Source organism: Rhinichthys klamathensis, unplaced genomic scaffold (assembly GCF_029890125.1).
Source record: "Rhinichthys klamathensis goyatoka isolate OS25496 unplaced genomic scaffold, OSU_Roscu_1.1 h1tg000145l_1, whole genome shotgun sequence".
Taxonomy (NCBI): Eukaryota; Metazoa; Chordata; class Actinopteri; order Cypriniformes; family Leuciscidae; genus Rhinichthys; species Rhinichthys klamathensis.
This window is the reverse complement of record NW_026606680.1, coordinates 751,261-1,039,618: the sequence shown is the minus strand read 5'-3', so window position 1 is coordinate 1,039,618 and position 288,358 is coordinate 751,261. Positions and strand designations below refer to the sequence as shown.

At 38.3% G+C, this 288,358-nt stretch overlaps 8 protein-coding genes and 1 long non-coding RNA gene across 20 annotated transcripts in view; 3 read left to right on the top strand and 6 right to left on the bottom strand.

Annotated features, from left to right (window-relative positions):
- Positions 1-102,966, bottom strand: part of lrp4 (low density lipoprotein receptor-related protein 4) — a 109,985-nt gene extending 7,019 nt beyond the window's left edge. For 2 of the 3 annotated variants that reach the window (XM_056257847.1, XM_056257849.1), the window contains exons 1-32: positions 102,672-102,966; positions 56,420-56,566; positions 51,796-51,912; positions 46,749-46,862; positions 43,049-43,165; positions 41,863-41,991; positions 34,789-34,908; positions 34,589-34,714; positions 33,393-33,518; positions 33,110-33,244; positions 30,753-30,878; positions 30,429-30,659; positions 28,602-28,758; positions 26,885-27,102; positions 22,939-23,115; positions 21,945-22,070; positions 21,298-21,506; positions 20,273-20,354; positions 19,964-20,069; positions 16,541-16,742; positions 16,262-16,451; positions 12,829-12,960; positions 9,420-9,560; positions 9,245-9,331; positions 8,955-9,126; positions 7,639-7,801; positions 7,195-7,420; positions 5,604-5,907; positions 5,181-5,399; positions 3,622-3,756; positions 971-1,079; positions 547-739 (exon numbers count right to left, since the gene is read on the bottom strand). In XM_056257847.1, the coding sequence (XP_056113822.1) occupies positions 547-739; positions 971-1,079; positions 3,622-3,756; positions 5,181-5,399; positions 5,604-5,907; positions 7,195-7,420; positions 7,639-7,801; positions 8,955-9,126; positions 9,245-9,331; positions 9,420-9,560; positions 12,829-12,960; positions 16,262-16,451; positions 16,541-16,742; positions 19,964-20,069; positions 20,273-20,354; positions 21,298-21,506; positions 21,945-22,070; positions 22,939-23,115; positions 26,885-27,102; positions 28,602-28,758; positions 30,429-30,659; positions 30,753-30,878; positions 33,110-33,244; positions 33,393-33,518; positions 34,589-34,714; positions 34,789-34,908; positions 41,863-41,991; positions 43,049-43,165; positions 46,749-46,862; positions 51,796-51,912; positions 56,420-56,566; positions 102,672-102,729 (4,894 nt within the window). In that variant the 5' untranslated portion in view covers positions 102,730-102,966. The remainder of the gene's footprint in view (positions 1-546; positions 740-970; positions 1,080-3,621; positions 3,757-5,180; positions 5,400-5,603; positions 5,908-7,194; positions 7,421-7,638; positions 7,802-8,954; positions 9,127-9,244; positions 9,332-9,419; positions 9,561-12,828; positions 12,961-16,261; positions 16,452-16,540; positions 16,743-19,963; positions 20,070-20,272; positions 20,355-21,297; positions 21,507-21,944; positions 22,071-22,938; positions 23,116-26,884; positions 27,103-28,601; positions 28,759-30,428; positions 30,660-30,752; positions 30,879-33,109; positions 33,245-33,392; positions 33,519-34,588; positions 34,715-34,788; positions 34,909-41,862; positions 41,992-43,048; positions 43,166-46,748; positions 46,863-51,795; positions 51,913-56,419; positions 56,567-102,671) is intronic. The other variant, XM_056257848.1, reaches the window with a different exon arrangement.
- A 25,131-nt stretch (positions 102,967-128,097) lies between these two features.
- Positions 128,098-180,970, top strand: cacnb2a (calcium channel, voltage-dependent, beta 2a). Of its 3 annotated transcripts, none has more exons than XM_056257857.1 (13): positions 128,098-128,509; positions 147,829-147,948; positions 153,490-153,612; positions 153,906-154,042; positions 155,789-155,865; positions 157,761-157,894; positions 159,724-159,804; positions 167,898-167,956; positions 168,692-168,801; positions 171,632-171,783; positions 172,483-172,578; positions 172,932-173,114; positions 180,154-180,970. In XM_056257857.1, exons 1-13 carry the CDS (start codon positions 128,465-128,467, stop codon positions 180,700-180,702), a joined length of 1,866 nt encoding a protein of 621 aa, XP_056113832.1. In that variant the 5' UTR covers positions 128,098-128,464; the 3' UTR covers positions 180,703-180,970. The 3 variants fall into 3 exon arrangements, with proteins under 3 accessions (XP_056113832.1, XP_056113833.1, XP_056113831.1); XM_056257858.1 differs by lacking the exons at positions 128,098-128,509; positions 157,761-157,894 and adding exons at positions 140,687-141,568; positions 158,105-158,124; XM_056257856.1 differs by lacking the exon at positions 128,098-128,509 and adding an exon at positions 140,687-141,568.
- Positions 180,971-184,329: 3,359 nt separating this feature from the next.
- Positions 184,330-186,934, bottom strand: LOC130090472 (tRNA (cytosine(72)-C(5))-methyltransferase NSUN6-like). The gene is made up of 3 exons (XM_056257866.1): positions 186,815-186,934; positions 185,089-185,214; positions 184,330-184,723 (listed from the first exon to the last, which is right to left on the bottom strand). Exons 1-3 carry the CDS (start codon positions 186,881-186,883, stop codon positions 184,514-184,516), a joined length of 405 nt encoding a protein of 134 aa, XP_056113841.1. The 5' UTR covers positions 186,884-186,934; the 3' UTR covers positions 184,330-184,513.
- Positions 186,818-196,453, bottom strand: nsun6 (NOP2/Sun RNA methyltransferase 6). Of its 2 annotated transcripts, none has more exons than XM_056257859.1 (10): positions 196,435-196,453; positions 196,049-196,128; positions 195,513-195,659; positions 192,637-192,710; positions 192,076-192,182; positions 190,076-190,229; positions 189,913-189,994; positions 188,210-188,329; positions 187,753-187,900; positions 186,818-186,940 (listed from the first exon to the last, which is right to left on the bottom strand). In XM_056257859.1, the coding sequence occupies exons 2-10, from the start codon at positions 196,121-196,123 to the stop codon at positions 186,933-186,935; spliced, it is 915 nt and encodes a 304-aa protein (XP_056113834.1). In that variant the 5' UTR covers positions 196,124-196,128; positions 196,435-196,453; the 3' UTR covers positions 186,818-186,932. The 2 variants fall into 2 exon arrangements, with proteins under 2 accessions (XP_056113834.1, XP_056113835.1); XM_056257860.1 differs by having other exon boundaries at positions 192,637-192,707.
- Positions 196,454-197,369: 916 nt separating this feature from the next.
- myl12.1 (myosin, light chain 12, genome duplicate 1) lies at positions 197,370-203,073 on the bottom strand. 2 transcript variants are annotated; one of them, XM_056257863.1, is made up of 4 exons: positions 202,920-203,073; positions 201,860-202,071; positions 200,672-200,833; positions 197,370-198,161 (listed from the first exon to the last, which is right to left on the bottom strand). In XM_056257863.1, the coding sequence occupies exons 2-4, from the start codon at positions 202,041-202,043 to the stop codon at positions 197,989-197,991; spliced, it is 519 nt and encodes a 172-aa protein (XP_056113838.1). In that variant the 5' UTR covers positions 202,044-202,071; positions 202,920-203,073; the 3' UTR covers positions 197,370-197,988. The 2 variants fall into 2 exon arrangements, with proteins under 2 accessions (XP_056113838.1, XP_056113840.1); XM_056257865.1 differs by having other exon boundaries at positions 201,860-202,064; positions 202,920-203,059.
- A 6,204-nt stretch (positions 203,074-209,277) lies between these two features.
- On the top strand, positions 209,278-257,550 carry myom1b (myomesin 1b). 5 transcript variants are annotated; one of them, XM_056257851.1, is made up of 38 exons: positions 209,278-209,430; positions 210,147-210,311; positions 216,539-216,673; positions 218,080-218,254; positions 225,583-225,740; positions 227,318-227,410; positions 227,493-227,581; positions 229,017-229,061; positions 229,221-229,244; positions 230,088-230,246; positions 231,286-231,447; positions 233,131-233,272; positions 234,622-234,818; positions 234,897-234,950; positions 236,055-236,179; positions 236,331-236,514; positions 237,741-237,915; positions 239,378-239,499; positions 243,541-243,737; positions 243,825-243,951; positions 245,565-245,749; positions 247,094-247,208; positions 247,842-247,998; positions 248,551-248,657; positions 248,753-248,797; positions 250,011-250,147; positions 250,234-250,378; positions 250,465-250,524; positions 250,764-250,831; positions 250,909-251,022; positions 252,437-252,524; positions 252,859-252,897; positions 253,038-253,143; positions 253,370-253,533; positions 255,700-255,736; positions 255,863-255,885; positions 255,988-256,043; positions 256,180-257,550. In XM_056257851.1, exons 2-38 carry the CDS (start codon positions 210,169-210,171, stop codon positions 256,438-256,440), a joined length of 4,413 nt encoding a protein of 1,470 aa, XP_056113826.1. In that variant the 5' UTR covers positions 209,278-209,430; positions 210,147-210,168; the 3' UTR covers positions 256,441-257,550. The 5 variants fall into 5 exon arrangements, with proteins under 5 accessions (XP_056113826.1, XP_056113825.1, XP_056113828.1 ...); XM_056257850.1 differs by having other exon boundaries at positions 210,143-210,311; XM_056257853.1 differs by lacking the exon at positions 210,147-210,311.
- LOC130090473 (uncharacterized) lies at positions 229,966-232,873 on the bottom strand. Its single transcript, XR_008807701.1, has 2 exons — positions 232,698-232,873; positions 229,966-230,252 (listed from the first exon to the last, which is right to left on the bottom strand). It is a non-coding gene; the product is annotated as an uncharacterized LOC130090473 (long non-coding RNA).
- A 1,462-nt stretch (positions 257,551-259,012) lies between the features above and the next one.
- LOC130090470 (uncharacterized) lies at positions 259,013-260,034 on the top strand. Of its 2 annotated transcripts, none has more exons than XM_056257861.1 (2): positions 259,013-259,666; positions 259,806-260,034. In XM_056257861.1, the coding sequence occupies exons 1-2, from the start codon at positions 259,165-259,167 to the stop codon at positions 259,979-259,981; spliced, it is 678 nt and encodes a 225-aa protein (XP_056113836.1). In that variant the 5' UTR covers positions 259,013-259,164; the 3' UTR covers positions 259,982-260,034. The 2 variants fall into 2 exon arrangements, with proteins under 2 accessions (XP_056113836.1, XP_056113837.1); XM_056257862.1 differs by having other exon boundaries at positions 259,019-259,666; positions 259,842-260,034.
- A 13,507-nt stretch (positions 260,035-273,541) lies between these two features.
- On the bottom strand, positions 273,542-274,917 carry LOC130090445 (beta-1,4-galactosyltransferase galt-1-like). Its single transcript, XM_056257818.1, has one exon. The coding sequence runs from the start codon at positions 274,915-274,917 to the stop codon at positions 273,595-273,597; it is 1,323 nt and encodes a 440-aa protein (XP_056113793.1). The 3' UTR covers positions 273,542-273,594.
- Positions 274,918-288,358: the final 13,441 nt, after the last annotated feature.

The window sequence follows — 288,358 nt, the reverse complement described above, 5'->3', positions numbered from 1 at the left end:
TACTCATGCGTTTTTTTGTTAATAAAAGAAGCTTGAAGACAAGCAGCTTTGTCATAATTCTAGCAGAAATAGTCCAAATCAAGGGCTTTCGGGTCAAAAGGGTTGAGAACCGCTGCTGTATAGGAACTGGTAAAGATGCTTAACATTTAAGCTTAAGGTTTCTAACAGTTTTTACTTCTTCCTGTTGAACACAAAAGAAGAATTTCTGAAGAATGTTGGTACCAGACAGTTAGCGGTACCCAACGACTTCCATAGTTTTTTTTTTCCTACTATGGAAGTCAATGGCTACCGTCAACTGTCTGGTTACCAACATTCTTCAAAATATCTTCTTATTTTGAAAGAAACTCATATGGGTTTGGAACAACTTGAGGGTGAGTAAATGAAAATTTTCATTTTTGGTTGAACTATCCCCTTAAAGATAAGGTGCATCAGCATCTCCCAAATGTTTAAATATGATGTTCTATGCATAAGAATTGTAAAACCCTTCAAAGTAAAACATGTAGACATGTTGAGCTCTCCAGTTCAGGCCGAATAAGTCAATCTTACCAGTCTGCCTTTGTGGTGACACCACTATGATGTCCATGAGGCCCTCTACATTAGCCAGCACAGTTTCCTTACTACGACCTGTATGCTTATCTACTCGCTGAATAGACTTGGTCTGCCAGTCCGTCCAGTAAATCCAATGGTCTTGCTGTGAGATTCGGGAAAAAGGAGTTAAAGGAGAGTATACCGGTTTCAACTGGAGACAAAGAAAAGGGGTAAAAAAAAGGGGGGGAGGGGTGGGGGGAGAAAGATGGGAAGAAAAAGGAGGGTCAGAAAATGGAAAGATGCAAAGGAAGAGAACATCATGCTAAGGTTATAAATGCAGAGACATAAGTGAAAGAGAGGATGGGTCAGTGGAGCAGGAGGTGGTGTGAGTGACACACATTGAGTCGATAAGTGAGGGTGAGGATCAGATATGGAAAGGTACCTGCGTGAGGGCAAACGGGTGTGAGACGGGGCTGATGAGAATTTGACGCAGTTTGCCATTCAAGTCAGAACTTTCTATGCGGTCCAAGTGTGCATCCACCCAAAAGATCCTATACATGAAATCACGTGATAATTCAGTGATAATTCTCCAAAATGTTTGAAGGTACTTGCCATGATAATGGTACAAAATAGAGTCTGAAATGCTTTAAGGAAGACATCTTTTTAAGCAAATGAAGAACGTCAAAAGTGAGAGGTGCCTTTAGAAAATGTTAATATTAAGCCTCAGGATTTCAAAATAAATATTTTGTCAGCTCTTGCAATTATCAACATTTAGGACATGTCGAAATACTGTTAAAATCACAATTTGTGATGTAATGTGTTTTATTATAATGAAAATGGCACAAGTAAATAAATATACAAGGCAATCCTACTTGCGGTTTATTCTTAATTAAAATGCTATTATAAATCTACAGTTTCATTTTAGTATAATTGAGATACTACTATAGTTTTCAAATTTTTTAAATCTTTTTAATATTTTCTGTTTTCATTTTAATTTTAGTAAAAGTTTTAGTAATTTTGTCGTGTCAATTTTTTAGTTTTTAGAATTTGTTTTTCTATATACAATATCTATATAACATTTTTCTAAATTAATCTTTTGTCTATATAGTTTAATTAATTGTATTTCAGTTTGAGTTATTTTAGTACGTCAAGTTCAACTAAATTAAAATGAGAAATGTTGCTTGACAAATAGACAAAAAAGGGGGGAAAAGGGTTATGTTTATTTTATTTAAAGTCATTTTTTATTATTTTAGTTTTAGTTAACTATAACAACCTTGTACATTTATTTTGAGAGTTGTCATGATTAAAATGTGTAAACACACCGACTAAATGTAACCTAAATGAATAGTCAGAACTACAGTAGCTAGTCTTCCCCCCAAAATGGGAACTAACTGTACCGTATTCATGGAAAGTACCTGAACAGTCAAAGCCAGTTGATGTTAGTGGTAAAGTGGCATTGAAAAAGTATAGCTAGGTGTAAAACTGAAGAAAGAAAGAAAAGAGAACAAAATTTAAAATGAAAATGATTTTCAAAAACAGAAATAGTGTGTGTGTTTCATCTAAGGCCACATACACACTGCAATCTAGTGATAGGAGTGTTTAAATTTGGTAGTGAATCTCCAAAAAATCATTTGGTGTGCATTACCCTTGAAATTGCGATGACCGAGATTGTGATAAACGTGACTGTGAACAAGAAGCATGAATGCCAACCTGTTTGATTTGACCAAAGTAATATTAGTATATGCAAAGGTGGCCTTTCTCAGGAAAATGCCAACGACAGAAGGTTTTCTGGTCGCTTATAAATAAGGACAACACTTGGTTGTTTTTTTGGTCTTATTTTCTGAATATGGTCACATATTTGGGCTTATTTTGGTGCTTGGAGGACTCTTCATTTGGGTTTGTTTTGTTGAACTTTTTGGAAGTATGTTGAGTCAACTGTGATAAAACTTGCCATCTATGATATTTTACTTTAGTCACTGTCACTACGTTTTACACAAGTGATATTCGTGGCTAGCGTGAGAACGATTAAGGGGATTGTCATTAGTTTGTGTTTCCATCAACCTATTTTTATGTGAATTTTGCGATACCTCAAAAAAACGTTGGATGGAAACGGCAAGAACGGCAGGAGACTTTTTTTAAATTCTAAAAAAGTATGCACTCAATTGAGGCAGATCCCTTTTTATCCGATAAGCAGATAAAGGCACAAACGATGGAAACCGAATGAATCCCTCAATGTGTCAACTTAGGTGACTTTGCCTCAACAAAGGGATGTGATTGGATAACCGGACTAACCAGCTGGGTAAATCGTGTCACACATTTCAAATGTTGTTTTAGTCATTCTGAAATATCCGAGCCAAAGTCTGTCATCAAAATGATTTGGTATAATGACCTCCAAGAACTGTCTCACACCACTGCACTCCCAAACAACAGGTATCTGCTCCCAAATGCAAAAATACATTTGGTCTGCGGTCTCTAAGCCGCAAGTAATTTATAATGTATGATTAAAGAGGGGCAGCAGGTGGATCCTCGACTGCAGCAGCTTACATTTTTATTACATACATTTTGCGCCAATTTCCCAGCAAGTGACGATTTTGCTCGATTGAAAACTGAGCTTCATTTACAAATGTTTTAATGCGATATTCCAATGTTTAGCATAAGATAAATTCACAACTTTGGATGGAAACATAGCTATTTAATAGAAACTTAAATATGGTATGTAACCTGTTGTTTGAACGGGACAGTTTGAGTGTCACACCCTTTTATAACGTACAGTTGTCAACTTGTCAATCTCATTCACTTAAAGTTTGAACATATATGTATGGATTTATTGTTAATGCAGCTGTCACTGCCTGCATTTTTCAGCAAATTTGGTCATATAATGCAGTTGTCACTCCCATAAATGACCAAACTGTGTTTGTAAAGGCATTATACACTCAACAGGGAACATTGGACAGTGTATGTGGCCAAAAAAGTGCACCAGAATTTTGTTGATATGGGTTAATGGGTTTAAGGTCCATTTTATACATGTGAACCATCTTTCAATAAAATCATTATCGAAACTCTCCCCTTTTTTAATTAATTCTCCTCTTTTACCTGCGAGTGTCATAGTCCAGTGTCAAGCCATTTGGCCATCCCAGATCTGTGTTAATGAGGACTTTTCTGTCTGTGCCATCGAGGTACGCTCGCTCAATCTTTGCGATATGACCCCAATCTGTCCAGAACAAGAACCTTGCCAAAGAATAAAATGATTAAAAGCATTCATTAGTAAAAATATAGTAACTATTTATAGTATCTCTCTCTCTCTCTCTCTCTCTCTCTCTCTCTCTCTCTCTCTCTCTCTCTCTCTCTCTCTCTCTCTCTCTCTCTCTCTCTCTCTCTCTCTCTCTCTCTCTCTCTCTCTCTCTCTCTCTCTCTCTCTCTCTCTCTCTCTCTCTCTCTCTCTCTCTCTCTCTCTCTCTCTCTCTCTCTCTCTCTCTCTCTCTCTCTCTCTCTCTCTCATTTATTTAAATAAATGCAATCTTAATGCGTTACTTTATTCTAATTTCAGAATTCTAGATTCAACTACCCGTAGACAAAATGACTAAAGAAAATTAACCATCCATTTTTCCTTAGAGATTCATCAAGAACTGTAATAACCAGATTTTAGAAATAAAATAATAATATGATAATGTATATTGTGTAATATAATATTACTCATACATACATACATGCATGCATACATACATACATACATACATGCGTGTGATCTTCCATACCTTATACCACTGCTCTAAGTATACAAAATACATAGAAAATGCAAACTACAAACACAGGGTAAAATAGTCATTTTAGAATTAGACTAAGGGATTTATAGATACATTTCAGGATTGAATAATATTGACATTTCTCTTTTTCTCTTCCCAAACAGTAGAGCACGGTGATAGCAACACCAATGTCATGGGTTTGATGTCCAGGGAATGCATGAACTGATACATTGCATACCTTCAATGCAATGCAAGTCTCTTTGGATAATAGCATTTGCCAGATGCATAAAGGCCCCAATATACCTCAAGTGTGAAGTCATTTCGAACTGGTGTGACGTCATTTCAAACAAAATAACTTTGTTTGGAGTCCATTTCATTCAGCGCTCCCCGGAGCTTTGGTCTGGTTTCACACTAAACTTGATTCTATCGAACACTGGTGCACTTGTGTTCATCTTACATCACAAACGTGCACGGCGCATGAAAGAAAGCAGAACGTGGTCAATATATTGTGTTTTTTATTCATTTGGTGCTATTATGCGCAGCTGAGTAAACGACACTTAGGTTTACTGTATGTCCGTCGCATGAAGGCGGCTTTCTGCTGCTTGCAAACAGATTATTTTGAGGAGACAGTGGATTGCCATTCACTTCCGTTAAAGTCCGTGTTGTTTTCACATTCACATGAATCGCGGCACAGTTCGAGTGCAACCGAACCCAGACCACCTCCTTCAGGTAGTCTCGGATTCGGTACTTAGGTCCGCATGACTGCTTTCACATTACCAATTTTTCATGCGAACCGTGCCCCTTAACTTCACTGTGAGTATATCAGGGCCTTAAATGTAAATACCGGTATATAGAAATTCACAAATCAACAGAATTGGAAGTAAATGATAATATGTTTGCCTTTCTCACCCTTTGCTAGGAAAGACAGCGATAGCTCTTGGTTCATCCAGACTGTTATTCACCAGAACTTTCCGAGATGTGCCATCTAAGTGAGCCACTTCAATGGTGTTACGGCCAGTGTCTGTCCAGTACATGTTGCGGGCGACCCAGTCAACAGCAAGTCCATCAGTGGTCTTCAGACCATGACTGATCACAGTTTCCATATTGCTGCCATCTAAATTTACCCGTCTGAAAACAACAAAATATTGTGTAAATAATATAAGAGAGCTTAACAATACATCGCATTCAAAATAGAAGTAAATGCCAGGGTGGAGATTTTTAAAACTACCCTCGAAAAATCTTGCAGTAACTAGCAGGATTAATGATAGCATGCCACTACTGCAGTAAAAAATATATATATTTCAAGATTCATTTTAGTATTAGACATCATACCTGATAACATCCAGAGACACATCTGTATAGTACAGTTTCCTCTCCACGCTGTCATAGTCCAAGGAAATAACATTTTGCAGCTCGGGCACAGGAACGTACACATCCGTATGGTCATTAGTGTCTAGAGAGATTCGTCGAACGCTGATGCGATTCGAAAACAGCAGGTATGTTTCAGGCAAATTGTCACATGACCTTCCATCACTTTTCAGCAGAATACCCGTGGGACAAGCACAAGACGTCACATTATGCCGAGGAAGGCAAAGGTGAGTGCAGCCGCCGTTTCTCCTGCCGCATTTATTGAAGCCTGCAGGAACAGGAAGGACGGTCATGCCAAAAAAGTACCATCATTTTGTATTATTATATGCCAAGCTTTGCTAAGCCTTGAACTGCACAACATTATTCACCAATTAACTACTATTTAAGTACTTCAAGCACATTGTTGTAAACTTGTAATTATTTACTGGAAAAAGGATATAAACGTTCAGGTGGTTCATGGTTAATTTACATTTAGCAAGCACTTTCTGTGACAAAAATGAGTGTACTGTACACTAGCGTTATTTTAATACTTCTATACTACACTGCCCAGACAAAAATAAAGTCGCTTTTTGGATTTAAACAGGCAACTGATCAAGAGTCTATGATTGGATCATTATTGCAGTGATTATTATGTTTCTAGCATGTTATATGTTTGCCAACAGTTCTTCTAACCCTAATTGATGGAGTGTGTAGCTTTTCATTTTTTAAACAACCATGTAGGAAGAAACATCATGGTCATATTCCAGGATGACAATGTCAAGATTCATCAGGCTCAAATTGTGAAAGAATGGTTTGGAGGAAGCATGAAAAATAATTTTCACACATGAATTGGCACCTGAGTCCAGATCTTAAATTCAGTGAAAGACTTTACAGAGTGCTGGAGTTGCATTGACAATACAAGATCTTGACCAAATATTGATCACAACATTTATTTCCATCAAGAGGTGCATCAATGTCTGGTCCAGATCTATTTGAAGAAAAAGTATTTGCCAATTTAAATTCAAACATAAGCAACTTTTTTTTTTTTTTGACCAGGCAGTGTATTTAAATATAGCTTTTATTTTAATACATTGTTTTCATTTTTATAAAAATTTGATTAATAGTAATTGTGTGTGCTTGTCATTTTTATTATTACTTTTTTTTCTATTTAGCTTTAATTGATAACTTCGATTTCAGTTTTAGTAATTTTACTGCTAGTAATTTCTGAAGTAATTTTTAAATAATATGATTTAATTTAGCTGCCAAAACAACATATATTTTTATTGTCATTTAAGTTTTCTAATATTATATTTCTAATACTTATTATTTTTTAAATGTATTATAAAATCCAATATTGTTATTTTAGATTTATTTCAATTAATGATTAACATTTTTTAAAAAGTTTTAGTTCATGACAAAACAAATTTTGGTTCTAAAAATGACTGAAAATAATTTGTCTATACTGTTTTTTTGAAACATGAAGGCTATTTGATGCACAATGAAAGAAAGGCTTTGAGAATGAACACAAGATAAAAAATAAATAAAAACAACACCACTGTACTACTTTGTAACCTACCCAAAGGTCTTGCGCGGTCAACAGCCTGGATGTCCATGAGACCAGGTAAGTTGGAGCGGACTGTGATGGTGTTTGCTCCAGTTCCCTTGTCAGCTCTATGAATACTGCGGCTCTGCCAGTCGGTCCAGTACATATGCGGTCCCAACACAGTGAGGCCGTACGGGTGCTGCACAGGAGACACCAGGGTCTTCCGGTTTGAACCATTAAGATCAGATGCTTCTATCCGCTAAAGGTTCAAAAAGATTTGATTATTTTATTTAATTCAACCAGGTTCATACGTTTTTCCAAAAAAAAGTGATATTTCTGACTATTATTTAATATGTCAGGCTATACAGTTAAAATCTAATCAGATTGTCATCATACATTAAACAACTGAGGATCAAACACTACCTGACATTCAAGTCTTTCTGAACTCAAACTCATGCATCGTTGCTAGACACTAACCTCAGTATGTGCATCAGCCCAGAGCAGTTGTGAACCAGCTTTGTCTATGGCAAGTCCATTAGGCCAGCCGAGATTATTATTGATCAGAACTACACGATCTGAACCATCCATACTGGAGCGCTCCAGCTTGGCATGTTCACCCCAGTCGGTCCAGTACATGTACCTAAAAGCAGATTTTATATTATTAATCATTACATACTGTACCTGTCCCCGGCTGCAAGAAAACCCTTATTTTAAGAAAACCCATAGTTATAATCACTGAGGGGTTTTCTTAAATTAAGAGGGTCTTTTGCAGCTGGCTTAAAATGACAATTTTAGTTTTAGTCTGTTGATTCTAAACATTGACATTTAATATTTACAGTCTCTCCATTTTCTAGGAATACGGACCCAAAATTTTGGTCTTTCAGAACCAGAATATAATAAAAGTTATTAGAAATACCACCTGCCTTCAAAGTCCTCCTCACTCATTCAGTTCTACCCTTATAAAAAACAAGTGCGCATAACTGTTTTGAATGTGCACTTGTAATGTACTTTAAATCTTAATAGTATATTCCTAAAATTGTTTGAGCAGATAACATATTAAAGAAATAAAAGGCCACTTATGTGTACTTAAAGTGAACCGTTACTAACACTTAAGTACACTTTTAAAAAGTGCACTTAGTAACAATGTAAAATTAAAAGTTTTACTTTAAAGTGCAATTAAAAAAAATTTGCTTTAATCATTTTTACACTTATTTTGATGTGTTGACTAACATACTAAAGCACATGTAAAGTACTTTAAATGTAATATTGATTAACTTATTACAGTTAAAGTTAACATGCGTACTAAATTGCAACTTCACCATAAATACGTAATTACAAATATATTTAAATATATGACATAGATTTTTAACAGAACAAGACATGCGTTTTAATATAAATTACATTAAAGTATATTTTAGTTTACCATAAATAGAAGTATTTAGGAAAAAAGTGGGTATAAAAGCACACCAAAGCTCAGCTAATTGCATTTAATATCAATTTAAACTATAATACATTTTTATTTAATTGCAATCAAAATCAAATCAATCACATTCAGTTCCCACATAAGTAACATATTTTAAAGTAATAAGTGTGTGATGAGTACTCTTTTTAAAAAGTATACTAAAGTGTACTTTTTCACAAGGGCATATAGTGAATAACACGTATAGCGAATTATATAAGGCATAGGAATTTATCAAGTCTATCTTTAATAAAAGATTTTTTAAAAATCTACAACTAAAACTGCCTTGAAATGAATAGTTTGGAGTCAAAACAGTGTAGGGCAAAACATTTACCCCATCTCATGAAACAGGGCGATTGCACGAGGGCTGTCCAGGTTCTGCCACACAAGCACTTTTCTCATTGAGCCGTTGAGATTAGCAACCTCAATGCGGTTTGTCCCGGTGTCTGTCCAGTAGATTTTTCTGCCCACCGAATCCACTGCCAGACCATCTGTGGTCATTAGACCTGAAAGAGAGGGGAAACACTTCAAATCAATGAAAGTTGAGCGACTGGATAAAAGTCATTTAATACAATTACTGTGCGAAGTTTTGAGGCTAACTGTAGATTTAATAAAGTCCCTTACCAGTTGAAATAAGGTCCTCATGTTCTGTACCATTGATATTGGCTCTGCTGATTTTCTTTAATGTACTGTCTGACCAGTACACTTTACCTGCAGAAGCATGAAAATATCCAAAATGATTTCCCCCTGAATAAGCGTTATATGCTAAAGTGTCTATATATTGAGAATTTCCTTGTACCTTCTACGGCATCCACTCCAATGGCAATCGTGTTCTTCATAGACACACTGACAGCCAGAACAACATCAGCAAAGTATGGGATGTCCAAAGAAATCATCCTGATGTCTGTCCGCCGGGCAAAGATAAGAAAGCTGTTCATTGCTGTAAGACAAGAGAGAATAATAATGAAGGATTCGTTTCATAAACAAGTTTAATTACTTTTTTATTTATAGTTTTTTATATATATATATATATATATTGTGCATTGTTTTAATTGCATTTAAATGTTAAAAGTAAACATGTTTCAAACTAAGTAAGTATAAAAGTGGAATATATATATATATATATATATATATATATATATATATATATATATATATATATATATATATATATATATATTCCACTTTTATACTTAGTTTATATACCGTAATTCCTCAAATAAAGGCCGGGGCCTTTATTTACCTGAACTGCAGATGGTAGCCGGCTTTTATTTGAAGCAGGCTTTTATTAGAGGCAGGCCTTTATTTCTAATTCGCGATCCCCGCCCGCCCGCCAGCCAAGTTTCCATGGTGACGCGTCATGCTTGGCACGTGTTCACCACAGCCAAAATAGCGCTGTATGACAGATGTAGCGCTTTTATTTCTAAATATTAACAAACTTGCTTACCATGTCATCAACTATCTTCTATTCTGACTCTCAAATCCGTGTAAGTGAGTTTGTTTTGTCGTTTAAAACCCTTTATAAATGATCTTGATCTGTAACGTGAGATGGGCACCGCAGTTCGGAGATTCCTGTTGTATTTGTTAAGTTACAGCGGGTGAATTCTTCAGTTTCTCCCGAAATACATGAAAGTAAGTGGCCGGTGAACTGGGAGAAGAATAGAGTAAACTTTATAGTTACTTACACTGTGTATCTGATATGAATAAAACACGTCGCCAAATATATTTGAATGGATTGTTATTGCTGCTTCCATAGACACCATTGTGTATTTTACAAACTATAAATTTATTGTTTTGCTATAAATCACATCTATTTAAATGTCTGAAACCTAAAATAAACATGTGGTTAAAAACACTGAATAGTTGTGATATATGACAAGCGCTGAGCGCGTCCGTCTTTGAGTGTACACTCATTTAAAGTGTACCTATTCACACTATTTTTTCCCCGGCCTTAATTTGAGACCGGCCTTTATTTGTCCGCGTTGACCACGCCCCCGGCCACTATCAGAGGCCCGGCGTTTATTTGAATACCGGTCTTTATTTGAGGAATTACGGTATATATAAAGAACATTAGAAGATTCAGAACATTAGAGATATCTGGCATAGAACATATCAGATATTTGGCATGTTTTAGTCCAGATTAAATTGTAAAAATGTTTAAAATGAAAATACATATGAAGTCTTTGTTTGATAAACACCATAGCGAATACAAAAAACTGAAAACATGCAAGTACTGTTTGACGTCCTTTCTTTGTGACAAGCGGGTGTCAGAAACAGAACTGTTTAGTTTACGGGTAGCCAGGGCAACCACATTATTTCTGCCTTTCCATAAGTGCCATCATTCTGTCAGAGAGTGAATGTGCATATTTATTCAGTCTGTCTCGTTCACTCGTTCCACATTGATTTTTAAACGTTTGATGGAAAAGAAGCATTCTAAAATGCACTCTAAAAATCTAAATTCATAATATGGTATTTATAATTATTCACAATAATGTAATAAAGTGTTCATTATTACCACAAAACGTCATCTTACCAAATGTGTAAGATGCCAACAAGACGGGCTATTTTTATGTAGTGCAAATTAGCATATCATCATCATAATGAAAAAAAAAACGTATTAATTACATGCAAAGGCATAGTACTGTATGCGTACTGTACTGTACCATACAACAGGCTAAAGGCACACCTTAAGAAAAACACTTTATGGTAACACTTTCTATGAAGACCATGGTTATAATGAATACCATTTATACTTATTTATAAGTATTACTATTCTATAAATATATTTATAGACTCATTAAGACCTTTACTGCATTATAAGAACAGTTATAGTTATTTATATTATTTTTATAATTACTAATAAGTCATGCATTTGCTTTTTGAATGTGCATGCTCATAATCCATTATACACTGATTTATAAATGATCAAATATAAAATAGTTCCAGGGACACTAGTTTGCTGCACCAATTAGTTATCAATTAGGTCTTTAATGGCTAATGTTTGCATTAGAGGTCATGAATGGTTATTTTGATTTGTTAAAATCTATATCTCCTCCTCAATATGCATGGTATTGCTTATAGCAGTTTAAATTATACTTAGCAACAGATTTATTTTGTGTGAAAATCAGAAAAGTCGTTTTCTTGTTTAAAAATCTTATAAATATATGAGGTGGCAAGGTGGGCCTTTTACCCCACACACAGGAAAAAAACCAGCATGAGGCGAAAGGCACATATTTTTACAAATACTTTAGCTAAAATAATGTTTTTAATAATGTCTAGTTAATACTTGTTCAAAACAATCACTTTAGCAAAGTATGTACTATTTTTGGTTTATTTTGATAAATAAAAATACATTTTCTTCGATAAATAATATACTGTCATTAAAATATGTTCATTTAAAAAATATAGAAACAAAATTATTTAGAAAGTAAAGATTCTGGGAGCATTGAAGGAGATTTACTCCAGATACCATACTTTTACATATTCTTCCATTTTTGAAAAACTGTTGCTTTAATTAGCTTGAAAATCATTAACGATTTTTTTGTCAAAATATAGACAATTTGATTGATTCTCATTTGCAACACAAATCTACAGCATTTTATAAAACATTAATTACTATATCAAATTAGCGCAGAATCAACTTTGCGTTGCTGTCATCAAGAATAAGCCAAACTTCATCATCAAAAGCGGTTAAGAAAAGTGCTGAGCTGAATTTTTGTGCCATCTATTGGTTTCAAAGAGAATGAAGTCAAAAGCGCCTTTAGCCCCGTTGTACCCGACGTGTAAGTGTCAATAGAACAAGCCAATCAAATCTGATCGAAGCCATTAAATGGCCAGAGCTGCCAACGCAGCAATTAAGTTGAGCCAAAAGAGACAAATCCACTACTGAATTCTATCCAAAACCAACCAAATGGTCTTTAGTCAGTGACTCTCGCCTTCAGACATGCACCATGACATCATCACCACTGACACATCATTACGGTGACCCCTAAACCCCTAAGGCAACTCAAAATGAGCCTCAAATTTCAAAGATTCTCCTGTCCTTGCAACAAAAAACTGTGGACTGAACTGTCACCTGGAATCCCAAAAGCAAAGAACACCTGCAGCCATTTCATTAAATTTCATCTCAATTATGGAGTTATGGCTACTGAATGAGCAGTTATTGCTGGGTCCTTAGATATTTGAGATGGGTTGACTTTCGGCATTACCGTGAGTGCAAGTCTTGCCGTCCGCCTGTAGGTTGATACCAGTGGGACATGCACAGCTTGAGGCTTTGGGAGCAGGAGCCAGGAGGCAAAGGTGACTGCAGCCACCATTATTCACCGAACAGGGCGTCTGGACTTTAGACAGAAAGGGAAAAAAAAGTGGAGACAGGTGAGAGAAAAAAGGGGAAGAAATGGCCGTTCAATCAGATGTAACAGATGCCTATCAGGCCTCTGGGTGTCCCGGTAGATCATAATACACGAATGAGACTCCAGACTGAAGATCAGTTATCACTGGCCTTAATCCGCTGTCTGAAAACCCAAGACATTTGATATGGCAGAGACCCACATTCCTCATTAACACATATCTGCTAGGCATGTGTGTGAATTTCAGTTGTCAACGGGATGCCAACTTAAAAATGAATTATTCTTAACTGTATTCTATACATTCAAATCAAATAAGCTAAGGCATTAACATAATTTGACGTGCTGGATATACAACATTAAAACTTACTTACAGAAAATGTAACAATTTGAGCCATTAAAGCCCTTAAAAATAGCTTACACTGAAATATTTTCAAATATGCAATAACACACATGCAACACAAGTTCGGATATGTTAATACACCCCTAGTCAAACTTTACTGAATTTAAACAATTATCTTAATTGGAATCTGATTCATTTTTATTTTAATCTAACATTGTGTCTTTACTGCGAGATTTTATCAACAAGACATTTGTTTGCCCAAATGGTATGTGACACAATCAATCATTACTGGAATTTTTTTTAAATAATATACTTTAAAAGAACACTTGTGTGAACTGAATTAAGTTTTTGGAACCTTAAAGGTGCATTGCGCTAGTCTCTGAGTTCTTGCAGAACTATGCCCCCTCTGGCGACAAGCGAAACTGCAACCAGAGGTGTGCACGCTCGTGCAGCTGTTCATAACCAAAGGAGCATCAGCCGCACAAATCTTTTGTTTACAGTCATCATGTCTTCAGAGGTAATAAAGTTATAAATCTGCAAGTCATTTAAAATATATGAAAGGAAAGGCATTTGAGTAAATTACACTTATGTGTGAGGGGAAAACGGGGGTAGTAGAAAACTTCGGTTTTTGTTTCCATCTATCTCCATGTTGAACTGTTTTATGTGTTTACTGTATCCACTTATGATTGTATTATTATGGAGACACGTTCATGAACCGTTTTATCAAGAAAAAAGCCAACTGAGGATCCCGTTTGAGCCCTAGAGCAGACCGGAGATCTCTCCATTTGTTCAAAGCCTTCCCGATGTTGACTCTCGTCTTATTCCGACGCCTGTCTGACTCCAATTTGGCCCTTTTGGTGGCACTAGACAAAAGTTTTCTTTTCTTTGTCTTACGTGGAGTTTGCGTTGGGGTTCAGAATGAACTACAAGCCGGTCTCTTTGAATCCATCTTCTACTTTTGTCGAAAGTTGACTAAAGTTTTGTCGCTCGAGTTGTCTTCGCTGATACGGAGAATGGCGGCGAATACACAAACCTGCCAGACATAGGCCCTGTCCCAAATGGCACACTCCGGACTTGTGGACTTCCTCAGAGTCCACACTTCGGCGACGTCATGTAGTGCAGACCTATAGGGCCCTTAGCGCGAGTCCGTGAGGGCGCATTGAGAGGTATTTTTGGGACAGACTAGATAGTCACGTCGGAAACAGGAAGACGGTCTGATTGTTGTTATAGACAGGAGCTACAGGCTCAGGGAAATATCCTGCCTATTGTTGTTGTGTTTACATATGACTCAGTAAAGCCCTGACATTCTGTTCTATTTATTTAATGAATCATAATGCGATTGCGATCATATCATTCAGCTTGCTTTATTATTAGCCTATGTTTGAGACATTAACCACTGGTCGATGATCATAATGTTTGTATAAACTTGTCATAAAAACCGTAATGATTAATTACACTTAAATATTTTCTTCTCAGCCATGTTAACAATTGTCCGTGAGCGAAATCTCCTCCCATCCGTTGTCTGATTGGCCTTTTGCAAGGACTCCTGGGTAGTTAAAGTGCGTGGAGCCTGCATCTATGCGGGCTTCGCGGAAGACCGCTTCAAGGGTACAAAGGGGGCGCTGCTGAGCACACTTCAGAGCGTTAAAATGCTCAATGGGACGCCCTACGGACTCGTAGACTCGGCGAGCACGCGCAATTTAAGTCCACGAGACCGAAAGTCCGCATGAAGTGCGCCATTTGGGACAGGGCCATAGCCAGTTGAGCGTGAACGCGCATGACGTCACGCCCAGTCTCAAATTCCGGCCCGAATTCCTCTTATTTATTTTACTGTACAGGATTATAGAGGCAATCGGAGTGATCATTCAGCCCATCAGGCAATTGTTTAAGCATGTATGGGTTAGAAAAACGGGTATTTTTAACATGAAATGTTGCACAATGCACCTTTAACAACATTTTAATTTAAATGAAAATGTATTATTGTTTAAATTTACTTTTAAATGTACTTACTTGAAGTACATCTTCACATTTCTTTTCATAAATGTCTTTGAAACATGGTTAAAATGTACTGCTAAATGTACTAACACGCATAATGGTAAAATACAATATACTTTAATGTCATGTATTTAAATATATTTGTAACTATACATTTGTAATGAGTTGCAATTTAGTACAATTACAGTAACATTAAATGTAATATCAAATAACACACTACAGTTAGAATTTGAATCAAGTACTTTACTGTATGTGCTTTAGTATGTTAGTGAAGTGTACTTCAACAAATAAGTGTACTTCTTTAAAGCATGACTAAAGATTATTAAAACAATGATTTAAAATGTACTTTAAAGTAAAATATAATCGGACATTATTAAAAATGTGCACTTTTTACTTAAACAGTCATGAAAGTGTACTCTAACAACACCTAAGTGCCCTTTTTTAAATGAATATTTTATATTATCTGCAAGTAAAGATTTCAAATAATATACTTGAATTGAAGTACTTTGATAAAATTATTTAAACTTTAAAAGCTTTTTGGTTACACTATTTTAAGGTGTCCTTATTACAGTGTAATTATGCATTTAAGTACTGAGTAATATTATTTAACTACATGTGATTATGGTTTGGTTTAGGGTTAGCTGCATGTAATTATACATGTAATAGTTATAGTAAGTACATGTAACATGTATCAAAGACAATGTAAAATAAAGTGGGCTTTTTTTACTGGACTGGATAGTGAAGGCAAAGCAACCATTCAATACCACAAAAAAAGCAACTCAGGATGAACCTCATGATGTTGGTTGAGAGAACATCAGAAAGTGCACAGAGTGCAACAATATGTCCAACTTTTGGCTGTATTGTATATTTCGTACCAGTATTACTGATTAAATTATAGCTCTATTGTGATAATGACAGTTGTAATTATTGATACATAACTCTATTGTGCCATTTTACCTGTTGTTCTATGATGGTGGAACATGTGAATGTCCATGAGGTTTTCAAGGTTTTCTGCCAGCGTTCTTCGGTCCAAACCAGTAAGCTTGTCAGCACTTTGGATGCTCTTGGATTGCCAGTCTGTCCAATAAATTCTGTCTTCATGAAGTGTCAAACCAAACGGATGAGGCAACTGACTCCCAATCAACACCTTCAATGCAGAAGAATGAGCGGGCAAAGAATGAATTGCAACCTTTAGCCTATTTAAATAATAAGAAACACACACACACTCATTTCTACCTGTCTGCCTGATCCATCAAAGTTGCCATACTCAATGGTCTTAATGCTAGCATCAGCCCAGTACAGCCTCTCGGTGTGGTAGTCGATTGCCAACCCATTAGGCCAGGTCAGGTTTGTTGAGATGATCACCGTACGGTTGGATGCGTCCATACCAGCACGCTCAATCTTAGGATTTGCACCCCAATCTGTCCAGTACATGAATCTATGGTGAGACAAAACAAATAAGGTTATGTACTTTTTTTATGTTGTGTAAACATCCACAACTACAACTGCAATACTTTACTTCGCTTGAAGCCTTTTTATATGCTGCATTAAAAAAGCATTGTAATGCATTAATTCTTCCCTGTAATGCACCTTATAATACATTACAATACTTCTCTATTCATTGTTACACCTTTAGAAATGATAATGCAAACAACCATGTTCCTATGTAACAAGGAATCTGCAAAAAATGATAATGCAGTTTAACTTTGGTTACAATTATTTATGGAAAGATATAATGCATTATAATGTACATTATGAATACCTTTATAATGCATTATACATAAAGGCTTCAAGTAAAGTGTTAACATTTTAAGCATTTCTGTAGAGCACGGTGCTAGTAACGCCAAGGTCATGGGTTCGATTCCCAGGGAATGCATGAACTGATAAAATGTAAACCTTGAATGCAAGTCGCTTTGGATAAAAGCATCTGCCAAATGCATAAATGTAAATGTTTTGAGTTCACCTGACTGATAAAACCATGATTTCCTGTTTCACTGGGATTCAAAAAAGGTCATGCACAGGCCAAATTTCCTTTACTCATCCATCACTATGGGAAAGACCCAATAAAGTAAGTTGCACAAATTAGGAAATTACTAAGAAAATAGCTTCTTTGTTTAAAAGGGCCATTCCCATTATCCAATCATTATCAATGGAGGTACCCCATGCCAACTGTGAAATATGGTGTATATCTTTGATGTTATGGAGTTGTTTTTCTCCCAAAGGCCCCGGACAACTTGTTACCTCCAAGTATCATCAGATATTAAATCAACATCTGACTGAATCTGTCTGTAAGCTTGAACTGGCCGTGACAGGATATTGGGTCACATTCACTAATAATTATGTGGATTTTTTTGGATTTTTTACACATGCAGGAAGGTTTTTGCGAGAAGTTCTTGTGTGTGTACAAAACACACAAGAGAACTTCTCGCAAAAACCTTCCGCACAATTCACAACAGGCGTGTATGTGCATTAATTAGTTCTTAACCTTGGTCTAATGTTAATGAATTCAGAGTGTTCTAAATGAACGTCCATGTGCCTAAGGTTAGTAATTTGCATAAAACGGCAAAGCAATTCCATTAAGGGCATTATGCACAACCTCTCCTGTACAGAAACACAATAGTAAAATCAAGTTCTTATGTAATATAGCCAAGAGAAGAAATCGCATTTGATGCTTAAAAAGTCTCCGCAAGACTTGAATACTGTTATGCGCTCTACAAGGGAATTAGTCAATCATCCATTTCTCGATTGCAAAAAGTTAAAAATGCTGCAGCTAGACCCTTGATGGGTATTAAAGTGCCCCTATTATGCTTTTTTGAATATTACCTTTCATGTAGTGTGTAATATAGCTGTCTGTGAAAGATGGGACAGTACCCATTTTATTTGGACCAACTTGCTCCTCAGAATCACTAAATGTAAGTATGATTAATTATTGATGTATATGTTTTCTACCAGGTGTTCAAAATACGTAGTTTTGGGTTTTATATTGTGTAGGTCTAACTCGCATTATTACCGTCTTACTGAAATAGTTCTGCTAAGCAGCTGTGGGCCACTATTACCTAAAACTGTCTATTAATGCAGATTGTCTGTCGTTCTTACTATTTTGACTATCGAGATTTGTTTTACACACTTTAATGTTACATCAGTCATCCACGCTAGAGCTCGGCTAACGTACTGTATGCGCTGTGTTTTTGATTCAGATCCCGCATGTGCACCGCAATAAATTAGAAATATGGTTTGTTGATTGACATATACTAGTTAATGCTGATGGTGAGGAATTACAGTTGCAACATCTCAATGTACATCAAACTGAGCAGTGTATCAACGGCCTGCTCAAGTCGTTCTTGGAATCGAGGTTCGGATTGAATAACTAGTTCTTCCAATGTTTTATCAGACTCGTGCTCTGATTGATATGGTAAAATTGACGCCATCATTGCGGTCTTTACAGTGTGTACAATCGGTGTGGACTGAGGAAGCCTCTGGAGCTGAACTTCAGTTATAGTGATCGACGTTTTGTTTCCGACATGCGCTGTAAGCTGTAGACCAATCACAACAGACTGGGCCATCTGGCCAATCAGAGCAGAGTAGCTCGCGGAAAGGAGGGATTTAGAGTGACTGATCCATCCGAGTGACTGATGCATCCGACGAGTCGCTTTAGAATCATTGAACAATGTGGTGATGTGCAATGTATATTATGAGAAAGTGAAACCGTTTTTTGACCTTTGATGCATGTAAACCTGTTGTAGGAGACCTCCAAAACAAAATTAGGAACCTTTAAAATAGCATAATAGGGGCACTTTAAAAAAAAACTGAACATATCACCCCCACCTTGGTTTCACTGCACTGGCTTCTGGTACGTTACAGAATTGATTCCTTTTATTAGTATAAAAAAACTCTTTTTATTAGTATACCAATCCTCGAATAGTCTCACACCATTCTATCTTTCAGTTCTCCTGAATAAATATCACTCTGAAAGATGAGATAACCGACTCTAAACCTACAAAAAATTCCAAGGTCTAAACTACCGGTAAATCAAAGAGGAGATTAGGTGCAGGTACAGCAAAAGCACAAACTCTGGAATAGCTTGCCTAAATATATTAATCACAGCTTAACTTGACTGACTGTTTTATGTTTCTTACTGTGGTGTGATGTATGCTATTTTACAAATGATGTAAAGCACATTGGTCAACATGCGTTGATTTAATTGTGCTATACAAATTAAGTCACATTGACAATTTATATAGGTGGAAGTAATAGATTCATTAGCAGGCTGTGAATATATATATATATATACACACACACACACACACATGTATCTGTATTGTTATGCAGAGGAACTCCTCAACTCAAGATATACTCAAGATTTCTGTGTGAAATCTTTTGTTACGCATAATTTACACACAAATTTGTGAATATGCAAGGGAAGTAAATGTCCTACATCTAATGCACACCTCAAAATCAACACCAAAATGGTTTACTAAGCATAAGCGAGAACCTCTGAAGGATCTCGAGAGATTCCCTATGAAGGAATGGTCTCAGATCCCTGGTCATGTGTTCATCAACATTATAGGAGAAGACTCAGAGCAGTTATCTGGGCAAAAGGAGGTTGCAAGTATTAAATGAGGTGGTGAGCAAAACAAGGTGAGACCCTTCTTGACCTACCCGCCGATCGGGTCAACAACAATGTCCCGGGGACGATCGAGATTCTCCCAGATCAGAACAGTACGCATGCTTCCATCTGCGTTTGAAACTTCAATCCGGTCTGTGCCTAAAGGTGTTAAAAATGGAAAAATCAATTACATTTCTTAACATCATTGGGGAAAATTAATATCTAAGTTTAGCTTTAAAAAAAAAAAAACACTTAAAATATACCCTGATAATGACAATTATTGAGAAAAAAATATCATGCAAAAAGATAAATATAAATATATTTTGCTTGGTGTGAGAGATGAACCAATAAAAGATTAGTACCTGCGTCAGTCCAGTACAGTTTATGTGTAAGCCAATCAATAGCTAGACCGGCAGGGCTTTCCAAACTTGTGTCCACCACAACCTGCAACCAAATTGAATATCATCTGTCAAATTACATGAAAATACATTACAGCCACCTACTTTATAAGGGAGGATTTGCTGGTTTTTGCTAGTTTGTTCTCCAGGGGTCAGTATTTCACACATTTCTCCTCATTTAGTATACCGTATATACTAAAAACATGCATAGTTCATACATTAGACACCCAACAGCAGTGACGTCCACAGACCTAAGGCAAAGGCAAGGATAGAGATTAACAAAAAGGGCACTCCCTACTAACACCCTACTTTCATCATTCTCTCACCTACACATTCATACAATAAATGTATATTTACACACACACTCAAAAGTTTTAGATGGGTTTTAAGATTTATTTAGTTTTTTAAAAAGTCCCTTCCGCTCACCAAGGCTGCATTTATTTGATCCAAAATACAGCATTTTAACAATATAAAATAAGCGTTTTCTATTTAAATACATTTTAAAATGCAATTTATTCCTGTGTTGTAAAAGTAGAATTTTCAGCATTATTACTCCAGTCTTCAGTGTCACATGATTCTCCAGAAATCACTCTAATTTGCTGCTCAAGAAACATTTCTGATTATTAACAATGTTGAAAATAGTTGTGTGGAATTTTTTTTCAGGATTCTTTGGTGAATAGAAAGTTCAAAAGAACAGTATTTTTCTGAAATAGAAAGCTTTAGTACGGCCTTCGGGTATAATAGGAAATGCAGTAGCAAGAGTTTTGTATTTTTGTAAGTATATGAGGAACAGCAACAAAGAACAGAAACTGTTCTACCTACCTGTTACTCATCTAAAGCTACTCTCAGATTTATTTATTTTTTAAAATGCTTTTACTAGTTATAAAGGACGTGTCATTATTGCTTCATTATTACCAGTTGATTATCATGTGTTTTTTATGACAAAACAATAAATCTGTTTCTGGGTCTCAGGCTAAATTCCTGCTAACCTCCTGTTTGGTGCCGTCCCATTTAGCTCTGTTGATGGAATCGGTGGTGACGTCAGTCCAGTATATATATCGCTCACTGGAATCCCAGTCCAGGGCCACTGCATTTCGAATATCAGCCAGTGGAATGACATCATCCAACTTGTCTTCAGTGTCAAAGCTGATTCGACGGATGTCCGTCCTTCGGGCAAAAAGCAGGAACTTGTCAAGACCTGATCAAAGACCAAAGGTCTCCTGTCAGTTCTCCAGATTTGAAAAGTTCATCAGTATAGACAAGCATTTATTTCACAAAGTCAGAAATGTGATCATAATGAAAGGAAAATGACAATTTTAGTATGGATTTGTTAAACAACAGTTATAATTGAACCTATGTATACTGTATATGATCCTGCCAGGCGAAATGCGTGATAACTTGATTATGTCTTGTTCTGTCTGTATCATCTCAGTGAGCTTTTATGAGGGATTACGCAGTGTTTTGAAACGAAAAACCCGTTTTAAATGAATGTAGACGTAGCCAAAGGCTCCCCGTGGTATTAACACAATAACTTTCTGGAAGTTTGTATTGCACTTCTCACGTAACTGTCCCCTTAGGGTAAAGGGCTTATGTTGTAGCATGAATAAAGATAAATAACTAAACAAGAAGTACTTACTCTGGGCACAGTTATAGTGGTCCACCTTTTTAAAGCCTGTAGGACATTCACAGGTGTAGGTCTTATTGCTTGGAAGACACAGGTGACTGCAGCCCCCATTATTGCTCCCACAGCGATTCCTCCCTCCTAAAAATAACAAGAAAAAAATAATAACGCTTTTAAAATGAATTTTATTTACTCATTGGAAACGCATGACGGTGGCGACATTTCGGCAAAACAATGTCATGTCGCTTTATGCAACGTTTCATTGCACTTTCAAAATGAAATGTTCAAGTTTTATTCAAATGAATGAAGTTTTATCCAAAAGAGGTAAATAAATATGAATCTGGCAATGTTTTACTGTGTTGGATGATGCATGTATCAGGGCAGTTCAGTAATGAAATGTCTGGTGAGTGGTGCTAAAAGGTTAATGCTCTATCGTGTGAAAATAACTTACTACCTACTCACCAAACCCTACACTAAACCTAACCGATAGTGTTAACCGATGCGAACAGGAGATAAAAACGTAATAACCAAACCATTTTAGCTTTGAGCTCTTTTATCATGACTTGTGTTTCACGGTGAGCTACCGAGCAAGTTTACTACATCAGATAAGCCTTAAATATTAAGCTTGTTATGTGATGCAAATGTCAAAATATATTAGTTTACAAATCATGTGATATGATAAAAGTGTTTTAAGGTCATAACACAGTATTGTGCAAGAAACCGGATGAAAATAAGTCTTTATTAATCGATAATCTGCCCCTGAAATCATAATTTGTGTGGACAGGAATAAAAGTTGATGGTGCTTTACAGACACTATTGTTTATTTTCAGCTGAAAACTGCAGTGAATTGTATGTATAAGTACGTTTTTGGGGTTTTACAAAAATATTGGTAGAGGTTTTCCAATGAGCCGATGTTGCATTTACTTTAATACGATTTGTGTTTGGAAACATTGTATACCATAAGTGTGGTCTACTATACTACGAGTAATAAGGATTATGTTTGGTTGACCTGCAGGTTGCCTCTGCGGGTGCAGAGTGTGGATGTCCATGGGAAAATGCAGCTTGTTACGGATGACCTCTTGGTTCTTGCCAGTAAATTTGTTTGCACTGTTGATACTCTTGGTGTGCCAGTCGGTCCAGTACAGACTGTCTTCAAACACCGTAATGGCAAAAGGATGTGGAAGACCTGGAAGACAGAAAGAAGGTTGAGAGTTTGGAATCACGTGTGGACTGCTGACGTTAATTGTTTATTTTATATATATATATATATATATATATACATATATATACATAATATATAAGTGCTGTGAATCAATAAAAAATGTTTACAATTGAATTGCAAATTTTTCTGTAATTAATCGTGATTAATCACACCTAAAATATGTTTTTAATATATCTTTATATTGTAATACTTTTACATTGAGTTCCAAAAATAATGTAGAAACAAAGATAGTATACTTTAAATATTTGTTTAATGGCATCTTTTTACTAAGCACTATGAATGTAGGCCAGCATCACTAATACCAGTACTGATACTGATTTTATCCATTAATTATAGCCATTCAACATTACTTTATAATCGAAAGCTATAATTTTTTACCTTTAGTAGGCTGTAAAAAGAAATATATATATATATATATATATGTATATATATATATATATATATACTGTATGTTATACAGTATGTTATATATATTATAATATATAACAATAATTAACGACCGTCTTCCAATAATCAATATATTCTGATGATTTATAAACCTCCTGTTGTATTTAAGAGTGAACATCAAGCTTAAATGTTATGTTTGGTCAAATAATTTTTGGATTCTCCACTACAGTAAATAGCTGCATATGTAAAAAAAAAAAAAAAAAAAAAAAAAACCTTGTAGGCTATGGAATGTCAAGCTTTTTGTCTACACCTTCTACTGTTACGTCCATAGGTTCAGGTCAAATCTGACCCAGGGGTATATAATGCTTTTTTTCAATGCAGCTGTGTTTTCTGAAGAGCGTCACAAGATCTCTCTCTCTCTCTCTCTCTCTCGCTCTCTAACACACACACAAAAGGTATTTGTATTTATATCAAGGCATTCTAAAATTCTTTATTCTGATTGGCTCACAGATGCTCTAGTCTACGCTAAGCCTGAAACAGAGTTAAAATGAAAATAAGTACCTTAGAGTCTAAGGTACTTATTTTCATTTTAACTCTGTTTCAGTCCCTGATTACGATCAGCTGAGTGTTCTAAGCTGTTGTAAAATACCCTTTAAACACACTTGTGACATTTGTAATAATGACAAATGAATCAAGTTTTACTATAAAGTGCATTTTACATCATGTTTTAGCAATGTTTTGTCATGCTTTAAAGAAGTACACTTACACTTGTGTTGACTAGCATACTAAAGCACATGTAAAGTTCTTGATTATAATTTTAATAAGTGTGTTATTTTGTTACATTTCATGTTAATATTTTAAATGTACTAAACTGCAACTTCATCATTACAAATATGTGAATACAAATATAAACATATGGCATACATGTTTAAATAGAAATCACATTAAAAAAAACAGTAGTCAACATTTGAAGTGGATCAAAAGCTTTCATCAAAAGTTATACATGAATTTTGAACAATACCCGTTCTTGTCTTAGGACAACTTTTTTGATCCACTTCAAATTTTGACTACTGTATATGCTTGACAGTACATTCGGCAGTACACTTGGAAACAATGGAAATAATTATGAAATTACATATAAAGATACTTAAGGGGGTCAAAAAAACACTCTAAAGTTCAGATGATTGCATATAAACTGATTCTAAACTATAATACATTTTCAAGTGTATACAAGTGTCGGAAAACAACACACACTTGAGTTCACACTTAAGTATATTATTTCTGTAAAACAAGTATGCTAAACTGTACTTCTTTTTCACAAGGGCTTATTGGGAATCCATTTTATTTGGGATAAAATCAGACATGACGACAATCTGGTGTACTGTAAACTTTGAATTCAAAGAAGATGAGGTAAACCATTTTCAAACTACTAATTAGCTACTTTCCATCCATCCATCTGGGATTAGAAAACCCTTCCCTTCCAGCAACAGTCAAACAGAGGTGGCAGCGATAAAGTTGTTCCTACCATCCCTACCTAAAACTACAGCTAAAGACCTCCGCCATAAACAAAAGGCACTTTCTATATAACCCTCCTATTTTTTTATACTTATAACCTAATATTTTTTCAGTTATTTCTCTTCTTTTCTGCAACTTCTGTGCTATTCTAGCTTATTCTTTAAACTTGGCACTCTGCCAAACTATAGGCGTGTAAAGCGCCCTGCCTGTATCTCCCGCCTTTTCTGCACCTTTCACCCTTCTCCAGGTGTACACACACAGCGTGGGGTTGTTTTGTGATCTTATCTTTGTAGAAGAGCAAGGATAGGTTTGAGTTAGAAGGTTTGTTTGCCTTTTTTTCTTTTGTTTCCAGCACCGCTGCCATCTGCTGTCCCTCCTTGCTGGTACCTTTCTCTTGTCATCTCAATCATCATTCGCTTTTGATCTTGTTTTACCAGTCAGCATATCTTTTCTCAGTGTGTGTGCACTCTGATTTTTTTATAATGCTGGTGCCTCCCCTCCCTAGTAAATCTGTCATTGATGACCACTGTAAGCAAATCTGCTCTGAATTTTTTTTTTTTGAGCTCGGTTTTCAAGTCTAAATATTCCCCCACCTTTCCCAGGTGCACAGGTATTTTGTTCCTGCAAACCCCGAGGCTTAGTCTTCCTTTCTAGTGTGCCATTTAGAGGGAACATTGGTTTTGCACTCTATCACACATCAGAGAGACACCTGAATTTATCTACAAGACATCACTTATCCTCGAATGAACAGAATATTTTTTAAAAAGCACAGCAGCCTGACCAAGTTTCTTAAAGGACAATCTGTAAATCTGTCCAGCTGTTGAAACACTGAACTGACAATAGAATCGATGTTTTGTTGAAGCGAAGTGTGTTTTGAAATAATTTGTCCATAAGATGCACTTTAAAAGTTTAAACAGAAAACTTTCATTTACTCTGACTTGAATCATAACAGACAGATTTTTGTGAAATCAAACTAACAGAACTAGTTGATGCAATATTAAATCACACTACAATGTTTCCTATTTGAATGTATTTTGAAAAGCATTGTATTCCTGTGATGCCAAAGCATCATTACTCCAGTCTTCAGTGTCACATGATCCTTCAGAAATCATCTGATTTATTATTATTTTTATTGGGGCTCAATTATTAATAATGGTTCTTATTATTATCAATGTTGGAAACCGATGTGCTGCTTAATTTTCTGCAGCTATTTTTTGACACTTCCATTAAAAATTCCAAAAAATATTTTTTAAAAAGAAAGAAAATAAAGCAATGAATAATTTTAATCAGCAAGGATTCATTAGATTGATCAAAAGTGACAGTAAAGACGCTTATTATGTTACAAAAGATTTATATTTAAAAACAAACCTGTTCTTTTGAACCTTGATTCATTAAAGAATCTGGAAAAAGATGCATCAGTTTCCACAAAATAACTATGAAGCAACACTGATGATAATAAGAAATGTTTCTTGAGCAGCAAATCAGCATGTTACAATGATTTCTGAAGAATCATGTGACACTGAAGACTGGGGTAATGATGCTGAAAATTCAGCTTTGCAACACAGGAATAAATGACATATTCAACTATATTATATATTTATAAAATATAACTATTCACATAGAAAAGTCATTTTCAATTGTTATAATATTTGACAATATTACAGTTTTTACTGTATTTGTTTGATAAAATAAATGCAGCCTTGGTGAGCAGAAGAGACTTCTTTAAAAAAAAAAAATACTCTTAGAAAAAAACACTATACAGTATCATCTAATATGTAATGTATAAAAGCATCTGGAAAAGAATAACGGTTAAAGTTTTGTTTTTTCTTACCTTGGCTAATGACAGCCTTCCTATTCTTCCCATCCAGGTCAGCTCTTTCGATGACGTGGTGTTTGGCATCCACCCAGTACATACGGTGACCGGCATAGTCAATGGTAAGTCCATTGGGCCAGAATAGGTGTGTATCAGCAATTATTTTCCGATTAGAGCCATCCATGTTGGAATATTCAATGCGTGGCATATTTCCCCAGTCAGTCCAGTAAATCTTCCTAAAGACAGAGCATAAGTGATGTAAGAAGCATAGTTGAATGTCAATGCAATAATATGCAGTTAGGGCCCAATGAATCAAACAATAAAATGTTGATACCTTTTTGATATTGGCATAACATTGGGAAAAAATGAAAAAACTCAATTATAACTTTCATAACTTGCAATTTACAGTAATTACTGTGCATAGGTTCTTACCTTGAGGGCTAAAACAAAAAGTGCTTTTGAAGAAGAACTTACTGGATTTGCGAAAGTTTTCCAGGTTAGTGACACCAAATCTATAAAAAGTACTCCAAGTTTTGTTTGGTGCTGCTTTTTAAAACGTGAGCGCTTTTTTTGTAAGGACTGAAACAAATTCTAATAATGTCGCCCTACAAATAATCCTTATTCTTTATTTATTCATTTCTTCTTTACATTTTCCATCATGCATTTTATCCCTCAGATAAATTATGCAATGCTTTGGCTTTTCTCTCATACAGCAAGATCTACGTACATCTGTGTAAGAATCAGTGGAAGCAAAAGCCTGTCGAAACAAGAGCTAAATCTTGTTGGAGAGGGAGAATTCGAGCCAGATTTCATAAACCCCTTTGTCCTTCATGACAAAGAGCCACGATGAGCGTCGGCTGCAACTCAAGCCTTGTGACTTTCTCTGAATAAAATCTTTGCACAGCCTTTGCGATTAGAAGCAAATTGAGTTACGAAGTTTAGGCAGAAGTCACCAGAATGGTTTCATGCTCGGCTTACCATTGCTTATTACAGAAAAACAACTTCTGGTCACAAGAGGGGATTTTTCCCCATGCAGAAGAACAGAGGCAGTGACGGTTTTCAGTATATAAAATGATAAATGTACTGCATTTCAACACGCATAAATTAAAGGGGTCTCGGCACGAGGAAAGAGTCTGATCTCCCTTGTGAAAAAAGAGGTACACTTAAGAGGACTTTAAAGAAGAAAAACGTAAAGCTTTCAGGCACTTAATTGCATGTTATGTAATGTATGTAGTTACTTCTATTGTCTTTGAGGTGTGGTTTACGTTTACTGTTAAATTTACTGACAAGCGTTTATGGTAAACTAAAATCATTTATATTGAAACTTGTGTCTTGTATAGAACTTGTATGTAATGATGAAGTTGCAATTTAGTAAATTTAAAAGGGATTACCTTCAAATGTAAAATTGAATTACACACTAACCTACAGTTCAAATTATAATCAAGTACTTTACATGTGCTTTAGTATGTTAGTCAACACATCAGAATAAGTGTACTTCTTTAAAGCATAACAAAAAAATAATAATAAAATGATTTAAAATGTACTTCAAAAGTAAAACTTCATTTGACATTATTACAAATTGTACTTTTTAAAAAAGTACTTAAGTGTGTTAAGTAACATTTGTGTATTTATGGCGCAATGCATGTGATGAATATCGTTTTGAAGGATCCAGCATTGTTTGCAAATTGCATTCTACAGTATATGTTTAGTAAAACACAACAGTCTGAATATTTACCCTTCAATGGGGTGCAGAGCAATTGCACGGGGTTTCTCCATTCTCTGCCATAAAAGCACTTTACGGTGTGTGCCGTCCAGATTCGACACTTCAATACGAGACGTTCCTGAGTCAGTCCAGTAGAGCTTATTTTGAATCCAGTCTATGGCCAGACCACCTAAGATATAATAATAATATAAAAAATAATAAGAATAAAATAATAAAAAATAAAAATAAAGAATAATAATAATAATAAAAAAGTCATATGTAACTATTATTCAAATGTTATGCATTTCTTTTCCTTGGGGAAGCAGAGAATCAAACTGAGCATCACATTAGAGAATATTAGATCATCTTATGAAAATGTAACTTCATCTTGTAAAATAATTGTAATATCTTAGAATATATTTTTTTATAATTAGACAGTGTATTAGTGCTGCATGACTTTAAAAACGTAATTGTTGATTACTTCCCTTGATATTTTTTGTTTTAGTAATTTTGTTTAACCAAAGCTTTTATTAAAAAAATGTTTGTCTTCATCTAAGCTACAAAATCATTCCAAATAAGCCAATAAATGTTTACTTTACTGCTGTTTTATACATCTATTAATCAACTGTCAAACTTCACATTGGTTCTCTAAACGGCATGAAGAACAAAACTGCACAAAAAAATTCAACAAATTATACACAAAGCGAGCAACATAATACTGGAATGTTTCCATTATCAAATCAATGAAATTGTCACTAACTGCTTTCAACAAAAAATAATTAACTATGTTGATTCCTCAAAAAAAAATTAAGTTGTTCCAACTAATTTAGTTGGATTCCTGGAACCATAGCATAGCACATGCTAAATGTAACTTATTTAGGATGTATTTTTAATGAATAAGTAAGACATTACTGTTCAATGTAGTAAAATCAATACCTTCGTATCACCATCCATAACCAAAATCTCTATTCTTCAGCACAATGATAACCACAACAACTTAAACATAACAGAAACACTTTTACACTTCAAATATAACAGCATTAAACACTAACAGGACTTTCCCTTTGATAAAAAAAAAAAAAATGTTGTTCCAATGAATTTCTTTCTTCTGCTGAGCACAAAAGAATATATTTTGAAGAATGTCGGTAACCAAATGGGTTTATGGGCCCCATTGACTTCCATAGTATGGAAAAAAATATACTATGGAAGTCAATGGGATCCATCAACTGTCTGGTTAGCGGCATTCTTCAAAAAATCTTCTTTTGTGCTCAGCAGAAGAAAGAAACTCAGACAGGTTTGGAACAACTTAAGGGCGAGTAAATGATGACATAATTTTCATTTTGAAGTGAACTAATCCTTTAATTGCATCATTTACTCTCCTTATCCACTCCTATGTAAACATGCTGGGAACTAGAAATCCACTGGCCAATTTTCAGTTAATAAGACGAGTTGAATTCATTCATACAACTTTCATAAAACACACAATATTAAGTTGGTGTAATAACAAAATAATGTTTGCAACTTAAAAGGTTTAATTAAAACAATAAATTATCATTTTTAAATTACAACCATGCATTTAAGCAAGTTGTGGTAATAGTTGTGCACTGAAAATATTTTTTTTTATTCAAGTCAAAAATATGATGTAATGTGGTTGCATCAACCTACAGTAAAAACTCATTTATACCACCACAACTACACTATATGGGTTAAATCAGGTAGAAATCGCTCTTTAAAGTAACTGCAGGTTTTTGCAGTGTGGCGTATGTGAAAAGCAAGCAAGAATCCTAGAATGACAGCAGTGGATATGAGGAATATATTGTGAAAATGGCTTGCTGAACTGATCAAATATATACTGCTCACCTGGGCTCTCAAGACCCGTGGACACGACCTCCTCCACATTGCTACCGTTGAGGCTGGCTCTCATGATACGGTCCAGTGTGACATCTGACCAGAATACTAGCTCTTCGTTATGATGAAAGTCCAAAGCAATGGCATTTTCCAGATTATTGAGTAACAATGTGTACTCAGCACGGTGCGGTAGAACTTGTCGGATGTCAATCCGATTTGCAAACAACAAAACTGGTTCTGGACCTGGGAAAAGAGAACAAGTTGATATTAAAATTGGACATCTCTGTTCCAAACCACCAATGTTTTGCTGATTTCATAATAGATATTCAGCCTCACCCAAAGCCTTGCAACTGCGTTTGTCTGGTCGAAGCTCATAACCTTGAACACACCAGCAGTGGAATCCTCCTTCTATGTTGGTACAGCCTTGACTACAATAACCTTCATCCGCACATTCATCAACATCTGGGTTCAGACACAGAAGCAGGAAAGATTAGAGAGGATGAAATACAAAATATGAATAACATTAGTTAGTTTCCCCTTTAGTTAGAGTAACACGATGATTCAAAAACAGAGAGATTGACTGCAAGACTGTACGGTTTAGAACTTGCAACAATTTCTAACACTACAGTGAACAAAGTAGCCAGAAACATCCCTGGATTTCTCCACTTAAAGATCCAAATGAGCTGTAATAAGAGCAAACATTGCTCAGTGATATTGTTCTAAGCTGAATTTTTAAATTTCAATAGGGAGTTGATGTGTAAGAAGGGTCAGCCAACACCTGTCCTATCTCAGTAGATTGTCAAGCTTAATGTTGAAAGGTCCCTGATGACTTTGTTTTATAAATCTTATATCGAGTCTGTTTTAAAATTCCCAATGTTATGCTGGTATAGTGTGAAGGCAAAACTGCTCTTTTAAAAATAGTTAATGCCAGTAGCAAGGTTTTGGGTGTCCAGCAGTCACCCTACCAACCTGTATAATGGCCAGGTAGTGAGGAAAGCTTGATCTATTTTAACGGTTTGATCCCGCCCTCTTTATTTTGAGTTTCAGCTTTTGCCCTCAGGATCTTGGTTCAGGTTCTACTCTATAACAGGTACAGACACTCATTCATTCCCACTGCTATTTCTCTGTTAAATTTGGGTATGGGTGGAAGAGGGTGTAGTGGGTAGAGGGGATTTTGTCTGTGGCTGTTGTTGTCGTGGATTATATGTTATTTTTTAATGGTGTTTCTAATGTATGTTATAAATTGTTTTGTTTGTATGCTGGCCTTTGCTGCAAAACCAATTGCCTATCGGGGGCATAAATAAATGAAGTGAAGTGATATTATACCATAATATCCCTGAAACTAAACTGCCACCCTTCTTACCCCCCTACGCTCAGTAATTCAGTGTTTATGTACGGTGAAGTCTTAGGCATGTTAGATTCTACTCCATAAAAGTTATTTATACCCTTGTATAAATAACCTGTTTATCACTGTAAAGCTGCTTTGAAACAATCTGTATTGTATACATACAGCACTAGTATGAAGTATTGTATAAAGCACTATATAAATAAAGGTGACTTGACTTGATTTTTTTCAGAAAGAAGTGCACTTATTTGTATTGAATGTGTACTTTAAATATTATAATTAAATTATGAAAAAAAAAAAAAAAAAAAAAAAAAATTACTTGCTGGAAATATAATATTAATGAAATAAAAGGCCACTTAAGTGTTCTTAAAAGAGAGCACACTTTCATGACTTTGTTTCATAACACACTTAAGTACACTTTTAAAGTGTTATTAAAAAAAGTCAAAGAAAATTTTACTAAATAGCAACTTCATTACAAAAGTTAAATACATGAACTTTAGAGTGCTTTTTTGACTCACTTAAGTAGGCCTTAAGCACATCTTTAAATGTAATTTCATAATTCTTCTGTTTTTGGAATATGTGTACAACATACACGTTTCAATAAAAAAGAAATGGCATTAAAGTATATTTTAGGTTACCATACATGCCTGCCAATCATATTCAGCAGTACACTTTAAAAAATATTTCAAAAACAGTAGAATTATGAAATTACATATAAAGATGAGCTTAAGTCCTACTTAAGTCTGTCAAAAATACTCTAAAGTTCAACTAATTGCATTTAATATAAATTTAAACCTACAATACATTTGCAATTAACAAATAATTGCGATTAAGTCTCTGAAAACATTACGTTTAGTTAGCACTTAAGTATATTATTTCCTTAAGTACTGTTTTTAAAAAGTATGCTAAACTACACTACTTTTGTGTGCCAAACATTGTTCTTTTGCCATTAGTTGCAATTGCCATTCATTTTTGTATGCACAAGGAGTTTGACAACAGACTGTGTGCTTCACAATGAGATCTGATCTCATTATCATCCAGTCTGTCTGGGATTAGATGAAGAAACAGAAAAATCTGAGAGAGACTACATCTATAAGAACTGTGGCAACATCTCCAAGACACTCATTTATAAACTGTACAAATATACAAGTGCATAATTCATATTATAAATCAGTTTATAAATCCTATGCAGAATTAATCCAAATATCAGTAAAAAATATATATATATATTAGATATTTACCTTTACCCTAAGAATAGAACAAATATAATCCTGTTCAAAAGTTTATATCCCCTTTCTAAGTAACTTTCTTTTCTGCTGTCCTTAGTTTTTTCCCCTTGTCTGCTCACCTCTGCATGTCTTCCCATCCTGTGTTAATGTGTAGCCGGTGTGACAAGTGCAGTGCACCAGACCTCGAGACATCTGGCATTTCTGTGAGCAACCTCCGTTGTTAACATTACAATTTTCTTCACTTGACTTGGAGCCTATAAACACACACAGGCAAACATTTGAATGTTAACAAAGAGGAGGGAATGTGATATTTTCAGAGGAACTACCACTATTTGTCTTATGTGAGATTTCACATGCGCTTGTCTGTCTGCATGCAATAGTGCATCGTTTTTGTAGACTCACGGCAGTCCTGGAATGGATGTTCATCAGTCCCATCTTCACAGTCTTTGATGTCATTACAAACCTTACGCTGGCCAATACAGCGGCCATTCTCACACAGGAACTGATCCGACGCGCATGGAGGAGTTTCTAAGAAACAAGGGGAATGTAAAAAAAGAAACAGAATAAGACAATAAAAAAGCAAGTAATGCAGCAAAGGTGATTGAGCCGATATTAAAAATATTAATGCTTTTTGTGCACATTGGTCAAGATATGTGTGTAGGCCATTTCAGAAAACAAAACTAAGTATGCACAGTGTGCGAAGTTTAATTCTTAACAACTCTCTTAAAAAAAAAAGAAGTTTTTTTTTTATTTTCAAAAGTAATAATTATTTAAAAAAAATACTTCTTAAAGATAATATAATATTAATGAAATAAAAGGCCACTTAAAGACACAACATGTAAGATTTTGGGATTCAATTATCCAAAAACCAATGTTATATATTTTATAAAGAAATTCCCTATTTTGTAGGGAATTAGTTAAAGATTAAAGATTTTTCTAGTCGACTAGTAGTCGTACATTTTTGCCATTTGTCGACTAATCGCATGTTTATATTAATTTAATTACTTAAATATATACTGGGGGGTTGGGGGCAGATTATGCTTACTCAAGCGCACACATACAGCTTTCTGCAAAGCACCAGCAAAAGTAAAGATTATGAATGTGTCGGGGAAAAAATAGCAATGAGCCCTTTTATTTATTTATTATAAATAAACTAGTGTTTTCTGTTTTGACCAAGTAAAACAGCACTGCGCTCCCCCACAATTCTAATTAGTCAAATAAAGAGGACTGTATGAGTAGTAATTCAGCACTTGCGGCTATTTCATTAGAATGAAATAAAATAATGTGAATAAGTGATCAAATGTGATTGTAACAACGCTCAGGAAAGGAGGCGACGGGAACCGGAAAACATTAAACGCCAAAACACAAGGCTCCGGGCCCGCCCTGCTTCATAAAACTTTAATACATTCACTCATCCATGAACATGATGTCTGCCTGAGCCCCGTCGGATTGCTTTACATCGGCTGTGGAGGTGAAGACGACAACTCCCATGATTCCACAATCATTCACAGCGCCATCAAGCGACGCCTTTGTTAATGTTCAGAATAAGCGACCTCTAGCAGCAAAACTTACATACAGTTGGCTTTTATATTCCTCACCTGTCTTTTCACAGCCTTCTTCATCACTGCCATCAGAACAGTCATTTTCTCCATCACAGCGCCATGATAACCGCACACATCGACCAGACATACAGCGAAACTGATCAGCCATGCACATCGATGTGCCTGACGGTAAGAAAGAGGCATGTGACATGTGAAATACACTCACACACACAAATATTACAATAACTGTTACTCACTGCAGTTCTTTTCATCTGATTGGTCGTCGCAATCGTATTCTCCGTCACACCTCCACCCTCCATTTATACACATGCCACTGCTGCACATGAACTCTGCAGAACGGCAGGGTTGGTGGGAGGCTGCGTTCACACACACACACACACACAACCAAATCAGACATACACACAATCCTAAAACACTACTCCCAAAAAAAAAAAATCTATTGAAACTTTTTTTTTTTGTCAAATATAGGCCTATATGCAATTCCACATTTGTAATGAAGTTGCAATTTAGTAATTTATTGCAATTTAAAATATATTAAAATTAAATGTAATATCAGTTAAAATGGTTTAGTAACATACTAAAGCACATGCAAAGTACTTGATTCAAAATAAGTGTACTTCTTTAAAGCATGAAAAAAGATTATTAAACCAATGATTAAAAATGTACTTTGTAATAATGTCAAATTAAAAGTTTTACTTTAAAGTACGAGTACTTACACGTTAAGAAAGTACTTAAGTACACTTTAGTGACCTTATATTTCATTAATATTATATTACCCGACAGTACAGTTTTTAAAAATAGAAAGATTTGAAGAACACTACAAGTGCACATTCAGAAAAAATAGGGTTCTCTTACGAGAGATACTCTCGTACTGCGTAGTAAAACTACGCTTTGGGGAAAATCCTTTTCCACGAGAATACTAAAGCCTAAAATTATCCTTAATTTTGTATAGATGTAAAACGCGTTGCCGCAGCATACAGACCTAGGCGAGACAGCTCGCGTGCCGATTGGCTGCTGTGCTGGCAACTGCTTAAGCCTATCGAGCGAGACCATGAAGGGCTTCGCGCCCTTCTGCGTCACGTCCCGCCGAAACGGGCGTGGCTTGGGGCTATAAATTGCGCTCGCAGGCTTAACTCTGTGATTTTTAATCCTTCAGCGAAGTCTCCAACATCGCTGGATCCGAGGAGAAGCCGCGCCGTCGACAGAAGCAACTCAGCGGGACGAGTCAGAAGCTGCTGGCCACGCCACCTTCACCGCCTTCCCAGCTGCGCTATCCGGCGCCTATATCCTTTCTCTATCTCTGTGTGTGTGCTCGCCGGCGCGATCACACACCCCATCTTCTAAAAGAGCTAACGTCTTTTTAAAGATGGTTTCCTGTGGCTCGTGCGGAGCCTCACTCATCGACGGGGACCGCCATCTTCTCTGCGTTTCCTGTCTGGGTGAACAACACGCTACTCTTGCGCTCGCGGACGGCGGCTGCCCTAACTGCGAGCTGTTGCCTTTAGCGACTCTGCGGACTCGCTTGGCATCACTGCAAGAGCCTGTGTTCACCGCTGTTGTACCGCGCCGTAAAAAGCGCCGTGCTCAGCGTAACCCGGAACCCTCCCCCAGCCGCCATAGCTCTCCGGTGCGCCCGCGAGCTGCGTCACCGGCTTCATCCCTGTCCATCTCCGCCGGACAACGGCCGCAGCCTGCCGCCGTTTCTGTCGCCGACGAGGATGAGGTCGACGCGATGCTGAGGGAAGGCGATTCCTGCTCTCTCCTGGCGTCGGGCAGCGAGGATTGGGCGAGCTCTGTGGACCTCGCTCCTCCTGCACGCTCATCTACGGGAAAGAGAGCGAGCATCGAGGCGGAACTGATTCGCGTGCTCACTCTGGCCACGGCGAGCCTTGGCCTCGAGTGGGTGTCGTCCGAACAGCCCCCCCCCCAACCGACTGGACGGTTACTTCCTGCCCGGGGAGCGCTCATCTCCTGCTTCAAAGCCAGCGCCGTTTCTTCCTGAGCTTCACGAAGAACTCGCTAGAGCTTGGAACTCCCCGTTCTCGACCAGGACACGTCCTCTGTTTCCCTGGCGTTCTCCGCTGTCGACGACGCTAAGAACAGAGGATACCTTTCCCTGCCGCCGGTCGAAGAGCCTATAGCAGCGCACTTATGCCCGCCCTCCGCTGGACGGCGTGCTAAGATGGCGCTGCCCTCTAAGGCTTGCCGCATGACGTCATCCCTGCTCCACCGCGCTTTCGCCGCTAATGGACAGGCTGCGTCAGCGTTGCACACGATGGCCACGCTACAGATCTTCCAGGCCGATCTCCTCCGCAAGCTGGACGAGAGAGGGGCTGACGCGATCTGTGTGGCGGACTTAAGGAGCGCTACGGACCTCGCTCTCTGCGCTTCAAAGTCTGCAGCACAGGCCATCGGACGGAGCATGGCGGCGCTCACTGTGTCTGAGAGGCACCTCTGGCTCACGCTTTCAGACATGCCGGACGCGGAGCGCACCGCCTTCCTCGACGCGCCGCTTTCCCCTGCGGGCCTCTTCGGTACCTCGGTCAAAGACTTCACTGACAGGTACGCTGAGGTACAGAAAGCGACACAGGCTATGAGGCACTTCCTCCCGAAGCGCTCCAAATCTGCAGCAGGCCGTGCGAAACCGTCTGCTCAGAGCTCGCAGCCTAAGCCTCCGCCCAGCGCCTCTTCTCAACGGCGCCAGAACCAGAGCTCAAGACCGCGCTCTCGATCTTCCAGCCGCCGCCCCGCGACGCGTGACCCGCGGCCGAAGATCGCGTTGAAACCCGAGGCCCCGAAGTCATCCTAGCACTCCTAGGAAAACGACGGTGTTCAGGTCCCGCTGCGGTCGGACCCCCATCGAAGTTTGCCGGTCGTCCAGTCCCAAGAGAAGTGACTGGTCCAGTGTATATAGCAGTCAACAAGCCGGTCTCATTGCCCGCTTGCCTGCACACAACAGCCGTTTTCACGGCTACCCAGATAAATCCTTTAAAGAGCGTATTTTCTGGTGTCCCGGCCACGGCCGATGGTGTTTCATGTGTAGTAAGACTGCCCACTGTAATGTGCCCATCCCTACACACAAACACAGCCCCACACACAGGGCTCGCGCACATAAAATCGACCCAGATCGATTGCGCAACAAGCGTAGCAAATGTGCCCACGACTCAGTGCCCACTTATGCTACCTCCTGCACGTTTCACAGTTTCTGTAAAAACGAAACTGGCGTGCAGGCGCTCTGCCCCGGCGAGCGATGCTATAAAGGTGGTAAATGTGCCCGCTCCCCCGTGCCCACACCCACACACAAGCATCACAATTCCTGTGGAACTCGTCCAGCCCTCTCCCTCCCAGTTAACCACTGTAGAGGGATCGAGCGCGGACATTCTGCCCGCTGTCATCAGCGCGGCCCCCGCCTCAGATGTTTTGAGCACGGCGCTTACGTCACAGCTCACCGAAGCCGCTGTATCGAAAGCCGATCAGAGCGCGCTTCAGCCCCTATCAACCCGTGCTGTTGCATGGGCGAAGCTCCCCGGAGTCTCGAAATGGGTGCTAAACATCATAAAAGAAGGCTATTCGCTGCAGTTTCGAAACCACAGTGGGCTCGAATGTAGCACACCTACTTCGAGCCGAAATTCAGAAACTGCTGAGCAAAGGGGCTATATAACCCTTATCTCAAGCTCAGAGCGAAGGGGGTTTTTACAGCAGATACTTCCTAGTACCCAAAAAAGACGGGGGTCTCAGACCCATACTAGATCTGCGGCAACTGAACAAAGTGCTTATCAAGCGCCAGTTCAAGATGCTCACAACCAGAAAAATCCTTGCGCATGTTCGCCAAGGGGACTGGTTTGTGTCAATAGATCTGAAGGACGCGTATTTTTAGATACAGATTGCGTCACGTCACAGGCGATTTTTGAGATTCGCCTTCAAGGGTCAGGCTTATCAGTACACAGTCCTGCCGTTCGGCTTGTCCCTAGCACCCAGTACATTTACGAAGTGCATGGACGCAGCGCTCACACCCCTCAAACTCAGGGGCGTTCGAGTGTTGAACTATTTGGACGACTGGCTCATTCTAGCCCAATCTCACTCAGAGATCATGGAGCACAAGGCCATGTTACTGAACCACCTCGACAGTCTCAGTTTAACAGTGAACTGGGAAAAGAGTTTGCTAGTGCCAGCGCGACTGTCACCTCAGCGCACACTGGATGTTCAGCGCACAGTCAGCTCCTTCCGCTGCGGCGCTATAGTCCCTCTCAGGAGTTTTCAAAGGATGCTGGGTCTAATGGCCTCAGCATCTTCAGTCCTCCAGCTGGGCCTGCTGCGCATGCGCCCACTGCAGTTCTGGCTCAAAGAGAGAGTGCCTCACAGGGCGTGGGCAACCGGTCATCTTCGCCTCAAGGTCGATCAAGCGTGCATCACAGCTTTGAACCCTTGGGGGTCGAAAGACTGGTACCATTCAGGTGTAAGCCTGGGGACTTTTTCGAGACTGAGGGTGGTGTCTACGGACGCATCCAATGCAGGATGGGGAGCGCTGCTCGAGGGCAGACCGCTTTTCGGCCTATGGTCAGAGCGAGAGAAGCTCCTCCACATAAACTGCCTCGAAATGTTAGCGGTGTGCAAAGCGCTCACGCGTTTTCGCCCCCTGATAGCGGGATGCCATGTTTTGATACGTTCGGACAACATATCAGTGGTATCCTACATAAATCGCCAGGGCGGCCTCAGGTCGCTGATGCTATACAGGCTGACCAGGCGCCTTCTGATTTGGGCGCGCAGCAACCTGCGCTCGCTGAAAGCAGCGCACGTGCCGGGTCGCCTGAATGTAGGACCAGACAGACTGTCCAGGAACTACGTTCCGACAGGAGAATGGTCTCTACACCCACAGACGGTACAACTACTGTGGAGGAGATTCGGCAGAGCGGATGTAGACCTGTTTGCGTCTCAAGAGAACGCTCACTGTCCAGAATTTTTCTCGAAAAACAAGGACGCCCTGACCCATTCGTGGCCTCGTCGTCCTCTCTATGCTTTCCCCCCTGTCTCCCTCCTAGCCCAGGTGGTGGAGCGGATCAGGGAGGAAGGATGCTCAGTGCTGCTTATAGCGCCGCTCTGGACGAACCAACCATGGTTCCCAGCTGTGATGCAGTTAGCGAGCACCGCCCCGTGGCCAGTGCCTCTGAGAAGGGATCTCCTTTCTCAAGCCAATGGCTCGATTTGGCATCCCCACCCGGAACTATGGTCCCTTCACGTGTGGGCCATCAACGGGTATCCGCTGACCTCCCTCAGGGAGTGTTAAACACGATCACACAGGCCAGAGCTCCGTCTACGCTACGTCTCTATGCCTCTAAGTGGTCGGTATTTTCTGGTTGGTGCACAGCTCGTGGTGTGTCACCCCCGGATTCCGGAGTGGCAGAGGTTCTCTCCTTCCTACAAGAGCTGCTGGATAAGGGCAGGTCCCCTTCCACGCTCAAAGTATATGTAGCGGCCATAGCGGCTTTTTCCGAAAAGACGCCTGGTCAGTTTATAGGAAGGAACGATTTAGTCATCCGGTTCCTAAGAGGAGCTAGGAGGCTGAATCCTCCCAGACCTCCCACAGTACCCATATGGGACCTTTCTATGGTTCTGGAAGCCATGAAAGGTCATCCATTCGAGCCTGTACAGGAGATTGGTTTAAAACACCTGTCGTTCAAGACGGTGTTTCTTCTGGCTCTCGCTTCAGTGAAGCGCATTGGGGACTTACACGCGCTTTCCGTGAGCGCTGCGTGTTTAGAGTTTGGGCCTAACGACTCGAGGGTCATACTCAAACCTAAGCATGGTTATGTTCCAAAATCCCTTATACTCCGTTTAGGGCACAGGTCATTTCCCTGTCTGCCCTACCGGTTGCTGGGGAAAACGTGGACGAAAATTATCTCTGCCCGGTCAGGGCATTGAGAGCATATGTGTCGCGCTCGTCTGTTTTCAGACAGACGGAGCAACTTTTTGTTTCGTTTAGCGGGCGTTCTAAGGGACTAGCCGCTTCGAAGCAGAGCCTATCCAGATGGATAGTGGACGCAATAGCTCTAGCATACACTACCAAGGGCGTGCAATGCCCGTTGGGTGTCAGAGCACATTCCACGAGAAGCATGGCTTCATCGTGGGCCTGGTCAAGTGGGATTGCCTTGCAAGATATCTGTATGGCGGCAGGCTGGGCCTCCCCGTCTACATTTATAAGGTTTTATAACCTAGAGGTTCCTGCTCTTCAAGCCAGGTTACTATCGGTCTAATTAGGCCAAAAGGGGCTAGACTGAAGTTCAGTCTTGTTATATATGGCTATTATAATAGCAGGGCCGCTTAAGCCGCCTTTTTTCGGAAGATAGTGGCTAAACCCTCTTCTTCCAGGATTCCCTGTGAGTCCCTTGGTGATTATGCACTGTATGAACCCCGGCTGGTCGCCTTGGGTCTATGGTGTCGGATCCCAGCACGCACGACGTTTTACATCGAGTTCCCCAAAGCGTAGTTTTACTGCGCAGTACGAGAGTATCTCTCGTAAGAGAACGTACTCGGTTACTAACGTAACCTCGGTTCTCTCTAGAGAGAGGAACGAGTACTGCGTATCATGTCGTGCGTGCACTCTGTTGTACTTCACTGTTAAAAATCACAGAGTTAAGCCTGCGAGCGCAATTTATAGCCCCAAGCCACGCCCGTTTCGGCGGGACGTGACGCAGAAGGGCGCGAAGCGCCCCCATTGGGTGTGACGTCACTCATGGTCTCGCTCGATAGGCTTAAGCAGTTGCCAGCACAGCAGCCAATCGGCGCGCGAGCTGTCTCGCCTAGGTCTGTATGCTGCGGCAACGCGTTTTACATCTATACAAAATTAAGGATAATTTTAGGCTTCAGTATTCTCGTGGAAAAGGATTTTCCCCAAAGCGTTGTTTTACTACGCAGTACTCGTTCCTCTCTCTAGAGAGAACCGAGGTTACGTTAGTAACCGAGTACGTTTTATAATAAGGGTTGTTTCATTAAAAATATTTTAGGTATATTTTAGATTAAGTCCTACTTTAGGTGGGCCAAAAAGCAGCTAAGTGCATTTGATATAAATTTAAACTACAATACATTTAATTTAATTGCAATTACCATGCAATTAAGTGCCTGAAAACATTACATTCAGTTTCAACTTAAATGTATTATTACCCTAATAAGTATACTAAAAAGTACCGGTATTTCTTTTTCAGAAGGGAAAATTTATAGAATTATTTCTAATGATTGTGAGTATAGAGAGAAAAGTAAAGCATTTCAAACAAAAGGAAGTTATAACAGAGTAAGAAAGAATGAATGATCCTCACAACAGTCAGACTCATCAGACCAGTCACCGCAGTCGTCATCTCCATCACAGTGGTAGATGTCCAGAATGCAACGACCATAAGCACACTGAAACTCCTCAACACTGCATGTGGCTGCCATCACATCAGATGCTGGAGAGAGAAATTATGTAACACGAGTTACACACCCACACACACATGCACCCTGAAACAGTCCAACAAATCCCTCAGCACAGTTATTTGCAAAAAAGAAAAACAAATATGTATGTGACCCTGGACCACAAAAGCAGTCTTGTGTGTCCATTTTTTAAAATTGAGATTTACACATCACCTGGAAGCTGAATAAATAAGCTTTCCATTGATGTATGGTTTGTTAGGATAGGACAATATTTGGCCGAGATACAACTATTTGAAATCGGAAATCTGAGGGGGCAAAAAAAAATCTAAATATTGAGAAAATTGCCTTTAAAGGTTTCCATTTCTGTTGGCGATTGTGCTGCATCCACTTACAAAAATAAAAATTTGATATATTTAAGGTAGGAAATTTACTAAATATCTTCATGGATCATGATATTTACTTAATATCCTAATGATTTTTGGCATAAAAGAAAAATCGATAATTTTGACCCATACATTGTTTTGTTGGCTATTGCCACAAATATACCCGTGCAACTTAAGACTGGTTTTGTGGTCCAGGGTCACATATAACACAGAAATAAATATAGTGTCTCAATCAGCAATAATTGGGATCCAAGCATATAAAAAAAAGTAGATACATTTACCACAATTTAGCAGTTTTTGATCAATAAATGGCAAATTTCCTGTGACCAACCTCAGTTATGAGAATCTTTCAACCAACATTTTTTTATTATTATTATTCTTTCTCAGGATGCTGCAGAGTCCAGTGTACCTGGTTTTGTGAAAGTTCATGTCTGAATATTTTTTGGCAGGCATCTGCAAAATTATACTTTGTCAAGAATTTTTCTACACTATACATGCAGAGTTTTGGATGGCCTACAATGAGTAGAACAGATTTAAGAAAATTTAAAATAATTAGAGAGATTTGACCTAAACATTAATTTGCTCTATAGCTCCACCAATAAGGCATGGATAGGATGGATGGAATGGGATGGGATGGATTGGATGGAATGGGGTGGGATGGATGTTTATTTGACACATAAGCACATTAAGAAACTCAGAATCAACTTACGGCAATTCTCTTCATCGGTTCCATCTTTGCAGTCGGTGTCTCCATCACAGTACCAGTGTTCTGCGATGCAACTTCCATCAGAGCAGCGGAACTCTTTATCAGAGCACTTCCTCTTATCTGGACACACATACAAGACAAGTCATGCACAAAAAGGGTTTGAGATGTGCATATGGGACTGTACTGCACTACTACAGTATGAATGTCTCTCAGAGCCGAAATAAAAGCAAATGGAAATACAGCTGCAAGAACCAATTGGAAGAATAGGCACTTCTGTACCATATACATTGCAAGGTTATGAATAATTTCTGGGCGGTAGCCATGTCTCTGGCCTTTGAGACAAATTTAGATGCTACAAAATGGACCATTATTCATAGCTTTTGACAAATAAGGAGCTCGTGAAATGTGTGACCCGCCAGTTTCAGGGCTGTTGTACACATAGCGAGTAGCTTGAGTGGGGAAAATGCGCATGAACAGCATATTTTTATTTTGGTGTCTATATTTAAGGTTATAGCATTCACATTGGGAGCATAAGCTATGGGATGTCTTGTCCTACACACAGAGACTTTTTTTTGCCATCTAGCTCATGCTGTACTCTCCTCCAAGTAGGCAAGGGAGGCAGTGCCTCCTCAATAAATTATGGCGTATTATTATAAGACTAACTAAATAGTAAACAACTCAGTTGGGGGGAACATTCATTACATAGTTACTGTAAAAATACAAAATAGAATTTTATTTGGTTTCTCTTTTTTATGTAGTGATTATTTAACCAGTAAAATGTGACAACATTAAGTGTAACTGGGAAATTAATTTACATTTGATTCATAAAAAAAACTGGAGGACTTTGCCACCTCATTTCAGAACTCCACTGATTTTGTATTTGTTTGCCATCCATATACACTACAAACAAATGACAATGTTCTCGATTACTCCCTCCTAACTCTTTATCATTTGTGCCTGGTATTAAAGACAATGATTAGCGCATTCTCACATAAATAATAAAAATGTTTAGCACTTCTGACACATGGCCAGTATGAGAAAACAACGTGACCATGTTTGCTCATGTCGCACTCACGGAGTGTGAAAAATCTATTCATGCTATGGAATATTGAATATGTTGGGTTGAATATTTTGGACAAACTTATTACAAATAAGTAAAAAGTCATGTTGCAGACCTTGAAGAACTGATTAGACAACCTTGTGTTGTAAAGTTCATCTGAATATTTTAATAGACTCACGACAAGAAAGCACAAGGTCTGAACAGCTGTCATTGCAGCAAGGGGAGGAATCTTTAATGAACAGCGACTCTGAAGAATACTGCATTTAATTACAACGAAAAAAAGTCATTTATATATGAAACTTTTATGTTTTGTATTTAAATATATTTGTAATTACACATTTGTTATGGATTTGCAGTTCAGTACATTTAAAATAGATTAACCTTCAATGTAATATCAAATAATACTACAGTTAAAAATGATAAAGTACTTCACATGTGGTTCAGTATGTTAGTCAACATCAAAATAAGTGTGCTTCTTTAATGCACAACAAAAATATTAAAATAATAAATTAAAATGCACTTTAAAGTTAAACTTTTAATCAGACAGACAGAGACCGACATTCATAGACACCGACCAATCATTGGATGGACAGATGGAGACACTATTAAAAAGTGTTCTCTTTTCAAATAAATTTAAGTGGTCTTTTATTTTAGAACATATTATCAGCAAGTCTGTCTTTTTTAAATATACTTTAAAGATATGAAGTACACTACACGTGCACATTAAATACAATTTAGTGCACTTAATTGAGATAGAAGAGCATAGTCTTCTCTTAAGGGGTACGTTTACACGACAACGATATGCTTAAAACTGAGACGTTTTTTTCTTTTGAGTTTTCCGCGTACAGACGACACCATTGTCAAATTGATCCCCATTCACACTAGCCTAGAAATCTAGACGCACCCCAGCGGCAGCAAAAATTATTTTGCAGCAAAGTGTGGTCTAACAACTCTCCATAGACTTTTGAGCTGGAAAAACCAAAAACTGGTCCAGCCAATCAGATCGTGTAGAGCTGGTGGGCGGGCTTAACATATGACGGCAGAGTTTTGACGGTTCCACGTGATTTCCATAGGTGATTTCCCTCAAAGAAGATGCTGCTGGCGAACAGCGGTCTTTCGAATCGGCTTTGCCCGCTACTCTGGATGACTTGGAGTTAAGAGAACGTCACTTAAGTCATTCCTAAAAAAGGAAGATGTGTTCAGAGTTTTGACGACCGGATACGGCAAAAGTTTAATATACCAACTAGCTGGTTCACTGGTGGAAAAACGCATGGGACTCACTCAGCCACAGCCGTTCGTTGCTCTGGTTGGTTGTAGCGCTATCCTACTGCGTGCCGAGGGATATTGAAAGACAACCGTTTATCCCGCCCCTCGGATTGAGGTATGCCTATTGTGAGTTCCCAGGCCTAACATCTTGATGTAGGTCTGGCTTGCCAGGCTACATTCACACGGATCCGCGAAAACTAATAAAGACGCTGTATTCTGCTGCCAGGCCATTAGATGACGATGAAACACTATAGACTGAACACGTAATACGCATGTGCATGACGTCATTGTCTTCAGAGATTCGCGTTTTGTTGTTTACATGGAGACCGCTTTCAAAAACTTGCACTTTGAAACCCGCTTTCAACAGTTTGCGTTTTCAGGGACCAAAAATGCCTTTGTCGTGTAAATGAACAGCCAAAACGGATCAAAAAGTTGTGTTTTTAGTTGAAAATGGTGTCATGTAAACAGCCCCTAAGTCTCAGGAAATTATTTGTTGTTGGTATAAACTTTGAAATGGTCTGTTCTCTTCTTTCTCTTTTGCTCTATATTGCTCGTTCCCTCTATATTGCTTTTGTCCCCTGGCAGGTAAGTGATTAAGACCAGCTGGCCCCAATTACACTCAAGGACGACCTGTCTGTTGTAATTGGTTAATAGGAGGAATAGAGAAAGCATTAATGCCTGACACACCACACTACTCTCCGGAGCATGTCTTTGTCCTACACCATATGTTAACTACCAACTTGTTGCTAAACTTAACTCTTTCCCCGCCATTGACGGAAATTATACGCCGTGTTATACGGCTATTACACATTTTCCTCTAAGAGTACAGAATCTCCAAATCAAAAGACATGTGAAGAAGAAGCAGAAACAAGCGATATCTTATGTAAGCAGATGCATATGTAAAATAACACAATCATCAATATTAAACAGCATACAAATCAAAACTGCCTAATGTTACAGAATGAAATGAACGAGGTAGTCAAGTATTTCCATCTATGTTTTGATTATCGTTCTGAATCATACTCTACAGTATGAATATGGGTAGTATGAATGAAATTCAGACGTACTACATCCATGTTGTTCCGGTCACCTGACCTACCAGCGTCAGTTGCGTCACTTCACTGCTATTTATAAATCCCCTCCAGTGGCCTTATGGGATAGTAAATTGTCTATCGAATGCGCACTTTCAGAATCTCACCGGAAGTTGTAAGTCATCCAGGTACTTTTCGCCTACTGTTTTTTTTTTTTTTTATGTATTCGGACATACTACTCTGGTGGTGTACTGTTTTTCTACATACTATATACTAGAGAAGTATTCAATTTAGGACGCAGCGCAAGTCTTACAAATCATCCAGAAAGAAGTATAAAGGAACTCACCACACTGCTCGTCACTGTTGTCTCCACAGTCATTGTCTCCATCACAGTACCACAGGCTGCGGATACAGTATCCATTCTGACAATGGAACTCATCTTCCTCACATTCTCGTGGTGCTGCTCAAAAACAAAAAACGTACGAGACAGATATTAAATAAATGTCAGCAATGGGTTCACATAGATTAAAAATATGAACTGTTTTCCGCAAAACAAAGTCACTTCGTTCAGTTTAAGTAGGGCCCTATGATTTCCGCAAGGTGGGTAACGTGGACTGAATCGCAGAAATTCAGAATCGCAGATTTCTTTTTTTGTGAATATCACACATTTATTAAGCAGTATCACATTTGACATGTTTTAAAGGTTCTCTAAGCGATGTCGGGTGACGTCACTTCTTGTTGACGTTTAAAGTATTGTCAAACAAAACGGAGGCTAGCTAGACCCTCCCTCCTCCTCATCCGTGCACTAACCCCCCAAACCCCGCCCCCAAGTCCTTCTTGTCGGTGATTGGCTGGAACTGTTTGTCATGTTTCGTGGAGCAGGTTAGCCCAGTTTGTTTTTGTTGCTGTTTGTGGAGCCTGGGCTGTCTACAGAGATCGCGTTTCTTTACAGTGTGTTCAGGGGACAGGCAGCCAGCGGTTAGTGAGGAGATGTTTGCTGTATGTGACAAAAAATGTTTTGGCCTAAAAAACGCGTGACATCGCTTAGACTAGAGCACCTTTAATTTGAACAGTAAACCTCTTAAGGAGCACTGTTTGGCAAAAAAAAAAATCAATAAATAAAAATATAAATTTTCATTTAATTGCATTTTGAAATATTTGATCAAATATTTCTTAAGGCCACATTATTGTAAATAAATGTTAATAGATTCAATTATTTTTTAATGAACTCAATTGGCTATACATGTTTTTTTTTTTATCTATATTAAACTTTTATTAAATAATTTCAAAAAGGCAATTTCAAATTTTAATAAATTATTGTTAAATTGTATATGTTTCATGACTTTAACTAGACATACTTTTGATAACTAAACCTTTAAACCATTAAAACCAGGCCAATCCAGAAAAATTCTAATGGGAAAAAATAAATGATTTCATATTCATAGGCCCCTATATTAACTATTAAACTTGTGCTCCTCAGTGCAACAGAAAAATATAGCAACACTCTGCAGCTACACAATCCCGTGCACTGGTGGCGCTCACATCATTTTATTGACACCAGTAAGGGACTCCAACAGCAGCATTAAAATGTGATGCTGCTTGTATTTACACCACCCACCGCGCCAGACAGATCGACACCAGACACAAGTGTATTTCTGCACCGCTGCACTTTTACTCGCCATAACAAAACAAAACATAATATCAAACTGTATCAAAGCACACTGGAAAAGTGTGGGGGGGAATTCTCATTGAAATACATTTCCCCCACTCCCCGTTTAATTTTTTTTTCATATTACAGTATTTTACATGGTTTTATCTTTATGTAAAAATGTTCAAGTTTATTACTGAACCTTTTGTTATATTGCCCTGACAGTCTGTAGCAAAACGCATATAGTTAAAAACATACAAAAGGTCTTGATTGCACAGAACTGCTTTTCTTCAACATGAATCAAAATACACAGGACATGCAGTCTTAAAGCAGGCTTTGTTCCATTTTTACTATATGCCACTAATTCACAGAGGAAGCAACGAACGATCACATCATGCTATTTAAATGATAATATAAAACAAAAGGACAGACAGAAGCAGAAAGAGAGATACTGGATGTAAGAGATAAGGCAGACATAGAGCAGTGTGGTGGAAAAGACTCACTGTACAAAGCATGTCAATGAAAAATTCATGGAAAGCTTATGGCAGACAGACCCCCCATCATGAGAAGAGCCTCAAGAGTACAGCGCTGAGAAATATGGGTCAGATGCAAAGATGCCTCTGTTTTTCTCTCTCTGCCTCACACTCAGAGATAGACATACTGTTCATTTATACATACATACACACGCATACATACAGCTGCTGCTTGAACTGAGGTGTCAAATCTAAAGATTGTCAAAACGCCATTTATTGTTTGACTTTCGTGATAAAATGAGACTTTGTTTCTTATCAGAAGTAACAGCAACGCTCTTATCATTGGGTGGGAGGTGAGCTACAAATAATGTGTGGTGTAGGGAAAACCAGTGGATCTGGCAACACACATCATTTAGGCTGCATTTACACTGCAGTCTTAATGCACATATCCAATCTTTTGACCAGATCCGATTTTTTGTCCCGCCTGTTTACACTCACTTTAGACAGGTGAGTATCCGAATATGATTTTCAGTGATCGTTTTACTATACACATGGTACACCCTGGTTTTGTGCTATTATAAATGATTTATATAATTCATGTCGGGTGGTCATGATTATTAATTAATTAATTTCTGTTTATCTACAGCTAAGCTCAGATCTATAATTCTGAAGTGAAATAAAGTAGCCCTGTAATATTTTTTTTAATGATTTCGAATGAATTAACCAGAGAGAGAGACGGCGAGCGAGCGAGCGAGAGAGAGAGAGAGAGAGAGAGAGAGAGAGAGAGAGAGAGAGAGAGAGAGAGAGAGAGAGAGAGAGAGAGAGAGAGAGAGAGCACACGTACGCGAGTGAGATACCCAATAATGAAGCTTGTTGGTTTAATTGCAGTGAAGTTATCACCTCATTGCTGAGAAATATACTGTAGCTTTCAGTAGTGAAGCTGTTTTATTTATAAAAGTCACGGGCAGAGGTTGAAAACCAGCTCCTGAATGTTTCTGTGTTTGCACAATTTCTTTTCTTTACAGAGATAAATATAAAGTTCCCACCTCAATAAAAAGCTGTGAGCGAGGGCATACAGGCACGTCTGCCTCATAATACAACATTAAAAGCTATCTTTGTGAATAAATGTGTCGTCCTCGCCATGTGTTGGCTTGGAATTCAAAGGCGAATCGGATATGCGTGTTTAGATGGAGGTCGGATGTCCAGATATCGGATATGTATCTGATTTAAAACCACATTTGGAAGTGGTTCAGATGATCGATGCGGAAAAAATCGGATCTCGTCCAATTTTGTGCATAAGTTAAATTCCCAACTTTAAATGGAAACATAATAGTGACCATCTTTGAACTTCAAAAGGAAACAAAAGGTATCATAAAATAATTATAGTATACTTATTTTATGATAGAACTGCTGCTCTCATGCACTCATGAATGAACACAGGAGTGTACATGCTGAGGTCAAGATCTCTAAATAATAAATGTCATTTCAGTTTGTTTCTCACCAAAATCATGTGCTTTCAGAACACTAGAATATACAGCATGAGGTCGAAATCATTTTTATTTTTCCAAACGTTCTCTTCCCCACAGAAGCAAGAAGGTCCAACGTGTCTATGATTAAATGACTAAAATGATTAAAAACCCAGTAAAATATTTATTTGAACATTTTCGTGTTCATTGGAAGTAATACAGGGCTAAGAGAGGCTTCGTGACAAACACTACTCTTAACCCTCTGATGCTCCTGATTCATGGGTCGCACTCATACTCCTAGTTAAAAGTGGACAAACACATCAAAAGTACCCCCCCCCCCCCCCCCCCCATTAAAAATCGAATGTAATATTTTTGTTCAATAATATTTTTTATTTAATATTTTTTGGGAATTTAATGGCACTAAGTAATAAAAATGCAATAATTATCATAAATGTGTTTCCACGGTTTTTACAGTACAATTAATCCATACATTTTTTTTTTTTTTTTTTTTTATGATTATTTTTCAATTAACGCCTTCATTGCTGTGTGCTATTTTGAATTGAAGATTGTACTGCCAACATTTTTTTATTTTCCATTCACTTCTCCGGAGAGAGTAGTATAGTTTTTTTTTTTTTTTTGTAGGACCATTTAACCTTTTTGAATTATGTCGACAATTTTTGTGAGTGTGTGTTCACATAGCAAGTGCCACAAAAGTCACCAAGTGTCATACATACCATTCCAATGAAATAAAACATTTTTGTAAAAAATGTCAATGTAAAATTTTTCGGTCAAAATTTAAACATGCCCTTTTAAATGAATTAAATATACTTGAACTATTTAAAGGTGCTCTATGTAACTTTTCTACTAAAATGAATCCTATTTTTATTGCCTGTGTGTGAAGGGGTTGTAATCACACATTAAAATGATCCACTTGTCGAGTTTTGCTATTACCTCTGAAGGCCAGTATTCCTATTTCTATGTGAAGTCTCCGGGTCGGATTTACCGCGAAATCCAACGGATGTGACGTGCATGCGCGCTCCCGAGCCTCTCTCCTTATATACAGTCTATTGTAGACGGTCAGGGAGTTACGTCCGGTTAAAGGCGCACGTTTTTCGGCTTATATCTCAGTCAACCTTTGATCAATATTCCCAAGACTCTAATCGTTCGTAGTGCTGGACGGGGCCTTTCGAACGAGCCCACCCCCGAGGTCCAACTCGCCCGGCTCCCCGAGTTATAGCCGTTCGAAATCGGGGGTCCCAGCGAACGGCGATCCGGTAGGGGGCATTCCCGAGGCCCGCCACTCTAGCGTTCGGGCAAGGGTTCCCCTGGGACCTCCTCCCTCTGGGTCTCTGGGTCTTTGCGTTCCAGAGATACGAGCGATTTTCTTCGGAGATCGTGACGTCACCGGCGTCCGCAATTTTGCAGCGCGCCCGATGGTTTTCTGCTAATATCTCCGCGAAAACACCACCAAAAACTATGGAACTTATATGGTTCTTTTCAGCTCGACTAGATGGTCCCAACGAGCTCGGTGCTCGCCGAATCCGTCAAGTATTCGCCGAGATATTTGCGTAATAGACGGTATTGTCTATGAGTTCGAGCACGAGCGCTCTTGTAAAATTTGGTTGCAATCTGAAACATCACCACTAGAGGCCGCTATAAGTTACATAGAGCACCTTTAAATGTAAAACATAGAATTGCAGTTCAGCACAGCATCAGTCTTGGAAACAACAAACACCACCACCAAACAATTTTTTTTTTTTTTATGTTTAAACTATATTTAAAAAAAAAAGAGATAAATTTACTCACGACAGTCTTGTTCATCGGAGTCATCCTCACAGTCATTGTCTCCATCACATAACCATGAGCGTCGGATGCATTTTCCATTGTCGCAGTGAAAGTCTAGTGGCGAGCACGTGGGCAAAACTGAAGGAATGAGATCAAATTGAGAACAATTAAAAAAGGCAAAAACATTTTTCAACTTCTGACATTTTGAATGCTAAATAATTCTGAATTATGAACATATGAAAATAAATAGCTATAATCGTTGTTAATTGACGAACGTATAATACATTCATTCATGATTTGGACTGATCCGACTACATCTGTTCTCGAGTCAACAACTCACTGATTCGGTCAAAGCGAGTCTCCAGTTAACAATTCACTGAATTCATAAGTCTGACTCAAAATGTGCTAAAAACGGGAGATCCTTGGCGCTTGAAAGCGTGTGTGACTGATGGTGCGAAAAGTAGGTTATTAATGCAGAATTTTAGGATTAATTCTAGTAAATGTCAGTTTGCTTGTGAAATAAATCTGCTGTAAAAGGGCGAGCTGCTAAACCCATTGTATGAAATGCTTGAATGTGGTTATGTCCACATTTGGGGTTTTAAGTAAAAAATAAACGTACTAAAATAACGCAAATTAATGCCCAAGCATCTTCTCTGCAGCTGTAGGAGTTTCAAATTATGTAAAACTAGTATCTTTGCTTAACACTTTTTGCCTGGTGTGACGTCTGTTTTGTATGTTTATATTTGTCAACACATTTTTCCCCCTCATTTTAAATACTATGTGGTATAATTTGTTATTTTCACTTGTTTGCACACTTGAATGAGCAGTAATTATCAGCAGTAGATGTCAGCGGATGTAAAGTTTTGGTAGTAAAAACTTGTGGATCAATAGATATTAAGTATATCTTATAAGTATATCACAATCTTCCTTATTGACTAGTGCTGGCTACTTGGCCGTTCATAATTCATAATGATGTCAGACTGAGCTGTAACATATTTAAGCTCTATCTGTGTGTCTAGCACATTACTTTTAATGGTCTAAACCATTTTAAATCACAAATCACTGGTCAGGAAATTAGCAAGAATTGCACAAATACTGTAGCTAAAGTAGCTTAGCAGGGAATAGCCTTCCCCAACTTGGAGACAGCTTTTTACAGGAAGATGTTAATGGCTTCAAAGACTTTGAGTCCCCCATTTCGTTTGAGTTTTATGTGAGACCAAATATTCACTGTAGGGTTTAAATCTGGACTTTGACCAAGGCCAAAACATGAGCCTTATGGACTTGGTTGTATTTGCAATTTGGCCAAGAGCATTTTCTTGTTGAAAAACAACATCTGAACATTCCTGTTTAGATAACTTTTCATTTGTGGGAAGCAAGCCATTCTGGGTTATTCTCGTACTCCAAAGCGATTTTCACAGTGAAGTAGCTCACCAATAGCAGAAGCTAAAAAGGCCCCCGGACCCCACACAACGACACTTCCTCCATGCTTCACCTTGGTAGAGATCCATTATTATAATATTTCTCACCAGATTTTCGAAGACACGACTCTGGAGCATGTTTCACTGTGATTCATCATCCCTCCACAGACAACTTTCCATATTCTGGCAAACATCTTCATTCTGTCGGATGTTTTTCTGAGACAGCAATGGCTTAGCCAATTTTTTATTTTAATTTTTTTTCCCAGGAGTGTGTGTGTAAAACAAGCAGTGCAGAAAACGTAAATTTCTATACACGTATATGTCCATTGAAATGTGTGTGCATGGTTATGTTACGCATGTCTGTGTGTGTTGTGTAGAAAGCTCTTCAGTCTTGTTCCTCATTAGGAATATGGAGGAAGAAACTCCTGAGTCTTTCTGTGTTTTCAGGCTACAGTAGACTTTGCCTGAACGCAGCATTGATAAGAGCCTATTGTTAGGATGGTGAGGGTCCTTAATGATTTTCCTGGTGCTTGTTCTGAACCTCCTGGAGTAAGTGTCCTGATGTGAGGGTAGAAGACTTCTATATGGCCCTGTAAAGAGTGACACGCTCAGCTGAGCACATCCCCCTCCACAGCGTCATTCAGCCCTGTCAGGTGCAGTTTGTGAACCAGGCATTGGTGCGGTTCAAAAAGATGCTTGCTATTGTGCTTTTGTAGAATGATGTCAGGGCCTTCCTGAATTTTGCCTTTTGTGCCCCACTGTGAAACATTCCTTGTGAAAAAGAAGTGTCCTTTATTGTATTGAATGTGCACTTGTCGTACACTTAAGTATATTTTTAATAAACTGCAGTTTGCAAATAACAGAATTTTAAGAAATAAAAGGCCACTTAAGTGCACTTAAAGAGTGTACAATTTCACTTAAACACACTTTTAAATAATGCACTTTGTAATAAATGTCAAATTAACATTTTTAATAATTTTTTGTTGCGTTTTAAAGAACACTTATTTTGGTGTTGACTAACATACTAAAACACATTTCATTCTAATTTTAACTGTTTTGTTTTATATTCAAAATTGCATTTAAATTTAATATATTTTAAATATGCCAAATTGCAACTTCATCATTACATGACATATATGTTTTAAATATAAATTACATTTAAGTATACTTAAGTTATAAATCCTTGTCAGTACATCCGGCATATTTCAAAGACAATCAAAGTAATTATGAAATTAGATGTACTTAAGTCCTACTTAAGTGTCAAAAAACCCTCTAATGTTCAGCTAATTGCTTTTTATATAAATTTAACCTACAATAAATGTAAGTATGACTTTCATGTCAAGTGTCTGAAAACCTTACATTGTTCACACTAAGTAGGCCATATTCTTTTAAAGTATATTATTTTGTTAATAAGTACTCTTTATAAAAAGTAAACTATCTTTTCTACAAGGGTTGTTTATATTAGGGATGTGCACGAATATTCGAATTTTCGAATATTCGATCTGTAATTATTATTCGAAAAATAAAATACTATTCGAATTTTATCGAATTTATGAAGCCGTAGCCTAAATGCTTTGCTGGCCGTAAATGCAGTGAATCCCTGATAAATCCCAAGCACTAACTCGCAGTTATAACTAAATCCTCTGGGTGGCGCTGTGGTGCGTGTTTAACAAGTTGTTTGTATTTGATCACATAATGTCGTCGTCGGCTGCCTCGCGAAGTTTGGAATTAGACTACTAGTTGAAAATTATGTTACTAAATGATCTTACAGAAGGGAATTACTTTTGATCAAATGAATTAATTAATCTGAGTTATAATATCATCAACACAATGAGAAATCACATGAAATCCAAACAGCAGGCGACTGAGGAAAGACAGCTGTCCATCACTACGCAGGTAAGCGCAGCTGTAGCGCGCGTGATCCGAGAGATGATAACTTATCTAATAGCAAAATTATTTTTTTTAGACATATACTTCCCTTAAGTTTCATTGAGAGAGACAGGTTTAAGAACAGAAAACGCAAAGTGCTGTTAGAAACTTATAACACCGTGACCGTTTGTGTCTCTAAATCGTCTGTCAGTGCAGCGCGTTTTCTCACTCGAGCATAAATTGCTGGCGGCGCCCCTGCATGTGGACATTATTGTTTTTCTCAACATAAATGTGAAACAATATACACGATAATCATGCTGACTCGAGTGTGTGTGTACGTTCTGTTCGATATCTGGCGCAGTCTGCTATAGGCCTACTCTGCTTTATTAGGCGTTTTTTTTCCGCTCGCGCTGCTTGAGCTTAAATCCTTTTGTTATTTATATTTTGTTTACACATAGGCCAACTGTTTAATGTTTTCAACTAAAAGAAAACTTTAACATATATTGTAAGCTTGTTGTGTATTGCCTAATCGTAAGCTTGTTAAGAAATGGTGACAAAAACTTTTTGAAAAATGTACTTAAAAAATACCGTCTTTTTCGTTAAATGTTATTTAAATAGGCTAAACGAATATTCGAATATTCGATTTCTATGAGCCCGAATATTCGAATGCATTATTTTTGAAAAATGCCCATCCCTAGTTTATATACATTCTAGACAAAGCTGCGTAACAACTGCATTAAGTAGATCTGTTTGTCATATTTCACAAAAAAATGGACTTCGGTCTCAGACTACGATTTCAGTCATGCTAAAGTATTTACATGACATTTTAAAAAGACAAATGATGGTTTTAGTCAGACTGAAATTGACTTTTAAAGTGCATGTAAATGCACTTTGTGATGTACAATCAATTTCAATTGTATTCAATTTGTACAATTCAATTGTACAATCAATTTTAATTGATTGTAGATAAATTCTCACTTAATCCTTGTGCTCTTTTGTTCTGTGTTTAAAAGAATCACGTCACTGTTTTAAGGACTGAGAAGCCACTACAAGCTGAAATTTGCAACTTAGACTGAATCGCGAACCAAATCAGAACAAGTTTGCAAACCCGTTTGACCAATAAATGGGAAAATCATTTGAAGTGTGCTCAATACAACAATTGAAAAAAGATATTCCAGCAAACATATACATGTGCACTACCTTTTAAAAGAACTTTTATAGTCAAAGCAAAGGACTGAATAACAATTTTACCTCAGAGAAAATTGCCTTTGAATAAATGCGTGTGTGTGCGTGTATTTGTTTTATGTTATATTATGATGTTATTGTATTCTCATGAACGTGCGTGGTAAAAGACTCACTGCAGCTGTCTTCATCACTGTGATCTCCACAGTCATTGTCCCCGTCACACTGCCACTGTGCCGGGATGCATGTGCACTCGCCAAATGCACTGACTGCACAAGTGAAGTGATTTCTCCCACAGGAGCATTCAGCAGCACTTAAAACACCTGTGAAATACACAAACATATGAAGTCAGCTACTAAAAAGAATCTACTTCGTTCATTAGTCAGAAAATGTGAAATGTGCGATATTCTATATATTTTTGTATCTTCGGTAACACTTTACTTTAAAGCCTTTCTATATAATCAGGACTTGACATTAACTTTTTTGCTCACCAGCCACTGTGGCTAGTGGTTTACCAAAGTTACTAGCCACTCTGCATTTTCACTGGCCACAATTTGACCGATACCATAGAGCAAAAAACAACCATATAGACATTAATATCTCATAATTAGGCGGCAGGTATATTAGGCTGCTGTCACTTTAAGACTGGCGCACGGATCCATTACACTGATACGCATGCGTTTTCTTTCTCAAGACCTAAAAAAACATATCACAACATTTATTTCCATAAAGTGGTGCATCAATTTTCGTGTATTGACACTGCAAGAATCCAGTACTCTGTAAAGTCTCCTTCAGCACATCCCAAAGATGTTCACTGAATTTAAGGCCTGGACTCAAAGGTGCCAATTCATGTGTGAAAATGATTCTTCATGCTCCCGCCTAACTTTTCTTTCACAATTTTCTGATAAATCTTGACATTGCCATCCTTCCTACATTGTTGTTTAAGAAATACAATACAAATACAATACTGTTTGAGCTACAGGACAGCTGTACACTTGTAGAGCGTTGGCGCTTGCAACGCCAAGGTCATGGGTCCGATTCCCGGGGAAAGCAAGAACTGATAAGAATGTAAATGTGTAGCTTGAAATGCAATGCAAGTCGCTTTGGATTAAGCGTCTGCCAAATGCATAAATGTAAATGAAAAGCTACACAATCAATTAGGGTTAAAGAACTGTTTCCAAACATATTACATGATAGAAATGTAATAATCACTGCAATAATGATCCAATCATAGACTCTTATACATTTGCCTATATAAATTCAAACAGCAAATTATTTTTTTGGCCGGGAAGAGTTTGGTGTGTGTGTGTGTGTGTGTGTGTGTGTGTGTGTGTGTGTGTGTGTGTGTGTGTGTGTGTGTGTGTGTGTGTGTGTGTGTGTGTGTGTGTGTGTGTGTAAAAAAGACAGAAATAAGAATTGTCCTGTTTGATTTAAAAGTACTTCAATGGTCTGAAATATTTAGAATCAAATGTGTAATTCAGAGTCTGAATTACACATTTAATTCTAAATATTAAACAATTAAACACTTAGTTCCGAACTTTTTTGTCAATACAACAGTTATTATGTTAGTTCATACTGTTAAACTTAAAATGTGAGACGAGTCCCAGAGTTGAAAGTCTGTGTCTGTAAAGATAAATTATAACATGCTGTGATAACTGCACTGTAATGCATCCATCCAGCAACAAATAATGATCCCAATTATCTTCAAAAAACACATCTCTTTTCCATTCAATTCAAAACCCCCGTCCTCTTGGTCTCTCACTTTCTAGCTGTCAGTGTGGGATCTGAAGTTCGAGAAAATGCAGAGGATTCGCCAGGCACAAACAGCTCATTATACCGTCTTAAATCGCTGATTGCATCTTTCTATCTAGAGAAATGCAAAGAATGTTTATGAGAATCACCACTGGCTTATGTTCCCAAAATCACATGAGGCAAATTATTTAAAAAAAATAAAGGTGACCCTTGTAATGTCACAGACAAAATAAACACTTTAAATCCAATACTGTGAATACAAGTTCATTCAACTTGTTCCAACTAAAATGACTATTACACTACTACTCTCAATAATGTGCTTCAACGCTTGCAATTTCTTCTAAACACAATCATTTAAATAACCATTCCAGCCCACCTCCCTTCCTTTAAATATGTGGCTCATCTATGTTTCATGAGAATAATGAACTCAGACCATTTGCATCTATTTGTTCCTCTGCTTCATCTCACTGTATTACAATCTGCTTGCTTTGGACAGTATTATAAGAGAGTGACAGAGTGAAAAAAAAAAAGTGTAGGGAATCAAGTAGTGAACTTGGCATGTAGAAGCACATGGTTCTGTGTTCCTTTTTGGCAAGCTTAAATAATTACAGCCCTTTTCTTGTGGGAGATCGAGTTATATATGCCATGTTTAGTCACTAAATGGAGCAAGACATTCATCATGGATGCTTTAAAGACTTGCCATTTCTCTTTCAAAGTCAAAAACTCCTTAATATCTTTGAAACAGAGTAAACAACATCACTGATAAAATCTAAATATATTTTATATACATAGTCCCAAAGCAATTTGGGCGCTTGTAATAATATTTTAAGATAGCTGAAACAGACTTTAAACATTTTTACAAAAACACATTTATTATTTAAGGTGCAGTAAGCGTTTTCTAAGAAAAACCGTTGACATTTGAAATCAACCCAAACTCCTCCCTTCATTGCTCTGCCCAAAAAAATGCACAAACCCGCAATGCAATAGTGGATGTCTCTTTATCATAGCTGAAGATGAAAGGAAAGAACAAAAAATGAACAACAAGCAAGAGTTCACAAGAAGCACACCAAATCCAGACAAACAATGACACTGTCCTATTACTGTAGCTTACATTACAACACCACCAGCATATCTTAATTCTGAGAAACATAGCAAAACCAATGTTACTCAAAAAACCAAATCTCAGCATCCGTATTCAGGCCTTCCCTCTTCGCTCTCTCCAGTGCTGAAAAGCTTTTCTAATAATAACACGGGTCATAAAGCTCATTCCTGATCATAACCCTTCTTTTTCCAGTGATATTCCTCTGACCTTTTCTTTTTTGTAATGTCTCTCAGCCATCTCTCTTTCTACAGTCTTTCTTCAAATCTCCCTCTTGCTCGCTCTCTCTCCTCCCCCATCATGAGTGGGCACGCCCCCTACTGCTGATTGGCTACAAGTGTGTTGTGGAGCTCGGTCCGATCCACTTACAACAGTGTATCTCAGAGGTGGAAATTAAAAGCAATGAAGTTGTGCAAAAGTGTACCCACATATGCATGTCCTAAAAAAAGTTATTTATGAATTTCCTTATTTTAGCTAAAAGAAGCTGAACAGGTAAACATGTCTTTCTGTAAGTGAACATTATTTACATGCATGCATACATATTTGGGCACTAAGAAATTAGTAACTTTAGTTAGTAAATTTTAAAAGATAGCTACATTTTCACAAAAATACATTTATTAGGTTTTAAATTATAAAACACTTAAATATATTAATTTAGCAGATGCTTTTATCCTTTGCAATGCATTCAAGTTATACATTTATCAGTATAACAACAAAATGAAAACTATTAAATGAATTTAGACAAAACATACATACTAAAACAAATCAAATGTAATGCAATGAAATGTATACTTGAAGTGTGCCTTAATTCTCCAAATATATTTTGTGGATACTTTTTTTCAGATCCATTGTAGTCATTTTGATTAATTGACAAAGGTAACAAATGCTTTTTAATCAATTAATTACGCTGCCTTTATTTCAAAAAAAAAAAATTCCTGTGCTTAAAAAAAAGCAACTAAGACTTGACTAAGACCGGTGGTTATGGGTATCTTTATGCCAAAGCAGAAACCTGAAAGAAACAGGTTAAGTGAGAGGATTCCCTGAATTCTTTGTCAATCTAAGATCATACCAACTAAATGCTTGAGCATGAAAGAATGTTGTACTGCAGATTAGGAGACTGACTAGCAAGATATAACTAGTATTGAGGGAGATTTTGGATTGCTCTACATTATGTTATATTATGTTAAGTATCTAGTAGCACCATAAGACTGGTGAAGTTGGCATGCAAATGTGAATATTAGGGTGGAAATTAAAAGCAATGAAGTTGTGCAAAGGTGCACCCACATATGCATTTCCTAAAAAGAAAAAAGGAAAAAAAAAGTAATTTGTTAATTTCCTTATTTTTGCTCAAAGCAGATAAATATAGTAAAGCTGAGGAGACCAATTAAGTGAGATAACTTATACAATAAAAGAGCAGCAGATTAGTCTGTACTCAAATTATCCAAAACATCATCTTTTCATTTTCCATCTCAATTCCTCCCTTCCATTTGCTGAAAACCCCTCACATCTGGAATCTCTTCTCTTCCCCTCCCCCTGTGGCATTGGTTGCTCTCCGTTACAGACACTGGCAACAAAAAAATGCCAATACCTCAGTGTGTGTGTGCATGTGTAACTGCCGTTCTCTCTAATTTCTATACTGTAAAATTACCCCTCAACCACAAAGATATATCAACATGTCTTTCCAGAAAGCTGTCAGACTTCTAAGCTTAACCCCTCAAATGCGAAATGAAGACACAGCTGTGGATGTATGAACGGGAGCCACCATTTCAGCAAGAAAAGAAAGATTTTACATTAAAAAAAATCTTCAACACTAATGAAAGATTTGTTTACAACAGCTCAGCAGAACTGCAAGCTGGTTAATCTATTCACTCTATAAATGGAACAAATGGAATATGTATTTTGCTCATTTCAAAAGAGCTAAGAGTAAAACATTTATTTGAAACTGGAGTGAAAATTAAAGTTGAAACCAAAGAGCGATAAAATAAAGCCATAAAATAAAAAATAATAATTTTCATTAATTGAAAGCTAGTTTCCAAGACAAAATTTCTTTTCATTTTCATTTAGTTTAAGTTGAAGTAAAATAAACTAAAACTCAAAAATATATATACATTTATAAATAAAAATAAAGAAACAAAATATATTTTTAAAATCAAGATGGAAACAGAAAATATATATAATATAATGTAAAATCTAATGTAAATAATCTATAAGCTAATCATTTAAAAAAAAAAATTACACATCAATAAAATAACACTGGTTGATCCCTGTCATCTATAATTGATCTATGTTTTAACAAATCAACTTTATCACATTGATGTTGATGTTTTGATTAGTCATGGTGAGTATGATTATTGTGAGGTACTTGGCAATAAAAATAATAATAAATAAAAAACATTGTTAAAATAATAGTTCACTAAACACGAAAATTTGATCATCTACACGTTCAAACGTAGTGAATTAAGAAATCAAGTTTGACTGTGCATCATTGCAATCCTACAGAACAAGCATTTTGGAGAATGGATGAGATGGTCCTCACTGCAGAACATGAAATCCAGGGGGAGGAGTTGGATCCAGATCCAACTCCTCCCACCTTACATATACCTAAACCAGGGGTAGGCAAGTTCGGTCCTAGAGAGCCGCTGTCCTGCAGAATTTAGTTCCAACCCTAATCAAACACACCTGAACAAGCTAATCAATGTCTTCAGGATTACTAAAGCTATAGGCAGGAGAGGTTTTTTTCAGTGTTGGAGCCAAACTTTGCAGGATAGCGGCTCTCTAGGACCAAACTTGCCTACCCCTGACCTAAACCTACCCATCTCCGCCGCCTGATCCCTAACCCCACCCCTAATCCTACCCATCTCCGCCCCCTGATCCCTAAACCCCACCCCTAATCCCATCTCCACCCCTTAGATCTGGATCCAACTCCGCCCCCTGGATCTTGTGTACTGCAATGAGGTGCTACTGGAATGGATGGGAAAAGCCTAATGTTTTCCTCCAGATAAATGTGCAAATTGAAGAATGAGAAATATAAAACAGTCACAATATAATAAAGAAAAACAAAAGCACAAAATAAGCTAATATTGCTGGACAGTTTTCCACTCAACTGAACAGATAAAAATCTCCTTCTGCAAGTGAACATTTATTCATTTACTTCCGTGCCCTTCTTACTGAACCAAGAAGGATGTTCACAATGTTTCTTTAAAGGTTGGGGGAAAACCTGAACTGGCTTTTGGCTTTAAGTTTAAAATATCTACAACACAACTGTAACATAAACCCTTTTTAAAACCCCATAGAGAAAATGGAAAGAGACATGTCTGAGATTTAAACCGAGGGTATCCTATTGCAGATGCCAGGTTTAGAGTTTTAGCTTTGAATGATGAGGTACAATAAAGGGGAAAGATATGATGTATTTAGAGGGTTAAAAAAAGAAAGGGAAAAGGACTGGAAAAGAAAAATAGGGCTTGTCGCTGAGTGTCGGTTCTTTTCCATCAGTCAGCCATTTTTAATGAACTTGGCTGTTCTAGCCTGCATTTGAGGTAGAGCTGAGAGTCAGTGGGCTGAAGGAATGGGAAAGGGGGAAGTGTGACGGTGGCATGAACATGAAAGGAGAGAAAAGGAGTTCAAAATGCAGCATTAATAGCCTCGACTGAGTTTGAATCTGAAACATGCAAGATGAGTCCAAACAGAGTATCGTAAGAGGGAAAGATGCCCTCCTCAAGAACAATGTGCATTTACTTTTCTGTGCACTCCGAAGTCTTTTGCATTTAACAACGAGTGAATCTCCAGTTGTCACTGGTGATTGTCGTTTGAACCTTTCTGGATCCGCCATCAAATTGAAAAGTTTAATTATATCAAGTGCTGTGAGATAAGGCTATAAATCTCCACCTCCACCTCATTCGCAATATAGCCTACTCGCCGAGACTCCTTCTTTATGTGTACAGATGTGACGTAATGACGCAAAGACATGCTCGAATCTCCCGCGGAAATCCACCAGTATCACTGGAATTAAAAACATTATTACAAACTTACCGTTTTGAATCGAGCTACGGCAAGCAGATAGTTTTGAACACTGGCTAGTTATGTACTGGCTCAAATTTATTTTGGATAATTTTTAACCCCAAAAAAGTTACGGACTGCAGCTTTAACCCATTAAAACCGGATCACATCTGTGATGTAAAAAAGGCCTTTTATAGCAGGCGTTTTAGGCCTAAATGGGTTAAGGTTTTAATTGCTGAAAATGATCCCGCTCTGTGATATCTCATTCAAAAGAAACACCCAAACCGACACAATCGGTCACGAGACACACAAGAGCCAATACTTCTTCTGACTGCAATTTTTGAATGTGTGTGCACAGGATCTGAGCTTGACGGCAGATGGAGACTGTGATCGCTTTTGGGTCTTTTCCTCACACAAATCGTCATTTGGCCTCAGAACACTTGGTATATTTGTGCTTTTTTTAATAAATTGTGACTGTAGCCCAGGGCTGGGCGATAAAATGGTTTTGGTATTTATCGACTGTACACCATGTCGGTAACATTCAGTAAATGTTCGATATAGCGCTCGATATTTTCATTAAAATGCGCGCGCATCGTCCGTAGATCTTAGTTTACATATTGCGTGTGTAAAGTGTGGAAAGCGGTCTACTTTCCAACGCGCTTGCGCTCCCGTGGCGTCTGTCGTTGTTATGAACCATGAACTGCGCTCTCCACATCATGTTGACTGAAGGTGCGTTCCATTCGAACGTAAGTGGACTGCGAAGTAAAAGATGGAGCGACCACCACAACGTTGCCCAACATCAAATGGCAAACATAATGAAAGCGGAACGAAACTGGGCTACTCATTATTTTGTGCTTCACGGACCGTTTATTAGTTTTGACCAATGTCAGTGTAGCGCGAGCCGATCTTAATCAAGCGACACTGTTACTACACACACAGCGCTAAAGGTGATGATACACAGGGCAACTTTTTGAGCAACGTTGCTGGGCAATGTTGCCGTCAACGGGCAACCAGATGAGACACAGGGCCCACGACCGATCCAAATTATCCAGATAGAAATGTATTGCCCATTTTCAATGGGAAAGTGCCCAAGCAACAATCGCTTGGCAAGATTGCCCAGCAACATTGCTCAAAAAGTTGCCCTGTGTATCATCACCTTAAGAGATCCAGTAACGAAAGCATTTGAATTCGCCACAGTAGTAATAACATCGCTGCGAGATCTAGTGAGAAGCATTCAAATTTCTCCGTTATTAACAGATCAAACAGCGCTGACGTGGAAACCTGGAGAAACATTGTGCCATGAATGTAGTTATAGGCTTTAAGTCCACACATCAGCAACATTCACCATGGATTTAATGTAGTAACACTAACTGTAACCATGGAAGTTTAGCAGGAATAGTAAAATGCTTTCAAGTACGTCACACATCTTTTTACAGCATTTCAAAACTCAAATATTATCATATTTAAATGTTATTTATTTTCAATTATTTAAATGTTATTTATTTTCAATGTGATGACCAAAACATTATTTGTTCATCCTTCAAAGATAACCCCCATTTATAAAACTAAACGTTTCAAGATGTAGAAAAACTTACACTTATTTAAAAATATTTTTTATTGATTGGGTGGAGGCAGATGGAATTAATGCAATTAGTACCAATGTGGTTTTAAATCGGTTCACTTAAAAGTTTCCCAGAGGGTTTTGCATGGCATTTTACCTGGTAAAATGTAATGTGTGCATATGTTCACAACTGATAAAAAAAAGGTGTGTTTTTCATTTGTTTTTCTGACCCCAATTCCAAAAGTATTTGTGGGAATACATAAGGAATCCGCTGTTTTGTTCAGACGCAACAGGAATTCGCTTACAAAAAGACTGTCTACTGTGAAGTCCTCTATCTTCACAAAGAACCACAGAATTGTTGGGAGTTGGAGAGGGAGACAAACTATCATTGTTCTTCCCAAGATTTCTTCAAATGTAGTACCTAACCCATCTTAGGAATTGTCTCTTTAACAAAACAGACTATTTGTCTGTTTTGGCTGCTTTGAAACAATATGTATTGTGAAAAGGATGATACAAATGGTATTGGATTAAATTCAATTAGTAGTTAATAGTCTCAATTTGGGAGAGGAATCCATAATATCTTGGATCAATTTACAGTCAGCTGAGGCGATTTGCAAATTGCAACAGTGTAAAACCACTATGAGCAAGAGTAAGATTTTAAAACATTTTAGTTAATTAATAATTTGTCATGCAAATCAGTAGTGCCATACTTTAATTGTCCTCTAGGGAAGAATAAAGACGACAGGAGATTAAAAGGAGACCAATACGACTAATTATATTTCAAGGTATATATTAACTAAAAAATAAGGTCATAAATGTGACTATGATGTTGTAAAAAATAAAAAAGTTCCATTCCAAAGTATTACTTTGCTGTTATCCTAATCTCCCATAGTATTACTACAAATTACTATGGTTGACATTTCAATGGACTATACAATAGTTGTGTTTAACGAATACATTTTAGTCAAATCCTTTTCATTTTGATGTTTTAAGATCTCTATATGACATCTACACTACATATCATGATCATAAAATATTGATAATATCAAGTTCAACACCATTTCAACTAATTTGCATTTATCTCTTCCTCTTTTGTCTCCTCTGGACTTCCTTTACTAATTGTCAGTGTTTGCCACATTTCTCTGATGTTCTTACTACAAAATACTTGTTTGACTCCATTCCAGTGACACAATCATTGCTACATGCTCTTGTCTGAGCTACCAGCTCAGAAATACACCAGTGTAAAAGCAAGCCCACCCACAGAGCCTTTCACAGGACACATGCATCAGCAAACTCTCCCAACACACACAGACAGAAACATCTCTGGATCAAGCTGATCCAAGCAGATGTAATGACTAAACAATTCCAGCGCTGAAATGATGTGCCTTGAGGCTCAAGAAGCTTGTCTGGATAACCTACAATCTTCTATAGCCAAACTTGACAATCGGCATGAAGTCTAGTACACTTTGCAGCTGGCCAAGATCAGCCCAATTAGATCATCTGAATGATTCAAAGCGAGTTGGTTTTGATTCGAACAAGCAGTTTAGGGGTGTGTTTATCTGAAATAGTCCCAATAAAATACCAATGTAAAAAAACTGTGCCACCTTTCTCCTTTTAAGGAACATTTAAAGGTATAGTACACTATGTAACTTTTGTTCAGAATGACCAAAATTTAAACAATGAGTCAATACACAATGAATCCTTCCAAAACGTGTTTTCATCTTACCCTGATTACCTATGGTAAGCTTATGTGTTATATTTTAGACCGGGCGGGATGTTTTTCGTGGGAAATTGTCTGTCATATCTGTAAATAGAGAAAAATCGCTCCTACTTTTGACGCATGTATGGTGTGAGAGTGGCATAGGTTAGTTGTCAAAAAAAGTGAGAAAGTTTGACATGGAGCACGCCATCCCCAACCTCCGGAGAATCACCCATTTAAAAATAAAAAGAGTCTGAATAAAAAGAGAATGTGACAGAGCTCAAAATAAAATAAGAATCAGCATTGGCCTGACTTTTTGTAGACCGGAAATGTTGTAAAAGTGACATGGAGATGGCATTTTTGCTTCTCAACAGATGAGTATGGTTTTTTATTGAACAGATAAATTTCCATATGTTGCAGTTCATTGTAAAGCATTATCTATTGTGAAGGGTCAGTTCATTATGCTTGTTGTAGCTCTGTGCTGGAGTTTATTTTTAAGGTAGTACCGTGTCTATTAATGGGTGTATACAGTAAAGTCTTCAGCTAGAGATCCTTTCCATCTAAACTGGTTATGTCTCTTAAATTGCCCCTATTATGCTATTTTAAAGGCTCCTAATTTTGTTTTACAGGTCTCCTCCTACAACAGGTTTACATGCATCAAAGATCAAAAAACGTTTCATTTTCGCATAATATACATTGAACATCACCACATTGTTCAATGATTCTCAAACGACTTGTCGGATGGATCAGTCACTCTAAATTCTTCCTTTCCGCGAGCTACTCTGCGCTGATTGGCCAGATGGCCCAGTCTGTTGTGATTGGCCTACCGCTTACAGCGCATGTCAAGCTAACTCCCATTACCATAACTGAACGTCAGCTCCGTCCGGAGGCTTCCTAAAGCTCAGCGATTGTACACACTATAAAGACAATAACGATGGCTTCGATTTTACCATACAATACGAGCGTGAGTCCGATGATAAAACATTGGAAGAACTAGTTATTCAACCCAAACCTCCATCGCAAGGACGACTTGAGCAGGACGTTTCTCAGTGATACGCTTCTCAGTTTGAGGTACATAATGAGATGTTGCAACTGTAATTCCTCACCATCAGCATTAACAAGTGCATGTCCATCAACAACCGATGTGTATATTTCTAATTTATTGCAGTGCTCATGCGAGAACTGTATTAACTGTATCAATAACAGCGCATATGTTAGCCCAGCACTATGAAGACTGATGTAACAAATGTTTGCAAAACAAATCTTGCTCCATCCTTTATCTTTACTCAAAGTAGTAAGAACGACAGACAATCTGCATTAATAGACAGTTTTAGGTAATAGTGGCCCACAGCTGCTTAGCAGAAGTATTTCAGTAAGACAGTGATAATGTGAGTTAGCCGGTTAGCCGGAAACTTACAAAATATAAAATACAAAACTATTTTGAACACCCGGTAGAAAATAAATGCATCAATAATTATTCATACTTACAGGTTGTGATTATGAGGAGCAAGCTGGTCCAAATAATATACTGGGTACTGACCCATCTTTCAAGAGCAAGCGTTTTGAAAATCCCGTGTTGAACTCCGAGATTTTAGAAGCAGTCGATAGTAAAATGATATTTAAGGGCAGGTCAAGTTGTTTGCGGGCGAACATTGTACAACATAGGCGAGCATTATGCAAATGTATTTCCTAGTGACGTAGAACCGTAAAGCAGTGGGATTCTAATTAAAAACGGCTCGTAAAGGCGGAGCCTTTATTTTGGGAGACAATAACTTTATTTATTGTGCACTTTCGACTTTACAATTTTGCAGAAAGTTTACATTCACAAACAGCTATATTACACACTGCATAAGAGGGACCATACGAAAAACCCAACGCATTCTCATCCTTTGGCATCATATAGGTGACGCCATATGACATTTCGTCGAAATCTTACGCACATGGCATCCTTTAGCGTCAATATAACACATACTGTTATGGGTAGGTTTAGGTCTGGAGTAGGGTACGGTTATGATGCCTTGGGATCTGCGTCTCATATTCACGCTAAACGATGCCATGTGCGTTGGATTTAGACGAGCGTCACCTGTATGACGCCTTGGGTTCTGCGTATCATATTGATGCTAAAGGATGCCATGTGCGTAAGATTTCAACGAAATGTCCAAAGCGTCACATGTGTGACGCCAAAGGATGAGAACGGGCTGGAAAAACCATAATAGGAGCACTTTAAAGTGTGATGATTTTTTTGATGTCACTAATCTTGCAAAGTTTGGCAAATCTTGAATCATTTTTGGTTGCCGCCTCTTAGCACATATAGGTTTGTGTACAATTACTGTGTGCATCACTTTGTTTGCATTGCCACAACTTTTGATTAAAATCCTGCATCAATTAAAAGCCCGCTGCTAAGGACTATAAATGCCATTGTGCATAAAGTCAAGGCTTCTCAGCTGATCACTTGCATACAGTGCCAGATGTTTCATTTGTCTTCATCCATCAGCAGGGAGGAATTCACCTTGAGAAGTGCAAGATGATAGCTAAACTCAAAGAAGGTCACAGAGTTACAGGCACACACATACAAAAGTTAGTGGAGATAAATGAGATTCCGTTTTTTGAGTCTTGATGTTATGTCAGATGAAAGGAAGAAAAGGATTTATCCGTTTTTTTTCTTTATCTACACACAATGTCTTCCACTCATAACGATACTACGCATACATTTCTCAGAAAAAAAATGCACAGATGTACTCAAACAGACATCTAGCATGCCTGTTTCTAATCCCTCATCTGACAACACTCACTAACATCCTGTCCTTAAGGAAGAAGCAGCGGTTTTCTTCAAGGGTCACTTGTTTTCCCTGTGGTACATGCCTCATCTCACAAAGACACTTTTGTTTCATTTGAACTACAGCTCATCTCTCTGCTCTAATAGGTTAGAACTGATTTCAAGAAATCCTTTTTTCCTTCTGTTATTTGTTTCTGAAAATCCCCTTAGTTACCAACTTTATTCATCTTTCTTGGTTTAGATAGGGTAATAAGAAAGGTAACAGCTGTAACTTGAAATATAGTGCAGCAGCCGCAGAACCAACAGCAAAAGTGGCAGATCTGTTACTACTCAAAATGTAACGTACTGCATCCTCTACAGTGAATAAAAAGAAAAGTGGTTTTAAAGCCATAGTTATAGCCATGTAATACAATTGCTTAGACATGAGAGTGAGTAACTGATGACGATTGTAATTTTGGGGTGAACTAACCCTTTAATTAAATGAAAATGTGACGAAACTGAACACTAATAGAGGGTTTAGTACAAGTTCTGAACAAACATATTATTTCACAACCTTTTTACGAACAATCGAAAATAAAAATATAAATGTCTAAGTCTTCCCATTTTCCTCAGCATTATCATCCAGATTTAATTTAAAACAACCACTGAGAAGGCTTTCCCATGCCAGCCCAGCAGGACACCAGAGCATGCTGTGTGAAAGCTTCTGTCTTCATCAAAAGACAGAGATGAACAATGCTGCCTGCGCTCTGAACAATTCATGTTGCTCTTCCCTGCTCAATACATCCACCATGTTCAGCATCAGCATTTCCTCCAGCACTGAATCCGTCTTGTGAAAGACAAACAAATTAAAAGAAATAGAAGACAGGGAATGAAGTTTCACACATGTTTGTGAGTTCTCAGGACCCTGACTGACCTTATTTCATATAAATTCTTTGACATTTTCTGTGCACCGTTCCCAGGGATGCCCATCCATATTTCCTGACATGCACAATATCCAAGTGCTGACGAAATGAAAACCGTGATACTACCATGAAAAATACTTAAACTGTTATTGTTTGTTATGAAACAAGGTTATTGTGGTCTCTAAATGAGCATTATTAATTTGCACAGGCCACGCCCAAGCATATCTATATAAGATATGCATTTTATGTTTGGGTTTTTTTCCCGGACAGCATTAAAAAAAAAGTCAAATATTGGTAATCAAGATACCAGACCTGTATGTTATTAAAAAAAAAAAAGATACAGTGGTGACGTTTTATGTCACAAATACATATACATATGACCATCATCAGTGTCCCAGTAGTGAGCAAAAGTCATTACCAGTGCTTGAATTTGTGTACATGATATACTGATTCGTGAGCTAGGAAAGTTGATTAAGACGCGCCCATAAACATATAAAAGGCATTCTTACAGGTTTTTGAAGAGTGCGTGTATGTGTGAAAAGGTTGGAAAAAGAAAATGGAAAGGTGTGGAGAAAGCTGCTAGGCGCATGTACACAAGGGTTAAGAGCAAGCCAGTAAGTGCATGTAAAAGCAAATGCCACTTTCATGTTTTAGGCAGCTTTCTCGCAATGTGCCTGCCAACTAACTTACTCTGCGGAGTTCCCACAGTATTTCAAATGCATTTTAAGCATTTTAAACATCATTTGTAGCATAAAGCACAGTCTCCCGCTAGGCCAGGCCTAAAAGACATTGCCATTGTCCTCGGTTAATGGGACACTATATCTTTTCTTTCCACTTAAAGAGTCTTTCTCATTTTCTTTCAGTGCACAACAGAAGGGGGCCATGTGGCCAAATTAAATGTTTTTGGGAGTTAGTAAAGGGTTCAGTGAATTTGGAGTTAAAGTTCCTTTCGATGGAGTCCTTGGGAGTCATTATACAGGACTTTCATTAATTTACATTACATTTACATGTATTCATTTAGCAGATGCTTACAAATGAGGAATAAAACAAGCGATTCATCTTGAGGCAATAATATAAGTGACAACAATACAAAGTTTCAAACATTGTCCAGAATACATGCTAGCAAGCCTGGTGTCAAGGGGACTGCGATGATCCCCGGAACATGATTTCATATTTCAATTATAAACGGTTCTACACATATTAAATGCATCACAAAGTATACCTTCAGACATAATATTATGGATATATTTTTTCGGGTATGCATATAAATGGCACTTCAGACAAAAGCAATACCAATGCTACTTCACTCATAAATTTAAAAAAAACGTGAACATACACTTTAAGCACAAACAAGTATGACTGGCAGAAATCAATATTTTTATTTAATTTAATTTTTTTTATTATAACTGACCTATCCGTGCACATTTTTTTAAATTCATGTGCCTCAATCTTTAAACAATTAAACTCCCCCTCCCTCTTGCAGCAACATCTCTTCTCTGATGACATGTTTACGGATGCAAGGGCGGGACAACCTGTCACCCACAAGAGATCCACCAATAGCAAACCACAACAATCCAACCATCCAATCAATTGCCCATGGACACAATCAGGCCCCGCCTTCATTTTTTGTTTTGTTTAAGAAGCTTTTTTGTTTCACTCAGATGTACGTCACATTAGAAAAGAAAAGACAAACGCGACTTTAACAATGATTACACTTACATTTGTTTCACACCAAAACGTATGTCAGCGGTAGACTAGAAAAAAGATGGCATGGACTACTTTTATGTTATGTTTATGGTGCTTTTAAAGCTAGCCATTGAATGGGAAAGGGTGACAGAGGGATATTTATCAGAATTACTCTTTTTATTTTCCTCAAAGTAACTTTGTGGTAGGCAAGTGGCAATCATAATCTTTTACATCAATTCTGTGTGAATGAAAAGAGATGTAAGCTTTTGTACTGACTGTACAGTTATTATTTTGTCTTGTTGAATTGAAGTAAACATCTTTTACGTGAAAGAGCCTATTCGGGCCAATACTAAATAAAAAACAAAATGCAATGCGTGTATCTAAAGCACGATTACATGCTCTTATTTAGCCAGTCCTTTGTATGCTAAAGTCACATTTTGCGTTCATGTGATAATTTTTGCAAAAAGTTGTGGAAACGTCTGATGAATACCATTTTAAATAATTGCTGTGGCCAGTTGCATAAACGGCTTAGACTAATCTTAAAAGTTAAAAAAAATATATATTCAAGACTGGTCATAACTTTAAGTCAGTTACATAAAAAAGGTAGATCATATAATTTGAATTGGAAAAGTAAGATGGATTACCCCTTGGTAAAATGCTAGTGGGTCAAACTAGTTCAGTCTAAGCACAGTCTTAACATAGTGGCAAAGTTTATTCAACTGGCCCCAGATTGATGCATTTTTTGCCCTGAGAGAGAGAGAGAGAGACACACACACACACACACACACACACGTATGTATGTATATTAGGCTTGGGCGGTAATACGGTAATATCGTATACCGCGGGATCTAAAAATAGCAACGGGATCAGTTTCAATATCGTCATACCGTCATAAAAAAAATCCAATGCACTTATATAGGAGACAAGGATTAAATATTAAATATAATTTATTTAATGGCTAAAAATGCTTATGTGTGGTTGTCGTCACGTGACAGTGTGGAGGAGAAAGAGTGGGGGAGAGAGGGGGAAAGATGGCAAGTTGCGCACCGAGTGACCTGGTCTCGAAGAAGAACACGACTTCTGCAGTTTGGCAGGGATGGGCATTTCAAGCAAAAATAATATTTGAAGATCGCCTGGTATTATTTGATTATTATTCGAAAATCGCACCCCTCCACCATATGCACACACACATGCATGTAGGCTACACAGCTATACAGCGGAGCGGTGTGACACTTAAATAGGCTATAAGTAAAAAAAAAAACGTATTTCTTTTCATATTTATGTTTAATAATATAATGTTGTTATTTTTTTATTTCATCTATGTTGATTATATGAAAAGGAAACTGCATGAGATGAATAAGATAGGATGATAAGATGCCCAATATCGGAAAACATTTGGAATGGGTCAGACATGATTTTTGACCACTTATTACATTTTGTTTTCAATTCAATTCAATTCAAATTTATTTGTATAGCGCTTTTCACAATACATATTGTTTCAAAGCAGCTTTACAGAAAGTGCATTTCAGAAATCTACATAGAAGAATATAGTTAGTTAATCATCATGTATTAATTTAGGGCATAACATTTCGCCGGCGTCGAGTCGTCTCATCGCAGGTGTTGGGGCATCTGAAGTCTCCGTGAGAGGCTTTCGTTTTGTAGAAAGCCTTTCTTTAAAGTGAATTTCGTTTTGTATAAATTGTATCTTAATTTTAATCAATGTTTCATCAACGAATTGCCTGGAGTAATAAATAAAAGCATATATATTAGACAATATAAGCCGGACACGGAGGCACCGGCGCGTGAACTGGAGCGCGTCTCCTAAAAAAACGAAACTCAGCGTATAAGATAGATGCCTTAAATATCTGAGAAGTGTATATATATAGTAAGCTTGAAATGTCTACTTTTAAACAAAACAATTAAAAACTAAAAGAAATGGGCTGCTCTCTGTGTAGGCTAATTCATATGAAGTGTGCATTTCTCTCTATGCGTGTTCACTACTGCGAAGATGCGAGTCTTCATCGTAAACTTTATCTGTGCAGCCACTGACATAGAAAGTTTTTCATTAATAAACAATTCAAATGTTTCATGCATTATAATTACTTTTGCCGGTTCTTTGTGGCAAGCTTTATGCGTGCTTTGAGATGCAGAATAGGCAATATATTACGAAAACGCTCATTATGGTTTAGCATTCTCTCCTATATATATTTAAGTAATTTAATCAATATAAATATGTGATTAGACTAATGGCTTAAATCAACTACTACTAGTCAACTAGAAAAAAAAACCTTTAGTCGTGCACGGGCAGCCCTACTTCACATGTTTTCTAACCAGCATGTCACTGCGGGCGTTCTGAGCGCGCGACGCTGAGTGGACTGAGCACGCGGCGCGGGATCTTCAGAAATGCGCTCTCTGCTCTGGAGGAAATATTACCACTCCGCTCGCATGCTCTGGTGTGAGACAATGTGCATCTTCTCCTGTTGTCTGAGAGTTGATTGACAGCTTTTAGATGCATTATTGGCATCGCCACCCTCTGGTTGAACGTGTCACCACCGCATCAGAACGGAAAACATGGGGATTTTTTTAGACAATAATCCCACAACCTATTCCATATTCTATAATAAAATCAAATATTCGAAAATTGTGACTCATCCCTGCTCAAACCAACAGTTTGGTGATGCCTTCTGAGCCTTATGTCATAATTTTGAATTATCACGCGGTAATACCGTATACCGCGGTAAAATAGGGAGGAGGTTTGACGGTATCAAAATTTGGATACCGCCCAAGCCTAATGTATATGTGTGTGTATAGACAGCTACTAGCAGGAGGTGGACAGCCAGACTGTGTTTTAAATAGCCCAAATTATCAGCTGTTCATATGGTGATGGCATTTGCTCAGAAAAGTATCAGTCAAAGGAATTCCTACAAGGACAGGCGTGCTTTTAATAGAGTGCATGTGGCCAAGACTACACAAATAAAACACAGGACCTCCAAAGCAATCGGAATATCACAAATAAAGTTAAGAATTAAAGCTGCAGTGAGAATTTCTTATATCATTTTAAAGAAAATCTAATGTAATCTTTCAGAGAGCTTGATGTTCTATAAAAACTTAGTCATTTAGAAAAAAAAAGTCATTTAGTCATCAAATCCACTGTAAACATCATGCCCGCAATCGTCAGATCAACTTTCTCTATCAACATTTTCACCAATTCTTTACAAATTCGTTCTCTGCAACAGTGCCCTATATGTTCGTCTCACTACCACAAAATCAGATTCAATATTCTTTACAACAAAAAAAAAAATTACAGGGAATTACAAAGACTGAACTTTATGCAAACTTGCAAAAATTAATGCATTAAAGATGGAAACTTATTTTATGGAATATTGCAGTATTTATTAGAAATGATTTATCCGTACACATCATGTCTTAAAATAGCGAAGAGAAGACTCTCTCAACTTCAGTTTCATACCGACTTTAAATAATACTTTATGGATTTAATATCACGTTATTTACCAATGTTTTTTATGTTGACCTTCAAACAGTAAATAAGACCATATAAATAACGACTTGACTTCAGGTAAACATAACGTTCATGTTTAATTAGACTGATGCACATTCATTGCGCTCTTGGTGTGAATACACCATTTGTCTGTGATTCTTTTTCGCATCGGGTTTGTTGTGAAAGGGCTTTTTTTTTCCTGTGAAAATATTTGTATTGTAATGTGTTGTACTACTACGCTGAGTTTTGTCAGTGGCAACCATGTTGAAATGTGGGAGATAATCAAAATTGCAATGACTGACGTATAGTGATAAAGCAACGTCTCGACTTTGCATAACAGCAATCTAACTCAGAAATTGTTATCAGCTTGTTTTGAACGTGCAGAAAAGTATATGGCATGAAATTTACCTACACAATTATTTGAATGTAAAGTCTATTACATTAATATTCACAATTACACTGAAGAAAAAAATGGGGATAGATTTACTTTGCAATTAATTGTGAAATTTACTAGCAATTTATGAGTGCAAATTTCAAACAAAAGCAAGGCAAGTAACATTGAAATGAATGTGAAATTTAGAAAGTAGTAGAAATTGTAAAAACTAAAACTTTAATTTACAACTTCAAAGAATATTGTTTTACCGTGTATGGAGTAAAATAATCAACAATTATGATTTGTCATAATCGTCTAGCTCTACTGTTTATTGCACATTTTTGCACATCTGGCTGTTATTGCATCACAATTAGGTAGGTTGCAGTCTATCTATCTTGCAAAACCAATCAAACACTCAGATTTTGTTAAACAATTATTAAATAAAAACAGTGATTAATTGCAATTCTGTAAGCAAAACCCTTTGTAAAGCAATTAGCATCTAAGAATTTTGTCAATGAACAACCATATTTTATGCACAGTATGTGCTCCATTTAAAAATATTAAAAATAAATAATATTAATAAAAAAACAGAGCAATTCCAAGAGGGTCCTCACACCATCGGTGCTCGGGCCCTAATAATAATAATAATAATAATTCAAAAGAGCAGTTTTCTATTAGTTGTCAAGTGAAACTCACTGCTCGCTTATTCCAGATTGAAGCAGATTCCTGGGGACCTTTTGATTTTGTCAGCCTTGATGAGTGAACCCACAGCTTTTCCCACAAGCCTTTACTGGGGAGGGTTTGTCCTACAATGCTCGGCAGGGGTGCGAGGGGCCCAACAAAAGCACCATAGGCAGAACGAGCTGCAGTTAAAAGTAGAAGGGAGTCGTGAAACTCACACTTTCTTATCCCTCTTTTCAATGTCCCCCCATCTCCCAAACCCCCACCTTGGAGAAAACCTGAGCCACAGAAAAGGGGTAAAAGGAGGAAGCAAAAAGAAAGAGGCTGATTGATTGAAAGCTGTAGGTAGGAAATACTTGAATCTCATACCAAAACACTAACAAAGCCAGTTCGCCACAGGACTCAAAAACAGCTTAGCACTCCTGAAAGGTTCACACACACACACACACACACACACACACAAAAGCAGTTTAACGTCTAGGAGCAATGATGAATCAACAATGTAAAATTTACCGTAACTATAAAGGTACCCTACATGCAATCTCAAAATGGTGTCTGATTTACTGTTGTACAACAAACAACAGTTATAAAGCTATAGTGACTTTTCATGAAAACGTAACCTCCTCTGAGACTACTCAAAAAGGATAAGGTTTCATGTTAGCATGATGAAAACAGAAAAGTGACACCAAGATCACACAAAACCTTGGTGTTCATGTTTCCCGTCAGCATAAAACAGTGGCTATGAAAGTTATTAGCCGCATTTCCACAGTCGGGCCAGTGTGAACCAGGGCTAACAACGTGCCGGCCGGGGCCAGTAGCCTCGGACCTCGAGCACAGAGGCCAAAATCAAGCTGCCTTTCCACTGTCGGGCCCCCACAGCGCTTCCCTAAAACACGCCTTCATAGAACGACGGCACACAACCCCACCATTTCACAAGCGTGGGGAAGCTAGAGGATTGAAAACTAACTAGATCGGGAGTGCACATCAAACTGTATCATTATTTCACATTAAAAGAGAACACATACTTATTCAGTGGCGCAAGCTTCGATTTATTTGTGATCACGGCAATGCATAAAGCTCTAAGTCCAAAGGCTTACACATTTAGAAAAAGACTATTATATTATCATATTTTACGTATCATTTCTTTAGAAAGAATTTCTATAAATTTTCCACGGAATTATGCGATCTGAGGATGTTTGAGCGATCTCACAAATTAACCGGAGTATGTGTCATTTATGACATACGCGGATGCAGAAGCAACAAAGGCACAGGGAAGAGACAGATGAAACCAAATAAATACACAATTATAATTATATATGCTTTGTCGAAGTTCTTCAAGCATACTCAGGTATTTCTATGTGTATTTATATTATGTGTCTATTAATATTATGGCAATGGTTAGAATTTAGCATCACATATAAATATATTTATACCTCATACTGTGATCCGAATCCCCATCGGATCGCAATCGGAAGTGATTTCAGACACTCGCCATTACAACCATTGGATGTACAGAGTTTAGTAATGAACTCTGATGAGAAGTGTACAGGAGTTTGTTCCTCGGTGGATGCATAAGAGGCTCATATTTAGTAAAATGCATGGACATGGAGTTTCTGATCTTGCATACCTTTGCAAACCATAGTTCTTTTTTTAATTACTGTCACTATAAGATATTTAATATAAGCTAAACACGTCATCGTTGACCTTTCTAATGTGTAGTTTGTCAAGATTAAATAAAGTCTTATTACTTTACTTATGCAGTTGTGTGTGGACTGTTTTATGCGGATGACCTTGTTCGTCAGCCACCACCGAAGACCATTTTTGAAGCCAGGAAAAACCCTGTATGCATGCATATGTCAGTCATCGGCCACCGAGAAACCTTGTATGCATATGTCAGTCATCGGCCACCGAGCATTCCAAATCGGCCATTGAAAACCTAATATTCACCACTAGCATGTGTGTGTGAGTGAGTGAGTGAGTGAGTGAGTATATAAATTCAGGGTCTGTTCCTCACAGATATCTATTGTATGGATTGGGTAACAGTGCATGAGTTATATGTTGAGCACTTTTATAATGATATTTTAGTCATTTTAAATTTGAACTAATCCTTTAGGAATATGATTCGTTTTGCAGTGCAGGAGCATGTTTAAGAATACACCTAGCTCATTATAGCCAGTTGTCTCAAGATCCTGCTTCCTGTGTCTCTCTAATGTGGCAAGGTAAGAGAGATAAACCATCCCCTGGAGACGGATAAGGTCTGTTTGAGTTAAATGGCTATTGTCAGTGAAAGTTTATTTATAAGATTAGACATTTTGCTTTAGTGGGTTCTAATGTTATGCATACAATTCTTTTTTTAATTTTCACAATAATTTTTTTTTTTTTAAAGTACACTCGCATGAGACTGCAGTCACATATGTGGCCTATTAAATCTGTGTGCCATGTTGAGATCACAGCTAAACACTTACTTTATCTGCATAACTATGTTATAATTTCTACACATAGCCGAAAGATTGTGCGATTCTGCATGCATGATGAGATGTTGGTATAAAGTCCGAGATCAGCAAAACAAATGATTCGAGGTCTGTTCACACCAAGGACGATAACTATAAAGATAACGATAAAGATGTAGTTCTAAACATAAAAGAATAGCAGCGTTCACACCACAACTTTAATGATAACAGTGCAGAGAAAAGATATCATTGGAATCACTTTCAGAACTATTTTTTTCCAGCTGATGAACGATAAAAACATTGACAGCCAATCAGAATCCATCCTACTTTAAAGAGCTCGACCATTTAAAGCAGCAGCCGACAAAACTAGAGCGTACGCTTATAATAAATAGAAAGATATTGTCCCCTATATTGTGGACACTAATATACAGTAATCGTTATAGTTATCTTTATAGTCATCACACTTGGTGTGAACCAGCCTTTAGTGCACCTAATAAATTCACTTTCAACTGCATGCGACAAATGGCTAAGGAAAAGAGTAGAGAAATTGCAGTATACAAACACTACAAGTCTGTTACAAATTAGTTCTCCAAAGATTAGAGTGAAAAGAGTATTTGCTTGTAAAAATTAGTCTTTCTACTTAACTTTTACTCAATGTCTTACTTGCCATTTCTTTGTAATTATTTTATGAAATTTACTAGCAATTGTTTTTCAGTGTCCACAATGTCAGTTTTTACTGACTTCCACCTGCCACACAAGTACAAAAGGCCCTCGCTGGCTCAGAGATACACATTTTAAAGCAGCAGAATGGAAGCTGTATTGGCGAAGGCTCATGGGGCCTCTGATTGATAGACCTGTCAAAGACCAATAGTCCTGTGAGGAACGCATGTGTCATTTGCTCTAGACACAAGAGCAATGAAAATAAAGCTCTGATCATATTTGCAGAAGAACAAAAGGAGACAGGCCGTGCGTCCTTTAGACAGGACGTGCTAAAACGGAGTGCGAGTTCAAGAGAGTCCCAGAGGGACTGACTGCTATTGACTGGGCACAGCTGACGGGCCAGTGGAGGAAAGAAAAAGGGGGAAGGGGTTCCCCAAGAGAGCTGAAGATCAGACAATGGTTCAAGAAAGGTGCATTAGGCCAGTCTCTCTAAGCAGCTGGTGTGAAACTTACGAGAAGGTTGAAAAAAAAATTTTTTTGAAAATATATATTCAAATAGAAAAGTTATTTTACATTGTAGCAATCCTTCACAATATTACTTGTACCATATTTTTGATCAAATAAATGCAGCCTTGGTGAGTTAAATGTTTCAAAAACATAAAACGTATATGCGCTGCGTGATTCAGAGTGAAGTGCAGCACTGTGTGTTTTTACACGTGAGCAGCTCATGATCCGCCACTGTGTCCAGCATCTCAGAGACGCTCACTTCATAGTAAACACTTCCATGTATCTGCTCTGAGTTTGAGTCACTTTAATGTGCATTTGGGAACGAAACATGAGCCAGCCATCCTCACAAACTGGTAACGAGAAGCGCTTATCAACAAAAGAGAAGGTTTATATAAATCACACAATTTTGGCCAAATAGCTAACATGAGGTGGTATTGTATACCAGTATTGCAGAGAGAAGGGTATCATTTTAAATTGTAGTATCAAGTTTGTATCAAAGTAACAGCACTTTTGTACTTTTGACATCACCTTTGCAAGTTGTGCTTTTTATGCTGATTTTGCATTTCTCGTTGACTGTGTCCCATGTTTGGAGGGGACATTTAGAGATCACTATAGACATATGGAAACAGATGGCTACTGACCGGGATATAAAAGCTGTGATGCCTGTGACAGACTACATTAATCCTCCACCTTCATTTGACTGCACACTCAGGAATACAGAAAAGGGCAGCGCAGAAAAGAGTCCCGTCCACATACAAATAAGTTCTTCCTCCATCAGGGAGCCACATTAAAAGGTTTTGCAGATAAGCACTATGACCCAGATTTGCCATGATGTCCTGTCATCTGCAGCCTCCTCGTGTCTGGACATCATGCTCATGAAAAAATTATCAGAGTACCTGGTGCATACTTAAACAGCTCCAGTGGGATGTGGAGAGGCACTTTGAAAAAAGCCCAGACACCATTAGAGTACATGGCTTAACCCTCATGTGGTGTTCGGGTCAATTTGACCCGGAGAAGATTTTCTTTTTCCCGAAAATACTAGTTAATGTTATCGCTTTGGACTGAAACTTAGTGACTTTGTTCCCAAACGGTTTAACTAAATCTCAGGGTTTTTTTGAAAATTTTCTTATTTTTTTGTGGGAGTTTTGTTACCTTGTTACACTTGTGGTGTTCCCGGTCAAAAATGACCGGCCTATAAAAAATAGCTTATAAGTCACTCATTATACCATATTTTCACCCAATCTTGGATTCAATCTTTTTGTCAACTTCTTCTCTTTCAATTAGGACTGGTTTTATATTTCTGTTTGCATCTGATTAATCGTGGGCCTCATTTGTCTGAAAGTAGGCATCTCATTTTTTGAGTAAAAAACAAATAATTTATGAGTAAATTTGGAAATATGAAAAAAAAAATGAAAAAAAATGGCTACTGTTGATTACACTAGTCTACTTTAATGTTTCACCAGGAATTTTGTTTTGAAACTTTTGTTTTGTAAAAAATATGGCACATAGTCACACTTGTGGTGTTCCCGGTCAAAAATGACCGGCCTATAAAAAATAGCTTATAAATCACTCATTATACCATATTTTCACCCAATCTTGGATTCAATCTTTTTGTCAACTTGTTCTCTTTCAATTAGGACTGGTTTTATATTTCTGTTTGCATCTGATTAATCGTGGGCCTCATTTGTCTGAGAGTAGGCATCTCATTTTTTGAGTAAAAAAACAAATAATTTATGAGTAAATTTGGAAATATGAAAAGAAAATATGAAAAAAATGGCTACTGTTAAACACACTAGTCTACTCTAATGTTTCACAAGGAATTTTGTTTTGAAACTTTTGTTTTGTAAAAAATATGGCACATAGTCACACTTGTGGTGTTCCCGGTCAAAAATGACCGGCCTATAAAAAATAGTTTATAAATCACTCATAATACCATATTTTCACCCAATCTTGGATTCAATCTTTTTGTCAACTTGTTCTCTTTCAATTAGGACTGGTTTTATATTTCTGTTTGCATCTGATTAATCGTGGGCCTCATTTATCTGATAGTAGGCATGGTCAAAAATGGTCACAATGGCCGACCATTGAAAGTGAATGGGAGAGACTGAAAATAACAGAACAATTTAGTTTTCAGGAGCATGTTCATTATTTTCATGTACACATATGAGCATGTGTGCTTGCAAACATCGAGCCCTTGGACCTGTGCATGTATCGATACATTTATACACACGCTACCCAGACACACACACGTTAAAACACACAAACTTTTTTGAGTATTACACACATTATTTTCCACAGAGAGAAATTTGATCCTACCCTAACCTGCATCTAGTATACATTTATCCATCTGACATTACCACACACACACACACACAAACTGGCCATGACTGCAGTGACCCGGCTTCAAAAGAATCTTTCTTTCATGGTCTTGTTTCATCACAGCTTTCAGACAAAATATTATGACATTTTGTTTTGGAACTGTGAGGTTCTCACACAGAACTAGACAATATTTACAAATATACATCATGTGATAGCACAGGCATATATAAAATGCCTCACAGCACCTTGCTTGTCATTCATTTGTGGCAGCACAATGGCAAAACAGCTCTGCACATGATGTTATTCATCAGATTTTTGACTCAGAAACTAGTGACGAGGAGGACATGCAGGATGCATCTTGCAGTGAAGATGTTTCTGAAGAGGAAGGCCTTCAGAAGAAAACCTGCCTTGCCTCATAGGTGGGGATGAAGGCCAGGACAAAGTTCCATCTTTTGACCAGAATGAAACGGTAAACCTCAGCTGGGCCCTCATCACTGGAAGACTGCTCCTCATCAGTTGTTTCAAGCTCCGTAGCCGATTCAGTGGTGCCTTCCTCTTCAGAAACATCTTCACTGCAAGATGCATCCTGAATTTCCTCCTCCTCACTAGTTTCTGAGTCAAAAATCTGATCACGGCCTGTGTGTGTGTGTGTGTGTGTGTGTGTGTGGTAATGTCAGATGGATAAATGTATAATAGATGCAGGTTAGGGTAGGATCAAATTTCTCTCTGTGGAAAAGAATGTGTGTAATATTTTAAAAAGTTTGTGTGTTTTAACATGTGTGTGTCTGGGTAGCGTGTGTATAAATGTATCGATACATGCACAGGTCCAAGGGCTCGATGTTTGCAAGCACACATGCTCATATGTGTACATGAAAATAATGAACATGCTCCTGAAAACTAAATTGTTCTGTTATTTTCAGTCTCTCCCATTCACTTTCAATGGTCGGCCATTGTGACCATTTTTGACCATGCCTACTCTCAGACAAATGAGGCCCACGATTAATCAGATGCAAACAGAAATATAAAACCAGTCCTAATTGAAAGAGAACAAGTTGACAAAAAGATTGAATCCAAGATTGGGTGAAAATATGGTATTATGAGTGATTTATAAACTATTTTTTATAGGCCGGTCATTTTTGACCGGGAACACCACAAGTGTGACTATGTGCCATATTTTTTACAAAACAAAAGTTTCAAAACAAAATTCCTTGTGAAACATTAGAGTAGACTAGTGTGATTAACAGTAGCCATTTTTTTCATATTTTCTTTTCATATTTCCAAATTTACTCATAAATTATTTGTTTTTTACTCAAAAAATGAGATGCTTACTCTCAGACAAATGAGGCCCCCGATTAATCAGATGCAAACAGAAATATAAAACCAGTCCTAATTGAAAGAGAACAAGTTGACAAAAAGATTGAATCCAAGATTGGGTGAAAATATGGTATAATGAGTGATTTATAAGCTATTTTTTATAGGCCGGTCATTTTTGACCGGGAACACCACAAGTGTGACTATGTGCCATATTTTTTACAAAACAAAAGTTTCAAAACAAAATTCCTGGTGAAACATTAGAGTAGACTAGTGTGATCAACAGTAGCCATTTTTTTTCATTTTTTTTTTCATATTTCCAAATTTACTCATAAATGATTTGTTTTTTACTAAAAAAATGAGATGCCTACTCTCAGACAAATGAGGCCCCCGATTAATCAGATGCAAACAGAAATATAAAACCAGTCCTAATTGAAAGAGAACAAGTTGACAAAAAGATTGAATCCAAGATTGGGTGAAAATATGGTATAATGAGTGACTTATAAGCTATTTTTTATAGGCCGGTCATTTTTGACCGGGAACACCACAAGTGTGACTATGTGCCATATTTTTTACAAAACAAAAGTATCAAAACAAAATTCCTGGTGAAAATGTTAAGTTGACTAGTGTGATCAACAATACCAATTTTCTTCAGATTTTATTTAATAAATCCAAAATGATTCAAAAATTGTAAAAAAAATTACTCAAAAAATGAAATGCCTACTCTCAAATAAATGAGGCCTATGGTTATTCAGATGCAAATCAAAATATAAAACCAGTCCTAATTGAAAGAGAACATGTTGACAAAAAGATTGAATCCAAGATTGGGTTAAAATATGGTATAATGAGTGATTTATAAGGTTTTTTTTATGGCCCGGTCATTTTTGACCGGGAACACCACAGGTGTTATAGGGTTTTGAACACCACATGAGGGTTAAGTGAACGATTGACCTTCATTTACACACTCGCTTTTAAACAAACAAGATGAAAAAAACCCGCCTTTCTGACCTAAGTGAAAAAGAAGTACACTTTAGCATACTTATTACAGATATTAAAAGAGGGGGATCGATTTAAAATAACATTGTTGAATAGAAATGATGACCATCAACACATACCTTATCTGTATACAAAACTCAGTCGTGATAGAGACAAAAATAATGCAATGATTGTCAAGTCATGGGACAAAAGCCAAAGGCAATCCACCCATTATCACTATTGAGGGCTTCTTCTTTTAAATTCTTATCTTGCATGCTTGGAACTTAGTCCTATGAATGAATTCACTGTGAAGAAGCCAAAGGGTTTGTTTGATCTTGGCGCTTTTCTACAAATCATGTGACTACTGACACAAGGCCCTCATCTGAACTCTATTCATTGCTTGCTGTTGCTGCCTCAACATTGTTAGCAATATTGTTAGTAATTTTACAAGTGGCTCACTAGGTAATAACATAATGGGTAAACGGTGACAAAAAAGGATGGGCAATCTCGGGACATTGAGGGCCACAACACACCTGAACCATTGGCCAAAAAAAAAAAAAAAAAAAAAAAAAAAAAAACACAGCTATGTGGGACGATGATAACAATAGCTGATTTGCCGGATTTATGCATATGGGCATTCTAGGCACATGCCTATGTTTGCACATAATTTGGGGGAGGCCAAATTACAATGAGGAGAAATAATACATATTTTTTTATTATTATTATTATTTCACTCTAATGCAACAATTCTGTAAGGTAATTACTTTATGAATTAATACATTTTAAAATATTGTCGCTGTTGAGCAGAAATGGCTTATCTCAATATGTTGTCTTTTTTCCCATAAATCATTACTATTGGTCATCCTTTACATCTGTATGTGGGTTTTGCAAATATTTAATCAATAACAGGAGCTTGTGATTAACCCTTGTAAATCCATTAGATCCTCAAACTGTCATTCAAACCTCAACTCCACCCCACCTCAATCTTGAATGAAGTCCTGTTCACATTCTCTGCTTGTTTGCAATGCAATGGTAAAAAAAGAACTGGTTGTTTGAATAAGTACAAGAAATATATACATATATATATATATATATATGTATATGTATATATATATATATATATACACACACCTAAAGGATTATTAGGAACACCTGTTCAATTTCTCAATGCAATTATCTAATTAACCAATCACATGGCAGTTGCTTCAATGCATTTAGGGGTGTGGTCCTGGTCAAGACAATCTCCTGAACTCCAAACTGAATGTCAGAATGGGAAAGAAAGGTGATTTAAGCAATTTTGAGCGTGGCATGGTTGTTGGTGCCAGACGGGCCGGTCTGAGTATTTCACAATCTGCTCAGTTACTGGGATTTTCACGCACAACCATTTCTAGGGTTTACAAAGAATGGTGTGAAAAGGGAAAAACATCCAGTATGCAGCAGTCCTGTGGGCGAAAATGCCTTGTTGATGCTAGAGGTCAGAGGAGAATGGGCCGACTGATTCAAGCTGATAGAAGAGCAACTTTGACTGAAATAACCACTCGTTACAACCGAGGTATGCAGCAAAGCATTTGTGAAGCCACAACACGCACAACCTTGAGGCGGATGGGCTACAACAGCAGAAGACCCCACCGGGTATCACTCATCTCCACTACAAATAGGAAAAAGAGGCTACAATTTGCAAGAGCTCACCAAAATTGGACAGTTGAAGACTGGAAAAATGTTGTCTGGTCTGATGAGTCTCGATTTCTGTTGAGACATTCAGATGGTAGAGTCAGAATTTGGCGTAAACAGAATGAGAACATGGATCCATTGTGGCTTGTTATCACTGTGCAGGCTGGTGGTGGTGGTGTAATGGTGTGGGGGATGTTTTCTTGGCACACTTTAGACCCCTTAGTGCCAATTGGGCATCGTTTAAATGCCACGGCCTACCTGAGCATTGTTTCTGACCATGTCCATCCCTTTATGGCCACCATGTACCCATCCTCTGATGGCTACTTCCAGCAGGATAATGCACAATGTCACAAATCTCGAATCATTTCAAATTGGTTTCTTGAAAATGACAATGAGTTCACTGTACTAAAATGGCCCCCACAGTCACCAGATCTCAACCCAATAGAGCATCTTTGGGATGTGGTGGAATGGGAGCTTTGTGCCCTGGATGTGCATCCCACAAATCTCCATCAACTGCAAGATGCTATCCTATCAATATGGGCCAACATTTCTAAAGAATGCTTTCAGCACCTTGTTGAATCAATGCCACGTAGAATTAAGGCAGATCTGAAGGCGAAAGGGGGTCAAACACAGTATTAGTATGGTGTTCCTAATAATCGTTTAGGTGAGTGTATGTATATAGGCTAATGTTTTATATATTTGAGGAGCGGACAATATTTTCTTAGTATAGCATTTGCCGTCGAGTCATAGCCAATACTGTCTTAAATAGCATGTGCGTATAAGCACTTCATTTATAACATGAGATTGTCCAAATGACAGAAAAAACTGGGCGCCCACATAGCTACAGCTACAATGAACTTCATAACCTGCAAGTTAATGAAAAGGTAATGCGATGCACCTGCTGCCTCAGATGCGGCAGTTCTAATGACGGACAACATGTATATCGTATTTATATCCGCCATTCGCTGGACAAAAACTATGTAAATGGACTGCATTTACATATGGTAAATGGACTGCATTTATATAGCGCTTTCAACAGACCCATGGCCACCAAAGTGCTTTACATATTGCCTCACATTCACCCATTCATTCACTCATTCATACACTTGGTCAGGTGGAACCAGGGATTGAACCACCAACCTTCCGGTTTGTAGACAACCTACATGAACCACTGAGCCACTGCCGCCCCTGTCAATATGTGACTTCATTTGAGCTTGATTTTGGTCAAATGTTAATGCAAGTATGATCACATATATATATATAGCCAGTTAGCCACAATATCAACTATGACAACACATTGGGTTTAGGTTGGGTGGGGTTTGCAATGTTTGGGGCTGTATATGGAAACCTGCACTTTGTTATAAAATGCTGTAACTTTCTTGTAAATTACATGAAAAAGCCAGAGGTATATAGTACAAATACTGTACTTAAGTGAAGTCTTGTGATAATTGTACTTCACTTAAGTACAAGAGATTCTGTTGACTTTTGCTTCACTACATTTAGATGAAAAAATAATACTTTCACTCCAAAATTCTCCAGACCCTTTTGTTACAAAACTACAAAAAATAACAGCAGGAAAACTGAACCTACAGTACATGCGGGAAGATGATAACGATTCTGGATTTGCTCCAAATATTTTGATCAATCGGTCAAACCAGTTTAGGTCTGAATGATTCATTTCACAAATCTATTTACAATCTGTGACAACATGCAATGGAGTATCGAAGGGGAATCTATTCATGGAAATTTTCATCTGTGTTTATAGAAGATGCATGCATTTTTGGTTTAAGTTTTATGAATGCTATTATGACTTGTGAAATGCTGATGAAATTATGTGCGATAAGATTTGTTGAGCATTCATAAGTCGAATTATAAAATGTGGTTACCATTTAACCAAGATGTCATGTATGAATCAATAATTACCAGACGCACTCAAGACTGCCAATAAAACATCATATAATATCATTAAAGCTGTAGTATGGAAGATTTGGCAGTTTGGCACTGCATAACAATGATTTTTCCATTTTTTTTATAATGTACTTGCTCAATAATCTTCCATACAGCAGCTTTAAAGATCATTTGACATGTGCATTTTTGCATCATTAAACATTTTGTACTAAATGTGCACTTCAAATCTTAAAAGTATGTTTTTTTTTTTTAAACTGTACTTGCAGCTAATATAATATTAATAAAATGTTAACTTTACAATAAGGTCTCATTTGATAATATTAGTCAATACATTAGCTAACATGAATTAATGTGCAATATACATTTTGTTTATCTTTTGTAACGTTAGTTTGTAAAAATCAAATTGTTTAGTGTTTGTTCATGTTAGTTCACTGTGCATTAAATGTTAAATACAACGAATTAAAAAATATATATATATATATATATATATATATATATATATATATATATATATATATTAGTAAATGTTGAAATTGCCAATTACTAAAGATTAATAAATGCAGTGGAAGTAATGTGTATTGCCAGTTCATGTTAACTAATGTAGTTAAATACTGAAACCATATTGTAAAGTGTTTCCAATAAAATAAATGTGTGCATGCAAGTGTACATGAAGTCAAAAAGCACTCTTTGGCATTTAAATGTTAACTATAAATGATAAGCTTTAAAGAGAATTTACCATATGCTGTAATTTTTATCACCAAAATAAATTAAGTCTTGCACCACATTACTGATACAATATTAAAAAACAATGCACTGTATTCAGAAACAATGCCTGGTTAATGGATTCAATAGGGCATATAAATACCATAGCAACTGAGCAGAAATACTAATTTTAGAGTGTTTTAGAAAAATTAGAAATAAAAATACAACCCTTTTTTGTATGTCTGACTATGTGGGAAGAGTTCAAAGAATACCACATGAAAAGAGAGGGTGGGTGGAAGTAAGGGCAGGCTGCCAATGGAAAATATCTGACCATTGACTATGAAGCCAGGCAGGCACCAAATGAGCCATTTTTTTCTACCCACTGCCACGACTGCCCAGCAACTGGACCGCGCCATGCACCTGTCTCACACACACACACAAAACAGTCTGTACACACATATGCAATAAGGTTTGTGCATGTCAAACTGCAAAAAGTGGAGCATGACCAATACACACCCGCATAGATAAAAGTGTGCACACACACAGAACTAAGCCGTGGCACCTGTCAGACTGTAAATGAGGGCTTGCGTATGAGACTGGCTGAGGGAACACTGGCACATTCACAACATTCCAGCCCAAATCCCCATGATTCACTATGAAACCTGCAGGAGACAAAGTATCTCAACACTGGCCAAGCAGTAGAGCCCAGGGGTGTACCTTAATTTAGTCTCACAGTAATATACCAGCTGAAGTATCATGATGCCAAGTAGTATCGCCATACCATCCATGTACTTTGGAAGTGCCAGGGTCTCTTGTATTTATTCATTACACTTTGCACAAAGATATTTATTATTATTGTGAATACTGGAATATTAAAAAATATAAAATCTTTGAACTGCCACAACTTGACTGATTGATTCAAACAAACCCCTACTATATATATATATATATATATATAAACCTGTCATACTGAACACAATTTGGTGTACATTTAGATTTTTGTAGTTGATGATTGGAGGACGTTTTACAAGAGAATAATTTCAGTCTTTCTACTTCAAAATTTAGAATTTTAGTATAGAAAATAGTATTTTCTTGTGAAACATACTCAATAATATTGATTTTATTTAGAGCTTTGAAAAAAACATTTTTAGACATAAGATTCCAGCAACTCAGAGCAATTAGTCTGTCCACACCAGATGCAAGACAGCAATAAGAATAAAATGAATCACAAATAACAGCCAATCAGAAGAGTGTGTGGGAGGAGTCTCTCTGCAAGCAAACTTAATGGAACAATTAACTAAATTAAATGAAACTAAATCAAAAAAGTACATAATCACATTCATTAAAAATGAAAGCATTTTAACATAATTCAAAATACATACTCCGTGTCAGATACGTTCTTTATTAAGTAATACACTTGTTTGTTTTAAGGCCGGGGCACAACAAAGCCGACGGCCGACCGTCAGGCAATGTCAGGCCATTTTTGAGCATCAATCGTCTTAGTTTTTTTTGGTGTGTCCTCTAACGTTGGCTCTAGTCGGACACCATCGGGCTTTTTGGGTCGATTCAGCATGTTTAATTGGAGTCTGTACCATCTGTGAGAAAGAGAGAGAGAACTCTGATTGGCTGTTCAGCTTAGCGAACAAGTCAGTGCACGAGAATAAAAGCGAAAGTGATGAAAGCGAGAAAAAAAAGTCAAGGCGGTACAGACAGAAGGCTATTATAATTCGAATGCACACAAATTTTTATTTTTTACTAAATCATAATCAGTACCTGCTTTCAGCTGTGACATTGCCAAAATAGTTGCGTATCGAACAAAAACTCTGAACAACAAGGCGTAGTACAATGTGTACATTTTCTTATATTTCATATGCTCTTTTTAAAACTGTTGGTCTACATATTCATGAGATAAACATTTTAGCTGTTGCATCGCTTTGTTTTTTTCAGCATCTTGTAACATGTCTTCTGTTAAGATGCTGTCAGCGGAGCTTGAGAATCCCACTGCGTTTCATTATGGCAATATTTTGAGGCTTGTGTACTGTAATACTGCCACCATACCATGCAATACTAGGAGACAGACTAAACAAGCAATATTTGTGTAATCGGTTTACAGATTTTCATTCAGAAAACTATACAGCATAGCATTGTAAAAATGTGTTGTACTATCAAACAACAGTGAATCAAAGGCAATTTGCAGAATCAGTCAGTCCTCTACCACAGACAAACAGCTTTGTTGTCAGTTAGTGTGACTAGATGCAAACCCAAAGCAACACATGAAGGAAAAGCTCACAATTCATATAGGTGAAGGTTTGCAATTCAAGACAATACCAAAGGTCCAAAAGCCTTGTCAAACTATCTTACCAACCTCATTATATAGGAAAAAGGGAGACTACTTTGAAGAAACATTATATGTATGAAAAGTTTGGCCAATATAAAGGAAAGAGGATTGAAGGGACAATAAAAATCATGTAAAAAAAGGCAACTCAAATATACATTTTGGGTCTAAAGAGTTGACGGGGAAATAGGAATACACTACAAATATGTACACAGAGATGTTGGTTTCAGCAGCACAGTAATATTTTGTCCACTACTCGCAGACAGAAGCTGGTGAATATCAGATTTTACTAGAAGCATTTCATCCCGACTGTTGTCACACTCAGCAATACGGTATGACTGTAACAATACTGTAAATTTACTGACTTTTACTTTAAACTTGTATATGACTTTAGGTTTTTAGATTTTTGTTAAAAATGATGGATCCAAATTCCAAAATGCTAAATAGTTCTTAAGAAAAACGTGAGATTTCAAGGCCACATCTCAAATGGGTTTGTAGCCTGAGATTTCATTTATCCAAATCTCATAATACTGGTTGCTAAGCAACCACAGCCATAATCATAATCAATAAGCCATAACTTAGATTATCATATTTATATGTTTACAAAGCTCACAACTTATTAGAAGTCACACAAAAATCATGAAGACTCTGCTTTAATATATTTTAATAAATACATTCTGCTTAAACTTATTTATTTTTTTAGCAGTCAGTTCAGTGAAGAAACTACAGATTGGAAATCCTTCTGCAAAATAGCATAGAAAACACTGTTGCCATGGTTTTCGTGGTCTTTAGGCTCTGCTACCTGAAAAAGCTGAAAAGCTACAGAGCTGGAACAAGACTGGGGGAAAAAATTGAAAAAAGAACTACAAATGTAAGAGTGAAGATTGTGGCTGAAGATATTTGGTTTTTATAAGGTTGTAATCATGAATGTTTATTGTACAATTTAGTTTGAGCACAATTTGTGTGCTGTTGAAGAACAGCAAATAAAGCTAGCAAGACAATACACCACTTTGGTGGAGGATTTACTCAGAAACGGCTAATTTCACACATAATTATTAGGAAACACCACATAAAACATTGAATTAAACATGAAATTTTGAAGTAGAAAGACGGAAATGGCATTTTGTAAAACAGCATTTTGTGTTGCAGCGTCTGTGTTGCTTGGCAACCATTTCGCTTCTGAAGAACTACATTGATTGGAGAGAATAATATTTATCAATAATAACATTACATTTTTGTATCTGTGTGTTTATTTTATGAAATCTTGCCAAGTATGTGGAATAACCATTTTATAAAAGTAATAAAGCTGGGGCTTCTTGTGACTTATTGCTTTATTACTTGCATCCTTCAAAAGTTTGAAATAATTAAGATAGTTTTTACTGTTTTTGAAAGAAGTCTCTTATGTCCAAAAAGGCTGTATTTGATGAAAAATACAGTAAATTATGTAATTTTATAATAATTTAAAATAACTAGAAGATATTTTCAAATGTAATTTATTTCTGTGTGATCAAAGCTGAATTTTCAGCATCATTACTCCAGTCTTCAGACTATTCCAGTCACATTCTGGGCCTGTATCAAGCATTGTCCACTTACTTACGATTGGGTGACCCAAGACCAATCTTGATAACAGCTGTAAATGAGGTCATTAAAGAAAGGGGTATTGAAAACACATGATGAAGATGATGATATATTGATATCTGCGCAGACATTTTTTGCTTAGAAACACTCATGCAATGCAATTCACTGCAGTTTCCAGCTGAAATGAACAACAGTGTCTGTAAAACACCAATAAATTTCATTCCTTTTTACAAAACTTATGATTAAAGGTGCAGATTATCGATTAATAAAGACTTATTTTGCACGCAGTTTCTTGCATAATACTATGTTATGACCCCAAAACTATTTTACCTATAGCCTAGTGCATGATTTGTAAACTAATATATTTTCTTGTTTGCATCTCATAAGCTCCATATGTTTTAGCATTTGTGACATACTAAACTTGTGGAGTGTTAAGTCCCATGAAACACAAGTAACAATAAAAGAGATATTAATGGGCTTGGTGTGACTATTATAATTTGCCATTCTCAATGAAAATTAAAAGAATCATAGGACTTTCCATCTTCCTCAAAATACTTTCGTTACTTTTTTTAAAAACCACACATTCCATTCTTCCTCATCAAAATATTTCTATCACAACCAACATAAACCAAGAAAAAAATATTGTTCAATGCATTAGTTAGCGTTCCCTAACAATAATCTTTACAACATTAATTGATCTTGGTTTATGTCAATTTACACATTAAAGAGGCCCTAGAATGTTTTTTTTTTATAATTTTATAATGTTTCCTGGGTTACCCTTATAATGTTAGTATGTTTTTTAGATAAAAAATAATCATAATTTAGAAATAAATGGCATTTTTCCTAGCCTGCTTTTAGCCTCTGATTTGAACACTCTGTTTGAAGGGGCGTGTCTGCTGTGGGATTCAGTGTAACCGCGGCCACTGCTGTGATTGGCTGACATGCTTGCATATGAAATAGCAACGCATTACATGTGAAACTCTCTCCCGAATACTTTTACTACTGCTATTATACGTTTTTACTATAACAGCTATCGAGATTAACGAATCGTGAGATGTTTTTAAAGTATTTAGATCTATTCCCATCACATAAAATGTTGCTGTGATGAGCATTGAGCAGATGACAGTGTGTTGATCGCGAGAATGAAGATCTTATCATTGCAAAGCAGTTTCTGCACTCTCTCTGCTTTCACCAATGCAAACACGATGATGTAAATACAGTAAGAGCTTCGTTGTGCAGTAACGTGCGTCATTGATTTCATAACGAGTTTGGCAAGTGTCCAGATAAACTCGCGCTGTGTGGAAAGATTGTTCTTTGATCGCTTTCTGTATATAATTTGTTCACAATTTAAATACGATTATTTTCATCCTACTAAAAGAAACGATGTGAAGCTGATATTTTAGTCACTGGCTTGACTTACTGATGCATAAACAGTATTGAACGATTTTGAGAGAAAGATTACCTGTCTGAACTTGAACAATTACACATCAGAAAGTGTTGCTTGGTAGCTCGATCCGAGGCCAGCTCTGTATTAGCCCAAGTTGAGGAAACACTCGGTGAAATGTTTGGAAATTTCCAGAGAAAATAAAATTAACCCATTGTTTCTTCAGAGGCTCAGATGAAGGAACTAAAAAATACTTTTGTGTTCATGTGTACATCCACACTGAGCAACTGCCATGCTTCGGCTGCGCAGTTCCGCCTGGCATTGAGGGCTGGCATTATGCAAATATTTGGAGGCGTACATATTAATGATCCCGACTATTGCGTCACAGTCGGTATTGTGTGGAGAACCGACCGTTTTTCAGGGGTGTTTTTCATAAACGTGAATTAAATGAGAACGCGAAAACAGTCCAGTTTGAGATTCACTCTATGTCATGTCCATGCACTGAACTCTTGTTATTTGACTATACCAAGGTAAATTCAATTTTGAATTATAGGTCACCTTTAACATTTCTTAACATTCAAGGTATATGCTACATTGACATTCCTTAAAGCATTATTTACCTCAAAGTTACAATAAACAGAATTGTATTAAAGTTACACAGAAACAATAAAGAATTGTATATACACATCTAATCTTGGTTTAATACAATCCAAGATCAATAAATGCCAAAAACGGTGTTGATCATCATTAGTGTAATGCTAACAAATTCAGCATTAATATTAAGAGATGTATTTAGTATGTACAAGATAACATTAAAAAAGATTAGATAATGTTAACAGTAATAGTACTAATTTCTTACTAAACACTTAAATTGAGAATTCAAAGTTGTAAACCAAACAAAGATTATTGAAGCAAGTTTAACGAGAAAATACTATTTCAGTCTTTCTACTGCAAAATTCCAAATTTAATTCGGTGTTACATGCAGTTTCTTTGAGATTGATTGTGGAATTCACTAGCAATTTCTGAGTGTAAATTGTTTCAGGGTAAATCCTACACTGAAAGAAAAAGCCCAGGCACACCACTTTTTTGTTTCCCAACCCTTTTCCAACTGCCTCCTCATGGGGGAAAAACAAACAGGGACACTACATAGAGTCAAAAGCTATTGTTTGCATACATCCTATACTGCTAGCGAGAGAGGCTGGCTTGTTTGGACATTTTGTCCTGACACTAAAGGACCACTTAAGTTCTCTGACTTCATTAGTGAGTGGAGCTTTTAACTTGCATACTGCTACTTAAAGCCTTGTGTTGTAGGACTATTACTATTAGAAACCCATATTGTCTCTTTAACAGAGCCTGTTGCTGAGGCCTCTTGGATGGTTTAGGGTATGCAGACATAGTGATGTGAATGTATTTCTGTGTGAGTGTGTGTGTGTTGGGGGTTGGACAAGGGGTTTTCAAAAAAGAGGAACCACTGAACGTGACATGGATGAGTGAAAGATTTCTAGGCCAAGGACACAGAAAGCCTTTGACAGAGAGAAAGAAAGACAGAGACAGCCTGGGAAAAAGAGTAGAGAGAGTTCATTAGACACAATGCACCCAGTAAATAAAATTACTTACTGCTTCAATCTATAGCCGTTCTAGATTTAGAATGCTTTCTTTAAACACTAGGAATGCCAGCTATTGTGAACACACGAATGAATACAACAGATACCGATTAAAAGGGTAATTTGCCATTACGGACACTAAACACCTTCTCAATGCACATACTAATGTTGCATTCTGTTAAATTACATTTTTACATCTGAATTATCTTTTTACACAGCAACCTTCATTTTTCTCTTCAACTTAATATGTTACTAAATGTCAACTAATAAAGACTTATTTTTATGTGGTTCCTTGCACAATACTATGTTATGGCCTCAAAATGCTTTTATCATAGTACATGATTTGTAAACTAATACATTTTGAAGTTTGCATCACATAAACTAGCTATAAGTTTGACTTTTCTGATAGTAAACTTGCTCGATTGCTCACCTGGTACAGCATTGCAGTTGAAATGCAAAGCACTCGGGTACAAGTCCCGTGAAACATCTCATTTAAAAACTTTCGTAATGATAAAAGAGCCCAAAGACTTGTAGAAGCAACGGAAATGGCATGGTTGATGTGTATTTATCTCACGTTTGGTTTTGTTAAAGGTACAATATGTAAGATTTTTGTAAAAAATATAAAGAAACCACTTGCACAGTAGGGCTTTTGTGAAAAAATTCTGTTCGATTTTTGAGACGTAAGTGTTCATTGAATCGATTGTAAAATCAATTTTCCATGTCTAAAGACGTTTCCATTTTCATCACCACATATAGGCAAATCCACGGACAACTAACAGGCATTAGGACGAACGTAAAGAGGGCGCTTGAGACGCGCACAAGTCAGCAATATTTCTGATGATTTATTGACGTGAAGTTTCGTGCACAATGACAAACAGGAGCGCAACATTCAGAGATTGAATTTAACACCCTCCAACTCGCCAAATGCGGATAAAAATTAACTTTGGCGGGTAACTCTGTCAAATCACGAGCCAATCTGGCGTGTTTCTATGTTTACTCACTTTCTTAGCTGGGGAAGTTCGTGTAAGCCAAATCTGCGCGGATTTAGCGCAAATACTCAACTCGTGAGTCCTCATGATATATTAAATACAGTGTATAGCGCAGAATCTGCGCATTTCTGGCTTACTTGAACACACACGTCACTGAGCAACAAATAACGGTGCGCTTGTTCACTTGCATTGAAGTAATAGCAAATATTAAAAAGCATTTGGTTAACAGAAAAGACATTGTTATTTTCCGACATCCTACATGTTCTGTGCACTGTATTGATCTGTCCACCTAAAACACATTTTTGGTAAAAAAAAAAAAAAAAAAAAAAAAAAAAAAGGCCGTTAAAATCGATTCCCTATTTTCGTTTTCGATACTTGTGTTGTTTGGTCCGATCGATTGTGCAATCGATTTTCGAACGTAAAGTGACAGCCCTATTGCACAGTGTGTTATATTTCATGCAGTTGTGTACTTGTCTTACATTATCCCAAAAATGACAAAAAACTTAAACGTAGATCAAATGAGGCAAGCAGGCTTTGGGACAAATGGAGAAATAAAACAAGTATCAATATCGGTGTGGCGTTTTCACGACAAACTTGGACTTGATCTGTCGACAGAGACTCATGTATTTTACTACACAGATAAGCAAATATATATTATTGATTGTACACATACAGTTATATTGCACTTTGTTTGTACTTCAGTAACGTTTTATCAAGTCTGGTGACCATGGCAGTGAAATGAAATACAGTAGCAGCATATGTGTTGCACAAAAATATTTAGCCATTACATGCAAATACTGTGGGTTTGTTATGTACTTTTAGTACGATTGTTTTAAACATGTAAAACTGCATAGCATTAACCCACCAAATCATTTGACAAATAGTCACATATTATTACCAGGCTAATAGCATTACATTTCATGTTCCTTGCAGAGAATTCATTAAGATGACATAAAATAGTGTGATTAAACATTCAGATAATACAAAAACTAATTTATTAGCTGATATATAATTTATATGATTCGTGAATTCCATACATCTCTGGATGGTGAAAACGACACCTCCCATCGTTCCACTCTCCTTCATAGCGTCATCAAGCTTCGTCTTTGTTATTGTTTTAAAAAAGCGACCTCTGGTGGTGAAAAAATTACAGATTGTACCTTTAACACTATTGGTTAGGTTAGTGTAGTAGGGTTTAGTGTGCGTTACTTTCAAACGCAATAGAGCATAAACCTTTCAGCGCCACTCGCCAGACATTTCATTTCCAAACTGCCGCAAAACATACAACAACTAACATAATAAAACCTTCCCAGCTTCACGTTCATCTGTTTTGGATAAAACTGAATAATGCACTTTTAGCACCACTCACTTGACATTTCAAAACACACAAAAGCAAACGTAATATTTTGCAGAAAAGGCGCCACATGTTTTCCAATGTGCCTTGGTTGAGTAAAATAATGAATGGCCCCTCTTTACCATGGTTAAATGTGATGGTAAATGCTGTCATGTACTGTACAAAATAAAATAAATTTCATTCACAGGTCGAAAATATCAGCACAACAACACATCCCCTTTCTGAGACAGAACTGGGCAGAGTGTCAGAGAGCAGGGGTGAGCAGGCCCGAAACTTTTTTGCCCACTTTATCCCACATTTCAAACAACAGTAAAGTACTGCCTACTCACCAGTAAAATCAACCAATAAGCTAAAACTGGGTTCTTTAAATAGCCATCTGAAAGTTTGGTCTATCTGTCAGCTTGGCACTACCGAACGGAGTTGTCTTTCATGACTTAAGCCCAAACAACACTCTTTTTTTTTCTGTTTGCTAGTGTATGCATACAGTCGAACGCATAGTCTTTCAAAGTATACTCCATTTGATAGCATGCAGGCAGTCGACATATGCTATAGGAAGTTTCATCTTTGTCCAGTGACTGCGCTATTTTTCTCCTGAAGTTCTAAACGATAAAAATGTCTTATTCTTTTAAACTAAAGTTCTAAACTATCTCATAACAACCTTGCACAAGTGCTTGTCAATGCAGGCGTCTGTTGTTGTTGCAGTCTTCGGTATTTTGCTGTTGTTGTTGTTCCGTCTCTTTAGTTTAGTTTTTTACTGTGAAACAACAGCTAGGGCCAGTGTTGCCACCTTGTGGAACAACTAATTAAGTGAAAAACAAATTCAATGCGCATGTGCGACCTGTGCGTACAAACTAAATGCGGTTACAAAAATCAGGCGGCGAGCGTACTATACTGGTGATGAAATTTGAGTCACACACACTGTATGCGGACCCTCGCATACGTGTTAAAACTAGGGCTGCACGATTAATCACAATTAACCCGAAATCACGCTTAAACTGGTTTGGCTTAGTGCGATTATTTTTCATTCGCACCTAGTCAGTGAAGCACGGCTCTGTGCAGATCAGTAGAAAATTCCGATTCGCTTATAACGTGCATTTGAAAAAGCAACACGCCTCAAGCATTTTTCTAAACATAAGAAGCATTCGTGAACTTCTTGTCCAACAATAGACAACATTTAAGAACGTGATTTTACTCCAAACTCACTTCATAACGTCAGTTGAGCGTTTGAAAACATCCTTCTGTGAGATGATGTGGCTTCTTACACAGAATAAGGCACACAACATATTTCATAGTATTCTATACAGTGATGAAGGCTGTCAATTAGCAATGAAGTTTATATACTTTATTATCATGAAAATACCAGAGAAGGCTTGAAGAACTCAGATAAACCATTTATTGTTGTAGTCGTGTGTTTATTAGTCATGTTTCATCAAAGTTTCTGCACGAGAGCACCCTCTGCCTTTCAGATGGAGCAGCATTTACTACTGATCACAGAGCCATGCTTCACTGACAAGCTGCACATAAAATAATCACAGCCTTTGCCAAATCGCCTGCAGTTTAATTTCGATTAATCGTGATTCGTGAAGCCCTAGTAAGTATTTTGGGCTTTATATTGCGCTAAATACATACCAACTTTTGTCTTTGGGAGTATTCATGTAAATCACAGTCAGTTATGTCTTAAGTGAAAGAATAAAATGGGATCCTATACATTGGATTTGTGCATCCGGTCTTAAAGTGATAGCAGCCTAATATAGGCCTACTTGCTGCAGCCTGTGTCAATAATGTTAATCAAACCACAAAAGACAAAGAAAAATCACTCCGTGTGATTTAATAAGGATCCATATACATTTAATTCATGCACTTCATCTTTTTTTTCTTCATTTTACATTTGATTTTTTTCAATTTTTGTAGTATTCCTACTTAAAAGCTTTATTTGGATATACTGCACCTGAAAACTTCTTGTCCTATTTTTTGTAATTTTCTGGTTTATTCTTATATTAAATGAACAAAGATAAAATGAAATCAAAATAACTATACTGCGATGATACTGTTATTGTGAAATAAAATAACTCGTATGTGAAAAATTTTTAGTCATATCGCCTACCCCTAGGCACAGAATTTTTTCCTCATTATTTACATGGATCCTCCAAATCAAACATAAAAACCTTTTTAACTTGTGCAACTAGCTCAAGACTCAAGCTTGTCACCTTTTTCTTAATCTTAGGAAAAAAAGGTTCAGTGGATTTCTATATAGAACCCTAGGGTTCTTGACTAAATTTTAAAGAACCCCTTAATGCCAAAAAGGTTTTATTCAAGGAAAAATACCTTAAAAGATTGCATAATAATTTCATGTTTAATGGGTTATTTCAATTTTGCCTAGAGTTAAAGTATGCTTACGTGCTGTTTAATTCATAACATATAAATAAAAAAAATTATTAAACCAAAATTAATAAATTACAACTAAATCCATAAAATGATCCCATGATGGGAAGGTTCTATGAAGCACCTGACAGAACTTCTTCTAAAAGTGTATTGTATGACCTCTCATGCAGACCTATATATAATAATTACAAAAAAATGTTATAGCCTACAAAAGAAAAAGCAAACAATTCCTAAGTCACCAAGAGCTCACAGCATTTTGTTTAAATGTAAACTTTTCTCCAAATAAGATACAGAAAATGTCCTCATCGCAATAAGTGTAAACATTTCCGACTCACCTAATGAGATTGCTGATGTCTTTGATATCTGACGGAATATTAGCAGAGGTTAACAGAGATTGGTTGCTTCCCTTATCTGTTTTTTACACGTTATTTTTTATTTTATTATTTTATTAAATTTTACAATATTTATTATTTTGATAAATTGATTTATGTTATTCAGAAAATCAAAAATCAATTTATCTATCTACATAATAACATTTTCATATATTAAAAAAAAATCTCAAGGAGAAGAATTAATTTACTGATTTATTACAAATATTCAAAATCTTTTCATTTGCGTGATGTTGCATCAATGAAAATGCTTCAACTTGGGCTGTTTTTGACCGCCGGATTCTGTAGGCAATTAAGAGCTCATATATATATATATATATATATATATATATATATATATATATATATGCATCTTATGAGTAGTTGAATGAGATCATGATATTAGAGCTAATGCCCAGGGGGTTGTGAGAAACCCAAGACATTGCCACACATTTTCACACACTATATAAAAAGCCCATACACTTGTAGGACATTCATATATGCTGCCAGTGACTATAAACGCAACAAACAACAAGGAAGCATCAGCTTAAAAATACACCAAAGAGAATCCTCCTGTAATGAGGTTTCAACATCTCAAAACAACTAGACCCATTGATGATACAGATTTGGATGTTGGTCATATTTGTTTCCTTAGAAATTAGTCTCTTTCCAGCTCAATTTCAGTCTCTGATTGGTCAATTCTTCTGCAAAGTTTTACAAAGAAAGAAAAACCTAGAGTAAAGAAACAAATGATGTCCATGTGACTAACCTTAACTGAATATAGCTGAAGTGTCTTAACAAACTTATGTTTTTTTTTCACAAAACAAAAAAAAGTTCAGTTGAGCCCCTAAACAAAACATGATCTACATCTTGAACAGTGTGTGAACCTCAATGCAGTTTCATTTGTCTACATGCAGGATTACATGTGTAGTTTAAACCTCACTGCCAAACAATGCAAAACAGTTTGTGTCAGATAAAGTTTATTCTTTAGATAATATTATAGGCTATTATTGAACAAGACATCAAGCTAGCGAAACATTACATTTCAATACGAAAGATCTGTCAGAATAATGTGAATATACTAATAATGTATATAACAAGGCATGGTTTAACACAGATTGCCTACATATAAATTACACGTGTTATGTAAGAGGTGAAATTGTTTGGAAAGCATACAGTGAATAATGAATCTCACAAGAGATTATTCACACTTTTTTGCAATCGCTCCAAGGGTCTTTTGTCTCCTGATATACAGGGGTAGATATCTAGCTGACATTTACAGGCATTTTCACATACACTGATAGCATTTTCACTGATGCAACACTGTAATTGATCTGTGTAATTCTGTCAAAGCTGCGTCCTTGTATTTCTTTATTAAGGCCGAACCTGCGCTTTGAAGTCGCGACATTCCTGCCCGCGTGCAGCGGCTGTTCCAACATGTTGCGAATACAGTGAGCGGCGATGTTGACTTACAACGAAGTGGCGTTTATGTATTTCATAAAAGACGGATGGTATTCAAAAGATAACCTACTTTGCGTGTTATATTGTAAAAACGTCCACGTTTACATCGAAAAGCATCAAGTTCGCTTCAGCCAGGCAGCATTATTGCAAGGAAATTTCTCTGCACGGTCAATTAAATTCTATTTATATAGGCTACATCAACAACTAGTATTAGTTTCATATCTTGGCAAACTGGCCATCGTGGGGTGATTTTCTGCTTTAACGCGGTTTGAATCTATCACGACTCTGTTTTGTTTTGTTTGTGTATATGTCTGACAACTCTTTGATGATCATACGGTTTAATTCTGTTCGCTCAGACTGTTCTGTAGGCTATTTTTGTTTTGTAGACCGTATTTACAAGGTGTTTACTTCTCAAAGCAAATTGCAAAGAACTCCAAAACACTTACCTTCGACGAGAAGCATGAAAGTTAAAAGACTGCCACAAAGCACCGCAGTGAGCCTCATCGTGAAGAATCCTCTCTTTCGGTCGCGCTGTGTTTTCGCAAATGTTTTTGTTTTGTTTTGTTTTTTCAAGTATCAGCACCCTTCAGATCAACTGAATTAGATTAAGAACTCTTTAAAACCATTGTTTAAGGCGTCTGTGATCCCGTTCGGTTACGGGTTAAGTTGAACTACACAGACAAATCAGGACGCCGCAACTCCACCAAGAACCTTGAAATGTTGTTCCACAGTCAGTCGCTGCTGCTTTAGTGATGTGTCGTTCATGAACGATTCGTTCATTTTGAACGAATCTTTAATATGACTCGGGACTACCGAGTTACTTGTCTCAGAGAGTGATTCGTTCATTTTGTGTTGATCGCGCATGCGCATTGCGCAACATATGGTTTCTGAATCTGTACTGGAAATGATTAGTTCATCTCTCTCGAGTTCGGGTTCGGGACGGGTCCGAGTCTTTCGTTCTTCCTGTCAGTCCCATAGAGGCTATGCTGTCAGTACCGGAAAGAGTAATGATTAGTTCATCTTTCGAGTCTCGAGTTCGGGTTCGGCCGGGTCCGAGTCTTTCGTTCTTCCTGTCAGTCCCATAGAGGCTATGCTGTCAGTACCGGAAAGAGTAATGATTAGTTCATCTTTCGAGTCTCGAGTTCGGGTTCGGCCGGGTCCGAGTCTTTCGTTCTTCCTGTCAGTCCCATAGAGGCTATGCTGTCAGTACCGGAAAGAGTAATGATTAGTTCATCTTTCGAGTCTCGAGTTCGGGTTCGGCCGGGTCCGAGTCTTTCGTTCTTCCTGTCAGTCCCATAGAGGCTATGCTGTCAGTACCGGAAAGAGTAATGATTAGTTCATCTTCTGAGTCTTCGGGTTTGAGTCCTTCGTTCTTTTGTCACGTGACTTGTCACCGTATTGAATAGCCTACTAATTCACAACCTTTTTTACAAACAAGCACGTAGTTAATGTATAATATAATAGTAGTTAATTAATGTATAATATATAATAAAACACACCACAGATGCACAAGAAACATTTAAAGAAACGGACAGGGACAATAATAAGATGGAACTTTTATTTTTCAGATAATGTTTATTTCACATATTTTGTATTTTAATTCCTAAATATAAAACAATATACATTCAGACGCAGTCAATAATACGAATCTAATATTGTATTTGATGCGAGATACCAGCGGTCACGTGACAAAAGAACGAAGGACTCAAACCCAAAGACTCGAAGAAAATGAACTAATCATTACTCTTTCCGGTACTGACAGCATAGCCTCTATGGGACTGACAGGAAGAACGAAAGACTCGGACCCGGCCGAACCCGAACTCGAGACTCGAAAGATGAACTAATCATTACTCTTTCCGGCCCTGCTGTATCACACACGGCACGGCCCAGCAGACAGCGCAGATCAGAGTCAGACACTGACGAGTCGACAACTAACGTCTCGAGACACAAGAGGAGGAGAACAAACCTGATAAATATGAAGTTGCAAAGGAAAGAACGTCTCGGATGAGGAGGTGAGGTGAACTAACAGAATCAGACTGCAATAGCCTGAACTTAAAACCCAACAAGTAATCAATTCATAAAAATGTCGGTTTCTTATAATTTGGCTTTGGCTGCATTACCCTATAATTTATTTTTATTATTTTTACAAATGTAATCAACATTTTCGTAAGTTCTAGATGTGTTGGGATATTTAACATGCCATTTTAATTATATTATGCTGAAATGAACGAAATGAACGAAATGACTCGAAAAAAGATTCGTTCATTTTGCTGAACGAGACTCAAAGATCCGAGTCAGTAAAATGATCCGAACTTCCCACTACTATGCTGCTTCTGCTGGAATGATCAAAAGGTGCATTGGATTGTACCATGTGTGTTTCAGGGGTAGTTCATATTCCATCGCGAGATATCTAGAGGGAAACAGAGGGCACAAATCACAAATCGCCGTTCCCTAAGAAACTTTTCTAACTTCGCACTCGTGGTTTCTGCCGCTCTGCGTGTCCAATGAAAACAACTCCTCCGTGACATTTTTTTCTGGAATACGATTTGGTTGTGACTCGCCACGGAAACTTTGAAGTTCTTTGAACCCTTTTCAAACGGCGGACTATTCAGCGGCCCTTATACAAAAGTGAGGCAATCCAAGTCAAATAAGGAGACGTCAATAGGCCAGTTGACTGTACTTAGCCAACGAACACTGACGCCTTCAATTACTGTTGTAAAGCACGCTTTATCTGCCCAGAATATTTACTAAATGGGATAGCTTTACAACCACTGGTTCTGTCACACACAAAAATAATACCAAAATATTCCTGTAAATTAGGCTACTAATGCTATAATCTAGCAAGATCTGTGAATATTTTCACATCAATGCATGCTAGCCTATATGTGGGCGCTCTGAGACTTTGTTCAAATTTTCAGATTTAACCTTAAATTGTTAGGCTAGCCTAAATGTCTACATATTTTTATTTCTAAATCAGTGTTTTCCCTATTGTTATTTGTAATCAGTTTTAATGTTGTTTTGACCTCAAATTGGTTGCAAAAAAGAAGCACACTTATACTTATTACTCAAATAATAGGGATACTTTAAATACTTATGTGTGAACTGATCATAATGTTTTCAGACACTTGAAAGAAAGTGCAATGAAGGGTAGCCTATAGACATTTTACATTCACAAATGAAAATGTATTAGCAGTACCTCTTGAAAGCAAATTACTTTATGTCCAGATAGTATACCTGATGGGTGTGCTTTTGGCACCCAGTAAAGGCAATAAAGATCACCTTTTCTGTTAAGGGTGTGTTCCAAAAATGGAGGAAATGGGTTAATATATCAGATAGAAGGTCTGATTTTGCTGCTATACGTGTAAATAAAAGGAGATTATTATATAGATGTGTATACTGGTATGTTTGCATACATATATAAGTTTAATATCTACATGCATATAGATGTATGTTTATTTTCAAAATACTGACTTTAATGAAAGTCGTTTGAGTTTATTCTGGATGGAATTTAATTAGGCCACATGTTCTCTCCCTGGATGTAGTTACTATTTTTACCTTTTATTCTATTTTTTATTTATTAATTTATTCATTGTTTTGTGTAAAAAAAAAAAAAAGGCTATACTTTGAAACAACTTACCAAATCTAGAGTATAATTTACATTTAAAACATATAAACAATTAACAACTGGACAAGACACCTTGAGGGCAAAACACAAATTGTATCACCTTTGGGAGAACTGTAACAATGCAACTTCCAAGGTTGTGTGAAGCACATTGTGTATAACAAACAATGAATATTTCATAACATCATATTTTTGTCCTGTGTTTATGCAAACTGACTCTTCCTTTCATGTCAACCCCATCTATGAGGAACTCTCAGAACTCTCATTACAAACTAAATAGAAAATCCGATGGCCATATTGTCTGGAAATGGTTTCTAATATGGTGGCTAAATTATGACTTTTTTTATCTTCAGTTGCAATTTGCAAATATAATATATCATGGCATATAGCGCTAATCAATAAACTGTGTAGCGAGAGTCTACTTCATGGATTTACTGTTTTGTTTTTGGGTTTTTTTTACAATTTCCCCCTTCTCCCTGCAGTTATCTTTCCACTTTACTTGCTGTTTACCGTAGTTAAGCCTGTTTTACTGTGTTATTTAGCTGTCCCCTTTGAATTTTAACAGATTTGGGTTTGGTTCGCTAGTGCACACACAAGCATAACATTCACACACCACTGTTATTTTAGTGTATTGTTTTTATTGTATTGTTATTTTTATCTTCAGTTTATAATTTTAGTGCTCCAACTTAAACTTATTTCAGTTTAATACCAAGGAAAATGTTCTAATTTCCGTGTAGATTAAAGGTGCATGAAGAGGTGATCTGGGAAATGCTAACTTTAGCTGGCTAGCATTGAAAGCATACGATCCCACCCTCCCTGCAAATCGCCTTCCAAAGCCACGCCTCCTCCAAAACACACAAACAAACCAGAGACTACATTATTTGATTACATCATGTGTCATTCAACGGTGAGAAAACTTTACAGTACAGTGAGTAACAGTTCTACAATTACGAACATAAACAACTGTTTGCCAGCCATTCTCGCTCTGTCTGCACAGCGTACATGAAATGCGCTGATGACGTATGATGTCTGCATGAACAGGCTGCGCAGTGGTCGTTGTCTGACAGGGAAAACGTTATCATCTCATTCGGACCGAATGGAATGACTGAACGAACATTTTATGATCCTACGCCCTATATATGTATATAAAAATACATTTAGACTCACTGCTTAACATAGTGATTGCTATTAGGAGGATATGAGGAGACTTTCAACCAGCAAAGCAAAAAAGAAATTGTAGAGAATCACCTATTGCAAGTTTTTCAACTAATTATTTAATTTTATTTCGGCTTTATATCAATTAAAAGAAATGTTTAATAGTTTAAGTAATAACCCTGATTCACACCAACCAAAACGAACCAAACTCACAAAATCTCTGATTGTGCTGAGCAAATGGTTTCTCGTTTTTAAAAGCTTTTCCAGCAGTTTCTTTACTGATTCCATTTCTGGACTGATGTTAATCAAAAGTTTTGCTGTGATAAATTGAACACAGTCTGTTGTGTGATGTCTGCAAGTCTTTTTGAAGGAATTGCATATTCAGAAGCCATCTGTTTTATCAAGGACACGCCACTACTTTCCAAAGACTAGAATAACATTCACAGGATGAATATTAAACACTGTTGCAACACCATCTGTTTCTCTGTGGAGGTGTGTTGACACTATATTTAAAATAATTCTGGTAGCACTTTATTTTACAGTCCAGTGTGCTTAATATAATAACTAGGTATTAACCTGAACCTTACCCTGAACCCAACCTTAGTTCATATTCAGTTCAAGTAGTTACCTTATATTATGCCGCACTTTGTTTTTTTTGGGGGGTGAACTACTTTTTTTTTTTTGCTTTTTTTTTTTTATCGTGAACTAACCCTTTAAATGCTGTAAAATAAAGTGCACCTTAATTCTGATAATACAATATAATACTTTAGCTTTACCTGAAACTTATTTGACTGAATAACAAAAACAATCAAGGCCATCCATCCAGGGTGTTTCCCTGTAGGGACACTGATGAATTGAATAGAAAATTCAGCTTTGCATCACAGAAATAAATTATACAATGTAAATTATTTCCAGGATTTCACAAGATGTATAGATATTTCACAGTAAATTACATTATTATCACTTCACAGGCTTTAACTGTGATATCTCACAATGGCCTACCACATTCAGTATTTATTGTGAAAATAATGCAGGCTGGGCAATTATAGGAAATTACTGTAAATTCTGTTTTTCCCATGCATCTCAGGCTTGAATCGTCTAGGCCAATAAGTTTGCTATATAATAAACCAATTAAATTGGGGGTGGGTGGAGCGACACGTGTCGCCCTGCCCCAATGTGTCGCCCACAGCCCCATCGTCCAGACTGCACTCTGGGGTACTACTTAGAAACTGCAGTGATTTGTACGTATTGGTACGTATTTTGCGTTTTGCAAAAATTTGCCACAGGAACTTTTTTGATCTGGATACGGCCTGGATCCGGCTGACTTCAGTAAACCTCGGAATAAACGTAAAGACTAACATTAGCGTAGATGCCATTCTTCTTATGATGTAATGAGTACATCGGGTGTTATAAGTGTCCTCGGTTCCAGCTGACCTAATCTACGCAGCCTAATAGTCATTTAACTGATTTGAATAATAGAAATGTATAATGTTCTATGTGAATGCCAGGGAAAAGAGATGTGTTTTTAGTCTAGATTTAAACTGACAGACTGTGTCTGCTTCCCGGACAATGTTAGGGAGGGTGTTCCAAAGTTTAGGTTCTAAATAGGAAAATGATCTACCGCCAGCCGTTGATTTTGATATTCTAGGTATTATCAACTGGACAGAATTTTGAGATCGCAATAGACGTGAAGGACTGTAATGCGTTAAAAGCTCTGCTCAAGTACTGGGGAGCTAAACCATTTAGTGCTTTGTAAGTAGTTAGAAATATTTTAAAATTTATACAATGTTTAATAGGGAGCCAATGCAGTGTTGACAGGACGGGGCTGATATGGTCATACTCCCTGTAGTGAGAACCTAACCTGCTGCGTTTTGGACCAATTGGACTTTGTTTATTAAGCGTGCTGGGCAACCACCCAGTAGGGCATTACAATAATCTAGCCTTGATGTCATGAACTAACTGTGTTCCACATTTTTTATTGAAAGCATGTTGTAATTTAGATATATTTTTAAGATGGAAGAATGCGGTTTTACAGATGTTAGAAACGTGACTTTCAAATGAAAGATTGGTATCAAAGAGCACTCCCAGGTTCCTAACCGACGACGAAGACAGAGCAGCCATCAATTGTTAGACAGTATTCTAGGTTATTAAAGGGTTAGTTCACCCCAAAATGAAAATTCTGTCAGTTATTACTCACCCTCATGTTGTTTCAACCCCGTAAGACTTTCGTTCATCTTCGTAACACAAATTAAGATATTTTTTTATTAAATCTGAGAGCTGGATCACATAGGCTTCTAAGGGATCGAAACTTGCCGGCCCAAAAAAGTTAAAGACATCGTTAAAATAGTCCAAGAGACTACAGTGGCTCTATCTTTAAGTTTATCAAGCGACAAGAATACTTTTTGTGGGCAAAAAACAAACGAAAATAACGACTTTATTCAACTATACATTTCCTTCTCTGTGGGCCTCGAGATAGAAGTGTTGCGCAGTTACACTACGTGAACTGTGTTGTACGTTACACGTAGGCCGTAGGCTCATTATTGGCGGACGCGGTCATGTGTGTGATGCGTGTGATGTACAACCCAGAAGCGCTGCGCAGTTATACTACGTGGAGATTGTGGAATTCATTTCCACAAGGAAATGAATAGTTGAATAAAGTCGTTATTTTTGTTTGTTTTTTTGCAAACAAAAAGTATTCTCGTCGCTTGATAAACTTAAGATTGAGCCACTGTAGTCACTTGGACTATTTTAACGATGTCTTTAACTTTTCTGGGCCGGCAAGTTTCGATCCCTTAGAAGCCTATGGAGGAGTGATCCAGCTCTCAGATTTAATCAAAAATATCTTAATTTGTGTTCCGAAGATGAACGAAAGTCTTACGGGGTTGGAACAACATGAGGGTGAGTAATTACTGACAGAATTTTCATTTTGAGGTGAACTAACCCTTTAAGTGAGGAATTCTTTGGCCAATAATTAGAATCTCTGTTTTTTCAGAGTTAAGTAGTAGGAAATTACTAGTCATCCAAATGTTTATATCAGCTATGCATTCTGTTAATTTTGTGAATTGGTTCGTTTCGTCTGGGCGCGAAGAAAGATAGAGCTGAGTATCATCAGCATAACAGTGAAAACTAATGCCATGCTTCCTAATGATATCTCCCAAGGGTAGCATGTACAGAGTGAACAGTAACGGTCCTAGTACTGAGCCCTGTGGTACTCCATACTGAACTTTTGGCATCTCTTCGTTTACTACTACTAACTTATAACGGTCAGATAAGTATGATTTGAACCATGCTAGTGCAATTCCACTAATGCCAACAACATTTTCGAGTCTATTCAAAATAATGTTGTGGTCAAATGCAGCAGTAAGATCCAGTAACACTAATAGAGAGATACAACCATGATAGGATGATAAGAGCAAATAATTTGTAACTCTAATGAGAGCAGTTTCAGTACTATGGTACGGTCTAAATCCTGACTGGAAATCCTTACAGATACCATTTCTTTCTAAAAAAGGAACATAGCTGTGAGGATATTGCCTTTTAGTAATTTTGACAGAATAGGTATAGATTCCAGATCGGCCTTTAATTGACTAATCCTCTAGGATCAAGTTGCGTTTTTTTTAATAAGAGGTTTAATAACAGCCAGCTTAAAAGTTTTTGGTACATATCCTAGTGACAGAGATGAATTAATGATATTAAGAAGAGGATCTATGACCTCTGGAATCATCTCTTTCAATAGCTTAGTCGGTATAGGGTATAACATACATGTTGTTGATTTAGATGATTTAACGAGTTTAGAAAATTCTTCCTCTCCTAGCAATGAATGAATGGAATATTTCCTCAGGGAGACTACAATGTGTACAATGGTGCGATACTATAGTAGACGGTTGCATTGTTATAATTTTCTCTCTAATATTATCAATCTCGTAAGTAAAGAAGTTCATAAAGTCATTACAGCTGTGCTGTTTAAAAACGTCCGGTGTTGAAGTTGTATTTTTCGTTAATTTAGCTACTGTTTAGAATAAATCCCTAGGGTTGTGTTTGTTTTCTTCTAAGAGTGTTAAAAAAATAAGCAGAACTAGCAGTTTTTAAGGCCTTTCTGTACACGATTGTGCTCTCTCTGTCATGATTCTGCCATCATGTTCTTGATTTTCCTAGTCTTGTGGCAGGATCATGGCAGAACCATGTTTTGTGTACAAGCGCATGGCCTGTTGTTTGGGCCATGTGCTTGTGTTGTCTCGTTAGATACCCCGCCCCCTTGTTATCCTTGTCTTGTCATTATTACCTAGTCTGTGTCACCTGTTCCCCTCATTAGTTTCTCCCTATTTAATCCCCTTGTGTTTGCTGTCTTGTGTCGGTACATTGTCAACTAATGCGTGTAACTGTTTGTGAGTACTTTGTCTGAATCTTGTGATAAGTATTGTGAGTTTGTGTAGCTGTTTGTTTCTTTTGTTCTAGTCTTCAAGTCAGTATCTAGTCCTAGTATATTTTCTTGTCTTAGTCTTGGTGTACTGCCCTTCAGTTCTGTTTTGCCCCCTCGTGGGTTATTGGTTTACTGTTTTGTGCCTCAATAAATCCCTGTTGCTGCATATCGTCTGCGTTTGGGTTCTCTCCTTCAACCCCATGACAGAATGTACCGACCAAAGAAGAACCCAGCAGACTGTATGTCTTTCCCTGCTAGACCACAACCGACTGACCAAGAACTATGGTGGCAGTCGGCCATCGCTGATAGTAGAGCTGGAAGACTTCCATTCCCTCCCCAGGGTGAGTTGTCCCTGAAGAGGTATGCACAAGTCGTAGAAGAGAAGAGATTATTCCTGCCTGAGGTCCTGGTTTCTCGTTACTTCATCGCCAGTCTCAACTCTCCACCTCCTCTGTCTGAACAGGAGGAGCTTACTCTTCGCCCATTTCGAGCTGTGGTGGACTGCTTATCTCGGAGAGAGCCAATGGGTACCACGAGGTTTTCATCTCCTTCGCTTCCAGTGGTCCCGGAGGGTCGAGTCCTAGCTGTTGCCACTCAAGGGGATCAGGCTTCCTCCGTTTCTTCTCCTGAGGTTTCTTCGGATTTCATGGGATTCTCCATCGGAATCTTCCTCGATGGAGTCAACGCTGCCTGAGACTGCCCTTCCTGCACCAGTTACAGTTCCCGCAGAGCTTCTCCAACCGGACACAAGTCCAGCTATGACTTCTTCCCCACGACCTAGGAGAAGGAGGGGATCTTCTCGTCCTTTGTCTCTGGTTGTCCCAGAGCCCTCTACCGCGAGCGCTGTCCCAGAGCCCTCTACCGCGAGCGCTGTCCCAGAGCCCTCTACCGCGAGGGCCGGTCCAGTATCTGCTGAGAGAGTTGTGGCCGATCTAGCCGCTAAGGAGGTTCTGCAAGCAGTTTCGGCTCGTCAGGAGATGCCCGTCATCATTGCGGCCAAAACCCTTTCGGATTATCTGTCTCGTCTTGTCGCGATCCTTGAACCCCCTGTCTTATCCTCAGATTCCACGCCTGTCCCTGTGAGCGCAGCACCAATGCCTGTCCCGATGAGCGCAGCTTCCGAGCCAGTCATGTCTTGTCCCGACTCCACTCCGTCAGTTAGCGCTGTTCCCCTGTCTACGTCAGAGAGCACAGTTTCTAGGTCAACAGCAGAGGGTACTGATCCCACACCTTCTAAGGGGAGGGCTGATGCCAGGCCAGCAACCGAGAGCTCTGTTTCGGAGTGTGCTACAGTCGACGTCACTACTTAGTTGGAAATGAAGAGTGTCGAGTCTGATTCTCCTTCGGGGAGCTCAGTTTCCGGGTCCGATGCCTGGCGCCTGTTCCTGCTCCTCAACCGTCTGTTTCACCCCCTGTCTTGTGTCCTACGCCTTCGCCTACCTTGTTCCCCGTCAGGAGTCCCGTTTTGTCTTCCCCTGTCTCCTGTGTCTGAGACTGTTGCTGCTACTAATGCAGCATCCCAGTGTGTTTCCTCGGCCATCCCAGTCATTACTAAGCCCCGGACTGTTTCCCCGTTCGTCCCTGTCTCCGCAAGACCCCGGACTAAGTCTTCTCCTCGTGTGTCTCCGTCCAAGCCAGCCCAGAGTCCTCGTCCCCAGTCCTCCTCCCATGGACCCAGGATCCCTTGCCTGTCGACCCTCCTGGAACCTCCCCTCACGAACTCTGGCAGACCCCCTAATGGACTTTGTGTTTCCTCCACCCCCTCTGCCTTGTATGTTGTTTTTGATGTTTTACCTGAACCCTGTTATAGTTTATTCTTGTATGCCGTTGTTGATGTTTGCTATGTTTTGTTGGTTTTTGTCCATGTCTTGTTCTGTTCTGTCTTGTCTTGTGCTTAGTGTCCCTTTGGGGAGCGTCTGGAAGCTGCTCCTTAAAGGGTTCGTTCACCCAAAAATGAAAATTCTGTCAGTATTTACTCACCCTCATGTTGTTCCAACCCCGTAAGACCTTCGTTCATCTTCGGAACACGAATTAAGATATTTTTGATGAAATCTGACAGCTGGATCACTCCTCCATACTAGTCCATAGGCTTCTTCAGGGATTGAACTTGCCGGCCTCAAAGTTATTAAAGACATCGTTAAAATAGTCCAAGTGACTACAGTGGCTCAATCTTAAGTTTATCAAGCGACGAGAATACTTTTTGTGCGCAAAAACAAACAAAAATAACGACTTTATTTCAACTATTCATGTCCTTCTCTTTGGGCCTCTAGTCAGTTAACTAGCTGCTGTCGCATCATCCAGGTGGATGCTGCACATTGGTGGTGGTTGAGGAGATTGTTCAAAAGTTTGGGGTTAGTAAGAATTATAATGTTTTTAAAGTTCTCAGTTCACCATTTATTTAATCAAAAATACAGTAAAACAGCCAGATTTTTAAAAAAAGGTTTAAAAGGGGGGCATGCCGAAAAAGTTTGAGAACCACTGGTTTAATGGAAAACTTTTTATTTATTTATTTTTTACTTCTAAGATAAACAGACACAGTAAGGACACACAAGGGCATGTTTAAATTTTTTATGGTTTGATTTCCATCCGGGACATGACGGCATTCTCTGCAAAAAAAAAAAAAAAACAGTTCCAAAGCAGTCAGCAGAAAAGAAGATGACATGCATAAAACAGAGTTCAAAACAATCGGAAGACAGTCCAAAAGCAAGCATGTTTATATTTTCTGATACCCATTTGAAGTCATTTAGTATAAAAAAAATCTATGACTATTTACAATTCTGCACTATACCCTAATAAAAAAATTAACTTCCATTTAGTCAAAGGTTGATTCAACTATAAAATAAATATAAAAAAAATTCACATACAATTTAGTATGAGCAACATAAAATAAACTGCAATGACTTGCAATATCAAGTTTGGTGTGAGGGTCCAACTAACATGCTCCGTTTGATCACTGAGAATGCACATGAATAATCTGTGTTTTTGGTCAAAGCATGGGGACTTAAAGATTTTTTTTATTCAGAATTAACAGATTCAGAATGTAGTGTTTCCAATAAGATTTTGTTGTAACAGATGTGTTATGTTTAAACTAAAGTCACAATTAGAGTGTTCTCTTCAGTTAGGTTTATTCAAATTTAAAGGTCCAATATGTATCCAAAAATCACTTGCACCGTGTGATATATTTCCTGCAGTTGTGTATTTACAATATCCCAAAAGTCTCCAAAGATTTTTTTATTTCAGAGAAATTCCAATTTTAAATAAGTGTCCGTCCCGTAAAAAAATGTCGCCTGTCAATGACGCAATATCCGCGCTATCCTCGGTTTCCGTTCATACTGCCATAGCCATGACATAACCATGGCGACAGACGTGGACAACTGCGTAGTGCGTAACGTTTAGCGGCACGCAGTTCTTGTTTCTTTCAAACATAGACCATGGCAAGCAGACTTTGGGACAAACAAGGAGAACTAAAATGAGGATCAATATCAGCGTGGCATTTTTGAGATGCCGAGAGCTAGCGTCCGCGACTAAAGCCTAGTTCACACTACAGGATTATAAACCCGATTTAAGCCCGATTTGCAAATCGTTGAGCTCGCCGACAGGTCAGGGTGTTATCGCGTGCAAATCGCGGGGGATTAGCGGACGATGGACGCTCGGCAATCTGTTAGTATGAAAGAGCCAACAACGCATCAAAGACACTCGCTGACGCCTCGCAGACGCGTCGCCGAGCCCAGAAAAATATCTAGCATGCTAGATATCCAGAGCTGTCGCCCGACTCAACCTCAGTGATGTCATGAGCTACAGCCAATCAGAGCAAGGCATGGGTCTTCGTCTTCTTCGCTGGGTATTAGCGCGCGTGCTGTTTCGCGTCATTTCCGGCTCGTTTTATCGCGTGATTTTTTGTGACAAAACGTGGTTTGTAGACAAGATACAATCGTTGGGTGACAGAGTTGTTGTCAACTCGTGTAGTGCGTTACCTCCTGTTGCGGATCAATCACGTTGTGTCGTGTGGTGTGAACAGCTCAACAACTTGAACACTCCTGATTTCACAGAGAGCAAGTCATGTAGTGTGAACCGCACAGTTCAGCCCGACGTTTTAAAATCATGTAGTGTGAACTAGGCTTAACTTGGACTTGACAGAGCTTCGAGTCACGACTTGACAGCTTTATTAGACAGGTGAGCAAATAAAACAAATCAACGTTATATAACATTAGCTCAACATGATGAAATGTTATTCAGGGTTCGAAATGAGGGGGCTCTGGGGGGGACCCTCCATAAGTCATAGGGACCCCCCATTAGAATTTATTTTTGGATTTTGAGGGGTCCCCGACAAATATATTTTAACATTAAAAATGATTGTGAAAATTATAGGTCTTTAGTGACATTTTATATTTATATTTCCTAGCGCGAGGCAGCAATCATGAGTTGTTGTTGTGGTGCTCCTGCTAAGGACTGTAACAAAGTTGCGCTGTTGAGGCTCGAGCTGTTATTTATAACATATTTTATAGTTAAGAAACAATAGGCTACACACGACCAGAGTGCTGTTTTCCTGAATGCGATCACGATGGAAACTGAGATATTGATTTCATAACAGTTCAATAAACAAATAGTTAAAATAGTTAAAATTAAGTTACTTACATTTTTAGACGCAATGACTGTTTTTGTTCTGTTTCAGCAGCGAAAATACTTCCACAGCGCATCTCAGAGCAACACTCAGCCATGATTCATTACTGAATAATTCAGCGTTTTGAACGAATCGCTCGAGTCAAAGATTCAATTACCCATTATTAAACCGCCTCATTCTGAATAAATCAGCCGTTTGGACGAATCGTTTAAATGAATGACTCAATGGCTCATTAAGACGGCCGCCTGCCGCCTCCTACTGGCGGTTTAGCTTCAAAGTTTGATTTTTTTCAACATTCCTTATTTGTATATTCAAAAAATATTTTAAATAATCTCATAATCTCATTTAATACTGTGCCCCCGGACCCCCGTTATGATTTTGCCACCTCTGCCTCATTTTGAGCCAGGAAAAACCCTGACATTGGTCCATATAATTTTGCCTACAGTAGGCTACATAGTGTAGCAAGGTAGCCTTCAGAATTTTTGATCATTTTATAATTACATACATTTTAGGGGACCCCCCAAGAGTCATAAGTCATTTCGAACCCTGGTTATGGTCAGTATGTTATTCTAATGTTGATCTAGCTTACTGCTAGTTTCGTATAGCAAACGAACTAACACATAGTATAACATTATAACTTTCAACACACATTTAAATGCTGTTTAGTGTGATAGTGTAGTGTGACTTTAGTGTGACGTTCGACCAAGTGAAGCAGCGATGCGTTACCTCACAAATTTAATTCGTCTAATAAACTGACCTGTGTGAGTAATCCAGCACTTGCGGGTTGTTTGGTAGAATTAAATGTCCTTATTCCTTTATATCTGCGGGACTCGCGTGTGATATCTGTCTCTTTAGCAATCGCGACCTGCTTCATACCACTGTAATGTTAAAAAACACGAATGTCTGCACTCATCCATAAACATTATTAGATCCATCAGCTTGACAGCAAGTCCCATCATTCAGCTCATCACTGCGTCATAAACCTACGCCTTTGTTATTGTTGGACACTGCGCCCTCTTGTGGCGAAAAACCCTACATATTGTGCCTTTAATGAGCATACTTGTGTAACCCCTTGTTAAACAAACTGAAAAGGTTATTTCTTTACTCCAAAACTAGTTAGACAAGATAGACATAAAAATATGCAAATAGGCATTTAAAAAAATGTAACAACCTTTCCTGATCTGCTATTTCTTTTATACATTTGTTACCCAGTAGTTAGTGAGATAAAAAAAAGGTGAAATATTTCATTTGAAATATTACTTTTATCCATTTTGCAGGTCCAATACCTGCCTACTTTTTAAGAAATGTACTAGCATATTTAGATATAGTAAGCTATATCTCTCTTTATACTCTCTGTAAATTACTGGGAATTATTATTTAAAAAGGTTGTGCTCCATCCTCATTGTGTTCCTGCACACCCGAGTATGGAAAGCAGGAGAACAACATATATTTGCTCCAAACAGGATGTATAACAACCAAGTGAACAAGCTGAGGCTTTGGACTAATATTTAGGCGAGAGCTCCCTCTGGTGGGGTGGAGAGGGAGCTGCGTGCCACAGAATCTCATGTCACAAAATCTCATTGTCTAGGAACTGGATTGATTTGTTTTAGGATTTTGAAGGGACCAACATACCTGGGACTTAGGCCACTTAAGCCCTGATTGACAGCCATATTATTTAAGCTGTCTGATAACTGGGGTCCCCATACCAGTGGTGGCTGGTATCCTGTTATGTAATGGAAGAGTCTCAGTGGAACTCGTATGTCTATTCCACATCCATGATTGCTTCTTCATCTGAACACTATACCTGAGCACTATCTGCATTATTTGTATCCAAAACCACTGACCCCACTCATGGTCCTGATTATACAATCTAAGGTTCATTTTTCATGTTGAGAAACATGAGCTCAGAATGTAATGGAATTTTGATAATTATTGATTGCAAGGTTGGACACGTAATTGCATATTCATTGCAATTAAGTGAAAATGTATTGTTTAAATTGATATTAAATGCAATTAGCTGAACTTTAGAGGGCTTTTTTGATCCACTAAATTTAAATTTAAATTAATTAAATTGTATAATTACTTCTATTGTTTGTGAAATATAGTTAAAGTGTACTGCTGAATGTACCGACAACCATTTATGGTAAATTGAAAATACGCTTTAATGTAATTTCTATTGAAAAGTATGTATGTCATGTATTTAAATATATTTGCAATTTAGTACATTAGAAATATATTTCAAAATGTAATATCGAATAACACTGGTTAAAATTACAAATCAAGTACTTTACATGTTTTGGTATGATTGTTAGCACATCAAAATAAGTGTACTTTTGAAGCACAACAAAAATATTATTTAAATATAATGACATAAAATGTACTTTGTAATAATTACTGTATTACATTTACTTTGTAAAAGTTTATTTTAAAGTGCTCTTTTTAAAGGTATAATTAAGTGTTAAGAAACACGAAAGTGTTCTCTCTTTAATTGGCCTTTCATTACATTAATATATCTGCAAGTACAGTTTTTATTTTACTTCTAAAGAGCATATTGCAGGTAAAAAAAAAAAAATCTAAATTAATATTTAACCTTGTATGAAAATACCATATGAAAAGTTAATGCAGGATATAAAATGTTTTAAAACAACATAAGGGCACTAACCAGGGGTCCAGACTAACTTTTTGCCTTGGTTGCAGTGGTGCGCCTAACTTTTTTATTTAGGTGCACCCAAATTTTTCCTCGGTTTGCGTCACCTTTAACGCCACAATTTCAAGGTCACCTTTTTATCATGCTCCATATACATTCATATATTATGTAAATGATTTTAAACAAGAATAAGGTGTATATTACGTTCCCTAACCGTCTAGGGGTCGGAAGGAGAAGTAACAAAGGAAAGAAAACGTAAAATTAACATAAAAAAAAGGCGAGAACACACTTCAATTCCTCCGTCCCAGAGTGAAGACCAAACCAGATGATATAAGAATCAAAGAAAGGTTTTTATTTACAATAGCAAAGTAAAAACCTTTCTTTGATTCTTATATCATCTGGTTTGGTCTTCACTCTGGGACGGAGGAATTGAAGTGTGTTCTCGCCTTTTTTTTATGTTAATTTTACGTTTTTTTTCCTTTGTTACTTCTCCTTCCGACCCCTAGACGGTTAGGGAACGTAACAAGTGGGGGCTCGTCCATTTGTCATTATTAATTCGTTGTGGTGAGTACAGTTTCGTTTTTTCTCTCGGAGAGTCTGTTTTTTTTTTGCTGTCTACGCTTTTTGGGGTAGGAGAAGTCTCTGAGGTGAAAGAAATGGAGTTTGATTTAATAGCGTTTACTCTTTCTCCCACCACAGAGGTTTTCAATAAGTGTAGAAAAAAGGATCTTCTTTTGATTGCAGATTTCTTTAATTTGGAGGTACCAAAAGAAGCGACAAAACAGGTAGTTAAGGATTCGCTGTTTGAACAGCTTGTGCGCAATGGCATCTTATCAGACACTGAGGTTAAGGACCGTCCTGTAGTTGAGACTGAGAAATTTGGTAATCCTAGTAAAGATGTTATTGAGAGTGGCAATTTTGATTCTGTGCAGGCCATTCGTTTAAAAGAGTTAGAACTCAAAGTTAAACAACAGGAGAACGAGAATTTGCGCTTGAAACTCAAAGTTGTTGAGGTAGAAGCTGACCGAGATATTAATCTGCGGCGTCTAGATTTGCAAGCTATTGAGATGAAAGCTGTTCCGCGCTCCAGGTCTTCCTCCAGTTCTTCTGCCGCGTCCATTCCTGCTATACCTGTAACCTCGAATGTAGAGCAAAACGTTCAGGAATTTGATATCTGTAAATACATCAAGCTTGTGCCTCCCTTTCGCGAGTCCGAGGTTGATGCTTACTTTGTTGCATTCGAGCACATTGCAGGTAAACTTAGGTGGCCAAGCGATATGTGGGCCTTGCTCATACAGTGCAGCTTGACCGGTAAGGCTCAAGAAATTTGCGCGTCGTTACCAATTGAACAAAGTCTCGATTATGAAGTCGTCAAAGCCGCTGTTCTCAGGGCATATGAATTGGTGCCTGAGGCATATCGCCAAAAGTTCCGTGCGCATGCGAAAACTGCAAGACAGACTCATGTAGAATTTGCAAGAGAAAAAAAGAGCATTATTTGAAAAATGGTGTTTCTCCAGCAAGGTAACTACCTTAGACCAGTTGCAGGAGTTGCTGTTGCTAGAGGATTTTAAAGGGGGTCTTCCCGAAAGTGTCGTTGTTCATCTAAATGAACAGAAGGTAACTTCGCTTTTAGATGCTGCTGTGTTAGCAGATGAATTTATCTTGACACACCGAAAAGTCTTTCCATCTCTTCGGCCGTCGAACACTCACGAGCCCCCCGGACGAGCCCCCACTTGTTACGTTCCCTAACCGTCTAGGGGTCGGAAGGAGAAGTAACAAAGGAAAGAAAACGTAAAATTAACATAAAAAAAAGGCGAGAACACACTTCAATTCCTCCGTCCCAGAGTGAAGACCAAACCAGATGATATAAGAATCAAAGAAAGGTTTTTATTTACAATAGCAAAGTAAAAAACAAAACACAGGTAACTGGGAGCAATGGCTCAGGGGAGAGCAAGGCCCAAAATAACAAACAAAACAGCCCTCTGCCTAATTTAGGAGGAATCCTAAATAACCTAAGATTAAAGAAAAAGAAATGAACAACATAAACTTCCCTCAACTCCCTCGCTATATCAAAACAGGGACAAAAACAGTATTAAAGAAAAAAGGCACTCACCCCCTACAGCTTCCCTCACAAAAGAGCTAACCAGATTAATAACAAAATACCTTCTGGTTGATTTCGTAGTGAGAACAAGATCTCGAAGTACCAGCCACTGCTGAACTCAGTTAGCCACCGCTAACTCACAAGTTTAGTCTCACTATCAGACAAATGTATCACAGAAACAAACAGCGTTCAATCTGGAGCAGGGGAGAAGTGTGTATTTCTCTGCAACACTGGACTGCACCCTTATACTCTCCGTCCCAGGCACACTCACAAACGAGATACAGGTGCTGATGATTAGGCCTGAGAATGAGTAGAGAGAAAGAGAGACAGCAAGCAAACAAAAACACAGGACACACAACCATGCCCACACAGTCATAAATGATCATAATAACAAATAAACGAATGAATACGTCCTTGGACGTAACACAAGATAAATAAATAAATGAATACGTCCTATGGGACGTAACATGTAGGTAAATACTTTTTTTTTTATTTGAAGCACAATTATGCTGTATATAAAAATAAAAATATTAACAAATATATTTAAAAAAAAATTTAAAGTGCTTCACTGAGCTTTCAAACTTAAAAAATTTATTTAAGCAAAATAAAACATTTCAACACTTCCCTGAACTGAGATCTAACATTTCATGGCTCAAAGTCATAGCGGGTCCCCATTATGTTCTCTTTCAGGGAAACTGGTCTAACCAGTCTTTAAGAAATATATATGTTTTTCCCTTTTTATTTTGAGTCTCTATCTCGGGCCCGGTAGGCTCTACCTCCCCGTCTCTGAGTCGGATGCCATCTCCGCCGAAGGACCAGGACTTGGCATCTTACCAGGGACTGGGGAGACTGGCTGAAGTAGCTCAACTGTAGTGTCTGGGCTGTTGTCGGAGCATTGACCGGGTTGAGTGTAGGGGAAACAGGCCTACTTTTCTTACAGAAAAAAACTCTCTATGGGTCTATTTCTTTTCATTATTCGACTTCTGCTTTTTTTGCTGATGCTAATTGCCGTAACTGATTCTCTTTTGCTCCGGTCGCAATTTCAATCACACAGCACGGAGCCTACACGAATATCTGGACCACAGCGAATCAGAGGCAAAGACCCGCCCCATCTCTGTCTCGGTTTAGACCACAATATGATCCAACCATGAGTGTGAGTTCTGTCTAGGAGAACAAACGCTTAGTTCGCGGAAAAAAAAGTTCGCAGAGAAGCAGCGGATGCGTGCGAGGACGTTAGGTGCACCGGTGCGACCATGCAAGGAAAAAAATTAGTCGCACCCTTACAAATTTTGGTCGCACTCTAGAGCCCTGCTAACTTAGTAGATAAAGTGAGCGTTTCTTGGACTGCTTGTAAAAACGGCTTTTTTTTTTCAACATCGCGTCATTTTACGTCACACCAGGGAGCCTCAGCCTCAGGCCCCATCCACACTACTACGTTTTAGATTAGAAACGGAGACCTTTTGCTACGTTTGCACCTCCCATCCAGACTAAAACGGCAAAAACGAAGACCTAAAACGGAGAAGTTTAGAAACGCTGCCGACCCCGTTTTGCGTTTTGAATCTCCGGAGGGCGTTTTAGTGAAGACGGGTCAAAACGGAGGACTTTAGAAACGATGACGCGGAGGCTCACGCTCGGCTCTATGGTTGGGTGTCATCAGTCATGGCAAGCGTTTCTGACTTTGATGTCTTTGCTAGCAGCTGTTGTGAAAGTAAATTCTGCCTTTTTCAATGCTATAACTGTGTACATGCGCCGGAGGCAAGCTATTATTCATGCGATCTGTGACAATTCCCGTGTGCAGCGACGGCATTGACCGTACATGGAGCGTCGCTCTTTGCAGAGGTAACTTACTTTCTTCTTCGTCAAATCTGAGGAATAGTCCATCTGTTTCCTGTTTACACCGGCACGCGCATGCCCAGTGTAGGTGAATGGTCACGTGATCTGCGTTTTCAGTCGTTTTAATGTGGACGGAGATCAATTCTAAGACGCAGCTAAAACGCTGGTGTGGACGGAGATCGTATTCGTTTTAATTCTCCGTTTCTAAACTAAAACGCAGTAGTGTGGATGGGGCCTCAGCTCAGTGCAGAGTGCTGGTATTCAGTGAGAGCGGTCATGAGTCAGTGTGTTTTCGGTAGTTTTTGTATTTAAATTTATCATCGTCATGGTAAATGATTGTGTTTGTGGAGGTTGCAAAAACTCCGGCCTGTCAGGACATCGAGTTCACAGGTTTCCACAACAAGAAAAGGACGGTGCTATATATCTTTTGTGCCTGGTGCGTTTTGTGCAGACCGAGACGGGATTTCTCTTCCGCATCGGCTTCGAAAAACGCGGTCGTGACTCGTGTGTAGCGTTCACTTCAGATTGGAGGATTATCATCCCGGCGATATGATGGAGTTCAACATGGGATGCCGAAGCAAGAATATTGATCGTCGTATACTGTACCAATGGCATCAAATAGTGTTATATAGGTAGTAATGCTCTAAATAGAGGCAACTTGTAATTGAAAAACAAAATTACTAGGTTGTTTAAATATTCAAATCTTTAATTTTCTGTTTATGTTTTAACCCAGGTGAAAAATATGTATTAAAAATGTACTTGAGTATGTTTTTAGTACAATACAAATATACTCAAGTATAGTTTTTATACATTTAATAGTATACAGTATATCTACCCTAAACATACTCATGTCTGCTGGCCTGATATACGATGGTAATAATCTGTACAATATTGTGAGCACAGTGTATATCGTTAGCGAATCTATAAGCTAACACTGGTCTCTCTCACCAAGACACATACCCTGTTCTCCACTGGTTCTCCTCACACCACAACTCAATTTGTCTCTGACCGTTCTGTCTAACATTAATCCTGGCCAGTCCTGCTCTCTCGGCAGCATAGCAGGTTCATAATTGTATGGCTGTGGTCCGTCATACGAGTAAGTATTTCCTCAGCGTCCGAAATGTCATTGCGATCCATTGTTTTCCTGTTGTCTGAATCGACCGCTCTCCCGCCCGTTACGTCACACCCGTCACGCAAATTTTCAGACGCAGAAGTAAAATTTTCTCACAAAAACGACTCCAGAAGCTTCTGTAACGTATTTATAAGTATATTTTAAAGAAAATATAGTTCTTACATTATTTTTCTATACATTGACTCGTTGGGTCTTCTAACCTGCAATATGCCCTTTAAGACTTAAAGTACACTACAAGTGTTCAATACAATTAAGTGCATTTCTTTTGCATAATGGTAAGTTTAAGGACATTTGGCAACATACATCAAATTTTGATTAATATCAACATTGCTGTAGTTAATATAAATCATATTGCAGACCCCATAAGTCCCTTGACTGCAGATTTGTGGAAGAGTCTTAGTCACATAAGCCACACTAGTAGCATGTAAGGTTTTGTAATCCAGTTTGATTTTGCAAACCATTTCATATTTGCAACATTTTAATTCACAACAGTCTTATTTAAAATGAGAGTAAAAAGTGTTTGAGTTGCTGACCAATCAGAACACATTGTGCTTTACGGGAGGGGGTACATATAGACAGGAACCAAACAGATCGTTACTGACAGATGGGAAGAGAGGTGCTGTAATAATATAAAATATTTCAAAAATGTGTTTTTTGAACATTAAAGCATAGGGTAATTAAGCATTATAGATTCCCTTTGACAAATTACTTTACATCACCGATATTTACAAGAAATTACAAACAGTTTTTTGTGATTGCTGTTTGTTAACATAGTGTCTTTCACTAACCTGATAACTGTAATTGGAAACTACATGTAGTCATTGTGAATTCAGGCCTGAATTATTGATCAGAGGGACAGTTGCAGTAGTAACCATCCTTTTTTCCCCACTGTTAGACAGTGAACATGTCTAAGAAGGTCAAGGTAAGGAAATGGTCTCTGTTTCATTTGTAATGGCCATATATATTTATATTTTTACGCACTTAGTGTTGGGGCTAGGGTGAGAAACTGAGTGTGTGCATATGTTGGTGTGCATCTAAGTAACCATATAAAACTCTTTGTCTTAAAAGTACAGCATTAGTCTTATTTAATAAGACTTTCTTTCATGTCATAGACAGCATACAAGAAATATGTGATTATAAAAGAATGTTGGTGTAATGTCTAGTATCAGATTGGAAACTCAGTAAATTGAGAAACAAAGCATAACTGTAGTTGAATAACAATCTGAATAGTTTTAATTTGGGTTAAATCAGAACACAGTGCAAAACTAACTGAGAGTCCAACTCAAACAAAACACTCAGCTCAAACGTAACATTAGCCCCCCTTCAAAAAAGCACGCCTTAACAAAAATATCCAACAGAAGAAGGCAAGAGAGGGCTTAGGCAGAGGATGAGGTGCTGGCAGAGGAGACAACCCAGGACGAGGGAGGATCCAGGGAGGAGATGACGGCAGGAGGAGCCAGGAATTGACCCTAAACCATGCTACCAGGAAGATGGAACCAGGGAGTCAACTGACAGGGGCTGAGTTGGTGGAGGTGGAGACCCAGGCGGAGCCGAAGGAACCGGGCAACACAAAAGGACCTGGAAGCCAAGGCAGAGCCATAATGATGAGTGCCCGGGGTGGACTGAGGCGGAGCCAGAGGGAAGGAGGAGCATGATGGAGCTGAAAAGGTGGAAAGACAAGGCCTTTCAGCTCCGCCAGGCTCCTCCAAATCCTGTAAATCTGTGGTGTAGGCAGAGCCACAACTGACCAAGATGGAACCAGGGACTAGGGAGCTCGGTGGAGTCATAAGGACGATGGTTGCAGGTGGAGCCGAGTGAGCGAGGAACCAGGATGATGCCGACTGGTCGACGGGCCGAGGTAGATGGCGGGCACGGTGGTTCGAGGTGGAGCCAGGGGGTCGACACACCAGGGCGGAGCAGGTGAACTGGAAGTCCAAGGCAGATCCGAGCTGCTAAGAGGAGCCGAAGGGAGCCAGCGGAGACAGGGCCAAAGAACTGGCTAGCCTAGGAAGACTGTTATGAGACTGCCTCCTTGGCCAATGCATGACAGACAGAGAGTTCACAGACAGCCTCCTTGGCTGATATGGGACAGGCAGAGATGTTGGAAGTGGGAGACAGGGTGGGAGCATCATCAACAACCCTGACATGGTGCTGGGCGACGAAACAAGCTTGGTGTTCGGTAACAAAACAGGCTTGAAGCTTGATGGAACCAGCAGATTGGGAAAGACTTCAGATGGAACTGAAACATTTAAACAGCAGGATGGGTCTGGCAGGGAAGGAGGTTGTTTAAGGACTGAAACAAGGAGGAGAACTGGCTCAATGTCACTCAAGTTGATCAGCCTCTCCATGCAGTCCAATTCCACCAAAATTCCCTCTTAGACGGTTATGTTCATTACCTATCTAGTGATGTATGTTTATGCTGATAAATAATTGAATAATGGTTTGTATTTTAGAAAACCTCTATCGCGTGTCATTATGTGTAGTGAGTTGGCTCATGTGATGTATGTTTCACCCTTTTGAACTTCCGTTAAGGGAACATAGCATTGACGCTCCCTGGTTTTAACGGTGCATTGTGGGACTTTTTAAAGAACTAACGTTTCAGTGCACTTGAAGGTTTTTTCGATTGAGAAAAAAAAAAAAAAATAGCCGACTCTCTGATTAGTGCCCAGACTATTAAACAAGGAAGCTGATTGAGACACACCCATTAACTAACACAGGAAACTGAACAGGAAATCCAAATCAAACAAAACTCAGACAATCAAAAGATCAGACGTAACACTTATAATGTTATAGGATTTTTACATCAAAAACAGATAACGGTTATTAAAAATAATTGTGCTTTTTTTTTTTTTGGCTCTGATTTTATATATATTTGCATATGAAAAAAGCATTGTGTGTTTGGAACAGTTTTGAAACCTAATCCAGAGGTTTTTTAATGATAACCATTACAAAACAATTATACTTCAGGTTAATTTAAGTAAACTCAAGTTCAAGTATATTTTTCAAGTATACTTTAAGTCAATATACTAGTAGTATACTTGTAAGTGTACTATTTCAATACTTCTTGGGACTAAATTGGTCCCATTTTTGTTTATAAAAAGTACTTGTATAGTTTACAGCATAGGCCTACTTGCAATACAAAATAAATTTTGATGTAAACTGTTACTGATACACTTAAAGGGTAGCTCTTGCCAAAATTGAACCTGGGCTCTTTTTGTTTATCTACCCGAGTCAAACTTTTGTGTAAAAGCATAATTAGCCACTTTTAAGATTGACCGTATTTTCGTTTTAGGTAAAAATGCCTTTTGAATGGGAGTGCATGGGGCATCAAAATCGCTGTTTTTAAAACACTAAAAAGGCTTGACACAACATAAAAGTGTGCTCGAAGTATCACCAGGGCCTCTACACATGAACTTGAGCATTAATTCATTGTTTGTGTACACAGTTTACTAAAAAGAAAGGTTTTGTACGACTCACTTTATCAGTTAGTGTTTCCGGTGGCTGGAATTTTGTCAGTCAAAAGTAGTCGATCTCCGAATGTTATAAAGTATAAATTATTATACATTTAAAGTGGGCCAGTTTAGTTCCAAGAAATATTGAAATACACTTAAAAGTATATTAATAGTACCTTGGTTTTGTAAAAATAATTATAAAGAAATTGCAAGTAATGTGACATTAAACATTTGACATTTTTAAGTATTTAGAGTATTTTCTTGTAAAAATTACCCCAATAATCTATTTTATTTACAACAATTTGTTTTACAGTGCACTTAGTTGAACTTTATGGAAAGTTCCTTAAAAAGAATTTGAAGAATACTTTTTTGTAAGGGATGCCCTGCCTTGACCTAGCGTTTGCGCTCAATTAGGCCATGTACAGTACAAAGTTACAAAATTAAGTTAAAAATTACACTTTTATTCAAACATACTCCTAAAAACAAAGTTTTTTTTTTCTTGGCATTGATGGTTCTATCATTGGAATCTTTCCATTCCACAAAAGGTTCATTATAGTGGAAATAATAATATTTGAATTAATATTAAAAGTATTAATGTTATACTGTGTTATACACTGAGGGGAAAAAATGGTTCTTTTATGAATAAAACTTTTCACAAAACCACTTTTGAGGGCAATTTTTAGGGGGAGGAGTTTGGCAACGCTAGGGAAGGGAGAGCAATAGTACAAAAGCATTTCTCACTTCATTTTCTTTCACATCTGTATAATTTTGTAGTCAAAAAAACATAAAACGGCTGGATTCAGAATATGTAATGCATTAATTGTATTCAGATACATCCCAAATCTGTATTAATGAATTATAGGGCTGTCACTTTAATATGTATTTAGTCACCCTTATTTGCATTAAATAATTTTTACTTTGGTACGTGTGTGACTCCACATGTGGTTATGTGCATGTCTGAGAGAGCATGGGTTGTTTGTGGGATGGACTGTCACAGTGGGTTTTTTTCTTAGCGTGGGAAAGAGAGAGAATTCTGGGTTTAGCAGAGCAACTTGACGTGCTTTTGGGAGGAGAGAGAATGTAGACTAACAGACCATTCATTTTACAAGCACATATTTGAGCCCCTTCAAACTCAGCCCACTAGAGCGAGAGGAAACCGCTCTTCCTTCTCCCCCCTTCTCTTACTAGGACTGTTTGTAGAGCAACTGGGTGGAGTAGTGCTCTCTGACACACATATTGCACACACACACAGACAGATGTTCATAGACATGTACCTCTCAACCAGCGAGGAGTCTGATTTGGTGAGTCCCAAATATCAGTTTTAAGCTGCTTACACACTAGTTTTTGTCAGTCTTTGTGACGTTCAACTTCCATTTTTCTTCTCTTTTAAACAATGCACGGCTCCTTTCTGGAATTTTCTAGGCTAGGATTTTGTGGGTGGGAATAACACATTTCCTGAAAGTTTCCAGAAGACTTTTTTTCACAACCTTGCATTGATGTGTGAATGTGTTAGAGACTGTAAAGATGTCATTACAAGCCTGTGATTGTCTTAACTACGTATGCGATGGGTTTCAACATCAAGTATAGAATAAGTAGAGCTTTCGTAGGCCATAGTACATAGACATACTGAACTTTAGGTTTCTAAAGAACTGTCTGCAACTGCTTGGCATGATAAAACTCAAGGAATAATAACTAGAAATATACTTATACTTTTATAAAATACTTTTTTGTACCTTTTCTTTTAAGACTAGTTTATAACATTCATACACGTTTCCTATTGGGTTCGGCATATAGGCCGAAAACAAGAATAGTAAATACAATCTACAATTGTTTTCTGAATATAGTTTTTTTTTCTTATCTTTGTTTAGTGAAAAGGTGTGGAAAATACCATTTAATGCAGTTAATGGGTGCTCCACTTATAATATAAATTTGTGCATTTGTAGCATGTGATTTTGTAGGTGGCTAGACAGATAATTCTTAGTAAATATTTTTTGCTAGTCATCTCGAGGACAAATAACTACACAACAAATTAAACAGCTTAATATTTAAAGTGTGAGAAAAAGGAAAGACAAATGAGAAAAGAGACAAATAACTAACTGCAACCTTTAAACACTTTAAAATGCAAGCTAATCTCTTAAATCATAGATGTAAGATTACATAGTGACTGTCCCAGTGTGTGTAAATGTGTGTGTGTGTGTGTGTGTGTGTGTGTACGTAAATCTTTGGGATTTAGTCAATATGTGTAATTATCCACATTGATGTGTGGTGTTCTAATTTAAAATGACAGAGTGCAACATGGTCGAATACATCCGAGTGAATTTTGGTGTCTGTGTGTGTGTGTTTCACGCTCTTTGCCTGAGGAGCACAGCTGAGTGTGATTGTGTGTGTGAGTGATAGAGACAATTAAAAGGGATAAAATAATATGAACAATGGTCTCATTGGAAAAACGTGCCTCTACCTGCATTTCTGCCAAACTGCAAAAACGTGCATACAAGTCACTACCGTTTCCAGCTGAAATGAACATTAGAGGCAGTAAAAACACCAATTTGTATTCCTTTTCACAGAAATTATGATTACAAAGGCAGAAATTAGATTGATAACAACTTTATTTCATTTTTCATTTCCTTGTGCAATATTATGTTACGACCTCAAAACACTTTTACCATATGCATGATTTGTAAACTAATACATTTTGATGGTTGCATCACATCATCAACTCCATATGTACAGCTTTTCTGATATAGTAAACTTGCTAGCTCACCTGGTACAGCATTCCGAGTGTCTTTGCGGAGCACTCGGGTACAAGTCCCATGCAGAATGTCATGATACTCAAAAGAACTCCAAAGATTTGTGGAAGCCATGGTATAGTTGCTTCAGAAAACATTTTATTTTGATAACACTATTAGTTAGGTTAGTGTAGGGTTTAGTGTAGATTGTACGCTATTTTCAAACAGGGTAGAGCATTAACCTTAGTGCCACTCGCTGAACTTTTCAGTTATGAACCTCTGTATATACCGCTACTGAACATCTGAACACAAATTTACGATCAAATGCACATTGACGGATCTTCTTCCGTCTGTTCTACAAAATGTAATCAAATGTATATTTATGCAGGCGCGTATAAATTGGTTAATTGTGTCTAAGGAAAGGCATTAGTTTTCAAGGCGAACAGTTTGCCTCCACTGCACAATACCCACAAATTACTGCGGGTTGGCTGGTGTTCATTTCATACTCTGTAAACAATGGTAGCTTATTTAATGCATAATATAAATATAAAAAAACCTGGTAATGTCATACTTTGTAGTACTGGTATCGTGGCGTAATCTGTTGAATGAATTGAAATCGAATGTAGCTCTACCTGTACAATCGTTCACAGACAGCATACACAGATGTTTAACTAATAAAGATCCTCATCATCGCTGGCAAACAATAGGATGCATTTGCAGATTTGCTTTTAATTGACTGTAGGTCCACGCCCACTTCATCCAACGCTCTTAATTTCCTGTTACGACTCCCAAGTGAGAAACCACTTCAGACGATTCAGTGCGTGCAGGAAACTGAACAAATCATTCAAACTCAGATTCGCGAACCAATTTAGACAGTTTTGCTAACTTGTTTGATCAAGTCTTTGAACAGAATTGACTCAAAAGAGTGATTCATTTCTCATTTGCGAATAGGGCATCGCTCGTGCCCCAGAAAAGAAGAGACAGCGCTCTTGGAATAAACTTTGCGTTTCTTATCATGCATTGCATTAAAATAAAGTAACTAGAGGAACGTTGCCCAGCGTAACGACGTAAAAGTACAGATTTTTCAGTAGAAATGTACTCGAGTTAAAGTAAAAGTACCCACATTTAAATCTACTCTTAAAAGAACAAAATTTTCACCTCTCTCACTACCCTTGACGGTGGGGTGGCTATGCCTCTGGCAGGCCACCTCCACCCTGCATGCGAGGCCAAGGCACTCTTATTGCACGAAGGTAGTTCTGAGCCGGGGGTTGAGCTCCGCATGTTGACTGACCGTGATCAAGTCATGGCGCAGGCCCTCGGCCAGACGATGTCCACCTTGGTGGTCCAGAAGCGCCCCCTGGCTGGCCTTACAGAGGTCCAAGAGGTCGTTAAAGTACGCTTTCTCGATGCTCCCATCACACAAGGTGGCCTTTTCGGCGACACTGTCGAGGACTGGCCCAGCAGTTCTCCGCAGTCAGTAGCAGACTTAGGAGCTTCCCCCGATGTACTATCAGAGTCCCTCTTGGGTAGCCCCTCAGTCTGCTCGTTGCCACGGGTGTCGTCCCCTGCAAAAAACAAACAAAAAAACAATTATAAATAGAATTTTTTTGGCACAGCCTCCTCTACTGTGTCCGCTGCAGGAAGACGATGCCACCCTTCTCTGCTGCTGTTTAAGCGGTTGGTGAAACATCACCCCTGAGATGGGTGACCCGGAGATGGTTGGGGCTGCTCTTCCCCAAAGGAGGGCTGGGTAGAGATCTTTTGAGTCAAAATTCTGTACACTGGAATTTCAGTGGTACCAAATTCTCAAAAAAATAAAATAAAAAAGAGAGCAGTTCCTCAATCACTGGGCCCCAAGCGGGCTCGAAGGGCAGTGGGAGGCGAAAAACCTTACCATTCTTATCCACCTCTTCCATCGCCAGCAGGCAGTTCAAGAATGCCCCAAAACCTTCTCACGATAGCCCAACTGTGGAATCAAGTAAGTGTTGCACAGCACACTCAGACCCAGTTGAGGGCCGCCTCGAAGAGAGAAACGCATTTGCAGCGATCAACCTGAAGGACGCGTACTTTCATGTGTCGATTCTTCCTCGACATGCCATTTCTGCACTTTGTGTTCGAGTCTTACAATGTCTTACACTTCGGGCTGTCCTTGTCTCCCCGCATCTTCACAAAAGTTGCGGAGGCTGCCCTTGTTCTCATGAAGGATCGTTCGATGTTCGAATCTCGACTGGCTGATACTAGCACAGTCTCGGGACCAGTTGTGCGAACGAAGGGACCTGGTGCTCAGTCACCTCAGCCAGTTCGGGCTTCGGGTCAACTGGGAGGATCTCTTTTCTCGGTATGGAGTTGGATTCGGTTGAACAGACAAGCACGCCTCACAGAGGAATGTGCTCGGTCGGTGCTGAACTGCTTGAATACGTTCAAGGGCAGGACTGCGGTCCCACTGAAATTCTTTCAGAGGCTCCTGGGGCATATGGCAGCCGCAGTGGCTGTGACGCCACTCGACTTGCTTCGTATAAGACCGCTTCAGCACTGGTTTCACGGCCGATTCCCGCGATGGGCGTGGCAGCATGGCACCATGGCACCGACCGGGTGACAATCACACTGACATGCCGCCAAACCTTCGGCCTGTGGTCAGACCCTTCGTTTCTTCGGTGGGAGTACCCCTGGAACAAGTGTCCAGGAATGCTGTGGTTTTCACAGATGCCTCCGCCACCGGCTGGGAGGCCTGTATGCCACTCCAGAAACCACCCACTGCCAGTTGTCCCCCTGACTGAGGGAACACTTAGCACTGATACACTGGCACACATTTGGACGCAAATATGCGTTTGCCCCAGTGAGCCTACTTGCACAGACTCTGTGCAAAGTCAGGGAGGACGAGGAGCATGTCTTGCTAGTTGCGCCCTACTGGCCCAACCGGACCTGGTTCCCAGAACTCATGCTCCTTGCGACAGTCCCTCGCTGGCACATTCCTCTAAGGAAGGACCTTCTTTCTCAGAGACAGGGCACCCTATGGCACCTGTGCACAGACCTCTGGAAACTCCATGTCTGGTCCCTGAATGGAAAGCGGAGGTTCTAGGTGACTTACCCCCAGAGGTACTTAACACCATCACTTCGGCACGATCACCGTCTATGAGACACTCTTACGCCTTGAAGTGGAACCTGTTCGTCGAGTGGTGTTCCTCTCACAGATAGGACCCCTGAAGATGTTCGATTAGTGTCGTACTTTCCTTACTGCAGCACAGGTTGGAGCGAAGGCTGTCTCCCTCCACCCTCAAAGTTTATGCTGTCGCTATTTCCGCATATCACAACCCAATAGGAGGTAAGTCAGTTGGGAAGCATAACCTGGTTGTCAGGTTCATTAGGGGGGCGAGACGGTTAAATCCTCCTCAACCTCCCTCCATACCCTCTTTGGACCTTAATCTGGTGCTTCAGAACACTCCCTTTGAGCCTTTGCAGTCAGCAGACTTAAAGATTCTGTCTATAAAGACTTTGTTGCTGGTTGCATTGGCTTCCATCAAGAGGGTAGAGGACCTGCAGACATTTTCGGTCGACGAATCGTGCCTAGAGTTCGGGCCGGGCGACCCCCACTTAGTACTAAGACCCCGGCCTGGCTATCTGCCCAAGGTTCTTACCACTCCCTTCAGGGACCAGGTGGTGAACCTGCAAGCGCTGCCCTCGGAGGAGGCAGGCACCGCCCTGGCTTTGCTCTGTCCCGTCGGTATGTAAACAGAACTCAAAGCTTCAGGACCTCAGACCAGCTCTTAGTCTGTTACGGAGTCCAGCAGTAGGGAAAGGCTGTCTCCAAGCAGAGGATGGCCCACCGGTTAGTGGATGCCATCGCCTTGGCTTACGTAGCACAAGACGTGCCTTGCCTGCTCAGGCTGTGAGCTCACTCAACAAGAAGTGTTGCATCCTCCTGGGCGATATGGCCAAAAAAATTATCACGATAATTTTTTTATATCAGTCGATATCGATAATTATCACGATAAATGTCAAATCTTTATTTCTTTCAAGTTTAAAGGCAGATTTTTGCTCCTAAGTGAAAGTTGTAGAAACCAGAGCGTTAATTGTGGTTTTAAACTACTCTTTAACAGGTGAACATTTCATAAATCTGAGGTAAAACATCATTTGTCATTTTTCCTTAACAAAATAAATATCTGAATAGAAAAATATATTTCTGTCATGAGGTTGGAGGAACGAACCCAAGCGCAGACAGCAAATAACTCAAAACGGGGTTTATTGATGACAAAACAAAACCCACGATGGGGCAAAACAAGACAGGTTAAACTAATAAAACACCTTTACAAAACAAGACAGTCAACAGTTACTCACAGCTTGATACGATAGACAAGATTCACAGAAAGTTTGACGGAGATCTTGACACAGTTTTGACAATGAACCGACAAAGGACAGCAAACACAAGGGGATAATATAGGGAGACACTAATGACACGAACAGGTGAAACTGACTAGACAATAATGACAAGACGAGGATAACAAGGGGGCGGGGTTACGTAACGAGACAACACAAGCACATGGCCCAAACAACAGGCCATGCGCTTGTACACAAAACATGGTTCTGCCATGATCCTGCCACAAGCCTAGGAAAATCAAGAGCATGATGGCAGAATCATGACAGAACCCCACCTTAAGGAGCGGCTACCAGACGCTCCTCAAAGGGACACTAAGCACAAGACAAAACGAGACATGGACAAAAACCAACAAAACATAGCGAACATCAACAACGGCATACATGAATAAACTATAACAGGATTCGGGTGAAACATCAAAAACAACATACAAGGCAGGGGAGGAGGAGGAAAAACAGAGTTCATGGGGGGTGGTCCAGGGTGGATAGGAGGACTGGGGGTCTTGGGTCCACGGGATGAGGGCTGAGGACGAGGACTCCGGGCAGGTTTAGACGGAGAAACACGAGGAGAGGTCTTGGGGAAAACAGTCCGGGGCTTAATGACAGGGACGGCCGGGGAAATACACAAAGGGACTGTAGATGACAGGACAGGAAACTTGACTGGGAAAACAGGAGGCAACAAAACAGGTGGGGTAACAGGCAGTTGAAGAGCAGGAACAGGCGCCAGGCTCTCAGCAACAGACCTGGAACCAGCGCTCCCTGATGAAGAATCGGCCTCGGAACCAGCGCTCCCTGAAGTCGAATCGGACTCGACACTCTCCATCTCCAACTCAGTAACGTTAGAGGCGTCGACTGTAGCTGACTCTGGGACAGCGCTTACAGTAACAGGCTCTGGAACAGCGCCTGCAGTAGAGGGCTCTGGGGCAGCGCCTGCAGTAGCGGGCTCTGGAACAGCGCCTGCAGTAGCGGGCTCTGGAACAGCGCCTGCAGTAGCGGGCTCTGGAACAGCGCCTGCAGTAGCGGGCTCTGGAACAGCGCCTGCAGTAGCGGGCTCTGGAACAGCGCCTGCAGTAGCGGGCTCTGGAACAGCGCCTGCAGTAGCGGGCTCTGGAACAGCGCCTGCAGTAGCGGGCTCTGGAACAGCGCCTGCAGTAGCGGGCTCTGGAACAGCGCCTGCAGTAGCGGGCTCTGGAACAGCGCCTGCAGTAGCGGGCTCTGGAACAGCGCCTGCAGTAGCGGGCTCTGGAACAGCGCTTGCAGTAGCGGGCTCTGGAACAGCGCTTGCAGTAGCGGGCTCTGGAACAGCGCTTGCAGTAGCGGGCTCTGGAACAGCGCTTGCAGTAGCGGGCTCTGGAACAGCGCTTGCAGTAGCGGGCTCTGGAACAGCGCTTGCAGTAGCGGGCTCTGGAACAGCGCTTGCAGTAGCGGGCTCTGGAACAGCGCTTGCAGTAGCGGGCTCTGGAACAGCGCTTGCAGTAGCGGGCTCTGGAACAGCGCTTGCAGTAGCGGGCTCTGGAACAGCGCTTGCAGTAGCGGGCTCTGGAACAGCGCTTGCAGTAGCGGGCTCTGGAACAGCGCTTGCAGTAGCGGGCTCTGGAACAGCGCTTGCAGTAGCGGGCTCTGGAACAGCGCTTGCAGTAGCGGGCTCTGGAACAGCGCTTGCAGTAGCGGGCTCTGGAACAGCGCTTGACGAAGGACGGGAGGCTCCCCTCCCTTCTCTTTCTCCTAGGTCGGGAAGCAGAGACCACAGCCGGAACTGAGACGGGTTGGGGAAGCACAGCGGGAACCGTGTCGGGCGAAGGAGGGTCTTTCTCTGGCAGGATTGACTCCGTCGCCGAGGACTCTGAAGGAGAGTCCCACGAGGACCGTTTCCCTCGAAGACCGAAGGGGGTAGATGGAGTGCCAGGAGTCGTGGGGGAACCAGCCTGGTCCCTAAGCGTCGCGACGCCTATCATTCGACCCTCGGGAATGATCGGTAGGCAGGCAGAAGGTGAAGACCTCGAGGATGCCGCCTCGGACTCCTCCCGGGAGAAATGGTCATACAGTCGAGAGAAGTTTGACAAGATCCACTCACCCTCGGGTGAGTAAGGAAGGGTGACACTCTTCTTGTTGAGGGGGTAAGACAACCAGACTTCAATGGGGTCCGGACGATGCTTGGCAGAGAAGGACAAACGGTCTGCTGGGTTCTTCTTTGGTCGGTTCATTCTGTCATGAGGTTGGAGGAACGAACCCAAGCGCAGACAGCAAATAACTCAAAACGGGGTTTATTGATGACAAAACAGAAAACAAAACCTACGATGGGGCAAAACAAGACAGGTTAAACTAATAAAACACCTTTACAAAACAAGACGGTCAACAGGTACTCACAGCTTGAAACGATAGACAAGATTCACAGAAAGTTTGACAAAGATCTTGACACAGTTTTGACAATGAACCGACAAAGGACAGCAAACACAAGGGGATAATATAGGGAGACACTAATGACACGAACAGGTGAAACTGACTAGACAATAATGACACGAACAGGTGAAACTGACTAGACAATAATGACAAGAAGAGGATAACAAGGGGGCGGGGTTACGTAACGAGACAACACAAGCACATGGTCCAAACAACAGGCCATGCGCTTGTACACAAAACATGGTTCTGCCATGATCCTGCCACAAGCCTAGGAAAATCAAGAGCATGATGGCAGAATCATGACAATTTCTTAGTTTCTGCATGTGCTAATGGGGGATATTGTTAAGTCTTGAAACAGGTTTGTGTTGCCTGACTTTGATGGCACGTATCTTCAGCACAGTTTGCAGTGCAGGCTGCAATATTAATATTACATGTTTTGTCTCGAAACGCATATTTGACAGTAGACAGTAAATCTGCATCCTAACTCAAGCTAATACTACTATGTTAAATTTATGTTCAATAACAAAAACAGTAACATCTGTTAAAAAAAATGTAACTACCACATTTTTATTTGGTAAAATGTAGTATTCTGAGTTTTATTAAAATGAACCTATGGTCATCCAGTATCAAGCATTTAGATCATGATAACCACAGATAAAGCCAGGCATAGCCTATAGCACCTCACTATCATGGCAAAATGTAACTTTATGGTTTATAGCCTAAATACATTATTAAATACTGTAATTATATTCCATTAGTCATTTAAAACATTGTCTACATTAATAATATAATACAATTCAATATGTATATCCTACATTTCATGGTGCAGTTAATATTACTAGGCTAACCTTACAGTAAATCCATGGTAAATGGATTCAGTATCAATTCATATTCTGACTGTATCAGAGTGTTTCTCAGCACTGTTTCATCTGCCTTTAAACTTGTTTAAATCACTGAGACATTTGTGTTCTTCGCTTTTTCAATCGCTTCTCACTGGATCTCGTGAGCAAGACGATCAGAGTAAACGCGTCTGTCTCGTGAGCTCGCGCTGCGCTGCCGTTTGGACTTTGAGCCGAGCGGATAAACAGTCCGTGAGGCGCGCGTGGTTCAAATGAGTTTCGTTCCGCTTTTGGCACATAAACATTATCGACCATTTATCGAACTCTTGATATCGTTTTATCGAGAAAAAATTATATCACGATAATTATCGTTATCGTTTTATCGCCCAGCCCTAGCGCTGGCACGTGCCACCTCGCTAACAGATATTTGTAGAGCTGCAGGCTGGGGACACCAAACACTTTCGCTAGGTTCTATAGCCTACATGTAGAGCCGGTTTCCTCCTGTATTCTCACCTCAAACGGGTAAAAACATCGAGAGGCTCGTCTCTTGTCGGCTTGCTGCGCCTACAGTTGCGTTCATGTCTCCAGAGTGAAAAACCTGTTGAGTCCTCCGTCACCCTCGGCAGCCGGACGTGGCGGAGCGTCTGGCGCCAGGCCTATATCCCGCTGAATCCTTGAGAACCAGGTCTAGACTGGGTGCCATATGTGCGACCCTGCAGGGATCCCATATGTTGCTTTTTTCCACGGTTGCTCCTAAACCGAAGCCTGTGTCTTTTCCTTGGGAGAACCCATTTCTTAGGAGATTGCTGTCACACCTAGTAATTCCATATGCAAACAACCCCACGAGGTTAGTCCATATGTTATCTCCACATGTCTCCTTCGGGGAAGGATGTGGCTTCCTCATTCTTCCTTTTCCAATGGAAAGGACACGCTTTTCCCGTGTTATCCAATAGTCTCACTGAGTCAGAACAGCAGTGATGAACTTCTCTGTGTAAGCCCTGTCCAATCAGGTAAGAGCGAGTAGGAGGTTTACACTGGGCGCTGGATGGGGTCAGCAGCTGTGGCACTTCGGTAGGGGATTCCTATTTGTCGGTCACCGACGTGACGTCGAGAGTGACTGACTGAAAGGTCCCGAACATCATGTCCCGTCGCCATGTCATATATATATATATATAAATATATATATATATAAAAATTTGGTGCTGGAAAATTACTTTGTGTAAATCAGCCCTTGACTTTTACAAGGTAAGACAAAATAGAGACAGTGCAAGACAGTTCTCAAATTTAATTTTGTAGACTGATACAGCCTAAATAATATACTGACGATCAGTTGTAAATTTAATAGGTTTATTTAATAATAACAATATTAGCAAGTGTCAGTTGTGCAAGTTTATACCTCTTCCACTTAATTCAATAAATAACCTCTGTTCTATCTCAGACTTAAAGCTAAATGCTTATAAGACTGAAATCTTAGAATCCTTTGTGTATTAGTATAAAATGAGAGACAATTTATGTGCTGTTTACAGTGGATACGTTTTTAAGGGTTCTTGGGATACCATTCAAACCCTTTTAAAAAGTGTATAGTATATTTTAATATATTTAAGAAGAACTTAACACTTAAGTGTGAAATTAATGTAATGTTTTTGGACATTTAAGTGGCTTTCGCAAGGGTAGTTATAGGAACTAACCATTTCCCTAGAACTAAAAAATAACACACTACAGTTTATTATTTACAATATTTATTTATAATTATTATTAAGAACTTTTACATGTAGTATGTAGCTTTAGTATGTTAGTCAATACATCAAAATAAGTGTACTTCTTTAAAACACAACAAGATTATTAAAACATAGATAATTATTTTGACATTACATACTTTTTAAAGCTGCAGTAGGGAGTTTTGAGAAAACGTTGACTTAGCCTGAAAATTTGAACAAGCACAACTTACAGGTCCCACCCCCTTGCTCTCTGCTGCGCTACAGCCCTCCCTCCACAGCTCGTCCTCCACAGCGGAGCCTGTCGTGAACGCGCAGGCTAGTAAACAGGGCCACCCATAACGGCGGATAAAAAGTTATATGGCACATTCACTAATAGGGACTAAACGTCAACAATATGCTTTACATTGACTATGGCCTGCCCATACTTTGACTACAAACTTGGTCCTCAAATCATTATGTATTTTCCAATAGCCTACATGTAACTTTATAACGTTGCACTCTTTCTATAAGTTATAAATAGCTAGTAAGATAAAGTTAATATATCGGTAACTAACGTTACAGTATGTAAGTAATTATTCTAGCGATATATAATGCTAGATAAGGTGTGCTAGTACATTATTTCAGCAACATGACAAGCCAGTGAATTAGCAGGTTTCAATTGTTGCTTAGCAGAGTGCGTGACATTTTATCTACATGTTATGCGGCTAGAGTTTTGACACCGAGTCAATGGGCTCTGTGTAATTCTTTCTTTTTCGCTTGTTTATCATCATCAGTCTTTTTCCTTTTAATTCTTTGTTTTATGAGCAGGTGTCACTCGAGAATTGGCAGTTTAGGTTGTTTCTCCGTCATAAGCACAGCTGCAGCACGCCGGCAATCTTGAGTTTGAACGACGGCTCGCGCAACGCGCTGTGCAAGAGAGGGGTGTGATCAGCGGTACACGAGCATGATTGACAGTGCTAAGACATTCCTCCTGGCTCTGATTGGTTGTTTCTGACCGGGAGCGTGTATTTCTTGCAAATGGCAATAGGACCACTGGGAGGAGCCAGAGGAGCTTGATTTTTACACAGATTATCTGTCTCATATTCTACTGTCAGGACATAATGACAGTTTTAGCAAATACATGTTTTCAAAAGTTACCTACAGGAGCTTTAAGTGTGGTAAGAAACAGTCATAAAAGTGTTCTCTCTTTAAGTAGGCTACATTTTATTACTTTTTTACACTATATCCGCAAGTACAGTTTTTTTAAATGTAATTTTTTTAAGATTTGAAGTGCATATTCAATAAAATTAAGCACACTTTTTTTCACAAGGGCAGCTGCACATTTAGCAGAAACAGCACACATGCTCCCGCACACACACACACACACACACACAAGTAAACGTGCAGCGGGATTAATCACAGAAGACGACACACAGATGGAGAGACTGAAGACCAACGCAGAGGCAGAGAGCGAGGAGGATGGGGAGGGTGGGAGATGAGAAAAGAAGGCTGAGTGGAGGCAAAACAGAGGACGTATCAGAGACACAGGAAGACTAAAGCTTACAGAAAGCTGGATGTCTGATGTTTAACTGAGGAATATGCAGAAGGCGGGAAGGACAACGTGTGAAAGAAAATCTGGCAGTTAGAGGTGCAAATCACTGCAGCAAACGTGCTTGCATCTTTAGCGTCGGAGTGCTGGGCTCTGGGGAGCGGGGAAGGGCTCTTCATAGAGGAGCATGACAGCCTGGCTCGGTGGTGTTGCTGCAGCGGGATGGACCGAGACTCATTCATTTTAGGAGGAAATACATAGGCCATTGCAGCTCTCATCGTCCACTATGCGCAGGGATCGAGAGCAAGCACATTGCGTGCCATCGTCAACAACACAGCAGAACTCTTCGTTCCCAGAGCGACAGCACATCTAGCATTGATAACATTAGCCCGGGCAATAGCCAATATATTAGGTAGCACTTGACTTTATCTGGGTTAAATTTTAGTTTTAGTCAAAGCTACAAAAACAGCAGTAGTTCATTTGTTGAGGTCCTTCATGCACTTTATCAAACAAGGACCTTCTGCTCTGATATAGATTTAGCTGTTTTTCCTCTTAACGATAATTTCATTTTTGACAGTAGCAGTTCTCAGGTTTAAGTATAATGTTTGCATATAATTTGGTAGAAGATGGGCGGTTTGTAGTTGTTGTTAGAGTTTAATGAAGTTTGTGGTTGGTATGGTGAGGAGAGCAGATGCTCTAACTGGATTGGCTGATGAAGGCCTCCTGGATACGACTGCTGAAACGAGCAACAGGAAACCGAGTCAAGAACAACATTGGCGTAAGAAGCTATAAATCTTAATCAACACTATTTGTGTGTTTGAGTGAGTTGTGCGTTTGAAAACTAACAGTGAAAGGATATGCTAGTGATACTGAGTGATTTTTTGTCTGCATGTTCTTGAATAACACCCACATTTCACTTCTGACCTTGCTTGACATTAGATTACCATGATTCCATGTTAACATAGTGTCTATTCAGTGTTAAGGTTTAATCTCTAAACATTTCCGTGAATCTCTCTCTAAAGCCGAGTGCACGAAAGGGGGTAGCAATACATACAGAGATGCACACATTCTAATATGTTTTGTTATTATTACTAGCCTTATGAAAAAGTGTGCTTAATTGTATTGATTTTTGCACATGTAGTGTTCAACTGTACTTGCAGATAATATAATATTATTTATATAAAAAGCAACTTAAGTGTACTTAAAGAGAGTACACTTTCATTACTGCACATCAGTAATACAAAGGCATGTTTATAAAAGCTACTTAAATGTCCTAATTTAACTAAGACCTTTGTCTAAGCCATGTCTGTGAAACCAGGCCTAAAAGTTTTACTTTACTTAAAGTACATTTTAAAAAATTATGTTTTAAAAATATGTTGTCATGCTTTAAAGAAGTACACTTATTTTGATGTGACTAACATACTAAAACAATCTAAAAAAATAAAGATGTACTTAAGTCCTACTTAAGTATGTCAAAAAGCACTCCTAAAGGTACAATATGTAAGATTTTTGGATTAAAATATCCCAAAACCACTAGATGTTATATGTGTTTTATTAGACAGGTGAGCAACTGTTTGGATACCTTCATTGACAGAAAACTTGTTATATAGCTCAACGTGGTTAGTCTTCTTGTTTATATCTCTTTTTTTTTCTTGAGTAACATGTTTGTACCATGCCTCAGAGACAACACTATTTTGTCAAGTGGCTAGCATAGCATAATCAGAAAGAGATTTATTTGTAGTAACAGTAATACAGCATTTTCTCCACCATATAATATATTTGATATATTACTGCATTGTGTAACGTTATAACATAACTTTCAACACACTCAAATGTATTTTTAGTATGATTGTTTTGACCAAGTAAAACAGCACTGCGCTACCCCACAATTTTAATAGCACTTGCAGCTATTTCATTAGAATGAAATAAAATAATGTGAATTTAAGTGATCAAACATAACTGTAACCAAGTTCAGGGAAAAAGAAGGTGGAAATATTAAACGCAACTTTAATCATAAAATAAACATAAACAACAAAACGAAAGGAGAGGCACTGCCGACTGCGGCATATAAGCATAATAAAAAAAGCTCGGGAGCTCCTCCATGGGTCTCTCATTAGCATTCGCTCTACCGGCCTCATTCAGTTCCCGCGGCTCTCGGCCTCGCCCTGTGCTTTTAAGTTCATCTAACTGCATTAAAAATATATTTAAAATATAATAAATTTTCATTTGATTACAATTAACATTCTGAGATGTCTGAAGCATTCAGTTTACAATTAAAAACGTACTTAAAAGTATTTCCGTTGTAAAAACAAATTTTTAAAATACAAGTTCTGTCATGAAACTCTAGGTGGTGCAGGCGGATAGGTCCTTAATGCAATCTGCTTGCAATCACATCATTCTCTATAGGGCACAACTGATTGGTTCCTGCTGTATCAGTAGCCAATGAGCTCGCTGCTCAACCTTCAAATACTTGGTCAGCATTTGCTGTAGCAGTTGCAGCACGCTTTCAGAATTCCTCTGAAATTCAACATCTAAGATAAGTGAAGTCTTTCTTGTGCTATAACATTGCGTGGTCTGCCTTAATTACTTATAAAGTAACCATACACAAGGTTTAAAATCATGCGTCATGTTAACAATCCTGGTTTAATGCTTAGAGCGAATTACTAAGCTAGCAGCAACCATATATGCAATATTGCGTTTATGCAGCAGCAGCAAGTGGACAATGCAGTTGCTATGAGGATACAGTGGCAAAGCATTGCTGGCAATTAAACTGACTTGTTAAATTGTAATATGCTTGGTTTCGTATTCGCATATTTCAATGGATCTTACAGCAATTCTAGTACTTTTGTTCAGCAGCAGTGTATAGTAAATTCAGATAGCAATGTTAGCGAATATTATTTATCAACAGCACGCTAGCAATGTTGCTATAAGGTATAAAACACTGTTGTGTCTTAAAGGAATAGTTCACTTTAAAGTGAAAATTAGCCAATGATTTGCTCACCCTCAAGCCATCCTAGGTGTATATGACTTTCTTCTTTCAGATGAATACAGTTGGAGTTATATTAAAGCTGCAGTCCGTAGCTTTTTAAGTTAAAAATAATCCAAAATAATTATATTAAAAAAAACGTATTCTGCCAGTGCTCAAAACTATCTGCTTGCCATAAACGGTTAGCTTGTAATAATGATTTTAATTCCAGTGGTACTGGTGGGTTTCCGCGGGAAATTCGAGCATGTCTTTGCGTCATTACGTCACACCCGTACACATAAAGGAGTTTCGGCTAGCCGGCTATACTGCGCGTGACGAGATGTTTAGATGCATAGGCTTTTCTCGCACCACTTTACATAATTAAACTTATGGCATCCAGAAAGATCCAAACAACAATCATCAGTGTCAACTGGAGATTCAGCAGTTATAAAACCCAAAAGACTTCGTACTTCGGATTTAAGGTGGCTAGAGAAAGAGAAAGAAACCGTCTCATGCGAACACAAGGATTTAAACATCGGCGGGGCTTTTGAAAAGTGCGTGAACTCCGTGTTTTGAAGGGGTTCAAAACGGAAGAAGAGACGGCTTTTTTCTGCTGAACAAGTAAGTTAAGACATTTCAATAGTTCAATCGTGTAACAGTACGTTTTCTTAATTCACACAGTTATGGAGTTTCCTTTGTTGTGCCTTTCTCGTTTTGCTATTATGGAGAATATGAATTCTGAACTACACAGGTAACCATAAAACACATTAAATTTAACATTAGTCACGCAATGCTGATGTGATGTTGTTAACATGAACAATTTGAGAACAAAGTAGGCTATAATTTGCACGGTTGCTGTAAATCGCGTTGATTAAATCTAACGAAGCTTATCATGTCGAATGCTTTTTCCCCCTTAGTTGGTCAGAACAAAAATGGATGTTACTTACTTGTTCAAAAGACATTTTCTTATGAAAATTCTTATGTTGGTCAAACTTTCAAAAAGTGAATCTGTGATTCTGTATGACAGTATCCACACAGCGCGGTGACTGACAGCACCACTCGCCTCAAAACACTGTGTTCATCCGCGCTGTTTCATGCCGATTTACAACCCATGTAAAGATGATAATTCTGCGAATGACTGCAGTTACAGATTTCGAACAGAGAGATGGCAACAAAGAGGAAAAGCTACGGACTGCAGCTTTAAATAATATCCTGGCTCTTCCAAGCTTAATAATGGCAGTGAATTGCAACCAACAGTATGGAGCTCAAAAAAGTGAATCCATCCATCATAAACGAACTCCAGACGGCTCCTGGAGGCTAATTAATAAAGGCCTTCTGAAGCAAAGCTATGAGTTTGTGTAAGAAAAATATTTTAAAATTGTTGAGATTCATACGCCGATTCTTGATGTCTGTGTGTGTCTGGCTGATACAGAAGTTCACAAAGTTTCAAGCATAAACTGTTTTCAAAATCCTTCATATTTTCTCGTTGTCAAAACACAGATTGATGTAATTCTGTAGAATCACAGTGATACCATACTCAAAAATACAAAACGTTACCCATATAAATATATTAGACTATAAATGAGATCAGTTAATCAGGCCACTATACAGTATATTGATTGTGACCATTAACAAACAGCCATTGTCATCTGATCCCGTTTCTGTTCACCTTTTTTTGCCATAGCAGATGTATTTTACAGACAGCTACAGCAGGTAAAGAAAAACTAATGTTCAAAAGTCAAGGGTCAAGAGCCCAACTAAATCAAACACTGATCACCATCATGGTAACATCAAATGAAACAAATAAAATGACATCTAAACCCCTGTCACTTTTTAATAAGAACTTCTGTAGACGTATGACAGAAATAAGGTCAATCTGGTTAGTAATAAGTTAAGCTGATGATAATGCTGTTTGTGGAGTTGTTTAATCATCCTCTGCTGAGTTCTTCGGAGATTTAAATTTTTCTCTCTTCTTGTTCCTCTTTCCTTCAATTATTCTGCTTGTTAACAGCAGGTGTTCATCAGTGTCTGAATTAACTCACTTGTTTTTATTCACTCAGTCAAGTGGACTATATTGGTGAACTAATGTAGGGAATAGTAAATTAGGGTATATGGTGGGATTTGGAACACAGCCTCTGAGTGTCGACTTTGAGTGGTGTTAATTCACAGTATGTTGCTGTAGGCTACTTTCTCGAAAATGACAAATATCACCCAGAATGCATTTTTTCTACGGTATATTGCTGTTTTAATGGAAAACAGCATGTTACTGTCAGAATTTGGCCCTTTTTACAGATTTTTTTTTTACAGTGTAGGCATGTAACTAACACCACATTGGTAATAGGGCTGCTTGATTATGCCAAAAATCATAATCACGATTATTTTGCTCCATATTGAAATCACGATTATTTAACACGATTATTGGTGGGTGCTATATGATCAAAGTCTTATATAAGTGATTTTAAATGTCAGTGAAATATCACAATTATCAATACTTCAAAAACTAATACTAGGTTAATGTAAAAAGTCCTCAAAACAGTTACAGAAGAGATGTAAACACTCAGCAATACAATAAGAACAAAGAAACTGATTTTGTTCTGTAGTATTTTTTGTTGTTTTTGTTTGTAATTAAATAAAATAAATAACTATTTAGGTTTTTCTGGAAGATATCCTAACAGTGGTATTCAGATAAGTAATACCTAACAAAAGAAATTGAATGAAGTTATCAAATGGAAAATAACACTGCTGTATACATTAAATATAGACTAATCCTTATTAAAACAACAGTTTATTCATTCAAGAGCAGTGAGTGAATTTATCTTTGTCTTTTGTTGTTTGATTAACAATAATGACTGCAGCTGGTTTATTAGGCTGCTGTCACTTTAAGAGCTGCACAGATCCAATATACTGGAACAAACGCGCTCTTTCTCAGTGTTTACATTACCTTGAAACATAACCGACTGTGTTTACGAGGATACTTGCCAAAACGGCATTTTGACGTATTTGTGTATAGCCTATTTGACCCTTTAGGCATGTGTCTAAAGCCCACAGTATACTTTGCTTACCGGTATGTGCGTTCCGCCCCGTCTCGGAGCGCACACTCAGGAGGCCGCCTAGGGAACAGTATCTCTCTCTTTTGCGGCTTAATATGCTTTTAATAACAAGATCACGTGTGCGTGAGACTGAAATTGTTATTAAAAATGATAGCATGCAAGAAGATTGCGATCCAAATTGTCTGTGCGTTGATTTGCAGCGAAAAGGAGAAAAAGAAAAACAAATTATGCAGGAGGAAATGGTTGGGGAGACGAGGGGAGTGTGTTCAAAGAGAGTTGGAATTTTGCAATGTGCTGCTGGTCAAGCAAATGTTGGTGTTTTGTTTCTGTTTGATATAATTGTAAATATATCTATTAAAATACTGATATTCTGGTCTATAACTACACCCTGAACTTCCCGCTGCCCTGTATTGCTCTCATTGGCTGTAGGTCATCGCCCATGTAGTTTTCAGTCAGAACACTTTCGCAGACCCCTTTTTTTGAGAGAAAATCGGGGGCTAAAATCGTTCAGTGTGAACTCGGCATAAAGGGCACACATAGCTAGCAAACACGCAGTTCTTATGGCTCTTCGGAGCAGTATAGCTTTACATGTGTTTTACATAATAATGTCTTATTATGCTTATTACCAAGCACTTGCTCTGCAGCAGCAATAACCAACAGCAGCAGCGTAGCAGATCTATTTTCGCCAAGAAAACAGATCGACCATGTCAAACACTCAAGAGATCTGTCATGACAGAAATGTATTTCTTTTTTTAGCAGGGTATTTCTTTCTTTCTTTTTAACTATCCATGGCACATACAAATTTGCTCAGTAAGATTTTGTTTACTTTTAACTGGCTCTTTTTCATCCCAAATGGTCAATGGTTTTGGACTTTATACTGACACATATGGCCCTTGATGCATTAAGTTTGATAAACTGCTGCTGAAGCTGTTTGTTTATGTTTTGTTTCAATGGTAACCAAAACTGTTTGGTTACCAACATTCTTTTATGTATGAAAAATAAATCTCTCTGCTCTTGCCATAGGGTTCTGCGGACTCATACACTAGTCGGCCATCGGACTCAGATGTGTCTCTGGAGGAAGATAAAGAGACCTTACGCAGAGAAGCTGAGAGACAGGCTCAGACTCAGCTCGAAAAGGCCAAGGTCTTGCTGCATGTTTTACTTATTACTGAATCAATATCTGATTAACTGGCAGTTTGACAAGGGTTTGTTAAGTCTGTTTTTCTGCCTAATCGTCAGTCTATCTGTAGCTGTATTCATAATATCATACTATTGCCATATTACTCATGCTATATCTTTGGTAGTAGTGATTTTAAAATTACTGGCATTGACCAGGGGCCGATCTATATTATATTAATGCCGAGGTCAGACTGCACGATTTTCAAAATAATCGGGTCACTGTTGTTTTCACACTGCATGACTATCTGGGGTAACATTCAGTTGCTGCTGTGTTCACACTGCACGATGGATCGGCGACAGGAGGTTTCACACTGCATGACTTTACAAAAGAAAGAATCGCCGACAACTTCTGCCTGGTCCGCAAACTACGTTTCACAACCAAACAAATGCGAGAAGTGATAGGAAATAACGGAAGATTGCGCGTGCGTGAGACCGGAGTTCTCGCGCGACACTGAATTTGTTATTAAAAATGATAGCCTACAAATTGTCTGTGCACTGATTTGTAGCGAAAATGAAAAGAAAAAAATAAACAGTTTATGCAGGAAATGGTTGGGAAGACGAGAGGGAGCAAGGACTGTGTTTTGCAAAGAGAGTTGGGGGTAAATAAATAATTTTGCAAATGTCCTGCTGTTGCTGCTGGTCATGCAAATGTTTGTGCTTTGTTTCTGTTTGATATAATTGTAAATATAGGCCTATCTATTAAAATACTGATATTCTGGTCTATAACTCCTCCTCCTCCTCACTGTATCTTGCTCTCTCATTGGCTGTCGGTCATCGCCGATGTAGTGTTCAGTCAGAACACATTCACACAGCAGGATTGTGAATCCCCAACAGGTCCAGATATTTAGCATGCCAAATATCTCACAGGCGTCGGCGACTCGTCGGCGATTCTCTCAGATCGCGTCTTTGCTCATTCACACTGCGTGATTGTCACTCGCGTGAACGAGCACCGATTTGCCTGTGATTTCGGGCATTTGTCGGCGATTTCTCAAAACCTGTCGGCGAGCCAAAATCGGGGCTAAAATCGTGCAGTCTGAACTCGGCATAAGACTAGTTTGACCAACTAGAAAAGAGGTAATACGTCTTACTTTTCCGATTTAAACTAGACCAATCTAGCTATTTAAGTTAATGACTTTAAAAAGTTAGGACCAGTCTTAAAGAAAAAATTAGATGACTAACTTTTAAGACTAGTCTAAGCTAAATGCAACCAGCCATGTGCGATAAGTATTTCTGTTTGGCCGAAGTTTTGGAAGCAGTTTTTTTTTTTTTTTTTTTTTACAGCTACAGGACTTTAATTTTAACAGCGCTGAGAACGCAGTACTTGATGTCAAGATAAATTGTCATATTCTTGTCATATGTCATAATGCCACTGTGGACTGTACAATTTGCATTACCTGGTCTTTGCTTGAGAAAATATGATTTCCAGTGCTGCACTGTTGGTTAAAGTGTATACTTCCTTATTATTCATTTAACTAGCCTAATTATAGATGTGTGAAAAGTACTATAATAGGATTTCAGAATCAAGAAGTTGCTAAAACATAAATCGGTTTATTTTACAATGTTTAAATTGTAAAATTTTAAAGTTTAAATTAAATTTTCCATATTGAGTCAAAAACGTTAGGGTTTGTCTGCACATGGAGTGCCATCTTCTAAAGCTTGATTTGTAGCTGGGCTCATTTTTAAACAGAACTTTCTCTGAGGAAAACCAAAGCAGTTGTTTGGAGGCAATACATGACATCTCACTACAGTAGTCTTTCCAATCTATTTTTATTCTTCTGTCTATTTAATCTTGTTATTGTCACTCTCTTTTTTTACCTCTAGGGGAGGTAGCTATTTTTAGTGCTTAGCATCAATCAGATTTGATCTTTTATTTATGCAGAATACTCACATTAATATTGAAATAAAGCCAGATGGCAGTAAAATATTCAGACAGAAGAAATTCTTCACTGACCATGTTTCTTGAAATATCTGCATCTGTTCTCTCACACACATGCATAGTTTCACAAATCAAACTTTAAAGGAATAGTACACCCAAAATTGATTTTTTTTTTTCTTTATCATAAAGAGAAATGCTCCAAAAAGAGCACAACATCACAATATATTCCAAGACTTCTAAAGCCATCCTCCAAAAAAAAAAAAAAACATAATAAACATTAAGAATATAGAGGCATTTTTTAAATATACAGTACCAGCCAAAAGTTTTGATTTAATTAATATTTAGAATGATTTCTGAAGGATCATGTGACACTGAAGACTGGAGTAATGATGCTGAAAATTCAGCTTTGCCAATTGTACATTGATTACAATTTCAAATGTATTCAAATAGAAAACAGTTATTTTAATTATTATAATATATCACAATATTATTGTTTTTACTGTATTTTTGGTCAAATAAATGCAGCCTTGATTGAAATCTCTAGCTTTGTTATCTTGCTAAATCTGAATGTTTTACGATATTCTGGAGATGCAATTGAAATGAGTAAATTAGTACGTTTTTGTCAAATGTCTTTTTGGATAATGAATGAAAGCATATAGCTGAACAGGCATGTACACACTAGGTTACAATCACTATGTCTGATCAATACTGCATGTATAATGGAAAATCGTGTTACATAAGACGCAGACAGTGGCTGTGAAAGCAAACAGGGCTTTAAAAATGAACAGAGAACTGCTAACTATTAAAAAAACGCAAAATATAATTTAAATCTCTGTTAATAAATATTACATTGCATAATTTTGCTTTTTTATTATAAAATAAATGTGAAATGCAGCTCAAAATAAAGAAAGGAAAGCTAAAAGGAGCATTGTCTTGACAGATCATGGAGACTCATGAAGTGCATGTAAACACACCATACCCACTGCCATTAAAGGACACTGTGTCCTCTGTTTATCATACCCATAATTCATTGTGTGTGCAGTGCAGACCGTCTTGTGTCAGTATTGATTTTGCCCTCTAGTACATGCTCCTGCTTTTTTCTGTTGTAAAAACATTGGGGTAAAAAACATTGCAAAATCACCCTCCCCCATAGAACACAAAATTCGAATTTTTAAAGAATAATCTGGCAGTTCTGATCTGAATTGATTTGTAACGGCAACCCCCATTTTGGAAAAACTTCATTCAGCAAGATTTTGGCTGTTGCATTTGCTGTGCAGGTTTCTAAGTGGAAACCCCTCCACCTTCCAAATAAACAATCATTAAAGTGTAGTTAACTGTAAGTTAAAGCTGATCTATTAAGTCAATTTGTAGGTGTGTCAGCATGTCCCAAAGAAATGTTATGCTTTGACGGGGAATTCACGTTAAGACATACTATACACCTTTTGCATAAATCAGAGCAAGCATTTCTCATCTTTGGCCACCACCATGTTTTTTGAAATCATTATCATTGCATGTTACTTTTCGGGACCTTCATGTGCCAATCCATGATACAGAGACATTAATTCAGTACAAGCAGAAGAAGGGCAAACAAGTCACTCAGTAAATTTCCACAGTCCATCTGAGCTCTGGTGTGCTTAATTTCGTCCATTGCTCTCATCAACATCATCAACTGCATATAATGCAACAGTGTATTTCCTCCTCCTGTGGAGAAAGAGACATTAGACTGACAGTTCCTTCTGTTTGTTTTGCTGCCCCCCTGGCAGTGGCATCTGCAGCTTGGTTTTCCTTGGATTCAGGCGAGTCGTCCTTTGAGTGTCCTGTTACTTTGATAACAGCTCCTTATGCAGGGAGAGCACATGAATCCATTAGTTAAATGACCTGCTGTTGGTGACAGATAGGAAGTCCAGCAGTAGTTAAAAATCCTCTGTGTTTCCACACGGGTCTGAAATAATGCATCACTTTACATGCATATCTACTGTCTGTGTACACATTGACCCTGGGCTCGTGTCAAAATGACAAGTTCTGCAACTTGAGCCCCTCCGCCTGAAAGAAAACCACAGTCAACAGTTTACCCATGCTCATTTACAACAACCCAGCCTGTGAAGTGTGTTCACTGCCCATGAAAGCTGGACCCATCAACAAACAGTTTCATGGCATTAGGTAGTGGCTCAGTCTAGAGTGCTCTTGGTGACATGTTCAATTAGTTGAAGGAAGTTAAGTCAATTTGTATGTCCACATTTTTGCTCAAAAGAGTGGCTTCCCACTTGGCCCGTCTCTGAGAAGAGATTGAGCCTAGGCCTGTTTGTTAACAGTTTCAGGATCTGATGCCTGGTGTGTACTACCAACTCCCTCAGTTATTTTTACAGCCCACTCTGTACAGTCACAAATCAACAAGCAAGGATTCTGTCCTGCCATTGAGGCAGGAATTGGGGTTGAGGAATATCCCACGAGTCTCTTTAATGCTCACAAATGCATCTTCCATCTCCTTTGTCCATTCAATTAGTTCTGGCTCTGGCTTTTGCTCCATTCAAAGCCTCTGTAAGCGGTTTAGATAATTCAATGTGTGCAGGAGAAAAAAAAAACATTAAAGATATAGGCTGTTTAAAGATAACATGCATTGCAATCAAATTAATAACAAATGAATTGATAACATGCGATAAAACAAACACTTAAAAATGTATTTTGTATGTTTTCTTTCCACTAGTCTGAAATAACCAGTTATATACATGTTTTTGCCTGTATATAATGTCTTGCCTTCAATGACAAAAAGCAACAAAAAAACACTAACTTGTCAATCAGCTAAACCCAAACAGAAGGAGAAGAGAAGACTGAAATGTAGCTTGTACCTGAATAAATCTGTGATAATTCTGTCATATTTTAAATGAAAATTCTGTCATATTAGGCCGTGAGACAGAGGGTTGATTGGTACCATTTTGAGGGATTAAACCGCATGGTGATTTTTGTGTAGGTATATGACCCTGTATTTGAAAAATGTGTGATAGCATTAGATTCAAGGTAGTTTTTGGTTACGGAGGACGATTTTCAAACATATGTTTGATATAAAATGTGTTATATGTTTTATAAAATTTTATACATTTTTATAATAAAAAAAATTATACATTTTTTTAATACATTTTTTAAATTATAAAAGGATAAATTTTTCTCTCTTGTAGTCACTGAACACCTTACCTTGAGGTAGGATGAAATAAGTGTTGATTTCTAATGAAAGCTACCATGGATTGGATGCTATCACACATTTTCCAACACTAGAGATGTGTACCTTCATGAAAATCAAAAAGAAATTGAATCCCTCAAAATGGTACCGGTAGCCCAAATTTGGGGTCCCGTCTCATGGCCTATATGATGTACTTATTCTCATGTCGTTCCTAATCTGTGTGCATTTCTGAATTCAACACGCAAGAAGATATTTTAAAGAATTTTGTTGTCAAAACAACATGATTGGACCCTATTGTCTTTCATTGTACGGACAATGTCAAAACACTGATGCATTTTTCAAAATAACTTTTTTTGTGTTTTCCAAAGGTTTGAAATAGCATTAGAGTTGTAATGTTCCAATCTTTCTCTTCTACTTCTTGGTAATATTTCATACTCCTCGTTCTTCTACACAGGCTAAACCTGTGGCATTTGCAGTTCGTACTAATGTTGGCTACAGCGCCTCCCTTGAAGATGATGTCCCTGTGCCTGGAATGGGAATATCATTTGAGGCTAAAGATTTCCTTCATGTTAAAGAAGTTTGTATATACACACACACACATATCCATATTTACAAAAAAAAATTAAGAATTATTACGCTTGAGTTAAAATAATTTTTAATGCTGAACAAACCTGAACAAATCAAATTAATACCGTATGATATCACAATAAACAAAGCACAATACTCAAAATACATCATGTATCACAGATTCTTTTACTCAAACAGACACGCATATAAAACAATTGTTTATGGCCAATTCTGAAACAAGAGATTTTTACTTTGTAAGGTTCTGTGAGATTGGTATTGTATACTTTGTGTGTTTAATGACAGAAATTTAATAACGACTGGTGGATTGGTCGCTTGGTGAAAGAAGGGTGTGACATTGGTTTCATCCCAAGTCCAGTGAAGCTTGAAAACACTCGCATCCACCAGGAGCAACGTGCAAAACAAGGAAGATTTTACTCAAGGTATCTGTTCCACAAACGCACTACATAAAGTTCTTCACCAAACAAAATGTTACAGAAAATATAGCTTTGACATACAGAACTAGATTTAGACTGCATTTCTCAAAGGCATTCCTTGTGAAAAAGAAATGCGCTTAATTGTATTGAATGTGGACTTGTATTGTACTTCAAATCTTAAAAGTATATTTTTTAAAAAGTGTACTTGCAGATAATGTATTAGTGAAAAAATGCCACTTAAGTGTACTTAAAGAGTACACTTTCATGACTTTAAGTACACTTTAAAAAGTGGACTTTGTAATAATGTCAATAAGTTTATTTCCGTAATAAGCACGCTTTTGCTTTAGATTTAGAGACCATTGGAGCCAATGGTTTCTAGAATGTACTTAGACTTATGATGCCTTTAAAGGAACACTCCGACTTTTTGGGACTTTAGCCTATTCACCTTATCCCCCAGAGTTAGATAAGTCCATACATACCTTTTTCATCTCCGTGCGTGCTATAAGTCTGTTTGACGCACCCACCGCTAGCCTAGCTTAGCACAAAGACTGGATGTAAATGGTTGCAGCTAGCATACTAATCCAAATAAGTGACAAAATAACGCAAACATTTTCCTATTTACATGTTGTGATTTGTATAGTCACAGAGTGTACAAAAAACAAAGTCACATGAGAGACAGACATATTTTACCCGTATAAATACTGGGAACTATATTCTATGAAGGCGAAGCACTGCTACTTGGGCGGAGTGATAACCGCAGCACATGAGACGCGCCGTGGTGAGGAGCAGAGAGCGCGTCTCAGGTGCTGCGGTTATCACTCCGCCCAAGTAGCAGTGCTTCGCCTTTAGAGAATATAGTTCCCTGTATTTATACAGGTAAAATATGTCTGTGTCTCATGTGACTTTGTTTTTTGTACACTCTGTGACTATACAAATCACAACATGTAAATAGGAAAATGTTTGCGTTATTTTGTCACTTATTTGGATTAGTATGCTATGCTAGCTGCAACCATTTACATCCAGTCTTTGTGCTAAGCTAGGCTAGCGGTGGGTGCATCAAACAGACAGCACGCACGGAGATGAAAAAGGTATGTATGGACTTATCTAACTCTGGGGGATAAGGTGAATAGGCTAAAGTCCCAAAAAGTCGGAGTGTTCCTTTAATCTTAACCTTTGCTATGATCAGTGCCTGATGAAAATAAACAGCTCAGATCAGTTTTTAATGGCTTTATCTGGTCATTTAGGGTCCGTTTACACGACACCATTTCAACTGAAACCGGTAAACTTTTCACGCGGATTGGCCGCTCGTTCAAAGTGCACGTTTTTGAAAATGATATCGTTATTGTCTCCATGTAAACTAAAAAAACGTGAATTTGTGAAACCTATGACGTCATGCAAATGCGTATTACATGTTCAGTCTATAGCCCTGTAGTTTTTCTTTAAAAAGTGATATCGCCAACTACTGGCCTGGCAGGAGAATACAGTGTTTTAGTCGTTTTCGTGGATCCCTGAGAGCGGAGATCGTTTTGACAACATTGTCGTTTACGTGAAAAAGGCAAAGGAAAAACGTTTCTGTTTTTAGTAGGCTACATCGTTGTCGTGTAAACGTACCCTTAAACTGTCGCCCACTGAACTTGCTAAGCTGGTCTAAGCTGTGTCTTTTCTTCAGCAGAGCACTCTTAAATACATAAAATAAGAAAAATATACACCTTTCTTTTTTATTAATTGATTGTATGTTATTTTTCTTCACAGTAAATCAGGGGCAAACTCTTCATCTAGTTTAGGAGACATAGTTTCAAACTCACGTAAATCAACCCCTCCCTCCTCAGGTAAGTTATCAAAATTGGTTTAACTCAATGTTATATTTCCAACATTATTCAGTGCATCAAATGAATTCGATTTTTGATGCACTTAGTACATTATATTATATGTCACATCACATCATATTATTTTTTAGTTTTCAACACATCCTCTGCCCTGGTCAAACTAATTCTAGATGAACGTGAACAGGATTCACTTTTAGGAATTTTCTATTGTAGCATGGATGGAACTAATCTTAGTTATAATTTATTATCATAAATCGGTCTGGGCTTGATCAGCAAATGTTTTGGTCAATGTGCAAGCATTGAAAGCAACAAACTGAAAGCAACAAAAGGGAAACTCTCTTAATGCTGAGAGTTTGTTAAAGCTAACAATACTGGGGACTGTGGAGGGTAAAAATTTGAGAAAAGAATGGAGGAAGAAAGCGCTGGAAATGCATTTGCAGTCACGATTACAAGAAAAGGTAAGTTGCTGTGTCAGCTTCTAAAGTACAGCCTGGTAAACTGGGATGAAGAAATTTCTTCAAATGATGAGAAAGCACTATTTGATTTGAGAGTAGTGAACCACCCATAATGAGTGTGAGGAGCCAAATGTGCGAGGGAAGCAGCGGTTTATATATGTTACTCGAGCATTTTGATTGGTCGGAGAATGGACTTGCTCCTCCTGAAGTTTTGTTTGTTTGAAGGGATACTCCATCCAGAAATAAAAATTCTGTGATAATTTACTTACTCTCATGTCACTTCAAAACTTTCTTATGCTGACCATAAAAGATGATATTTTGAGAAATCTCTTTTTGTGCGTACAGTGGGCTTCAGTGTTGTTTGGTTCCCAGCCTTCTTCAAAATGTCGTCTTTTGTGTTCCTCAGAAGAAAGAAATGCATACAGGTTTGGAACCACATGAGGGTGAGTAAATGATGACAGAATGTTCATTTTTGGGTGGACTATCCCTTTAATAACACCATTTTGTATAATGTTGCAATCCTATAAGACAATTCCAGTTAAAATCCGTTAGGATTGATTGCAAATTATGATAGAAATTCCAGATTTTTTTTTACAAGAGCAAACTGAAACACTTGTTGTTATACAGTTTTGACAAAGTGTGCTTAACTGTGTTGAATGTGTACTTGTAGTGTACTTAAACTGTATTTGCAGATAATATAATATTAATAAAATAAAAGGTCACTTAAGTGTCTTAACACACTTAAGTACACTTTTAAAAAGTCCAATCTGTAATAAGGTAAAATGAAATAATCATTTAATTACATTTAAAGGTAATATATTTTAAATGTACTAAATTGCAACTTCATCTTTACAAATGCATAAATACAAATATATTTAATTACACAAGAATTTTCAATAGAAATTACATTATAGTATGTTTTAGTTTACCATAAATGCTTGTCAGTATATTTGACAGTACACTTTAACCATATTTCAAAGACCATGGATTTAATTATGTAATTATGAAATTACATATAAAGATGTACTTAAGTCCTATACTTAAGTGGGTCAAAAAAGAACTTCAGCAAATTGCATTTAATATAAATGTAAACTATTTTCACTTTAATTGAAGTTAATACTCAGTTAAGTGTTTGTAAACATTTACATTCAGTTTGCACTCAAGCATATTCTTTTAAAGTATATTATTTCCATAATAAGTACTCTTTTTAATAATATATGTACTTTTTCACAAGGGTCTGCTTTTAATGAAATGCAGTTTGCTTAATTTTTGTGTTCATTCTTTAAAGTACCAAATAGTTGTAAATTGTTGCCTTATGAAGTGTTGTTTTAAAATGAATGTTGTGCATTTACAGAAGTGTCTCTCTTATGGTCTGTATGAATTCCCCCTTGTGTTTTGCTGAGGCTCATATGTAAGTGTGTGCATTTATATATGTGTGTTTAGCTGTGGACATAGATGCTGCAGGGTTAGATCCAGAGGAGAGTGACCCTCCTCCCCATCAGCGTTCTCCCAAAGCCAGCCCAAACACAGTAATATCCCCTTTAGCCCGCGAGAAACGAATGCCTTTCTTTAAGAAGGTAAAGCTTGCCGTTGGACGCTACCTCGTTCTTCATCTGTCCGTCACCTCCTGCACAGCAGCAGCAGCTTCATGCAGAGCCTGTTCTCTTTGTCATTGCCTCAATGTTCACGCCATCTTACTCTTTCCCTTCTCTCTCCCTGTCTTCTCTTTGTTCCTCTGTACCCCTTGGTCTTTTCCTTTTGTCTGTTTCCCTTCCTCCTTTCCTCAGCTATACAGAGGCATAAGTCGGTAAGTTAGGCCAGAGAACCGTGCAGTGTTTTCCTGAGGCCTGCTGCCGGTCATTCCTGTTATGCAGTACCTGTGCTTGATGTAGTTGATTCATTTTAGCTTATTGTTTTTTACACAATGGAAAAATTATACAGGATGCCTAAGAGGAAACAGAAATAAAGAGCCATTGCTCAGTGAGGGATTTATACTATATGTAACAGAATAGAATGTTTACAGTGAAACCAACTTGCACCATAAACCATCTACAAAGGCGCGAACACATTTACTGATGTTTGGCGAAATTTCACAGTCAATCCAGTTATTTCAATAGAAATCCACTTTTGGGAGTTTTGTGAAAAAGTTCCCCACGCTGTTTACGCTCATGTTTAAGTTGGTCACACAAATTCACTGAAACAAAACCAATAAAAAGTTGATTGGTTTGTGCTTTATACATCACTACTGACAATAGACTGAATAGAATGGATTTTTTTGCCTGTGAAATTTTGCTAATGTGACTGCACCTTAATACACTCTTCAAAATAAAAGTTCCAAAAGTGGGTTTCGCATAGAACAGGGGTGTCCAATCCTGCTCCTGGAGGGCCACTGTCCTGCAGAGTTTAGCTTCAACCCCAATTAAACACACCTGAGCCCGATGATCAAGGCATCTTATAGGCATACGAGAAACTTCCAGGTCTGTTGAGGCAAGCTGGAGCTTAACTGAGTTTGGACGCCCCTGCCATAGAAGAACCATTTTTGGTCAGTGATCAGTTCTTAAATAAAAAATTCTAAGTGTAAAGTTTAATTTGAACCTTTTGTGCATTGGAAAGGTTCCATGGATGTTAAAGGTTCTTCATGGAACCATAAATGCCAATAACCTTTATTTTTAAGAGTGTTCAAGAGATGTTTGGGCTGAAAAAAAATTCACGCCTTATGTTTAGTTAATTATAAGAAAAGTAACTATTATAATCTGCTATGAATCCTACTCCTGGAGAGCCATATCTTTATTATATTATCTATATTAAGACTTGAAAATGTCCGACAGGAATGATCGGATGGCCACTTCCTAGTAACCCTGTGTGGGTCTCCTTTCTGACATTTCTCTTATACAGCTTTGATTTTGTATTTGTTGTGTGTGCATGTTTAAACAATTAAATTATTATTTATACAATTCTGTACAAAATTGTATATATAATAATTTTCTAATAACAGTGCTGTTATAAAAGCTTGATATTAACAAATCCTATTACTAATCTCCCCAGTATGTTTGTAACACCTGATGTTTGTATGTAAATTGGGTTTCAAGTTGGGTGTCAAACTTAATTTGAGCACAGGCTAAACTAATGCATTACAGTTATAACTACTTTTTTATCTTTAAATTAAACTAAATAATTAGCTATACAGCCATGTAAGAACAGGACATACTCAGCCTGCGGACATTAAATTTGACACTTGCAATGTAGATTTTGATCTTGATTATGGATAATTAGTATTTGCAATCAAATACAAATATTATCCCTCATAGATGTGATTGTAAATGGGGTGTTCTGTGTGTGTATTCTGTGAGGTGTGTATGTATGCACACATCAGAGGTTAATGTTGTGTTTTTGTGGTGCTCTACAGACAGAGCACATTCCTCCATATGATGTGGTGCCCTCTATGAGACCAGTGGTGCTAGTGGGACCCTCGCTCAAGGGCTACGAGGTCAGGTGCTGCAAAAAGCATTGTGACTTCATTGACAAGATATTTAAAGGCTAATTCACCCAGAAATTAACTAATGTCACTCAAACTTCTTATCATGTGTTTTATATATTTAGCAGAATGTCCAAGCTGCTCTTTTCCATAAAGTTAAAGTACTGTCGAGGTGTAAAAATTACAAAACATTGCAAACATAGGTTCTTCTAATCTAAGGGAAATCAGTAAGCACTCAAAATAAATGCTCTGTAAATAGTTAAAAAATAACATGCCCATGGCCTTTTGTTGTTTAAAATGTGTAAAGAAAAAGGGTAACATTTTTACAATAAGGTTCCATTAGTTAACATTAGTGAATGCATAGTCTCAGCCTCAGACGTCACGCCCACGGAACGTTGGCTAAACGTCTGATGCATACGGTACACTTAACTGGAAACACTTCAGGAATGTCGAAGTCGTCATCTGATTGGTTGAATTTTATCGGATTTCCGGGGGGCGTGAGTATCGCATTTATTTTCGGTCCGCCGGGAAACAAAGCGCAGACGTGTGATTGCGGAAGAAAAAAACTGTAGTGTTTACATGAGTGACAATGAGCATTTATCAAGATCAGCTAAACGTAGGATTCTCAAAAGTATGCGAGGTTCACGGCATAGACTCTTGAAGTTGTTTTCTCCTTCTTTGATTTTCTATGCTGACTGACTTGTTGCATGCTGGTCTGTTGTTGTGGGGACATTTCCACGCCCCGAAACGTGACGCTGAACGAAACGATCTGTAATTGGTTGTTTTACATGTCGGTCAAACGGCCTTATGGGCGGGCCTTGGCCAAAGAAAGCTGCTATGAATTCCAGACCTTCAGCCGTCAGTCTACGCGAGACTAGTGAATGCATTAACTAACATTAACATTGAGCAATACATTTGTTACATATTTATTCATTTTTGTTCATGTTAGTTATTAAAAAAAAAAAACTGTTCATGTTAGCTCTGGTCCATTAAACAATATTAACAGATACAACTTTTGATTTTAATAATGTATTAGTACATGTTGAAATTGACATATTAACTAAGATTAGTAAATGCTTTAGAAGTATTTTTCACTGGTAGATTATATGTAGTTAACTGATGTTAGTTCAGTAGTTACTGAAAAATGTATATCTTAGGTGCAAAACCTGGTCACCATTCATTTATAGTTTTTCACAATTTTGTATCACTTTTTTAGCTTTAGCTTTTAATAGTAGGCTACTGTATGGATATTTTTTTTTATATATATATAAAATAGGAGAAAGTGTTTGCAATGTTTTATCTTTGAATTTAAATACTTGAAATAGAATATCAGCTACCACAATTATATATAACTGTTTGGTTCAGCCAAAAAAATAAATTAATTAAAACGTACTCTGTTATTAACGTAACCTCTGTTCTCTCTAGAGAGGGAACGAGTACTGCGTAATATCTTACGCTACAGGGAAAACCTCTTTTCCTCGAGATATTGAAGCCAAAAATTATCCTTAATTTTTAATCAATGCAAAACGCTTTGCGGCAGCAAGCAGACATAGGCGAGGCGTCTCGCGCGCCTATTGGCTGCTCTGCGGCAAAAGCAGCAGCCTATCGAGAGCGGCTCTGCGTGACGTCTTGACCAATGGGGGCACTTCGCGCCCATTTCGTCACGTCCCGCCAGAAAGGGTGTGGTCTCGCCCTATAAATATAGCTCGATAAGGCTGGTACACTGGTTTTCATCGCCGAAGCGAACCAGAGCGTATTGTAAGCACGGCAAGATACGCAGTACTCGTTCCCTCTCTAGAGAGAACAGAGGTTACGTTAGTAACCGAGTACGTTCTCTTACGAGAGTATCTCTCGTACTGCGTAATATCTTACGCTATGGGGAACACAGTGTAACACGCCGTGCATACAGGGATCCAACACCAAAGTCCCAAGGGCAGAGGCCCGGGGCGCATGTAGTGCATAATCACCATAGACTCACAAAGAGTGACGGAAGAGGGGCTAGAAGCGTCATTCCTTATAAAATAGCATCCAGAGGAGCTAATCATACAGATATTATACCACGTAGTCAGGGTGAAAACACTTTCAGCCTAAACTGGGCGGCCATACATGTGTTGACACTCGTGGAGCTGCTGTATCAGTCAGTGAGAGATACGCAGGCCAAACTCAGCATCTGGGCCGACACAGCGGGGCAGATCGCACTGAATTCTAGACCGCCAAAAGCTTAGCTTGTAAGGCGGGGACCTCCAGGTTATAGTATTTTATAAATGTAGACGGCGAGGCCCAGCCCGCAGCCGTATAAATATCTTGCAGGGTAATCCTGCTAGACCATGCCCACAAAGAGGCCACGCCTCTCGTGGAGTGCGCTCTGACACCCAAGGGACACTGCAGGCCCTTAGAGGTGTAAGCCAGCGCTATGGCATAAACTATCCATCTGGATAGGCTCTGTTTTGATGCGGCAAGTCCCTTAGAACGTCCGCTAAACAAAACGAAAAGCTGCTCAGTCTGTCAAAAACCAGACGAGCGGGACACATAAGCTCTTAGTGCCCTGACGGGGCAAAGGAGACTTGCGACCTTCTCCTCATTGAGAACCGGAAGGGCGGACAGGGAAATCACCTGGGCCCTGAACGGTGTGTTGAGGGATTTCGGCACGTACCCGTGCCTAGGTTTGACTATGACCTTTGAGTCATTAGGCCCAAACTCCATACATGACGCGCTTACCAAAAGCGCTTGTAAGTCCCCTACGCGCTTCACTGAAGCGAGAGCCATGAGAAACACCGTTTTGAAAGACAGATGTTTCATGTCTGACAAATGGATTGGCTCGAATGGGGCGCCTTTCATGGCTTCCAACAGCGTGGAAAGGTCCCACATCGGGACTGAAGGGGGCCTGGGAGGGTTCAATCTCCGAGCTCCCCTGAGGAAACGCACGACTAAGTCGTTCTTCCCCAGTGGCTGGCCAGACGCCGGTTTTGCAAACGTTGCTATGGCCGCCACGTATACTTTGAGCGTGGATGGGGTTCTGCCCTTATCCAGCAGCTCTTGAAGGAAGGAAAGCACTTCCGTAACCCCGCAGTCTACGGGTGAAAAGCCCTGAGCTTGACACCAAGCAGAGAACACAGACCATTTCGAGGAATAGAGCCGTCGAGTAGACGGAGCTCTAGCCTGCGTGATCGTGTTTAACACTCCCTCCGGGAGGTTAGCGGGTACTCGTTGATGGCCCATGCGTCCAGGGACCACAGATCCGGGCGAGGATGCCAAATCGAGCCCCCTGCCTGAGAGAGGAGGTCTCTCCTCAGTGGTACAGGCCACGGGGCAGTGCTGGCCAGCTGCATCAGGACTGGGAACCAGGTTTGTCCAGAGCGGGGCCACGAGCAGCACTGGGCATCCGTTTTCCCTGATTCGTTCCAACACTTGAGGCAGGAGCGAGACAGGGGGAAAAGCATATAGGGGAACGCGGGGCCAGACATGGGCCAGCGCATCCCTGCTCTTCAAGCAGAAGTTCGGACACTGAGCGTTTTTCGTGGGTCGCGAACAGGTCCACCTGCACTCTGCCGAACGTTTCCCACAGCAGTTGGATCATCTGCGGGTGCAGTGACCATTCCCCTGCTGGGACATTGTTTCTGGACAGTCTGTTTGGTCCCACATTCAGGTGACCAGGCACATGCGCTGCTCTCAGCGAGAGCAGGTTGTGCTGAGCCCAGACCAGAAGGCGTTCCGTCAACCTGTAAAGGTTTCGGGACCTGACGCCACCCTGGCGATTTATGTGTGCCACCACTGACATGTTGTCCGACCGGACCAGGACGTGGTGACCTTTTATCTGGGGACAGAAGCACCGTAGCGCTTTGTCGACTGCTATCATTTCCAAGCAGTTTATGTGAAGGAGCTTTTTCCGTTCTGACCACAGGCCAGCGAACGGTCTGCCCTTGAGCAGCGCTCCCCATCCCGAGGTGGAGGCGTCCGTAGACACCACCTGCACACTCGAGGCGGTCCCCAAACTCACACCTGACTGATACCAGTCGGTTACTTTCCAAGGTTTCAGAGCTGAAACGCACTTTAGATCGACCCTGAGGCGAAACAGACCAGCGCTCCGTGCCCGGGGCGGAACTCGCGCTTTCAGCCACATCTGCAGTGGGCGCATGCGAAGCAGGCCCAGGTGGAGTACAGAGGCTACTGAGGCCATCAGGCCCAGTATTTTCTGAAACCTTTTGAGCGGGACTATATAACCGTGGCGGAAGGAGTTCGCGACGCGCTGAATGTCTAGTCCGCGCTCCGGTGACAGGCGTGCTGTCATGGATAGCGAGTCCAGCACTGTTCCCAGAAAAGAAACTTTCTGACTGAGAGAAAAAAAAACGACCAAACGTTTTTTCTGACGTTAAAGCGAGCTTTTCGCCCAATTGACTGTGAGGCCCAGATTCTCGAGGTGTTCGAGTAATGTGGCCCTGTTTTCTATGAGCTCTGAGTGTGATCGAGCTAGATTCAGCCAATCGTCCAAGTAGTTCAAAACTCGCATGCCCCGAAGTCTCAGGGGTGCGAGAGCCGCGTCCATGCACTTCGTGAATGTACGGGGTGCTAGGAACAGGCCGAACGGCAGGACTGTGTATTGATATGCCTGGTCCTCGAAGGCGAATCTCAAGAATCGCCTGTGATGGGACGCTATTTGTATTCGGAAATAGGCGTCTTTCAGATCTATTGACATAAACCAGTCCTCTTGGCGAACTCGCGCGAGGATTTTCCTGGTTGTAAGCATTTTAAACTGGCGCTTCACAAGTGCTCTGTTCAGCTGTCGCAGATCTAAAATGGGTCTGAGACCTCCATCTTTTTTCGGTACCAGAAAATATCTGCTGTATAGGCCCCCTTCGCTCTGAGCCTGAGATAAAGGTTCTATAGCACCTTTGCTCAGTAGTTTCGCTATCTCGGCTCGAAGTAGATGTGCTACTTCTGTTTTCACCGTGGATTTGACGCGCGCCGTGTAACAGCGGGGGCGTCGAGCGAACTGTAGCGAATAGCCTCTTTTTATAGTGTTCAGCACCCATTCTGTTACCCCAGGAAGCTGTGCCCACACTTTCGCGTGAATAGCTAGGGGTAGAATGAGATCTGGGCTCTGGCCGTGACATAGTGACGGCAAGGGAGCTCCGGCGTGCTGTAGCGCAGACACTGTGTTTACAGTTTGTGAGGCGGGGGGTGCGCCGATCGCGGCGGGCAGCCTGGCCGCGCTCAAATCCCTTATAGCAGTTTGCTGAGGGAGAGAGATCGGGGCGAGCCCCGTGGGGCTCAACATGTCTGTGAGTGAATGTGGGCTCGGGACAGCGGGCACATTTACTGCACTGAAAACACCGTCGGCCTGAGCTGACTGAATGTGTGTTGGTTTCGTTTTTACAGAACCCGTGGGACATGTGGTGTGTAGTGTCTGTGGGCACTGAGACGTGGGCACATTCACTACGTTTAGTGCACAATCGACATGAGGCGATTTTGTTTGTGCGAGCCCTGCATTTTTGTGGGCTGTGTTTGTGTGTAGAAATGAGCACTGGGTTGTGGGCATTTTTATTACACTCATAACACCATCGGCTGTGGCCGGAACACCAGAAAATACACTGCTTATGTGATTTATCTGGGTCGCCGTGGAAACAGCATTTGTGTGCAGGCAAGCGGGCCGTGGCACTGGCTTGCTTACTGCAAAATACACTGGAACAGTCGCATTTTCTGTAACTGAACGAGCGAAAAATTTTTGCTGCAAGTCTGGCCGCGGCGAGACTAAATTTCTGTCTGCTGCGAGAGCCGGGATCGAACACGGGTCTCTCGCGCGAAGGCTTCGGGTTCCGCCACTGTGCCACAGGGGAGAACTACATTAGCACAAGCAGATAAAAGAGCGTCATCACAGTTTTGTGTGTGTGGGCGTTTGTTTGCAGGTGTGCGTGTTATACAACAGGCTCATTGCTGCAATAATGACATTTTCAGCCGCTCAAACTAGGAGCTGAGAAATGTTTGAGAAATGGAGATTAGTCCGGCCTCGGCGGGACTAAAACACACTCTTTTCTCATTTTGTCGGTGACGCACGCCCATGGGGGGCGGGGTAGATTTCTTATAACGTAAAGAAAGCTAGCCGCGGTTTTAGGGCTCGCGGTCTTGATGCTGGCCCGTTTCCCTGACGACTCGCGGACAGAAGGGGGGAGGTCCACAGAGCTCGCCCAGTCCTCACTGTCCGACGCCAGGATAGAGCAGCAGGTCTCCTCTACAGATCCAGCTATCTCGTCGTCATTAATGGCGGAAGCGGCGGCCGTTATCTGTCAGTGAGCGACTCGAGTGAATCTGGTGAAGCTGGCGGGCGAACCGGCGAGCTTTCATGGGCTGGAGAAGGCTCGGGGACCCGCTGAGTACGGCGCTTTTTTACGGCGCGGCACTGCAGCGGGTGGAAGTGCAGTCTCGCTGAAGGATGCCAGGCGAGTCCTCAGAGTCACCGTAGGCAATCGCTCGCAGTGAGGGCAGCCGCCGTCGGCGAGCGCGAGAGCTGCATGATCCTCTCACAGGCAGGAAACGCAACACATGGCGGTCCCCGTCGCTGAGTGTGGCTCGGCACGAGCCACAGGAGGATGGCATCTTTAAAAAGACGCGGCTCTTTTAGATGATAGACGTGTGAGTCGCGGGGCGAGCACACACACACACACACATACACACAGAGCAGAGTAAAGGATATATAGTACGCCGGAAAGCGCAGCAGGTACGGCGGCTGAAGGCGGCGAGGTGAAGGCCAGCGACTTCAGGCTCGAGGGCTCGTCCCGCTGAAGGCTTGCGTCGACGGCGCGGCTTCTCACTCCGGATCCAGCGATGCGTGAGGCTTCGCTGAAGAGATGAAAATCAGTGTACCAGCCTTATCGAGCTATATTTATAGGGCGAGACCACACCCTTTCTGGCGGGACGTGACGAAATGGGCGCGAAGTGCCCCCATTGGTCAAGACGTCACGCAGAGCCGCTCTCGATAGGCTGCTGCTTTTGCCGCAGAGCAGCCAATAGGCGCGCGAGCCGCCTCGCCTATGTCTGCTTGCTGCCGCAAAGCGTTTTGCATTGATTAAAAATTAAGGATAATTTTTGGCTTCAATCTCGAGGAAAAGAGGTTTTCCCCATAGCGTAAGATATTACGCAGTACGAGAGATACTCTCGTAAGAGAACATTAAAGAGGTCATGACATAGATTTTGTTTTAATGTTCCTTGAGGTTCACTTATATGCTAATGTAAAAAAAAAATTGCACACAAAAAATCGTGCGGGAAAAAAAGTGATTCTTTTCATTCTGGCCCTGTCTGAAATGATCCGTTTTAAGGGGCGGCTCAAACCGTATTAAAAACCTCTGTCAAAAGATCAAGGCAAATCTGATTTCTCATCCCTTTAAGAAATAAACTTCAAATGTAAGTAGTGACATTCATCTTAAAGAACAGATCTGTAATATTTAATATTATTATTAATATATTACATTCTGTGAGAAGTTTTTGCATCTTTATGTCGGCAGTGTTTGAATTCGTTACCCAGATTACTCTTGATAAAATATAAGAACATTATTTTGTTCTCTAAATAATGTCTGCAACTATGTTAAAACTATTTCATGTGTATAGCGGCCCCTAAAACATTTGCGCTACACTTCAAGTCTTCTAAAGTCTTATGTTTCTATGAGGAACAGACTGGTTTTCACTGAAAATCTTGCCATATGCACTAGCTCTCCTGATGTCTTCAGCATACAGTTTAAAAAGAGAAACCTGGACATTTTGCTTATCTAGCGTGTAAATAACTAATGACAAATATCAACTGACAAAAATTATACATATGGTCAGTGACACAAATTTGAGTTGGTAATGATTGGATTTTCTTTCTTTTTTTTTGGGTGAACTATTTCTTTAAATGTCATAAATCTCCATGCATCATTACTCTCGTCTTTTTAGACATGCACAGTATTTGAGAGCTTTTAATACATTTTATTAGCTATTACTTCCTTATTTCTTCATATTTACACTTAATTGTAAAGCATTTAGATCTATGTTGGCTTTATGAATGTTCTGGAAAAAGTTAAGGCTAAGGCAGGAACAAAAAAAACTTGACATGTTCCATTTTTGCGTGTTTACAGGTTACAGATATGATGCAGAAAGCGTTGTTTGACTTTCTGAAGCACCGCTTTGAGGGAAGGTAAGTCTTTAAGCCGTTTCTCTTCGTCCTTCACCCTCCTTAGGGATAGTTTATATATTTGTGTGTGTATGTCACGTGAGTGTTCAGTGTTTCTTAAAATAGTCACATCTCATTGCCTTAATTGGCCATGCTGGTCCATAAACACAGCTGGGTCACATGCTTGTACCTTCCCTTGACTGCAGTTTTCCCGACACGAGTCATCACTGCTCTGTAGTTCCAGTATGACATTGAAAAAAAAAATCTGTTGGTGAATGTTTTGGTTTATCTCATTCAGTTCATTTTGAAATCTGTTTTTTTTTTTTTTTTTTTTTTTATAAACTCTATCCTGACCAAATTCACATGATTTGAAATCCAGTTAATTTAAAAAAAATGCATATCATACTAATATTTTTCATCTGCGACATGTATATGTAAAGTCATGTACAATGGATGCAAAGATACTAATTTAATGTCTTCTTCTAGTATCTCCTAGACAAGAAAAATAATAGAAGACTGGATAGTGAGAAACGGATGTGTGCAGTGACTAATTCCACTGTAGTTTAAAACGGAAATCTTGTAAAAACTAGTGTAAAACTAAGAAAGCCTCAGAAAACATTGTGTTTAATGCATTTGAAATATTAGTATTCCATAGCCAAATACACAGAAGCTATGCACAGAGTTCCAGATCTAGATTCAGGACATTGGTAATCGCTGCTCTCACTGTCTCTTTCACCCTTCTTGTTTTCTGTAACTCAGGATATCAATCACAAGGGTGGCTGCTGATATTTCTCTGGCCAAGCGTTCCGTGCTGAACAACCCCAGTAAACACGCCATCATTGAGCGCTCAAATATACGCTCCAATTTAGGTTAGTGAAAGTGTTTGAATTTCTTTTTTATTTGGTATGATGGTTTGGTGTGAAATGGTGAGACTTAGGAATTAAACAATTTCCTTCAGAGGCATTCTGACGTTCTTGATTACATGAATTGTAATCTCTTTTACAGTTTTTATTATTGAGTTTACTTTCTACAGTATCCAGAAGACATATAGGCCTACACACTTTCACACATAGAGTAGGTATATTTGTCACAGCATGTACTCAAATCTGGAAATGATTTTGAACAGTGCAGAGGAATATGAAGTTTAGGCAGTTCAATTTTATGTTATTTTCTCATCTATTGAGAAAATAAATTCTAGCATTCTAGCAATGTCTTATTCATTGTTGAAGAGAATTTATTTTTATTTTTTTTGGTTGAGACACCTACCAAGGGAGTTGATTAAGGAACTATATATATATATATATATATATATATATATATATATAGGAACTATATATAGTTCCTTAATCAACTCCCTTGGTAGTCGCTCAACCAAAAAATATATATATATATTGAGAATCATATTTTTTGGTTTCAAACAGAGACTCACACAATTCTAAAAAATAAAATAAACAATCTAATTTACTTCTGACAGTAATTTAGGTTCTGACAAAATGTTAAATGCTGCAGTCTATTTAAAATGTTTAATTAATCTGAATTATTTCAATGACTCACTCATAAATACTTGACTTGTTTCATTACTGGATGACTGCATTCTTGAACAAATCTCTTGAATGATTCAATGACAAATAAAAAAAATGTAAAGGATAATTCCGGTATTTAGCACTTTGAGTCTATTTTCTAGTTTGTTTTGAATGAACTAGAGTGGTGGACACAGAAATTTTGACGATGGGTCCTGTCTCGACTTTTTGACTATTTTAGAATCGCCTCTGAGTGCTTCAGAGTGGCTGTCTATGGGCATGCTCAAACATGTCCTTAAAACAACCCTTAACGTTCGTTTTCAAAACTGTGCAACTCACCGAGTGGTTAGTGGTGTTGTAGTTGATGTTCCAAAACAAGTAGCGTAGCGAAATACACTTTCTGTCGTGTTTTTATTTGGCATTTTGTAAAATCGCATGATTTCTGTTGGAGGACTCAGTGCTCGTTGATATTACTGCGCTACCGGAAACGGAAAGGGGTCTGTATACATTTGGTTGTTGTCTTTTCACTCGGTTCTCCGTCTCTCAGAAGGCTAGCGTGAGCTGAGCAACTGCAGCAAAGTGGTTGTCGCCATAGACATAATAAATATGTCTATGGTTGTCGCCATCAAGTGGTCGGGAGTGTGCTAACGCTTCAGACTAGAGGGCTGCATTGGGATTGAGTCCCGCCGGGTCCCGCGGTACCCAACGCAAATCTCGCGGGAGCGGGCGGTTTGAACTTTGCTGCGGGCGGGAATGGGCGGACAAATAAAACCCCTGCGGGATCGGGAGGTAGCCTAACGACATGATGGAGATGTCAATGATGTGGAAAAGAACCTTAAACGAGGTATTTACAGTACAAAACCTGAGCAAGGCAAGTCTGACATTTACTATTCATCTTCCTGATCAGTGCGTCAGAATACATGCAGGCCAGGGAAACGAAACCAACAACCCCATGGATCTCTTTAACAATAGCAATACAAATACGCGTTTTTTTCCTGCGGGACGGGAGAAGACACAAAGTCAGTGCATCTCTATTATTGTGCGGGAATAAATTCTCCGAGTTTTGCGGGTGCGGGCGGGAGTGGACATACATATTGCGGGAGCGGGCGGGAGTGTAACACATACGTTGCGGGAGCGGGCGGGTCAAAAATTCGGCGGGCGGGAGCGGGATGAAGAAAACAGTCCCGCGCAGGACACTACTTCAGACTCAAATATCAAGCCGAAGTTTATACGCGGTTGTAAGGTATCTGAAAAAATAGTTCCACTATAGCAAAATACCACGGAATGAAATCATACATTGCGCCGATATATTTGTTTTTAATCATCAACGAACACCACTAACCACTCGGTGAGTTGCACAGTTTTGAAAACGAACGTTTAGGGTTGTTTTAAGGACATGTTTGAGCATGCCCATAGACTGCCACTCTGAAGCACTCAGAGGCGATTCTAAAATAGTCAAAAGTCGAGACAGGACCCATCGTCAAAATTTCTGTGTCCACCACTCTAGCTCATCCAAAACAAACTAGAAAATAGACTCAAAGTGCTAAATACCGGAATTATCCTTTAAAGGAACACTCCGACTTTTTTGGGACTTTAGCCTATTCACCTTATCCCCCAGAGTTAGATAAGTCCATACATACCTTTTTCATCTCCGTGCGTGCTGTCTGTTTGATGCACCCACCGCTAGCCTAGCTTAGCACAAAGACTGGATGTAAATGGTTGCAGCTAGCATAGCATACTAATCCAAATAAGTGACAAAATAACGCAAACATTTTCCTATTTACATGTTGTGATTTGTATAGTCACAGAGTGTACAAAAAACAAAGTCACATGAGACACAGACATATTTTAACCGTATAAATACTGGGAACTATATTCTCTGAAGGCGAAGCACTGCTACTTGGGCGGAGTGATAACCGCAGCACCTGAGACGCGCTCTCTGCTCCTCACCACGGCTCGTCTCAGGTGCTGCGGTTATCACTCCGCCCAAGTAGCAGTGCTTCGCCTTCAGAGAATATAGTTCCCAGTATTTATACGGTTAAAATATGTCTGTGTCTCATGGTGGCGTAACAATGTAATTGATATAACCATTGAAGCACCAAGTTACTTTCAAAAAGTGATTTGCTTTGTTTTACCTTTACACTTTCATTTGTGTGTGTGTGTGTGTGTGTGTTTATAGGGGAGGTACAGAGTGAGATTGAGAGGATCTTTGAGCTGGCTCGGACATTGCAGCTGGTAGTTCTTGACGCGGACACAATAAACCACCCAGCCCAACTGGGAAAAACTTCTCTTGCACCTATTATTGTCTACATCAAGATCACCTCTCCAAAGGTACACACATAGATAACTCATGGATATTTGTGTGAAAAACCTGTTCTCTCACTGACTATCCCTTGTGAAAAAGAAACTCACTTTAGCATACTTTTAAAATGAGTGCTAATTACAGAAATAATATCCTTTAAAAGAACATACTTAAGTGCGAACTGAATATAGTTAGACACTTAATTACAATTAAATGAAAATGTCTAGTTTAATTTTTTTTAATGCAATTAGCCGAACTTTACAATGCTTTTTGACCCACTTAAGTAGGACTTAAGTAGAACTTTATTAATCTACAACATTAACATCCCCTTCCCCTCAAGACAACGTCTGTTCTCTTCATGACGTGTCTCGGCGGAGGGTGGGACTAAATATCTTCCACCACTGACTGCAAACTGCCATTCAGATCTGCCTCCATTTAGTTTGCAACGTCCAACTTCCTTTAAGACTTTAAGAAACAGTAATGAAAGTGTACTCTCTTTAAACACACTTAAGTGCCGTACTGCCGTTTTATTTCATTAATATTATGTTATCTGCCAGTACACTTTTGGGGGGAAAATATTTCTAAGGTTTGAAGTACATTTTCGGTGTACATTTAATACAATTAAGCACACTTCTTTTTTACAAGGGACCCTGATTGTCTCTCACATTGTCTGTCGTTCAACAATGAAATTTTGCTGAAATATTGTTTCTGGCTTGTCCATCTTTCAGGTTTTGCAAAGGTTAATAAAATCTAGAGGGAAGTCTCAGGCAAAACATCTCAATGTACAGATGGTGGCAGCAGACAAATTAGCCCAGTGCCCTTCAGTGAGTTTACACACACACACACACACTTTTAAATAATTTATAACAAATGAACTCCCAAAAGTTCACAAATATTAACTGTATAAACAAAAAATTGTTGTATAACTTAAATTGTGATTTCTTCTAGATTTACTAAACTTTCATTATTTAAAGAAAAAGTTTACTTTATCCCAAAGTGATTCTCTCCCTTGATAGTTGATATTTGTCATCGCTAAATAATTTTACTTGATGTATTTTGTATAACTAGCCAAACTAATTTGTGTGTAAAGCAAACATTTTATAAATAATTACTTAAGATACAACTGACATTTTCCACTCTCTAACAACTGATTTTCCTGTTCTTGTTCTCCATCCAGGAGCTTTTTGACATAATTCTGGATGAGAACCAGTTGGAAGACGCCTGTGAGCACATGGCTGATTACCTGGAGGCGTACTGGAAGTCCACTCATCCTCCCAGTGACACTCTGCTAGAAAAGCTCAGCACAGTGGCTGGAGCTGCAGAGGCCTGCGAGGAAGCGCCGTCTAATCCACAACTAAAGGTGCTTATGAACCTTCAGTACAGTTTAATAATCTCTTGTCATGTTTAAAAGAAGTACACTTATTTGAATGTGTTGACTAACAAACTAAAGCACAAGTACTTGATTATAATTCTAACTGCAGTGTGTGTTATTCGATATTACATTTAAAGTTAATATATTTTCAATGTATGAAATTGCAACTTCATTACAGATGTGTAATTACAAATATATTTAAAGCTGCATGCCGTAACTTTTTGGGGTTAAAAATGATCCAAAATAGATTTTTGTGCCAGTACATAACCAGCCAGTGTTCAAAACTATGTGCTTGCCGTAGATCGATTCAGAACGGTAAAATTTGTAATAATGTTTTTAATTCCAGTGGTACTGGTGGATTTCCGCGGGAGATTCAAGCATGTCTTTGCGTCATTACGTCACATCTGTACACATAAAGAAGGAGTCTCGGCTAGTATAAGCTATATTGCGAGTGAGGATGCTGGAGGTGGAGATTTATAGCCTTTTCTCACAGCACTTGATATAATTAAACTTATCAATTTGATGGCGGATCCAGAAAGGTTCAAACGACAATCACCAGTGTCAACAGATTCACTGTTAAATGCAAAAGACTTCGGAGTTGCTACAGAAAAAAAGAGACTGCATCCGGACCCATGCGAAAACAAGGATAAATATCGGAAGGGCATTAAATGTAGTCACGCAATGCTGATGTTGTTAACATTAACAATTTGAGAACAAAGAATAATTTGCATGGTTTTACGTGATATGATAAGCGATTGTTAGATTTAATCAGCGCGATTTACTGCAATGCTTTTTTTCCCTTAGTTGGTCAGAACAAAAGTGGATGTTACTTACTTGTTCAGATGACATTTTCCAGTGAAAATTATTATGTTGGTCATACTTCCAAAAAGAATAATCTGTGATTCTGAATGCCAGTATCCACACCGGCGCGGTGACTGACAGCCACACACTCTCCTCAAACATTGGATTCATCCGCGTTGTGCCGTGTCGAGGCACAACTCACGTAAAGTTGATAACAGCGAATAACTGCAATTGCAGATTTCGAACAGAGATGGCGACAGAGGAAAAACTACGGACTGCAGCTTTATAAACATGACATACATGTTTGAATAGAAATTACATTCATGTATATTTTAGTTTACTATAATATGCATGTCAGTATATCCGGCAGTACACTTTACCCATTTTTCAAACACAATAAAAGTTATTATGGAATTATAATATAGTATTTTAAAAATATAAGATTTTAATAGATTTAAAAAATATATATATAACTCACTTACTCACTCATCCTTATTTTTGTCATTATGTCAAGATTTTTTTTTCTGGACTACACATCTCTTTTATTTCATAACGTTGCAAGTTAAAATGTTTTATTCACTTAATTCTGTAGATGCAAAAAGTTAAATTGCATTTTGAACAAAATTGGCAGTAATTTATCTCATTTTAAAAGTATTATTTAAAAAATACCAAGTATTCTTAATCTTAAACAGATACATATATATATATATATATATATATATATATATATATATATATATATATATATATATATATATATATATATATAAAAAAATAACCACACATGCTTTTGAATATTGCTTGAGCTAAATAGTGTAGACTGCTTAAAGGTACACTATGTAACTTTTTTGTTCAAAATTAAAATTCAATACATTAACAGTCAATACATTACAATACAATACAAGTCACAAAACACAGCTTTAACAAAGATTAATCTATATTTAATTTATACAGTGAACACCATAGTGTTATTTTAAATTCAGGCCTAATTATATACACTACAGTTAGACTACTTTATTTTTTAATTGTTATATTATATTTATATATACTCAATTAGTGTATTTGATCACTGACTGTTCACTTGCCTTTAATAATGTTTGAACTTTATTAAGCTAGTTTTGCTGTGGTATCAAAGTTCTTAAAATGTGCTTTAAGTTATGAATGGAAAGCAGTTACATTTGCCACCCCCGCTCCCAAAAAACATTTTATATTGCTGATCAGAAAAATGATCCGACCATTGAATCAAAAACTGTAAAATGATCCGAACCGTGAGTTTTCTGATCAGTTGAACCACTAATGTCTATTAATGGGTAACGCTACAGTAACGTCTTCAGCTAGTGAGCTTGAGATCTTTTCCATCTAAACTAGTTATATCTCTTAAGCCTAGTAGTGAAAGTGCAGATGGATGTGGTTGTGGTCCCCCAGAGCCAAAGCACACCCAAAACAATGTTCTTTCACAAAATACATGCAGTTTTTTCTTTTACGGCTAGAGGGCCAAAAGTTACATAGTGTACCTTTTCAATCAAGCAATTTTCAGAAACAGTCGCAACAAATAAAATTCGTAATAATCCTGAATAAAAGTCACAAACATTACACTTGTAAATAAACATATATTGATTTACATATAAATGGGCCATCTATTAACTAAAAGTGCATCGTCTGAGTTTCCAGTGTTGACAGCTGTTGGGAGCGTACGTAGCTGTGTAAACTATTATCAAGACTCTAACTTTAACTTTAACCGCTATCACAGTTACAAGCCATACTCCGATTGTAACACTTCATGTTGTGATATTCATGTTTTTGCGAATATGCTTATTGTTCTGTTGACAAACACTGCTGCTGCTCAGACTGAGGAGGTTACTCCTATTAAAGACTAGTAGCCTCAGTCACGGTGAGTGTGTGCGTACGTGCAACACTGACGCTTGGTCACGATTTCATTTGAACAACTTCAGAATGGTGACATTTCATTAGGATTTAGCCTGAAGGAATTACTCACCCAAAAACCCAAAATGAAAATATTGTCATCATTTACATCAAACCCATATTATATTTTTTTCTGTGAAACGCAAAATAATTGAAGCTGCTGTTTTCCAGACAAAGGGCAAGTTTGAATATGCAAAGCACAAATGAGATTTATGTGCACAAAGCTTTTTTTAATGGATGTTTATATGGGCTACTATTTATGGTACTTTGGAGCTTTTTGTCATTTCTTTTTTTTTTTTTTGAAGCATATGTGCTTTCATTATATGTAAAAGACCAGCATCCACCTCCATTTTTCCACAGGGGAAAGAAAATCATATTTGAAATTGCATAGGGATATGTAAATGAGGTCGGTTTTGGGTGAACTATTCCTTTGATCTTATTGTTGACTTTTAAGCTTTTTAATATGGAGTTATTACATTGGCATTCTAGGAAGAGTGGTAGTAGATTTAATGTGGTTTGTAGTGATTTGCAGTGACTTTTTAAAGACTTGCATGTACGTGTGTGTTGTGTGTGTGTTAAATAACGATAATTTTGGTAACATTTTACAATAAGGTTTCATTTGCTAACATTGGTTATCTAGTTGATACTACTACCTAACAATGATAAATACTTCTAAAGCATTTTTTAATCATAATGTAAAGACAAGACACTACAGGCAAACCCATTGTTATTTCATGCACTGGTCAATTTTGAGATTTTGGCCTGTTTGGTCTTCCATAACATGTCTTTTTTTCAGAATAGTGGAAAGAAAACATCCAGAATACACTTTTAAGAGTTTATTTTATTACACTTAATCTATTTGTGTCTTTATATTTAGATTACAGTAAATATCTTTAAAGGCAGTGAGTTAAAAATATCCAGTTGACTGCAGTTTCTGATTTATGGAGTGATTCAAAAAAGAGCTATCCAAAATCCCCTCTGCAAAAACTTTTAACTCATTATGTCAACAAAATGAAACAAGAATGTTGAACTGGGCTTTATCCAATGTTCAGATTTATGTTCTGGAAATGCAGGCAAATTAGTGCATATTAGATAATGCCTCAATTGCATATTTAAACGCATTTTAGAAAACTGTGATTAATCAACTGGGGAAGTATGGTGACGTCTATTAGTAAAACTTCTACATTTACCTGTAGTGTCTTGCCTTGATTTCAACATTTACTAATACATTATTAAAATAAAGTGTATCTGTTTAATGGACCTGAGCAAACATGAACAAAGATTGATGCATATTGTAGCAAATGTATAGAGTGGTGCAGGTATGATGTCACTTTATAGCAGTTCGCATCACACTGGTTCCCTCGACAAAATCCTAATTGGATTTTCCCCTAGGCTTTTGGATTATCGCAAAAAACAAGCTTTGTGATCAACAAAAGTTTATGATACTTGCATGTTTTGTCCATCAAGATTTCCACAGATGAACACAACTTTTAAAGCCTAAATGCAGTCGCCAGAAATTAAAAGCTAAAGGAGGCTATAAACAAACTACATCAACGTCACCATCACTAAGCTTCTGACAACTGTTTCAGTTTTTATCAAAAAACATTTTCCCAGCGTTTGAGTTAGAATAGTTTATAAGAACTATAGGGCTTGAACGACTTCAGATTTTTTGAAGTCGACTATGACATCAAAGTCGAGTCGACATCGACTAGTCGATGACGTCATTCATAAAAACACAAGAGATGGGACTGCTTTGCAACATGCCACAATTTACAAGTAATTAACAGAAAATTATAGCTACAGATGCTGACTGACAGCTCATAATGGGGCCGTTTACACCTGGTCACTTCATGCGTTTTTACTGATCTGATTTATCAAAACGATTCCATTTAGCTTACACCTGGTGGTCACATAAATATGTTTTCGCAAAACAGATCTATATCCGATCTTCAAACAACGCGCTATGCAGATTTAACGGAGTTCACGTCACCGAAAGCAACAATAATGAGCAGCATTTTATTGATCATCAGCTAATTTCAAAATCAAAGGCCGCAATAAGAGAGACAGCACTGGTAAGATCATTTTGTTTCTTTACTTTTAATGAAGATGATTGTGTGTTAAGCGTCTGCGACTTATTTTCACTTTGATTTGCGATAGTTTGCACGTTGGCTTGATGAATAGATGCTCGAGCTGCTCATATGCGGCGATTCGTGTTGCCATAGCTTCATTGCTATAATACGCTCTCACACGTTTATTTTTAGCATTGTTGGGAGAAGTCCAATTTACATATGTGGTTTCAACAACCAGATGCATTTACGCTTGTCCAGTTTCGTCTGGTAAGCGGCCCAGACCTCCACCTGAAGCGGTTTGAGCGATCGGATTTAAATCCGTCTCGAGTGCGTTTCGGAGGGCATTTACACCTGGTCTTTTCACGATCGGATAGCTATCAGATCACAGAAACACATGAAGTGGCCTGGTGTAAACAGCCCGCAGTTACATAATCGTTTAGGATGAAAAGAAAAAAGAAAAGGAAAAAAAAGCTATAAATTCACATCTGCGCCTTAGTGATGCGCAGATCCAAGTAATACAAAATAATATTCTTAATTGCGGGTGAATTAGCTACATCATTAATATGTTTAAATAAATAAATGAAAAAAATAATAATAATGCTTTAATGATTTTAATAAAGATACTGAACTCTCATTTCCGGTAAAACAGTGAGCGTGCTTCATGCTTTTACTTTCGTTTTCAACAATATAGTGGTTAGAGTATTTACACACACTTGATGTACTACCAATGCTGCTTTCTTGATGCAATGACCCTCTGGGCTCTTCGTCTGTTGTCGTCTGCAACATGTTAGTATCAAAATTGGCGCAATCATAGTGTCACGTGATCAACGCGACTAGTCGACGTCAGCTTAAAGCGTCGCGGTATTTCATTAAGGTCGACTAGTCGGTTCAACCCCTAATAAGAACACATTTATAATCACAATGAGTCTGTAAATGCGGACTGAGTTTACCTGTTCACCATGATGATGTTTAATCTCCCTGACAGCCTCTGTAGTCGCATTTAGCCACTTGTTAGCAAACGCCTTTTTCAAGACACATAACAGCTTAAAAAAAATCATGAGTTGGGTAATACTGATGTATTTTATGTTGTAGAATAAAACGTAAAAGTGTCTTGAGCTTGTGTTCACCACAGACCTTATTTCAGCCATTTAACCAAAACTCCATTCAAAAAACCCGTTGACTTCGAGACGATGGAACTGGACGTGCTAAAATGCTAACTCGCTTCCGCGTTCTGGCCTACAAAATGATGTCATACCTGCAACACTCTGTTGCTCATTGTTAGTTAATGCATAAACTAATGTTAATTATAGGGATAGTTTACCCAAAAATGACAATTTTCTATTAATTTACTCCTCCTCAGGCCATCCGAGATGTAGGTAGACTACAGGTAGACTTCTTTAATGTTCAGTAGCTGAAATCGTAGTCCTTAATGGTTCATATAATGCAAGTCAATGGCTACCGTCACTTTGAGAGTCAAAAAAAACATATACAGGCAAAACAAAATTAATACCTGACGATTCATTGAGGTCTTGTGAAGCGAAACAATCAGTCTGTGCAAGAAACTAAACATTATTTACAACATTATTACCTGTAATCCACAGCCTCGGCACAGCCTTTTGTTTTGCCTGTATGTTTTTTTTTTTTTTTACTCAAAGTGTTTGACTTTGACTTAGCCATTGACTTGCATTATATGAATCATCAAGGACTACGGTTTCAGCTAAAACTCTTCTTTACTGTTCTACTGAAGAAAAAAAGCCCCCTACATCTTGGATGGCCTGAGGGTGAGTAAATCAACAGCAAATCTTCATTTTTGGGTGAACTATCCCTTCAATGAGACCTCCCTATTGTAAAGCGTTACCAAAATTTCAAGGAAAACATCTTGGAACGCTGCTTGCTGGAAGGACCTTGTGAAGTTATCCCAGAGGATGATCTTTGGTTGGGTTTCAAACATATTTTTAGAGAAAAAAAAACAGTTCCAAGGCGCTTCTTCCAGACGAAAAAAGTTAAAAAGCCTTTATTCACACATCATGGCAAATATTTTTTTATTTTTCTACTGAGAGCCATGATGTGAATAAAGGCTTAACTTTTTTGGACTGGAAGAAGTGCCTTGGATCTTTTTTCTAAAGATACCAGATTTTGTCTTGTTTTCCAGTCAAAATATATAAACATCCTTGCAATTGTGGGTGTGCAAATCCATATAACTGCATTGTTTTATGCGCGTGTTGCTAAAACAGGGCACAGGAGGTGACCAGGAGGCAGATCGACCAATGGGCGACAGGACAGGCTTTTCTGAAAACCATCATCATCATCATCATCATCATCACTACCAAAATCAGAAGCAAGAAAGTTTGGAAGAAGACAACACTGAGGAGAGAAATGCTAAAGACCAACAACAGTTACAGAGTGAATGGAGAAGTAGTCACAAACATCACAATTCCTCAACCACGCGGACTGAACACCACAGTCATCCTCATCATCATCACCGCCATCACAATCGGACCATGCGGACATTTTCCAAACAAGAGACGTTAGAGTCCACGTATCCCGAGCCTCTTGCTGGACAAACACAGACTCACAGAGATACGGAGGAACTGGACCCGTCGATTCAGCCAAACCATCATCACCATCACCATCATCGCGGGGACAAAGAGAAGGAATACGACCACAACGAGAGGAACTGCAGACAAAGAGGAAAGCCCAGATCGCAACGAGAACATCACCATGAGAGGGACAGGAAGCGAGGCGAGGGGGAATGGGCGAGAGAGCATTACATAGAGCAGTGATACAAACACACACTCTTCCATGGCCTTTGATTGGCCTCACGTCAATGTTGTGTGTTTTTACAGGGCAGTGTAATGTTTATGACACGTGTATCCATACAAGTTTTTCTCCAAGTGTGGACAAATTAAAAACAGTTATATATTAATTTAATATGGCATGAATGATGAAATTGTCTCTTTCTTTAAAGGTTGCCTATTTATTTTTTTATTTGCATTCCTGGTCTTATTGAATGAATCATGGGTGGATGTTATTCCAAAAAGAAAATCAAAATCAAAATCCAATAACTTGCTCTGCCTCTGAAATGTCACGTATGCGAGTGACATTTTCAGAAATGAACGCAAGTAAAAATTCCAGCGAAAGTGACAAAAACGGCAAAATGTGCCTCGTTTAGAAATCTGCTTGTTTGTTTGTATCTGATGTATTTCCTAAAATTCTAGTTTGATATAATTAAATTACTAGTAATTATTTTAATTATTATTTCGCTGTTGTTCTCGCATATTCTGTTCTCCCAGAAAGATGTCACATTACAGAGGTAAAATGTGTCGTGAATGCCACATCGTGTTGAATTCTCAACTGCATCTTCACTGCTGTTTTAACAATATAGTTTATTTATTATATGTTGTGTGGATGTCATTTAGAATTGTTATTTAATGGTAACTACTTGTGTGTTAAAGGTGTGTATTACCTTGCATATAGGATAAAGACATTACAAAAAAAATGACATGATAGTTTTGGTTTGCTTAAACTTTTGTCCTGACGAATTGACCAGGAGTTAATGAAATGCCACAGTTAAATTAAAAGATGATGATTTTTAGCTGTATTGTCTTTGAATTGCTAGAGATTTGAAAGCTGCTCATAGAGAGTATTTTAGGATTTTGGAGCGTTTTACATCAAGATGTGTTATTTGAGCTGTAACGTTGTCTTTTAGCAGTGGGACTTATGTTTTTATAGTCTTGCAGCTGGTTGTTTCTGGTTTTGGATCACTAAATTTGTCAGGGCGGAGACAAAAAAACCCCGGTTAATTCAAACATGGTCTTTCAAAGACTTATTCAAATAAGTCATATCATGAAAAATTAATGAATTTCCATGATCTTTTGAAGAAAAACAAACTGTCAAATATAATGTGCAAACATAGAAGAAGAAAAAAAACAGCGATTTGTAAAAATGTGTTATTCAGTCATTTTGATTGTTGTGACTTTTAAAACCAGCCACAGAATGAGGGAACAGCATCTGCTATCTAGATACTTCTGGCCATCATTTGAAAACTGATGAAAATTGTCAGACATCTATTTGAATTACACAACTATTTGTCACTCCGAATTTCAAAATTACACATACAATTGTTTTATTGTCGATTAAATATATTTCATTTATGTATTATATTGATATAACATTGAGGCCTGGTTTTGGAGACATGGCTTAGATTAAGCCTTAGTTAAATTAGGAAATTTAAGTAGCTTTTATAAACGTGCCTTAGAAAAAAATCATTACTGGTGTGTATCTTGAGACAAAACAATGGCACTGAGATATTTTAAGATAAGTCAGTGCAAGTTGCTTTCAGTTAAAACCCCTTACACATACAATTAAGTCTGGGACTAGCTTAAGACTTGTCTGTGAAACCGGAGGAAAGTGTTTGCATTTCCCATTCGTTTTGATGCAATAATACAGAATCTGTAGTCTGTTGAGTGGGTAAAATGAGTAAAGAGTATTGTCATCTAGATATTGCTGATAATAATATACTCACAAACCTAATAATTACACAGGGTAGTCGTTGATTCTATGTGATTCTATGCAGTTGTGCTCATAAGTTTGCGGAAGTGGCAAGATGTTTATCATTTAAAAAAATAAAATAAGGATCATAAAAAGTTTTTGTATTATTATTATTGTATTAACATTTATTGCACAAATGATCCTGTTCAAAAGTCCTCTACCTCCCCTATGATCTTATTATGCTCTGTAACATCTTTCATATTCAATGGCTGTTTGTATGTAATGTGATAGTTGTTCACAAATCCCAGATTTTTCTGGGATAGTTAAACAGTGACTGTATGATGCCGAGATCCAGTTTTTTACCCTGGACGATCACGCTACTATTACGAAGAAAAATAATAATTCGATGGTCAAGGAAACACACTGCAATAATAATATTGTTTCTTTCGGAAATATGTTAATATATATCTTTTGAAGAGCAGTAAAATGTTGAAATATTTCCCAAAAGAAAAATTCAATCATTTACACAGACCATCCTATTGAAAAGATCGCATCCCCTTGTGTTGTCTTTTTGAGTATCAATAAATGTTTTTAACCTTTGTAATGTAATTTGTGTCCCTCAAATAAGTGATTCAGGCACATGAAAAACCGCTGCAGAAACATCACCTGATATTCTGAAAAATGTAAGTTTTTTTACTTACAATAAAAGTCCAAGGAACCAACTAATTTATATATTTGTTGTGTGTTCAATTTCTAAGCAGATTCTCGGTGACTAAATTATTTTCTATATTTATATTTGTGTAAACTATTCCTTTAAATGTGGGTTTATATATATATATATATATATATATATATATATATACACACACACACAGTATACGTAAATATATCTGACATAAGCAATTAGCTGCAATTAGGGAGCAAGAACTAAATTTGCGATGGCACCAATTGTATACATTGAACCATTTCCCTCCATCTTATTCCAATCCTAAGTTGCCAAATGCATACCATGGTTTCAATTTCCACCAAACAAGACTTGTTTTTTATTTTTATTCTAGACTGTTCGTTGTATCTTCACCAAATTTGATTCAGTTCGGCATTAGATCATGGCAGAAAAAAACATTTAGGCTTCATGATAGTTCAAACCGTTCTCCAATTCTTGGTGATGGCGAGAACAAAAGGCGCTTGAGGCTGTATCTTGGCAATGTTTTAGTGTATTGAAAACTTAAAAGATTGTCATCAATTTCTCACCCTCATGTCGTTCCAAACCCATAAGTCTTTCGTTCATCAACACAAATTAAAATCTTTTTGAAGAAATCTGAGGATTTCTGTCCCTCCATTGACAGCTATGCAACACACTTTGATGCTTCAAAAATTTCATAAAAGAGATTGTAAAACTAATCTATATGAATTGATCGGTTTTGTCCAATTTTTCTGAGGAGACTCGATCACTTTATATGATGGACGGATTAAATTTAGGCTTTTATTCACATATTAACATTGTTATAAAGAGAAGCTCAGCCGAATCTCATTGGTTCTTGCGGAAGCTCAAACGTGCTGCGTAACACGAGAATGAACCTCATTGGTTTTCGCAAGTGAACAAGCTTGAGCTTCTGTTTACCACAACTGATGTGCGAGTTGATGAATGTTTATATGTGAATAAAAGCCTATATTAAATCTTAATTAAATTCATTTAAATATCTTCACTTGTGTTTCGAAGATAAACAAAAGTCTTACGGGTTTGGAATGGCATGAGGGTGAGTAAATGATGACAGAATTATTTTTTTGTAACTCCAGTTTGAATTATTTACTTGTATGTGACTTCTAGGTATTATATGACATGACACAAATGGCTAATGGGCCAAGTCCACAAAAATCATTTATGTTTGGAGATGGTCTGTATTTAAACAAATAGTTCAAGTCTTATAAATGAACTCATTTATTTTAATTTAATACACTGTGCCACAGTCTACAGTACAAATATTTACTAATATGTACAACATTGCATAAAAAAAAGATGAAAACAATACTTGGAAACAAAACGTTAAATGGATGATAAATGGTGTGTATATTAATAATTAAAACCCTGCCAGTTGTTCTGTATTAAGCTTGTGTGCACTTCTTACCATTTTTTATAAACTTGGCAATAAAAAACCCAATAGTATCAGTGTTGGCGTTTTGTAGAAAGCTCTCAGGGGAATGTGCGAAACGAGCTCCTCTCCATGCTAACTCTGGCCGAAATCTCTGTAGTAGCCGTCGTTGGTCACATGACAGACCTGCTCCTTGCATCCCCTCAGATCCTAAATGAGGCACCTGGAAGAGATGAAAAACACAAGGTTTCACTCACTGTTACAGCCGCTGGTATTGGTAAAAGGATTCTTATAAAAAAAATTGTCCAACAGCAAAAGAAACGACTCCATTTCCATGACTTTCCAAAGAGGAAAAAATAATTATGCCAGACTCAAGATTGAAAGATTCAATACTGTTAGCCACTTGAGGTGACTTTCATGTTTAATGTTCTTTGCCTTGTTTAAAGATCCGGTAATGACACTTGATTGTTTCCCTTCGGTTTTGTTCTGTTTTAGCTAGACTTAAAAGTATTCACTACTCAATTTGTTTTGACAGTTCTGGGTTATAACAAAAATGTTTGTAGTTTTAGCAATGTATTTCATTCTTACCTGTGGTTCTAGTGTTAAACAGGGGAATGTCTTGAGAACCCAGGCAACCTGCTCTTCATTCTCTGCAAGCGTCACGGTACAGGTGCTGTACACCAAAACACCTCCCTGTTTTAACAAACGTACAGCCTGCAACACAAATGTCAACCAACAACAGACACAGTCTATAAGCCATAAAAGACTTGCACTGTAACAGGTAGTACACAGCACCACCTTCTGTTCACTGACTCTCAGTGTTTCTGAGAAACACTTTCAATGGGCAGTTAAATAAAATGAGATAGATGGCTCCAAACAGTGTTTATCCTTCCCTAAAACTACTGCAAATCGGTTTCGCTAATGTAAATAAAGTTGAAATAAAATATAAATATTAGATGTAAACCATAAACAAACTAAAACGATAATTAGAAATGTTGCCTTGGCAACTAGCTGCAATAAAAGGTTGAAGTACTAAAATTAATAAATAATTGGCTTTATGCACAGCTTCACTACTTCCTGAACTTCAACCATCCCTTTGTTTCCTGTCTGCCATTAACGTATGTGAGTGATTAATCCAGCTGTGCAAACTGATTAATCCAGCTGTGCCTGGCCTCAGTAACAATAATCAGGCACACCTGGATTAATCAGTTTGTCCAATAATGGCAGACAGGAAACAAAGGGATGGTTGAAGTTCAGGAAGTAGTGAAGCTGTGCATAAAGCCTATTCACAGCTAAATAAAAATATATAAATAAAAGCACAAAAAAATTACTAAAATAAACATGAAAAATATAATAAATACTATACTAGCCTCTGAAAAATAATACTACTGTTCCTAACTTCAGAGACTTTAATTTATGGCGGTGATAAAGACACGGCAACAGCAAGAAGTGGCATAACTAAGTAAGTACATTTTAATAGCTGTTTTTTCCTTCACTGTCAATTAGGGACGACCATAATTAACTGATTAACCGACAATATTAATACTAATTGATGATTAATACTATTATATCAGTTAAACGGCTAAATAAGTTATTCAAAGAAACACGCTACACATATCAGTCAAAATAGTTTTTGAGAGGGAAAAAAAAACATATGTTGTGTATAAGTTGCAGTTTATTGTTACATTCAGAAATAATAAAACACAATGTTTACAAACATAATAAACATGTAACCTACTGTAGGCTATTTTAGTTCCCCTCACTCCACAACAAATCCTTTAAATTGAACAGTATTCAGACCAGAACAAGAATGAGAAATATAAGTAGCTATAAAACACACTAATAATAGTGCCATTCTTTATAAATAACATAAACATCAAGCCAAAATTAATTAATTTAAAGCAAAACTGAAACCGGCAATGTGTTTGGTGGTGCGGTGGGCGCTGATTGTACGAGCAGAGTAACTTGTTATATAATATATACAATAAACTATGTTTGATTTGACTATTTTATTTTGATAATGAACAGGCTGTGATGTCGTGTTAGCAATGCTAGAACTGATATGCGTGTGTGTGTGCGCGCGTGAGGCGCCTGTGGAAAGAACTTAAAATACTCTGTCATTTTTGGTCATGCAGATAAGAGATCAAGACATTCCAAAAACATTGTGTGTCTCAGTTTCCGTGAACTTGCTCGTGACAAAAATAAGCGTACACTACTCGTCACACAGCATTTTAAACTTAATAAAGAATGTTATAAGCAGCATGGAAACCATGGTGGGAAGACAACATGTTCTGGATCAGTAGATGAGTGTTACCGTAGTGAGGAGTTTTCTCTGTAGAGGTTGGTAGGAGCAGACTTCTTTCAGACTCCAGCTGTAGGTCATGTTGGGCCTTTGACCCAGTCCACTGCAGGGAGCGTCTAATAGTATCCGGTCAAAACTCTCCTCAGGATATGGCGGACCATCAACAAATATACACAAAGTTGCAATTAGTAAGTCTACAAAAAGTTTTTAAAAAAATTATGTTGAGCTGAAAATCTGATCTAAACTGAAATTAAAGCTTTTTATAAATAATACACTTGATGGTCAAAAGTTTGCCATGATTAAGATTTTTTAAATGTTTTTGAAAGAAGCCTCTTATGCTTACCAAGGCTGCATTCATTTGATCACAAATATAATAATCAGAAATGTTTATTGATCACTAAATCAGCATATTAGAATGATTTCTGAAGGATCATGTGACACTGAAAACTGGAGTAATGATGCTTTGCATCACAGGAATAAATTACATTTTAAAATATATTTAAATAGAAAACAGTTGTTTTAAATTGTAATAATATTCACAATATTACTGTTTTTACTGTATTTTTGGTCAAATAAATGCAGCCTTGGTGAGGATAAAAGACTTATTTCAAAAACATTTAAAAATCTTAATTATTAAAAACTTTTGACTGCCAGTGTATAAAATTGTAATTATGTATTGTAATTATTAATCACTGTGAAAGAGATTAAAAACAAAGTGATAATAATAATAGGAAATAAGAGGAACCTGAAATGTTTTACGCAAATAACAAGCATGAATAACATGTAAACAGCCCTTAATGCAAATGCGTGTCGCAATAATTCACCACGTGTGAAATAGTTCTAGTAGTTATATTACACTATTAACAGAAAGAAAGAAATTAACTCATTAAAGTATATAATTGAGTGATTATTATGTTTTGTAACACTGGTTTTAGACTATAGAGGTTTACCTGCACTGTATTCCTGAGCAGGGTCAGCGCTTACTGCATGTATGCTGTTACAGCAATATGCTTTAATACAGTCCAACTTCAGCATCTTTGCATTCTGAATGATCTTTTCCATTTTGGATCGGATTTTGTCCAAAGCCACAACAGTACCCTGTAGAGACAGCAAATATATATGAGTTTGTGGTAACAATTTACAATAGGATCCTATTTGTTAACATAAGTTAATGCATTAACCAACAATGGGCAATGAACAATATATTTTTTGTAAAGCATTTATTACTCTTTGTTAGTAAAAATCTAATTGTTCATGTTAGTTCACAGTGCATCAACAAATACTAACAAATACAACCTTGGTTTTTAAAAATGGTTATGCCACTAAGACAATAAAATCACTGTTAGTTCATGTTAAATAGGACACTTATCACAAACCGTCCTTACAGAATTGCTAAAAAACACTCGCCTGGTTTCCCATAAGAGAAGCAATGTGTGTCGTCTTTCCTCCAGGAGCAGCACACATGTCAAGGATTCGCTCTCCAGGACGAGGTCCTAAAACATGACCCACGACCACTGACGGCAGATTCTGTATGAAAAATACAAACACATCAATTCACAAAGACGCCTCGATTTGTATGTATACATGGCTGGAAGGTGTGATTAAACACACACAGAGATCAGAGATCGCGCTGCGCACACACAGAAACATTCAGGAGCACAGAACTTAGCGCTGCCCCGCGACTTTGATTAATAAAAGAGCTTCACTAGTGAATCGCTACGTTATATTTCTCAGCAACAAAAGGTTTTTGAAAATTGCAGCTTCACTATTAGTAGAAAGATGTTGTAAAGACGCAAGTAATTCACACACGCATCTCTCTCTCAATAATTAATTCTAATAAATGCTATAATTCGTTCATTCATACACTACTTTATCTCTGTCAGAATTAAAGTAGGCAGAATGCTAGATCTAATGAGCTGTAACTGACAAAAATATTTTTTTTTACACATATTGTGCTGCAAACATGAATAACAGCTTTAACTGGGCAAATGACCATGATCTACAGGTGAAACTCGAAAAATTAGAATATCGTGCAAAAGTTCATTTATTTCAGTAATTCAACTTAAAAGGTGAAACTAATATATTATATATACTTATTACATGCAAAGTGAGATATTTCAAGCCTTTATTTGTTATACATTTAATGAGTATGGCTTACAGCTTATGAAAACCCCAAATTCAAAATTAGAATATTGTGAAAAGGTTTTCATATCTGTAAGCCATAATCATCAAAATTATAACAAATAAAGGCTTGAAATATCTCACTTTGCATGTAATAAGTATATATAATATATTAGTTTCACCTTTTAAGTTGAATTACTGAAATAAATTAACTTTTGCACGATATTCTCATTTTTCGAGTTTCACCTGTAGATCTTGCTTTGTGCACTGGGGCACAGTCATCCTGGAATAGAAAAAGGCCTTTCCCAAACTGTTCCCTCAAAGTTGGAAGGTATTGCATAGCATTATCCAAAATGTCTTGGTATGCTGAAGTATGCTAAAACCCTTCACTGGAAGTAAGGCAGTTGCATGCAGGTGCTCGGCCATGAAAACCCATTCCATGAAGCTCCCGCCGCACAGTTTTTGTGCTGATATTACTCATGCCAGTGGAAGTTTGGAACTTTTCAGCTATGGAATAATGGAATTAGCAGAGCGTGCTCCTCAGCACCCATTGACCCCGATCTGTGACTTTACAAGGACTTCCACTTCTTGACTGAGTTTCTGCTGTTCCTAAATACTTCCACTTTCCAATTATACCACTTACAGCTGACCATGGAATATCTAGAAGGGATGAAATTTCACGAACTGACTTATTGCAAAGGTGGCATCCTATCACAGTACCACAGTTGAATTCACTGAGCTCTTCAGAACGACCCATTTTTTCCACAAATGTTTGTAAATGCAGGCCAGGTGCTTGATTTTATACACCTGTGGCAATGGGTCTGATTGAAAAACCTGTATTCAATAATTAAGAGTTGTGTCCTAATACTTTTGTCCATATAGTGTATATATTATTTGTCCATATAGTGTATATATTATTTGTTAATAATGGTAATGGATGTAAGGAATGGCAGTTATCTGAGACACAGACACAGAAACATGAAGAGTACCTGGAGAAAGACCTCATCTGTAAGAACACCATCAAAGGAAGGACTTTGATAGAGAGGCTCTGTCATTCTAATCGCAACACCCCTGAGTGACAGAAACACACACACACATCCACATGTTAAAGCGAACTGGCTTTCAACATGGTAAAAAGAGAACTTGACTCACTTGATAGGTCCATCTGAGCAGAATAATTCTGAGCGATCCACCTCAGAAATTCCATTACCCAGAAATACCTTCTTTCCCCTGAACTCTTTGGCTCCCCGTGTGCACTTCCCCTCAACATCAGAGAACACAGACACCACGTCACCCACTTTCATGTCTGAGAAACACACAAAGGCAGACAGATGGATGCAGCGAGGAAAACACATTTAACATTTTATTCAATCAAAATTTAGGTGTTCCCAAACTAACGAATTCTATGGCCCTCCAAAAATTGGGGATAAACGGGCGGCTCACACTAGATTATTAATTATTTATCAAAAGAAGCTAGTATTGATACTTAGGCCACGTTCACACAGCAGCAGAATGCAGTTGTAAGCCCTGTATTTGAGTCCTTAATATGGTTACTTAAAGTTATTTACAGGATGACAACCGCATTCAACCAAACTCACATCCGTAAATTTTCAGGACTCACAACCGCATTCTGGGAAAACTTGGTCTGTGTGAATGGAAACGGACTGGACAACTAGGTGTCATAATCAAAATATTCAAGCAAATATCCAGTGTTATGTTGATAAAGTGGACAAAGCATAAAAACAAAAAAATGCCCTCAGAATATTAAGCAAGCATGATTGCTTTCAAGCAACTTGCCAACTAAAATCTACACCAGATCTAAATATTTTTGAGCCACTTTAGAGTATTTTGGAGGAGCAAGTCAGAAAACGTTTTCCTCCACCACCATCACATAGTGACCTTGCCACTGTTCTGGAAGAGGAAGGGCTCAAAATCCCTCTGGCCACTGTGCAGGACTTGTATCTGTCATTCCCAAGACAAATTGATGCTGTATTGACTGCAAAAGAGGCCCTACACCATACTAATAAATTATTGTGGTCTAAATGGTTTCAGTTTCCAGCCCCTGAATATTACTCATTGTTAGTTCAAGTTTAGTCTCAGCCTCAGACGTCACGCCCACGGAACGTTGGCTAAACGTCTGATGCATACGGTACACTTAACTGGAAACACTTCAGGAATGTCGAAGTCGTCATCTGATTGGTTGAATTTTATCGGATTTCCGGGGGGCGTGAGTGTCGCGTTTATTTTTGGTCCGCCGGGAAACAAAGCGCAGACGTGTGATTGCGGAAGGAAAAACTGTTATGTTTACATGAGTGACAATGAGCATTTATAAAGATCAGCTAAACGTAGGATTCTCAAAAGTATGCGAGGTTCACGGCATAGACTCTTGAAGTTTTCTTCTCCTTCTTTCATTTTCTATGCTGACTGACTTGTTGCATGCTGGTCTGTTGTTGTGGGGACATTTCCACGCCCCGAAACGTGACGCTGAACGAAACGAACTGTAATTGGTTCTTTGACATGTCGGTCAAACAGCCTTATGGGCGGGCCTTGGCCAAAGAAAGCTGCTATGAATTCCAGACCTTCAGCCGTCAGTCTGAAGGTCTGGCTACGCGAGACTAGTTCAAGTTAGTCAATGCATTAACTCATGTTAAAGCAACACCAAGGAACTTTTCCTCTGCGGTCGCCCTACAGGTTGGAAGCGGAATTGTCCATTACTGCTGTCGTAAATAATTTAGCCTACCGCTAAATGTCACACGCGCACGCTCGCTGTTTATCCAGCACCGGCTTTGGAATCAACAATGGCAGACATCCCAACCTGCAAGAAGTCATTTCAGGGAGGTATATTGACTGGGGGAGGGGGGAGGGGGGGGGGGTTACTAGCTTTCGTGAGGCACATTCGCAAGGTCTCTCGCTCTCTCCCTCTCTGCCGTGGTGTGTATAAAAGCGATACACACCACGTCAGGCTATGGCAGACGTGTCATTTAACCTATTGTAAGTCGATGTACCATCACAAGGGTCTTGGAAATATATTATGAAGGTTGGAAAAACTACATAGTGTTACTTTAACAAATGCGACCATATTTATTGTAGTGTTACCAATAATACTAAGTACATTATAAAGATGCAAAGTGACATGTGTATGTGCTACTCACACTTTGGCGTGCTGAGGATGCCAGGCGTGAAAACGTTAGCACCTCGAAGAACAGCATTGCCACACTGAGCGCCAACTATAACTTCAGAGGCCAGCAAATCCACATGCCTGCAGAACAAGGTTGACAGAAGCATGCACATAAATGAAGAGACACTATAGTTAGTTAGGGGCCGTTCACACAGAATGCGTTTTTCCATTCCACCGACCTACTTTTCCATTGTTTTTCTATGTAAACACGAGCTACATGGACATGTTTGACTGTTGCTCTGGCATCTCGAGTCTTTTGCGGTGTCTCACACATGACACAGCATTCTAAAAACAGGGAGCTCAAGTTAAAATAAGTTCTAACGCGTCTCTAGACCTTGCTTTTTTCGTTCAATTGACCTGCGTCTCATGGTTAACGCGTTCTGTGTGAATAGCCCCTCAAGCTTCTGAGAGAAAAGATGTCAATAATCAGTTTATCATCATCTCAGACCTTAAATACAACTTCTATTTAAAAAGCAATAAGAGTAAGACAGATAATACAAGCATTTTCTAATATTCCACTACATTCTCAGCATACCTAGGGCCGTGGACTGGAAGCAGTAGAACATCTGGAAGCTGTGGGTGAGTGTAAACAGCTGGACCTCTTTTCTGCTGCAAAGAGACATCACATTGAGATCATTAAAAAAAGGTCCTGAAAATCATTCAGAATCAAATATATTTAAACATACATTGCAATCAACACTTCACTTTAAACTCACGTTTAAAGCTACACGGATTGATTCACAGCACCATACAGTGAGACCCCAAAAAGTATTCATATGTAACTTTGTTACTTAATGTAATTACTTTTAACCAACCAAAGTGATTTTTTAGATATTTAAATATTTGCATGTTCATGGTTCTCTGATGTCAGTTATTTGGTCACATGACGTGCTGGTAAACAAATAAAATATTTAATCTTTATTAGCATGTTTTATTTTATTTGGTTGACTAAAAGATTAACTTATAGTACAGGGCTCTTTTTAGCTGTGATAGTATCTCACAATTCTGATTTTTTTTTCAGAATTGTGAGTTTATTCACAATATATCACAATTCTATGAAAAAATAAGTAAGAATTGCGACCTTTTATTCATAATTGCGAGTTTATATCTTGCAATCCAGCCTGTTTTCCTCAAAGTTGCGAATTTACATCTCACAATTTTGACTTTTTATCCTCCGAATTCTGAGTTTACATCTGACAATTCTTTATTTTTTCACAACAAATTAACAAAAAAAAAGGTAATTGCGACTTTATATCTCACATTTCAGACATTTCTTCTCATAATTGGGAGTTTATACCTAGCAATTCTGACTTTTTTTCTCAGAATTGATTTAAAAAGACGCAAATACAAGCTTCCATATTAAGACGACATCTGTATGCAGTGTTGGGGAGTAACTAGTCTCGCGTAGCCAGACCTTCAGACTGACGGCTGAAGGTCTGGAACTCATAGCAGCTTTAACAGCCATAACAGCCCATAAGGCCGTTTGACCGACATGTCAAACAACCAATTACAGTTCGTTTCGTTCAGCGTCACGTGGAAATGTCCCCACAACAACAGACCGGCGTGCAACAAGTCAGTCAGCATAGAAAATCAAAGGAGGAGAAGAAAACCGAACACAACACTGAATCGGCCAGCTGCGATGTCAGCGTCTGTTGTTTCATGTTTGCCCGCAAACGCGGCTGATATCCCCTTCACAGTTAGGTATTTCACTTGATCTTCCATAATAGATCATAGCTGTCAACATTGAACATTGAATATAAGGGAGATTTCCCGGAATCCATCCCCAAAATAAGGGATTTTTTCTTACCCACCACAAACTAAAAATAAAGCACTAATCATTAAAAGTCTAAAGAGTTTATAACTACAAATGAGTGAGAGAGAAAGAGACAGTGTGTGTGTGTATTAGAGAAAGTGTGTCATTTTTTATCAGAGAATGTTTAAATACTAATATCAGTTTACGAGGGAAACGGTACGTGGTGCTTCGGGGGCTGCTGGAGATGATTAGGGAGAGGTCAGTGCTCCTTTACCGATCAAAGCGCGCGCTGACACGGAGTATAATTGTTTATACTTGACGCGTCCGCACGAGCGCGGCAAAGATTACGCGTTGGGTGCGCAAGACCGGCAAGACCCCATTTCGCTTGGCTGTGTGCACAGCTTTTTTTGTAACAGCGCGCGCGGCGCCGCATCCGAGGATGAACGACTTCAAGCCGAATCTGCCCGAGCATGTCTCACACAATCAGAGCGTAAAAATACGGGATATTTTACGGGAAAATAATAAAACGGGAAGACAGCGGGAAAAGAGCTAAAATACGCGAGAAACCCGGAAAAACGGGTGTGTAATAGATAGGAGGGGACACACAACTAGTAAAGTTGGATCTGCTGGGAATCCTTATAAATGCTGACAAAGGGTCGGCCAGGCTTGGAAAATAATACTCTTCCCAAATCCCGTCGGCAAACAGGCTAAAATATTTCTTTTTGTCTCCACTAAGTGCCTCAAACAAAACTCCTGGACATCTCTTAAAGAGTCTACGCCGTGAACCTCGCATACTTTTGAGAATCCTACGTTTAGCTGATCTTGATAAATGCTCATTGTCACTCATGTAAACACAACAGTTTTTCTTCCGCAATCACACGTCTGCGCTTTGTTTCCCGGCGGACCGAAAATAAACGCGACACTCGCACCCCCCGGAAATCCGATAAAATTCAACCAATCAGATGACGACTTCGACATTCCTGAAGTGTTTCCAGTTAAGTGTACCATATGCATCAGACGTTTAGCCAACGTTCCGTGGGCGTGACGTCTGAGGCTGAGACTAGGGAGTAACTAATTACATGTAACGGAGTTACATAATTTAATTACAAAATAAATGTAACTGTAATCTGTTACAGTTACTGAGAAAAAATGTGTAATTAAATTAGTTACTTATGAAAATGTTAACGATTACAAAGGATGTTACATCTGAATATTTTCTGTAAAAAGCTAGGATATGTTGAATAATATTAATTTGTGGCTTTGCCTGTTTTTGATGTGCACGATCCCTTCAGCCATTTAAAGGCCGTTTAGTAAAGCGATGCTGTTCAGATGCTTTTGATTGGTTATCTTGTTTGAATTTGCAGCACCACATCTGCCAATTATATCAATCCACGTCGCCACTGAAAGCTTCAGGCTACAACCTGTCTGAGAGTTGCCACCATGGCAAGTGATAAAAATGCGTTTCAGCGCTGGAAATTAGAGAAGTAATGAAAAAGTAATCAAATGTAATCAGTTACATTACTTTAATACAGTAGTTTAAATAGTTACACTACTTATTACATTTTAAATAGGGTAGCTTGTAATCTGTAACCCATTACATACATTTCCAGTAACCTTCCCAACACTGTCTGTATGTGCACATACAAACACACACAGACCTGTTCTAAATGTTGCTCCAGTCTATGCTGAATCTCCTGTAGTGGATGCAGGTGTGTGCTGGCTCTCAGACAGGTGAACAAGGGTGGATGAGACAGACATGACAGGAGAGCTTCAAACACCTCATCTTTATCAAGCTCAGACACCACCTAAAACCAAACACACAAGAAAAGATATGAGAACCGACATGTCACTGTCTTTTTAAATGGCATATTGTAAACTTTGCCCGTCATAAGGAAGAGCATTTCGATAACACTTTATTCTAAGGTGACGTACACATGTATTTACTATAGTAATAATAGTAAATTATGCATAATTGCAAGCAACTGACCCTAAACCAAACCCTAACCCTACAGTAAGTACAGTAGTAGTATAGTAGTTAATTAATATTACTCATTACTTTGTGTAATTACACTGTAAGAACGTCATCATAAAATAAAGTGTGACCAACATTTCCATATAACTCATTTGGGATGAACAACAACAATTTGCTTGACCTTAAAGGTCAATTAACATGAATTTGAGTTAAAGTGCCAACCTCTTTACTTGGATAAACATTGCAAAGATGTTCTCGCACTTCAGACTTCATGGAAAGCTGAGGGAAAACTGACATCGTGTCTCATGTGGGGAAACATAAAAAGACATTAGTATTAGTTTTAAAACAACTATAAGTCAATCAGTCCTACAGTCTTCCACATTGCCATGCAATAAAAACTTACAGTACACGGGTTCCTGTGTTCAAAAACAACTGCCGTAGATAGAAATCAACAGGAAGCAAGGGTCTCGAGAACAGTAAATAAAGACCACGTGCGAGCTATGTTTGCGGTATTTCAAAGAAACACATGAAAACCGTGTTTTGACTCAGCCAGTTGTGTATGTTTCTTAAACAAAAGGACATACGTTCATATGAGTTTGAGCTCTTACCGGCTAATTTTAACCATAAGTAAGCAGAATGTTTTTGTTGTTCTTCTTCTTTTTATTTTAACGCATTCGTGCATTCACATACCGCCACCTACTGTTTCCTTTGCAAAACCACTAGGAGTGAATATCAAAATATCAGGCTTCTTATATTGATTGGATCGATCCAGTCATGCGAGTTACCATTTTATAAATGGTAACCTTAACATCACCGGATACCAGCTCTCTTTCTTGCCTCATTATTCTAAGTTTTTTGGCAGAATAAAATATATTTTTCATATGTATGCTATTTAATAATGGGCTGATTAAAAATAATATTGTTGTGAATTGTAATAGGTACACCCACTTTATATATATATATACACACACACACACATGTATTTTAAGTACACACACACCTTTATACTTTAAATATAAAAAAATACAAGATAATATATATATATACTATAAAATACACTAGACTCAAAGATTTAAAATCCAAAAGTCGCTTAGACTTGGAGAAGCAATAAAACTCATTTAACTCCAGAATAATTATTTCAGATGAATGCATCTAAACACTGCACCATGCTTGCAAATGCATAATGAAAAACATAGTTAAAAATAACAATGCATAAGCCAACTGATTTGCTTGTCATTTGCTGTGCTTCATAAAGTTAGATACAGTCTTCTACCTTTGTTTTGGTCTGATTTTTTTAAATACATTTTGCTTCAAATCAAAGTTTACACTCTCAGATTATGTGAAAATGCTAAATGCAACTGCACATGAAAACAGGCTAAACAGTGACATTGTTCAGCATTATTTATTCATTCTTCGCAACAAGCCAATAAGCTAAGCTAATTGTCTGAACAGAATAATAAAACGATCATCAGCACTGCAATTATGACTGATTCATAATTACATCAAGTCCAAAAACAGTTATAAAAAAAAAAACACATCAAAATGTTTTAATATGAGAGATTTATTCAAAATACTTATTATCAGATGTAAAAACTCAGTTAGGCAATGAGATCAAATGCATCTAAATACATCAACATGTTCACATTTTTTACTGTCTGATTAAACAAAAACAAGACTGTCTTAGAGGTCTGAGATAACTTACCTGTGTGCGACTAGCTAAATGTAACTACAAAGTTACACTGTTAAAAAAAAAACTTAGACATGGACAAAATATATGAAAACATGATCCATTAGAGCCCTATACTTACAAAATACTTCCCCAATTAACAGTAAGGTGTGACAAATAAAGTGGAATTTGTTCCAGTTGGCATACACCTAAAAACAAAACACTGGCATGCTAACGTAAGAAAAACAACATTTAAACACCTCAAAACAAAAGAGATTTTGATAGCCCAAACCATGAGGATTTCAGTACTAGAGTGACACGACTTTATCTGTGATACCATATCATAACCCGTTCAAAATATGAGGTCTAGTGAGTGGTGAAGAGTGAACACATCATTTCCAGAGTTAAAGTTGGGTTCTCAAGGGGACAGCACGGGATTTCTCTAGCCTAAAAGGGATTTTTAAAACGGATGCAGGGTGTTTTTCGTTTGGTTTTTTTAATCGTCCTTGTCTTTGGCTCCATGTTTAAGAATACGGGTGAACTCCACGTAGTTGAAGTTGCTCTTTTTATCGATTGGCGCTTCTCTGAAGAGCTCATCGACTTCTTCATCTGTGAATCGATCGCCCATAGTGGTCAGAAGTTCTCTCAGATAGTCCTCCGGAATGAAGCCTACGGTGAGAAAAAAAAAGAAACAATCAAATGATCCTCTTGGTCCAGAGACAATCTGGTGATTTGGAAAGTCTCCAAGTGTGATTTCCTTTCCTCAGTGTTTTAATATTTTAGTTATGCAGTTTTGGAGATAAACTGAGTAAAATTCTTCACACTCGAAAAGATTTTGAGTAGTATCTGAATTGCATATAAAATTTCCATCAATTTGGAGTACAGTTAACACAAACAAACTAAAGGCCTCGAAATACTCACGACAAAGTTATTTTTCATTCAACGTTTAGGGGTAAAACAAAGTTCGAAATACATGAGCAGCGATATGCTGTTATCTTATCAAACATCTGACGCCGCCCGCACTGCTGAGAGCGACTGTTAGATGAATATGTAATAAAATACACACACAACAGGGCAAGCATTTTAATAAAGCATTAGAAAAGCATATGATCATCGAAACGAGTTCATGTTTGCTGGAGCTATGCGGGACTCCAGTGAAATCACATCACGTTTATACACTAGATAGCTTCAAATCAAGCAGCTTTACCATATTAAACATGAAAAACAATGTCAGTGTCTCGTTTCATCAGAACGTACAACTGCATTTTTCTACTATAAAGCAGCTCTCCAGTGTGTTCATGTCTTCACTCACAGACGTGTGACCTCGACCGACTGCACCGGCCACATGAACCAGAAAAGATTTTCACGTGAAAGAAGGCGGAGCCTTCCTAATATGTAATCGCCATGGACCAATAGTAGCACGAAGGTGTTTAGCAGCCGGAGCAAACTTTTCCGGAAAGTTCACTTTGGCAAGCTGTTTCGAACTCCCAAAATGAACTTTGTTTCTGCCTGATTTTGTTTGAAATGACATCACATCAGTTCCTTCTGTGATTTCGCTTGAAGTATATCGGGGCCTTAATAATCTTACCCCCGCTTTCACAGACAAGGCTTAAACTAATGCCGAGTTCAGACTGCACGATTTTAGCCCCGATTTTCGCTCGCCGACAGGTTTTGAGAAATCGCCGACAAATGCCCGAAATCACAGGCAAATCGGTGCTCGTTCACGCGAGTGACAATCACGCAGTGTGAATGAGCAAAGACGCGATCTGAGAGAATCGCCGACGAGTCGCCGACGCCTGTGAGATATTTGGCATGCTAAATATCTGGACCAGTCGGCGATTCACAATCCTGCTGTGTGAATGTGTTCTGACTGAACACTACATCGGCGATGACCGACAGCCAATGAGAGAGCAAGATACAGGAAAGAGGAGGAGGAGGAGTTATAGACCAGAATATCAGTATTTTAATAGATAGGCCTATATTTACAATTATATCAAACAGAAACAAAGCACAAACATTTGCATGACCAGCAGCAACAGCAGGACATTTGCAAAATTATTTATTTACCCCCAACTCTCTTTGCAAAACACAGTCCTTGCTCCCGCTCGTCTTCCCAACCATTTCCTGCATAAACTGTTTATTTTTTTCTTTTCATTTTCGCTACAAATCAGTGCACAGACAATTTGTAGGCTATCATTTTTAATAACAAATTCAGTGTCGGGCGAGAACTCCGGTCTCACGCACGCGTGATCTTCCGTTATTTCCTATCACTTCTCGCGTTTGTTTGGTTGTGAAACGTAGTTTGCGGACCAGGCAGAAGTTGTCGGCAATTCTTTCTTTTGTAAAGTCATGCAGTGTGAAACCTCCTGTCGCCGATCCATCGTGCAGTGTGAACACAGCAGCAACTGAATGTTACCCCAGATAGTCATGCAGTGTGATAACAGCAGTGACCCGATTATTTTGAAAATCGTGCAGTCTGAACTCGGCATTAGTCTCAGACTAAAATGCATATTTGAGCTGTTTAAATTAAAAGCAACTTGCACTGTCACATCAGTGTCATTGTTTTGTCTCAGGATGCACAACAGTAATGTTTTATAAAAACAGCACGTGTATAAAAGCTACTTAAATGTCCTAATTGAACTAAAACCTAATCCTGGCTTAATCTAAGCCGTCTGTGAAACCAGGCTTAAATGCGATGCATATTTGCCAGTCATTCATACATTACACGGATAAGATTTCTACAAATAGTACTTATAAACAATGCTTTTCAATGCACAATCACCTAGTTTATACATTTATCATCAATAATTCCAATTTGTTTCAATCTCATACATTTTAACTAACTGAATATTGCTTGTTCCACTTTAACCATGTTCATACTTTTAAACTCAATAAATGTGATTTTTTATTTACAATTAGCAATTTATGCGGATTCATGAAATTTAAATGCATTTTGAAAATGATTTTATGATCCAAACAAAATCAAATAGATGTAAAAAATAGTTAATAATAAACCATCACATTAAGTTTAAAATGCATACATCTTTAATTTTTTCTTTGAGTGCAGGAGCCAGCTGCAATATTTAGCAATTCATCCTAGCAAGGGACTCAGTGATGCAGAGCACAGTTGTAGCAGAAGTTGTGTTGCATAGATAGATTTGATGAGACAATCTTTTTACCTGTTCCTTCCTCGTCAAAGCAGGCAAATGCATTGCGAATGACTTCCTCTGGATCTGTGCCATTGAGCTTCTCTCCAAACATAGTGAGGAACATAGTGAAGTTTATAGGCCCAGGAGCTTCTGTCATCATCGCCTCCAAATAATCATCTGTTGGGTTCTTCCCTGAAAGACAGTGAAAAAACAGATTCATGCTATTAGGCTGTGAAACTACTCAGTCTACATAATTACTTGTTTGGCTTTTTAGATACAATATTTTTGTAAATTCACGCTTATACACACACACACACACACACACACACACACACATAATTATAGAAGATTTCGATCATATTGCCAAGCCCTATGAACAGTTTGTAATGTTATAAGCACTTTTATTTTATATCTAAGTGTGGTTTCCATGTCACTGCATTTAGATGCCATTACAGTGAGTTTAATAGTGCTCCAATGATGAGATGGTATAATACGACGGTTTCGTTTATTCACACAAAAAAAGAAATAAATTTTTTTTTTTTGTCTTTTTATTTGTTCAGTTGCCTATAATGTTTCTTTATTTTATTATTGACAGTTATTACTAGATAAAAAAAAATTTTTACTTGCTGAAGGGTAGATGTTGTTGCTTAAATGTATTTATATAAACATGAACATATAAATTATTAATAGGATATTTTCCACTGTGGTTGACTTGGTATCTGGGATTGGCATCCACAAATGAAATTATTGTGGGGTCAGAGGTCACTCTTCCACCGGAACTCTATTCTCTCGTGATCACGCGTACGGCCGTTGCTGGAAGCAAGTGATTATAGTTTATACGTTTTAAATATGGATATTTTTCTTTCAAAAACCCATTGCTTCTCTTCAGAATAGATTGGAGTCATATACATCTAGGATGGCTTGAGGGTGACTAAATTATGAGATCATTTTCATTTTTGGGTGAACTATTCCTTTGAGATGTTTTGTAATCTGGATCAATCCTTCAACAGTCATTAATAAGATAACTGTGCTATGCACGTATATCTCCGACATATTTAATCTTCAAAATGTCATCAGTTCCTCTCACATCTGCATTCTGGAGAATATATGATTTAACTGAAAACATTGAAATGGTTAATGAAACAACAGCAAGAATTGTAACCCATCAGGGGACTTTAAAGAGCATAGATAGTGGCCATCAATGCTATAAAATCTTACCAAGAGAAGCAAGCATGTCATGAAGATCCTCCTTATCAACAAAACCATCCCGGTTCTGGTCGATCATGTTGAATGCTTCCTTAAATTCCTGAATCTGTGACTGATCGAACATAGCGAAGACATTGGAAGTCGCACGCTGAGGGCGCTTCTTGGTGATCTTTGCCTTGGCACGTTTGCTCGACATTTTGGCTGTATTTGGTTTTTCCTACAAGCTTAAAAAAGACAAGACATATCACACAGATCCCCAAACACCACTAGATTATTTTGCAAAAGGAATTGTGCATTCAAAAAAGTTAAAGCAAACATGTCTTTTACTAATGATATAATAGTAACTCTTCCTTCTAAATGCTATATACCTTACATAAGCCTATTGGAAACATGAAAACACTAAGATGGTATCTTCTAAAAATGCCTACATATTTTTTGGCGTGCTGAGGCAAGTCCACTGCATTACAAAATGTATTTTCGACTTTCTTTATACTGGGAGCTAAAAGCTAAACTTTGATAAATATGTAAAAACAAAACAGGAAAGTTACAATTTCTGCTTAAACAACTTAATTTCAAAGGACAACGAAAACACCGTCGAAATAAAGAGTGCGGGAGGAGGCCGGGAGTCTTCTGTATCATCATCATCACAGCCTACATTTGTGACCCATTTGATTTATTTATAGCACATTAGTTACCGAATACAGATCCACTATTTACGGTGATGCTCAAAACAATTTTAGCCTAAATTTCGATGACAAGGTCAAAGTAACCATAACATGAGACAGGAAGCAAGCAAATGAACTTTAGTAGCTAATAGATTACATATTTCCCAATGTTAAACCAGCTTCTACTTCTAGTAGATAACATATTAGGCAATATATTTAAAGATTTTTAATCTGAACAGTCAGCAATTAGAGCACACGGTGGCTCGTTTAATCTCCCTGCTCGTAAAGGTTGTATTATTGACCGTTATGAAAATACATCGAATTTTAAAATGAAATGTTATAAACAATCTTTGCGAACGGTAACAACAGATCAAATAATTTACAAGAAAGAAAAATAAGCTTCTCACCGAACACCCGAAATCGACAGCTGCTTAGTTTCAACCACCGCCCAAACTTCCGGATTTCACTGTCGCTTCCGCAAGCCTCGACCAGACCAACACACAACTGTAAGGGTGTCCCGGGTGAAAGATAAAGACTAACGAAAACTGCAGTAACACGCACTAAACCGTAATGAATTTAATTTATTTAAAAAAAATCTTTTCAATTGCTAGACTTTTATTATGCGACTAAATTATTTAATCAAGTATGATAAATAACATGCTCTTCCCGTGCTTCTTCGGTGTTAGTTTCTCCAGACACGCCCACAGACACGTAATCGTTCTTAAACATGACCATATACGGTCTGAAATCATTTTTTTCCCCTGTTCAGCGTGAGCAGACGTAATATTTACTCCATTGTTTTACTAATTCGTTTTTTTGGTGTGATTTTGGAGACAGAAACATTTGCTTGTTATCACACAGACATGAACAACCTAAAAGTGATTCAAATTTTTTTTTAAATAACAATAGAAATATACCCTAAAAAAATACCCCAAAATCAGGGGTTTTCAAACTGGGGCCACACAACAAGTGGAAAGGTATGTGTAAAGGTTTAGAGAAAAGCAGTGTAAACATAAACAAAAATCATAAAAAAAGATTAAACTAATGAACTAAATAAACAAATAGCCTACATTTGATTTAAATGGATAAATAAACAAAATAAATATTAAAACAATAACATTTGTAAAATATACATATAAAAATGTATAGGCCTACATAAAACAAATAATACATTTAACAGTACAGTACTACAGAGAATAGACAAAAAATGTATGTAATGTAACACATTTGTAATATTTTTGTTCCATATTAATGGGTCTTTATCATAGACTGTAAAAAAAAGTCTTCATAGGCCTACTTGAAAATAAATTTCAATTCTACTGTATGACCACAAGAGAGCGTACTTGGCGTATATGTAGGCTTAGCTGGCCTACTCGCGCATGCCACACTTTTGAGAAGCCATTATGATATATTTTTCTGCCAAACTTTATTTTTCCAGTAGTCACACATTAGTTATTACATGCAAGGAGGCATTCAAAATTATGACCTATGAAAAAATATCCCTATAAATACATTTTTGAATAGGCTATACTTCAACACAGGGTTGAACATTATAAAAAACAATGAAATACTAGTGCGATTTATTGTATGACATCATGTTGAAGGCTTGTAGTTTCACTGCATATTTTCAGAAGAAGACGTAGCGCAGCAGCTGTGTTTAAACCCATGCTACAATCCCAGGGTCAGCCAAACGTGTGTTCTTCCAAACACTATCACAAAGCTTCTTTGATGAGGGACGAAAATACACAAGCATATTCATGACAACAACAGAGTCTCATAAACAGGCAGCTGGCCTGAACATGCACACACTTTTTCCAGGACGAGTATTCTCTTTTGGTTTGATTGGCATCAATATAACCGGAACTTCATGCATTCCCAGCTAACAGGAAACTTTCTCAGAACATTCTGTAAGGTTCTCTCAAAGTTTTGAATGAACATTCTTCCAGTAACATTAATAGAACGTTTGTTCAAAGTTATCTGGTCTTTGAACATGTTCTCAAAATGTTAGCTTAAATACATTAATTCATGATGGAATGTTTTTTTCCCCCAGAAACGGACATTCGTTCCTAAAGGTTTACAAACTTATAAAATTGAATGTTCCCTTAACATTTGTATAACCAAGAGAAAAAAAAAAAAAGAAAAAAAATTCAGATAAGCTGTGTTTGTAGTACACTATAAACCACAAACTGACTAGATCAAAAGCACGATCTGTCCACAAAACAGGCAAATGATCAAAACCATAAGCCAAACAATCCAGATAACAAAAGGTCAGAAAACAAAGGCAAACGGGGAAATCCGGAAAACCATGACACGAGAAAGAGTGCTCAGAAATGCAGTGTGACACATGCAGCAAGACTTCACAAAGAATGACTGAACACACAGGGCTTACTTAAAGGCTGGCCACACACTTGAAGATTTTAAGGCCGATTTTGAGCCTGATTTGCACCGCCCAACGATCTGGTGGGTGTGGCCCGATTTGAGGCTTGTCGTAACCGACTTTTTGTCCAAAAAATCCTCGAATGTGTGGTGTCATTACGATTATTTTACTGCTCCCGAGCCTATAAATCGTAAATATCAAACACGTTTTATATTAACGTCTCTTGATCGGGCTGACTCTGACGTGATACCCGCGATAGCCAGAGGCGGACAGAGTACACAGCTTCGTTACTTGAGTAAAAGTACAGATACCCCTTGCTAAATTTTACTCAAGTACAAGTAAAAGTACTACAGTCAGATGTCTACTTAAGTAAAAGTAAGTACTTGTTTTTAAAAGTACTTGAGTATCAAGAGTACAAGAGTCAATTTTCTAAATATTGCATTACTACTGCCACAGTGTCAAGTCAAGTCATCTTCATTTATATAGCGCTTTTAACAATGTAGATTGTTTCAAAGCGGCTTTACAGAGATAAACATATCATTTAAGGTAACAGAGATTGTTTTGGCTTTATAGCGATTCTTGAATAATGTTATTTTCCAGCTAAAGTTAGTTTTGATTGATTCACTTCCGGCGAAATGATCATTTGTTATTAAATTAGGGGCCGCTAAGACGACACCGTTCTCTCTAAACAGACTTTAAACGCGAACCTGTGATAAACGCTGTTTATCTATGTTCACATGCGCATTAAGAATTGATTCTATAGTTATGTGTGTTCGAATATACAGTATATGTGCAGGTTTGTAATTCCCTACAAACCATGCCTAAACAAACTACTTGTCTTTGACTATAAATTTGATACAGAATTTTATTTTATCACTTCGGGGTAGGTACGCGAACCGTGCTTACATATTTGTACAGAAATGTCCTACATGGAGTTATGAAAAATGTTAATGTTAATACCTTTGATAATCTAAAAGGAATTGAAAGTTAATTCAAGTCATTTTCATCTTTTTACCATGTTGCTTTATTTAAAATTTCTCACTTGCCCACAAGGCAATGCACAATGGCAACGCTCTGACAAACCTCTGCTAGAGTTTTAATGGATTTTTTGCGCACTCATTTGAACCTGTTTCGTCCATGGTTTCGTCTCTTATCTAAATCTGACCATGGAGTTTACTTTGCCGTCAGTTCAGAGCTGAAGGTGATTTGCTGATAGGCTGTCCCAATCAGTGGCGCCTGCACAATCCAATCACGTTTGAGAGGAAAACAGCAAATTGAGGGTTTCCGAGATTTTTCTTTTTTCCTTTTTTTAAAATTTTTTTTTAGAAGTAACGGGTACTCACGGTTATGGATAGAAATGTAGTGGAGTAAAGAGTACAATATTTGCCTCTCAAATGTACTTGAGTAAAGTCATGAGTAATCCCCAAAAATGATACTCAAGTAAAGTACAGATCCCTCAAAATTGTACTCAAGTACTGTACTCAAGTAAATGTACTCCGTTACTGTCCGGCTCTGGCGATAGCCAATGAGAGCGAGCAATGTCCCCTACCGGATGTTGCGTGCTTCTATAACTGAAACTTGGCTGCCACAAACATGCCATGAAAGTGGAGTATTGAGAAAGAAGATGGTCATCAGCCCCATCTGCTCCGCCGTAGGGATCTTCAGTTCCGCTGAGATGGTCTTCAGCTCCGTCAGCTCCGCTGTAGTGGTCCTCAGCTATACGCCTTGGTGGTCTTCTGCTTCTGATGTGTAGTCAAAATGTCCGGGACGGGTGTATGCTGTTTAAACGAGTCTACTAACCGATACGCTTGCTGTCTGGAGTTTTGACGAGTTTTATAGACTTGATATTGTTTCTTATTCAAAAGTGGTGAATAAGAGGATTTGTCGTGCAGGGTTGGTTATGTATTACAATAGCTGTATATAAAACAATAAAATTCTATGAACTCTATGTGTGTGTTATTTCTGGTTTTTTTTCTGTAGTCTAGCACCATTTATGCATAGACCTGCATGAGACACTGTCTGGTTGCCTCTGGGCCACTCCCCCTCTTTCTATTTATTTGTATCTCTCTATCTCTCTCTCTCTCTCTCTCTCTCTCTCTTTCACACACACACACACACACACACACACACACACACACACACACACACACACACACACACACACACACACACACACACACACACACACACACACACACACACACACACACACACACACACACACACACACACAAACAAACACACATTGTTTTTGGCATGTGTTGCATGTGACGGAGGATATTGTTAGTGCGAACCACAGCTGACATGAAGGCCTTTGAAAGGAAGAGAACCATAAGGTCAGAGGCTTACGAAGGTAATCTAACCATTTCTAAAATTCCATACCGGAAAAATCTAGTTTGCTTGTGTAATGTGAATGCATACAGCAGGCCCAAGAGGTATCTAGGATGCTGTCACTCTTGGTTCAATTGCTTGGTATAAAACTGAGTTCAGTTCCTTTCCCCTCCACATTTGCCTGCTGGTCTCTGAGCTCAATCGTAGTAGCTTGACTTGCAAAAACAAACCTCATAGTTCTCACACGTCAAGCAAGCACGGTTTCAACATGCACAAAAATCGGATTTAGACTGACAGTCTGAACTGAACCCAAAGATTTTAACTGCTTCATTTATATGGATTATTTTTTACAAGTTTTACAAAAATTACAAGTATTTTTTTTTTAGTTTTTGTTAACTTTTTGAAGCATCAAAATTTTAGTTGCGTAGACTTTCATTGGAGGGACATAATTCTCTCAGGTTTCATTAAAAATAGACTCTCTTCGTTTGTGTTTAAAAGATGAACAAAGGTCGAAACATTTTTACACTGTAAACAATGATTTTCTTACTTATGTTCTCCTGTACAAATGTCTAAACATTCTTAAATATATGAGACCCAAAATTAAGTCTTGTTTTCTGAAAAATGTTTCAAAATTAATAAAGAATATCTGCCAATGGGGTAAGAAAAATAACAATTCAAAGGGTAAAACAAGATTGCTATTGTAATGGGAACACATCAGTGATCACCAGGTTTGAATCCATATTAAATCACGCTAACTCATTGGCTGATGGCAGTAAAGTGACAGCCCAAAAATGGCCCAGCTTTTGGCTTCACTTAAGAGAGTTGGTGACCTGAATGGACTTTGATCCAGGAATATTTGACCAAGATTGTCTCTAGATCCTTTAGGTCTCAAGTTATTACTTTACAGACCATCTCCCCTGTTTGAGTCAGAGGAACAGTTACAGTTACAGTTGCATAATCTCTTTCCGGTCAGGGCTTTGAAGACTTATATTGACCATTCAATCAATGGCACAAGTCAGATACATTTGTGCGTACTTTGGTGGTCGCAGCAGAGGTTCTGTGGTCTCCAAATAGAGACTATTGCATTGGCTGGTTGGAAACTGAAAAGGAAAATTGAAAATGCATAGTGTGCATTCGACTTGACATGAGCCAGGAATAAGAAGAAAGGAATTTTGTTTCTAGGCCTTATGGGTTTAAAGTTATTATGGCTTCACCATCAGTGCATTTTGACCCATTGGTGGCGCTATAGGGTTTGAAAGACCTACACCAACGTTTTTCAGATTAAAGCCCCAACCATCCCCCACCTCTGTACCAATTTTCATAACTTCTTACAAAATGGTTCTATGGGCTGCCATAGACTTTCATTCAAAAAGAAGAAAAATAAATTATAGTTATAGAGTTAAAACGGCTTTAAATTCCATTCCAACATCCTTGTTAGAGATCATAGCTATTTTTTTATTTTGTATGACAGTACAATTCTCTGACTGTACCAGTTCTCTGATTTTGAACAAACCAGACTTTATTGAGGTTTTCTGTAGGTGTAGCCTTTATTAGAAGCCTATGGCTGATCAACTAATTGGTTCACTTGATTCACATTGTAGGCACTTTCTGTGATAAATGTTTGTGTGTAGCCTACTAACTTTTTCCACACAAGGTGAATAGGCATTTCTGTTTAAGCTTCACAAAGCTTTAGTTGACATGTAGACATGTGAACCACAGCTGTAGCTATCATGGTGTGAAGACTTAATATTTAACATCTATTGTTTTATGTAATTTACAAACTTATTTTTTGTGACATGTTTTGTTTGAACACAATGTTGTGCAAAAGTCTTGGTTATTTAAATGTAAATGTAAATTGAATGTAAAAACACAATATTTTTTAAGTGTTATAGCCAGTAGGCCTATATAAACAAACAATAACTCGTCAAAAGTCGTCAACGTTACGAAGCATAAACGTAAAATGTACCGATACTCCTGTGCACTATCGGCTGGCTATATTTAAGCAGCCCCCTGTCGCCATAAAAGGTCGTGAGAGTCGCCTGGACATTCCTGCCATTGCCAATATTATTTTTGTTGTATGGACAGCAGCTCCCGTTCACAGCGCCGTGCCAGTTTGCGTCTTTGCTTGGATTTGGATCTTGGTTGAGTAGCCTATTCCTGACGCGCTGCTCTCCGATCCGGCTCTGAGCTGTTTGCAGACCTTTGGCAAGGTGAGATGATCCGCTGCATGAACGCATGAGGTTTGTCAGGTGAAATAGATTTGTCAGGAGTTTTTGTTCTTGTGAACTTTACAATTGATAGCCTACCAAATCCGTGCTAGTTTAAGGAAGAGGTTAGCTGTCAAAAATAATAATAATAATAATCGAACAGATTTATTTAACACAGGCTGACCTTTAGTGGGGCATGTTGTCATATGGTGGCAGTGGGGAACCTGATGGTTTCTTGATTTGTTTGAAATATTAAGAAATATCTAAAGAAAAAAAAAAACATCTACCACAACATAAATCTATTTAGAATGAGGTAGCCAATAGACCGTCTTTTTAACGATATTTAAACGATAAAACAAGTATGAAAGAGCTAAGTTGTATTAGGCTACTATGCAAGATGTCAAATAGACGTTTAGAAAATGTCTATCAGATGTTAGTAAACAGCAGTTGCTTTCTAGATAAAGAGATCTTTAACTTGCAGACGTACGTGAGCTAACAGTGCAAATTGTTAAATCAAGAAGTGCTCCAAAGCAACAACAACAAAAGTAATCTACAAATTGACATTAAACTAAATTCTGTGCAGATTGATTGTGAACTTAAAGGGCTGATAAATATTTCCTGTGAAATTATTACTGATAAATCACTGGGTGCAATATTCAGGATGTGTTGTTAGAAAGTTTTAAATCTTCTGACTAAAAGAGATTCATATCTGAAGACAGTATCTGAGCTAAAGAGGACACAATGTCGGGATCAATACCATTCTACCAGAAACACCACCGCCATTACGACCGTGGCTACCGTAGCCGGGAGACGGAGTCTGCTATCAGCCAATACCAGCAGAACGCTAGTAGTTATTCTTCCCATAGCAGCAAAAGCACCAAGGGGTAAGAGAGCATGGCAAGATCAACTGTAAATCCTTCCCAGTCCCATAACTTTAACTCATTCTAGCAGCCAGCTCATCGTTATTCCCTTACTTGTCTTTAAGGTGCGGTCACGTTTACCGTTGCTTGGTGAATATTTGCGGGTGAAATCCAGTCATTTCAATAGGGATCCACGTGTTTAAATTCCCCTCGCAGATCATAAGCTGTTCATGCATCATCGCAAGATGCCATATTGACTTTTTGCCCGTGAAATTTTCCCGCCATTTCGCAAATGTGACCGCAGCCTTAATCCTTCACATGAAGTCAAAAATACCAACTACTTTTGCCCCACTTGTTTTGTGTAATCTGTGCTAATCAGTATTTCCCACCCAACCTTAAAAAACTTCCTTAATACGTGCAATTGATAAGAGTATTCTGCATGCAGTGTGCTTGTTGCTGACACTTATAATATTCTTCGGTTGACTCATATTTAAGAAGGTGTGGGCCTACTATATTAGCATTGTTTTACAGAATAGTGCCATTTGGAGTAGTTTCTGCTGTGCCTGTGTAAAAGAAAAAAATTTAAGTTGAGTTTTAATGGTGGACAGTCAGGGCATCTAAGACTTAACTTTGGTTCCTAGATAGACTGCTTCTTGATTCAAAACTTGCTGTAAATCTTTTTAGGCCTTTCTGTGGTTTGGATCCATGCCTATACTTTGTTTGATTTACGTCAGGTCATGTGACTGTTGGCTCATGTTTGTCTAGGCAGTTGCTTACTGGGTCACTCTGAATGTCAGAATGTAAGGTTATATCTTCTGTCTTGTTTGGGACTAATGTTACTGTATCTTCAAGAATCTTACAACAATCTGCACAAATCAAAATCTTTCAAGGCTCAGTCATGATTTTATTGGTTTCTTGGTTTCTTAATCTCGATTTCATGCCGTAATATAAATAACATTCATAACATAACTTGGCACTTCATTTGGTGTTCTTGACGTCATGGTGTATTTATAGAGGCCACAGAAGCAGATTTGATTATGTGTACGCATTATGCATTTACATCATTTTCTGAGTCGTTGTTTGTAGCCTATACTGTATGTGTGTGTGATTTAGAGTTAATGTTATTGGCAGTCCCTCGTTCCAAGAAGTCAAAGGGTGACTGAGCTTTTACAGTAGTTGCTCCTAAATTGTGGAACAGTCTTCCACTCTATATTCAGCAGGCTCATCTATAAAGGGTTTTAGGTCTCGGTTGAAAACGTATCTTTAACACTCTTCTGCTGAAACAATTGTGAAGAACTTTCAATTTTTAAAATTATTTTTAAATGTGCTATATAAATAAAATTCGTTGAAAGTTAAAGAGAGAAAAAAACTTGGTCACACTTTATTTTAAGTTGAGTCAGTTACATTGTACTTAATTAAATAAGGCTATTGAGTAATATTAATTACATATTCTTACTATAGAGTTGGTTAGGGTTTAGTTGTGTTAGTTAATCCACTGTTATTACGTAAGTACATGTAGTAAGTAAGTAAGTAGTAACTACGTCTAAACTACTTAAAATAAAATGTTGCCGTACATTTTTATTTGCACAGTGTATTTTCTTTATATTTACACATAGAGAGAAGGAGCAATGCAATTTTTTTTTTATTTTTTTAGGATGTCTTTTCCACTATGGTATCTATAAAAAAGATGTCAATGGATTATATCCAAAAGGATAACAAATAATATCTCATGTAGAAGAAACCATCTAATTTTCAGAGTTGCCGTTTTATCCATATTGTTCTGGTATAGCCTAAAATTTTGTGTTTAGAATATAGAATACTAGAATCTTGATTTCATAATTAAACCAACTAAAAATAATAAGAAAAGACAAATTAAGAAAAGTTTAACTGCAGGAAACAAATGTATGTATTTATTTGTTTGTTTATTTAGTATCTTTCATTATTCCTGTCTTTTCTATCTATTCTAGACTGTATTCTCTGAACAAATGTAGAAGTTTGTATATTAACACTTAGTTGCTTAGTTGGAGCAGATGAACCACTTATATTTCTCATTTGTACATCACTTTGGATAGCCTAAAAGCTTCTGCCAAATGAATAAATGGAAATGTAGGCTGCCTTATTGAGCACTGCTTTCCAAATCCATCAAACATTCCTCCATCCCAAAGGCCGATCGTTGAGAGTGTGGTTTGGACAGCCAGAATACAGACAGCCTATCTGTTGATATTAGTTTATGTTCCGATTTGGACGAATGCTCTGAATGATGTGCTGACCCTTGTGAAAAAGAAAAATTACAACTTCATCATTACATATCTTTAAATACATGACATAAAGGTTTCAATAAAATGATTTTAGTTTACCATAAATGCTTGTCAGTAAATTAGGCCTAAGTAATTACGAAACAGCATTATATAAGGATATTGTACTCAAGTGTGTCAAACAAGCACTCTAAAGTTGCATTTAATAAGAATCTAAACTACATTTTCATTTAATTGCAAATAGCATGCAATTAAGTGTCCGAAAGCAGTCTTGTCCTGCGCAACGATTAGTCAAAAAAAAAAAAAAAAAAAGATGCGATGTTTTGATTGAACATTTTTTAACAATTGTCATAGAGCATTTATATTCAGTTCACACTTAAGGATATTCTATTATTTCCGTATTATTACACGGCTCTGTGGAATACTTGTTTCTGATTGGTCAATCGAACCATCCAGCGGTACATAACAACTGCTGAAAACAGATAACACCGGCTCATCCGAGTTACTGAAGTCAGCAGGCTACGTTTGCTAGCGCTTTTTCTTCATGGAAGTTATGCGTTTGGTGAGCTAATAAAATATTAACTCAGTCAAATCAATATTTTTTGTGGTTGTTTAATTATGCCATCCAGTATCGTGGATTGCTCTCTCTTGTTTCATGCAGCTGCTGCCATTTTGCGACGATTGTTTTGTACACTGTTGGATTAGATACAGGAGGATTTTAAAACAGTTTCATCTCAAATGAATGTCTCTTATCACTATAATTCCCAGACAGCAACATAGTGTCTGCCCAGATCCGGCTCACAAGCGTTGAATCCACATGTACCGGATGTGGCCCGGATCTGGGCCAACACTATGGTGCTGTCTGGGTTATTTATGTGGCGAAATGCTGTGTAATAAGTGGTATGACTGTAGCTGTATCCCTTAAATGTCCATCTTGTTTGAACTTGCCGTGCTAGCAACTGCTCTCTCCATGGAAGCTTTGCGTTTAAAGACCTAATAAAAATATTGTCAGCTGGCTGTTATCTCAGAATAAACCCCTTCAGGGCAGGCTGATGCAAGACCCCTCTGAGATAACAACCGGTTAGATGTACATTATCCCTTACATAGTACTCTTTTTAAAAGTAGGCTATGCTAAAGTGTACTTTTTCACAAAGGGGTAAGCAAACAGACCTTGTTGAAACATTTGTTTTTAGCCTGAATAGATCCCTCTTTTATGAGCTGTGCTGTAGAGGATTTTAAGCAGGATTTGAGATGTCTCAGAATGGCAGGTCGGCACAAATGCTCCTGTTTAAACCCCATTACTCATGCTATCCACTGTTATACATGCTCCCAATTGTCAAAATTTTTCCATGCTGGGAGAATATAGTTTTGTGGATCACTTTAGCTGTCCTAGTTCCCCCCCACCCAATCTCTTCTGAACCCTTGAATGTCTATTTATATACACACTCATGAGAGGCATGGATAAGATAGTGATATGTGAAGGATATATGAAGTGTCGGCTATATGTCATCTAAAGCACTGGTTCTCAAACTGGGGGCTGTGAGTGTGACCCACTATGTGCCTCAACAAACTCATAAGGGAGGCTCAAGATGACTAAAAACCAAGATATTTCTTATTAATTGATTATTTTTTATAATGAACATATATGTTAACATACTAGCTATGCCAAGCTCTCAAACATTTTATTGGGTAGAAATTGTGAGTGAGAGGTGGCCTTTGAATATTGTTGTATTGTATAGTCAGATTCACTGTTCTAAAGGCATGAGTGTAAGGACGGGGCAGAGGAATAAAGATCTACAGGATGTAAACACAGTATGCAAATTCACAAAACGTAAATCTGAGCAGTCTATTTTGTAGTAACTAGCATGAGAATCAATATTCAGGTGATTAGGACCTCTGGTGGTGAATTCAGGCAATGCTGTGGGTGTTTCACTAATGAACACTTTTTTTGTGTAAGCTATTACAGAGAATGCACACAGATCAGAAATGAAGCTTACATTTTTATTTAGCAGATGTCTTTATCCATACCAACTTACTGTACAAATTAGGAATATTATAACACAAGCAATTCATTCAAGTGGCGCGAGTTCCAAACAGCCTAGAAAGTTAGTAGCCTAGAGAGATGTAGTTGAGAGCTTTTTAAAGACCCCATATTACACATCTTGTTGTAAACGATTCATCGCTGCACATCACCCTCCCCTCCAACCACTTGTCTTATTGAAAGCACTACACAAAATCCAAATCAACAGAAAAGTTTATTTATTTCCGCATTGAATATTGATCTATTCCCTTGTGAAAAAGAAGTACAATTGAGCATACTTAAAGTAGGATACTTGTTTTGAAATGAATACACTTGAATGAATACAAGTGTGAGCTTAATGTTATGTTTTGGAGACTTAATTGCAATTGCATGTTAATTGCAATTCAATGAAAATGTAGTTTAAATTTATATTAGATGCAATTAGATGAACTTTAGAGTGCTTTTTTGACCCACTTAAAGGACTTAAGTACTTCTTTATGTAATTTTAATGAAGTTTCAATTCAGTAGTTTTCAAATATATGAACTTTAAATTTAATATCCTTTCAATTTAATATCCTTTAAATTTAATATCGAATAAGAGTAACACAGTACTATGTGCTTTTATACAACACATCAAAATAAGTGCACTTCTTTAAAGCAAGACAAAAGATTAAAACATAGTGATTTAAACAGTCCTTCAAAACTTTAATTTGAAATGATTACAAAGTGCACTTTTAAAAGTTTACTTTACTTAAGAGTGGTAAGAAACATAGTCATGAAAATGTGCTCCCTTTAAGTGGCCTTTTATTTGACTAATATTTCATTATCTGCATAGCATTTTTTTTATTATTATACTTTAAAGATTTTAAGTAGGTTTCACTATAAGTGAACTTTCAATAAAATTGAGTAAACGCATACTCGGGTCTTTAGTAACCCAGGATGTCATTCACTACCCTCCCCCTCATTTTTGTTTTTTAAAAGTTAAAAGTTAGACATCAACCTTCTATAGTATTCCTCAACCTATACATTTATAAACAATATAATAAAATAATTATTAATTATAAAAGAATGTCTGTTTTCTAACAAATTCTTTGCAACCCGACTCGAGGTAATGGTGTAAGTATATTTTTTCTTCATAGCAATTGAGTCTGATGATTTAATAAGTGCAATTCACCTTTATTCCTCAAAATGCCAATGTTTGATACACAATGATGCGTGAGCGATCAAAATATTGATTTTGAAGACATTGAAAATGATAGTTTTGAGAATATGTTTGATTTTGCGAATAAGAGTCTGATGTTGTCTGTACAGGGAAATGAGCTCTAAAATGACGGTGACAATGGTAAAAAGCATCTGCACAAATTGAACCCTTTCAAGTTTCGAAAGGTAACGAAATATACTTGATTTTATTCTTTTGTAATTGCTATTAAAATATCGAGTGAATTTTATGGCATTTGCGGCAGTTAGAGATTCATCCGTGTTAGTTATAGATCCGGGTTGCTTAAGACCCAAAAACGTAATAATGATTGGTGGAACATTCATGCATTTAAGGGTTTAATGAAGTAAAATGGGTTGCAAATGCTGTTGTGTGTTGAATCCTTTAGTAGAGTAGAAAAGTAGATTTTTGTAAAATGTTTTGTGGAGATTGGACCACTGAAAAGCATTTCACTATTGAAAGGCAGTGAACGTGAAAGTTCATAGACTTGTAAGAGTGAGTATAGATGGGGGGTTCTATTACTTCAAATTGTTTTCACCATTGATGAAGTTTTTTGGTGCTTTGATGCATTTCTGGTCCTGTTATAGGACCACTCAGGCGATTAACCTCCTTCCCACTCACTCTTAACAATCTTTCCTCTCGCTCCCATAACAGTCCTTCTTCACGACACCACACCCCTTCTAAAATCATAATAGTGTGTGAAAGAAGTGCTGGATACTCACCGATGTGTGTGTATGTTGCCATTTCTGCATCATTGTAGCATTAGAGCTGCCACATACACGTCTCTAGAAGAGGGGGGGATTAGCCCTCTGCCCAAGAGAGCCAAGCCAACCTATCTCGCCATGGACAAGGAGAACCAGATCATCGGTTATGTGGTGCCCATCTTCAGGGGCAGGTAATAAAAACAATGGGTTTTATCAGTGTTGGAACAAACATGATGCAGCTGTTCTATACTTCACATTTTCCATTGTTAGCATGCATTGGGGTTAAGCAGGCACTGCAATAAAATATGCACATGCCTTCAAACAAGTCCCATTTACCTACACTCACAAAAAGGCTTCACATATGATTTTACAGTCAGAGTCAGATCCCACTGAAGAAAGGTTTCATGGTTCTTTAACCCTTGTGAAAAAGAAGTACACTTAGCCATATAGTTTTGGACACTTAATTGCATGTCAATAGCAATTAAACAAAAATGTATAGTTAACATTCATATTAAATGTAATTAGCTGAACTTTAGAGTGCTTTTTATGACTCATCTTTATTTGAAGACTTCAGATGCAAAAGCCTCTAAGTCCGTCTAACGTTTTTCTATAATATTAACATTTATATCAGGCTCCAATGTATAGGTTTCTACCTAAGTACAGACATTTCTGAATGGGCTGAGGCTGGGATTTAGTGAGTTTGAAGTGAAAGTTTTTGATCAACGTGCGGAGAGCATTACTCAATATTATTATCTCATTTTTGACCGAGGTGGCTTTTAGAGGCTTTTGCATCGGAGGTCTTCATTTGTAATTTTATAATTACTTTTAATGTCTTGGAAATATGGTTAAAGTGTACTGCTGAATGTACTGATAAGCACTTATGGTAAACTAAAATATACTTTAATGTAATTCCTTTTTAAAATTTGTATTTCATGTATTTAAATATTTGTAATTACACATTTGTAATGATAAAGGTGCAATTTAATACATTTAAAATGTATTAACTGTAGATGAAATATTGAATAACACACATTTATTATAATAAAGTAATTTTATATGTGTTCTAGTATGTTAGTCAACACATCAAAGCAACTGTACTTCTTTAAAGCACAACAAAAGATTATTAAAACTTATGACTTAAATGGACTTTAAAGGAAAACTTTTTATTTGACATTATATAAATTGTACTGTTTCAAACAGTTATGAACATTTACTCTATTTAAGTACGCTTAAGTGACTACAAGTACTACAAGTGCACATTCAGAATCAGTACAATTAAGTGCACTTCTTTTTCACAGGGGAAAGCCTATGATGGAACCTATCATTTAACATTGAGCGGAGAACCATTCGGCTAACTTTGGCCAAAATGGTTCTTAGTAGGAAAAGTTGTTTTAAAGGAAAGGAACATTGATGAACCTTTATATTTAAGGGTGTATATGGGAAGATATTGGAATTTCTCTTAAATAACACAGATGTAAAATGGCATTACATTTTTTGTTTAAAAAAACGCCTTGTGTATATATGCGACAGAATGTGTTGTATTCCTTTGTTTAATTCATGAGGTGTGTGAATGTGATGCTACATGATCTCCCCTCAGTTATGAGTTTCAAAGTGGCCTATCAGACACTGAGGAAGCGCGTGCTAAAGAGAGTGCTGGCTATCTGGCACGCCGTGACCTCTTCTCTAGCGGCGTGGAGTCGGAGCGCACCGAATACAAGTCCCGCAGAACCGTCATGAGGGAGTCCGCCGAGCGCATCTCCCTTAACAAGAGGGTCAGTGGAGATCCTAAAGTCCTGTTCCTAAACACATAACTCATGATTACGGTTGTGATTAGAGATTTAATGCTTTTCTCTTGATAACCATTCTAAATGAATGACTATTTGCCAAGTAACACTTCTCACTTAAATTTATAACAACTACAAATTGTTGAACTGAGCTGCACCACATGTCTGACAGCTCCCTTGTGAAAAAGAAGTACACTTTAGGAAAACTTAATTTTTTACTTATTACGGAAACAATATGCTTGAAAGAATATACTTAAAGGAGCTGTATGTAAGATTGTGGCCAAAAGTGGTACTGCAATCACTTTCAAATTACTGTAGAGCGGTGTATCCCCTCCCCCTCCTCCCTGACTCAAGGTTGCCAGATCGGCTGCAGGATCCAGCAGGAATGTGACGAGCTGCAGCTGTGGTAACTAGAGCAGAGCTGGCAACCCGGATGCTGCAACACTACTGACTTCGTGATTGGTAGATAGGTGGAGGGTGGAGCATCAGACCAAAACACAACATGACAAAATCAACATCAGTTGAGGGCTGCAACTGCACTTTTTAACCCTCATGTGGTGTTCAAAACCCTATAACACCTGTGGTGTTCCCGGTCAAAAATGACCGGGCCATAAAAAAAACCTTATAAATCACTCATTATACCATATTTTCACCCAATCTTGGATTCAATCTTTTTGTCAACATGTTCTCTTTCAATTAGGACTGGTTTTATATTTTGATTTGCATCTGAATAATCATAGGCCTCATTTATTTGAGAGTAGGCATTTCATTTTTTGAGTAATTTAAAAAAAAAAAATTAATAATTTTGGAAATATTAAATAAAATCTGAAGCAAATTGGTACTGTTGATCACACTAGTCAACTTAACATTTTCACCAGGAATTTTGTTTTGATACTTTTGTTTTGTAAAAAATATGGCACATAGTCACACTTGTGGTGTTCCCGGTCAAAAATGACCGGCCTATAAAAAATAGCTTATAAGTCACTCATTATACCATATTTTCACCCAATCTTGGATTCAATCTTTTTGTCAACTTGTTCTCTTTCAATTAGGACTGGTTTTATATTTCTGTTTGCATCTGATTAATCGGGGGCCTCATTTGTCTGAGAGTAGGCATCTCATTTTTTGAGTAAAAAACAAATAATTTATGAGTAAATTTGGAAATATGAAAAAAAAAAAAGAAAAAAATGGCTACTGTTGATCACACTAGTCTACTCTAATGTTTCACCAGGAATTTTGTTTTGAAACTTTTGTTTTGTAAAAAATATGGCTCATAGTCACACTTGTGGTGTTCCCGGTCAAAAATGACCGGCCTATAAAAAATAGCTTATAAGTCACTCATTATACCATATTTTCACCCAATCTTGGATTCAATCTTTTTGTCAACTTGTTCTCTTTCAATTAGGACTGGTTTTATATTTCTGTTTGCATCTGATTAATCGGGGGCCTCATTTGTCTGAGAGTAGGCATCTCATTTTTTGAGTAAAAAACGAATAATTAATGAGTAAATTTGGAAATATGAAAAAAAAAAAAAAAAAAAAAATGGCTACTGTTGATCACACTAGTCTACTCTAATGTTTCACCAGGAATTTTGTTTTGAAACTTTTGTTTTGTAAAAAATATGGCTCATAGTCACACTTGTGGTGTTCCCGGTCAAAAATGACCGGCCTATAAAAAATAGCTTATAAGTCACTCATTATACCTTATTTTCACCCAATCTTGGATTCAATCTTTTTGTCAACTTGTTCTCTTTCAATTAGGACTGGTTTTATATTTCTGTTTGCATCTGATTAATCGTGGGCCTCATTTATCTGAGAGTAGGCATGGTCAAAAATGGTCACAATGGCCGACCATTGAAAGTGAATGGGAGAGACTGAAAATAACAGAACAATTTAGTTTTCAGGAGCATGTTCATTATTTTCATGTACACATATGAGCATGTGTGCTTGCAAACATCGAGCCCTTGGACCTGTGCATGTATCGATACATTTATACACACGCTATCCAGACACACACACGTTAAAACACACAAACTTTTTTAAATATTACACACATTCTTTTCCACAGAGAGAAATTTGATCCTACCCTAACCTGCATCTAATATACATTTATCCATCTGACATTACCACACACACACACACACAGGCCGTGATCAGATTTTTGACTCAGAAACTAGTGAGGAGGAGGAAATTCAGGATGCATCTTGCAGTGAAGATGTTTCTGAAGAGGAAGGCACCACTGAATCGGCTACGGAGCTTGAAACAACTGATGAGGAGCAGTCTTCCAGTGATGAGGGCCTAGCTGAGGTTACCGTTTCATTCTGGTCAAAAGATGGAACTTTGTCCTGGCCTTCATCCCCACCTATGAGGCAAGGCAGGTTTTCTTCTGAAGGCCTTCCTCTTCAGAAACATCTTCACTGCAAGATGCATCCTGCATTTCCTCCTCCTCACTAGTTTCTGAGTAAAAAATCTGATGAATAACATCATGTGCAGAGCTGTTTTGCCATTGTGCTGCCACAAATGAATGACAAGCAAGGTGCTGTGAGGCATTTTATATATGCCTGTGCTATCACATGATGTATATTTGTAAATATTGTCTAGTTCTGTGTGAGAACCTCACAGTTCCAAAACAAAATGTCATAATATTTTGTCTGGAAGCTGTGATGAAACAAGACCATGAAAGAAAGATTCTTTTGAAGCCGGGTCACTGCAGTCACGGCCAGTTTGTGTGTGTGTGTGTGTGTGTGTGTGTGTGTGTGCGTGTGTGTGCGTGTGTGTGTGTGTGTGTGTGTGTGTGTGTGTGTGTGGTAATGTCAGATGGATAAATGTATATTAGATGCAGGTTAGGGTAGAATCAAATTTCTCTCTGTGGAAAAGAATGTGTGTAATACTCAAAAAAGTTTGTGTGTTTTAACGTGTGTGTCTGGGTAGCGTGTGTATAAATGTATCGATACATGCACAGGTCCAAAGGCTCGATGTTTGCAAGCACACATGCTCATATGTGTACATGAAAATAATGAACATGCTCCTGAAAACTAAATTGTTCTGTTATTTTCAGTCTCTCCCATTCACTTTCAATGGTCGGCCATTGTGACCATTTTTGACCATGCCTACTCTCAGATAAATGAGGCCCACGATTAATCAGATGCAAACAGAAATATAAAACCAGTCCTAATTGAAAGAGAACAAGTTGACAAAAAGATTGAATCCAAGATTGGGTGAAAATATGGTATTATAAGTGATTTATAAGCTATTTTTTATAGGCCGGTCATTTTTGACCGGGAACATCTCAAGTGTGACTATGTGCCATATTTTTTACAAAACAAAAGTTTCAAAACAAAATTCCCGGTGAAACATTAGAGTAGACTAGTGTGATTAACAGTAGCCATTTTTTTCATATTTTTTTTCATATTTCCAAATTTACTCATAAATTATTTGTTTTTTTACTAAAAAAATTAGATGCTCACTCTCAGATAAATGAGGCCCACGATTAATCAGATGCAAACAGAAATATAAAACCAGTCCTAATTGAAAGAGAACAAGTTGACAAAAAGATTGAATCCAAGATTGGGTGAAAATATGGTATAATGAGTGATTTATAAGCTATTTTTTATAGGCCGGTCATTTTTGACCGGGAACACCACAAGTGTGACTATGTGCCATATTTTTTACAAAACAAAAGTTTCAAAACAAAATTCCTGGTGAAACATTAGAGTAGACTAGTGTGATCAACAGTAGCCATTTTTTTCATTTTTTTTTTTCATATTTCCAAATTTACTCATAAATTATTTGTTGTTTACTCAAAAAATGAGATGCCTACTTTCAGATAAATGAGGCCCCCGATTAATCAGATGCAAACAGAAATATAAAACCAGTCCTAATTGAAAGAGAACAAGTTCACAAAAAGATTGAATCCAAGATTGGGTGAAAATATGGTATAATGAGTGACTTATAAGCTATTTTCTATAGGCCGGTCATTTTTGACCGGGAACACCACAAGTGTAACAATGTAACAAAACTCCCACAAAAAAATAAGAAAATTTTCAAAAAAACCCTGAGATTTAGTTAAACCGTTTGGGAACAAAGTCACTAAGTTTCAGTCCAAAGCGATAACATTAACTAGTATTTTCGGGAAAAAGAAAATCTTCTCCGGGTCAAATTGACCCGAACACCACATGAGGGTTAAATGACAATATGCTGGTCGGACAACTGTTGTCAGTGATATAAGTATTTGAAATGTACATGATTTCTTAATGTCTAGTGACATATCAGGGCCATTTTATGATTAATTGAAATAAATTTCTTACATACAGCTCCTTTAAGTGCAAATTTAATGTGATGTTTTTCGGACAGTTAATTGCATGTTAATTGCATTTAGATGAGAATCTATTATATAGTCTTAAAATGACATTAAATGCAATTAGCTGAACTTTAGAGTGCTTTTTTGAACCACTTAAAGTAGGTCTTAAGTATATCTTTACATGTAATTTCATAAATACTTAAAATGTACTGCCGAATATTCTTATAGTAAACAAAAAATACTTAAATGCCATTTCTAATGACACTTACATGTCATGTATTTAAATATATTTGTAATAACACATTGATAAAGTTGATAAAAGTTGCAATTTGTTACATTTAAAATATATTAACTTTAAATGTAATATCAAATAACACACTACAGTTAAAATTATAATCAAATGCTTTACATGTGCATTAGTATGTTAGTCAACACATTAAAATAAGTGTACTTTAAAGTGCGACAAAAGACTATTAAAATAATATTGATTTAAAATTACAGTCATAAAAGTGTGAAGTACACTTAAGTGGCCATTTATATCAGTAATATTATATTATCTGCACGTACCATTCTTTTAATTATACTTTTAAGATTTAAAGTACACTACAAGTACACTTCTTTTTCACAAGGGTATAAGCATCACTATTTGAACAATCACCTAACCCATGTATTAAACTTCAGTGTATAACTCGTTCTGCAAAATTTGTGCAATGGACTTAAACTCTAATGAATGACAAAACAATTAAAAACATCTCATATTGACATTGACATAAATTGAAAATGCTATATCTAGCAACAAGAATAGCATAGACTCGGAGGTGGGCTCATTTTACTGCCAGTAAGCAATCCACTAGCAACCACGTGAAGCAAGCCTATATAGTCACTGAATAGCAACTGTATAGCAAGCACCAAACATTTTATTCAGAAAATGTAGCCTACTTTATAATTATTTTTTAGTAACATTTGATGTTTTTAAACTGTTACAACAACAAACTCATACATTTGCAAACTGATTTTTCCCTTGTTACTAAACATGAAGCCTACACACAAGGTGAAAATTGTATTTTTGTGAACCAATTGTGCAACAGGAGACTTGCATTAGTGAATTGCTTTCATCGTAGGCTTTGAGGAACATTATTAAACTCCCGTATACGTTCCCTATTTTTAGATAGGAAAAAGAGCAAGAAAGTATCAAGACACAAACTTTATTTAGTTCTGGTCCTGGTGCCAACAAACCATGCCACCGTGGTGCCAGATTTCAAGGGTTGTAATGTTTTATGTGGATGTGTGGTGTGCGTTAATCTGTGGTGCGTGTTAAAGTGACGATGAAACTACTGTTGTCGACAAGTGATGTGCTGATAGCTGAGGGAAGCCTTAAGGAGATCATGATTACACTGACATGACTGGACAAATAGAAGCAATGACTGGCTGCAAGGAGGCACTCGATCCTATTGCCTGTTCTGTTAAACAGCCCGAGTCCTGGTGAAGAACAAATTAGACATGCTCCATACATTTTGTCTACATATTATGCAAATACTGTAGAAGATGCCTCATTAGAAAAGTTCCATATTCCACTCTTTGTTCTGACAGAATTTGTGGCAAGGGATAGTTTACCACTGTGAATAACTCATCCCAGTTTGTAAAAACAAAAGTCATAACAATATAATGGACTTTGGGGAAAGGCATTCTGGGGGGTTTGGACATAAATGTGAACCTTCAAGTTTTCTTTTAGTAGTGGTACTACTTTATAAGTGGATGAATTTCTGTTTACTATGCATTACTAGTTCCTCTGGGTGGATTTTCTTTTTGTTTACAATCATTTTCTGGTAAACCAGCTTAACACCACCCCTTGTGAAAAAGAAGTGCGCTTAATTGTATTAAATGTGCACTTGAAGTGTACTTCAAATCTTAAAAGTAGGCTATATATATTTTTAAACTGTACTTTTAGATGACATTAATAAAATAAAAGACCACTTGAGTGTACTTAAAGTGTACATTTCCATGACTATGTTTCTTAACACACTTAAGTACACTTTTAAAATGTACACTTTGTAATAATGTGAAATTAAAAGTTTTACTGTAAAGTACAATGTTTAATTATAGGTTTAATCATGTTTTGCTGTGCTTTAAAGAGGTACACTTAGTTTTACTTGTTGACTAACATACTAAAGCACATGTAAATTACTTAATTATAATTTTAAATGTAGTTATTCAATATTAAATTTAAAGTAAATACATTTTAAATGTACTAAATTGCAACTTCATCTATACAAATATGTAATTACAAATATGTTTAATACATAACACACAATTTTCAATAGAAATATAGTATATTTTAGTTTAACATAAATGCTTGCCAGTACATTCATCAGTACACTTTAACCAAATTTCAAAAACTACAAATATTTATATTCATTATATTTATAAAAAGTCCTACTTATAATTCTGCTGATAGCATTTAAAATAATTTAAACTATAATACATTTTCATTTCAATGCTATTAACATGCAATTAAGTGTCTGAAAACATTACATTCAGTTCGCACTTAAGTAAATTAATTTAAAGTATGTTATTTTTGTAATAAGTGCTCTATTTAGAAGTATGATAAAGTGTACTTCTTTTTCAAAAGGGATAGATGTGACAGGAGCTGAAATATTTGACATTGCACAAACAAGTTTAGCAATGATTGTATCTAATCATACATAACAAATGTTTAACTCTCGTGGTTATATTTTTAGAAATTTTAATGTTTATTTCTTTTGCAATACCTTGCCTTTTAGATTTCCATAAGTGAATTACTGCATACATTTTATTTTGTACAAATCAAGAGGATTCATCGAAATCTTCTCAGCTTACCTTGAACATAGAACATACGTTTAGGAAGTTTGCATCTTAAAATAGTAATGTGTTTGGTCATAAATGCCTTACATTTAGTTTTTCAGCAAGCTCCTGATGCCTTTATGACCATAGAATGTTACCATTTTTTAAACAATATATGAATGGCTGCATGCCCTCAGATCCATGAGAACGAAGAGTACCATAAACGTCTGAACGAGGACAGCCTGATGCACACGCCCGAGTTTGTGACCGCGCCTCGATCCCACACTGTTTGGGAGAAACAGTGTGTGAGGCTGCACTGTACCATCTCAGGATGGCCTGAACCACGCGTCGTGTGGTGAGTTAGCATGCACAAACAAGCATGCACATATTTACACACACACACATACATACAGACATGTGTGCACACTACTAATGATGATTGCATAATCTCAAGAATAATATGTGACAAACAGTGTTATTTTAGTATTGTAGTATTTAGTTTGTATTAATGTCTTATTTATTTTTATATTTTCTGTTTTCATTTTATTTTTAGTTAGGTGGCGGGAGAAACGATGATCTGCGATATTTTGAATTCGACTGCAGTACCTATTTCGACCATTCTTACATACTGCACCTTTAATGAAACTTAGCAAACTAGCAGCTCATAGGCTATAATGAAAAGATGTATCTTGAAATCTGTCATGGAAACTAGCATGTATAAACCTTAATTAAACAATTGAATAATCAGTTAATTTAAATGTATAATAAATTTATAGCCACATTGGACCAGCTGTTTGGAAAATAGATGGATGAATGATTCAGCTGCGTGCGCTATCTTCTGGAGAGACACGGGAATTTATTCAGCACGAGCCTCACGGTGCATTATGGGTATTCTCTAGCCGTTGAGCGAGATCTACTGACAATGCGCAAATTAAAGAAAATAGGCAGCAGCTCATTTCCAGTACCATTATGACCAACGCAATCTACTAAAATAAATAATTCTCATGTTTTGGGCAGCTTGGATCACGTACCTTTCCCGCAGCAGCTCACTCTGTTTTCCCAATTCACAGAAATGTGAATTGGGATTGAGCCTTTGATTTGGGACAGCCCTTGTTGTGCTGTGGTGGCGCAATTTTGGTGCTTTTCCACTGCATGGTACGGTACGGCACGGTTCGGTACGGAACGCTTTGGCGCTTTTCCACTGCATAGTACGGTACGGCTCGGTACGGCTCACTTGTGGCGCTTTTCCACTGCATGGTACGGTACGGTACGGCTCGCTTTAAATGGTACCACCTCTGTTGAGGTTCCAAGCGTACCGTACCGATACTAAAAAGTGACACGAAAACACTGCAGATCACTAATTGGTCAGACAGAATCGTCACTACCAGCGTCATTGTATTTGCGAGACATCAAACCTGCTAGATTTAAATAGCCAGCAACAGCCACCGCTGTAGCACCTGTTTTAAAACTACTTGCTTGACTTGCTTGAAGAAAAAAGAAAGAAAAAAAAGTTCCAAAAAATAAATGGCTGAATCGTGGTCATGCAGTGGACGAAGTGCAGTTGGTTGCCATTTATCCGAGGAGCGGATAAACTATAACGATCAGACTATTATCCCACCCACTTTAAAGCGGTACAAACTGCAGTGGAAAAGCAAACCGAGCTAAAGCGAGCCGCGCCGTGCCGTGCCGTGCTGAGCCGAGTCGTACCACGCAGTGGAAAAGCGAAGCGAGCCGAACCGTGCCGCGCCGCGCCGTACTGAGCCGTACCATGCAGTGGAAAAGCGCCATTGGACTTCGAATGTAGCATTTTATCTGCAATTTATTTCCATATCAACAGATCAATGAGGGTGAGCTTGGCCTTCAGCCTCCACTTTTCAGTAAAAAAACTGCATTATCCCTGCATTATTTTAATCCATCCTTTTCCTCCCTCAGGTACAAGAACAATGTTAGTATTGATCCTATGTCCAAGCCAGGAAAGTACAAATTGGAGAGCAGCTATAATGTCCACTCCCTGGAGATTAACAGGTGATCACACATGGACTTCAAAGTGCACAGTCAAAGTGATTTGCAATGGTTGTGTGAGTAACACATCTGTCTCTAATTCAAGGTGTGATTTTGATGACACTGCACAATATCGAGTGTCAGCCATGAACAGCAAGGGCGAGAACTCTGCTTTTGCTTCTGTTGTCGTCAAAAGTAGGTCTGAAATATATCATCCTAAACTCTTCTTTATACCGTCCTAGAACAATGATTGCAACTACATCTAGTACTTACCTAAAATATCAATCCAGAAAATTACTAACCCTAACTACTCAATACAAGAATTGTATTTTTTGTAATATACATTTAATAAATAGGTCCATTTTGCTCACAAATCAGAATCCTGTTATTCTCTTGTTCATTATAGCAAAGCATACTCCGTTTCATTCAAATGAAAAATTGTATGTTGCCACACTCTAAAAACAAATGTTTTGCCTAAAAAATTCATAAATAAAATAAAATGCAACAGATTGCATCAATCTTTTTGAGTTATGATAACTTCTAATAAAATTATGTTCAACCAACAAACTGCATTAAGTTAGAGGGACGTAATTATTTGTAGCATAAACACACATTTTTAAGTTGGTTTACTCATAAAAATTAAGTTGTTCCAACTAGCATAATTAACTTAAATGGAGCGGTGGCCGTGAAACCAGTTGATCTTCTCTATTTAAGTTAAAATTAACAGCTAGCATGTAGATCATTCCAAATTTAGCATGTAAATTTAAAGAACGTGCAAGATATTGTCATTGGCACTAGCGTGGTCATTGCTCATAGAGCAATATACAATATAGTCTACTTTGTATTGCCACCCCCACAATCGAGCTCTATACTCTTCAGCAAAAAGTTAGCATGAGATTTATGAGAAACAAATTAGCATGAGAAGAACGCAATTCCATGATTACAGCACCGATAGGAGATACGGACAATGCGCAAATTAAGAAAAAGGTTAAATGAACTCAATAACTGGGGCATGTTGCATAAACTGCTGAGACTAGACTTACAAGTTAGACGCATTTTTTTCTTTAAAACGGTTCATAACTTTTTATGTCAGTTACACAAAAATGCAGATTGGTCTAATTTTATACCGAAAAGTACGTCTGATTACCCCTAACTAACTGCTTGTTGGTCATATTAGTTCTCTAGACACAGTCTTAACATAATGGCAATGTTTATGCACTGTTACTGGCCCCAGATTATATCAAACTGAACTTAACTTGAATGAGTTCAATCCAATAAAGTCATCAAGACAATTTCATTAAGTTACTACAACTTAATTAAAAAAAAAATAGACATTTCAGTTTAAATTACATCATTAAGAACAGAACTCATCAAATAATAATGTTTGCAACTTTTAGAGTAGAGTTACAAAATAACCTACTGTACTTTCTGTTTACATTACTACATGCATTTAATATGTAATTATTTGGTGGAGCTCCTTGTAATTTCATCTGAAACAGACGAATAAGGAAGTAATTTGAATGCTGCTGACAATTTCCTTTAGAAGGAATAGTTGGCAAATGGATCATTCCCAGTTATTTGATAAAACAGAAAAAAAAAAATCTTCTCTTTTGTGTGATTTGATGTTTAGGATTCAAAGGAGAATTTGATGAGTCTCTGCCATCTCCCAGACTCCGTAAGTAATTCAGAATAAAATCGTATACAAGCTGATTTCTTTTATTTCACAGTTAATGTAAATGTGCTTTGCTTAAGTGTGTGAAGCTTTGAGCATGAGACTAAAGTTTTTAATGCCTGCTGGCTAATGGCTATTTTGTCTCCAATTCGCTGGGTGCAGAAAGCAGAAAGGTCGGCTTTAAAGGTAACCTTGGTGAAGGTTTTTTTTTTTGTAATGTTCTTGTGATGTTTTAGTTTCGTCTGGTTTCCCTGATCATCTTAAGTGCATGATCGTCCCTTCTCATTGTTTTACTTCTCTATCTTTGTTTATTTGATGAACATATTTACCGATTGTGTTGATAGCTTTCAGGATTGGTTTGACGAGTTAGACACAATGCGCTGTTTTGAGAACTGAATTGATATTATCCACATATTAAAGGGGTAATAAATTGAAACAACAACAAAAAACAAAAGCATGTTTACTGTAATGCACATGTAAATCTAGATCTAATCGTACTTCAACTTTCATTATAAGTGCATTACTGTAAAGATGTTTTTGTTTGGTGTATTATTACAATATTCCATATTGGCAATAAAGAAATCTGTTTGTAGAGTTCTTCTCTAAAAGTTTTGACTGTATGTCAGAGAACATACAATATCTTATATGAACATCTTGTGTTTATTCTTTCACTTTCCATTTTCTGTGTGTTTGTAAATGTTTTCATGCATTCAGCATTGTTAATGCAAATATCCTTCATTAACATTCACTCTTCTCTTGTTGTGTCTTGTGTATTTTATGAATTTGGTGTCAAGCCAATATTTCACTAAATGATGCCTGCTGTCAGTCTTCTTTCGACTCTTGATGTGAAATTATATTCATGTGAAAACCCTTCAGAGTAATAAATCATTGTACACCTTGTACAATATGAATTGAATGTGTGTTTTGTTAAACAAATGTGTGAATATGATGAATCCTGGAGCCAATCTTATCCAGCAACATTGAATTTTCATAAAATAATACTGGATTTAATATGTGTGTGTACTGCAGCACCATGTCTGGAGTATGGTGTGACCTTCGAGACGCACATTGTGGAGAAGTTTGGTGTGTCTTTTGGACGTGAGGGTGAGACGTTGAGTTTGGGCTGCTCTGTTATCATCTACCCTTCACTTCAACGCTTCCAGCCTGAGATAGAGTGGTACAGAGATGGTAAGTCTGTGAGAAAAATAATAATAAGCCCTGATAAGATCTTTTGCAAAATTTATGTAATCAGATAATATTGTTAATATTGGGTGATCCGGATATCAATTTATCATTACATATCTAATCTTTACTTCTTGAAAATTGGTGCATTACACATACCAGTCATAAGTTTGGAATAATTCGGATTTTTTTTATGTTTGTGAAAGATGTCTCTTATTTTCACCAAAGCTTTAAAACAGCAAAAATTAAAACTGAAATATTGTAAAATATTATTACAATTTAAATGAAATGTTTTCTATTTGAATATATTTTAAAATATAATTTATTCCTGTGATGCAAAGCTGAATTTTCAGCATCATTACTCCAGTCTTCAGTGTCACATGATCCTTCAGAAATAATTCTAATATGCTGATTCGATACTCAATTATAAATTATTATTGGTGCTCAATTATTAATAATGATTCTTCTTATTATCAATGCTGATAACAGTTTTTGCTGCTTAATAATTTTGTAGAAATCGTAATAACATTTAATGGAAAAAAAACAGCATTTATTTGAAATAAGAATTTTAACATTATAAATGTCTTTACTGTCACTTTTGATCAATTTAATGTGTCCTTGGTGAATAATAGGATTGTCTTTTTTAATCTGCCTCACCCCAAACTTTTGACTGGTAGTGAATAAAAAAAATATTAAGCAGCCCAACTTTTTTCAACATTGATAATAATAAGAGTTGTTTCCTTGAGCAGCAAATCAGCGTATTAGAATGATTTCTGTAGGATCATGTGACACTGAAGACTGGAGTCTGAAAATGGTGCTGAAAATTCAGCTTTGACCACAGGCATAAATTAAATTTAAAAAATATTTTGTAACAATATTTCACAATATTAACCTTGGTGAGGTTAGATAAGAGACTTAATTAATTACAAACTTTTGATCGGTATAGTTCAATTTCTTTTAAATACCTAAATGTATTTTCCGCTTACCCTGCAGTTTACTATTGCTACCTTGTGATTCATAATGCATGGATGTGTTTGTGTGTCAGATAAACTGCTGGTGCCATCAAAATGGGTTCAGACGCACTGGAGCGGCGACAGAGCTACACTCACTCTCACACACCTCAACAAGGAGGATGAGGGGCTGTACACACTTCGTGTCATAACCAAATCTGGCTTTGAGACACATTCTGCATATGTCTTTGTCAGAGGTGAGGACTACTAAAGTGAACTATTTCTAACTCAGCCTGCTACATTATTACAAGCCACTTTATTCATGCTGGTAATACAGTAACTATGTGTTAAATGAAGAGTATTTTAGTAACACTAAAAACTCTGTTACTACAAATGGAATTTGTAAATATTAAAAAGTGCAATTTTTGCGGGGGTTCATTTAGACACACACACTCACGTGGACAAACATAATTATGAACTTGGGAAAAACAGGTATCAAAACAAGTGCACATTCCACCCTTGAATTATTTGAAACATTTACCGGTATTGTAGAAATCCACTAATCAATTTGATTTGATTCTTCTCAACGAGCAAAATTATCATTTTGTTTTTATAGATTTTGTTATTCTATATTGCAGATTTTATTTGGTCTGTTTCAAAATAGCGTCAATTATTACAGATTACTGTAATATCCCAATTCATTACGTGCTAATTGTTTTACAAGAAAAAGAGCATTAGACTAACTCTTTTGGCTTGTACTGTGTGTGAGTTTTGCATGTCTCTCTGAGCCTCCCTTCACAGCTCATGTTTCATTCTAAATTTATCCTTGTCGTCCCGTGTCTATGCTGTCATGACATTCAAATGATGTGAGACTGTCTGGACAAATGAAGTTCTCAACACTTCCCAACAGTAGTTGCAATACACTTATTAAAACTTGAATTGCATTTAGATTTTAATTAAAGAGCTTTTTTTGGTAACACTATATTTTAAGGTGACGTAGTTAAATTGTACTTACTTAAATAAGTAATATATTAATTAATTACTTTTAATTAACTGTACTTACCAAAGAGTTGCGGTTAGGGTTTGGTTTAAGGTTAGTTACCTGTATTTATGAATACTTCATTGTTATTCCTATAGTAAGTATAGTGTTGTAACGTGTAACTACGTAACTAAGTAGAACTTAAGTACAAATGTATATGCGATTTCATAATAACATTTCTATTGAAACTTGTATGTCATGTATATGAAATATATTTGTTAAACCTTTGTAACGAAGTTCCAATTTAGTACATTTAAAATATATTAACTTTAAATGTAATATTGAATAATACACTACAGTTAAATTATAATCAAGCGCTTTAGTTTGTTAGTCAACACTTTAAAATGAGTGTACTTCTTTAAAGCACGACAACATGAAGTTTTATGTAACAAAGTTCGGGAGGAGCACGTTCAGGTAATCAACCAATCAGCACAAGAGGAAGCCGGTATAAATATAGCCTTCCCTCACCTCTGTCCCATGACAGTTTCACAGCATCCCTCCACCACCCCATCACCTCACTCTCGGCTGGTTTCTATCCCAGTAAAGGGGGGAGTACTCTGGGCTCGGGCCAGATTTCGAGCTCGGAGCCCTCTCCTGGACAGCACGCCAAATACGTATAAATTACTGCATCTAATTTCATGTATGTGTGAACTCGTGAAATATTATTAAAACATAATGATTTAAAATATACTTTAAAGTATCACTTTTTAAAAAGTGTGGCCTTTTATTTCAATTACAGTTTTTGAAAATATACTTTTAAGACTTGAAGTAAACTACAAGTGCACATTCAATACAACTAAGTGCACTTCTTTTTCACAAGAAGATGGCATGTGACATTGTGAATTTGAACTAATAGTACATGTTTAAATGATTCACTTTAGTTTATTTGTGTGTTTGCTAGATGCTGATGGTGAGGTTGCTGGTGCTCCTGGTGCTCCTTTAGATGTATATTGTCAGGATGCCAATAAGGATTATGTCATCGTTACCTGGAAACAGCCCGCTGTGGACGGCGGAAGCACCATTTTGGGCTACTTTGTTGATAGGTCACTGCATCTGATTAAAAATATCACACACAATCATATAAAAACTTCTAAAGTAGACACAATGAAGATATTAGCCATAAAAATTCTCAACTCTGGGAATGAAGGTCAACATTCCCGCAGAGTTCAGTTCCAACCCTAATCAAACACGCCTGAACAACCTAATTAAGGCCTTCAGGATTACTAGAAAGTTACAGGAAGTTACCGTGTTTTACAGAAAGTTAACCCAGTTTTTAGTGTACCCTAAATGCTTTGATCAAGGTTGGAGCTAAACTCTGCAGGACAGTGGATATTGAGGGCCAAAGTTGAGAACCCCTGGTGTAAATAAACATCATATACGCCTGAACCAAACAGTGACGGGCCGTTTACACGACACCGTTTTCAACTAAACTTAGCCTTTCATTTAAACAACAACAGAGTTTTGGGGGACTGAAAATGCAAACTTTTGAAAAGGGGTTTGACAGTACATGTTTTTGAAAACAATACCATTATTGTCTCGATGTAAACTACAAAAAACGTGAATTTGTGAAATCGGTGACGTCATGCGCATGCATATTACGTGTTCAGTCTATAGGCGCATAGAGTTTCTTTACAAAGTGACATCGCCAACTACTGGCCTGGAAGCACAATGCTGCATTTTTTTTATCTTTTTCGTGGATCTGTGTAAATGTGGATACTTTTGACAACGTTTTCATCTGTAAGCGAAAAAAAACTAAAAATTCTTCCATTTTTAGTACATCGTTGTCGCGTAAACGTACTCTAAATCTCAAATCTGTGGAAAATCCAGCTAGAACCACCAAACGTGTTTTAGCTGGATTCTATAGCAGAATTTTCTAAAATTATTATGATTTTGAACTTGTTCAAATGTAATAGGAATGTCGTACAAGTTAGAGACTGTCTGTACACTGTATACAGTGTCCTCACAACTGTAGATATAATCTTAGATAAAATTACAACTGGTTTGTTCTGGTTCTTATAAAGAAAAATGCGGCTAATCTCACAATTCTGACATTTTTCTTGCAATTTCTCAATTCTCAAAAAAAAGAAGTCACAATTACTTTTTTAATTGGGAGTTTATATCTCACAACTCTGAGAACAAAGTCAGAACTGAATATTATAAACTCGCAATTGCAAGAAAAAAGCCAGAATTGTGAGATAAAATGTCGCAATTACTTTTATTTTTTATTCTGTAGTGGAAACAAGCTTCCATAGGATCTAGACCATTTCTTGACTGTTTTGTTATTTCTTGTTCACAAACAGCCCTGCTCTCTGATTTTTTTTTTTTGTAACATCAGATTGTATTTCTTCATGCATTCAATTTTATTTGCCTTTATGACTTTTCTCCTGTGTAGGTGTGAAGTTGGCACTACACACTGGGCACAATGTAACGACACTCCTGTTAAGTTTGCACGTTTCCCTGTAACTGGTCTTGTGGAAGGACGAAGCTATGTGTTCCGTGTGCGTGCTGTCAATAAGGCTGGTATGAGCCATCCATCCCGTGTCTCTGAACCAGTAGCCGCTATGGACCCTGCAGACCGCACAAGAAAAGGTAACCAGACTGGCACGGCAAATACACAAAACCAAAATGAAAACAAAACAAGCAGTACAATATACTTTCTTTCTCCAGGTGCCTCTGCTCCTTGGACTGGACAAATAATTGTAACTGAGGAGGAACCTGTGGGTGAGGAGCTTCAAATTAAAATGATCTTATTTTTTAGGGCTCCCATTATCATTAAAAACCTTTAAATTGTAGGTAAACCTATGGAAGTTGGTTTCCACCACAGTTGAGCTAATATGACTTAGTATATCAAATTTCAAGAAAATTCTCATAACAGCTCCCTATATCATTATAATGAAAACCTTTCCTATGATTATGGCTTGTATTAACTCATTATTATGACAAACTGTTATAATGTTTAGAAAAAAATCACATAATTATATCTCGAAATAATAAGAGGCTGACTCGTAATAAACCATGATATTGTGGCAGAAATAGTCAAATGTTTTTTTTACATTATTCATAAGGTTCGTACAGCCTTTTAGGAGTGAAATTTAAGCACTTTTCAAGGACTTTCAAGTGCTTCACACAACTTTTTTTATCCAATTCAAATGTTATTTTTAATGTGATGACCAAAAAAATTATTTGTTCATCCTCCGAAGACTGACTCCATTTGTAAAACTAAAAGTTTCAAGATGTAGGAAAACTAACACTTGGTGGCAAACATAAACACTTTTATTTAAATATAAAAAAAGACGTAGATGGCGGCAGAGGAGCACTTATTGACATTAGCTAATTCCACTCCTCATAGTCTGGAGCCCTGTTATTAAGTCTTAATATCTCAGAATTAAGAACCTTTATAAATAACGACTTTTCATAATAATAAGAAACTTTCTCATAATAATAAGTATCTCGTAAAAATGAAAAAGTACTTATTATGTTTGTCATTATTTCGATGTTAAGTCTTTATAATGACAAAGTTTGTCATTATTACAAAAAAGTCATTATCTCATTATATGTTTTGTTAGTATTATGTCTTAAAGAGTCATATTTTTACTCAGTTGTGGTGGAGAATGGCTTCCATTTGGAATCTCTATGAAATTATTTTTAAAAATCCTTATACAGCGATCACAAACAACTGGAAATGTGTGTTGGTCAAATACTCTACCTGTATTTTTGACATGTCCATTGGATTCTCTTTGACCATACCGCAGTTTATTACCTAAAACTGATCAATTACACTACAGTACCAATATAAGATTATATGTTATCCTTGGATTCATTTAGAGGGAGTGGTTCCTGGCAGACCATGTGACCTCACTGTCATTGAAGCCACTAAAAACTATGTGGTGTTGAGCTGGAAGCCCCCAGGCGATAAAGGCCATGAAGGGGTTATGTATTACGTGGAGAAGGTCAGTGTACAAAACTCAATCTAACTGCATAACCACTCATGGCTTTAGTGATTTTTAAGGGAATAGGCCTTGAGTCATACAGTATGTTGTATTTTTTGTTTGGTTTAGCAACAATATATCTCTGTGTGTGTGTGTGTGTGTGTGTGTGTAGTGCGTGTCTGGCACAGACAGCTGGCAACGAGTGAACACTGAAATCCCTGTGAAATCTCCACGTTTTGCTCTTTTTGATCTGGCTGAGGGCAAGTCTTACTGTTTCCGCGTTCGTTGCTGCAACTCAGCTGGTGTTGGAGAACCATCAGATCCGACAGAAGCCACCACGGTTGGGGACAAGCTGGGTATGATAAACACAGCAATTCTGTATTGGCATTTATGGTTCCATGAAAAACCTTTAACATGCATAGAACCTTTCCATTGCACAAACGGTCATTTAGAGTGGAAAAAGTTTCTTTTGATTATTACAAATTTCTTCACACTAAGAAAAAAAAAAAGTCTAAAATGGCCCTTCTATGACATTACTGCAAAAACCCGCTTTTGGAACTTTTATTTTTTATTTAGTATATTGACTCTTTAAAATACTAAAATGTTATGTTCATATTTTATTATGCGGCTCTCTGGAATTCTTGATTCTAGTTGGTGTATCGTTCAGCATTCAGCGCTCTGATATTTTCCTTTTTCGCTCATCTGGATAACTGAAACCAGCACAACATTCATGTCCTTTGTATCTTGTTTCATACTAATGCAACTAGTGTCATCTTGTGTTTTAATTACTAATGATTATGAAAAATCGGAGGACAATGTAATGGATAATTTTTTCTTAGTGGAATTTTTTTTTTAAGTGTGGAATTTTTTTTTTTAGGATATTACATGTATGATTTTAAAACAATTTCAACACAAATCAATATTTCATGTCCAAGTAATTATTTATTTGGTGAGTAGTCATGTAAAGCTGGATTAATGTACATTATTCCTATAACTCAACTCAATATTTTGTATCCAATTATGTATGTTAGCCTTACCAAGTAGCCTTTACATTATATCTGGATATTCTATTCACTCATTATTTACCATACATTTGTAATATTATATTATATTATATTATATTATATTATATACTCCAAATAAGGTCTTATTTGTTTGCATTAGTTAAATATGAACTAATATGAACTAACAATGAGAAAAATATTTTTGCAGCATTTAATAACCTTTGTTAATGTTAGTTAATAAATAAGTTCATGTTCATTTTCAAAGTGCATTAACTAAAGTTAACAGATACAACTTTGAATCTCAAAAATGTAGTAGTAAATTATGAGATTAACATGCACTAAGATTCAAAAATGCTGTAGAAGTATTGTTTGTTGTTAGTTCATATTAACTAATGTTGTTACAGTAATGCTAACAAATTAAACCTTATTGTAAAGTGTTATTATTTTACAGTATTATATTATATTATATAATTACAGCATGCAGATAAACTTTGGCTGAACTTGAATATAACATGAATTCTATTATAGCATAAATAATGTGTAATGGTGTAATGCACTTTTTTGTTACCTGCCACCAGATATCCCATCAGCCCCTGGCCGTGTGGTGCCTACCCGCAATACAGACACATCTGTGGTGGTTTCATGGGAAGGGTCACGTGAAGCTAAAGAGCTGGTGGGCTACTACATTGAGAACAGCATTGTGGGGAGCAAAACTTGGGAGCCATGCAACAACAAACCAGTTAAAGGCACAAGGTATAAAAACACAGAGTATAATTAATAAATCATCAAATACACAGTCTTGTTGTAAAATGACTGTCAACTAGCAAGTGCGTTCTGCGCCTGCGTGTAAGCATTTATCTGTCTATAGCAGGTATCAATAGTCTATTTTCATCATTCAAAAAGGGAAACCGAAACTAGCACTAAAGATATACAAACCGTAAACAAAGCAGTGCTTGCTTACCATTTTGAATATCAATCATGCTGATCACTTTCTTCATTCCAGTCGGCTCATGCTATTATGAAAATATTCATGCATTTGAATGTTTAGATAAGATGGCGTAAAATTATAACAGCCTTCTGTCTGTAGGCTACCGTCTTGACCCCTTTGCTCGCTTTCATCACTTTCGCATTTATTCTTGTGCACTGACTCGTTCGCTTGGCTGAACAGCCAATCAGAGTTCTCTCTCTCACCGACGGCCCGACACCAACCGATTCAACATGCTAAATCGACCCAAAACACCCAGACGGTGTCCGACTAGAACCAACACCGGAAAAACTAAGCCGACCGATGCTCAAAAACGGCCCGACATTGCCTGACGGTCGACCGTTGGCTTGGTGTGTCCATTTCAGACACAAATTGGTCAGTTTCTAGTTTTTTTCTCCTCCTACAATTTTTTTTCCCAAAAGAAGACAAAAAAAATACTATAACAATATATATTATATCGAAATATCGTTCTAAATGTAAAAGAATAGCAGAGTCCACACCACAATGATAATGATAATTATTATTATTATACTGACGAACAGGCTATTTTGCTAAGTAGGCAGTGATAAACAGAGAACAGGTTCACTTATCTTAGTTTGTACTCTTGTATTTGGGTTTGTTTGATAAGTATAGGGAATACAAAAATCTGATCAGCTGGTTGAAAACATGTAAATACTGTTTGACTTCCTTTCTATTCCGTTATAAGAGGTAAGTTGCGCAGTGCTTTGTGTACTTGGGTAACTGGGATATTTCTGCTTTTCAATAAGCACCACCTACTGTCCGAGAGCAAAATTGTAGTATTTCAGCTGTTTTTTACGCATTGGTCTGAACCATAGACTGTAAAAAAAGAAAAGACAGTCAAGTTTGCGCAGTAGTGGTCCTGAGGTTGAGCCGCGGTATCAAGGTCCCGGCCAGGGCCAGCGCCGGGCTACCCTGCCCCCTCTGTCAAGAAGATGATTGTGAAAATAGATTTTAATGATGAAACAGATGAAACAGAATAGACTATTTAAAAAAAAATCACAATTACCAAGTGCATAGGCTTTCTAGCATTTGTATTAGGCTATTATAGCAACATTTTTGTTAAGGACAGTCTGTTTCGCAGTCACATTTCGATTGGCACACTTGACACATGAACTTCCCGCAACACAAAGAATGCAGCTCTATGCTGATTTTATATATTTATAAAATAAATATATTTGGTAACATATCTGTCCATATGTGTTTATGCAGGTTTGTCTGTCATGGCTTGACCACAGGCGAGAGTTACATTTTCCGAGTGAGAGCTGTCAATGCTGCTGGAATCAGTGAATTCTCACAAGAATCAGAAGCCATTGAAGTTAAAGCTGCTATTGGTAAGTTATCTGTGACCTCCTATTGATATAACTTGGATATTATTCAGATCTTTGAAATATGATTTCACTTTAAATTCCAACTTTCACTTTAAATTCTGCCCACTGTTCTTGACTTACGCATTTCACACGTCCTAAATGGCACTTCAGTGTCAGGGCCACAACCACCAAACTCCAGCTCCGTTCCCTGCATTTCTCCCAGTAGACGGGGTCAGGACTTGTAGACCTCCTCTAGTTTGGGTCACAACTGATCCAACGTAGTGGTGACTACAAACCAGCTCACCCTCGTACACCCCTGCCCACTCCCTCAGTCTTTTCACACCTGTCCCTTTTGCATGCCTTTCACATTTTCTAAGTTCATGCACCTTAACAACCATAAGACTTTGTGTTAAGTCATGTTCACTTATCCTTTATGAAACGCACATTTATTATGCACACTTTTTTTCTAATCAAAACAGTATTTTATGGCAAAAAAAACTAAATTACAGATAAATGCACAGTAAATACAACAATAAAACACAATTCAAATAAAAAATCATAAACTAAAACCTCATAACGCTACTTTTTCATAGTGTTTTTGTCTCTGATTGCTTGATTGATTGGCTGCAATGCAATATCTTAAGATATAAGATATTTTTGGTTGGCAAAAGTAGTTTGTTACTGATTTTCGTATATATTTTGGGGTGTGTGGGGGGGGGATGCTGCATTTTCAAATACATAAAAAATACACATATTTCATGCATGGATAACATAGCTTCCAACTTCAAGAACTAGCAGCACCAAAATAAACACTCGCCATGCGCCAAATGTGAGTAAAAATATCGGCTAATATATAAAACCTAATATTTAAATATAAGTATTGAAATTTTATTATTATTTTAATATAATAAAAATAACAAAATAATAATAAAAAAAAAAAAAATCTATAATGCTGTTTTATTTTTATTTTTTTACACTACAACGGTGTTGTTGCAATTGTAATATATTTAATTTATTTTGTTTAGGTTTTTTAAAATATAAATATTTTGAATAATATAAATAAATAATAATAATAAAATTATTAGCAGCTGTAGTAGTAGTGTATGTTCATATTAACATATTACATGCATATTTTATATTCCTTATTTTTGTCCTTAGCTGATCACATGCCTATGCTGCTGCTTTGTTTGTTTTTAGTTTATTTTTAATCAGTAAAAATTGTCATTATTATATGACAATCAATAAATCGTTTTTGACACAATACTGTCATGAATTGCGTGGAAGCAAAGGCGGTAGTCGGATCTAAATGCAGCAGCAGACTTTAATAATTCAGACTAAACTCAGAACAGACAAGACACTCGTGGTACGTAAATACATTCATTCAATAACTGACAAAGACAGGGCAGAAACACAGGGCTTAAATAATCAGAGACAAACGAGCAGACAGGATAACAAGGGGGCGTGGATAACAAGAAACACCTGGGATAACTAATGACAAGACACTAAATACACTAAACATGACAGGACACAAGACCCACATTATGACAAATACTTTAGTGTGTCTTGCATGTTTTTTAATTAGATCAAATAAAATACGTTAGAGAATCACTAAGTGGATGTACACAAATGGCCGCCAAAAACAGTGTTAGGTTGTTTCCTGCTCTTCCCTTCTTTTAGTTCATTACTGTAATTATAATTAAATATTAATTTTAAATATGAATGCTAAAAATAAAAGTTTAAAAAAATAGATACTCACTAGGGATAGTCAGCATGCAAACATGTTGTAGTGTGTAGCATCTTGTGTCTTTCAGTGAATTTCATGTGCCTTGATGTAACACTCGTGTGATGCTTTTTTCATAAAGGTTCAGCACAAAGTCATCACAAAACCCCTCTGTGACATTCACATGCATAAACTACACTAAATAACTGCATCCTCTCTCCCAAATTACTTTCTACGCTTTCTTTTCATCTCTCCTTGCTCATGTATTCTAAATAAAACGTTTTTGCGTTTTCATCGCCTCTTTACAATAAAAAAGCAAAGTTGATTCTCTCTTGCATGCAAACCGATTTCTGCTTAAGTTTTCCTCTGAACTTGATTAGTTAGATCAAAGTAAATAAATGTGAAGCATTTTGAATGTGATAGTGTTTGAATTTGATTTATGCTTTCTCTTGCTGTTTTCTCTGCTAACTCCTTTAGGGGGCGGTATTCTTCATGGTGTGTGTCTGGAGTCGGGGGGTAATGGGGTCGGACTAACCCAGCACAGCACTAGTGGAGTGGGCAGGCATGTGGCGCCTCACTCCCCTGCTGACACGCCTCTAACATGCATAGCTAATGTTAGTGCAAGGGTTGAGGGAGGGGGTCACAACACTGGCCACACAGGGCATCCAGTTGCTTTAAATGAAGGAAAACAGGGCAAGAGAGCCAGTCAGGGGGCACCAGAACCTGCTTGTGGGCAGGAAACCAAAACTTCTAAAAAGGTTGAAAACTCTAGCAATGAATTGTTAAAGCCCAACCTCATCCAAAAGGAGTCAGCAACAGAATTGCCGGAAAATCGTAAGTCGTCAGTAAACTCTCCTCCGGAACAAGAGAAAGCAGGAGAGCGAGGGAGAGGACGAAGAGGCTCAGGTGAGAAGAGAGAGAAAGCCAACTCTCTGGAACGTCGTCCATCGGCATCCCTCATCAGTGTTGGCCTGTCTCCATTTTCACCTTTCTTATTGTTGTTGTTTTTCCCCCCATTCATTTTTAATTCTTTTCTTTGCATTTTCCAACTTGAATTTTTCACTCTTTATTTTTTTAAACACTTATTTAGTTTATTGCAATCTATAAAGTGCACTCATTAATCATTCATGTGCTTATTATTTTCAATTTGTCTTATTGTCCCTTGTGAAAGAAGTAGCACACTTTAGCATACTTTTATTTTAATGAGCACTTATTTTGAAAATAATATACTTTAAAAGAATACATACTTAAGTGTGAACTGAATGTAATGTTTTCGGACACTTAACTGCATGTTAATTGCAATTCAATGAAAATGCATTATAGTTCAAATCTACATTAAATGCATTTAGCTAAACTTTCGAATGTTTTTTTGACCCACTTACTGTTATACAAATGTGATGATGGAGTTCCAATTTAGCATATTTAAAATATATTAACTTTAAATGTAATATTGAATAACACACTGCAATTAAATAATCAATTACTTTAATTTATTTTTTAACAGATGAAAATAAGCATATACTTTTGCATGACAAAAGATTAAAACATAATAATTTAAAATGTACTTTAATGTAAACCTTTTCACATTATGAAAAAAGCATCTTTTAAAAGTCTACTTAAGTGACTTAAGAAAGAGTCATAAAAATCTGTATACTCTTTAAGTTCACTTAAGTGGCCTTTTATTTAATTAATATTATATTGTCTGCAAGTAAATGTTTTGTACAAATTTTGTACTACAAGTGCACATTCAATACAATTAAGCGCACTTCTTTTTCACAAGGGACATAAGATAAAATTCATAAAATTAGTTTTAATTCATAAAATTCATAAAATTAGCATATTGCAGTTGTTTTAACAGCCTTGTAGTCATGCTGTGGTTATACAGAATATAACTTGCTGGATAGACTGCAGCAATTGACTGGTCAGTCAACCCCATTGGAAAATCCAGCTAAAACCAGTTTCTTTTAGTTTCATGCTGGTACAATCTGTTTTTCTCAAATGGGGTATCTTCTCAGAGAACTTTTATATATGGTAAGTCTTCTTAGCTACAGCCTTTTTAAGCCCTTAAATAACATCACTATCCTCACAAATGCATCTAGGGATCTTCGTTGGCTTGTTTTATGCCACCAGCAACAACTGACAATATGCTGGACACCCTCCCTACTACACGATACACTCCTTGGGCTCACCAACTTGCAATGTCATTTAGTGCCAGTCAGTATTGTTACAATTCTGTGCCTGGTTTGGATATTTTGCTCCACATACGCTGGTACACGCTCATATCATTAGTTTCCTTTATACTGTAATAGTGCTTCACTGCTAACTGTAATGTTCTGTTATGCCAGCTTCACCCGCTCCACCTTATGGTATCAATGTGTTGGAATGTGTGCGGGACTCGATGGTACTAGCCTGGAAACAACCCACTTTCATCGGTGGTGCTGACATCACTGGTTACTTTGTTGATTACCGTGAGGTCATCAATGGAGTCCCGGGAAAATGGCATGAGGCGAACATTAGGTCTGTCAGTGAGAGAGCTTATAGAGTAAGTAGCACATTTATGTAATAACAGGCAAAATAATAGGCTATGGAATTTGCCATTTTTGATCTCCAACCTTTTCTTTCTGTCTAGGTTTCAGAGCTGAAGGAAAACATGCTGTACCAATTCCAGGTACGTGCTGCCAACATGGCTGGTGTGGGCATCCCGTCTCTTACCAGCGAGGTATTCAAGTGTGAGGAGTGGACTATTGCTGTACCGGGTAGGCACAAACTAATTTGAATAATACATTTTTTTTATTTATTATCAGAGCTGTAATGCTTACCCACAGTAAAGGTGACCCTTGTGAAAAAGTATTGCTTTTGGGACCCGCTTAAGTGGGACATATTTTTATATGTAATTTCCAACGCATTCTCATCCTTTGGCGTCATATAGGTGACGCCAAATGACATTTCGTCGAAATCTTACGCACATGGCATCCTTTAGCGTCAATATAACACGCACTGTTATGGGTAGGTTTAGGTCTGGGGTAGGGTACGGTTATGACGCCTTGGGATCTGCGTCTCATATTGACGCTAAAGGATGCCATGTGCGTAAGATTTCGACGAAATGTCCAAAGCGTCACATGTATGACGCCAAAGGATAAGAACGGGCTGGTAATTTCATAATTATTACTTCTATAGTCTTTTGAAATATGGTTTAAGGGTCTAAAGCACACGACGCAAGTGCACGTAGGGCGTGTCCGCATCCACTTTTGCTAGTTTAACGACGGGAAAAATGGTCGGTGTGTCCGGCGCATGGTCTAAAACAGTTGTCCCTATTCTCTTAAAGGGTAACTCAACCCCTGGTCAGAGCCTGGAAAAGTGGGCAGAGCCCTGCGGAGGGTGGGGGGTGCAACTGAGACCTGCGTCTCTCTGTAGGCAAGGTGGTGGTGAGCTGGTGCCTGCTTATGTCACAGGGCACCACAACTTCCAATAGGAAAATTCAACTGCAGTAGCCACCATTCAACCTGAAGAGGGCAGCACTCAGACGTTTTTACACCATATATTGTAGAATTAAAACACTTTATACCCAAATGTCAAAAAATTTACTCGAATCAATGAACAGCATTAATAAAGCCCCAGTCTTTCAGATCATTAACTAAATAAAGTTGTTTTAGGGTTTAGTTACCCTTTAATGAGTAATGGGTGTGTTTTTGGCTTTACGTGCAATAAACCAATCAGAGTCTAATCTCCCATTCCCTTTAAAAGCCAGTTGCGCTCACCATGGCGGATTCGCTATTTACATGGCGGAATTTGCAAGCGGAAAGACTGAACGCTTCTCCAGAGCGCAAACGGATCTGCTAGTGCACGAGGTTAAAGCGCGCAAGCAGACCATCTACGGGCAAAGCCGGATTCCACCATATCTTTACACAATATTAATCTTTTACATTGTAATCCCTTTTATTTTTAATATTTGACTAGTTTGTGTTCTGCTGTGCTTCCCTGTGTGTGTAATAAGCACTGCATTGCGCCGGGTGTATGAAGAAAGAAGCACACTTCTTTTTCACAAGGGGATAGTAAACACACTGATAATCTGCAAAAAAATCTAAATTAAAACCATAATTTGGAACTATTAAAGTTCCAACTATTAAAGATTAAAGTAACTATTAAAGATACCGATTTCAAAAAGGACTAACAAAAACTAGATCTTTTAGAACCCATAGTTACCAATAGGATTATTATCATTCCATTAGAATAAAATACACATGTAGATCTAAAGTACATCCTACAGACTCTACAGCATGTTTTTGATGACAAAGTCCAGAACATTTTCTCGTTCATCACATCAGCTCTGACTGATACGCTTTTAAACTACGTTAAAACATTTTTTCAGGACCACCCCATGACCTCCAAGTACAGGAGGTGCGAAAAGACTCTTTGGTCTTGCTCTGGAAACCACCTGTCTACCAGGGTCGAGATGGTGTCAATGGATACTACATCGACATCAAGGAGGCTGAAGCAGACATTGAAATGTGGAGAGGGGTCAATGAGAAAGCTAATGACAAGATATTCATGAAGGTTTGTACGTATGTGGAAGCCGTGGGCCAGTGGAGTTGGCTTGTTAAGGTTGTGACATTTGCATACTCTTGTGAAAAAGAAGTACACTTTATCATACTTTTAAAAAGAACACCTATTACAGAAATAATATACTTGAAAAGAACTTGTGTGAACTGAATGTACACTGTAAAAAATATTTTAGCAATTTAGTTTTTTCAACTTATTTTTTTGTGTAGAGATAACTAGATTGTCCAGACAACAAGAAATTTTAAGTTTTCATGTCCTCAACTTATCGAAATAAGTTAGTTAAACAAAAAAAAAACCCATGCAAAAAGATAACACAAAATAATCAGTTAAGTTTTTTACAGTGTAGTGTTTTTGGACACTAAATGAGAATCTATTATAGTTTAAATTTATATTAAATGCAATTAGCTGAACTCTAGAGTGCTTTTTTGACCAAATTAAGTAGGACTTAATCTTTGTGTGTTAATTAATTTAAAAAAAAAATATTACAGACTATAAGCAGACTAGTACTAGCTCTATAAGCAGACCGGGACGATAACCTGTCCCTGATCAGTTTAGAAAGATTCTGACCCCTTTGAAAAAGAAGTACACTTTAGCATACTTTAAAAAAAAAAAAGTTAAAAGATTATACTGAAGTGCAAACTGCTTGTAATGCTTTCGGACACTTAATTGCATGTTAACTTCAATTAAATGTATTATAGTTTAAATTTATATTAAATACAATAAGCTGAACATTAGAGCATTTTTTTAACCTCTTAAGTAGGACTTAATTATATATTTATCTGTGATTTCAAAATTACTTTTATTGTGTTTAAAATAAGTGAACTGCAGAAAGTGCTGCCAAGAATTTATGCTAATCTAAAATATACTAATCATTTCTATTGAAACTTGTACAGTATGTTATGTCATGTATTTAAATATATTTGTAATTACACATTTTTAATAAGAATGTTTAGTAGCAATTTAGTACATTGAAAATATATTAACTTTAAATGTAATCTTAAATAGCGCACTACAGATAAAATTATAATAAAGTAACTTTAAATGTGCTTTAGTATGTTCAATACATCAAAATAAGTGTACTTTTTTAAAGCACAACAACATATTATTAAAATGTACTTTAAATTACAAACTGCATTTTTTTTAAAGTGTACTTAAGTGTGTTAAGAAAAATAGGCATGAAAGCGTACTCTCTTGAAGGACACTTAAGTGGTCTTTTATTTGATTAATAATATATTATCAGATTTAAGGTACACTACAAGTGCATATTTAATACAACACTTCTTTTTTTCACAAGGGTAGGTTTATGTTAGTAAATGTTGTTTCTCTTCATTGTTCTAGATCAAGGATCTAAAGGAGGGACAGTCGTATGTTTTCCGTGTACGCGCTCAGAACAAGGCTGGTGTAGGAAGAGCATCAGAACCTACAGAACCGGTGGAGGCAGTGACTAAACCAGGTACTAAACTGGACTAAATTAAATCAAACAAATTTTGCGAGTAACATTTTATTGTACTGAAAAAATAGCTACCGAAGATAAAATTGAAATCAGTTTGAAATAAAAACGTACTTTCTTAATGCATGTTCCTGGTCCTGTTGTGTACGATTCATACTTTTCTCTTCATGATCTTTCTTCAAAATGTAATAACATGATCTGCCTCTGAAATGATTTCCTTTTTGGATGACCCCACCATTCCTTCTTATTTTTCCGACCATATCCTCCGAACACTTTTTATGATCCAATCAATTCCTAATGGATAAAATTATTCCTGCCATTTTGTCTGTTGAATATCCTATTTAACTCTGAGAAATTGGTTATTACAGTAGTGAAATTGATTGTAAATAATGTTGGCTTTAAGATGGAGCAGTTCATGGTTAGTTGTTGAACAAAACCATATATGGGTATATCAGAGTGAACAACAGGAATGGAACAAACACAAACACGTAATAATCTGTACATAATAAACATTGTGCTACCTAGTAATCTGTTTGCTAAAGTGATTTTTAAATCCAGGCTAAGCTTAAAGCAAACCAAAATAAACTAAACTTAACTAGCCTCAAAAAAAGCCAACAAACTATTTCTTTCTCTCAGGTACTACCGAGATAGTTGTGAATGTCGACGATGACGGCGTCGTTTCACTTAATTTTGAGTGCTCTAACCTCAATGCTGACTCCAAATTTGTCTGGTCCAAGAACTACGTAGAAATGACAGAACCTGAACGCATGACCATGGAGACCAAGGGTAACAAGTAAGTATTTACGTGCTAATGAGTCTTCCTGCAGTCAACAATTGTATCCCTTGAAACTCATCTATGATAATCACAATGGCATATTTAAAAAAAAAAAAAAAAAACTGTCAAAATAATTTCTTCATGCTTTGAAATAGCTTGAATGTACCATGCTTCATTTAGGCAGATATATGCATATTTGGGGTGCAAGAAAATATTGATTCACGGGAATATCGTGATATTATGTTTGGCGATACTGTATCGGTTCTCAAAGAGACTATCGATATTTATTTGTTTGATTCTAATAATCAGCATCCCTAAAAATAATGATAGGAAAAGCCCCGTCCCGCACGTTGATGGGATTGAATGATGATGACTGAATTTTTATTTTTGGCTGAATTATATCTCTTCAACTAGCTTGTTTACCTTCTGATTAATCATTTTTTATAAAGCTTTGAAACATATTATTTATGAAATGTAACAAACAATTTAATCACCTTTCTAGGGCTATATATAAAAAAAAAAAAAGATTAGCATGAAATCATTTTGTAGTAACTCAATATTTATCTGTAGGTCCAAAGCCATCTTTAATACGCCTTCAGAAGATGACCTGGGCATCTACTCTTGCTTCGTGACACACACTGATGGAGAGTCTGCCAGCTACACACTCTCCGAAGAAGGTAAGTTTACCTCCCTTTTTCATTTTTGTATGTTAAAATGTGCCAAGTTAACATTGTTGTTGATTGTGACATTCTCACTGTCCTGTTCCTAACAGCTCTAAAAGAACTCCTGAAGGTCAGCCATGACCACAAATTCCCCAGTGAGTACACATTATATAAGGTTTCACACTATCGGTGTTTGTATTTATAAGAAAAATGTATGTACTGTGCGCTCTTGCTCTATCCTGTGCACATTAGCATACTTTTAAGAGTACTTATTATGGAAATAGTATACTGTAAAAGAATAGAGTTAAGTGTGAATGGAAATGTAATGTTTTCGGACACTTACGTAATTGCATATCAATTGCAATTAAATGAAAATGTATTATAGTTTAAATTTATATTAAATGCAATTTGCTGAATTAGAGTGCCTTTTTGACCCACTTAAGTACATCTTTATATATAATTGAATTACTTCTATTGTCTTTGTAATATGGTTAAAATGTAATTCTGAATGTACTGACAAGCATTTATGGTAAACTAAAATATACTTCTGTTATTTCTATTGCAACTTGTAAGTCATATATTTAAATATATTTCTAATAAAACATTTGCAATTTAGTACAATACAAATTTAAGAGTATAGTTAAAATTGTAATCAAGTACTTGTACTTCACATGTGCTTTAGTGTATTAGTCAACACATCAAAATAAGTGTACTTTAAAGCATGACAAAAGATTATTAAAACATAATTATTTAAAATTTACTTTAAAGTTGAACTTTTAGATTGACATTATTAAAAGTGTACTTAAGTGTGTTAAGGAACATAATCATGAAAGTGACAGCACTCTTTTTTTAAATAAATATTTTTAAGATTTACACAACTAAGCACACTTATTTTTCACAAGGATAGTTATATAAAAAAAATTATTTGAAATAACAGTTTGATTACACAGTGCCACCCTTACAGTGTCCTAAACAGTAAAGTTTTTGTTCTGTCCCATAAACGAAAGCAAATTACTGCATGAAGTGCTCATCAGAACATACAGTATGATTTTTCAAATACAGCTCTGTGATGTATGATTTTTTTAAATGAGATCAATTTAAAATGTCACGTCATGTGACGCTTATTCATTGGTTAGGACAAAGTGATGGTTAGGTTGCATTTGAAAGATGCATCACTTGTCACTTTTATTGCGTCATGCCTGCTGAAGACGCTGTTTCAATACAAAACAGAGCATAAGTATCCAGGTTTCCATTCCGTCATATGTCTCCAATACAATGAACATAATGTTCGGCAGGACCGAATTCTTGTTTTGTTCTATTGTTCTGTTATTACACTTTCTATTATCCACTTTCATCCCTCTTCTTCAGTCATCCCTCTGAAAACAGAGCTGGCCGTGGAGCTGCTGGAGAAGGGAAAAGTTCGCTTCTGGTTGCAGGCTGAAAAAATCTCTGCCAATGGAAAAGTTGAATACGTGTTCAATGACAATATGATCTCCCAGGGAGAGGTGAGAGAGATGAAATATTACTTGTGCAATTCTTTGGAAACACTCATTTGGTTTGCTTCTGCATTCATAGTTTTTGTGTGTTGTAGAAATACAAGATGAACTTTGATAAAAATACTGGCATTATTGAGATGTTCATGGAGTCTCTGGGAAAAGAGGACGAGGGAACATTCACTTTCCAGCTTCAAGATGGCAAAGCCACTAACCAGTCCAGTCTAGTGCTAATTGGAGATGGTACTAATCTAAAAGTCCATATACATGTACATATATGTATCTCACTAATAGAGTTTGTACCAATGACGGCATCTCATTTCCTTCAGTGTTCAAGCAGTTACAAAAGGAATCCGAGTTCCAGAGAAAAGAATGGCATAGAAAGCAAGGTACGAGTACTGTATAAACACTGTAACATTTTTTCTTTTTAAAAGCTTGTGAACAATGTGTTAAATGTTTCAAACAGTAATATAATACATCATCACATGGCCTCGTTGTTCCATGGATCCATAGAATGTACATATTATACTGTAAAAAGTACTAGTAGTATAGTATGGGCGTATGTCATTCCAGATAGTGTGCACCCACTGTGTTTGTACATTATTCACTGCTGTTTCTGCACTGTAAGGTCCACACTTCGTGGAGTATCTCGGTTATGAAGTCACACCTGAGTGCTGTGTAAGACTGAAGTGCAAGGTGAGTCTTCTCTCTAGTAAAACACAACTGTAGTGCTGCCTGTTTCTTTATTTGTGACATATTATCATGTGATCTAGGTTGGTAATATGAAGAAAGACTCCGTGGCGCTGTGGTATAAGGATGGACGAGAGGTCAAGGTCAATGAGAAACTGGATTTCTCTGAAGGAGTATTAACTTTGGAGATCACCCAGGTGAGAAGGATTTTACTCATGAAGAGAAAATGATTTGGTGTAGAAACAGTTTTCACTTAGAAATTGTTTCCCAATTTTACAAGAAACGGCAAATAACTTGCTTAAATTGCATTAAATGTAAAATTTTGAAGTGCTGTAGTATTTTCTTATAAAACGTACTCCAGTAATCTTAGTTTTACTTGCAACTTTGGAAAACATTTTTTTTTATAGTGGGTTACCTAGATATTACTCTTCATAAATTCACAAAATATGGTCAGCAACTTACACAAACATTTAGTTAATATTTAATGATTCAATTTGAATATAAATTTGACTATACTGTATATCGTTTCCACAAGTTACAAGCATAATTGTATTAATTAACTCCTTCGTTGTTGTTAATTCATTGCAACATATTACTTATTCATTCTCTTGTTTTAGTTCAAATCAGGACAAAAAATGATTAAACGATTTCTAAATTAAAGACTTTTTTATGGAAATAAAAGTCATAAAAAAGGACAGATAACAAACAACAATGTACATGGCTTACATCATTTGAATTAGTAAATGTAAAATTGTGAGAAAGTAAATAATGTGGTTATAATATTGACATAAAACATACTAGAATTATATTAGGAAACTACTCTACCACTTTTAATGCTTCAATATGCACACCTGTTTCATGTTTAATTATATAAAATATGGGATATTAATACAGTTAATTAATAATGTTCTTGAGCAGCAAATCATATTAGAAAATGAAGACTGGCGTTATAATGCTGAATATTCAGCTTATTCATCATATGAATAAATAACTGTTAAAAATGTGAATATATTTTAAATTGTAATAGTATTTCATAATATTACTGTTTTTACAGTATTTTTGATCTAATAAATGTAGCTTTGGTGAGAATAAGAGGCTTCTTTCAAAAAGATTAAACATGGTCCCAAACTTTTGAACGATAGTTTATATACAGTAGGTTTTTAACAATTTCCACAACTTTTAATTTGTACTTTTTTTTCTCTCTCTTACTTTCTTGACCCATTATACAATATCTCCGTTTTGCTCATTGTCATTTCTGTTTGTGATTTGGTGAATTATTTTTCTATCCCATATTTACAGTTTTGGCTTTTCAGTCCTTCTCTCCTATGATCATTCTTTAGCAATATCTGTTTGCATATATGTTTTTGTTGTTTTGTGCATCTGTCTTCATACTCTTTCAAGTTTACTTCTTGCTTGTTACATTATTTTCTTTCTGCTTTTGTCAGATTGTTGTGCCCTACAGCATCCAGCGCAGGGGAATAGCCTGTGTTCCTGTAGTGTTAGATTAGAGATCGATCGCACCTATTTTTTTTTAAAGTCTATGGATCGCACACATACTTAAATTGTTAGGCATGTAATTGTTTTAATGAATTTTGTTTATGTCAACGGCAGATTTCGAAAAAGGATGCTGGTGTATATGAAGTAGTTCTGAAGGATGACAGAGGCAAAGACACCTCCACCCTCAACCTTACTGACCAAGGTAACAGCAGAAATTTGCTTTAAAAGTACTAAAAGCTACTATTATTAAACTCTCCAGAATTACCTTATGCACTTTATTTTAAGGTGCTCTTGCAAATATGCATAATTTACTGATGATATTACTATAGTAAGATGTGAAACATAGACGCTGTAAAATAAAGTGTTACCAAAGATTTTATCCTAATTAAATCCATATCCCAGAATTGCACAGATTTTCCCCCACAATTGATGTGGAAAATGTGAAGAAACTTATTTCTTCTTGATTTGATCTGTATGTTAAAGATGCTAATAATACTTGATCTTTTGTAAATAAATGTCTAACTTCTTTTTTCCAGGATTCAAAGACATGATGAATCAGGTTTTCAGTGTTATCGGTAAGATTTACAACCTAATTTTCAAGCGTAAATGATTTTTATGAGGACATAGTAAACAACATAATTGAAAATGTCTTCTAAATGTCCACATTTAAACATGTAGTTTTAGCAATGCAGATGTTGACTTTCATTTTGTCCAGCAAACTCTTCCACTCAACTGAAGATCCAGAGCACAGAGGAGGGAATCAGGCTCTACTCCTTCGTCAACTACTACAACGACGAGCTGCACGTCACCTGGCATCACAAGTAAGAACGTCTCATCAAGCAATGTTACTGTAATTACTGTATATTATATATGCTTTACCCATAGTTTTACTGGTGACTGAAGTTACTGGAGGCTTTTATGGATTTGTAAAAGTAGTTTAAATTCAACATTAGTATGTTGGCTTTACTTTCTCAGCTTGTGGTCACTTGTAGTTGGAGACAGAGTATAGTTTTTACTGTGTGCGTGTGTACGTATGCTTTATTAAAGGGATGCTGCGATCGCCTTCACCGAGCGCATTAAGAGTGGTGTGGTGGGTGAGCAGCTGTGGCTGCAGATCTCTGAGCCCACCGACAAAGATAAAGGCAAATATGCCATTGAGTTCTTCGATGGGAAAGGAGGTTTGCGCAGAACTGTGGAACTGGCTGGACAAGGTGAGGAAACACGTGCTCATACACACACACACACACACACCATATAATAGCTCTGTGCCAAAAACTAGTCACATGCTTTGGTGTCTAATAGGGGTGGGTGATATGGCAAAAATATCATATCACAAGTTTCTGAACATCTATTTTAGATGAATTAAATTTATTATTAAATTTAGATTTCTAAAAGATTAAAAAGTAGTAGTAGGGAGAATCTATCAATTATGAATAATTCACTGCCATTGTGAGAATAACATGTAATAATGCAATCAATAGAAAATAACTGGAGTCTGATTTTAAAATGTAATATAATATAATTACAAGTACTTCATTCTGGTAATCTGATTACGTTATCCAGATTACATTTAATCAGTTGCTATCCAGCACTGTGTATTAATAATCTTTTGTGGTGCTTATTTTGATGTGTTGATTAACATACTAAAGCACATGTAAGTACTTGATTATAATTTTAACTATAGTGTGTTATTTTACATTACAGAATTACAGATATTACATTATGTACACAATATATATTTTAAATGTACTAAATTGCAACTTTATCATTACAAATGTGTAATAACAAATATGTTCAAAACAAATACATGACATTCAAGTTTCATTTATGGTTTTCAAGCATTTATGGTATTAGTTTACCATAAATGCTTGTCAGAACATTTGGCAGTACACTTTAACCATTTTTCAGAGGCAATAAAAGTATTAATAAAATTGCATATACAGATGTACTTAAAGGTGCTCTATGTAACTTTTCTACTAAAATGAATCCTTTTTTTATTGCCTGTGTGTGAAGGGGTTGTAATCACACATTAAAATGATCCACTTGTCGAGTTTTGCTATTACCTCTGAAGGCCAGTATTCCTATTTCTATGTGAAGTCTCCGGGTCGGATTTACCGCGAAATCCAACGGATGTGACGTGCATGCGCGCTCCCGAGCCTCTCTCCTTATATATAGTCTATTGTAGACGGTCAGGGAGTTACGTCCGGTTAAAGGCGCACGTTTTTCGGCTTATATCTCAGTCAATCTTTGATCAATATTCCCAAGACTCTAATCGTTCGTAGTGCTGGACGGGGCCTTTCGAACGAGCCCACCCCCGAGGTCCAACTCGCCCGGCTCCCCGAGTTATAGCCGTTCGAAATCGGGGGTCCCAGCGAACGGCGATCCGGTAGGGGGCATCCCCGAGGCCCGCCACTCTAGCGTTCGGGCAAGGGTTCCCCTGGGACCTCCTCCCCCGAATTTGAGCTCTCTGGGTCTTTGCGTTCCAGAGATACGAGCGATTTTCTTCTGAGATCGTGACGTCACCGGCGTCCACAATTTTGCAGCGCGCCCGATGGTTTTCTGCTAATATCTCCACGAAAACACCACCAAAAACTTTGGAACTTATATGGTTCTTTTCAGCTCGACTAGATGGTCCCAACGAGCTCGGTGCTCGCCGAATCCGTCTAGTATTCGCCGAGATATTTGCGTAATAGACAGTATTGTCTATGAGTTCGAGCACGAGCGCTCTTGTAAAATTTGGTTGCAATCTGAAACATCACCACTAGAGGCCGCTAAAAGTTACATAGAGCACCTTTAAGTCCTACTTAAGTTTAAGTTCAACTAATTGCATTTCATATAAATTTAAACTAATGCAATTAAGCGTGCAAAAACTACATTCAGCATATTTCCGTTACAATTACTTTTTTTATTAAAATATGCTAAAGTGTACTTCTTTTTTACGAGAGTCAGTTTTATTTTTCTGTAACACTGTTCACAATAAATGTTGCAAACTTTAAAGCAGATTTAAAGCAAACTGTACTCTCAAGATGTCCTAAAACAAGGGAACTGGGTATAAACACACATTGGATACATGAGAGGTGCAACAACAAAATAATCCAAGGCACTCACATGGTTAAACGTAACAATTTATTAGTCATTAAAACATTAAAAGTGTTGATCAACGTGTTTTGGCTTGACACAGCTTTCTTCAGGATGCACCTGAAGATCTCAAGATGTTCTCAGTGTTGTAGAAATCTGCTATTTGCCATCAACCATGATTCATTTATTAAGTGTGCAAAAGTGTCCAATTAGTTGTGGCTCCAATGAGGAATAAAACTTATAAAAATTTATTTTATAATAAATAATGATGCATACACATTAAATTTTTATCTTTTCAGCATTTGACGATGCATATGCTGAATTTCAAAGACTCAAGTAAGTGCCTTTAAGCTGAAAATGTTTTGTGATTTGTGATAGATAATATTCAGCTTGACTGACCGAATAACTAAATTGAATAACTACAAATATTTTCCTTTCCCATCTTACATTTTTTTTCCTTAGGGCTGCAGCTATCGCAGAAAGAAGTGAGTAGATGAATGCAGAAATACATGCTTGTTTAACACATCAATTTAACTGTATCTTTTGAAAAGTGTAGCGGTTATTTGTAATCTTTGTGTTGTTCTCAGATCGCGCTCGTGTGGCAGGTGGTCTGCCTGATGTTGTGACCATCCAAGAGGGCAAGGTACTGTACACGGTTCTCCACACGGTTTGAAAATAACATTTCTGCACAGCTCCACAGATAATTTCCCCACAAAAACAAAAAAAAAACGTTCTGTTTTTAGTATCGTTCCATCCGTCTCTTCCCTTCTCTCTCATAGGCTTTGAACTTGACCTGCAATATCTCGGGTGACCCTGTACCAGAAGTCACTTGGCTGAAGAATGAACGTGAGATGGTTTCGGACGATCACTACATTCTGAAGTTTGAGTCAGGCAAGTTTGCCAGTTTCACCATCACAGGCGTCAATACGGCTGACTCTGGAAAGTACAGCATCCTGGTAAAGAACAAGTACGGTACGGAGAGCGGCGATTTCACCGTAAGTGTCTTCATCCCAGACGAGGAACACGGCAAGAAAAAATAAAGAAAATCTCAAAATCAATTAGATTAATGAAAGATGTGAAAGGATTCTGAAAGATATACAACAAGTTTTGACAATAATGCCCTATTATATTGAATATCTCAAGGTACACTATCAGTCAAACGTTTGGAATAATTCAGATTTTTTAATGTTTTTGATATAAGTCTCTTCTGCTCACCAAGGCTGCATTTACTTGATCAAAGCATACAGTAAAAACAGTAATATTTTGAAATATGATTACAATTTTAAAGAACCTATATAAATATATTTAATAAAAAGTAATTTATTCCTGTGATGCAAAGCTGAATTTTCAGCATCATTATTCCAGTCTTCAGTGTCACATGTTCCCTCACAAATCATTCTTCTATAAAATAATTTTTACTGTATTTTGATCAGACAATGCTCAAAAATATTTGTAAAAAATCAGTATTCTAAACTTTTGACTGTTTTATATCCTTAGTGGAGTGTACAAAATGGTGCTAATATCTTGGTTGCAGATTGAAAAGTGTTGGTCCAAGTTTTAATCCACCAGTACCCACATTTACAATAGTGCTCTAATTGGAAACAAACTGTTTTAACCAATCTTTTTCTGTATAGATCCAGCTTTATAATAGTTCTCAACCTGCATTATTTACTTGACCATTTTCTCCATTGTGGTGTTAGTAAAATAGTTTAAAGCCCAGATTTGAAAACGAATGCCGTTTTGACTGCAGATTGTATTGTGAGTGGCTTTCCGTATGTAGTTTTACTGTAAGAAGAAACAGATGCACTGATGCGCATAAAAGATCAACAGTTTTGAATTGAGGGACAAATAGATGCTCCGTTTCTGTACAGTTTATCATTATTCTGCCCTGAAAAGCAGGGGCTTAGATTCACAAAAAACACTAAATAGTTCACATTACAATGCATGCTGTAAAGACAACTTTAAATGTTGTTTAAATGAATCAATGGCCCTGCTGCAAGGTTTCTATGGATACTTCACACTGCTAATAAATCACTGCACGTATGATCCCATTGTGCATAGCAGTTATGACTTCACCTCCTGTTTTACCTCACAGATAATGATATGACTTCCTGTGTTATTTCCAATAAACGGAGCACATATTCTCTCAACTCCCTGTGTGGTTTCAGTGTGTCCCTTGTTTCTTCTCCACACTGTCCTCGTCTTTCACATCCCTCCTTCCTGAATCCTGCATCTGAGATGCTGATGTTGTCTCGTCGTCTGAACACCTGGACCAACCTGAACACGGTCACTAACTTTACCCTCAACTGCAGACCTAACCTGCCCACTCTCACAGAAACTGAGTTCACAAATACTGTTTTTGTTTTCATAGCCTAATAGAAATGTTCAGAATAAATTTGAGGGTAAATAACTACTTTGTAGAACAGCATAGGAACAATACTACATGTAACATGCTCATTACATTAGTTTCTATTAACATCCAAGTGGATATTGTGCAAAACTTTTTTAGTGCATTGAAAAAAAAACATACAGGGATCTTATTTTAAATAATTTATGCCACAATTAAAGTCAAGACACCTTCATTTATATAGCGCTTTTAACAATATAGATTGCTTCAAAGCAGATTTACAGTGAGTGATAATACGAAATTACAGTAACAGAGATTTTTTTGGCTTTACAACAGCTACAGAATAAAGTTATGGTCCAGATAAAGTTAGTTTTGATAGATTGATTCACTTCCGTTGCAAAGAGTTAATTAGTTATTAACTTAAGGGCCGCTAACACGACACTGTTCTAACAGAAAACACTTGACGCGTTCCGGCCCGCTCATCCGCACAAAACAGTGCCTGGTGGCTCGAGAACGCAAACCCTGAAATAGATTTCAAGGTGCAAGCCTTAAAAAATTTGAGGAAAAAAAAAAGGTTATCTCTGTGCAAACCTCAGAAACGCAAACCCGTGAAAACGCAGAAGGTGTACACATGCGCATCATGTGTTTAGTCTATAGGTATGTGCTTTTGAATATAAAATATGTGCGCAGGCGTGTAGTCCTTCTTTACAAACCAACCCTCAACAAACTACTTGTCTGGCCTTAAAAAGTTATAATAAAGAATTATTTATCGGAATTATCCCGACAACGTTTTAGCGATGCAGAGGTAAAGGGAAGGGAAGGAGGCCCTCACAGGGGAGAGATCTTCATCAGATCTGGATACGGCCTGGATCCGGCAGAGTGCGGTAAACCTCGGGATAAACAGAGAGGCTAATATTAGCGTAGACGCCATTCTTATGATGTAACAAGTACAAAAACATTACTGATGTGCATCTTGAGACAAAACAATGGCACTGACATATTTTAAGATATGACAGTGCAAGTTGCTTTCAGTTAAAACACCTGACCTCACACATGCATTTTAGTCTGAGACTAAGTTTAAGCCTTATCTGTGAAGCCGGGCAATAGTTTACTAGTGTGAAAATGTAAATAATTTGCAGCTAACACTATAGTTTATTGGTTCGGTTACATATTCACACAATTCTCAATAACAGTGATTGACACTTTTTCATAAAAACACAGAAGTAGAGTTAGATTTGCAATAATGTAACTAATTTTCTCAACTTTTTATATTTATGTAAACTTGGTAAGTGATATTATTTAGATCACACACATACATGTATACTAGGTCTTCACTACCCCAAAATAATTAACACTTTCATGGTAATGTGGATTGATCATTTATAGTATTTAATCAAGAAATCATTATTGATTGCATATGTACATCCGTGTAATTTGTGCCTCTTGCTCTTGCCAGTTGAATGCGATTGAAAACATGGGTGATTATGGTGTGATGTCATATCTGGCTGATGCAGATGGAAACGTGATTATTGGACCTGGGACTCCTGTACCCACTTGTCATTCAACAAAGCCTTCATCCAGATCAATTCCCACAACACCCACCCCAGTCACTCCAACTCAAACACCAACCCCAGCTAATCCAAACCCCCAAAATAAAACTACAGATACCCTGACCCCTGAAAATCAAACCCCAAATATGCCAACTCCATCAACCCCACCAACTCAAATCCCAGAAAATCAATCCCCAGGTACCCAAACCCCTGAAAATCAAACCTCAGATACCCCTATTCTCCAACACCCAGCTAATCTGACTTCCTCAATCTCAAATACATCCACTCCTCAACCCTTTACTCCCACACCAAGTGAGAAATCTGCAAATATATCTATGGACGATAAGACGATCACAGCAATGCTGAAAGGTGAGAAAGGGTGCAGAAATGCAGAAATACACAGACATAAACCTATTACATGCATCCTGACAAACAATATATGTGGCTTTATGTGTGAAAGTGAGTGTTTGTTGGGGCAGGTGTAATTTACTGGTTTTGTTTCATACAGACTCTGTGTCTAAAGCAGATAATACCACTTTTACAGAGGCGGTTGAACCCATACATCACACTGACCATGATGATGTACCCGTTTCTACAACTGCACCGGAAACCACATCTTCATCCGAACCGGAGCCCAACCCAGAGGAAACTACAGCAGCTCTTGAAACTGCAAATGAGGATTGAAATGTGTGTGAAATGAAAGATGATTAAAAATGCATGAGGACACGGTTTAACTGTATTTGTGTTGTAGCACTTGGTATAGGGATAGTAACTATGTTAGTCAGTGTTAGAGGTTTATTTGATGAGAACTATCTGTTCATCAGGGCTTTACGGAGCCCTTAAAGAGACATAGCGATGGTAAAAAAAATTACATGGGAGAAAAAAATATATAATTCAATGCTTTTGCATTGTCTCAGAACTTTTGTGTTCCCCAACAAACTTTGGATTCGCTCTTAAAACTTTTGGGATGGAAATATGGAAGGAAAAACTTAGCTTACTTGCTTTTGCAAGTAAAACGCAAAGTTTCTTGTTAGAACGCAATCATTTTACGAAGGAACGCAAAGTTTCTCGGGAAACACAATAGTTTTGTGAAAGAAAGCAAAGTTCCCTTTCGAAGTGAAACTTCTTCGCTGCGTCTGCTAAAGATACTCTGGGGAACACCATCAGCGTAACCAGTGTGAAGCACAAGTGACAAACACGCCAATTTATTGGCTGATGACAGTCCATGACATCACAAACGGTGCGTACGCAAGTATAGAAGGCCGCCTGTAATACACATTATTAGGGGTTTTTTGTCTTCAAGAGCTGTTTGTTTGTGTAGTGAGTGGTGAAGGCGAATGAAACAATGGAACCAAGCACTGCTTCAGGAAGTGTGTGCCTCTATGTACTAGGTTTCTGGGAGTGATGCACGTTCAGCACTCGAGAGCTCCGCACACTCTGCACACTCTTGGCCCTCTTCTCGAGGAATCAGGAACATGCGCCTCATGGTTCTGGTCCTGGTCTCGCTGAGACACAACGAAGGCTAAAGTCACAGGGTTCACAGGTCAAGCTGGCAGAATATGAGAGAGGGATTGATGAGGGATTCCTCTGTAATGGGCTCGAGTGATCAGTTGGATCAGGATGAACTGTTTTTGCCGGCCTCTGATCCAGCAGAGACCATGCTGCTGGGTAACAATAAGTTTGGACAATGCTAGCATTTATCCTGCTCTCGTTGCTTCCTTTTTTCATACGGAAGTGAAATAGTATTGGTTATCCCCTTTTTATAACATTGGCTATTATGAAGATTGTGAGACATATCTCCCCTTTGTTTCCCCTAAGTTCTATAAATTATGGACTTTTATCGATCCAGGAGATGTTTGCGTGCAGGGTGTAATTGCTCTCTCCTGCAGGTTCCCTAGATGGCAAGAATTTTTGGCATTTATACTATGCTGTTTTGCATTTGCACTCCTCCTTATGGTTTAAAATGAGGGTTGCAATCTCCCCCTGGATGTAGGGGTATTACCAAAGGTCAAGTTGATATTCTTCCTTTGGTTGGTTCTCCCTAAGAGCGTTATCTATATAGAAGAAGCCGACACAGCTTAGCCATTATTCTTAGAGCTCTGCTCTCGGGGGCTTATAAGGCTATTCCTGTTCCGTGAGAGAGGGAGGAAGGTTGTAAAGGCTATTGCTATTGAACAAGGGTGCCCGATCCTGTTCCTGGAGATCTACCTACCTGCAAATTTCAGTTCCAACCTTGCTCTAACACAGGGGTAGGCAAGTTCGGTCCTAGAGAGTTTGGCTCCAACACTGAAAAAAACCTCCCCTGCCTTAGTAATCCTGAAGACATTGATTAGCTTGTTCAGGTGTGTTTGATTAGGGTTGGAACTAAATTCTGAAGGACAGCGGCTCTCTAGGACCGAACTTGCCTACCCCTGCTCTAACACATCTGTCTGTAATTATCAAGTGTTTCTGAAGATCTTAATTAGTGGGTTCATGTGTGTTTGATCAGGGTTGGAGCTAAACTTTGCAGGACGGTAGATCTCCAGGGAACAGGATTGGGCACCCCGGCAATAGAGCATATAATCTTGGGTATCATGTCCTACTATTAGAAGATATTGGCCTAGGGTGTAATGCACTCTTTTAAGTATCTGTAAAGTCAATCATGCTATTCTGCTCACTATGTTTGTGCATATTCACAGTTTAGTGAGGCAAGTATTCACCCAGCATGGCTTAATGGGTATTGATTTCCCCATAGTGTCTTTAGCCGATGCGGAATTGAAGTTCCATATTTCGACAGGGAATGTCTAGGTAACACATTTAATCCTGGTTCCCTAGGAAGAGGAACGAGACACTGCTACTCATTGCCATGGATAGGGCTTGCCTGCAAGTCTCCTTCAGACGAAAGAGTTGATGACATGTATTAAAGGCACCCTTTTATACTTACAGGTGCTCAACTTGTGACGTCATGGACAGCCAATAAATTGGCATGTTTGTTGCTCATGCTTCAAACACTGGTCATGCTGATGGCGTTTCCCATTGCGTCTTTAGCAGACGTGGCATCTCCTTCCCTTTCTTAGGGAACCAGGGTTACATTATGTAACCTAGACGTTTCTCTGGTGATTGTAATTGTGTTGCGAAAGAACGCAAAGTTTCTCGGGCAAATGCTACTTTTGCAAGAAAACGCAAAGTTTCTTGGGGGAATGCAATTATTTTTTTAGCAAATGGCAAGTTTCTCTAAGGAATGCAATACTTTTGCTAGAAAAGGCAAAGTTTCTAGGGGGAACAATAATTTAGCTAGAGAAGGTAAAGTTTCTTGGGGGAACACAATAATTTTGCGAGAAAAGGCAAAGTTTCTAGGGGGAACAATAATTTTGCGATAGAAGGCAAAGTTTCTTGGGGGAACAATAATTTTGCGAGAGAAGGTAAAGTTTCTAGGTGGAACACAACTATTTTTTGCGAGAGAAGGCAAAGTTCAGGAGGAAAGTTTCTCATGTTTTTTTTTCATCACCATGTCTCCTTAGTGGCATCATAATGCTTTGATGTCAACATGAAATAAAAATGTAGACTTTTTTCACTTTTAATACATATTCATGGTCTTATTATGCACAAAATAACATTATTCCAAAAGTTAAGTTAAGTTATAAATGTAACACCTACTTTTCATTATACGATCCACCCAGTGAAAGTGTTATTTCCTCTAGGTCTGTTGCCAAAAACACTTAAAAAGTGTGCACTGTTTAGTTTGCAGTAAATATTCATTAATGTGTATTCATTTAGCCAATGATTTAGCCAGCAGCTTGCAAAATAAAACAAGCAGAATCAATTATAAGGGAGGCGCAGAGGTGGTGAGAGTATCCAAAAACTGTACTCAAGTAAAAGTACAAATACTTTTAGAAATATTTACTCAAAGTAAAAGTAATCATCTTAATAGTTACTTGAGTAAGAGTAAAAAGTATCCAGTGAAAAAACTACTCAAGTTAGTTACTTCGGATCATATGCCTATATATATGTGTGTGTGTGTGTGTGTGTGTGTGTGTGTGTATAACATGATCTTATTAAGATATTTTTATTTAAATGACTATTATTATCATAATTAGATAGGCAACAAAAACAGAAGAGACAATCATTATTTCTGCCATCTGTAGCCCGAAAAAAACATTGCATGTCCTTTGGTTTGTATAATAGTAACTTATACAACTACATTTGAATTATTAGACAACGTCGAATTAAAGTGACTCTGCAGAGTTTTGCATTCAAAGGCAGGGAACCATTGACACAGAGAAGAAAGAGGTAAAACTCACATGTGCTCGCGCTCATGACCGCTACTGAACACAAACAACGATCAAATGCACATCGACGGATCTTCTGTCTGTTTTTCAAAATGTAATCAGATGTATATTTCTGCAAGCATGTTTAAACTGGTTAACTGTGTCTAAGGCAGGCAAAGGCATTTCTCAAGTCGATTTCGCACGCCACTGCGCAATACACACACATTACCGCGGGATGGCGGGTGTTCATTTCATAAACTTTGGACAAGCTTATTTAATGAAAACCTATAAATTAATGTATTTGTCCAAAAAACGGATAATGTCATACTTTGTAGTAGTGCTATCGTGGTGTAATATAATCTGTTTGGTTGTAAAATGTATTACCTGATTGAAATTAAATCGAATGTTCTTCACGACTCCGAGTCGAGTGTGAACAAAGTTCAACTTCACACTAATAACAAAATAACAAAGTTTTAATCTTATTTTCTGAACTTAAATATGAACACTTAGTACCGGGTGGGCTTTTTTTGTGGTTCTTTGCACTTCTTGAGGAAAGTGAGTTGAACGGGTGTAACTACGGTTCATTCACTTATTTTCTTTCTTTCGTTATATTGTTCGTTGTTCACATGACACGGAACACTCTGCTGGAGTAAGCATTTTGAGAAATACATTTGATGGGGATATATTTGGATCAGATTCAGATAGTTTGGGCCACTTTCATTTATTAGTGATTTCACTTAACCAACAAACAATAATTCTGGGAAATATATATGGGTACAAACCAGTGGCGTAACGAGCCAACACCGGGCCCTTATGCAGGATTATCAAGGCGGGCCCCCTACTACAACAGTAACGTGATGACGCAATGTCCACGAGTAGGCTTTTGCATGCAATACGCAAGGAACTGTTTACACCTGGCCACTTCATGCTTTTTCTGTGATCGTATAGCTATCCGATCGTGAAAAGACCAGGTGTAAATTCCCTTCGAAACGCATTCGAGACGGATTTGAATCCGGTCGCTCAAACCACTTCAGGAGGTGGTCTGGGCCGCATTCCAGACGACACTGGACAAGTGTAAACGCATCTGGTTGTTGAAACCACATATGTCAATTTTACTCCTCTAAAAATGCTAAAAAAATAAACGTGTGAGAGCGTGTTATAGGCTATATGTCATAGTCAGATATGACGACGCTTCTGCAACAACACGCATCACCGCAGATGAGCATCTATCAAGCCAACGCACAAATTATCGCAAATCAAAGTGAAAGTAAGTCGCAGACGCTCGCTTAACACACAATCATCTTCATTAAAGGAGCTGTATGTAAGATTGTGGCCAAAACTAGTCCTGCAATCACTTTCAAATTACTGTAGAGTGGTGTATCCCCTCCCCCTCCCCCCTGACTCGAGGTTGCCAGATCGGCTGCAGGATCCAGCAGGATCGTGACGAGCTGCAGCTGTGGTAACTAGAGCAGAGCTGGCAACCCGGATGCCGCAACACTACTGACTTCGTGATTGGTAGATAGGTGGAGGGTGGAGCATCAGACCAAAACACAACATGACAACATCAACATCAGTTGAGGGCTGCAACTGCACTTTTTAAATGACAATATCCTGGCCAGACTACTGTTGTCAGTGATATAAGTATTTGAAATGTACATGATTTCTTAATGTCTAGTGACATTTCAGGGCCATTTTATGATTAATTGAAATAAATTTCTTACATACAGCTCCTTTAAAAGTAAAGAAACGAAAGGATCTTACCAGTACTGTTGCCGCTCTCTCTAATTAAGGTCTTCGATTTAGAAATTAAATATCAATAAAATGCAGCTTATCTGTTGCTTTCGGTGACGTGAACTCTATTAAATATGCAAAAACACATTTATGTGACCAGCTGTAAATGGAATCGTTTTGATAAATCAGTAGCTATCCGATCTGAGAAAACGCATGAAGTGGCGCGCGCGTGTAACGTTAAACAGCCGACCCGGGGATTCCCCAGTCCCAGCTCAAAACAAATTACACCAAAATCCATGATTGTTCGTTTCACACATGTATTTAATGATCTGTAAAATATGTTGTTGTCATTATTTATTTAAAACAAAATCGTGATAAAGTAAAATGAGATCAAACTAAAAGTAGTAATATGCGATAGGGGGCCCCGGCTGTCAATATCAATATCTTCCAGTCAAGCGGGCCCCTGATTGGTCCGGGCCCGTAAGCAACCGCGTACCCTGCTTACCGATAGTTACGCCACTGGTACAAACCGTACAATACTTCTCCGGATAATAAAATTTTCTTTGACAAGTTAGATGAGAAACTAACACCTTGGTCGAATAAATTCCCTAATGCTTTTTTCATACTAGGAGGAGACTTTAATGTATCAATTAATAATTATCTGGATAGATATCTGCCAAAGGGGACTGCGTGTCTTAGCCCTGCACTGTTAGGACTAATAAATTCATTTTTAATTGGTGGTCATTTGGAGAGAAAGATACCCTAACAATTTGGAGTTTACCTGGGCCAACAAGAATGGGTCAAGGCAATCTCGAATTGTTATTGGCTTATATCAAATGTATGTCCAATTTTGGCGTTCAATATACCCCTTTGACTGACCATAAAACTATCTTTATTAATACCCCTTTATTATACACCAGGCCAAAGCATAGCCTTTTTGTGGAAACTTAACAGTTCACTCTTAGAATTACCATATGTATATAAAATTAAAGAATTAATTGCTCACTATTGGAAAGCAGACACAATTCAAAATTATTTTTGTACCATTTGGGAGCTTCTAAAATTTGAGATTGGAGTTTATTTAAGGAAAGTTGGAGCAATCTATCCAAAAAGAGAAGAGTTCTTGAGGACAGCCTGATCATGAAATTATCTCAAACCCATAACTTTAGTTGTCTGTCTTTGGAGGAGAAATCTGAACTTGCAGCTTTGCAAACTAAATTAGATTATTTATAGTTATCAAAGGCTAAGGGTGCTTAAGATCCAGGAAAAGATGGCTTGAAGAAGGAGAACTCAATTCTGCATATTTATTTAAGCTTGAAAAACTATTTTACCCTTTCAAAAATTGAGAAATTATGTGTTGATGGCAAAATTGTAAAAGATCCAAAGGATATAGCCAATTTCAGTGCCAATATTTATAAAAATCTTTATAGTTCAAAATGTACAGAGCAGATATCGACTTTGTTTCTGGATTCCCGGTTTTAATGTTAAAGCTATCTCTGAAAGTGATAGATTGTGTTGTGATGGAGTTGTTACCTATGAGGAAGTAATAAGCGCAATTAAGAGTTTGTAAAACAATAAATCCCCAGGATGTGATGGACTTACAGCTGAGCTGTACAAATTATTTGCTGATGAACTTTCTCCTTTTTTAACAAGTGTTTTTAAAGAGAGTATTGATAAAGAAGCTTTACCTCTTTAACACAGGGTATCATCACACTAATTCCTAAACCAAAGAAAGATCTTACATATTTGGACAATTGGCGACCCATCACACTCCTTAACAACGATTATAAAATTGTTGCCATAATATTTGCTAAAAGACTTAAAGAATGTTTGGATAGCGTTATAGATGAGACTCAGTCTGGATTTATGAGAGACCGACACATAACGAATAACATTAGATTAGTTTTAGATTTATTTGATTATAGCAATTTGGTGGAACATAATATGTTATTCTTTTCCTGGATTTTTATAAAGCTTTTGATTCAGTAGAACATCATTTTATTTTTAAATCGGTGCAAAAGTTTGGTTTTGGTGAATATTTTTGTAAGGCGGTAAGAACTCTTAATTACAATTGTAATAGTACGATCAAATTAAAATATGGTACTTCTCCTAGGTTTTACTTGTCACGTGGTATTAGATAAGCATGTATCCCCTTATTTGTTACTAGTTTCCCAGATATTTGCTTCTTATGTTTCTAATAGTGGTCTTCGTGGTATCTCTATTGCTGACAAACAGATACTCATTAGTCAGTTGGCTGATGATACCACACTTTTTTTGCATGATGCTAACCAAGTTCCGTTAGAACTAGAGTATATCCAGCAATTCTCCAAAGCTTCAGGCTTTGTCTTGAACCTTTCAAAATGTGATTTGATGTTCATCAAAGAGTGTAGTTTGTCACAAATTTGTACTATTCAAATTAGAGATCAGGTATCATATTTAGGTATTATTATAACAAAAAAAAATAACTAGAAAGATGCTCTGTAAATTTTAATCCACTAATTGAGAGTACACAGAAAAAACTTTATATATGGCTCCAGTGATATCTGTCATTAAAGGGAAGACATTTACTAGCCAAAGCTGAGAGCTTGTCAAGGTTAACATACACTGCTCTTTCTTTGAGTGGCGACACCGCCATTCTTAAAAAAATTGATACAATGCTCCTCAACTTTGTTTGGAAGAATAAAACTCATTTTGTCAGAAAGTCTGTACTTATGAACACCATTGAGAAGGGGGGTTTAAACTTTCTTGATTTCACCACTTTAAACAACACCTTAAATTGGATAAAGAACTTTATTAATAATCCCGCATCTATCTGGAATCTGATCCCTAATGTTATTTTTTTTTCTAAACTAGGGGGTTTAAAATTCTTATTAACCTGTAATTATAACAATGAAAATCCCTATCAAATTATCCCTTTTTCATAGGAAAATGTTATTAGCTCTATAAATACAATTTTACAACTTACTCTTATAAAATTTGGAATAATAAGGACCTACTGTATAAACATAAATCTATTTTCTTTGATAATTGGTTTAAAAATCTAATTAACTTTTCAATCAAAATGGTTCACTTTAGTTCTTAAATCATGGAATTCCTGTTACTCCAAAAGAGTTTGCAATTGTGGCTGATGCAGTGCCACAAGGAGTTCTCATGCTTTTTAGAGGATTTTCTTTTTCAACTCTTTGTCACTCAATGGATCTGTGTAAGACATTTGTAGGTAAACAGTGCCTTTCTTCATCTAAATCAAAGAACAATAAGAACATTTTAGTCTTGTTTCAAGAGGAGTCTGTTTCTATGCCATATGTAATTTCTTACTGGAATGGTTTTGTAAGTGACATTCCCTGGAGAAAAGTTTGGACATTACCTCACAAATACCAGATAACTAACAAAATGAGAGAAATTACCTTTAAGTTAATTCATAGGTTTTATCCATTAAGTGTTCTCTCAAAAGACTTAAGAGTGATTTTAAAACCCTCTGTTCTTTCTGTTTAGAGAAACCGTCTCAGGTTACGTCTGTAATCATAGTTCCCTGAGATAGGGAACGAGACGATGCGTCAATGACGCTTTGGGAACGCCTCCAGCGTGAATGCGTCTGAAGCATCTATGTCCACTAGTCCAATGGAAAGAATGAGCGTCACGGGCGGGTGACGTCATGACCAGGAAGAGATAAAAGCGCATCCGGTGCAAACCGGCATTGGCTTCGAAATTGCTGAAGCAAGTCGATTGCAGGGATGCAGGAAGTATGGCAGGGCGACGCATCGTCTCGTTCCCTATCTCAGGGAACCATGGCTACAGTCGTAACCTGAAACGTTCCGTTTCGAGGGAACTCGCGATGCGTCGATGACGCTTTGGGAACGAGAATACCCAAATCGCCAAACGTTCAAGTACCTGATTGTCAGTCTGTTTTCAACTAAGCATTAAGCACCTGGGACCCTGGGGCAGCATCCAGGTCCAAGCTGTTGAGCGGTGAGGATCAGCCCGCCGCATCACAAACGTCTTGGAGAGAAACCCCAAATAATGAGGCTTTAGAGGCCGCCATAATCCTCGTAGAGTGAGCTCTGACCGCCAAAGGATACGGCTGGTCAGAGTACTCGTAAGCAAGTGAAATAGCCTCGACTATCCACTTACTAACCGTCTGTTTAGAAGCAGAAAGACCTTTCTTGGGTGATCCAAAACAAACAAATAGCTGGTCAGATTTTCTCCACGTAGAAGTCCGATGAACATAAGTGTCTAGTGCTCGCAGTGGACACAAGAGGTTCAGCTTTTCCTGGTCCAAAGTGGTAAAAGGAGGAGGATAGGAAGCCTGCAGCACAATAGGCCTCGGAATCATGGTCGGCACCTTAGGGACGTATTCCTGTTTTGGATATAAAAATGCCTTGACCATCCCCGGTGCAAACTCAAGGCAGGTGGGGGAAACCGAAAAGACCTGAAGGTCTCCAACTCTTTTGAGGGACGAAATAGCTAGCAGAAAGATGGTCTTAAGAGTAAGAACTTTTTCTGAAACCGAATCTAAGAGCTCGAATGGAGCCCTAGACAGGCCTTCTAAAACTATTACAAGGTCCCAAGCTGGCACCCTAGTGCAAGTTGCAGGCCTCAGCCTCAATGTGCCATGAAGAAAACGTGTGATCAGGGGGTCTCGACCCAACGATGTACCACCCACCAGGGCGTGGAAAGCCGCAATGGTCACCACGTAGACCTTGAGCGTGGAAGGATATAGACCTGACGTAAAGCGCTCTTGCAGGAACTCGAGTACTGTGTAACTACGCCAGTGGCATCAGGAGCTCTTCTTTTGAGCCGAAGCCTTCTTAGCCTGAAGAACGGTCCTCAGATCCGGCTTCGACTTAGAAGACTTCGGCTGAGAGTGTTGCGTCTGCTTCTAGTGTTTGTGTGGAGGTGCACGAGACGAAACACTCTCTTTCTGTTGCGCACGATATGAGGAGCTAGACGGCTGAGGGTGCTCACGCCCAGCAGCCCCAGGGGGAACAAAACGGTGAGGGAGAAATATTTTAAAAGCCTCTGACTGTTTTTTGGCCTCCTGGAATCTATCGACGACAGAATTCACTGCGTCGCCGAAGAGACCAGAAGGCTCAACCGGAGCATCAAGGAGGAAAGCTCTGTCCTTCTCCTTGATCTCCGCAAAATTCAGACAGAGGTGTCTCTCAGTAGCTACAAGGGCTGCCATAGACCGCCCAATTGCCCTGGATGTAGACATCCCTCTAGTAGAATGCGCTTGTAGTCCTACTGGGGGCTCTATATTCATGCTATTGTAACATAACACGATAGCCTCTACCACCCAGTGGGAAAGGCGTTGACGGGGTTTTCACTTGTAAGAGTCAGCCAACGAGACAAACAGCTGGTTGCTCTTGCACAATGTGCGGGTTCTCTGTACATACATGTACAGCGTGCGAACCGGACATAAACAGTGTAACCTCTCCTCCTCTGGAGAAGAAAAAGGAGGTGGATGAAAAGCTGGCAAGTCCACTGCTCTTACTGTATCCGCGTGATCATATACTTTGGGCACGGACGCCGGGTTAGTTCTAAAATTAGCTCTTTGACCACCCGGAGCGAACTTCTTACATGAAGGGTGAACTGATAAAGCCTGTAGTTCACTCACCCTTTTTGCTGTTGTAAGAGCAAGTAACAGAGCTCGAAAGGGGCTTTAGTGAGCGCATTCAGGACCACAGACAAATCCCATGGCGGGACCAGAGGCTTTGATACTGGGTGTAGCTTGCGTGCACCTCTCATAAATCGACAGACTAGAGGGTGTTGGCCAATAGTACCCGAATCAATACCCACATGACATGCCGATATAGCGGACAGATACACTTTAACCGTGGAAAAAGCTCTGCCTTTGTCCAGGAGGTCCTGAAGAAAACACAGCACGTCCGAAACAGAGCACAAGAAAGGAACAATGTTCTTATCTGCGCACCATTCCTCAAAAACTCTCCATTTTAGATTATATAAAGAACGAGTCAAGGCAGCCCTCGCGTTCTGAATCGTTTCAATAACCTTGGGAGGTAGCCCTGCTGCGCTCAGATTCAACCTCTCATGGGCCAGGCCCAGAGAGCTAGATTCTGAGGGGAGGGATGGAATATTTCCCCCCGTGCTTGTGAGAGGAGATCCCTGCGCGCTGGTAACGGCCAAGGCTGGTCGTAAAGCAATCTCCGCAACCCACAGTCTCCCAGGCCAGTACGGCGCGATCATGTCTGCAGCACACTCTAGCGGCAAAGGGGGGGAAGACTTACCAGATTACACGTCAGCAGCATCTTACGTCATCAGCATCACTGAACGCGGATTGACAACAGAACTGGAAGAGAATACAATGCTGAATAAGTCGTAGTTTTTGTTATTTTTGGACCGAAATGTATTTTCGATGCTTCAAAACATTCTAACTAACCCACTGATGTCAGATGGACTACTTTGATGATGTCTTTATTTCCTTTCTGGACAAGGACAGTATACCGTACATACATTTTCAATGGAGGGACAGAAAGCTCTCGGACTAAATCTAAAATATCTTAAACTGTGTTCTGAAGATGAACGGAGGTCCTACGGGCTACGGACATGAGGGTGAGTCATTAATGACATAATTTTCATTTTTGGGTGAACTAACCCTTTAAGAGCAGGAAAACTCGTCTTGACACGTTAGTTATCGCACTCTTAAGTGACGAAGTCACTCAACGACCTAGGGAAAATATTGCGTTTGGGACGTTACTTAACGGCTCCGTCAGAAAACTGTTAAGCAAATAGTTCCCAAAGTCTGCTGAGGACAGCTTCCGAAATCTTTCACCGGGAAGAGAGCGAGAATGACGAAACAGCAGGTATCTGCGTTTATATACAGGGAGCCTGGACTCCCTGATCGCTGCAGCGATTGGTCTGCCATGGTTGGCAGACGTGGTGTAATTGGTGCTTCCGCGGTCGGCCACACCCAGAGGCGTTCCCATAGTGAGATACCGAACGAATGTTAGAAAGAGAACCAGCTTTATACTGACCCTCGTTTATAAAGCAGTCTGGTGAGAAATGATTTGCGCAAAGTTCTTCAGCGGTTCGGATTTAGGAACATCAAAATGACTGTTCGTTATTACACCCAAGAACAGAACAGCACAATCGCTTAGACGCCATTCTGCTCATAGACAGTGCTCCAGCATATCAACAATAACCGCGCCGGTCCGCGCAGACTATGATTGACAGTCTGTGTTGAAACGCTGCTGTCAATCAACAATCGTGGGAGGGGCGTCCAACCGTGTGAGGTCACACGGTCAGATAGGCTCGATTTGAGACGGGAAAACATATAAGGAGATTAAAAAAAAACACTGGATGGATTTTTATCATTATATCATGGTTATGTACAGGCACTGCCAACACATTTCAGTACAATCACCTTGTAAAAGTGCATGTACCATTATATGACCCCTTTAAGGCCTGTTTTTGTTTTCAGTGCGTGTATGTTTTTGCCATGCTAGAAACAAATGGTCCCCAGGAGATTAGTTCTATGGACTTTGGTGATGTTCCAGCTGCCAGTGAGTTACTGTAAAATTTACAGCAATCTCTTTACAATGTACGAATTAGCAAAAATGACTTTAGTAAACATCAATTTTGTGTTTCTCTTGTTGCTGAAGAGTGTTGCACTTTTTTCTCCTGCATCCTATTCTTCTGCTATCCAGAATGGCAGCACACCCGAAAGGTTTGTTTATTATTGTATCTGGCCCAGTGTGTCTTGTGGCCATACTCTTATTGTTAGTTAAGTACCTTCTAGAAAACTAGTCAGGTGTGTAGGAATAAAGGGAATGACTAACTTTTTATGAACATAAACCATAGAGACTGCACAGTCTCCATTTAGATACTTGTTCATTGAAAAAAAAAATTGTATCGGGAGCTGATATCGGAGTATTAAAATATTTTCTTTTGACAAATCCATAAAACATATTTTAATCTTCCCCAAAGTAATTAATGCTTGAAGCATTAGCTTGACATACACATAGTGTGATTGCAATAATCTTCTGTATCGCAGTCATCAGTTTATTTATTTTTATTTTGCAGAATAATAATTTGTCACAAGTCCGCCTTTGAACACACTCTTGTGTTGGGCAGGCGGCAACAAATCATGTGTTATTGGGTACGTTGCTATAAACATATTAATTTTACTAACTTGCTGTTGCTCCGCCATGAGTAGCTAGTTGACATGAAAGAGAAAAATGTTTCTGAATGTCATGTGACTGGGTTTATATTAAATGAAAACTTTAAGGCCTACAGTTAGGCCTATTTGAAAATATAACATTGCAATACAGTTTAGGCTTTATTTACATGAATACAAACATTTCATCTGGAAACCTTCAGGAGACCAGAAAGCATCAAGGTCTGGTCAATGTTCGGTATCAGTTCTTGCTCAAAGTCCCAGACTCTTTTGTCTACAAACAGTTGGTCTTTGGTAAGATGCCCCTGCATTGGGACTCTCACATGAACAATCCTACATACATTAAACGGTACATGGTATCGACCACCAATTTCTTTCAAAGTGGAATGCACTGAGGTTTGCTGCACCTTCCTTGGGTTGACAATCATCTTTGTGGGATTGTAAATGTTCTTTCGATCAGGTTCTCTGTAAATGTGCTCCATGATATTGACACCTGGAATATTATTCCATTCTGCTCGTTTGAACTTCCCACTGTCCTCAAACTGTGTTTTGGGAAATATGTGGTTCTCTATGAGGAACACTCCAACATTGGGATGAGCAGACTGAAGATCCTCCATAAGAAGTGGTAAACTGGTGTGTTTGTACGGCGTGATGATCTCATCAATATCATTCAGGAGAACGTACCTGGATTGATACATGTGCCTGTAAATGCACTCGTTGAGTGTTACTAACTGACCATAATAATGGACATCGCCCTTGTGCTTCTTGATGTTCCAGCCTGAGGACGGGTTCAGAAACGTGTCGATAGCCCATGAAACAATCTCCAGTATCCCCTCTGTTTCATACTGTTTTAAGAGCTTTTCCAGGTCTGGTCCACATTTCGTTTTATAGATGACAACATGCTGTACACCCAGAAGCTTGTACATCTCTATAGTTTGAGCAAACTGCAGTACATTGTTGTAGTCGCCAAAAAGGTTGGAGATGCAAATCGTGAAGTTAAACTTGAAAGTCTCTCTTGCCACCTTATTTCGAATGGGCAGATACTCCATCTTGGGGTCAACTGAATCTTTCTTATCAGTTGTTATGAGGACATGTGTTGCATTTTGCATGTGTTTACCTTTACAAATCACATCTGAGGCACCATACGGAAAGCTAAAATGGTCTGTGTGTATCCGGACATCTGCCTGAACAGTTCTGCAGTCATGTTCAGTGCTGCAGTAAACACAGTAAAGTGGCTGAAAACTGTTTCTGTTGATTATGCTGATGACTCGAATGACCCCGTCCAGTCTGTGGTCGATAAACGCAGACACCATGAAATGCTTTGAGCCATTGATGGGCGTTATCGAATTTGAAACCTCCGGGATTTTTAGTTTATTATTTGTTGGAGTAGCTCTTATTTTTGGAGGAGTGTAGTGTATGTATTTTGTACTGTCCATGTACACCAAAACCAGCATGCCAAAAACAGTGACAATAAATGATAGTGAAAGAAGTGCCTTCAATTGTTCCATCTGTAGAAAAAAAAGCAAATAAATGTGTCAAAAATAATGCAAAATGTTTAAAAAAACAAACAACAAACAAACTCTTATGCCGATTTTCAACTATGTTTCACAACACACGCGAGAAGTGATAAGGAAATAACGCAAGGGCGGTCTATAGCCCGCAAGAAGCTTGCAATCCAAATTGTCTGTGCACAGTGCGCTGAATTATAGCAAAAAGGAGACCAAGTGAGACGCACTGTGTGATTGTCACTCGTGTGAATGAGCACCGATTTGCCTATGATTTCGGGCATTTGTCGGCGATCTCTCAAAACCTGTCGGCGAGTGAAAATCAGGGCTAAAATCGTCCAGTGTGAACTCTGCTGATTTGCAGGAGGAGCATCACAATGGAGCGTCAATAAAGCAACGTCCACTTTAAGTTTTATTTTCACCAAAAATTACCATATATATTGGTCATTTCATAGTGCATCAGAGTAGTTTCTTAACTTAAATAGAATATAAATAAAAAAAAGGTATAAAGACAATGCGCCTACGTGTTTCCTTGTTGAATTCAACTCTCTTATTTCACCTAATAAAAAAAGCACAACGTAAAGATTTATGACAATTTAAAGATATGACTTAACCTTAAGTGATTTTCTCTATCTGTGTACACAAACCCAAATATATTTTTTGTTATTATAAATGTTTCTTATTATAGATTTCACTGTGTTTTCCCCCTGATAATGTTTGTATTCTGCAAATAAATAAATAAAAGCTTGGGATTTATTATAGATTTCACCATGTTTTCCCCCTGATAATGTTTGTATTCTGCAAATAAATAAATAAAAGCTTGGGATTTAACTTCTTTTTTTTTTCCATGGGTCATCAAACTGGATCTTCATGTTCAAACATAACTGACTCGAGATGAAAGAGTAGCCTACAATGCAAGACCATGACTTACATTACATAATCAACAATAAACAAGTACAACAACAAAAAAATCTCACGTAAAACGTACACGGTTACTAACGTAACCTCGGTTCTCTCTAGAAGAGGGAACGAGTACTGCGTAATATCTTACGCTAGGGGAAAACCTCTTTTCCACGAGATATTGAAGCCAAAAAATTATCCTTAATTTTGAATTAATGTAAAATTAACCAGACATAGGCAAAGGCGGCTTGCGTGCCTATTGGCTGTCCTGCGGCAACTGCAGCAGCCTATCGAGAGAGGCCCTTTGGTGACGGTCCAATGGGGGCGCTTCGCGCCCACTGCGTCACCTTCCCGCCGAAGTAGGCGTGGCCTAGCCCTATAAATATAGCTCGATGGGCTGATATCACTGGTTTTTCATCGCCGAAGCGAACCAGAGCGTGTTGCAGGCACGGCAAGATACGCAGTACTCGTTCCCTCTTTTAGAGAGAACCAAGGTTACGTTAGTAACCGAGTACGTTCTCTTACGAGAGGTTCTCCCGTACTGCGTAATATGTTACGCTAGGGGAACACAGTGTAAAACGCCGTGCGTGCTGGGATCCAACACCAAAGTCCCAAGGGCAGGTGCTGGGGCTCATATAGTGCACAATCACCAAGGACTCACAGAGAGTCTGAAAAGAGAGGCTAACAGCATCATTCCCAATAAGCTAGCATCCAGAGGGAGCTAATCACTGTTGCAGTGTTTCACACAGTCAGGGTGAAACCATCGGCCTGAACTGTGTAACAGTATGGGTCTTACTTTTGCCGATAGGGTAATTTAATCGCCCAGCAAGCAGTGCTCAAGCGATTTTAGTATTCTGCGCCGAATCAGCGGGGCAGACAGTACTTGATTTTATACCGATAGTTAGGGGTGTAACGATTCATTCGTTTTCTCGATGCATCGATTACAAATCCTGACGATGCATATGCATCGATCTTGAAACATGTATTTCGAATCGTGAATCGTTTATTTCGGTCAATATTCGATTTAAAATGCTAAGAATCGAATAATTTGCGATTCTATATCGATTCAGTGCTTTAAAACATATAAACATTAAATGACTACATGCGCGAATTAATGAGGCGTTGTGCGGCGTCATTTCGCGTCCTCACAGCTCTCACATACTCGCTGCACTCTTACCATCTTTCACTGGATTTCGCTCGCGCTCTGTCCCATATAGCTCTCATCTACAGATTTTTGAGCAGTCCATGTTTGAGCTCTCCTCAGGACAGCCATTGGTGTTCACATGAGCAGATGACAGCTCTCTATCGAGAAAGCAAGCCATTGATAAAGCTGCAATATCATTGCGCGGTCACTGCTATGAAACAACGCGTTCGTAGCGTGGAAACGTCACCGGTATTTTCTTTAAGAAAAGATACTGAAGTTTTACGGAAATGGGTCATACCCGTCCTGAGCAGTTAAAGTAAAACCCCACTTATTTAAGGGTGCGCATTTATTACATGGAAAGAGAAAACGTATAATAGGTGTCTAAAATGCACACGCTTCCGATTAATCATGAATGATGAATGAAATGTAACTTAATGTCGTTACATTAACAATAAACTGAACTGATGAAATAACTACAACATTAATTACACTGAAATAAGAGCGTGTGGTTTATCCATCAATCAGATGCGCATTAAAGTTGCATTCGTAATCGTTAATATAGCACAAGTAGACAGTCGGCGCGTTTTCTTTCAGAATCACAAGGAAAATGTTCAGTCGGATAAAGAGAACAAAGAGTAACTATTCCATGAGGAAACATTAGTTAAGGTTTAGTTGGGAAAGTTCATGGTATTTTTAGTCTCACAATGGAGGATGTTTACCAGGAACACTTTAAGGTTGTGTATCCATTCCTACAAAATAGTTAGCATGATGAACTAACTATACTTTTAAAGCCTTTTTAAATTTTGGTTTACATTTTTACAAATGCTAATTTATAGGCTTTGGAAATATTTTTTATAATAATAGATTCATTAAAAACTAACATGAACTAACGTTAACAATAGACAAAATGTTGGTTTTTTGTTTTTTGTTTTGTTCCCACTCTCTGACCCCCGAAGGCAGCTGTATAATTCACACCCTGACTAAGACCCATTGGGGGAAGCATTTAAATAATCCTATGAATGCATATAAAAAATTTAGAATCGAATCGAATTAATCGAATCGCATCGAATTTTAATGTGAATCGCATTGAATCGAATCTTTCTGAATTTGCAAAAATCGTTCTTGAATCGAAAACCTATGAATCGTGAATCGAATCGATTCGCTGCCTACCCAAAGATTCACAGCCCTACCGATAGTAGTTTAGCCTGCGGGAACCTCTAGGTTATAAAACCTTATAAATGTAGACGGGGAGGCCCAGCCTGCCGCCATACAGATATCTTGTAAGGTAATCCCGCTAGACCAAGCCCACGACGAGGCCATGCCTCTTGTGGAGTGCGCTCTAACACCTAAAGGGTATTTAAGGCCTTTTGACGTGTATGCCAGCACTATGGCGTCAACTATCCATCTGGATAGGCTCTGTTTCGACGCGGCTAGTCCCTTAGTACGGCCGCTGAACGAAACGAAAAGCTGCTCCGTCTGTCTGAAAACGGACGTGCGAGACACATAAGCTCTTAATGCCCTGACTGGGCAAAGGAAGCTTTCGTCCATCTCCTCGTTATAAACCGGCAGGGCGGACAGGGAAATAACCTGGGCCCTGAACGGTGTGTTGAGGGATTTAGGCGTGTCTTGGTTTGAGTATGATTTTCGTGTCATTTGGCCCAAATTCCAGACACGTCACGCTCACTGAGAGCGCTTGCAAATCCCCTATGCACTTCACTGAAGCGAGAGCCATAAGAAACGCTGTCTTGAACGACAAGTGTTTCATGTCCGACAGATGGATCGGCTCAAACGGGGCACCTTTCATGGCTTCCAGAACCTTGGAACATGGGGATTAAGGGGGGTCTGGGAGGATTTAGTCTCTTAGCTCCTTTTAGGAAGCGGATGACCAGATCAAGTGGCTGGCCAGTCGCGGGTTTTGTAAACGCAGCTATGGCCGCCACATAAACTTTTAGCGTGGATGGGGTTCTACCCTCATCCAGCAGCTCCTGAAAGAAGGAAAGCACTTCCGTGACCCCGCAGTCTGGGGGTGAAAAGCCTCGGGCTCTGCACCAGCCAGCAAACACTGACCATTTCGAGGCATAGAGTCGTGTAGTAGACGGCGCCCTAGCCTGCATGATTGTGTTTAGTACTCCCTCTGGGAGGTTTGCGGGTACCCGTTGATGGCCCATGCGTGCAGGGACCACAGCTCCGGGCGAGGATGCCAAATCGAGCCCTTGGCCTGAGAGAGAAGGTCTTTCCTCGTCGGTATTGGCCATGGGGCAGTGCTCGTCAGCTGCATCAGGACTGGGAACCATGCTTGGATAGCACTGAGCATCCGTTTTCCCTTATTCGTTCCAGCACCTGAGGCTGGAGCGAAACTGGGGGAAAAGCATAGAGCGGGCAGCGGGGCCAGATGTGGGCCAGCACATCCCTGCTCTTGGAGAACAGCTTCGGACAGTGAGCGTTCTCTCGGGACTCAAATAGGTCTACCTGCGCTCTGCCGAATGTCTCCCACAGCAGAAGGACCGTCTGCGGGTGCAGAGACCATTCTCCTGCTGGAACATTGTTTCTGGACAGTCTGTCTGGCCCCAAATTCAGGCGACCAGGCACATGTGCTGCTCTCAGTAAGCACAGATTGTGCTGAGCCCAGACCAGGAGGCGTTCCGTCAGCTTGAAAAGGTTTCGGGATCTGACGCCGCCCTGGTGATTTATGTAGGCTACCACCGACATGTTGTCCGAGCGGACTAAGACGTGGTATCCTTTTATTCGGGGACAAAAGCGCCTCAGCGCATTGTCGACTGCCATCATTTCCAGACAGTTTATGTGTAGGAGCTTCTCTCGTTCTGACCACAGGCCGAAGAACGGTCTGCCCTCGTGCAGCGCTCCCCATCCGGAGGTGGAGGCGTCCGTGGACACCACCTGCACACTCGAGGAAGTCCCCAGGCTTACACCTGACTGGTACCAGTCGGTCGCTCTCCAAGGTAACAGAGCTGTGACGCATTTCTGATCGACCTTGAGGCGAAAACGACCGGAGGCTCAGGCTCGAGGCGGTACTCGTGCCTTTAGCCACCACTGCAGTGGGCGCATGCGAAGCAGACCCAGCTGGAGCACTGATGATGCTGAGGCCATGAGACCCAGCATTTTCTGAAACCTCTTGAGCGGGACTATAGTGCCGCAGCGGAAGGATTTCGTGATGCGCTAAATGTTCAGTCTGTTCAGGGGTGCGAGCGCCGCGTTCATACACATTGTAAATGTACGGGGTGCAAGAGACAGGCCGAACGGTAGGACTGTGCATTAATATGCCTGGCCCTCGAAGGCGAATCTCAAGAATCGCCTGTGACGTAACGCTACTTGTATCTGGAAGTAAGCGTCCTTCAGATCTATTGACATAAACCAAATCTATTGACATATATTTGCGCGAGGATTTTCCTGGTTGTGAGCATTCTGAGCTGGCGTTTCATAAGCGCTCTGTTCAGCTGTCTTAGATCTAAAATGGGTCTAAAAAACCTAATCTAAAAGACCCCCGTCTTTTTTCGGGACCAGAAAATATCTGCTGTACAGACCCCCTTCGCTCTGAGCTTGAGATAAAGGCTCTATTTCCCCTTTGCTCAATACAGTGTCGCTATTTCGGCTCGAAGTAGATGGGCTACTTCTGTTTTTACCGTGGATTTGACGCGCGCCGTGTAGCGGCGGGGGCGTCGAGCGAACTGTACTGCCGTACAAAGGCAAAAGACCGTAACTTCGTGTTTGGTCGAAAATGAGGTTTTTATATTTTTGGCACATTCAAGACCTCCTTTATCATGTGGATAAGTATCTTGAGTCAATTCCGTTGTTTTTTTCGAGAAAATAATGGGTTGTCTTAACAGTAACTTCCAAAAGCCCATGAGAAACCAAGGCAGAACACCGTAACACCAGTTACCGCTCTTTGGCTTTGTTTTGGAACGCTCATTTTGAGTTACGGTACTCTGCCTTTGTTTAGCCGCGCGTCAATATGAAGTTACTGTGCCGGTGTTCTATCAAATAATGCTACCTTTCAGATTGTACGGTGTTCTGCCTTTGTTTTGCTCACCATTAAAATTGAAATTACGATGTAGCCGGTGTACTTTATACAGCTGCCATCAGTCCCTGTAACTTCTGATGTCCTCAGAGCTTTGTCCTGCACAAATGCGGTCAGAACATTCAGTATGGTCTGAACCCGCTCCATCGACAAACGTGCGATAGGCTATCCATCGCGAATGATATATGCAGAGTTGACAGAAAAAAATGTTACACACGCCGTAGCAGGTGAATACAACAAAGAACTAAAGCCCCGCCTCACCCAGATCTGGTACCGGACCTGGTTGAAACAATCATGCATCTAGCTGGCAGAGTGCCAAAACTCCGCCGGCGCCTTCAGCACCGCCCTGAACACAGTCGGGCCGACGCGGGACTAATATGTCACAGGGAGTGATAATAATGAAGCAACATTTGGTGCATACAACATAATGAAGCAAGAATTCCTGGTGCATACGACATCAGACAAGCTATTACAAGCGGGTTGTAGCCTATACCTACAATCACACTGTCCGGAATAAATCCGCGGGACGAGCGAAGTGCACTGCACAATAATAGGGCAGACAGCTGAAACCACCACTACTGAAAAGACGCAGAACACAGAAGGTTGTGCTATAAATGCATTAGTCGTCTAGGTAGTCCAGAGCGCGCTCCCCACCGAGTCTCAAGATGGAAAGCACTGCGTTCGTACTTTTCGTGAACATACGAGGAGCATGACACCTTCGAACACGAATATACTATAAACGAGTCCCCGGGTCGAATGTGCGCGAGGACCTGTTTTATCGTGATCATTTTGAACGCGCGTTTATCAAGTCTTATGCCACTCGGTACCAATTGAAGATCTTACCGCTATAGAGGTCTTTTGCCATGTCTCATGTATTAATAATGCCACCAGAATGCAACCAAAGCACAGGATAGCAATAAGTAGATGTCTATAAGTGTAAATCATACAAAATAAATGCCATGATCACTAGATTTTATACAGGTGTTACTATAATGATTTTGTTAATGGTGATCAGCAACCAAATATTGATAATGTGGAAGTTACTGCCTTTTGCCTTGGCATGACTTCTCACTTTTTGCTGACAATACAAAGGCAGAGTACAGTAACTTTAAAATAGTGGTCAAAAGTCAAGTTTGAGCTCAAGATTTTTTTATGTAGATAATTTTCATTACTAAAACATCTAATTGCCAGATTTACAGTGTCCTACCTATAATTAATTTGGAGGGACAACTGAAAATCTTTAAAGTCATTTTTCTCAGTTCCACACTCTAGCGAGTTAAGGTCTTTCTCATAATTTTTTTATTTTGTAACTATTGATGTAATATTAACCCTTACTAGACAGAACGTACTAAATGTTATTTTAAGGCTATCATTGTTATCATAGAAATGTTTGTATAGAGTGATAAAAGCCAAAATGGTCAATAAATTAGAAGTTAAGGTATTTTGCCTTTGTATGACCCATTATTGTTTTGCAGATAATGCAAAGGCAGAATACAGTAACTTCCGAATAAGGGTCAAAGGTCAAGTTTGAGCTCAATGTTTTTTAATGTAGATAAATATATTCATTATGACAACTACTTGGCAAATTTTTATTGTCCTACCTATCATACAATTGGCTGGACAACAAAACAACTTTAAAGTCATTTTTCTCAGTTTCACACTCTGGTGAGTTAAGGTCTTTTGCCTTTGTGGGCAGTGTAGCGAATAGCCTTTCTATAATGTTCAGCACCCATTCTGATACCCCGGGAAGCTGTGCCCACGCGTTTGCATGAATAGCTAGGGGAGAATCAGATCCGGGCTCTGGTCGCGACATAGTGGCGACAAAGGATGTCTGGCGTGCTGTAACGTGAACACTGTGCTTGCAGTGACTGAGGCGGGGGCGTGCCGATCACGGCGGGCAGCCTGGCCGCGCTCGTTTCCCTTATAGCAGTTTGCTGAGAAAGAACGAGCGAGCCCCGTGGGGCTTAGCATGTTTGTGAGTGAATGCGGGCGCGGGACACTGGAGCTGACTGTATGTGTGTTGGTTTTGTTTTTACAGAAACCTTGGGACATGCAGTGTGTAGTGTTTGTGGGCACTGGGTCGTGGGCACATTCACTACATTTGATGCGCAATCGACATGAGCCGATTTTATTTGTGCGAGCCCTGTATTGTGGCGGGCTGTGTCTGTGTGTAGAAATGAGCACAAAAAAAAAGAAAAAAAAAAAGAAAAAAAGAAAGGAAATGAGCACTGGGTTGTGAGCAGTTTTATTACACTCATAACACCATCAGCCGTGGCCGGAACACCAGAAATTACATTCTTTATGTGATTTATCTGGGTCGCCGTAAAAACGGCGTTTGTGTGCAGGCAAGCGGGCCGTGGTGCCGACTTGTTTACTGCAAAACGGCGGCCAGTAGAGCGAGAGCGTGGTCTCTGATCCCGGGCCTGGTGGCGCTGTGAAGCCCTCATCGCGTCACAGCCCGCCAGAATGGGTGTGGCTTAGCGTATATAAGCAGGGGCTCGGAGGCTGTTTTCTCTGGTTTTCATCGATTGAAGCGAAAGTCGCTCGTGGCTCGAGCACGGCAGGTTACGCAATACTCGTTCCCTCTTCTAGAGAGAACCGAGGTTACGTTAGGTAACCGATACGTTCTCTTACGAGAGGTTCTCTCGTATTGCGTAACCCTTTATAAACGTCGTGCGCGCCAAGCATCCACTCATGAGTCCCAGGGTTTCCCGGGGAACCCAGATAAGTGGGAAAATAAGGTGGCCAGCACTTGTACATAAGCACTCATAGGGAACACAGAGCGGCGCAACCGGTCTGTATAAGCATATAGCACTGTGGCGAGCAGGACGAGGCCGGGTGACGTGAGAGCGGCGCGAGGCCGGTGACGTGAGTGGTAATGAGCGACACCTGTGAGACGCACCGGTCTCGCATCTCTCACGGAGGAGCGGAAGCATAAAGGAGGAGCGACGACGGTGAAGATCGAGAGAGGAACAGGCCTTATTTTATGTTGTGTTTTGTTTCTGTGGCCAGCAGTCGACCGTGAGGGGCTGCTGGCTTTACTTTCATTTTGTATTTGTTTATTTTATTATTAAAGTGTTGAATGTTCACCGGTTCCCGCCTCCTTCTTCCCATAACATCTGAACCCCGTTACATTGGTGCCGAAACCCGGGAGGAAGGAGGGACACGCTGTCGGAGAGCCCTCGCTGCTGAGGGGGATCGCGGTGCTGAGGAGGTCGGGTAGCACGAGGGAGCCATGGCCGCCGATTGTTGCCCGAGGCGATGGTGCTGGAGCGATGTAACAGCAGGTGGGACAGGGACCTCGCTGCCGTGCTCCTGGGTCGAGGAGGGGTGCCTGCTGTCCGAGAGGGAGCGGAGGAGTCGCTCCCGTTCGCCGTGGGCCGGAGCCTGTTGCCGTCGGCCTTGATGGGGGCGGAGCAGGGAACGGAGGACTCGCTGCCGGCTGCCCTCGACCGGAGGAGCCATCGCCGTCCGCCAGGAGGCGGAGGAGTGTCGAACCTTTCCCCAACGGATGTCCAGTACCATCGCATGGCACCGCGAGTGAGTCTCTCAGCTGGCAGAGGACCGAGCGGCAGTGTGTCCGGGAACCGGACCATGATTTTTTTTTTTTTTTTCCTCTCTCCCCTCTCTCGTATCTGTCGCTCCTCATGCTTCCGTCTCCTGTTCTCTCGCCTCGTCTATCCATACCCCCAGGTGCCGCGGCCACCGTGATCGGTTCCCCCGGAGGGGGGGGAGTAGAGCGCAGTCTCGTGGGTACCCCCCGGCCTGCGAGGGGCGATGGGGGTATGTGGCGAGCAGGACGAGGCCGGGTGACGTGAGAGCGGCGCGAGGCCGGTGGCGTGAGTGGTAATGAGCGACACCTGTGAGACGCACCGGTCTCGCATCTCTCACGGAGGAGCGGAAGCATAAAGGAGGAGCGACGACAGTGAAGATCGAGAGAGGAACAGGCCTTATTTTATGTTGTGTTTTGTTTCTGTGGCCAGCAGTCGACCGTGAGGGGCTGCTGGCTTTACTTTCATTTTGTATTTGTTTATTTTATTATTAAAGTGTTGAATGTTCACCGGTTCCCGCCTCCTTCTTCCCATAACATCTGAACCCCGTTACAAGCACATACCCACTGGTGCAGCTCAACCAGGAGAGCTAAGTCACATGAGAGTAGCCTGCGCACGATCAGGTCTGGACAGAAAACGTACATCTCACTTAAACTGACAGAAGTTTAGCCTGTAGAGCGGGAACTTCTAGGTTATATAACCTGACAAAGGTGGACGGGGAGGGCCAGCCTACCGCCACACATATGTCATGAATTGAAATTCCGCTGAACCACGCCCACGATGAGGCCATGCCTCTAGTGGAATGAGCCCTGATGCCTAAGGGGTGTTGCAGACCTTTTGACGTGTAAGCGGCTGCTATAGCGTCCACAATCCATCTGGACAGGCTTTGTTTCGAGGTGGCGAGACGCTTGGTGCGCCCACGAAACAAAACGAAAAGCTGCTCCGAGTGCCTGAAAACCCTCAGCGCCCTGACTGGGTAGAGTAGATTAACATTGCTCTCGCTATCAGATGATGGCAGAGCAGATAGAGAAATGACCTGCGCTCTGAAAAGGAGTGCCAATCACTTTAGGAACATAGCCATGTCTAGGTTTGAGGATGACTTGGGTCATTTGGCCTGAGTCATTTGGCCCGAACTCGAGACACGCAGCGCTGACGGACAGTGCGTGTAAGTCCCCCACACGTTTAACTGATGACAGAGCAGTCTGAAAAACGGTTTTGAGTGACAAGTACTTTAACTCCACGGAATCTAGTGGCTCAAAGGGAAAAGCTTTCAGGGCCTCGAGGACCAACGAAAGATCCCACATAGGAACCGACGGGGGGCGCGGAGGATTCATCCTTCTGGCTCCTCTAAGGAAGCGGATGACAAGCTCGTTTTTTCCTAGTGACCGGCCGCGCGTCGACTCTGCGAACGCTGCAACGGCCACCACATAGACTTTAAGCGTGGATGGGGACCTCCCCTTATCCAACAGCTCTTGTAGGAAATTGAGCAGCCGCGAGACCCCACATGTCTGTGGGTCCAGATTTTTGTCGGTGCACCATTTGGAGAACACAGACCATATAGACGCGTAAAGCTTTTTGGTAGAGGGAGCTCTAGACTGCGTAAACGTGTTCATCACTCCTTCTGGCAGGGCAACAGGTACCCGTTGATCAACCATGCGTGCAGAGACCAGCGCTCTGGATGGGGATGCCAGATCGAGCCGCGAGCTTGAGAGAGGAGATCTGTTCTCACCGGAATCGGCCCACGGGGCTGTTCGTGACAGCCACGTCAGCTCCGGGAACCATGTCTGATTCTCCCCCAACGCGGGGCTATAAGGAGCACCGAGTGGCGCGTTTCCCTGATCCTCTTGATTACCTGTGGCAACAGAGAGATCGGAGGGAAGGCATACAGCGGGCGGCTGGGCCAGATTTTGCTGTCGTGGCAGCTCTGGCATATGTTCAGGACTTTGTGGTGGAGTGCTTATGTTTCTTAATGCTTCTCTTCTTTCCTTGCTTCTTGTGTATGCTGCTCTCCATTTTTTACGCCTCTGACGCTGTGCTCTCTCACTTAGGTCACTAATTGTTTTTTTCTTTCCTGCCTCAACATTCCTTCTCCATCTCTGCTTCTCTCTCTCAAGGTACTGTGCCCTTTTTTCTGGGTCAGCATCTCTGCATGCACGAAACTGCCTTTGCCTCTCTGCTGTTGATGTGGGTGCCATTTCTGACTAGGATGCCTGTTGAAGTTTAAGTGAAAACATTACATCAAATATTTTATCTATAACAAAAATATGAGTTAAAATATGAGTTGGTTATAATATATTTACTGAAATTAAACTTTTAAATTGAAATCATTGATTAAATTAAGTGAATAACTCAACCCTGTCACAAAGTTTACAACCCCGAAACAATGACATATGTGACGGGGTTGAGTGTGATGGGGTTGTTTTTTTTTTGCTCAAAATGGCCACTGCTCTTAATGTGGTGTAGAAGAGTGGGCCACATGGCAGAAAATGAAATAAGTATATTTTAGACTTTTATGGATTAAAATAAAATTTTGAAAAGTCATTATTTTCCATCTTAATTGTATGTGATGGGGTTGAGTTGTTAAGCCTGACAGTACCCTCCCTGACTATAATACACCTCAAAAAATGAATAAATCCATAGCCACACCCCCCGGACTGATGATGTAGCCCAAGAACGAGATAGAGGTTTGGTGGAAGTCACACTTCTCAATTTTCGCGTAGAGCTGATACTGGACGAGCCTCTGCAGCACAGCACGGACGTGTCGGACATGGGCTTCAAGGGAGTCTGAATAAACCAGAATGACGTCAAAATAAACAACGACGTGGCGTTGGAGCATGTCTCGGAAGACGTCATTAATGAAGGATTGGAATACAGCTGGACTGTTGGAAAGACCAAACGGCATAACCAAGTATTCATAGTGCCCTGTACACGTAGAAAAGACTGTCTTCCACTCATCCCCTTCGCGGATACGGACCAGGTTGTATGCACTTCGCAGATCCAGCTTGGTATAGTATCTTGCTTTGCGGAGCAGCTACAGGGCAGCTGGAACCAGGGGCAGTGGATAGCGAAACTTGACGGTACAATCATTGAGCGCTCTGTAATCAATACATGGTCGGAGTCCTCTATCCTTCTTCTGTACGAAGAAAAAACCGGCAGATGCGGGAGAAGTGGATGGTCGAATGAAACCCTTGGCGAGCTCCTCCTCAATATATTTCTGCATGGCTTCAGTCTCGGGTTGGGACAGAGGGAAGATACGCCCCTTAGGTGGTGTGGCGTCAGGCAAGAAGTCAATGGCGCAGTCATAAGGGCGATGAGGCGGCAGCTTAGTGGCCTTAGACTTGCTAAAGGCTTCCGCCAGGTCGTGGTACACAGCGGGTAGGCGATTCAACACGGTGTCATCAGGGAACTCACGGATGCTCCTCACAGGAAGAGGTTGGACCGAGGACAGGCAGTTGGTAAAGCAGCTTTTTCCCCAGCTAATGATCTGTCCGGAGGCCCATTGCAGAAGTGGGTCATGCTTACGGAGCCAGGGCAACCCCAGAATCACGGGAGTGTGTGGAGCTTGAAGGATGTAGAACTGAATCAATTCGCTGTGTAGCAGTCCGGTGCACATCGACAACTCCTGAGACAGGTGAGTGACGTGACCGGTGCCCAGCGGTCTACCATCAACAGGCTCGACAGAAAGGGGAGAAATGCATGGAATTAGAGTAATCCTGTGAAGTTTAGCAAATTCTTGCGACATGATGTTCCCAGCAGCACCAGAATCCAACAGAGCAGACGTGGACACAGATTTTCCGTTGACAGTAAATTCAA

Coding starts and splice junctions, on each gene's coding strand:
- cacnb2a (XM_056257856.1), top strand. CDS start 141,503: ATGAAGGCCTCCTGGATACGACTGCTGAAACGAGCAACAGGAAACCGA. Junction 171,784..172,482: donor TCAAGATCACCTCTCCAAAG/GTACACACATAG, acceptor TCCATCTTTCAG/GTTTTGCAAAGGTTAATAAA. Junction 173,115..180,153: donor CGTCTAATCCACAACTAAAG/GTGCTTATGAAC, acceptor TTGCTAAAACAG/GGCACAGGAGGTGACCAGGA.
- myom1b (XM_056257851.1), top strand. CDS start 210,169: ATGTCGGGATCAATACCATTCTACCAGAAACACCACCGCCATTACGAC. Junction 233,273..234,621: donor TTGGGCTACTTTGTTGATAG/GTCACTGCATCT, acceptor TCTCCTGTGTAG/GTGTGAAGTTGGCACTACAC. Junction 248,658..248,752: donor CTACACACTCTCCGAAGAAG/GTAAGTTTACCT, acceptor TGTTCCTAACAG/CTCTAAAAGAACTCCTGAAG.
- LOC130090472 (XM_056257866.1), bottom strand. CDS start 186,883: ATGACCTACAGCTGGAGTCTGAAAGAAGTCTGCTCCTACCAACCTCTA. Junction 185,215..186,814: donor AGAGAAAACTCCTCACTACG/GTAACACTCATC, acceptor TTTGTGTTGCAG/GCTGTACGTTTGTTAAAACA. Junction 184,724..185,088: donor GTTTAACACTAGAACCACAG/GTAAGAATGAAA, acceptor CATCTCTTCCAG/GTGCCTCATTTAGGATCTGA.
- myl12.1 (XM_056257863.1), bottom strand. CDS start 202,043: ATGTCGAGCAAACGTGCCAAGGCAAAGATCACCAAGAAGCGCCCTCAG. Junction 200,834..201,859: donor TGACATGCTTGCTTCTCTTG/GTAAGATTTTAT, acceptor ACTGTCTTTCAG/GGAAGAACCCAACAGATGAT. Junction 198,162..200,671: donor CTTTGACGAGGAAGGAACAG/GTAAAAAGATTG, acceptor TTCTCACCGTAG/GCTTCATTCCGGAGGACTAT.
- LOC130090470 (XM_056257861.1), top strand. CDS start 259,165: ATGTACATCCGTGTAATTTGTGCCTCTTGCTCTTGCCAGTTGAATGCG. Junction 259,667..259,805: donor GATCACAGCAATGCTGAAAG/GTGAGAAAGGGT, acceptor TGTTTCATACAG/ACTCTGTGTCTAAAGCAGAT.
- LOC130090445 (XM_056257818.1), bottom strand. CDS start 274,917: ATGGAACAATTGAAGGCACTTCTTTCACTATCATTTATTGTCACTGTT.
- nsun6 (XM_056257859.1), bottom strand. CDS start 196,123: ATGTCAGTTTTCCCTCAGCTTTCCATGAAGTCTGAAGTGCGAGAACAT. Junction 192,183..192,636: donor CTTCCAGTCCACGGCCCTAG/GTATGCTGAGAA, acceptor CTTGTTCTGCAG/GCATGTGGATTTGCTGGCCT. Junction 188,330..189,912: donor CAGATGAGGTCTTTCTCCAG/GTACTCTTCATG, acceptor TTTTTCATACAG/AATCTGCCGTCAGTGGTCGT.